The sequence below is a fragment of the Simochromis diagramma genome, unplaced genomic scaffold, assembly GCF_900408965.1.
Source record: "Simochromis diagramma unplaced genomic scaffold, fSimDia1.1 OVJJ01000545.1, whole genome shotgun sequence".
Classification (NCBI taxonomy): domain Eukaryota; kingdom Metazoa; phylum Chordata; class Actinopteri; order Cichliformes; family Cichlidae; genus Simochromis; species Simochromis diagramma.
The window spans coordinates 3,181,884-3,443,726 of record NW_024387371.1 but is presented as its reverse complement, the minus strand read 5'-3'; the positions used below and the strand labels follow the sequence as shown (position 1 = coordinate 3,443,726).

General features: G+C 39.7%; 10 protein-coding genes and 1 long non-coding RNA gene across 24 annotated transcripts; 5 read left to right on the top strand and 6 right to left on the bottom strand.

The window, feature by feature from the left end:
• Nucleotides 1-15,063: 15,063 nt before the first annotated feature.
• vgll4a (vestigial-like family member 4a) lies at nucleotides 15,064-23,720 on the bottom strand. Of its 2 annotated transcripts, none has more exons than XM_040007883.1 (6): nucleotides 23,613-23,720; nucleotides 22,962-23,081; nucleotides 21,711-21,873; nucleotides 20,712-20,937; nucleotides 17,803-17,917; nucleotides 15,064-16,882 (listed from the first exon to the last, which is right to left on the bottom strand). In XM_040007883.1, exons 2-6 carry the CDS (start codon nucleotides 23,026-23,028, stop codon nucleotides 16,692-16,694), a joined length of 762 nt encoding a protein of 253 aa, XP_039863817.1. In that variant the 5' UTR covers nucleotides 23,029-23,081; nucleotides 23,613-23,720; the 3' UTR covers nucleotides 15,064-16,691. The 2 variants fall into 2 exon arrangements, with proteins under 2 accessions (XP_039863817.1, XP_039863818.1); XM_040007884.1 differs by lacking the exon at nucleotides 23,613-23,720 and adding an exon at nucleotides 23,440-23,574.
• Nucleotides 23,721-26,480: 2,760 nt separating this feature from the next.
• On the top strand, nucleotides 26,481-39,034 carry syn2a (synapsin IIa). Its single transcript, XM_040007880.1, has 11 exons — nucleotides 26,481-27,061; nucleotides 33,046-33,103; nucleotides 33,214-33,305; nucleotides 33,633-33,789; nucleotides 33,987-34,076; nucleotides 34,212-34,274; nucleotides 34,396-34,538; nucleotides 34,628-34,702; nucleotides 35,383-35,485; nucleotides 35,638-35,784; nucleotides 35,968-39,034. Exons 1-11 carry the CDS (start codon nucleotides 26,721-26,723, stop codon nucleotides 36,100-36,102), a joined length of 1,404 nt encoding a protein of 467 aa, XP_039863814.1. The 5' UTR covers nucleotides 26,481-26,720; the 3' UTR covers nucleotides 36,103-39,034.
• A 6,070-nt stretch (nucleotides 39,035-45,104) lies between these two features.
• Nucleotides 45,105-57,755, bottom strand: raf1a (Raf-1 proto-oncogene, serine/threonine kinase a). Of its 3 annotated transcripts, XM_040007877.1 has the most exons (18): nucleotides 57,651-57,755; nucleotides 57,440-57,541; nucleotides 54,381-54,607; nucleotides 54,094-54,206; nucleotides 53,880-53,982; nucleotides 53,629-53,786; nucleotides 53,135-53,224; nucleotides 51,258-51,402; nucleotides 50,483-50,507; nucleotides 48,996-49,111; nucleotides 48,728-48,845; nucleotides 48,510-48,594; nucleotides 48,176-48,352; nucleotides 48,047-48,093; nucleotides 47,811-47,929; nucleotides 47,362-47,493; nucleotides 46,443-46,577; nucleotides 45,105-46,338 (listed from the first exon to the last, which is right to left on the bottom strand). In XM_040007877.1, the coding sequence occupies exons 3-18, from the start codon at nucleotides 54,579-54,581 to the stop codon at nucleotides 46,204-46,206; spliced, it is 1,899 nt and encodes a 632-aa protein (XP_039863811.1). In that variant the 5' UTR covers nucleotides 54,582-54,607; nucleotides 57,440-57,541; nucleotides 57,651-57,755; the 3' UTR covers nucleotides 45,105-46,203. The 3 variants fall into 3 exon arrangements, with proteins under 3 accessions (XP_039863811.1, XP_039863810.1, XP_039863813.1); XM_040007876.1 differs by lacking the exons at nucleotides 57,440-57,541; nucleotides 57,651-57,755 and adding an exon at nucleotides 56,226-56,754; XM_040007879.1 differs by lacking the exons at nucleotides 57,440-57,541; nucleotides 57,651-57,755 and adding an exon at nucleotides 56,226-56,754 and having other exon boundaries at nucleotides 53,880-53,979.
• Nucleotides 57,756-59,233: 1,478 nt separating this feature from the next.
• On the top strand, nucleotides 59,234-62,996 carry cnbpa (CCHC-type zinc finger, nucleic acid binding protein a). 2 transcript variants are annotated; one of them, XM_040007886.1, is made up of 5 exons: nucleotides 59,234-59,360; nucleotides 61,234-61,348; nucleotides 61,481-61,546; nucleotides 61,646-61,844; nucleotides 61,999-62,996. In XM_040007886.1, the coding sequence occupies exons 2-5, from the start codon at nucleotides 61,237-61,239 to the stop codon at nucleotides 62,114-62,116; spliced, it is 495 nt and encodes a 164-aa protein (XP_039863820.1). In that variant the 5' UTR covers nucleotides 59,234-59,360; nucleotides 61,234-61,236; the 3' UTR covers nucleotides 62,117-62,996. The 2 variants fall into 2 exon arrangements, with proteins under 2 accessions (XP_039863820.1, XP_039863819.1); XM_040007885.1 differs by having other exon boundaries at nucleotides 59,235-59,360; nucleotides 61,234-61,354.
• A 773-nt stretch (nucleotides 62,997-63,769) lies between these two features.
• On the top strand, nucleotides 63,770-68,603 carry LOC120719032 (haloacid dehalogenase-like hydrolase domain-containing 5). The gene is made up of 8 exons (XM_040007881.1): nucleotides 63,770-64,027; nucleotides 64,761-64,964; nucleotides 65,595-65,707; nucleotides 65,811-65,904; nucleotides 65,996-66,029; nucleotides 66,170-66,344; nucleotides 66,480-66,668; nucleotides 67,111-68,603. Exons 1-8 carry the CDS (start codon nucleotides 63,908-63,910, stop codon nucleotides 67,505-67,507), a joined length of 1,326 nt encoding a protein of 441 aa, XP_039863815.1. The 5' UTR covers nucleotides 63,770-63,907; the 3' UTR covers nucleotides 67,508-68,603.
• A 405-nt stretch (nucleotides 68,604-69,008) lies between these two features.
• Nucleotides 69,009-70,234, bottom strand: gp9 (glycoprotein IX (platelet)). Its single transcript, XM_040007882.1, has 2 exons — nucleotides 70,119-70,234; nucleotides 69,009-69,896 (listed from the first exon to the last, which is right to left on the bottom strand). The coding sequence occupies exons 1-2, from the start codon at nucleotides 70,151-70,153 to the stop codon at nucleotides 69,158-69,160; spliced, it is 774 nt and encodes a 257-aa protein (XP_039863816.1). The 5' UTR covers nucleotides 70,154-70,234; the 3' UTR covers nucleotides 69,009-69,157.
• Nucleotides 70,235-70,939: 705 nt separating this feature from the next.
• Nucleotides 70,940-167,184, bottom strand: LOC120719028 (IQ motif and SEC7 domain-containing protein 1-like). 7 transcript variants are annotated; one of them, XM_040007865.1, is made up of 16 exons: nucleotides 166,452-167,184; nucleotides 146,906-146,935; nucleotides 139,890-139,997; nucleotides 87,396-87,675; nucleotides 85,893-87,169; nucleotides 85,093-85,254; nucleotides 84,631-84,753; nucleotides 84,045-84,211; nucleotides 83,647-83,786; nucleotides 80,894-80,923; nucleotides 78,891-79,016; nucleotides 78,708-78,807; nucleotides 78,289-78,450; nucleotides 77,722-77,898; nucleotides 75,945-75,994; nucleotides 70,940-74,595 (listed from the first exon to the last, which is right to left on the bottom strand). In XM_040007865.1, the coding sequence occupies exons 1-16, from the start codon at nucleotides 166,709-166,711 to the stop codon at nucleotides 74,068-74,070; spliced, it is 3,720 nt and encodes a 1,239-aa protein (XP_039863799.1). In that variant the 5' UTR covers nucleotides 166,712-167,184; the 3' UTR covers nucleotides 70,940-74,067. The 7 variants fall into 7 exon arrangements, with proteins under 7 accessions (XP_039863799.1, XP_039863800.1, XP_039863803.1 ...); XM_040007872.1 differs by lacking the exon at nucleotides 75,945-75,994 and having other exon boundaries at nucleotides 74,462-74,595; nucleotides 166,452-167,180; XM_040007866.1 differs by lacking the exons at nucleotides 139,890-139,997; nucleotides 146,906-146,935; nucleotides 166,452-167,184 and adding an exon at nucleotides 123,987-124,697.
• A 4,622-nt stretch (nucleotides 167,185-171,806) lies between these two features.
• On the bottom strand, nucleotides 171,807-203,982 carry nup210 (nucleoporin 210). 2 transcript variants are annotated; one of them, XM_040007863.1, is made up of 40 exons: nucleotides 203,352-203,982; nucleotides 202,715-202,854; nucleotides 201,008-201,139; nucleotides 199,994-200,090; nucleotides 197,990-198,140; nucleotides 197,325-197,457; nucleotides 196,933-197,091; nucleotides 195,765-195,833; nucleotides 195,554-195,660; nucleotides 195,309-195,449; nucleotides 195,053-195,190; nucleotides 194,681-194,836; nucleotides 194,096-194,294; nucleotides 193,416-193,561; nucleotides 192,210-192,428; nucleotides 191,791-191,964; nucleotides 191,285-191,477; nucleotides 190,950-191,056; nucleotides 190,434-190,538; nucleotides 189,951-190,052; nucleotides 189,699-189,827; nucleotides 189,293-189,420; nucleotides 189,072-189,207; nucleotides 188,899-188,961; nucleotides 188,040-188,219; nucleotides 187,874-187,954; nucleotides 187,586-187,717; nucleotides 187,177-187,335; nucleotides 186,703-186,794; nucleotides 186,372-186,546; nucleotides 184,183-184,358; nucleotides 180,481-180,701; nucleotides 178,936-179,072; nucleotides 178,122-178,236; nucleotides 177,659-177,805; nucleotides 176,832-177,082; nucleotides 176,517-176,721; nucleotides 175,806-175,928; nucleotides 174,226-174,306; nucleotides 171,807-173,051 (listed from the first exon to the last, which is right to left on the bottom strand). In XM_040007863.1, the coding sequence occupies exons 1-40, from the start codon at nucleotides 203,510-203,512 to the stop codon at nucleotides 172,948-172,950; spliced, it is 5,664 nt and encodes a 1,887-aa protein (XP_039863797.1). In that variant the 5' UTR covers nucleotides 203,513-203,982; the 3' UTR covers nucleotides 171,807-172,947. The 2 variants fall into 2 exon arrangements, with proteins under 2 accessions (XP_039863797.1, XP_039863798.1); XM_040007864.1 differs by having other exon boundaries at nucleotides 175,806-175,925; nucleotides 203,352-203,981.
• A 3,927-nt stretch (nucleotides 203,983-207,909) lies between these two features.
• On the bottom strand, nucleotides 207,910-212,276 carry LOC120719037. The gene is made up of 2 exons (XR_005692616.1): nucleotides 212,116-212,276; nucleotides 207,910-208,548 (listed from the first exon to the last, which is right to left on the bottom strand). It is a non-coding gene; the product is annotated as an uncharacterized LOC120719037 (long non-coding RNA).
• LOC120719029 (fibulin-2-like) lies at nucleotides 210,827-234,625 on the top strand. 3 transcript variants are annotated; one of them, XM_040007873.1, is made up of 18 exons: nucleotides 210,829-211,025; nucleotides 213,357-214,754; nucleotides 215,022-215,111; nucleotides 219,910-220,024; nucleotides 220,395-220,524; nucleotides 223,197-223,398; nucleotides 224,637-224,855; nucleotides 225,597-225,695; nucleotides 226,174-226,275; nucleotides 227,018-227,149; nucleotides 229,282-229,419; nucleotides 230,784-230,924; nucleotides 231,091-231,219; nucleotides 231,723-231,848; nucleotides 232,225-232,341; nucleotides 232,448-232,576; nucleotides 232,917-233,040; nucleotides 233,685-234,625. In XM_040007873.1, exons 2-18 carry the CDS (start codon nucleotides 213,431-213,433, stop codon nucleotides 234,040-234,042), a joined length of 3,675 nt encoding a protein of 1,224 aa, XP_039863807.1. In that variant the 5' UTR covers nucleotides 210,829-211,025; nucleotides 213,357-213,430; the 3' UTR covers nucleotides 234,043-234,625. The 3 variants fall into 3 exon arrangements, with proteins under 3 accessions (XP_039863809.1, XP_039863807.1, XP_039863808.1); XM_040007875.1 differs by lacking the exon at nucleotides 227,018-227,149 and having other exon boundaries at nucleotides 210,827-211,025; XM_040007874.1 differs by lacking the exon at nucleotides 215,022-215,111 and having other exon boundaries at nucleotides 210,830-211,025.
• A 7,714-nt stretch (nucleotides 234,626-242,339) lies between these two features.
• Nucleotides 242,340-245,015, top strand: LOC120719267. Its single transcript, XM_040008357.1, has 6 exons — nucleotides 242,340-242,846; nucleotides 242,915-242,977; nucleotides 243,089-243,193; nucleotides 243,286-243,390; nucleotides 243,634-243,765; nucleotides 243,846-245,015. Exons 1-6 carry the CDS (start codon nucleotides 242,555-242,557, stop codon nucleotides 244,187-244,189), a joined length of 1,041 nt encoding a protein of 346 aa, XP_039864291.1. The 5' UTR covers nucleotides 242,340-242,554; the 3' UTR covers nucleotides 244,190-245,015.
• Nucleotides 245,016-261,843: the final 16,828 nt, after the last annotated feature.

Here is a 261,843-nt window from a genome sequence, read left to right as displayed (position 1 = left end):
GAGGTGCATCATCATTTTTTGGCAGAGGAGGACAGGAAGAAGAAGCTCTTTATTAGTTAGGCGCAATCTAGCAGAACACAATTAGCTTTTGGTTAGGGCAGGCAATTTCTGCAGTTTCCCCAGTGACAGATATAACTTTATAATGTTTTATTGCATTACCAATGCTTCCAGCAAAATGTTTAAAAAAAAGAAAAAAGACAAAACAATGGGATTTTTGTGTTAGGGTGGGGTTATGGCTATGGTCCAAAATCGAGACATTTTTGTTTTCCAACATAGCAGTTGAACTATTTTTTGACTTTTTTCCTCTTTTTTCCATCTTTTGCAAAGGAATCTCGGCCATATTGCCACTTCAGGTGACTTCATCATTGTGACATCTAGAAAAATGATCCCTCTGTCGAATCTATTTCACCAAAAATATATATATGATTAAAAATATGACTCAATAAGATTTTGATTAGGTCACAAATTTTCATTGTGGTGGCCACTTGTGCATAGATCTGTCTATAGAGCACTAACAGCTCATCTGTGTTCTTCCTGTTTCAGCATAACATCTATTTTAGCATTTCTTCCTCTGATGAATAAATTGGTGCTGACTCCCTAAACAGCCTCTTCTTAATTATTCTCCCTGCTAATCAGGCAATTTTCTCTTTTTGGTCTTAACAAGCAGATAAAGGAAACGCCGCCAAAGTCTAGTGAGGACGACACTGTACGACCCTCTGTGACTCCGTATTTAAAGGGGTTTTGAAGAATACTGCACACATTATTTGAAGTAGACAGCATTTAAAGACATGATAGTATTTTTTTTTTTTTTTTTTTATTTTGTCATGTGGAGCACGGTGTCTCTGTGCTGATCGGCTCCATTTTGTGGACAGATCTGAGCAAGGGGACATTGTTTGTTATTTAGCATTCCTTGGCACTCTCTGTCGTGAGCCTATTTTTAAAGTTAAAAAGTGCTTGCAGTGTGGCTGCAAGAGAGGACACTGAAGAAGAAAACTGGTGATCCATGATGCTTTTATGAAAGGATGACAGAACGCTACCGCTTATAAACTCACACAGACGGCAATGATTAATCCTCATAGCCCACTTTGAGCAAGAAAAAACAATTCTGCGTTGAAGATGAAAAGGCTGATAATTATGTTTATACTTCCTCTGTTTTTAACCCCAGTGCCAAAGGATTTTCTTAATCACAGCGCCCATATGGATTTATTCTATTGTGGGGTCACTGAACCTGCATTTTTTTTTCTGTGGATTTTGTGTGATCATTTGTGACATTTTTCCTTAGATGCATTTGGCTTGCCCCAGACTCCTGGCTGAGGTACACTCACACGAGAATTCACAGCAAATACATTAATGAATAACTAATCTTTGCAGATGCATGAATCTACATATCAATGTAATCAGAGGATGTTGTGTGCATGGCTATTTCCAGCAGAGGGGCTGAGAGGATGTCAAGCATGCAAAGCCTCTCTGCACGTATGCTAATCGGGCTCCATTTTCTCAATATGAATATGAACCTTGCTAAAATGAACTTGTTTAGCAATTTACTTTTAAGGATCCAACGTCTCATTTTGCCCATGCACGCAAGCTGCACTGCTGCTTGCATACTAAGCATGCATTTATGCACTGCACCTGGGAAAGATGGACACACTCTGAGACATCTGAAATGGTGGATTCCCAAAGATTTTGCCGTTTCATTATTTGTTCTCATGACACAGCGAATGTTTCATAGCTCAAAGCTCAGAGGCAAACAGAGCATGCAGTTTTGGTACAGATGCTCTGGAGGCTAGGTCAAAATGGTTAACCTGTCTTACATATCACTAGAGATTTTTAAGTGTCCTGTAAAATATCTGAAAGTTTGAATGAACAAATCCTATTTCTCTGGAACTCATGCCGACCCTTGAATTGCTTCTGTAGCAGCTCATAAACCTATAATATTACAATGCAAAGAAACATCTTTGCCCAACATGGTGTCTAAGGTAAATATTTATACTGGTGAATTTCTCTTCTGTATATTTGTGCAACAAAAGCCATCACCTCTGATAATAATATTAAAAAAAAGTAGTTTAAAGTGTAACCCAAACAGTGGAAAGCACTTTGACTGAAGGAAGACTTCAAAAAAGCAGCTATGATTAATATGAATCTCTATAAGTGAGAGTGAATTTAGGGACACGTTCAGCTAATCAGGAGACTATCCCCTGCTACCTTCAGTTTGCTCTAGTGCTTCTCGTCTTTTGTCACAGCTTATAACATCTCCCCAATGTGCCAGAGGCTTATGGGGGAGTCACTGTAGATTACTGCCTGGGTCAAAAACTGAATGCAAATCAGGACGAGGAATATGCAAAGTGAAACACTGAGGGAAAAAATCAGGGTGCAGAAAAATATCTACCAAACAGCAATCTTTTCTATCGTTCCCATTCTAGAAATGTGAAGTACTCTAAATTCCAAATGCGTGTGTGTGTATCTAAATATATACAGATGTATATATTTAAGTATTCTGAAAATGTTAGAAAATCTGAACGACTGTATTCTAATGTTAACTATTTTTAGAGAAGCCTAATTTTCAAAACTGAATAGTTCGTGCTAAACATTTCCCAGTTCACATGTTGCTGTGCGTGGATGTCACGCACAGTGGGTGCTGTGCACAATCTTGTGGTCTGATGTGAAGCCAGTGGGAGGAAATGCTAGTTCTCCAGTGAAGCTCCTCTAATGGCTTTCTCCTGGATTCCCTACCCAAATGGGCCTGTGATCTACCCTGGGCCTCTTTATTCTGGAGTTTTTGCTGTGGGACTTTGATAATAGCTGACAAATGAAAAACTCTTCCAGCATCAAATGGAGTTATTTGTTTTCCTGCCCTTACACAAAAATGACAAGAGAGGAAACATACCCTGTGTTCCACTGAATTTCATTACTGTGAAGCTAATCTCCAGGATCTTAACCCACACTGACTTGCAGCGCTGCACGTTCATGCATCTTTTTTTCTATCACAACTGCATTTTTTGCATAGTAATACATGGATATTATGTCTTTATTTATACAGTAATTTCTGCATAAAATAGATATGCATGTATATGCATGTGTGTGTTTCCGTCGGCATGTGTGTACGGGGTTGTTACTGTATGAGAATACGTACAAACGCTCCTGTTAAGTGTGAAGACAGGACCAGGCAGCTGCTTCAGGCACAGCTTTAGTAAAGACCTGCATTCTAAATAAGTTCTGTCAGATTACGCAGGCACACACTTTACACTTCACTCCTCAGGATGTTGGCTGAGTCTACTCAGTTTATTACAGCTGGGACCTGAAAGTAAAGTGGAAAGTAACGAGCAGGTGATTAAGGAAAGCTCATAGCATGACCTTAAGCTATTGTTATTTCACTTCAAAACAAGGTAATGGATTATATGATTTACTTTTTCTATTCTTTTAAATGTGATTTGGATATATTACAGGCAAGAATCCCAGTCGGGATGTCTATGTTTTTGGTGTGAGCAAATGAATATTAATTTGATTATTTTTGGCACATTGTTATATGCAAATGTGGCCAAGTGACCTCCACACGTGCTTTGCATGTATTATCCTTACAGTTGCATGACATTTTCACTCATGTAGTTATGCCCTTGACTGCACATTTTAACTGTGCAGAATAAGACTCAGAAATTTCAGTCGCCACACATGAATAAATACCCTCCTCGCTCAAATATGAGCCGAAAACTGCAGCGAGCACATGAGACGCGTACAGTGCTGTGCTCTCAGGAGACATTTTGAGGGCCTGTTAGGATGCTGTTTACTCTTTCTGACATACAGAAAACACACAGGCAACTTTTATAGAAGCACTGTCATATGCAAACAAGTTCATTCATTCCCTGTCTGTCTCACTCGCTTCCTTAAACAACACACACGCAAACACACATACGCACACGATGATTAAGAGTGCTGAGGGTCTTCTGGGCATGCTTGGACTTGAGGCTGGAGTGAATCACAGCTATGATGTGGTGCATGCTTTCTATTCTGATCTGTCAGAGAGGTTTGGGAACTGTGCTCACAGATGAGTGAGTCGGACCAGGCTGGGCCACAGCGGCCTGCCCAGTCTGTCGTCCTCACCTCGGGCTCCTCGGCTCTGCACACTCCCTCCCTTTAGCTAAATAATGACAGGTAAGACACCCCAAAGAGCAGACGAATGGACGTGCAGCAGAGGTGAATGAGGTCAAGAAAAAGCCAAGCACTGGAGCAAACAGGGTACATTGGTGTTACCTCACAAGACACACATCAACAGCGGAACCAACCTCTATTCAACCAAAAGAAACATGTTGACATATGGAGACAGAAAAACAAGCATAATGTTCCTTTTTACTTTTTCAGATATAGTAATGCATTTGCCTAAAGCCAATAGTTTGGGTCATAGTTTGGGTTTCTTGGATCAACATAAGTTTGGTCTTTTCCCTCAAAGTCAGTGTTGTTTATATTATATGTAGAAGATGGTAGCACTGTTGTTTATTTATTATGGTTTATCATCAGTTTTTATGGTCAAAACTACCTTTAAGCTCAACAGTGTTGAGAACAAATATTATTTCAACTGTTTTTTAGAATTAGTGCAAACCCAAAAGCTGCACAAGGTCTGTAAGTTTCTAAGATTTCTTAACTTAAAACTTAACTTCATCAAGTGTAGCATAAGTCTAGCATAAGCTAGACGTTTTTTTCCATTTGTAGATAGTATCATAGATGAATATAAGCTTCTTGAATACATTAATGCCTGAGATTTTAAGAATATTCAGCAAGAAGAAGGGAGAGTTCTGCAACAGATGGCATGGCCCCCACAGAGGCTTGATCTCAACATCATCAAAACAATACTGAGATTACAGGAAGACACAGAAACAACTGAGACAGCATAAATCCACACACACAAAAAATCAGTGCTCAGTTCTTCAACATGCTAGTTTAACTAACTAAGGAATACTGAGGATTTGTGCTGTTGTAATAGCAAAGCAGCAGAATATGCATTTGATTTATTTATTTATTTTATTACCATTAGTAGCTGAGTATAAATAAAAACTGCACCTCATTAAAAGCTTAACTTATATTGTGTCCTTTAGTGGTTCCTTGTCTAGTTTCTGATAATCAATCCAAGTGCTGGTTAGGGGGGGCGTGGATGGAGATCTCTTAACTTTCTTATTACTTATCATTGAATATGTGGACAGGACTTAATGATCTCATGCTCACATGACAGGTTAGGTGGAGAAAAATGATCACGCTGAAGAAATCCCTTACTGATGAATCACAGTCCTAGACAGGCTTATCAGTTTGTTGGTTTTTCATAACAGTGACTGTAATTGGTTACTGAATGTGTAATTTACAGAACACTTTTCTTTTGGTTGTTGTCAAAGTTGACAGTAAAGAAAAAACAAAGTAAGCAATGATTTTTTTTCAGCGGTGGTAAATCTACCTGTTTGCATCTGAGGTACATGTTTACTTGGCCCCTTACTTATGTAATAATCAGATAAAACAGTCAAAATCCTTTAGATATTTTTTAGATTACAAAATCATACGTTATCTGTCTAAATATTTGGTACAAATGGCTCGAAATTTAACCTTTGACATACATTTCAGAAACAAAAATGTAAAAATTTTACAAAACAAAATTTAAAAAAAAAATTCTATTTCGCTAGAATATTGGAGTTTTATGGAGATGGTTGTTAAGCACCATGGAAAAAAGTCATTTTTACCATAATTTTACTCCTAAAACATGCACACATATATCAAAACTTGTAGACAGCAGTAAAATGGGAGGCTTGGTGTCTGTAAGCATTTGAGTATGTAAGTATAAATGTCTGATTTAAAAAATAAAATACATATTATAACATTTCATATATTTTTACTGGTAAACAATGAAGAAGTGGAGCATGGCTTGAACTGTGTTTGTGGTTGACACAAAAGTCCAATAATAAAACACTATTTTGGTTCAGATCAGGAAGGCTGTTCCTCACTGTTGATGCCAACATGAGTATTGAAGTCTCCCAGCAAGACAATGGCTAGCTCTTGGGGAAGAAGCCTGAGCTAGTGCAAGGAAGCCACTTTCTCATCTACTTGGGAAAATCCCAACATGCAGGCAGTGAACTGGGGGGATACTAGTGTACACACCTCTGCCACCTCTCACCAAGGGCAATCTATCCAGATGATATCTCTGAACCTCGTGCACTAGCTCAGGCTTCTTCCCCAAGAGCTAATTTCAGCAGCCAGGGACTGGCCTACCAGGAAATTCACCCATGACTGCCACCTGAAAATGCTGTTCACTGGTAAAAACTTATACATGTCACCTAGTCGATTACTAAAATTAAAACAATTATTCTTTCTATTACAAGTTAACTGAATTTTTATGTTTAAACATACAAATTACATATTTTGGATAATTTCTTTTTACCTTAAAGGAGGCATATTAAACCAAAACTTGTATAGTCTTGCCATAAGCTGTTTGATATGTTAAGAAAATAAGGTATCATTGTGATATGACATCATGAACACATCACATTCACACAAAAAAACGTAAAAACAAAAAATCATGGATGAAACTGTAATCAAAGTCTCTATTTGATTAAGGCTCCACATGAGAACTTGGAACTACCAAGTAGGTCTGACAATATGAGTCAAGGCAAAGCTGGAGTAAGTTCCTGTGGTCTGTCAAACACATCCTCTGGCTGGGCTTAATGTGGCGTGTGACACGTCACACCCTATCACTCTGCCTTACAGATGACCAGCCGCTTACGTATGCCGCGTGCACCACTGGATCCCAAACCAGACACTGTCAGGTGTGATAACAGTTTGAGCGGCAAACCCACTCTGAAGCCTTGCCCTCTCCCATTCCCCCGCAATTCATTTGATGCTGCAGCTGCACAACTTATGGTCTGCTATGCACTATTGCAAGCATGTGCTTTGTCCTAAAGATGCTTTTATTCCTGGTTCACCTGCTCATTCCCCCCGGGCTGAGGGCCAGCGATAGCCCAGCCACTCTGTTCCCTTGGACCAGTGAACCACTCTCCATCACTGGGGGGTTAACAGAGATAAGGACTGCTGCTGATCCCAGCTGTCTGGAGGGGATCAAATACTTCTAAATCAGCTGACGCTCACTGTGAAGATAGACACTGAGAAAAAATGTTGTATACATGGCATGTATACCTTTATGTATCAAATGTAACTTATGTCATGGCACATATCAAGGCACACTGGCAAGTGTTTGCTCCTTTAGAGCATTTATTCTGAAAAATGAACAGCTTCAGCTCTTTTGGTGCATTATATTTTTTTACATTCACCCTTTAGTCTCAAAATAGAGGTAAATGTCCCTCCAGCACACACTCATTACTTCAATCCTCACAGTGTTGTGGACAGGCCCAGCCCCTCTGACAGCGTTTGATGCTCTCTTGCTCTTTGTCTCTCTGTGCTGCTGTTTCCTCCTCTTGATGGAGACTTTTATTTTAGCACGAATAAGAGGTGGCATGGTCTGCTCTTTTATTTGACTGTTTCGTTGCTGGATTTGTGCATACATCTAGTCAGGTATTTAGTGGAATTAAAAGAGAATTTTGCAAAATGCTGATTGGAAAGCCTCTTACAAAAAAAAAAAACGTTTTCATTATAATTGCATCAGTTTTTTTGAGGATATATGAAAAAGATGAAGCTGAGTAGCGTGAGGATATTTAAATTCATTTTATTAAAGCATACTGACTGTTACCGTCTTAATTTTTTTTTAAATTTTTTCTGACCTCCAAAAGTGAGGCTCAATTGGAGCATCGTCATGCCCTGCCGACCTAACTTTTTTCTTTTTTTTAACAGTCAACCTCAGATCATTCCCCATTTTGCTGTTTGGTTTTCAACATGAAGGGGAATGCTGAAACGGATAATGATACAATCTACTGTACAGTCTCTTGGTACTGAAGTCTGATAAAACAATGCGATGGTGGAAGAGAAGGAAAATCAGCAAGGAGCAATTTTTCTGTGCTGGATTGTTCTCTTTGATCTGGAGTGCAGTGAAAGGAGGGCATTATGTAACGTGTTCAGCACACACATGGCCCACTGTGTGACTGCCAAACACACAGGGGGGAGTGGTAGAGTTGGTGGTGGTGAGGTGCTGTGGCAAAGGGGGGCGGCAGACAGACAAGAGGAAAGAGATAGGGCCATGGAAGCCAGTAGTAGACGGCCGTGAGAAGAAAAACATTACTGCTCATATCGGTGTTGGGTCATTTTCCTTATTATGGGTGCTCAGTCGAGCAGCTGTAATGTGGGCCCTAACAAGCTGTATAATGAGAGATGAGAATGCCCCTCAGTGATGGTTCAAACATCTATCTTCTGTTCAGTGCCCAAAACCCAATGTTGCAATGCACATCCTTTCTGTCAGTCGTTAAGAGAGGAAATCTAAATAATTATATGGTGTCGTTATAACATTTAGTAAGAATGGAGTCTCAAACTAAACAGAAATATTTGCGCATCATTTGATTGTCCTAATTGGAAGCAATTTATTATTTTAAAGGAACAACAAAACAACAGAACATTCATGCTATTGTGCAGCAGATGGCCCTTTAAATCAATCATTTACAAATCAATAATATATAAAAGAGAGGAATTTAAGCCAACTAAATCAGTGGGAGATCACTGGCTGTATCGAGCACCATACGGCGATATGGCCCGCCAAAGTGTTCAGCAAAGCAGGTCAATAATGAAGCTGATTGAGTGTAGAGGGATGTAAAGGAGAAATGTATGTATAGGATCCTGCCAAATCAGTGTAGCCTGCGTGCCACACAAGGAGGCCTTATGAAGAAGGATCTGTCTTAACTGATGGATGGAGGAAGAGCGGAAAAGGCAACGAGTGATTGGTAGAGTGTGTTTGTAATGGTGTGCAGCTGAAAACTGATGTTGAGATGGCCTGACAGGGTCTGTTTCTGTTCATTGCAAGACTGTTATCTAGAGTGACCGTGTTGTCTTCCCTTCCCTCCACAAAGGTTATGCCATTGCCAGCAGTCCACATGACACAATGAATGAGGCACAATTGCCTGAGCCAGAGACGTTCATCAGGTCACTCTTAAAGCACAAAAGACCCCTGCGCGTAATTAAAACACATTCAGGAGTCCTATAGGTGTAAGCCCGCATTGGATCTCAACTTTTCCTCTTTTGTTTATGACCTATGGTGAGGCTGCGGCTGCATTTTAGAAATGACGTGCTTGGTAATCGGGTGTGTTGGGCTGTCAGCTCAGGGTGCATGATCTTGCCAGCATGACTCAAGTCTGCCCGTGAGCTGCTTCCTGTGCCTGTGCATCTACTCCAGTTGCTCGTATGATCTATTTTAGATTCTTTTGCCCAAGGATGTGTGTGCATCCTCACAGCAGAGAGCCACAGAAATAAGAAAAAGAGGAGGGGGAATAGATGATGTTCAAATAATCTACAGGCAATCATGCAAATTCCCGAGACACTGTGCACAGGGGGGTTGCTGTAGATAGGGATGCAGCCTTGGATTCTATTCAGGCACAACAAATTTGGAATTATGCAAACGAATGAATGAGATCTCTATCAGCCATTTGCGAAGGCCAGCATGTGCACAATATGTGAGCCAACATGTCTGACACTCCAAGGACCACTTTTTAAAAAATTGAGTCTATGGTGAAATCATGCATTTATTCAATTAGACCGATTATAAATCCATACTGTGTCCGGAGCCTGTTTTCATTGGTTCATTCGTTTTTAGGTAAGCAAGAGAGCACAAAACGACGAGGACAGATTTCGACATATGTTTGTCTCGACTACGTCTGAAAGCAGCAGAGTCCGTTCTGTTACAGCTGTAGCAGGAGGCAGCAAATGAGAGACCAGTCCTCCATCCCGAGCACAGATGTCATGCTCCTTGTGGCCTTCACACATTGAAGAGGCCAAGCTGAATTTGGCATGACCCTGATGTGTCATCTTGATTTAGACACTTGTTTCGTGTCGACTAACGATGCGGCCTGATATTTGCGTGCGTGCTTGTGTGCTTGTGTGAGTCGGTTTTGTGAGTATCTGCGATTGGTTTTGCGCAAGCAGGAAAATGTGGATCTCCTCCCCGTAATCCCACATGAGGAGGCTTCCTTGGAAGGCACGGTGCAGCAGCAGAAGCAGGGGCATTGTGGTTGGTGAATGGCTGGCTAATCTTGTGGAGGCAGTGGTCTGTTGGAGGGGCTTTTGAGCAGATTTGAGCCTGAGGGGTGAAAGCAACACCAAACCACAAAAAAAGGGGGGGAGGGGGAAATCAAATTTGCTATAGTAAAGTGGAGGTAAGCTAATTTACATTTTCATTCAGCCTTTGAGAATTCTATTTATAGCTCACCTTTTAAAAAAATCATTAATCCACCACAATTTCTCCAATTCAAAAATGAATGTAGAATAAAATGTCATAAAAGACCCTTGAAAGCAGAAGTCTAGGATCTGGGGCCATGTTGAGTAATCTACATACTGAGAGCAACGCATTCTGCTCCCAGCATTAAAGCAATGTATTGTTACTTATAGAACCTTTTTATGTGCAAAGTGCATTTGCATATTACCAATAGACACACTAAAAGAAATGCTGCATCCAAATCAACCTTCCCAGGATGATGACGCTCTTTGTTTGATCTTCAGCAACTGTAGAATTTGTGCGTGCTGTAGCGCAGTTTAACAACGCCATCTGCTGTTTGAAAAGAAGACATCACAAAATCCCAGATACGATTACAATTGTTTTCCATCATTATTAGTTCAAGGGATAACATTTTTTCTGGGTTGATGCTTAATTGTCCATCAGACAATCCCCACCACTGAGTCACCAGCAATAATTTCCCCTTTTTCTTGCCTTAAAAGTAACAGATTGTTCCAGCTGCAATTATCCAGCCTTTTGTTACCATGACACCAAATCAAACAAACACCATCTATGGCCAGCTGAGCGCAAAGAGGCTTCAACCACAATGTCAAGGGGAAGAAGTCAGCTGCTTGTGGAGAACAAGCCAACTTGGCCGTATAATTTATTGCATGCGCACACAGCCAGTAAGTAGAAATAGAAAGACATTAAATATACAGCTGTTGTGAGACCACTTTGTCAACAGGCTTTTTATGCTCTACTGGAAAACTAAATCTATAGAGAACATTTTAGCAACCGCAAATGGGACAGGGACCGAAGCACAAAGACAGAGAAGAAAAAGTCTCACGGTGTCAGCAAATATTCAGGTATGTAACTAAAAAGCAACATTTCTGAGTAATTCTTTAAGTTTTGTCAACTTTATTTGTAAGACACTAAACTGAGGAGGGAATATTTGCTTAGAAAAAGTATGGGTACCTCTGGGGAAAAAGTTAATGTTTCAGATATAGAAGATAATTGTGTTTTGTACTAAGGAAATTTTACCTACTCTACATTTGACATTGTGTAACTACCTGCAGCCAACTCAAAGTCTTTCTGTTCTTTATTTAAGACATTTCATACATTAGTTCTAAGATGTTTCATACCCTTGTGTGGGAACAGCATGTTTAAGTTCTATTTAAAGACTTTCAAGTCTGGGAACAGTGAGAGTCGTTTCAAAACTTCAATTTTTCACTTTCATGACTGACCTCCAAAGTTCCCCTTAACTGCCACTTCTTGCAAGCCCCAAAGTTGTTGTGTGAAGTGTCAGATTCCATCAAGCTCCAACACCGCCAAAGGTGGATAGTTTCTACTCGCACTTCTTGACCTGTCAACATCTGAGGAAATCAACTATGCTACAGTAACTATTTAAAAGTTTATTACATCTTTTTAAGTAAAATAATGCAGTAACAATTAAATAAAGGCTCGTTTTAATGTGTCTTCAATATTCAAAGCAGAGTTTGCTTTCATTCAAGCCCAGAGGTGTGCATACTATGCTGCTAATCTGCATACCCAGTGTGATCCAAGTTTTCTAAAGCTATCTTTTACAGAAAATAAAATATTTTTGCAATGTTAGTGGCTTTTCAGAAGAGTTTTCAAAAGGCAAAAATCACAGGGTTAACAAAGTAGTAACAGAAAAGCAGGTGATGAAACACCATTACACACTGCCATTCCCCAGCCCTGATTCCACTTTGTTTAAGTGGTCTCACTAATACATTGATAAACCACTTCATTTCAACCAGCAGCAGTAAGTGAACACAGAACATGAGCAATGATTCCTGATAAGATGGTTCATAATAGGCAGCTTTAATTACTGGGACCGTGTGATTGCACCATTCCAATTTCATAAATAATCTTCAGATTTGCTACGTAGCTTTTTGCATCTCCAGATAACCCTCAAATAGCTTGTATGTGAATAAGCATGCCATATACAGTGTCAACAGCTACACTTTTGTGTTAATCAGAATAATGTAAAACAATGAAACATTTTTATGTACAACAAATTCACAAAGTATTCAAACCCCCTTCATTCCTTGCACATTTATATTGCATGTTTTCAAATGGATTAAACTTGTTTCTTCTCCATCACATGACAATAATTAACCCATAATGAGAAAGTGAAGACATGTTTTAAAACTGTTTTTGCAAATTTATTCAAGTGTCTTTTAAAACACAAGCTCCCCATTTTCAAAAATATTAAAAAATTAATTCAGCACTTTGTCAAGGTGCCTTTTGCAGCAAGCACACTGTGCATGTCTCATTAGGCTCCCCCTTTATTCTTCCAGGCAGACAGCAGACTCCCAACACATCGCTGACACGTCAAGGACAGTCTGAAAAAAGGATTTACCTAAACACTGGCTCGAGAGCTACGAAGGCTGAATATTTTTGTGACAGGTGTTTTTATTTAAATAAAACTTAAACTCACTTCACATTATGAATAAAGTGTAGATTCAAATGTTACAGACTTTAGAGTGAAACAGCCTGAATACTGTGTAAATCCCCCATATACACTACTCTGAATCAAGTCAGCACTGTATGGGAAGATTGTGAGGTTTTATTTATTTCAGCTCATACAAACATCATACCCATTGTTTTCTGGCAAAAAACTATTTTAACTACAGATTTGTGTAGACAATAAACTAATCTCAAACTGTAACCATTCACTGTATTTGCCACTACTCTCTTAATTTCAGTTACAAGTGATTATAAAGGACAAAAAGACATATGCAAAGGCAGGCATTATATGTTTATTTTGAAGAAATGTAAGTAAAAAAAAACCAAAAACAAAACAAAAAGTGGTGTTTTCTTCCAGAGAAATAAGGACAAAAATGCACAACTGTTTTTTGTATTTGGATGACACCTTAAACAGTCTGAGATACAGGTAGTGTAAATACAGAAATTAAATAACAATTGACTAAAACCCCAAACATATTATTGAAAACCCTACTTGTGTCAAACAAGCAGATCCTGTGACAAACCCTAATTTCTACTATGGTACGAACAAATCCTACACAAACTAATAGTGTTACAGAAGTACTTTTGACACAAAGAAAGTCTTGGATCAAGAGGCTGTTGTGTTCCTGCACGTAATAATCATCTGACAACTGTGGGAAAATAATCAACCTGTAGAAAGTTAGAATCCATGATTACAAGATATTGAGCATCCATGCTACAGAGAAGTACACTACCGAAAGAAAAAAAAAATAATAATAAAATCAATCATTCCGCACGGCGCAATGATAGTCTTGTGAGTAAATTAAAGTATAAAGTCAGGATAGTGTATGCAATGACTTAAAAATTGCAGAATATTAATAACAAATGTATAGATTTTCACAGGCAGTTAAATGACCAAAATTAGACTTTACAATACCCCCATCTCAGTCAGTGTTGACAAATAGTTTACGCTAACAAAAGAGAATTTGACAAGAGGAAAAATTTAACTTAACCAAAACGTCACTGCATAAAAAGACAAAACTTTTCTCATTTTTTCCCCTCAATCAAAACTTTTGCAGCACACACCATGACATCACCTTGATTCAAAACAGACAAAATACGTGTAACAGTAAAAGCTAAACACAACTGAAGTGACAGCTTGGCATCAGGCAGCAGTGATGGAATGTTGATGCCTACTTATAAAAGGACACCCATATTGCATGTGCATGAAAATCTAAAGCAATGGAGAAATCCTTTGTTGTTCTTACTGTTGGGGGAAGGGGGAAAAAAAAAAAAAAAAAAAAAAAAAAAAAGCCCCCACCTGATCGAATTAGCTGATTTTTTTTATTAATGTGTTTGATGAAGCCATAAAAGTAGTTACCTTCAAAGTTTGAGCAAATTCACGGTTCAGTTCGATACTTGGTTCAATATTTTTTCGATACAAAAAAAAAAAAAAAAATGTTCATGCTTTTTTAATTTGTCATTTATTAAAATTATAAATATATATTTTAACTCAAACGTACAGTTTTTAAATTTAATGTTGCTGAAACAACAAAGGGATAAAATAATAAATTTATCTGATCGAGAAATCACTTATCTTTGGAAAAGAGACTTTATTACAGAGAAATGGCTCTTTCCAAAATAAAAGCTATACTATACACTTCTTCTGGGGTATACTCTCAGCAGCGTATTAAACATATCAGGTCCCCATAAGGAGAATCATGTGCTAATGGCTGTCTAAATGACGCGGGTAAAGTTTGTAGCATGCGTGCTTGTTGTTTTTGTCTGCTTCCACTTGTCTTTGCACTAGGATGATGTCGGAGTAAATGTGCAGTCATATTCATTTTGTTCCCACTAGTGCTGTCAGCGTTAATCTGAAATGATGTTAACGCCACAACACGGCAAATCTCCGTTAACGAGCTACCTCGGATCACCCCGTGCCTGGGGCTGGACGGTGTCAACAGTTAACGAGCAAACTGCGCTAACGCACTAGTTCCCACCCATGTAATTGAGCATTGCGTGGCACATCTGACATACTGTTTTACTTTTGTCCATGATGCGCTTACCTTCAGGGTCATACTTCACATGAAAACCAAAATAGTTCCAAAGGCCAGATCTGAATGAGAGTGGGGGAGGTTCAATTTGCCATGTTGCAAGGAGCTTAGCTTCTGTCTTGCTAGCTTGCGCTGCGCTCAGTGGATCTGCGCTCGACAGTGCAGCCTAGGCGGGGTAGTCGAACGCAGATCCACTGAGCTCTCAACACAGACAGCATCCTCAGAAGAAAAGTTGATCAAATAAATTAAAAATTTTGTATTGTTTGATACATATGCATACCGAACCGAAAGCACTGTATCGAACGGTTCAACCTTAAGTTACATTTTAAGGTGACCCAAACAATGACGACTACAAAATTAAGGGAAAAAAATATCACAGCTAGAAGATCAGCTTAGTATCAAATGTACGAAATAACCAATTACTCTAGATTTTTTTAAAGCTTGTTTCAGTTACTCTATATCACAAATTAAAAAGTGCAAAAAATTTGAATGCACCATTTAGTTTCCTGTAACTTTCTATGGCTTTATTAAGCATACTGTAGTTACTGTAGAAAAAAATAAATGTGCTTACTGTGAGGAGGTGAGGTGGGAGGCACTAATGAACTTTTCATGGAATGAACCATTTAAAAAAAATTAAAAGAAAAAAAAAGGGAACAACAACAAAAAGAAACACATTAAAGTCAAAGATCTGTTGTCACTGCATTTTGCCAAAAGTCAACATGAAACTATCAACATGTGAAGAATAAATAAAGTCACTGCTAATAAAAAGCTACAGAAAGTCAGATTTAGCTGTATTCAGTCTTGTGTAAAGCCGCAGTGTTCAGCTCCACAGAATTAACAAAACAAACAACAAAAAAAAAAAGCAATGCAGCCTATTTAACTGTATTCATACAACCTTGCCAGAGGCTGTGACTTGTAGATGGATGCTAGGATATACATCTACATATACTAATGAAAACCGGATACAAAAAAATATATTGAGTACAACTGTACCAGCAGTGAGTATTTCTAAAATGTTACAGATAAAAAATAAATTCTGAGTAAATATATAGTATAGAATAAGGATTGTAATAGAACCCAGCTATTTAAAACATGCTGTCTAGTTAGATATCTACTGTGATATTAGTTTATTAAGTAATCGCCCACAGTGAGTGTATAGACAGGAAACTATAATTATTCAACAGCGGATACGTCCAGTTCACCATCATAAAGAAGACTGATTAGGCTAGTGTCTTCACAAAGCGGGGGACCAGAGCCTTAATTGCATTATCACAATCACAAATGTATTCGTGAACACATCAGTTCCAACTGAAACAGGTAACCTGCTACCTTAAACGGTCAGAAATGTAATAGTGCAAATGAGACCTGGCTGTCCTTTTCAAGTAATATAAATTCAAAAGCAGTGTGATTTAGATGAAAATAAAGAGTAAATCCATGGCTTATATGTTGATTGGAAAGGCAGGAAACTCTTTGGCTATCAAGGCAGGTGAAAGGCAGGTAAAACAGAGCATGAACTCTGAACAACTGACCACTCTGTGAATCTCATTTTCATTTCAAAATAAAATCTGTGATTGTTTCCACAACTAACACTGTCAACCCAACTATTCAATATTAAGATTCTCTTCTATTATAAGAGAGATTTAATGATTTCAGATTACAAATCTGAGCTAACAGAAGGTTGACCCTTGAGGTCCACAAGCGAACAGCCGGTGTGAGCACCATATGTCTTACTCTGTTCTTGGTTAAGGGAAGTTGATTCTTGGCAAGAAATGAGAGCGAGCGATCTCTACTCTCATATGCACATACTTAAGTGATTATAATGTTTACTCCCCTCTGATTCACGGATCAGCGTCTGGAGTTTGATGGCCCCCACCCCTGGCCTTGATTTGGAGCCAGGCATCTCCCAGTGCCTTGGCAAAATGGTCATCCACTGAACCCGTTATGGACACTGAGTTAGACACAGACTCTGCTTCTTTGTAGTTCTCTCCAAGACTTCGACGAAAGTGCTCCTCAATCACAGGATCGCATACTAAATTGGATGGAATAACATCATGTGGAGGAAGAAGACCAAAAAGAAATTGTTATTTCCATGCATCTAAACTGAAAACTGAATAAATACCTTTTGATTTCTCAGTTCAATAAAAAAAAATAAAAAAAAAAATAAAAAAAAAAAACAGCTTTGGGGGATGCTCTCTTATCAAAGTCTAGGAAAAACACAGCTGGGTATTTTGAAAAATAGCTTTGATTGCAAATTTGATGCAAAATGCAGAACATATAATAGCTTGAGTGCATGAAAATTAGTTTTTAGATTTTTTTTTTTAACCATTTCATTTTGTTACACTATTTGGTACATTTACAATAGATCAAATACAGATTCAGATACAATTTGTTTGATTCACTACAGTTTTTCCTAGGTATGTGTCATTTTCAGAGGTTGCCTTTATGATTCAGTTAAGACTTAAACTAAATCAGAAATCTTAAAACGATCTAGTGCAATATACTGGTGTAATTCATTTTAGGATAAGCTTTTGTTGTGTGCAACCATTGCAATAAACTAGTTTGCATAACAGTGAGTCAAAAACTCAAACTACATCTGATTAGGGCTGCATGATAACTCAAGAATTTTCAAACTGGCCAATGTACAACCACATATTACTTTTATGTTTGGAAAGAGACTGAGAACACATACACAAAGGACAGAGACACCAACTTGTGGCAGCAATTGCTCTTAATTATTGACAAAGTTGGATTTTAACGTTGATAAATTGGTTAAATTAGCAAAATAAAAATATGCAACTTGGATATATTTTTGTGCAACCACCCAGCACTGTTGACTTTAAAACTCCACAGGTCTTTTAGATCTTTTTTTTTTTTGTCATACTTTAACAAATCAGTACATGGAAAGACAAATATATTAGTTTGTTAGTGCAAGTATCTTAAAAGACTTACCATTAGCCTTTCTCGGATCAGTAGGTGGGCTAGTAGTACAACCGTTCATGTGGCAGTGAGAGAGGTTGCAGTTGCGGTTGCTCGCAGGGGCACAGGTAATAACCGAGGGACGATTCTGTATAAGAAAAGGAAAAAAAAAAAAAGATTCATTACTGACCTACATTACTGGTTAAATGTTTTTTTTTTTAATCCATCTGTGATCAACCATAAAGTATTTACACAGTACTTCCAACCATCTTGCAAAGGCAGATATATACAGGGAGTGCAGAATTATTAGGCAAGTTGTATTTTTGAGGAATAATTTTATTATTGAACAACAACCATGTTCTCAATGAACCCAAAAAACTCATTAATATCAAAGCTGAATGTTTTTGGAAGTAGTTTTTAGTTTGTTTTTAGTTTTAGCTATTTTAGGGGGATATCTGTGTGTGCAGGTGACTATTACTGTGCATAATTATTAGGCAACTTAAAAAACAAATATATACCCATTTCAATTATTTATTTTTACCAGTGAAACCAATATAACATCTCCACATTCACAAATATACATTTCTGACATTCAAAAACAAAACAAAAACAAATCAGCGACCAATATAGCCACCTTTCTTTGCAAGGACACTCAAAAGCCTGCCATCCATGGATTCTGTCAGTGTTTTGATCTGTTCACCATCAACATTGCGTGCAGCAGCAACCACAGCCTCCCAGACACTGTTCAGAGAGGTGTACTGTTTTCCCTCCTTGTAAATCTCACATTTGATGATGGACCACAGGTTCTCAATGGGGTTCAGATCAGGTGAACAAGGTGGCCATGTCATTAGTTTTTCTTCTTTTATACCCTTTCTTGCCAGCCACGCTGTGGAGTACTTGGACGCGTGTGATGGAGCATTGTCCTGCATGGAAATCATGTTTTTCTTGAAGGATGCAGACTTCTTCCTGTACCACTGCTTGAAGAAGGTGTCTTCCAGAAACTGGCAGTAGGACTGGGAGTTGAGCTTGACTCCATCCTCAACCCGAAAAGGCCCCACAAGCTCATCTTTGATGATACCAGCCCAAACCAGTACTCCACCTCCACCTTGCTGGCGTCTGAGTCGGACTGGAGCTCTCTGCCCATTACCAATCCAGCCACGGGCCCATCCATCTGGCCCATCAAGACTCACTCTCATTTCATCAGTCCATAAAACCTTAGAAAAACCAGTCTTGAGATATTTCTTGGCCCAGTCTTGACGTTTCAGCTTGTGTGTCTTGTTCAGTGGTGGTCGTCTTTCAGCCTTTCTTACCTTGGCCATGTCTCTGAGTATTGCACACCTTGTGCTTTTGGGCACTCCAGTGATGTTGCAGCTCTGAAATATGGCCAAACTGGTGGCAAGTGGCATCTTGGCAGCTGCACGCTTGACTTTTCTCAGTTCATGGGCAGTTATTTTGCGCCTTGGTTTTTCCACACACTTCTTGCAACCCTGTTGACTATTTTGAATGAAACGCTTGATTGTTCGATGATCACGCTTCAGAAGCTTTGCAATTTTGAGACTGCTGCATCCCTCTGCAAGATATCTCACTATTTTTGACTTTTCTGAGCCCGTCAAGTCCTTCTTTTGACCCATTTTGTCAAAGGAAAGGACGTTGCCTAATAATTATGCACACCTGATATAGGGTGTTGATGTCATTAGACCACACCCCTTCTCATTACAGAGATGCACATCACCTAATATGCTTAATTGGTAGTAGGCTTTTGAGCCTATACAGCTTGGAGTAAGACAACATGCATGAAGAGGATGATGTGGACAAAATACTCATTTGCCTAATAATTCTGCACTCCCTGTATATATACACACAGGGGTGCACATAAGTAAGTGGTCCGCAGGTGCGCAATCGCTGTCAAAATAAAAGACGCGCACCAGATAAGAAGTTGCAACGCACGTTTGCGTACATAAGATTTTCTGGAGGAGGATAGACCTTTGTTTAGAACTCTTAAAGATGTCGAAGAAGCAAGCTCCTTTAAGCAATTACTTTGGTGTTCCTCTACCTCCAAAGAAATGTCAGAAGGAGTCCGAAAATAAGTGTGTATTCTCCAAAAAGTGGTTGCAGGCGGTGAGCTGGCTTCAAACAAATGATGAACGCACAGAAATGTGGTGCAGAATATGCTGTGAAAATCCCACTCTAGCGGACAAAAACAGTGCCTTTAATATGTACGCAAACGCGCGTTGCAACTTCTTATCTGGTGAACGTCTTTTATTTTGACAGCGAATGCGCAGCTGCGGACCACTTATGTGCACCCCAAATCTGCAAGACAACTCTAGTAACAGGACAACAGGAAACATGGCCAACACACTGTGAACACAGTCTTTATTCTGTCATCTGTGTTAATCGTGGCATTAAATCTCTGCTGGCCATCACATGTAGCAACCTTTACCTTTATACATATCTGTTATTTTGATCTCCTTACACTGACTTAAATACATAAGCCAAAATATATAAAGATATTAAAAATAAACTGATATGTTGTCTTTACAGGCAGATAAGAAACATTTTCTTTGTTCATCCTCTTAGTGAAATTCATATTTTTATTTGTTCCCACATTAGCTCGTAGTTGTGTTTTTCTTTACTGTTGACTGTAATAAACCATAGAGGTTTAAATAGGTCAGTATTTAAACAGTTTCTCAAAACTGATTTTGCCAGCCTTACAATACACCCCCCCCTCTTCACAACAGAAGCGATCATAGATAGTTGTTGTTTTGCACACAGTAAATGCATTTCAGTACATGTTTTATCCATCCACTGGTCATATCTCACTGAACAACAAGAAAGGTGAAAAAAATTAAATGTGTGCAACCTTTTTTAAAAAAAAACAACAAAAAAAAAAAAAAAAAAAAAAAAATCACAATGCTCTCTCTGTGTGCTACAAGTTGACGTACCTGCTGTCGCTCTACAGTTCCACTTATGACAGACTTCTCTGTTCCCCTGACTCCAATATCATGGCTGCTTTTGGTCAGAGGTATCGGCTGGTCTACAGCATAGCCAGCAATGGAGGCATACAGATGGTTCCCATGGAGACCATTAGAGGAGGAAATAACGTGCTCCACAGGACTGTGGCTGAGGCTCCAGTGCTCACTATGGTTGTCTCCAGCAGAGGGACGCCCCCTTGATAAAGACAGTTAAAATAAAATGTACTAGCAGCTTCGTGGACGACTTTTGTTTTAATTGTTGTGCAGAGGGGATGTTTTTTTAAGCACACACAGATGAAGTACAGGAAAGGGTTTTCATTTGTAATGTGCAGCTTTATAATTATTATTATTGTAGACTTTTCTTAAGATTATATACAGCTTCATTTTAAGATTTGTTTATATCAGTGAACTACTTTGTGTCAGGTCTTGATGCATGCTCAATCAACCAGGTAAGGAAGTATGTCCAGACCAACAGAATCAACTTTTTGGGGTTCTCTGTGTCACACTTTACCATCAAACTTTAAGAGGCTGATCATTAAAGTCATGGTCAGATTTTTTTTTTCCTTTCAGCCTGTATTCTGAATAACATCAGACTGAATGTTTTTACCCATATTGGATAAAATAAATACGTTTCACAGCCAGAACACACTGAAACACTGAGTGCTGTATTTATAAATAAATAAATATTACCATATGCTGGCTTCGAGCCTTAAATGAAACCAAACGAAAAAAGGAGATGAATACAAGGTTGTTAGGGCTTCTTAATAATTTTACATTTTTGTATGACAATCAGAAAAGTATCAGGGGGACCCTGTTTGTAATGCATGACACTTGTCACATGATGTATTACATTTACAACTCATATATTGCACTGCATACAATTTATTCAATCCAACAAATATAAAAAGCCAATACAGCAATAATTTCAAGACCCACACAAAATCATAATAATTTTTTAAAGGCACTTACAGCTGGGTGGCAAACAATCTGCTCATTTTGGTCATGTGGTCTTCATCACAGTGGAATCGGTCTTCCATTTGTTCTTCGCCATATTTTCGTTTGCTTGGGCAGTGAGGAGGAGGCCCACTTATATTGGACATAGTGGCAGAAAGGGAGGGCATCTTGGACTCATCTGTGGGAAAGAGTTCAGTAGTAGAAATAACTTAATTAAATTAATTTAGACTAAAAGGAAGTTTCCAGAATAAAATACACAATAAACACAGTAAAGTATAAGGACTCTGTGTATTCCATCAATTCATTTTAAACTGACTTTTTGAGACTGCACTGGTAGGTGATCAAGAGTTTCATAAATATACCAAGTAATACAATTTGGCCAGATTTTAATAAACCATGAGCTACAAAAAGCAAAGTAGAAACCAGTTTGACTAAGTACATCTTGCTTAATGTTAAAACAATGTAAATAACGTATAATAAAGTTGACAATATTACATAATCTGGGGCTATTGCACAAAGGAGAACACTTGATACATATAGTTATAATGGAGAAGTACTTTGGGTTTTGGTGAATTAAAAAAATAATAATATCAGATTCATTGGGGGACCGGAGATCATAAATTAAGTAAATGGCAACTAAATTATAATTTACATTTATTTTTTTGAATTCCTATTATAAAACGACTCTGACTTTGTTTCATGTATGGAGGGTGCAATTTGTTTGGGAAGTAAACTTTGATCAAGAAAGCCAATAGAGCAATACACAAGCAGTTAAAAATCACCCACTCATCTAAGCCCAAAGGAAACTGTGTGTAGAAACATGATAAAGCACATTTTTGAGCAAAATTTCCTGATTTCTTTAGATGTTTGACTAAGCAGTGGCACAAATGAGTGTTACACAACCTGAAGCTTAATCACTGCTACATCATATGAAGCAACATTGTAGTGTATGCCGTTATAGCTTGGGAATTTCTACAAATTTCAAATGAATGTTATTATTATTCAATGACAACTTGTTAAATACAGGCTATAAAAATCGTATTTTAAAGTTGCGATGTTATTAAACAAAACAGTCGTTGTTCTCCGCACCAACAAGTTGTTAAACATGTCGTCAGTCTCGACGCTAGCGTCAGGATAGTCAAAAGGGTAACGCAAATCACAACACAGGGGTATCTGGCGCTGAATTTAGGGAAACCACAACGTGTTGCGTTTTATAAATGAACTCAGGAACTATAGGACCAAAAGAAAGAAAAAAGACAAACTTACCTTCGTAGTGCAGTCTCCCAATGTTATTGTTCATCTTGTCCAGGAACTGAGAGTTTATCATGTCCATTCTAGCATTTACACGAACAGGCTACTTGCTAACATTGACGTTAGCAAGCTATCCTAAAGGAGATAGAAATGTTGTCATGTTTTTAAAAATGGAATACGTTTACACGCCAGTTAATGGTAATCCCAAAAGACATTAGTCTTTATTTTGTTCAACGACAGGCACTTCATGACACTGAAGACTACAGGCTTTAGTGCGGCTAGCTAAACACGTAGCCTACGCTGAGCCAGCTACTAGCCGTTCATCAGTGCGAGCTTTAAATTAAACTACGAAGTTATAAACGCTTATATTGAAGAGGTTGTTGTTATTAAAATACAATGTTATACATGTATTGTGACCAGCGGTCTGCTTAGTTGCTGAAGCCAAAATACAAAACAGCGAACTTTGTCTACTTTACTCACGACACAAACTTACGTTAGCCAAGTCGCTAACTTTTCAGTGCGCTAGGTCAATGATTTTCGTTTTAACTAGCAAAAACCTAAAAACTACAAGTCAGTATCTACTTGGTGCCAGGTTAGGTTCAATAGTCTATATCCAACAAACTGAATTCCAAAAAATGGGTATTCCTATTCTTCCATGATACTTACTTCTTCGACAAAAATTAGCTTTACGGCAACACCATAGTTAGCCGAGTCTGCCTACGTACTCTGCCTTCTTCACGCACTTTCACACAGCAGCAGTCCTCAGACAACAAAAGAGCTGAGCGGCCCTAGCGGAGAGATACGAGGCGAACCGGGGCTTTTTGAAGCATATTTAAAAGGTACTTTTATACGGTATGAACACTTTGATATTAACCATTAACAAATTCTCCTATCATCCTAAAAGTAACATTGTTTTTCAAGTTTATCAAGCTACGCAGCCTATGAAGATGCCCAAATGAAATGGGTTTAACGTGAAACACAATAGGCTACTTGATTTTTTTTTTTAATGACACTACTGACCATATAGATAATGTTTTTGATATGTGAAGAAAGTAAACATACAAAGAGCTGCTTTCTCTGAACTGCTGTTGATTTTACACGAATCATTATGAGGAGTTTCCTGTGATTTTCACTGCAGTGAGTTTAGTTTCCTGCAGTCTGACTGCAGCACAGCACATTGAGGACAGACTGAGGGCACAATGCCCTGCTGGAGCGTCTCATCCACAGACATCTGACTAGAATGGCTGGGTTTCAGACTTAAGCAAAGCTGAGGTTGGTTTTGTTGCTCACTACACTGATACTACCACATGGTGTCACAATAGCACACATGTTTAATAGTCATTGCAAGGTACACCATCTTTTAGCAATATTATTTTCAGATTATTCTTATTATTTATTTCAGCCAATAGATTCTCTACCGATTCTGCACACACACACACACACACACACACACTGTAGGTGCAAAATTACTAGCATATAGCAACAATCAGATTTACCAATAGCATCATTCTAGCTTTTGATTAAAACCATGGACAACAACCCCAGTCAGTGATCGAGAGAATGGTCACATTTATCTAAGCTCATGTATAAACTCATATTATCTTCCTCAACTACGCTGCCACAACCCCAAAAACAAAATTCACCCTTGTTAAAGTGACATAAAGATAACTGTAATGTCTGCCAGCATGCAACAAAACAGAGGAGCCTGTTAATCACAAATCTTTACACCATATCAACTGATAAACTGGACTAGCAACAGCTTTGACAGGGGAGAATTGGGCTCAAGTGATCTTGGTATTCCACCCCCCCACCCCATATATGCAAGATGCACAGCTACAAGTATTCATGCATAGTACATTCATAAAGAAATAGCAGCTAGTAACAGTTGTAAACATGCCAAAGCAGGATACAAACACAAGAGACATTTTCTCTCAGTACAGAAGTGGATCAATGAATTCACCACACACAAGGACAGTTGGCTGTGAGCACACAATCTCTTCAATACAGTTCCATTTGTTTAGCAGTTTTCAGTAAGGTCATGTATTAAAGCTGCACAAGTTGATAAATGACATCTTTTTAGTTGCAGAAACATGAGGGGTGCTCCCCAAAGTCTGACCTGCATAGGCCCATCTATTCAGTGTACTCCTTAGTCTTGCTAGTTACTATAGTAGCTGACTGTCAACAGGTTTACAGGCATTTTGCACAAATGACAGAGATCAGGGTCAGAAAATACTAATATCATATTTCCCAGAATTTCCCTTAATCAGTGAAACGTAAAATGAATGAATAAATAGTTGTAGACCTGAAATTCAATTCATACGGTAAATTTATATTCCACAGAATTAATTATATAAATTATTATTATTATTATTATTATTATTATTATTATTGTGTCACGTTGCCAAGCAACAGAGGAATTTTCTCCAATTTCAGATTTTTAGTATTAGAGGAAATCTTCAAATTCTGTAAAAATATTTATAAAGCATAAAACTAATTCCATGTAAAAATTTAGCAATTTGAAATGTCATAAACAACATATAAAATATACACGGTATGTGCAAGTATCTCATAATATCTCAAAAAGTATTATATTAATATTTTACCTTGTTATTAACCGTTAAAATGCAGGACTGAAGTGGGGCTGTACGATTTCTGGTTAACAAGTCATGCCATGATGAATGAAGTCATATAGTAATATTAGCCCTTCATTAGAAAATATACTCAAACTGCAATATAAAGATTCAATGTCCTGACTTGCAATTTTTTTTATGTGTGCCTATGTTTGAATTTATCTTTTTACACTTTAACAACCTTTTACCACTGCACATCACAAGTTATTGATTTATTGAATTGTTTAAAAAATCCAGTCTTTTGTTTTGTCTTATAAGTATTGATGATATAATTAATAAGTGCTTCACAGAAATTACTGTGTTTTTAGTGAACCTTGTGATAATTAGTGCTAAGAATATTGTATGCAGTGTTTTTATGCTCTCATAAGCATCAAACGTTTATATAAAATATAATGAACACAATGAATTGTGCCACCCGTAATGGAGACATGTTAGCCAACTGAGTTTGTAATATTTTTAAATTAAACAACTATTGTAGTAAATTATAATAAGGAAAATTATTACATAGAGAGAGATTCATTAAACAATTAAGACAGAGAGTTTTAGTGCATGAATTTGTTTCTCAAGGGACGGCTGATGACGCTTCTTCTCATTCACCAGTCCTAACAGCCATTTTAGATTTCATGGCTGCATTCTATAAGCAGGGAAAACAGCACCCAGACAGAGGGCAGGGTGAACCTGAGTAACAAGGGGAGTAGGAGTAAGGGGAGGGTGATGTAGTACACAGTACACCTTCTTGCACTTTCACTGGAAACCCCTCTATTTTTCATGCTCTGGTTCAAAAAAGGATGACGTCTCTAAGGCAGTAGAAAATGGGGGAGGGGTAGAAAAGGCAGGCATGCCGGGGGGAGAGAGAGGAGAGAGTGGAGGGCGATAGCAGGAAGGAGAGGCACAGCCAGAGCATCATTTGCAATGCTTGAGGAAAGCACGGGGTAAAGTGATTGGCTATGGGAGAGTGTAGCGTCACTGCCAGTGAGGGGGAGCTTCGAGGATGCTCCACTGAGCTGAGAGGGAATACATTTGTTGGGAGTTTGCACTGAGAGCTCAGCCATTATCAGCTGTACCACTGAGAACAGGGGCTTCTCGGCAGAATACTTTTCCACACCCAGTGCTTGTTGACTCTTCTTCTTGCTCCTCTGCAGCCATGAATTATTTGCGTCGGCGTCTCTCAGACAGCACGTTCATCTCCAACCTGCCCAATGGCTACATGACAGACCTTCAGAGGCCCGATCCTGCTCAGCCTCCTCCACCTGCCTCCAACACCCCTGCCAAGTCTCCGACATCTGGGCCAACACCTCCAGCCACTTCCCCTGCTCCAGAGAGGAAACCCCAGCCAGTTCAGTCGACAGGAGCGGGTTTCTTCAGTTCCATTACCAACGTTGTTAAGCAGACAGCTGCCTCTGCAGGGCTGGTGGAGCAGACCCAAGTCACGACACCTAAGAAGTTTAAAATTCTCCTGGTCATTGATGAACCACAACAGGAGTGGTAAGAGAAAATGCTGCTCTTATATCATTCGTGTTGTGTCATTCATATGCTGCTGTAGGCATTGTTTCTATGTTCCAGCCATATAGCTGTTAGGTAATGGTTAAAGAACTGCTGAAACAACATCTCTATCAAGCACCCTGCAGAGATGAATGGGGAGTGCTGCTGTGGTTTGATGTTACACCATGCCAGTGTTCAGAATAATACACTCAGGCAGCCAAAACTTAATCAAAAACAATCCACTGATTCTCAGCAGTAATGCCATTATCCCAAGATGGAGGACTTTAAATGTCCTTTGTTTGCTCTTTTTTGTAATAAATGCAAATGCTTTGTTTAATCGTTTTATTTAGTTTTGCATCTGTCTGTACAAAAATCTGATTAATTAATTAAAAATGGTGAAATACTGCACTGGAATGTGATTTTTCACCATTTTTAAAAAAAAGGAATAGTGTTCCACAGGTTGTGCAGCATTGAGAACTGCATGTTATTTCTAATACTGCAGTGCTTCCCCTCAATCAATGGGGTTTCCCCCTGCTCAGTGATGGAAGATCACATGGCATGACAAGAAATTAAACCTATGGTGCATAAGGTTCTCTTAGTTGTGAGTCCAACCTTAAAATGTATAACATAGTTATGTTTCTCAACCCTTAACCTCAGTAACCTTAAGGCATTAAGCAGTTGTACTGGCAGCCGTGTCCTAGGGGATCTTAGTCAGAGGTAGCTTAAAGCAAGCATCTTTGTCAGTCGACTGCTTGAAGGACTTAAAATGTTCTAAATGATTTATATGGAAATTACTTTGCGTGTTGTCAAACAATAGAATATATTTGATTAACTCTCTCACCACATGACAAACATTTATTTACGCTGGTGGCATGTTTTTCACTGCAGCATATCCAGTCATTTTCAGTTACCACCTAAACATAGAAAGCATAGAACTGTAACTTAACTCTTTAATGCCTTTGATGCCTTTTTAACTGTATACCACAGAGTATACAGTGGTATACAGTTAAAAAGAATGAAAAAAAATCAGCTTGCTTCACTTTTAAACATATACACATAAGATATCTTGCAGTTACATGTATTTTCAGCAATGTGAAATTTGTTTATTCACATTGCTGAAAATACATGTTTATTCATACTCATAGACTACACCTTATTCAAAGGTGTAGTCTATTATTCCCCCAAATCAGCTGGGATAGGCTTCAGCCCCCCAGTGTATCTAAAGTGGATAAGCAGTTAAGAAAATCTTTAGCTGGATGGATGAAAACACCAATAGTTGAAGGAATATAGTAATAGGTAGACAGCATGGTAAAATTTGTCAACACATCATGTCTCAGAAGGTTAATATGTTACCGTTGTTCTATATCATGTATCAACCTTAGCTAAATGCCACTGTGTGTGTGTTTATTTGTGCAGGACTGGCCATTAATGGATTAGAAACCCTGATCGTTGTTGTTATTAAGATGAGACCCTCGTCAGCAGGATGGATGCCAGCTTTTATATTCACTTGTTCTATATTTCTTATGAGAGGAAAGGAAGATCAAATATTGCTCTGCATATCTGGCACAGAAACAAGATATAGTAAATTAAACTAAAGTTTTGCCCTTCATCAAAGACCCTTCTTATAGATAATGTAGGTTGAGTCGGTTGAGCTGATAGGATGTGCCATTATTTTTACTGTCAGTATACAACAGGAGCTGATATGTAGAAACTCCTGTGTAAAAACCTTAGGTAATTATCTGCCCTGACTGTACCTATATTGCAGATAAATCCATTTTGAAGCTTGATGTGTTCATAACATGTGCAGTTTACTGTTGTTGCAATGTGCATCTAGTGCATAGCCACTTTGGACATCAGCTTTCAAAGGGCTTCCTCTTTCTTGAGCCTGCATCTATTTTTTAGGCCTGCTCAATATCACCACGAGGGAGGTATTACATGTTTGACTAGGTTTTTTTTCTTTGGGACAGGTTTTATGGGACCTTTTGCCTAGTGATTTATGGTCACTATTTCAGTATAAATCAGTTTACATAGTGTAGGCTGGGATTGCTTTGTTTTGTTTAGCCTTTGTACTCATTCTGTTAGAGCATAAAAACCCTAACCGAGAACAATTTGGTGAAAAAAGCTTCAGAATAGATGTTTTTATATTAATACATGTTTTGTTTTCCTTTGCCATGTTGGCACAGTGTAAGGTTTTGCTTTGTATTGCTTACATGCTCACTGTGTGGCAGGATGTCCAGACTTTTGTCTGCACACTGCTGCAAATGTAAGGAAGATTAATGAGAACCTGCTGGCCCAGGACACAATTGAAATCAAGAGAGGTCTCCAGGCTAATTGCATCTGTGAGAAGGCTCAACCATTAAATTCTGTTTACTTTCTAAAACATTTAATTATTTTTCACTTCTGAATGTTTCTCTAACATATCTAATTGCCTGTAACTTATATGTTTTATTATTAGATATCTCATGTCTTTTATGTACCCAGAGCTGGGCAAAGATGAAATCACAGTAAGCGTAGAATGACACGAAATCTAGAATATAGAGAAAACAGAAGACATTAGTATAGACATTCTATTCTCTTCATTATACAACAAGCTAAGCAGAATACTTACAGTGTGTCGTAAAATCTGGGTGTTTACCAGGGTCAGAGCGCAGACTGATGCTTTTTGTTATTCAGCCAGTGTTTGACTTGTTAGATGAGGCTGTCAGTCATGAAGAGTTGTTTATTTTGTTCCAGGATGGCTGTGCTATAATTTGCTTTTACAGGACAGGAGGAGCAGATGGTTCACTGTCTTACTTATCAGACTAATGGCTGAGATGCCTTGGTTCCTTGCACACACTATATAATGTAGCTCAGTTTCAGAAACAGCATTTCTTTAATTGAATTGCTCAATGTTAAAAATTACCCAAAAAATAATTAGTCTACTGTTTCATCTGATATCAGAAGAAGATGCTGTGAGCTTAATCTAGTTCAGACATTGCCAATATGTGAGAGTGAATGTTACGCAAGCAAAGTAATAAGACATTAACATTCAGCAAGGATTCTGGCTTACCAAGCCCTCAGTGACTCATCTGAAAAAATGTCTGTCATAGCAATCTTTAATTTGGCAAATGTTTTACAGCATTTAGCCAAAACCAGCATCCCCTTAAACCTTAGATGATCCTGAGGACATTGTGTGTCATTCCATTTTATATTTTTATGCTATTTTGGCTGTGCTGAATGAATATAGCTCATGTTCGACAGAGGATATTAATTTTTTTAATGTTAGAATGTTAGAATTCTTGTCTTGGTTCCTTAAATGAGCTTAAAACGGCTAAGCTATGCAAAAACGGCCGCATTTTATCCAAAGGGCAAAAAATACCCCATTGAAAACAAAATTTTTTATCCTACATGGGTAACCTTTCACAGCTTCAAAGATATCTCATAAGCAAGAATCAAAACAAAATTGGAGTTTATTTTGGTTCTTGTTCAGGTGGTTTATGCAGCTGTGCTGCAGCCATAGTTACAGGTATGAGCATTAGTGCAGGAACAGTCATTTTGGAGCTACTAAAGTGATAAGTGTGTGTCACTATTGATGTTGGATAAGGGTTTATGTGTGGTGCAATACAAATAATAATCAAACTCTCGTTGAATTAAATGAATTATTTTAGTTTTTTGTGGAGCTATGTAAACATATTGGCCTTTAAAGGGTTAAAACAAAAAGAATTATAATTAATTTTTCCTATTTATATTTCAGATTGAAGTAGTTTTAAAAGCGTTATCACTGAAAACAAAACATTAATTTCTTATTTGTTTTTAATCTCATGTTTAATTCAAGTCAAAAGAACCCCTGTTGATTCTTACAAATCAATGATCCATGTAAACATCTACTGTCATGCTTCCTCGTTTCAAACCAAGCAGGTGTGAAGCCAGCAGCCAAATCCAAAGGAAGAAATAAATATAGTTTTATATAAAAATAAAGTCATTGGTTTTTGGACGAAAGCTAAACTTGACACCAGAGAATCTGTTTGCTGCGAGCTGACAGCCACATTCTAATGCATATTAATGCAGTGCATTGAAAGATCACTTCTTTAAATGTGTGGCTTCGGTGGCCTTTTCAGTGTGCTGAGCTGAGACGTTCTTTGCACAGTGAATAACCATGAATTAATCACATAACCACACCTCTTTTATACAGTCATTCCTTATGCTAAAAAATATTATTATTATAAATATTAATTTAAAAAAAAGCTTATTTGTACAAAATAAAACTTATCGTGCATGATGTACTTGATTTCAGGGATCATGTTTTGGAAATAATATCTTTTTTGTGTAGGTTGGCAGAGAGCATTCATTGCAGTGCAAAGCAGGCTCTTCATTTTCCTAAATATTAGAGCGGTGATTCATATTTTAATGCTTGTTTTCTTCAGCAGCCAAGTAGATCCCAATGCTCTAATTACATTTTGAATGAATTATTCAGCTTTTCCTCCCTGTGTGACAGGAGGGTGATTGTGCAGTTTTTACTAAGCTAACTACCTTTAATTTAGTAAACTACCACCGTAAGGGTGTGTTTTTCCTGATGAAACTGTGTCGTACTCAGGCTCGGACATCTGATTGCTGCCTTTTATAAGTTTTATTGCACAAGCATAAACTAACACCAGTACAGTAACCGTGCCTTTACAGAAGCCAGGTAATCAACTGAAAGACACAAAATAAAACAACCATACAACATTAACAAAGCAACACTATTAATGACAGTACAGTTTAGTAATAGTCATATTTATAGCTTTAACACGTTAGTTAACACAGAAACTCACTAGCTCGGCTTCATCAGTCATAACAGCAATATCAATGAAAAGAAGATCCGGCAGGTAGGATCTATGAGCAGCCGTTAATACGTACCATCCCAGACTTACATAAATCACTCCGTCTTAAATAAATTTGTCATTTAAAGCAAATTTGAGTCTGGCTGATAATAAATCACAACAAACAAATTGGCATGTTGGTGATATGGGAAAAAAACCACACAGTGATGCAAATGAAAAGGAAGACCAAGTAGGAAGTGAAAAACATGTTTGCAAAATATACTTACATCATGCGTCATAATGTCATATTGTCTACAAATTTTCTTTGAATATAGCTATAATAATTTATGTAGCACACTTGCACTGTAGTAGCTGGTGGTTAGATTTAGTATGAACTTGAACCTGTGGAAATTCAAACCAAAATTCGAGCTTAACAATGGCAGCTTGAGGGAAGGATCTTTATTTGTGCTCTCCCTAGTATTGATTTGTCCCAGTAGTATCTGTGGCCACAGCTTATCTTGTCTGGGCCATCCCCTGTATATCAGTAAGAGACACAGAAATAATAGGCGCAAAATCGCTGTGAGGCTTTGGCAGTTTTCATCCCTGTATAGTTTTTGGTCACTGATCCACCTTAATCGTAAAACCCTGTGATAAGACTTCCTCTTCAACAGTGATCCAGGTGACGGAAAATGTGGGGTGTCACATTTATTTTTAAGAGCTGAATTACAAGCCTGAAAGGTGCAACCATTTTGGGAATCTTTGAATTCAGTGAATGTTGCCTCATTGCATCATCCGTGTTATCCCCGTAGGCACCACTGTTACTGGACGAAGCAGTCAGAAATGCTCAGTTACACCTCTGTGTAGACTGTGTAAGGCTTGGCTTTATAAATACAGTTTATTGTATTTTATTTAGTGTTGTAATGTTTTATGGATGTCCCTGCCAGATTGAGGGGGAAAGGTGTTGGAAATCTGCAGTTAGAAAACCACAAAGTGACATGTCTGGATTGTAATACTTCATGCACTTCACACATTTGCATATATTGAGCAGTGATTTCTGAGCCATATTTTGTGTTATATTTGTTGCAAAGTAAAAACTAATATGATCATTGTACTCAGAGGTGCAGTCAGTTGAATCTATTTTGGAAATCTCTGTAATCCTGTTGTTGTATTTGTGATTACATTAAAAGTTAATGCTTTCTTTTTACCCAGGGCCAAATTATTCCGCGGAAAGAAAATACTTGGGGATTATGACATCAAAGTGGAACAGGTACAATTCATCAGCCAAATTAAATCCATTGCAAGTACACTTTGAGTGCAGAGTATGCGAGTTCATAAGTTTAAATGCACTGTTCTCTTTTCTAACGATCAACTCCCTAGGCTGAATTCAACGAGATCAATGTCATAGCTCATGCAAATGGAACCTGCGATGTTAACATGCAGGTTCTGAGAAATGGTACCAAGGTTGTCAGGTAAGACACATGCAAACACACACAGAGAAGATTCAATGTAAAGTGCTGTTTATGTAGCACTTTTCTAGTTGTACTCAAAGTACTTTAGACTGCAAGTCACATCTAACCATACAGTCATGCAGCCCTTTACTTTGCACACTTCTTATCTACTTCACATCCCATAGTTCATCTTCACCAGTTAATCTAACAAAATGAGTCACTTTCGCTTTCTTTTTTTAAATCAATATATATACACTAACAGTCCCTACCTTATCTACATTGTTATCAACAGCCTGTCATTTTTATGGTGAGTTCTCGCCACATCTATGCTGTAATTCTATTTTTTAGGTCATTCAAGCCAGACTTTGTCCTCATTCGTCAACATGCCTTCAGTATGACCCAGAATGAAGATTTTCGCAACCTGATCATTGGCCTGCAGTATGGTGGTGTGCCAAGCATCAATACCCTCGAGTCCATCTACAACCTGTGTGACAAGCCGTGGGCGGTATGCAATCAGCAGTCAGGCAGTGGTTTACTTAGAACAATAGTAGCAGGCAGATGGATGAAAACACTGATCTTTTCTGAATGCCCTGGTTCTGGATTGCATTTCATATTGTTTAAAAAAATTCTGTGAAACAATTTCCAACTTTTGTATGTTTGTCGGTTATTTCTTTATGTCTGTTTATCTTTATGCATGTGCAGTTTGCCCAGCTTATCAACACCTGCAGAAAGTTAGGACCTGAGAAGTTCCCTCTGATCGAACAGACTTTTTACCCAAACTACAAGGAGATGGTGAGAACCATGTTATCTCCCCCATTTTTACTGCACAAATTGAAAATGTTTTTATTTGTTATTGACATTAAAAACTTTGTTAATGTGTGAAGGGATAACATAAGAAGTAACTCAAATTATAACTTGTTACTTTAGGTAAGCATGCCATCGTTTCCTGTTGTTGTGAAGATTGGACACGCCCACTCTGGTATTGGAAAGGTATACAGGTTGTTCCTGTTGCAATAATATGAAAGTATGCAGACTGTGGATATACTCTTCATTAAAACAACTATCTTTTTTCAATATTTTACTATTTTCTGTCTAATCATTTTGTGCACAGGTGAAGGTGGACAACCACAGTAAGTTCCAGGACATAGCTAGTGTTGTGGCTCTTACCCAGACCTACACCACCACAGAGCCTCTCATTGACTCCAAGTACGATATCAGAATCCAGAAGATTGGCACCGACTACAAAGCTTACATGTATGTAGAACACTTTTGTTGCTTGGCATTACAAATAAAACAGAAGATGGGCTGACATTGCTTTAATTTGTGCAATTTACCCATATCAGGAGAACTTCCATATCTGGTAACTGGAAGACCAACACGGGCTCAGCTATGCTTGAACAAGTGGCCATGACTGATAGGTGAGAATGCTACAGTCAGTGTTTGATGTTTATGTAAGCATTGTGGTTATAAAGGGATAGATGGTCAGCAACAATGCTCATGTAGGCTGTGGTGTTTAAATGGTATTCACTTGGTACTAAAGGCATTTAATTAAATAAATAAAGGTATGAAGAAAAGGATCTCTGAATGTACAACACATCAAACCTTGAAGCACCAGGTGTCACTCATGTCAGCTAAGAACAGGAAACTGAAGCTACACCAAAACTCCCTGATCATTGCACTGCCACCAGCCTTAATCATTAATCCAAGACAGGATGGATCCATGTTTTCATGTTGTTTCTGCCCCTGCCATCTAAGTATTAAAGCAGAAATTAAGACTCATCAGACAGGCATTATTTTTTAGTTTTGGTGTAGCTTCAGTTTCCTGTTCTTAGCTGACATGAGTGACACCTGGTGCTTCAAGGTTTGATGTGTTGTACATTCAGAGATCCTTTTCTTCCTACCTAACCAAAGAATGGTTATTGGAGTTACTGTTGGCTCTCTCAGCTCAAAACACTCTGGCAATTCTCTTCCTATATTTGGCATCAACAAAGCATTTTTGTCTAGAGTTGCTCAACTTAAATTTCAACCGGTCATCTTGGCAATGTCTGTATGCCTAAATGTATTTAGTTGGTTTCAAGTTACTTTTTTTTTTTGTTAGGTACAAGATGTGGGTTGACACCTGCTCAGAGATTTTCGGGGGTCTGGATATTTGTGCAGTTAAAGCTATCCATGGGAAAGATGGCAGAGACTACATCACTGAGGTAGGAATCTAGGACTGTCATGTTTAAAAGTCAACTTGTGCATTTGAAATATACTGTTTGACATGAATGTCACATTTTATATTAGGCCAAGCTTTTCACAAGACACTGCCCTCTGCTGTCTCTCTACTGTAACTATCTTCCACTTGTCATAGGTGGTTGGTTCTTCCATGCCGCTGGTAGGTGAACACCAGGCTGAGGATCGACAGCTCATTGCAGACATGGTGCTAGCAAAAATGAACGAGTTAGTGGAGAAAGAAGCTAATGCTCCCAAGAGACCCACCACCATACAACCATCCCAGGTACAGCAGCACACAGGCACAGCAGTTAGAAGCAGTAGCGTTGTGCTAGTTTTGTTTTTGTTTATGTTTTTGAATATTGTCAGTGGTGTGTACTGTAAGATTAAAAAAACATTTAGCTGTTATAATTTTTCACCAATTAACTGTTGAATGAGTAAATTCCTAAAAAAAAAATTCTGTTTTTAGGGGACCGGCCAGAAGGGAGAGATTACTGGTGAACCCACCAAGAACGGTGCTGGGCGCCCGCCTCAAGGTTGTCTGCAGTACATTCTTGACTGTAATGGCGTTGCAGTGGGTCCGAAACCAGTCCAGGCCAACTGAGTAATCCAGTAGAATGGGGATATCTGAGAGTCTAGATAACAGCGATGTACCTGCTGAACACATGCACAGACGTGTGTATGTGTGTGTGCGTGTGTGGATGCTCATAGCTAGAGTCAAATTTTTTGGTGGCGTGAGCTCAGTACAGATGAGTGCTGGCCTGGACTGTGTTTTAAACTCTATGCAGTGTCAAAACGTACTGTCTACTTGTTGACCTGTTGATTTAAGTGTGCTTTTATAGGACACCTGTGTTTCAGTAGCTGTGGTTTTTCTTTGGGGCTGTTGTTGATGATGTAAAAAGCAGATTGTGCCTACACTGAGTTCGGTGCTGCTCTGTGCTACTCGTTTAACCCAGCTATGGATCTTTCATTTGCCCTTCCCACCCCTTTTCTTTTTGTTTTGGTGTGTACCTTTAGATATTGTTCAAACTGTGGAAGATTGTACAGTTTGAAACTTGTGTATATCTCAATATGTAAACAGTGGGTGTGTATGGCTGTAGTAGTGATTATTTTCGTACTAATACTAATAAATAGAGTTTTTTTTTATTTGTTTTGCATGATTGATAGAAAGGCAGGTGCAAGTCAGTTATAAATGTCTGATCAAGTGGGATGTTCACGTAACATCGCTGTTACACCGCTGTATTTATCTAAGCTGTGTTCCCTGTGATTCATGCATTGTGAATGTGTCATAAGAAATGCATATTATAAGTTGTACAGGATAAAGTGTAGAGATACAGTAGAGACATACAGTATATTGCCTTTCCAAAATCTTTTTTTTCCCTCTTTTTCATTACTAGTTTCACTAGAAAAGAGATTATACAGAGTTTTAATAGATATTTAATCGATAATAGAGTTAGTCTAAGATGTATTGATGATTTTATTATGCAGAAGGTGTGCAGGTGTCTACAGACAACTTCTATATATTTTGAACCAAAGAACATATCGGTTACTTTTAATCAGTCTTTGCACTCCAGTAACCCACAACGTAAGTACCAGTGATGAGACCGTTAATTCTGCGGCTGTCACAAGGAGTGTGCAATTTAATCAGAGCAGAGCGCTCCAAGATAACAGTTATGTTTTCAAATTGCTTGTTGTAAGTCACACAGCAGTGAACTGACGCTGCATTCAAGCTGTTGTGTGGAGGCAGACATTGTTTCTGATAATAAAAAGCTGTGTAATGTATGATTTGCCCCCTCCATTCCTTACTCTCACTCTGGAGATCAGCTATCATTGGAGGTGTTGCCATGACAACAGTGCAAGTGCTCTGAGATTTAGTCTGGATTCCGGTAGTAGTACTGTGTCCCCGTTACTGCCATTCAAAGATTCCTGTGAGATGTTGGAAGTTGCAATAATTTATTTATTCATTTTGACTCTTTTAGAACAATAATGTATTTTTTTTAATCCAACCAGTCATCAAATTGATACAACAAAGCTATAGCCATCCATGCATTAAATTGTGTTTAGACAAGTGGGTTGTTGGGTTTTGGGTTTTTTTTTACACAATTGATCGTTGTCCAGTGGCTTTTGTGTGGAAGCCATTTCGTATATCCAATACAATAAATGGTGTAACAGCTAAAAAGCAACCAAATCAACTGTAAAAAATAAATCCGCACCATTTTCCAACAATTTGTTTGTTACAACAGTATAAAACATGTTCAGCAAGTTCTGTGTGCAGTCTTTTTCTAAGTTGTATAAAGTGCCATTGTAACTGTGAGCGTGTCCTTGTAAAAGCCATGCCTGCGGCTTATTGGATGTGTTGTTCTGTTTAATAGGAAGTATGCCATGACAATGATTTTCAAAGGAAGAACATGCAGAGGTACCCCATCAGTAATAGCTGCATGGTGACGCCTTGGTCGGTGATTGTGATTATTTGGTCACTGTGTTGAGGTGGAACTTGTGTCTTCAGACCTAGTGAACTGTATGCGTTAAAGACCGTGGTACTTCTGAGGCCAGTGTTGAGCTGTTCGTATCAAGATCAGAGGACAATATATTGTAGAGGGGAAAAAATCCTCTCTGGAAATTCAACCTCTGTCACTGGCAATAAAGCTTCCTTTGCAATACATGCTTGGGCTGTGTCCTCATATGTGTTACGATGATATTTTAATAATTTTATTCATTATGGCAACACTGGGTAATATGACAGACTCATCTAAATTACACAGTCTAGTGGGCAAAAGTTCAGCTGCTAAGCGCACATACTGCGATGCTTCCAATGCATGAAATTATATCTGTATTGTGAAAGAGATGGTGATAACACATCTCCTCTGCTTTGTGCCTTCATATTGTGCTGTTTGTCTTATATGTTGAGAATGTGGGATATTTTATTTGTATCAGACAAGTTAATAAATAAAACTTGTTTGGAGAACTGGCTACTCTACATATGAACACATATGAAGCTTTCATTTATCATTTTGTCTCCATAGCTGTGATACACTTTACAATCATAATTATTATTTTCACAAACACCTGCTCTAAAGCTCATCCTCAAATGTAAAGTGTTTAAAAAAACAAAAAAAAACAAAGCATAGTGGATTTTTTCAGACACTGCACCAAGAAAGTCTAAGGTAGACACTTAAGATTCAAAAACTTTAACATTTTCAGTGCACTCAAGTTCCAGGATTGAAGCCAACACTTCAGTTTCTCCATAAAAACACTTCTACCTATCTACACAGAGCTATAAAGCACCAAAACCACTAAAAAAAGAGCATGACAGTGAGGAAAAACCACAATGACCTCCAAAGATGAAATAGGAATACATAGATTCTGTCATCAATGCTCACATCAGGGCTCTGGTTTTCAGTTATTCAGAGAGCAAATATACTCTTGCATGAATTCACACACAACCACACACATGCTGATTGACTCTGCACCTAAAAGGTTATGATTTTCCTGTTTTTCAGTAAATCCCAATCTCTAAGGAGTGCCTCCGGAATGAATGAAAAAGGCTTTTTCTGCATTTTCAGTGAAGACACAGCCCATCTGCAACTAGAGGAAGTTTATTTTCTGAAAAAAAAAGAAGTAATTTTCAACCTGTATCATTCAACATGTTGCAAAATAAACAGAAAAGTGCCTGGTGTTCTGAGGCCTGCCATAACAAGATATACAAAAAACGATATAAATAAAGACTGGAAAACATGAAAATGTACATTTTCAGTTTTTGCATCATCACAAAATTGCTGAAATCTCAAAAGGTTTTTTTCCCCACAGTGAATGTATTTCAAGTGTAACTATGAGGACATTTTACTTTCGATTATCTGATTGTAAAGCTAGTGTTATATTTTACCTATATACACTAGCATCACCTGTTATCATCAATATTACAGTTATAGACCTATATGTACTTTTTGCACCTTGCATTGTTGTGTCTTCTGGTGATATAAAATGACTATTACAATAATTACAAAATACTCTGCATAGAAAGTGGTTGCAGGAGAATTTTTATTTGTAACTCTGTTCATACCTTTGAGGTGTATGTGAGAAAATTTGGACAAAAATGCATCGCTTGTATTTACAGCTCAGTTGTATTAGTATTCCACTATTTGTATCTTATTAAGCTTTCTTATGCATTAAGTAATGAGTAGTAGTAAGGACTAGATTGTATTCTCATTCTAGTCCTGTTTTCTTATTGAAAGATTGAAATAACAGAGCATCTGCTGTCTGATTGAAAAGATTAACCCTGGAGTCTTACATGTTGCAGACCATGGTTGTTAGACCATGCCTGGCTAATCACTTTTGATGTCACAAAAACACATTCGGTGTCAACCTCAGATTCAGATCAGGTGAGCAGAAAGAAAAATTCTCCAGTAGGACAACAACACTTTTTGGAATATGCATTCTATAAATTTTTTAACATTTAACTATACTTAAATAGGTTTATATCAAGTCTTCGTGAACATAATATTTCATTCTTTTCACTTAATTTGTGCTGTGGTGTGTTCATTCTCTTCCTGATATGAGTGGCTGTACAGAACAGCAGTCAGCACTAATAATTTTTTCTGCCGACAGATGATCCATGAATAATTGACATGGCTGCAGAAGCCATCCTGCATTATAATAGATGCATAGCTTTGCTATGAATTCTACTGGAGTTAGATGACTATCAAGTCTGTTGTTTACTTTAGAAGATATCAATATTCACACAGCAGATTAATTTTATCTGTTTGAACAAATATTAGCTGTCTCCCACAGATAAAATATGTTCCACGGGCAGCATTTGTGAGACTTACAGATGGTCCTTTCTCCTCACTACAAGCAGACTGACCTGGCCGGTTGAAGCTTCTGAAGAACTCAAGAGGAATGAATGTGGGTTCTTGAAGCTCCAGCTTCTGTCCAGACTCCTGCCAGCTGTCTGCCAAGCTGCTGCTCAACATGAACACTTTGTGGCCTGTAGGGGCACGCTGCACTGACCATCTGGTGAAGATCACAGTGGATCACCACTAATGAAGGAACATGTAAAAGTGACCTGTAATAAACAGCAGCATCTCTGAAAGTCATTAATTGCACCCAATTCTAACATGTTATATAGATGTTTTTTGTTTTTTTGCAAAAATGTGAATAAAGGGGATAAATTTAATTAAATCAGACCTGTCAATCAAGCTGACTGTTTTCAGATTAATTAATTAAAAACTACTAACACATTACCACCACAAATGCCGAACGTGACATCCTACTTGTGTCCTACTTAAAATTCTAAACCTAATAAAAATATATTAAATGTGTAATGAAACCAAATATATTATTAGCAAATAAAAATCTAAATTTATTCAGTTTACAATAATATAAGACCATGAAAAGTTATATTTCATCTTATGTGAAGAGCTGGATCTAGAATGCGCTTGTTTCAAACGTGACTGGTTATGTTTCTGTATATCAACTGAAGACTAAAGGAACAGAAATATTGAGCTTTATTGTTGCCATCTGCTGGTGGAGTTGAGGTACAAAAAGACTATATATAGTATCTTAGTTTGTAAGATTGCATAACCAGCCACTTGAGCTGCATAGTGTACCTTCAATTTTTCACAGAATACATTCACTGGCATCACAAGAATACAGCGATCAACTATGCAGCTAAAAAAGGAAATGAATTGCTTTCTATTTATTATTACTTATTATTTATAGAAGATAAAACCCTTGAAAGAGAAAGGCAAGTAGCTGTCTGGCAGACAACGTCAGATAAATCAAAGATTGGTACGACATGTTTTCAGGTCGTTTGTGAAACTGCATTAGTCTAATGGTGGAGAAGAATACATCTTGTTGTGCCCCACCTGTCTTTGTGGGAGGCTGTAAGGTGTAGACTGGAGTTTAAGGTTATTACAGCTTCCCCTTTTACTTAAAGCATATTTCAGATGGCAACATTTTTTATTGAACTAGATCTCCCAAAACAAAGATCAAAGAAAACAATAATTTCAGAATAATTATCAGATGGTGTAAAATTTAAAAATAAAATGTTTCATAAACAATGATATTAGTTACCATCTGACTTTTAAACATTTTTTTAAAATGTAGATACTGAACTACACAGTCTTACTTGCTTGTCACAGTTATTCCACATGTTTACCCCTCGAATAGATATACTCCCCTTTTCATATTTGTCCTTACTATTGCTTTTCTTTAAATTAATGTTTCCTAAGTTCGCATAAGTTCACATCTTATCTCCTCTACTCCACAATCTCATTAGCTAAGTTATAGCCAATAATTACCAAAAAAGAACAGGTTAACTATTAAGATCTTTAGTTTTATCTATATTATTTTTACAGTGTAATTAGGATAGTTTGCTTTTTCACAAATTATTCCCTTTCACTGGGTCACTAAATATTTATTTATTTTAATGTATTTTACTTAGTTCTACTTTTAAAAACATCCTATTATAGTGCATCGTCCTTTATACATGCACTCTCTATTCCCTTTGTGATCCATGGCTTATCCACATATGATTGATTCCTCGTGAATTTTTTTAATGGACATTTTTCATCACAAAGCATTATTAATAGGCTTTGTTTTGTTTTTTCTTACATTAGCTCTGTCTAAAGGGCAGTGATGGCTTCTGGTGTTCTGCTTTGGATGATTCAATAGGTTTCATATTCTTTCTTAAAAGGTTTTGGAAAAACATTTGTAGACCAGCTATTATGTTGCTCTCTTTATACCTACAGTGGCAGTTCATTACACTACATTACGTTACAAGTTCAAATGCTTGTATTCTAACTGTATTTTACCTCAAAGTATTTCTAGTTTCTGTCTGTTTAAACCCATATTTCCCTGTTACCAATGCTGATTGTGAAGTACAATTTCACCAACTCATGCACACAAGGCATTTTATAGAATGTATAATCTGTGGTAGATGTTTGACTTGAAACAACAAATTTAATCTCCACATTTCAACTTTTTTCTTAAAATAGGATTTTGAATTTTAGCACAAAATTCCAATTTTATTCACAAATAAACAATTTTTTTTTTCTTAATACTCTTTTGTGCACTGGCAATGAATAACATTCTTTTAAACCTTTTTAGCATGTGAGCCCTCACCAAAAAGATTATCTGGTTAATTCAGATGTCTATGAGTGAGGACATTTCTACCAAAATAAATAAATAAATAAATAAATTTAACCTAAAAAAAAAATTTGTGACCAAGAAAAAAAAGAGAAGAAGATACATTTCGGTCCTTGGACCCACATACCTAAACCGTCTAAAGTAGTAGTTTTAAAGGAAACTACTGCAGACTCATCTCACTCTGCTACATCAGAAAAATATTAATGTGTATCGTGATATCGCAATTTATATTTGTCCAGTAGGGATGTTTTGTGATAAAGTACATACCTTCTGATGACATTACATCTTCCTCTACTGACAACTATCAACACCTAGGAAAAACCAGTAGATGGTGCTATTGTAATCCAAGAAAGTAGGGCAGTTAGGATCTGTTGACTTCATTTTAACCAGCTTGTGTGGCTTGTCAGGTTGCAGAAATAGAACAGATAAACACATATAGCAGTTGTAAAAATAGATGACTAGTGGTTGACCTAAGAGTTTGCACTTGTTGTGTTGCTCTACCTTTGATCACGTCATTCTGTATTTCCCCCCTGTGCTGGGCATCATTTAAAGGAAAACAAAAGAAGAACTCTAAGAGCTTCCTTCTTGTTTCCTGCTGTCTTCAATGCAAAGGGCCACATACAAACAAAACTTTCCACATTTAGAGCATGGTCATTTTCCCCCTATATTTACTATAAATTTGCTCTTGGGACTAAACCAATTAAGTGGTCCTGCCCAGCAGGAACTGCACATTGGATGTTTACACTAAAACAAAATAACTGTCTCTCTCTTTCTACCACATGTCCCTCCCTTGCTGAATGATTGTTGTTCCACTGAGTCTGCCAGTGGCTATACAGTGCACAGTGTCATCAGCCAATGGTGGAATCCCTCGGTGGCGTGTCTGGACTGTATCCCCTGTGAGGTTGCAGCACGTTGCCACTGCTACAGCAAACATGCCACAAACTCTTACACATGTGTGGGATTTTGCTGTGCTAGTGAACAAGAACTAAGGCAATAATAATAATGTCTACATCACCTGCTTTCATTGCTGGAATTAAAAGTATTTTTAATCAATATGCAGTTTTGGTCGAGTCTTTTTTTTTTTGTAACTTTGTCTCTGTACACTCCCATAGTGAATTTTAAATCAAACTATTGGGAAGTGATTGAAGCACAGACTTTCAGCTTGAATTCAAAAGATTTAGCAAAAATCAAATTTACTGCTGAAGGATGGCTTCAATTTTTTGTACATTTCCTCCCCATCTCCCATTTTCAGAGACTTAAAAGTAACTGGACAAACTAATATAATTTCAAATATACATACAATTTTTAAAACCTTCATGAAAATTCACTCAATGAATGCCTGAAGTCTAGAACCCATAAGCATCACTCCAGCTGGTTTCTGTTGCTGCTTGTTTGTGTCTCTGCCTTTTGTTTTGTCTTCAGTAACTGAAAACCATGCTCTGGCCCCTTGAAGAACATAACATTTCTCAGGCTTGAAACACTCGAGTTGCTTTTACAGTTTGCTTTGGTCTTTATCCATTTTCAGTGCAAAGTTCCCCCCAATTAGCTTTGCATTGCAGCATTTGGCTGAATCTGAGCAGGGTGTGTAACCCTGTACACATCATCAATAAACACTGATGAACCAGTTTCATTGGCAGCCTTATATGCCCATCCTTGAAGACTGCTTCCACCATGTTTGACAGATAATGTGGTAGATATTTTTCTCGTCCACACTTCTTTTCCTAAAATTCTGGTACAAATGAATCTGGTAGTTTCATCTAGCCAAAGATTTTTTTTTCCAGAGCTGTGGAGGCTCTTAGAGGTTTTCTGGCAAAGTTTAAACTCTCTTTCCAGTTCTTCAGAGCAACTAGTTTAAACTGTTTTCAACAGTTTCTATTTACATTCATGAAGCCATCTCTTAATTGACTTTGACAATGACACATCTGCCTCAAGAGTATTTTTCACTTGGTTAGATATTGTGGTCTTTCTTTATAAAATATAAAATTCTGCAATCACTTTGTTGTCTGTGGTTTTTCAGCCTTTTTGAAGTTGCTGAACTGGCCTGTGCATTTCTTCTTGTAAAGACTGTACCAGATTCCTACAAATGTTTTGTGATTTATTTTGGTTTTTCAGTTTAATGATGGCCTCTTTCACTGGCATATTTTGTGCTCTAATGAACAGTATATAAATACAAGTTGAAATAATCTATCAGCTTAACTTGTCAAGGAATATTGAAGTAACAGGTGAAACAGTCAACTGTCCATTCACTTAAGTAGAGGATTGTATGTAAAAATGACTAATTCTTCAACAGCTAATACAAATTTCTGTATTAAAGCTGAAAGTCTATACTTCTATCACATATGAGTGATTGAAAAACCCACTGTGGAGGCAAAAAACAATTAATAAAATATGTTACGGTCCAAAATCTCACAGAACTACCTACATGTCCATATGAGTTACAAAGACGATCCATATAGTCCATTTTGGCAAAGGAATTTAACTTAATTTTTATTAAAATATCAAATAAACAACTTTCTCACCAAGTTCACAATAAAACATTTAACTGCCTGAAAGTGACATGGTAACCAAATACAAATTAGTTTCCAAAGAATTTTAAATATTTAAGACAACTGCCTAATGTCCAGCTCATCATAACCTAACAATGTAAGAAGCGATAAAGACGTGTGGGTATCGGTTTACTCAGAGGTATGACACCTTTGTGCAGACTGCTGAAACATATCCATTGCTTTTGCTTTGAAGAATGTGCATGTATCCAACATCACATATGCCAGCTGTCTGACAGACTATAATTCATCCGAAAGGACCCCAAAAAATAAAGACAATTAAAAGAAGTCAACAACACAAAAACAAAGACAAAAATCCCCCCACGTCTACTCCATTATCATTTAAGACAACGCAAAAAAAATAAAAATATAAATCAACTACTACTGTGCAACTAAATGGACTACATCCAACTGCTTTGTGATAACAGGAGGAGGTGAAGTTGTGCAGGATCTTAATCCAGGCTTCATTTCCTCTTAAGGCAGGTAAGCTTAAAAAGTCCTTTTCATCAGAGAACAGAACATTCTGGTAGGAGAACAGGCTTCACATCACAGAGCCCAAACTGAGAGAAACATCTGTCTTGAGCTTTCTTCAATGTCCATTCATGGTTGTCTTAGGTAGGTGTGCGTGCATTTATTTACAAGTTATACCAAATCCAATGCCAGCATGAAGCCCTGGCATACATTTAAAATATATATGGTGATAACCAAGACATCACCTTGACGTATCTTATGCCATCCTCTTCATGTGTACATCCAAATGCAATCCAACACTAATCAATCCCTTCCATAGTTGCAGATGCACTTCCCTCTCTCCTCTTTTTCTTACACAATTTACTGATTAGCATGTATGTATGTATGTATGTCTTGTATGACTGGATATGTGTCTGTCGAGCTACATTAGCATCTTTACGGAGAATTTGGGAATACTGAATGTTTGAGCTAATTCATATAAGTCGATGAGGCAGAGGAGGTGGGTGAGCGGAAGCCGAGGAGGAAGGGTAGTGCTGTCTGAGCCTCTAAAAAACAGGCACTCTGGTCAGAGTACAGGCATTAATATCCTCAGTGTGAGTGGCTCTGTGCAGGGACGGTTCTGAGGCACTGCGGTTTATCTTAGGGAGGGCATGCTGGAGAAGCTCAATGGAGGACAAGATCTAAATTTAAAAAAAAGAAAAAAAGAAAAAAAGATTTAAACAGGGTTAAACAAAACGCTAACAATTGAGCTTGATGATCTACAACTGCCATGAGAGTAGCTCACCTGTGGAAAGAGTGGCCTCTCATCCTTGGACTTCTTGGTGCAGTCAGCCACCAACCTTTTCATGGCTTTGGGGCAGTTCTTATAGAGCTTGCTGAGGTCTGGAGATAGATAGCCTCTTCCCACCATGAAGATAATCTAACAGGGAAGTCAGAAATAGCAGACCGAGTAGAACAGCAATCACATTTTAAAGTATTTTAGAACTGAAAATTTGATTAAAGCCAGTACATCTGTAGTGGACAACTGATCAGTGCTTGATCAGTCCATCTTGCAGATAAAGATACGGCATGAGTGCACGATGCTGCAGAGATAAAGGATGACACGTACTCTATGTGCCTGCCAGATCAGCACTGTTCAAAGTCATGCTACAGTATCAAGGAGAACAGAAAAGAATAGTGGATCATACGATTTACGGGTGCACTGTGCAAAGGTTTTAATTGAATCTGAATACAAACACAGTGAAGTAAATTCAGTAAGACGCCACATATGACCCAGGGCAGGACTCATGGTCTACGAGAGGACAAAAACACCTAAACATGCACATATGCACACCCATGCTCCCCTTTTCTCACACACATACAGGGTTGTGTTACGGGGTCTAAAATTAGGCCAGTGGCTCCATGGCGCTCGCCTCTGTTCCACAGTGGGCCTTGGGCCAGCTCCACAACCCCCTTCAGACAGTGACACAGTGTCTTTCCACCACCTTCTAGCCTAGGTTTGCAGAGAGCTACAGCTTAGACATGTGTCTGATTGCAGGCATACAGCACTGGAACCCTTAAGTTAACACTATGTCTAACAAAATCAATGTTCTAGCCAAGAGACTTTTATTTGCATGACAAAAGAGACTTAAGTTCTTTAATGTCATCAAAGATGCAGTGATATACTCTTAAACCATTAGTGTAATACATTTAAACATCTTTACCTGATCTCTATTTCCTATCTGGGAGTATGGGAGCTCTCCCGTCATGAGCTCAAAGAGAACAATTCCATAGGAATAGACATCAGACTGGAAGCTGTAAGGATTATTATCCTCCATCCGGATAACCTCAGGAGCCTGTAAACATAGAAAAAGAAACCAAGTCAGGTTTTTTAAATAGATGAATAGCTGGTTTAATGCTACTATCTAATCACAACTCATCAAGTCCCTTAACATAGCCCACTTGTTGCTACAGCGGAATTAAGTTCTTAGGGATGAACTTTCAAACTTTAACATAGTTAAAATAATCTTATTCCTCAATGACTGACAGTCCCAGCTTGTTCCAATGCTTTATATAATCTATGATAATTTTTTTAAAAAGAAGATGATAATTGCATCATTAGATGATAATTAAAAAATGTAACTTTGGATCAGCACCATATGGTGTTACTAACCATCCAAAGAATGGATCCAGAAGGCTGCTCGACCTGATGTGAGCCACTCCACCTTGCTTTCACCGTAGCAAGACCAAAGTCGCCAATTTTTACTGTTAGCCCTTCATGCAAGAAAATGTCTGCACTACAGTCAAGGAATTACACTGAGGAAAAACACATTTTGTACATCAGGTGGATACGTTTTTGTTTTTGTTTTTTTCCATTAACAGACACTGAAAAACCAATAGAAAGGATACTGTTTGACTTCATGTCTCGGTGAATGATGTTCTTTGCATGAAGATAGCTGAAAATGAAGAAAAAAATAATTATATCCCAGTTATTGTTGATTTGATTTTAAGAAAGAAGTGAGATTCTGTACAACTTACTCCATGCCCTGAGCAGTCTGCCTGGCAATATCTATGAGCTGGATCATCTTGAAATTTGTCTCCAGGACATGTATGTGCTTGTAGAGGCTGCTACCCTCACACCACTGTGTCACAATGGCCAGGTTGTCCTTAGTCATATAACCCATGAACAACAGGATGTTGACATGTCGTGTTTTCCTGTGACCAGATGCAGAAAGGAAGAGGAAATCACCATATCAAAGATCAGAAAAACATTTGAAATGTAGATGACTCAATAAGAAGTCAAAAATATAAAATATTAAAAACACCTGAAAATCTTAATGCTGGTAAGAAAAACATTTTTATCCACTCTCACCTGAGGACTGCCACTTCATTTCTGAATGCCTGGAACTGCTCTGGTGTAGGGTCTGTCACCTTTAAAATCTTTACTGCTACATCACCTACAGCAAAAATAATAATGAAATCCACAAAACTCGTATGACCAGCAATTCTGCTTATTGTTTATTTTTTCTGTCAGGAAACTCTAGGAAGTGATACACTTGATGGTGCGTAGCATCTGCAGCTCATTCCTACCATGCCATTTTCCTTTGAATACAGTTCCGAAGGAGCCGGAACCAATGCGGGAGTGCAGATAAACCTCGCTGGCCTCAATCTCCCAGTAGTAACTGGAGTCACGCTTATCCCGAGGCCTCTGAGTAAACAGGAATCAAAAAGATGCAACTGATGTCATACAAAGCAGAAATACACCTTTATCATAAGGTTTCATTCTGAAGGGGAAATCAAGAGTGCACCAAACTGTCTGATATCATTAAATATACAAGACAAAAAAAACAAAGCTTACTATTTTAATTTTGTCCTGAGTGTTGAGGGATGGGGCCCTCTCTCGCTGGGCAGGTGCAGGGGTTTTGGATTGGGATTGGGTCCAGCCTGTAGGACTCTGGTTGGGTGAACTCCCCGCTTCAGGAATACAAAGCAAAAGAGTATATAGGAATTAAGCATAGAAGACTTAGTGAATGATATGGATCCAGGTTATGTGTTATATAGGCATCTCATCAAGTTCACTCTTTTATAGGGATGGGAATCGAAAACCAGTTCTTGTTGAGAACCGGTTCCCACTGTTTCAATTAATTGGAATCGTTTGCCATTTTTGCAAACAATTCCCCTATCGATTCCAGTCGCCTCGAATGACGTCACCACGTTGCGTAGCGTCATTTACCTGGCAGGAAACACGGCACCTAAGCGGCACAAACGCTCAAAAGTTTGGTTATACTTCACGAGAACGGATGACAACAGGGCAACTTGCAATACTTGCAAAGTAGATATTTCATTAAAGGGAGGAAACACTACGAATATGCAAAAGCATTTGCTCACAAAACACGCGATAACTTTAAATGAATCTCGTGTTTTTAATTCCGCTCCGGACTCAACCCAGCAGCAGCGGCGGTAATGTTTGCACGTCCTCTCCCGTTAACATGGCAGGTAAATAATCAACTAACATTGCATATTATGTTAGCGCGATCTGCCTTATTACAAAACCTGCCATTACTGTGCGCTGCATTTAGATGACCACGATGAGAGTGACAGAGTCTGGCTGGCTCAGATGCTGGCAGTTGTCGCTGCAGTCTACCGGTAGCGTCTCCTTTCAGGCCAGGATAGACGAGTGTCACCGAGCAGTGACTAAGTTTGTGGTCAAAGCCTTGCACCCATTTGCCACAGCAGATGCCCCGATTTTCGGTAAGTGAATGTGTTTAATTGTAGGAAGGGACATTACTGGATATTCTTGTGTAATTGCTACTGAATCATTTATGTTATACTTTGTTATTGCTACAGAAGATTATTTATTTTATTAATATTTTACATTTACATTTTTTTTTCCCCTGTGGACCCGTGACACCCCATCAAAGACTGTGGATCTCTTAATATCTCACTGTTGGGTTTGTAAGGCCATGCTACTCCTAAATTTCTATCTTGTTCAAAGAGAAGATATAAAACAAAGTTCTAAGTTAATCGACCTGTGTGTTCTCCTTTTTAAAAAAATAAGAATCGATAGGAGAATCGATATAAAGAATCGAATTGTTAAACAGAATCAAAAATGGAATCGTAATTGTGAAAATCTTATCAATTCCCATCCCTACTCTTTTCATGCATGATGGTAGTTAATGCTCAGTGAGCATATCAACAAAACACTAGAGGGAGCAGGAGATCGCGAGATATTCAGTTAGTCAAAATAATTTGTGAACTTTTTGTTTTGCACAACAAAATAGGAAACTGAAGTGAGGAAGAAGACACAAAAGTACATGACATGAAGCTAATGAAATGCAGACTTACCCGAGTCATGATCACGCATTGCATCCTGAAGAGACAAAGAAAAAAAAAAAAACCACAAGCAAAGTTTTGTTAGCTTGTGCAAACACCAGGCCTTGTGCTGTGCTGTCACTCATGGTTTGACAGTACATCTAAGAGATGTGAATGCAGATAGCCTGCTTGCAAGGCATGCCATTGAGACTGCACACAGACACTCTGCTTTCTAACCTTTTCTGGACTCTCAGGTGAGGCCTCAACAAAAGACTGGGAGAAGTGCACAATACCTACTTTCCTCTTCAGCCAGAATCTATGGCACCAGGAGCTGGGGGAGGTATTCAGGCAGTCTAGCTACTCCCCAGAAGGGTACAATACAACAGGCCAGTGAAGAGACAGGAGGCAAAGGGACAGAGCAAAGGAAAGTGAGGAAAGAACAAAGACAAAATGGATTTCCAGGTTTTACCTGGACAGAAACTGGGGAAAAGATCTACAAAGCATTCAAAATGATTGAGCCGATTATGCAAGAACAGCAGCTGCAATAAAGCAGAAGCTAGAACGAACCAGAGGGAAGTCAATTGTCACAGATAATAAAATTTGTTAAAACAGGATGCTATCGGGCTGAAAAACAGACCAAGCCCTTCTGAGTGGCTTAGTTAACACTCAGGTAGATAAGTAGGAAAAAGAAAAGCAACTCAAAGATCATTGGAATGGAGGCCAAGAACACTTGCAAGCACAAGATATTTTAGGAGTGACTGCCTGAACCTACAGGAGCACCCAAGGGGCCCATTTGGTGTGTAGTTACCTCGATCACGCTGCTGTCTACAGGCAGAGTAGTGCTAACCATGTGGACATTTGGTGTAGAAGTGGAGCGCTGCCTCTGGGAGAGACCGCCACCAGTGGGTGGTGCGTAGTTGAAGGCATGAGGGGTGGAATAACGGTAGGCTGAGCTGTGAGGGAGAACAAGATTTTAAATATTAAGAATCAGGTGGTTTTAAATGTCAGTGCTTCAGATGGCACAAACCACTGACATTTAAAAGAAACACAAACTGAATTCTGTAACTTCTTTAAAATTTGGGCCAAGCTTGGGTGTGGTTATAGTTAGTCTAGAGCCTTTCTGGTTTCATTTCTGTCATTTTTCTTCCATTCCCTTTCCCAACTCACATTTTTTGCCAACAACAGATGCCCAACAAACAAAGTCATATACAATATACCATACTGTAACCAGAACAACAAAACAAAGGGAAATTAAAAAGAAAGAAAGAAAAAAAAACATTACAGGGAAGTAGTTGTTAGCCAATTGCATTGTAGCCATCTTCTCATGCCATTTTTGGCAAACTTGAAATTCAGAGGTATTTTGTCCTTGATATTTGCCAAGATCAGCGTTGGCCCAGCTGAAGAGAACAAAGCTCGCTAACATCTAAAAAACATAACTGACTTAAGATGTTCACTTACGGGCAAAACAAATCATTTGAACCCAAGTTCAAATATCCACAAATTTATGATCACAATTTTGCATGAATGAAAGCTTCCTTTTTTTAATTTATTCAAGCCTCTTGGTACACCCCACTGTTACCGAACCAGTTGTAATGTATTGTAGCTGCTGGTTAAAATTGGGACAGCAGGACCCCAGCTCAATGACGTATATAAACAGAGATCATATTATATCACACCCACAAACATGGAGAGCACTCTTTGAGCACAATCCCCTTTTTGGCAATATCCCACTATGTTTCAAAAGAGCACTGGGGAGTGCTCTACATGGAACAACTTGATACTTTGTAAGTGCTAATTTGGCAGCTCAGAGCACTTTTTAGCCATTTTAAGAGCTACTGAAACAACAGATTCTTTTCACACCGGGCTCCTTCAGCCCTTGGACTGGTTAAGCCCCCATAAAGCCAAGGACGTCATTCAAAAACAAGATTTAATGTAATTAAGATTACGGTTCTGGTAGAAATAAGAACATCACACCAACTGTGATTTTACAGTATAGCCATCCAACAGCACCACTCTCCCAAACACGCATGCATGCAATATTAACATCTTAATAATTATTGAAGTACTTTCTTTCTATATTTCTCATCTAGTTGCAAGTAGCAGCCTGCACTATTAGCTCTCCCTACAACATCAAACAATGCCTGATAGGGAAAAAAACCCCAAAACAAACGCTGGACAAAAGCAAACAAAAAAACAAAACAAAAAAAAACCCCTTCAAACAGCACATATGTATTCATGATCAGAGCCTTTACACCTTATGAACTTAAAGGCTCCCTGTGGTTTCTGCTTTCTTCTGCTAGTTCCATGAAGCTGTTTACATAATTGAAACCCCATTTTGTTTATCTCTCTCACACACACGCACGCACGCACTTTGATACAAATGCATGCTAGTGACATGATACACATGCTGCTAATAGACTGAAATTATCCAAGTGATCTGCAGGTGGTAACATGCAGGTATCAGCCAAAATCAACACAGGGTTTCGACTGCGGTTTTGTTTTTTAATGTTTCGTTCTGTCATTGTCATGTCATTGTTTTTAAGGGTGTAAAATATATTAAAACATTTCAGAGAAGCCTTTTAAAAATGAAGTTGTTTTAGGCTTTTTCAGAAAAGGGTAGATACATTAACAATTTGAGTTTTATTTGAAAATAACGCTAAGAGTGCAAATTATACCGAGACTCACCTTGGAAGCCGCGTTAAAGACTCTCTCATACGCCGGGACGAAGGCGGTGGCACAGACGGGGCATTGCACTCGCCGGGCGTTTGACACAATCTGACAGAAACAAAGTGTTACCAACAAGTTCGCGCAAACACACCAGTGTTTAATCAAGTAAAAGCTGACGGCTACACAGGACAGTGGTTGTAAGGGGAAATAGCTCATCTATTCAGTGTCATTGATAAAGATCTCGAAAAGATTACCCACAGCCTGCATGCAAAATGCAAGTAACTGAGCACAAACATGCAAAACTGTGTATATGAGCTTAGGCCTACATGTAAAAACTGTAGCATCAATAAAACCTTTTTTTGTTTATTATCCTGTCTGCATGTTATATATATATATATATATATATATATATATATATATATATATATTTCAGTTACAATTCCAAAAGCTATTACTTATGATGTAACGTACAAAAATACGGACAAGTTGTTTAAACGCTTTCATATACTTACAAGAGTTGCCTGATATTGATCCAGTCCACACACATTGTGGGCACTTTGGTGCTACAATGCTCATGGAATTTGTAGCCACATGTTTGGCAACGGAAACCATTCAGAAGGAACTTCTGGCAAATATCGCAGAACGCTAGTTTCAGATATGTTTTGCGAACCTGAAACAGACAGGGATAAATATTCATTTGTTTCTTTAACAGTGACACTCTCTTGAGAGCTGAGGATACTTTTGAGTGCTTTTGGGTACTCACAAAATTATGCGTCGTCAAGGGGACGTGATCTAAAACCTCCACCTGCAGCTCTTCCCCAATTAGTGAAGTGGAATCGGTATTCCAATCCATCCGTGATTTTCTACTGAGGGAGGGAAAAAAAAAAAAAGGGAATGAGATATCTAAAAAAGCAGCTACACTTAGCTCTGATTCTCATTACCCGTGCTTTGAAAATCGACAGCAGTCCTGAGCTCACCTCCCCTGTCCTGAATTCAGCCTGAAGACAGCGCAGCACTGAGGCTGCAGGCCCCGCACCCTCAGTGCTTTAATCAGGCAGTGGTAAAGAGTCATACCTGGTCGCACGTTTACCTGAGATGACAAAAAATACCCCCAAAAGAGAAATCAGTTATTTTTTTGTGATGTTCCATATTGCCATGAGTAGTTTTATACCAGTACAATACTTTTGAACTGTTGCTATTTGCAGTTATGATGGTGAAATTTTCTGACGCACCAGTACGTCACCGTTAATAGAAATCAACTCACCACAGTGCGTTGCTGGTTCGGGAGGTAGACACGGATAGTGCTGCTAGCCTTTGAGTCGGGCATCTTGCTGTCATCTGAGGAGCGACGCTGGCAGGGATAGCCCTGGACTATGGTCGGAGAAAGGCAGGGGCCCTCAAACGGAGAGTCCTTCATTCCAAAACCGTTGCTCAGGCTCTTCCACACTCCCTGAGGGTGCGCCATTAGTAAAGCCAAGTGCTTACAATAGTCTGAAATGTAAAAAAATAAACAAGATGAATAAATAAAAGATTAAGAAGACAGTGGAAAAGCCTGCAAATTAAAGAACATGAAAGACATCAGCTGCACCTGACCATTTATCGTTCTGACAGGACTGAGTATTAACCTGCTTGTACTGAAAATCAAACATTCAGCCATGCAGTTTAAGAAGGTTTTTTTTGTTTAGTTTTTTTTTTTTTTTTTTTTAATAGAGACAAGCACAGTTGATTTGTATGCATGCCATCTACAACTGAATGAAATGGTGACACAGAATGCAAAGGTACCACAACAAAGACATAACTGGTTAATGCAATGACAACTTTTTTGCTGCAATCACTAAATATAACCTCAAAGAGTGCAGACTTCTTAGATTATAGCAAGATTGGGCTCAATGCTGATATGAAGGGTATCTAAGCAGGATGCCTTAAAGTGTGACAGGAAACGTAAAAGGAATCTTTCGGTTAGCATCAAATTAGTGGTTATTTGAGTTACAGAAAACCACATTTTGGTTTAAATGTATCATTTAGTAGTCTTGCCATTTAGTCTTGTAAAAGAAATGTAGACTAACTATACTATATTAAAACCAACAAAATCTCTAACAGGGGTCAGTCACAGTTACTCACAGACAAGGTTCACAATTATTTCAACACAGGATGAATTGAAACAAATAAAAAAGGGTAGTTTTCATGTCAACTGGGACTCCTTACAACTCAAGGTGTATGTACCCACCACAAACAAATAGGTTACTGCCCCCCCCACTCCCCTTGTGCTGTTTTCAATATAAACTATAGCGCTTTACACAGGTCATCACATTTAGTAGGTATACCCTAATTTTCTGTAGTGTCACTTAAACAAAGCCCTGTTAGCACTGGTTAGCTGTCATAGCAGGTACACAAGTTTTTTGTTTTTTTTTCCAGAAGTACAGAAAAGCAGGAACTTGCAGAACTGTGGCTGGGCCACCTTCCCCACCATGCTGCTGGAACTGTGTCCAAAACAAGTGCTGTCACCCATCCAGGAAAGAGCCTTAAGAGAAAGCATGTTTGCCAAATCTAGAATAAGTAAGATTTTACTCCCATCAGCTTTGATCTGTTCTTCATAGCAAGTCAGTCTAAGCAACACAAGCCCACATCAGTGGTGCATCCACATAAGATCCTGTGACAAGTCTCCAAAGTCGCAAATGTAGGTGAGAGCAATCTCAGCAGGTTAGCATTATTTGTAGGTGTTAGGTTGAGGGGATCACTTTACTTTTGAGTTTTGAACTTTGTCCAAATAAATAAAAACGTGCTGCTGAAAAAGACAAGAAGGTACGGCTATAACCGAAGTGCGTGAGTGCTTTGTTCTGCTACAGCAACTATTAGAAGTTACGTGTTTTATAAGGCCTGGTTGATCCAGTTATAACTATGGAATTGCCTGAAGGCCGTCAAACGCGGACTATATCGTCAAACTTCACTGCACGGCTCCGTTCGCCCTCCATTCAATTTTCTCTTGCTCAAACGATTCATTTCTTTGGTAATGCGAGTCGTGGTGAAGCGGTTTTAACTAAAGAGTTAGCACTTCAAACATGAGTCAAAGAGTAGCAATGCTAGGGGCCAGTAGCCTGTATATGCTCACCAAGAGAAGTTAAAAAAGTTGTGCTCCGCCATAACTTCAGGAAAAAGTGGCCTCGGTGACATCATCATATTTGCAACGCATTCAAAGAAAAGAGGAATAATTCCAAGTCGGTAAAGATCCAGACACTGTATCAAATAACCCTGTATCCGGTAAATGTTGCATTAATGTAAGAGGGTAAGGTCATAGGCGGGTCTCCTTTTCGAACCACCCAAAATAAGAGAAGAAAACTTTTTTTCTTCCTCTTCTTTTTTTTTTAATCTCCAATTCGTGGTAAAAGCGAAAAAATCCGTCTGTCCGTCGGACCCTCAAAGTGACACGACGAGGGATATTCTTCAAATCCAGCGAAGCACTTTCAAATTAAAACCTCCCCCCACAAAAAGTAGGTCCGCAGTGCTTCGCTTTGCAGCTCAATGTTTACGTTGTTCGGGAGAAGAAGGTGAAGCAGTTTAAGTTGGTGTCGTGCGTCCGGCTGACGCCACTGATTGAAACAGGACCTTGCAGTCATATCAAGAGTTGCAAGCATCATTCACACTGCGCAACTATAGCACAAACTAAGCCCTCCCACTTTACTGGTATTGTGGTTTTTTGTGCTCATAAAAGAGTGAGTATGATTACATCTGAATTTACTGGGTTCGCAGTATCATTACATATAAGATACTTTGTAGCCATATTGTGCAGCTTACGCCACCCTCATACTATCGTGCTGAGAGCTCATACTTGCAAAAACATGTTTTTTCTTTTCCTCAAATGGTACTGCGCATGAAAATTTAACATGCATTGAAATTATTATTATTATTATTTTAAAGTAGTCGCAAAAGTATCTTTTGAAAAGCAAGCGAAAAGGCCCACTACCGGTTTGGTGTGAAGGAGTAATCCTCTCCAAGGGCACCATCATCTGGAGACTTTAGGGCAGTGCAATTTTGTAGACCTGGACATAATTTTATAGCCTTTTCACCTCTTAATGCTAAAATTCTTATACTTATGTGGCAAAAAGGACAATGAAGTCTTGTGGTATGCCATGCAGGCTGCAGCTATTAAAAAATGTAATCAATACAAAAAACAAATCTCACTTATAATGTGCAGCACAGAAATGCGTCATTGTTTTATTTCTATTAGATTTTTATATGCTTTTCAAACATCCCAGCTGTTTTTTTTTTTTAATCATCGAACACCGCCACTTCATCCTACCCAAAGTAATACATTATCACACTCACCATGTGTTCACCATCTCTGTTGCTTCCAGGTCTGGGTCCCCTGAGGTGTCCTAATCACAGATGGTTCATAAGGTCTTTTGAGCAAGCTGTAGTTGACACCATCTGAAAATAAAATACCACGTTCCAGTCAGTGGTTGATTAAGCATCCTCCTGTTGTTTTCATATAGCACTAGCAGATTATTTTAGTCAAACAACAAAATCAAAAACCTACCATCCATAATCCAGTTCAACAGGAAACTCTACTTTCAGTTCTCATATGTAACTTTCCAACTAGGTCTTCTTTTCTGAAAATGACAGATATTCAACCAAACAAGTAACAGAAACACCGAATACTGTTTCTGTGAAGATGAGGGCAGGGCTTTGTCATTGTGGATCATTTTAAGGTACCCCACTCCACATACAATAGGAGCACAGTTTATCAGTCAGTGAGATATATTAAAATTCTCTTAATATGTGCAGAAATATGCTTTACAGGTGGTTATATTTTGCCAGATCGCCAGTAAACATTTTGAGCTGCAAAATTAAGACTAGAAAGGAGAGAAATTGCCACCCTGAAGGAAAACAACCAAAGCCACCTTAAGACTGAAATGAATGCATTTCCCACTTATTGATTTGGCACAGCACTCAGACCAGTTAGCTGAGATGCTTGCAGCTCCCACAGATTGTCTCTCTATCAGTTATCCTGTATTCAAAATGTGATGCTCACAGTAGGAGTTTTTAAAGAGCTGGGGTTGTGCAAATGAGAAATCACCAGCTTGAAACACATACCCTTATACTCTTTATCATAATCAGTGTTACAGGTTTATTGACAATAACATTCATATCCCAGATCCTTACAAGTTTTCAGAAATACATGTTAATGTTCATTTCTTAACTTTGGGCACTCACAAACACGGCAGTTTGCCTGTAAACAGTAAATTCAGATATGCTTAATAAGAGGAAAAACATTAGTGTAATGTAACATTTTTAACATATTTATTATTCACCTGGCTATTCTCTTAATTGACCTAATAACGCAAAATAATTTCAGATAAATCCAGTGTTGCTTGATTGCTCTGTCAGAGATTATGACAACAATACTCCAGTCTTTGCCAATTTATGCCAAACACATTTAAACATTTTCAACTGACTGGATTAACAAGATAAATGTCTAAATTGCTTATTGTATTAATTTTGTAAACAAAGCTGCTTCTGAAATCTTTCTCAGCTAATTTAAGTTGTGTTAAATCAAACTGCTCAAGTCTCTATGATAGGGGCATACATGTACAGCCAACATTTTTTATTAAATATTGTGAGATCAAAGGCTGTACTTGTTATGATTTTTTACTTAGATGTGGCCTATGGGGACATGCAGACCAACCAGTTTTTAACTTGCTCAGTCCTATAGGCAAATTAACCTCAGTAAACTGAAGAAAGATGATAAATAAAAACTGTCACGTAGAAACCTTTTCAGTTTCCAGATTAAATGTGAAGAACTGTGAGTATTTTGTATGGGCAAGCCTACTGTATCCATGCTGTGACTCTCACATGTGGTTAATTTTTGAAGAACGTATTATTAATAGTTAATAAAAGCGCTGTGTTGTCCTCTTGTGTGAGGAGTGTAGTGCAGGTAAAGCGAAGACTATAACATTCTCTAGCGTTTGTTTTAATAAGATGCTTTTAAATGTTGAACATGAAGAGGGGGAAAAAATAAGGTCAGTCGATTAAGGGAAAAGGGACCGTTCTAAAGCCACGATTGGCTGATTCGCAGAGGCGGTGTCCAGAGCCTCTCATGTCTGATTGGTCGCTCGCAGAGTAGTCGACCAATGACTGTGCGAGCTTTTAATGGATACGTTGAATGACAATTCAGGAACTCCTGCTCGCACCGCATGTAGCGCAAAGAAGGAGGCGTAAACACTGACATAGCTAGGTAGCCATCAAGGTAAGCGATAAAACGACATTAAAATACTTTCATCAATTTACGTTGTATATCTTTTAACTTTGAAACGAAGGCATGTTAAGATTGATGTTAACCGTTACTTGAGCGTTTAAACGAATTTTCTTTATTTTTTTTAAATACGCACTGGTTTAGTTTAGACTCATTAACGGAGCGTCGGGATCTTGGTCAGGCCCGCTAATGCTAGCTCGTCACAACGACTTTGGTGTTTGCTCCCTGCGCGGGAAATTTTATACTTATGGTAAATTTACTCAAATGCCCGCGAAAACAATGTATTGTGAAAATGTATAGCTGTAACGGTGGGTGAGACACTTTTCTATATGGGGAAAGAGGACTGATCGTCGACTGAACCGTGCTTCTTGATCGTGGTCGTGTGGTGGTGTGCTAGCATGTGCTAGCCAGCAGCATTGGTGTCTCGCGAGTACGCAGAAAAATCAACGTGACTAGGCCCGTGTTAGCGTAGCTTCAACCTTTGGTATTTGATTTCTGTTTTGGAAGCGCAAAATATTTCTGAAACATGTAGTCAGATATGTACATTTAACAGACATACAGTTATTTTTTAAACGACTCGGGATATCGTGTTATTGTTTGTACCTCGAGTTTGCTGGTATTATTGAAGGCGTTAAATCAACAAATCAACGATGCGACATGCTGGCCTCTGAAGCTAGCTTTCTAAGTAAGCATGCTTTCGTGGTTATTTACGTAGCAGTCAGCAGTGGGTGGCATTAAATTGATTGTTTTAACGAGGATTACTTCATCACGGCTTTCTCCATCAAATCGAGGCGCTTTGGGTGTCCCCATGTGGCCCGTAGATAAACGTTATACGAAATTTTAGAAGGCGTTTAGTGACGAAAGTTGAAGTGGGACGGACACTTGGATGGACAGTAAAGCAAAAAGGAAACACGTTTCACTTTATGCAAAGTCAATAAAATCTATCTGAGTCATTTTGTGTCCCCAGGTCTTCTTTTGGGTAGGTAATACGCGAGAATTGATTACTCATTAACTCACATTCTTCCTGATTTGAATATCTTCAGCACTATCAGCAAACAGAAGTTTGACCTAGGGCAATTACAGCATGATCTCGCTGAGGAAGCCTTGTAAGTTAGCTTAGTAGTTCAGTGTAGTCTGGTGGTCAATTATGATAGACTAGAGCTTGGAAGAAGAAAAAAAACAAAAACTATTGTTTGATTTTAGATTAGACCCCACCCCGTAGTCATTATACTAGAATGACTCCTGTAGTAACTGTGTTTCAGTTGTGTGGTAAAGTTGTTTGACTCTGGCATAAGCAATTTCAAACATGAGACAATAAGAGTTAGCCTACTTTGTCCACCCTTGAAAATCATTATTATTTTTGTTATATTCATGTACTTTTTGATGTTAGGTATTTATGGCAGAATTTTTTTTGTTTAGCCTTAAATTGTTTCATCAATTAAATTGCAAGATTTTTTGATAATATAAATGTGAAATAGTGGTCTGCACATAGAGATGGACTTAGATTAATGTGCAGATTTCACATTTAAACTTCATTCTAAACTGTCATCTATAGAATGTAACACAAACTGGTATCCAAATTTAGCACCAGTAAAGGGCATTTCTTTCATCTACAATGTCCATACATGTACCTCTCAGAGGTTAGACTTAAGTTGGACTTGATGGTCACATCAAAACTGGAAGTTTGGAGAGTGCCAAAGATGATAGCCACATTCTCCAAGGGTGAAAGGGGGGGGGGGGTCTTTGTTGAAATTGACACAAAAGCTAAAGCGAACAACTGAAAAACAGCTGAAAGTCAGTGTTCATAAGGATCATTGAGTACATGAAACGATGTGTTAACTAATTTCTGTTTTGTTTTTTCTTCAAGGTAATGGAGATGAGCAGCAACAGTGAGTGCTTTGGATGTGGCCGCTCTGGACATTGGGTCAAGCACTGCCCTAATGCCAGTGGTTCGCGTGGCCGTGGCAGGGGACGAGGACGAGGCAAGGGTACTATACTATTCTTGCCACACCCAATATAAACTGGATTTAGTTATAGAAGGCATGGGTGAAAATGAAAGGAAAAGGTTGATTCTTGTAGTTTTCTGCTTTGCTTATCTATCTGTGTCATTACAGAGCTGTTCTGTTATCGGTGCGGAGACCAAGGACACATGGCCAGGGACTGTGACCAAACTGAGGATGGTGTGAATTCCAATTGTTTTTCTTCAGTTTTACTTGGTACCAATCTTTCCCAGAAATGTTTTTTTTTTTTTTTTAATCGTTTTTTTCCCCCCCGATCAGCGTGCTACAACTGCCACAGGAGTGGTCACATTTCCCGGGACTGCAAGGAGCCCAAAAAGGAGAGAGAGCAGCTCTGCTACACTTGCGGGAAAGCTGGTCACATGGCCCGTGACTGCGATCACGCCAATGAGCAGAAGTGCTACTCCTGCGGTGGGTTTGGCCACATCCAGAAGCTGTGCGATAAGGTGAAATGTTACAGGTAAATATGGTTCTGTTTGGAGAAGCAAGCCTGGTGCTACAGTTTGACCAAATTTGTATTATTTTGAAGCCCTCCAATTCTAATCTTTAGGTATACTTCTGTGTTAATTTTACAGTCTGCTTTTATCACACTCACCACATTCTTTCTTTTTCAGGTGTGGTGAGATTGGTCACGTTGCTGTACACTGCAGTAAAGCAAGCGAGACTAACTGCTACAACTGCGGAAAGGCAGGCCACCTGGCAAAAGAGTGCACCATTGAAGCCACCGCATAATCAGTGCCCTCTGTTGCCCCTCCTTTTTTCAGATTGATGGTTGGTTGTATTATTTTCTCTGAATCCTCTTCACTGGCCAAAGGTTGGCTAACAGAGGCTAGTCCCAGGCCAGTGAGCCTCTCGACATGTAATACAAAGAAAGGGGTGAAAAAAATATCTTTCTGCATTCAATACAAAAAATGTTTTAGTTTGGTAGCGGTGTTATGTATAATGCTTTGTTAAAGAACCCCCCTTTCCAAGCCACTGGTGACCAGAGATGATGAATAAACGGGACTAAACATATGGGAATCTATAGGACCTCTGAGCTTGTGGAAGTGTATCTCAGTAAAATGAGATAGAAGAAGGGAGTAAATGGAAACCAAACTTCCATGTATGGTCATTTTGGTTTGTTTTAGTGGGATATGAGTTGGCCAAGAGAGTATGACATGGAAACAGTTCATAACATGATGCATTTCAGCCCTACAGCAGCTAAGTGGGCGATAACAAACTACATGTTATATTACTAAGATATAAAAATTTTGGAGTTGTTAAAAGAAACATGCTCTTTTATAGAAATCTGTTTACAATTTAAGTAACACGGTAGTCCAAGGCAGACTTTTCCTTTTAAAATGGCTTTGGAATTTTTTTTTTTTTTTTTTTTTTACCTTGGCAAAACTTAACATCAACAGTTGTCAGAACGGCAGAATTAGGAGTTATTTGGGAATGAAAAATGTTTTCACAGAAAATCAAAAATGTTATTTTTGTACAATATCACTTAGACTACTGTATAAATACCATTTGCTTGTACTCAGTTTTTAAGTCGGAAGGAAAGTGCAACTGAAGTCCTAGAAAATAGAAATGTAATTTTAAACTATCAATAAAGCTGGAGGAGCACGGGGAGGATCTTCTTGTCTGATTTCTTTTGCAATACACGCAGCATGTTCCACAGCTCATTTTGCCACACTTTATCTTTACAGATGCTTCTGTTCTCAACTCATCTGAACATTTTGCGCAAGATGTGGGACGCTGATAACTTTTGAGCTGCTGCTTGTGTCCTAGAAGTTCACATAAAGGATTATCTGATAGATAACCTACAGATTATTGTGGGATTAAACAACATGCAAAACTGCATCTTGTATTTTGTATTAATCTAGACATTTTGTTAGTCTGCATCTGCAGTATTATATCCAGAAAATTACGTGTTTAACATGAGCAGGCATATTTATTCCACTAAGAAATGGTTAAACATTCCCTGGATGGATCGCTTTTTCCTATCAGGCTTCCTGCAGCACATTCCTGGCAATTTTTGGACTCGACGTACTCCTGCATGTGACATCAGCAACTAAACCGAGCTATTTGTGTGTTTGTCATTGTTAAATAAGATTCACCCGCATCCATTTTAAGCTCTCTGTACATATGTACATATACTTGATCCGGAATGACAAGGAGCGGTGATCAATGAGTTCTCCTATTTTGTCTTTGCTCTGCGGCCTCTGTGATCCATGCGTGTCTTGTGCGTACAAGAAATGGAAAGCTCCACCTCGGTGTCTAAAATGGCAGCGGGGGTTGCGGTGCAGATGCAGCTCCTTCCGGCAGAGATGCAGCAAAAGACCCTCCTACTCCTCATATGTCGTCATCGGGTCTCAACCAGTCAAATTATAGGCGAGAAAATATATGAGAGAAAACAAGCCCAACCAGCCAGCCAGCCAGCGCGGCCGGTGCGAGCCGGCTCACGCTTCTTAAGGGGTTTAGATTTACACATTATTGTCTATTTTGTTTTTTCTTCATTAACCCGGTGGGTAAGTAAAGGAGATGAGGGGACTCCTGCCGTTTTACCGGGGTTTGTACACCCTGAGTAACCGCCAAGCCAGTCGTAAAGCTGGGATTGTCGGTTCTCGGTGCGGGCTTTGCGGAACTCAGTCTAATAGCAAGGTACGGTTCGAGCTGTTGCTGTTGCTGTTGCTTCGGGCTCTGGCAAACAACATGTCGTTGACACTGATAACAAGGCGGCACTTTGTTTGTTGTTCTCTCGCATTGTTTTTTGTTACAATGTATCGTATCGACGTGGCGTGCGGGGTTGCTCGCAACTTTCTCAGCTGTGGATGCGCTCAGGGATGAAACAACAGAGGCGCTGACATCAGGGGCAGCAGCAGATGTAGCTCGCTGTATTTTTGCCCCCCCCCCCCCCCCTCTCCCACCATGAGAAAAACAACCACTGATACACTGTGTTCTTTCTTTGTTTTAATTAGTCCCAGCTCCAGGGGGGGGAAGAATTTTGAGGTTTGGGATACTGTAAGATTGATTGTAATATGCTAACAGGCCTGTGTACTGCTGTGTCACCATAGCAGTTCTCACTATAGATTCCTGTCTCCCATGTTGACGTCAAATAGAAACCAGTTGTTATCATTCTTACACGATGATAATGATGATTTCCTACAAAGAATTTAAGTTATGTAAAATGATAAATGATCAGTGTCATTGGAAATGTCATACTGTGCAGAGTAATAGATTATCCTTTTTAAGACCTCATTCAAACCCATTGGTTATTCAGTGAACCGTTATTCTACTTAATTTGCCTGCTATTAATCACTCATGTTGTTTCCCCGCTTAAAAAAGTTCTTATTTGTTTGGCTGATCAGTGTGTGTCTGTCCTTCCCTTCTGCAGCCACAGCCAAGGTTTGGGCTGTTGTTCGACATTGATGGCGTGCTTGTCAGAGGGAGGATGCCAATCCCTGCGGCAACAAAAGCATTTGAGAAGTTGGTCGACTCTCAGGGACAGTTTGTGGTGCCAGTCGTTTTTGTCACAAATGCAGGGAATTGCCTCAGACAAACAAAAGCGGACCAGCTCTCTCACATACTGGGAGTGCCTGTGAGTTTTAAATTCCTGTGCAAGTTTTAATGGTGTTAAGGGTGTATCCCCTGCTCTTTGGTGTGTGCATGCAGTGCATTCAAAACTTTTTCAGTTTCCCCTTATTTAAGAAATAATAATTTGCTAGGAAAATAAGAAATGGATGCATAATTTTATTGAAAGATGCACAATGTACAAACTCTGTACAAACACACATGTTTGTACAGAGTTTGTACAATTCTAACAAGCTTTAAAGTCAATATTTGCTATCGCCACCTTTGTTTGTTTTTGTTTTTTTTTCAACATAGGCTGAAGACTGAAAATTGTCCATTTGCTAACCTGTAGATATAAAACACTAGTTCATCTCTTGAGTTCGGCCCTTTTTTTAAATGCTTGAATGAATGACAACAACAATTATTATTTTGGAAATGTTCAGGTAAAAGGACTGGACTGAAAATGAGTAACAACGAAGTCAGCGTTCAAGAAAATCTGGCTCTTTGGAAGCAAAATGTAAAGAAATGGGTGGTGGCTTGAGACTTGTGCACAGTACTGAAACTGAAGTTGTTACGTTTTATCTCTGATTATTTTTGGATAATTTGGTCTCACCTGACTCCTTTGCTATTAACCTCACTACAACTGTGCTATTTTCAGATCACACAAGACCAAGTTATCATGTCCCATAGTCCCCTGAGGATGTTTAAGAAGTTCCATGACAAGTGTGTCTTGGTGTCAGGACAAGGACCTGTCCTGGAAATTGCTAAAAAGTATCCTAGAAATCTGCTTTGTTTAAATTTACAATATAATTTATATATTTACATTTAAACTTGAGTATTACTTCTTCATTTCTCCTTAACGTTCTGTCTTTAGTGTGGGCTTTAAGAATGTAATCAGTATTGATATGCTTAGAGAATCGTACCCATTGCTGGACATGGTGGATCACAACAGGAGACCAAAATTGCCGGTGAGATTTTACAATCTGGTGCACAAACATGATGTTGGAGATATGTATAATATAATGTCATAACTTTTTAATTTCCCTTCTTTAAATGTAGTCCAATCCTGTTGTCAGCCTTCCGAAAATTGAAGGTAAAAACAGTTGGCTCTTCTCAAATTAAACGTTTATCTTTCGTCATTGACATGGTACACTTACTAACATCTGCTTTGATAGTTTTGAAATTCTTGCAATTTTGATGAACGCTGTTCTAATCTTTGAATTCCACAAACAGCTGTGGTTTTGTTCGGCGAGCCGATCCGATGGGAAACCAACCTGCAGCTGATAGTTGACGTTCTGTTGACCAATGGTAACCTCGGTAGTAGTCACCAAACCCAAAACACTCCTCACCTTCACCTGCTGGCCTGCAACATGGACCTCATGTGGATGGCTGAGGCACATTCTCCTCGGTAAACGTTACAAAAATCTGTCTTTTTATATAAAATGTTTTTTAAAAAATTGTACTTAAGAAACTAAAACAGTCTTTCAAGTAATCAAATCAGTGTACTGACATATCTGTCTTTCACCGTCTCATTTTGTTCCAGGTTTGGCCATGGAACATTTCTTGTGTGCCTAGAGAACATCTACAAGAAGATAACCGGCAAAGATCTGAAGTATGAGGCTCTTATGGGAAAACCCAGTGAGCTGACTTACCATTTTGCAGAGTACCTCATCAGAAGCCAGGCCATGCAGAGGCAGTGGGAACTTCCCGTTACTTCCCTATATGCTATAGGGTGAGACACCAGCTTTTAACTCTGTTTTGCCTTTATACTTAACATAAGACCAGAACTCACTTATCATGATGTCTGATAGACAGATAGGCTATCAAAAGAAGATTTTACTGAAATGTTGCTCAATAATTTGATGAGAAAACTGTTCGCTTTTAAATGCTTACGTGTGTTAGTTTGCATGTCATTCTGTCGTGTGAAAAAAAGAAACTATTCTCGTTTATATGCTTACGTGTGTTAGTTAGCATGTCATTCTGTCGTGCTTTAATTTCGGGACTTGCATGTTTCACTTCAGCTTTTTTTTAGCTGATTGTTTGTTCTAATTCATGTGACTTGCACTCAGCACCAGGAAAAAACCACACACATTTCAACATGTACTGATATATAGGTCAACTTCATGCATGCTGCCTGGGGCACAGAGTAATACCCTTTTCTTCTGCATTTTTAGGGATAACCTCATGACTGACATCTATGGAGCCAATCTGTACAACCGCTACCTGGAGGAGAGAGTTGCGAGAAAAAACCCCAAAGCTGTTGCTAAGATGGTGTCTGCCACTGGGTCCACCACAGCGGTGCCCAGGGAGGAAGAGATTGACAGCCTGTGGGAAAGCGAGCTCGCTCTGCCCTCTGCTACTTCCTGTAAGTCTGTCCTAGTCTGTACAGGGGTGTATAACCCCAACGCAGAGGTGCCGTCTGATGCAAATCACTGCATCAAGGAGACTGTGTTCCACGGGCACCGGGACTTCATATTTGACCCTGGTCTCGTGGAGCCAGGCCATATCGTGCAGGATGTGGCAGAAGCTGTTGATCTCATCTTTGAGCAAGAAAAGTTTGTGCCTCAGTAGTATTTTGAGCCAACAGGCTTCGTGTGGTCATGGAGATCCAAGCAGGGGGAAAGGGAGGGAAAGCGAGCATTAAACTGGTAGTACCACTTCATGTTCAGACCTCTAGAAGCCTAACACTGTGGACTTTGTTTAAAAACCTGACAGGGCATTGACATAATATAGGTCATCTAAAATTTTAACAATAAAGGAGATTTCAGAGGAAAAAAAGATTAAATAACGGTTGTTTTTTCTGATAGTCATTACCTGTTTCTTTTTTTTTTCCAATAAGGAAATGTGTAAGAACTGCCTTATTTGACCTTATTAAGTATCTTTGTTAGATAAAACTACTGTTCTAGATTGTTACAAACCCTGAAGCCATCCTATATTTATTTACAAGCTAATGACAGTGTTTTTAAGAAGCATATTAACATTTAATCTTTATTCTTACGGTGACCTTTTGTTATTGCATTTTTAGCTATTTGTTTACCCATTTGTCATGGTAAATCTATGCATGAATATAAGAGTAATTCTTGTATCTTTAAAACAACTGTTTGATGTGCAATTTCTTTCCTCTAATAGCACTGTCTTTACAGTTTCAGTTTCGACAGCCTTGACCAGTTTTTGCACAGATCAGCCTTTCATCTTTGTGTTACCATATCACCCTTCCATAACATGGTTGTTATAATTTAGGTCATTCTTAGTATAACTGACAGACCACTTGTAAGACAAATTTATACGTGTATACTGTATGTAAATACTGCTCAGAAAACTAGGAGAACAGTTTTTAACTTTGCTTTTTGGTGTAATTTTGAATCTAGCACACGAGGGGGTTGATTTCGGTTTTCAATGAGTCATTTAATTTTGCTCTCAAGATGTTACGCAGTGTCTGTTAGTATATGTGTGTATGTTTCAACTTGAATATTTAAAGAGCCGATATGTGTTTTTCTAGCGTTCGCTTAATTTTTTGAGCAGACCAATAAATGTGTTAGGGTCAGAGTAAGGTTAGGGTAACTGTAATGAACAACTTTCGCACAACAAGTCAGAAAATGTTCTGGTGCATTTAAAAATGTCAAATGTTTAAAGGGTTCTCTGATTAAAAGAAAACAAAGAAACAAAATGTGTCTCCCCAAGGAATTCTTGTTTGGTGAATCATGAAAGATTTTGCCCTTGTTTTGTTGGAGAAGCTAAAAGCTGAAATGCATTGGTTTGGACTTGGACCTACATGCGGTGGTCAAAGGAGCAAAGGGTTCAAATGATTTGTAAATTGCACAACTGGGTGATAATGACTAAAGAAGCTGAAATACTGAAAGGTATAGTATATTCCACTAAAACATGACTGCAAAGAAAGTTCAGATGACTTAAAAAAAACAAAAAACAAAAAACGGACTTTTGATGCATCATCTACAAAATAACCAAAATGTTCAGAGTTTAATCCTTCAGGACTTAAAGGACAATTAAGGGTCTGTTATAGTTTAAGGTGTGAAAACATGAATAAAAGAGTGAAAAGTCAAGGACAAGACACTTACCAGCAGAGGATTTTTATTTATTAAAGGAAAAATGATTAAGGCAAGCAAGCCATTGGCTACTATTACGTGCATTTTATTTCAAAAAGCCAGGATATTTTAGGGTTCCCTTTAATCTTTAAGAGTAACTCTAGTGGACTAAGATCACTCAGGTAGCCTTTATCTTTATATTGTGCTTCTTGTGCAACGCATCCAAAACTTGTGGCAGTAACTCCATGTTGAGAAGCGGCCTTTCTAGATCCTCCGTATGACCGAGAGACTCTGAGTCGACACTGACCTCTGATAGTCCAGTGTGCAGTCTCTTCCTGTGTTTGGGCTTCAGTGAACGTAAGGAGTCGGCCTCGAATCCTGAGTGTCTCTCATCTATATCCAGAGTGAAATTGGAATTTCTGGCCAGACTCAAGCTCCACAGAAGCAGAACAATGAGGCAGCATAGCGCTACTCCTATTATGATGTTGTATATCCCATTAGTGCAGTTTGCAACAGCGCAGTGAGAAAAGTAGTCGTCACTAAGTTCGGTGATGGCTTTGTTAGACACAGAGCTTGGACTGAAGCAAACGGGCTCCTTCAAAACAATAGCCCTGTTCTTCAGCAACCAGTTCCTCAGGTAGTGAATTTGACAATCGCAGTGGAAAGGGTTCTTGGACAGGGAAACCTTGTTCAGCCCAGTATATCTGTCAAACAGGCCTGGAGACACCGAGGTGAGCCGGTTGTTCTGCAAATGGAGCTCTGTGGTGTCGGAGGGCAGATTAGGCACCTCCACGAGGTTTAAAGCGCTGCAGTTAACTACCAGTCCAGCAGGCCCGAGGGTTGAACAGTGGCAAGGCTTAATGATACTGTGTGTTACCAGGATGTGGAAGAACACGAAGCTCAAACTGAAGATCATCCTATAGGATCAGAAAAAGATTGAAGTACAATAAAACTGCTTAATGTGACAATGTCTCATGTAAAATGGTTTAGAAGATGGTATAGAGACCGAAATTTTAATGTGTATGAGTGAAATAATGTGCAAGGTGAATTCAATTGTCCATGGATAGCCTGAAGTTTTAGAAAAAAATATTAAGAAGGAATAACCTCCCATTAAATATAGATATATACAATTTACAAACCTTCCAGAGTGCCAGTCATCTTTAAATGTCATCATACTGCCACCGTCCTAGTCCAGTGCAAAACCTGAGCCCGAGAATATTTCAGAAATGCTCCCCATGTCGAGGTATCCCTGTTTTGTAACGGATGTGCTGCTAAGCTCACAATAATCACGCGCGTAATACGGCATCAGTTTGAGGATTCCACCAATGACAAACGGTTATAGCGCCTACGACATGAAGGAAATCCATCTGCTTAAAAGAGATAAGAGTTTATCTACTAAAATAGTGGCGGGGCCATCTGAAACTCTCCCACAGAGTGTTTATTACTAGCGTCCACGGCGATGCTGAGGGCACGAGGGGCATTTTGCGGCAAATTACAGCTCTGAGCATGAAAAGCTTTGTGAGGATTAGAATGCACATAAGAAATTTTTTGGAAACCTAACACTGTTTGAGCTCGAGGGCAAGGAGAAAACACTTCTTAATGGAAATGTTGAGCTACAAAGCAGAATGGACAGTGAGAGTGAGAGTGTCACATTCACAGATTTACAAAACTGGTTTAAAGCTGAAAGGTAAGTGTAGGCACAACCATTTTCACAGGCTGATCTTTGTGAGAACTGTGTATACATTTCACCCATAGGTGGTGTCATGGCACAGATTTTCAGATCTCATGTCATTTTTATTCATGTCCTCTAGTGGAAACACCGAAACACTAGTGGAAAGTGGGAGATATGAGAGGCTAATGATAAGACCCTAATGTGAAATGCCCGGCCCGAAAAAAGGGGGAAGACAGATTGATTTGTATTAACCATGGAGTCACAACAAACCACACACGTATACCATAAGTCATATATTTGTTTATTTTGCGTTCAACATTGTCACAGTTGAAGTTTTACAATAACTGGGGTCTTACTGACTCACTACTCACTGTACAAACAGAATGCACATATAAATGAGGCCATTCCTCTCTCCTCCTTTTTTTATAATGTGTCTCACGCCAGACTGAACAGCTTGCAGCAGGATGTGTGTCATCTGTCTGTGTGTACGCTGGGCTGTACGTATGAAAAGAGAGCTGGATGTAAATGGCAGGAAACTTCCTAACAGTCTGTTTTTGATTTCTACAGCAAATGTCAGTTCACCACTGCTGGAGGCAGAGACAGTCGATATGTTCATATATCACCCCTCACATCCATCCATGAGGTGATGTATATACATCCTGATCTTAACTTGAGAATAGAGTACTGATCCTATACACATTATGTACATCTCCTTTAAGCCCCAGTCTTGGTCCCTTAACAGCGTCATAAAGATAAACCCTCTAAGCCAAGCAGCTCATCTGTTTGCACATCAAAATCCCGTATTTACACGATGAAAGCCCTCAGCTAAGGAAGTGCAATGTTCTTCATGTTTATAATTTACACAATGGCTTTGTTGATGAAATGCATGCTGAGCTTTAGTAACTACCAGGCTAACATGGAACAACAAGAACACATCAACATCTGAAAACTCCAACCTAATCAAAACCAAAGGAGAAGTCAAAATTCATAGGCCAACTTTTTTTTGAATCCCCCATTAGCTCACAGTGAATAGGACACATGATGCATCAGATCCATGCAGTGCATTGCCGGGGTACTTTCTCGCAAAGAATGACTGTAGACATTTGAAGAACTACAACACACACCAAAAAAAATAAACAGATTAAACAGTTTCAAATCATCCCAAGATATCAGAGTTATAGCAAAGATATGATATCAGTGGAGCGACACATTCAGCTGATCATTAATGTCCAGTATGTGATATGTCCGTCTTAAGTCACATGAGTACAAACGTGTGAGAGTAAGCCTGACTTATGGCGATGGTTTTTCTTCGTGAATGTTAAAATACATTTACAACCTGAATATCGGGACAAACAGTTTACTGTCACTAATTTACACACTAGAATAGACTTTTATTTGTAGAACGTAGAAAGTTATTCTTTACATATACCCAGTTTGTTTCTTCAGTTTGCATTTTTGTATATTGTAACTGCATTTCCTGAAAACAATGAAAGTGTTCTTTCAAATGTGCTTATCCAGCAAAATATTTCTGTTCAGCCCAAGGAGAAGTATATTCCCTTTTATTAAAATATATACACACATTCTTCTTTCCACTGTGAACTGTGTAAGTATTATATATATATATATATATATTTATATATTTTTCCTTATTTTGAATGGAAAAAAAAAAAAAAAAGATTTTTCTTTTTTCACCTGAATCTTGTCCTGACGACAAGATAAGAGACCTCCACTTTCAGTACAAGTCTGCATTTTCTGAACATGATTGCACTTAACTTGCTATGGTAACACTGACTTGTTATACAATGTGCAGAGGATAGCCTCACATCAACAACATTACATGCAAAATTATCACTTACTTGACATTCCACTGAACTCCAAGTCTGTACCTCTAATGAGACCGTGAGGACAGCCAGACATTAATTTACTGAGAAAAGACTCTTGACAGGGGTCAAAAAACCGAAATAAATAAATAATGACGCGACACGAAAAATGCACAGATAGGAGGGACACCTTGCTTGTTCTTAATGTACAAAATCAGTACAAAGATATTGCACATATAATAGAAAAAAAGATGAAAAAATACTTCACTATGTAAGAACTGATTTTATTCACTCACCGAATCCTGGTGAATAAAAAAATATTCTAAACAAGGCAAAAAGAAGAGCTAAGAAATGTTTCTGATTTTGAGAGTCAAGGAGGCAGATGTTGCACATGTTAAAGGCAACAGACTTAACATGTCCAGCACTTTGCTTTTGTAACAGAAACAGAGCCACGTAGCATTGGAAATGCCTTTTTCGTTACGTCTTATGCAGCCACAATATTGGAAGGAAGCAGAGCTAACGAGCGACCTACTTTATCGGCTCCTAAAGTTGACAAGTGGAGACTGCTTTGAAGCTTCAGCTGTGACTGCACAGCATTTTGAGGCCCATATGCAACAGCTGCCATCCAGAGACTCTTTCTAATCCATTTGGAAAGGCAAAAATTCCAGAATAGATTAACAGCCGGACTAAATGGGAGTTCACTCCTTTCAGATCTACATCCTGTTACCATAGAGTCAGTATAATACTGATAAAGTTCATTTTTGCTGATAATAATTGCAAGTATAATCTTACAAATTACTTTACACACAATATACTGTACATGAAGTCTTGACTAAATAGATTATGCAGTAATAATTGGCACATTTATTTATGAGAGCTAGGAGACAACACATATAGCTGTCATCTACAGTAAATACAGCACTAGAACTACTATGACTGACTCAGTCAAGTTCTTCACCTGTCCTTTGATTTAATTTAGTGTGAAATGATTACATCTAGGTTTTTCACTACATATGAGCTCTACAGGAGGCAACAACAAATAGCATTCAGATGATGTTGGGATCCGCAAAACCAAAGATTTGAAAAACTGACTTCCTAAAGGCTGAGCACGACAAATGATGTCATTGCGACAGAGAAAACAGTCAGCTGAGTTTTCGTCTCAGGCCATCTTTTCCCCGTGGTTACGTGAAGGTAAGACAGGTTATTGAGGGAATGGAGTAGCAGGGAGAAGCTTGGTGAGAAAGCCTATTTTCTCCTCAGCTGTCACGGCCGGATGGTGTTTGTGGAAAACAAAGAGCATCTTCCTGTGCAGAACCCCACCCATACCCAGTACACCCAAAACCCCGATGGGACCAAAGTCCCTGATCAGGCAAGCTAGTAAAGGCCCTTAGTGGAAGATTTGAGTCCAATATCCATCCTGCATATATTTATTGGACCTGGAAGTGAAAAAAGGTGGCTGCATGTGATTGGTTTCCATCACAGCAGCAGAAACACAGTGGACAGGCCATAGAGTTATGCTGTCAGTCCCTTTGGTGTAAGCAAATGTCCCTTCTTCAATAAGTTCCCTCCTTGCTTCTCCTCTCTGAGTTAGGAGCATCACACTACGGTGCTGATGCCACTGTGTTTGGGTTTGGGTCCGCCAGGCGCCGAACCCACTTGCTGACTGTGGTGGTGAGAGTGCTGCGAGTGCGAGGTGTGGTGGGAATGCTGGCTGTAATGGCCGTGCTGCGAATGGCCGTGTTGGTGTGCGTGTGAGGAGTAGGCTGGGTGCTGGTGGTACTGCGTGTGAGGTGGGGGGTGGTAGTGGTGGTGGTGGTGGTAAGGCGGGGGATTCTGCGTGCAGTACTGGGGATGGTGGCCGTGGTGTTGGGTCTGCACTGCGTGCACCACCTGTGCCGTGTGATGGAGGTTGGTCGGGTGGGGCTTGTGCGATATGAGAGTGGGGTGACCAGGTTGGGGGAAAGGAGGGTGGCTCTGAGACGGCGGTTTCCCTCGCTTGCTGCCAAAGAGCGACCCGAGGATGGAAGTCGATGCTGAGTTAGGGATGGATGGATGGCCGCGGGGCACGCTCTCGCGAGGCGTGTTGGCTCTCCTTCGTGTGTGTGGACTGCTAATGATGGACCCCTGCAGGAGGGAAAAAAAACAAGGTAACAGCGCGTCTGTGAGACACTGCGCTACTGCAGAACACCTACACTAAATTATAGCTACAAGGCACCAGCAGGATGAATTCACAGTTTTCTTTTTTTCAGATAAACAAGTAGCAAAATGTTATAGGACATGCAAATGAGAAACCAAAAATGTTTTCATGAGAGGCAGCACCAACACTAGGAAAATTTTAGCTTGGGAAAAAGACCTCACGATGAAGGGAGCTTAAATCCAAAAAAAAGGTTTTGCTGTAAGGGAACTAACTGCCTTGACATACAGTAAATCTGCAACAAGAGAAATTAAATAAATACTGTTAGAAATATAGATCATTACATTAAGGAAGTTAAGAAAAAAAAATCTTCTTCACTGTAGTCAATGTGCCAACCCCTCTAAGAGTCACACATGCAACGTGTTATAATCAAATGAGGCATAGTTTCCACATGCAGAGGGTGGGGCAGGCAAACTCGTCATCCACACAGTAGCATTCATCTAGAAGACAGAAGGCAGGAGGAACTAGGCGCTCATGTGCAGACTTCTCAACACGCCTGGACACTTTTCCCCATGTTTTGGGTCCAACACTACTCGATATCCAGGTGTGACTCTCCTAAAAAGACTTTTCCTTTGGCACATGCTTCATCTAAGACTGGAGAAAGACCACAAGATGCCTTTGAAAGCAGAATGAAATTTACAGCGTCCAAGACTACAACTGGACACATGAACTAATGGACACATGAAATGAGTGAAATATGAATGAATGAAATCCACATCTTTCTAAGTCCATGTGAAACCCATTGCTAGACCCCTGGCTAGGAAGGCTACATTCCTCCCTGAAACTTACATCATTTAAGAGAGGTTGTGGATAAGAGAAAAACAGAAAGACCCAGACAGGGAGAGAGGCTGGAGAGGGTGTACAGTTTCCTAGTGTCTTTCAGAGCTACGACCCTGCCAAAGAGAAGAACCAAATGAAAACCGCTTGGATGTGATTGAATGAAAGACAGAGACAGGCGACAAGGGGAGGGTTCAGAGGAGGCATTAGTAGAGTCATGCTTGTTTGAAGGTAAAGTGTATATTGGTCATATAACATGACCAAATCAGGGAAATTCTCTGGCTTCCAAAAAAGGGGCAGGATCAGAGGCAGGCAACCCACGCATGCACACTAACTGAGGCAAGCAGGTTATAAGGCATCCCAGGAAGAAAAATAAATGATCCAAACAAATGGACTGAGTCTATGAAGCAAAGAAGGTGTAAGACCAAAAATAAAGTGGAGTGTTTCACAGTGCACATCATCACATAGAGAATAGCTTGGATACCAGCTTCTTCCAACTTACTTCCACATTGCTGTCTAGTGATCCTGCACTGCTGCGACGCCCACGCTTGCCTGCCCGAGACATGCAATACCAGAGATTAGAGATCGACAGCACTTCTGGATCGACTACACACGTTTAGGCCGCCCACCAGTCCCATAGGGGGCAGTGCAGTGGATTGTGACTGTGAGTAAGATCCAAATATGGGCAGGTAGGGGGAGGGCATTCAGGTCTGAGAAGGTGGTGGTTGACAGGTGGTACTGTGGTTTTCTTTATGGGGAAGGCACATCTTCACTCAGGTTCAAATTTCAGCTATTTTGTTCTTAAATCGCAATACGGAGGCTGAGTCAAGCAATACCTAAAGATGTTTGAATGTATTATCATAAATCTCAATAAATACAGACTCCATGACCATCGAGTCTTGACAGAACAAGGAAAAAAGTCCACAGTCAAGTTTTACCAAAACACAGCCGCTATTTCTAAAAACCTCAAGCAGGACTGTTGCTTCACCAGAATTTTCCCAGATTTTATTTTTTTTTATCGGTTTTTATTTTTCCTCCGTGAAATTCGACAACTTATTTTTAATGTTGTCGCAAGATGCAGATTTTCATCCAGGTCAGTGTCGGCAAGAAAGCCAGTCTCGGTGACAGTCGCAGAGGAGACATCAAAAGCAATACAGTGGTTGCTGCACATGGAATGTACAGGCATATAAAGGTCTGAGGGTGGACAGAGCACTTTTGCCATCGTTAGGCACACTCAGCCAATGATATATGACCAATAATTACACATAAACAGGAGAATACCTGATGTGTATGGGCAGAACACAGTAAATACACATGAAATGTCACATGGCAGGAAAGGAAAAAACAAAACAAAATAAAAAACACTTAACCAAAGTGACCCCACTAACATGCCACGTCCTGCACTGAAAAAACAAAGGAGACAGGAGGGCAGATGGACTTCTGCTACAGACTCCTTCACTGTCTGATCTATCATTTCCCATTCAGGTAGTGATCATAAGAACAAAGCATATCGTATTACCAACAAGTGAGGCAGACCCCCGACTGGATTTCATTTTCTTATCAAGTTAATCACCTGATAACTTCACATAGCTGTTATCTGTAATGAATGAAATGTATTCTTGCTTCAGAGACACAGCAGCTGTGTTAAACACTGATATTCATGGGTATGACGTGATTCTTAACACCAAGACAGAAACTAAGTCTTCATCTCGTTGCTGCTTAAGAATGGTGTTGTTTATAAACATACAGATGAGGAAATGAGACATGATTGCTGATTAAAACGGAACAGATTGTAAGGAATGTCTTTGGATTAAACAAATGCAAAAGTGCTAAATAACAGGAAATAAAGTGATGATGAAAACACAAATGGGGGGAAAAAAACTGCTCATAATAAATCATCCAAATGAACAGGGGTGACACCTGCCTGTCGGTTTCATCAATCAGTGAAAAGAAAAAAATCTGCATTGCTAAACCTCTTCTTAAACAGGTCCGTTTTCAGTCTTTGAGCTGTGGAAAGTTGAGGTCTCTCTAAAACAAAGTATGCTGAGTACAAAAGAGGCGCAACACTGACAGGAAACACCGTCCAGACCAAACCATCCAGTCATGGGGGAGGGGGGAGGGAGGGGGTGTTAGATTATGGATTTAAAGGGAAGAAGAAGGTATGGTGCTGTGAAACAACATTTTGCTATTTTTATCCCCTTGATATCATCATAAAGATGTGGATGACAGAAGGAGTGTACTTCTCCCAGCTAGTAAAAGCAAAGATGTTTTGGCTATACCTGCTTCAGAGAGATCTCTAAGGGAGCTGCTGAGGGCGCTCCTCTTCAGGCCCTCACCCATGGCGTAGCTATCATCCAGACTGGCCCGGTTCATGTTCCCATTGCCTGCTTCCTTCTTCAGGCCAGAGCTCTGCGACATGCTGGGCCTCACTACCCCCTTCTGCTTCTCCAGCTCAGCTGTAATATTTAAAAAAAAAAAAAAAAAAAAAAAGCCAAGGAAAGACTGAGGTAAGTGGCAGCGGTTTTACATCTCACTTTGGCCATGGAATGCATTTTTTTTCTGTTACGTATTAAGCCACCCTTTGCTGCCTGAAATTTATGAGGTGTGCAGTATTGATATGCTTAATTTTTAACATCCTGCTCTTGTATGTAAAAATGGAAACCGCTTTAATGTCCACAATAATCTGCCGCCCCTTCTGGTAACCATCCTGTGAACTTTGTAAACATTCTCTCTTGAAATCTGCTGCATTTGAGTAATGAGACCCATGCTCTGTTTCTACTTTACACAGCCTGAAGCAGACAGAGTAACGAGGGTGGGTGGGTTGGGAGGGGAAACGGTCAGCTCACACTCTATTCTGTATTTCTCCATTTCCTGGACCTCAGCAATGGACTCTCGTAGGTCATCTGTAAACTTCTTGCGGTCCTGGGGGTTGGGCGCATTAAAGTTGATAAGCACTTTGATGTCTGCACCTGGTATCGCTGATGTAAGTCTGATTCCATTTGGATAATCTGGGGCAATGGGAAACAGAGAGAGAGAAAGAGAGAGATTCATTTACAAAAGGTTCATTCATCAAAACCGAGGCGAAACCCATCGGGTGAATTCTGTCTGAAGTTTTGGAGAGTATAAACAACATCGCAGCCCATTTGGTTCGACTTCCCATTCCAGCTGCCTGTGTTAATGTGCAACGTCAAAATGTGTGATGTAAATACTGTCAGCTAGCATGCTGCACGGAATATAATAAATGGAAACTCTCAGTGCAACTTACACTGATTTTCAAACAGCATGACTTGCATCCCATATAGAGAGAAGGACTGTCTGAAGCTGTAGGTCACTGAATTCTTCTTTTTTTGGAAAATCTTGGTTACCTGAAATTATACAAAAATAACCCTGTAAGGACGGTTTGGACAGGGGAGGGGAGGCAGAAGGGAGAGGACAGGGCGATATTTACCACTAGGAGGTCGTTGAACAGGAAGATCTCTCGCTGATGCAGGCCTAGCTTCTGGAGCTTGTTTGGATCTGGCACTTCAAACAGACGGCAGTAACACACCAGTCTACGGTGCGGCAGCGATAACACCTACAAGGCAGAGGAAAACAGCACAACACTTTAGAGGTAATTATGGCCTCAGTCCATTGCGTAACAAGGAACAGAAGTTATTCTCCATCTGCAAATTTGAAAAAGGTATGGCCAAGAGATGACTAATTTATTCCTCCCTTGGGCGCTTTTCATTATGCCAACTTATGCCTCCTCACTTCCTATTTCCTCCAGTGACCTAGAAATTGTTAACCTCTGCCATTAGGGAAGATCTTCAAACTCCTAAAGCGCTCCAATTTACAAGGAGAGAGGAGGCTTCTGAAGGAGCCAAGAGCAAGGAATCACAGATGTATCCTTTCCGAAAAAACCTTTTACATTTTACAATAAAAAAGACGAACACTTATTATTGAGCAGATAATTATGCTCTTAAGTAAACATGGCACACATAAGAGATCCTTACATAAGATTTAACAGGAATATTAAATGCATATTAAATTTAAAAAACTGAGTTTTTTCGCACTGGTATGTGACTATGTTAAATCACAGTCTCTGTGACCGTGAATAGCTTATAAATATACACCCATAGACCCATAAAGCTTTAGTGTTCATCTTGAGGCAACTGTTGTGATTTAGGGGCTATACAAATAAACCTGTATTAAATTGAACTGAACTGCCTTTCATGAATAATGTGACTCTTCTTCTCCTAATATAAATTTGGCATAATGGAAATTTATGGTAGTATTCTGCAAAATATTGTGAACCAATTCTGTTTTCAAAAGTCACTGTAGAAATAAAACATTTTAGTTTGTTATAAATGTCATTATTTTGGGGGAAAAAAGGCATATGTAAAAATTGTATATCAAAGACTTTTTGTCTGTTTTGTTTTAAATGTCTTGGTATTTCTTTGTGAAGTGCTTTGTAATCTTTGTCTTAAAAGGTGATATAAATAACATTTTGCTTTACTTACCTTAATTACATGTTTAAAACATTTAGGATTAGAATTTCACATTTCTTCCTGTAAAATGATTCTTACATGAAAGCTTCTTTGGATTTTTGCACCAGTTTGACAGGTGACACAGCTGTGGAGCATGTTTTAAGCAACCATGCTCAAGTCTTCTCCAACCCTCCCCCACACATTCTTGTTGGCAGTAGCAAGGATGCAAATGAAGTCATGCTAGCATAACAAAACCACCTGGTGTTTTGGATTCTCCACCCTTTTCATGACACAGGGAAACTTGTCCGACAGTGAATGCTGCTGCTGGATTTTCTTTTTGAATTCAAAGTTTAGTGATTTATTTTCCTGTAGCAAGTCCCACAAAAATGCCAAGAAAGAGTAATGAGCCATCAATCCAACAGTCGTACAAATGCACACTGTGCAGACTGATCCAATAGGTGTTCTCTTTGAGAGTATTCAATAACTTGACAGTAACAGGTGACAGGCTACCTTCTGGGTTTTATGTTGTTGTTGTTTTAAATACCTAGGTTACTGTGCGCAATGATGAAAACTGTAAAAGAGTTCATTCAAAGTTTAGGTAGCCTTACATATATAAAAAGCCAGTATACGTGGCACTCAAATGAATGGACTACTAGTGCTAAGTCAGCTTAGCATAGCTCATTCCTTAAGGATTGATGTGACAAGCACACCGCAGTGATATACACCCTGCTGAGCACAGAATTTGTAAACGCTGCGGCTTAGCGCCACCCAAAAATTTATGCCTTTTGATTCTGCCACCAGCGTAAAACACTAACTGTCCATCTCTCACCAACCAGTGTAATGTCTCTGGGAAAAGTCGTTGCCAGTCTTGGAAAGCTGACTTAAAAAGTAACTGCATGATGCTGAGAAATCACTAAAGAGACAGAGATGCAAAGTGAAACAAAGAATAATAAATGATCATCTGATTTACAGATAATCTACTTACACATCCCAGGCCATGGTGGAGAGATCCAATCTAAAAAGAGAGGACAGAGACGATGTTAGGTGCAGTTAATATATTGAGATTATTTGCACTAATGCATCTTATAACTTAAAAAAATAATTATATATATATATATATATATATATATATATATTAGGGGTGCAACGATATTCGTATCGATATTGAACCGTTCGATACAGTGCTTTCGGTTCGGTACGCATATGTATCGAACAATACAACATTTGTAATTTATTTTATCAACTTTCCTTCCGACGATGCTGTCTGTGTTGAGCGCTCAGTGAATCTGCGTTCGACTACTCCGCCTAGGCTGCACTGTCGAGCGCAGATCCACTGAGCGCTCAACACAGACAGCATAGTCAGAAGGAAGAGCGCAGGGCAAGCTAGCAAGACACATGGACCTCCCCCACCCTCATTCAGATCTGGCGTTTGGAATTATTTTGGTTTTCATGTGACGTATGACCCTGAAGGTAAGCGAGTCATGGACTAAAGTAAAACAGTATGTTGGATGTGCCATGCAATGCTCAATTACATGGGTGGGAACTAGTGTGTTAGCGCAGTTAGCTCGTTAAGGTGTTGGCTGTCTAGCCCCATGCACGGGGCGATCGGCGGTAGCTCGTTAACGGAGATTTGCCGTGTTGTGGCGTTAAGGTCATTTCAACGAGATCAACCTGAAAGCACTAGTGGGAACACAACGAATATGACTGCACATTTACTCCGACATCATCCTAGTGCAAAGACAAAAACAACAAGCATGCTACTAACTTTAGCCGAGTCATTTAGACAGCTGTTAGCACATGATTCTCCTTATGCTGCTGAGAATATAGCCCAGAAGAAGCGGATAGTATAGCTTTTATTTTGGAAAGAGACATTTCTCTGTAATAAACTCTCTTTTCCAAAGATGAGTGATTCCTCAATCAGATACAGGGCTTGCAATATCGCTAGCCCGACGTCCTGGAGCTAGCGATTTTTTTCAGTCGGGCTACCAAAATCTATCTCTGCCCTGCCCGTCGGGCTATTGTAGGAAGGAAAAATATATGTCAATGCTTTTGCATTCTTTCAGAAATGTAGCTGGGTAATTATGTCATTGGCATCGGTGAGCCACTGTCAATATGTGACATATTGAAATCGCGTTTGAATTTGCGCTTGTTTTTTTTGCTTTCACTTTGCAATCGTGCGAACTGTGTATAGAGAGCGACAGCACTGATCTGTGAGTGATGATAATTTGTGCACCAATTCCTCTGACATCGTCTTATTAATCGTTAGCTTACTATGCAAACATGACAAGTGAAATCTCCTGCAGCAAGCTTAAACATGTGAGAGGTTGATTGCGCAGAGAATCGCTGAGCTTATGTGAGTGCATGTGTAAAAGCATTTCAGTTCTGCTGAGCCAAATAAGACAGGTCAGGGTGAAGAAGTGACAGCCAAAGAAAAGCTTACCACAAAACGGAGAAGTTATGACAAATCAGACTATAAGGCAAAAAGAAAGTGCAGCTTTATGGTTTCATGGACAAAATAATTTCTGTGGCTGCAATATGATGAGCTAAATAACCAGGGCTGCACATAAGTGGTCCGCAGGTGCGCATTCGCTGTCAAAATAAAAAACACGCACAAGGGTTAGGGTTAAATTTAAAAACTGTACTTTTGAGTTAAAATATATATTTATAATTTTAATAAATGACAAATTAAAAATGCATGAACATTTTTTTTGTATCGAAAAAATATCGAACCGTGACACCAAAGTATCGAACCGAACCGTGAATTTTGTGTATCGTTGCACCCCTAATATATATATATATATATATATATATATATATATATATATATATATATATTCCCTTCTTAAGAAGGATTTGCCCTTGTTAACAGTTTTCCCATTATAATGCCTATGAAAATGCATGCACCTTATTGGTTTGGTGCAAAAGTCGTCGATTTTTCTTTGTCTTCAGATTTGTAAGAATCAATAACGATACTGGAATGAAGACAGATCCTGTGCCAGCACTAGTGGACCTGATTATTATAGAGAGGATTTCCAGCATGGCTTTTATGTTAAACTGTTTTACTACTTGTCCTCCTTAATTATGCAGCTAAATGGTGACAAGGAATCATTTTTCAATACATTCAATTATTACTGGCAGAGCAGAACAGACTCCATTCATCTGAAAACCGACTAAAACAAAGTCATCCATGCCAGACGAGCCTCTCCCTGAGGGTAAGTTAATCACACCTTTAACCTTCACACATGGCAGAAACAGTATTGCCTGCAGAATACTGCAGAAAGGCTGTCTCCAGCTGCCTACAAGGGAATGGAGTAATGGGAGAACAAAATCTGATAATAACTTTGATCCAGTATGTATGGAAAGAGATAAACAGACTAATAACTAATCAACGGATTAAAGCAATGCAACTTATGCCAGTCAGTTAAAGAAAAATGGATTTTGCTCTGCTCAAGGATAGCAACTACTATATTGTGTTAAAATGGCAGGATGTGCCTATTTTTCATCAGACTGCAGCAGTGTGCGACATTTCACAAAGGCCTTGTGTGTGTTGAAATCACCAGTGCGTGTCTGAAGACTTTTCTACATCTTAGCGTTCCTTCTCTGAAATAAGCTACGTAGGAGAGGGTAAAGGATATGTCCTGGTCTGTGATGTCTTGCCTTGTAATAAAAATGAAAAATAAGAAATCCAACTAACAATTTTGTGACCTTGACAGAAAGATTAAAAAACACATAACTTACTGGTTTCTTTCCCACAATGAGCTTCTCAACCTTCTGCACCTGGGAGACGTGGTCTTCGTTGGTTTTGAGCTCTCGTTTACGAATCCTCTCGTATATGCCGACCAGAGTCTCCCGGGGTATGTCCTCTCCATCATCCACACCTGAAAGTCAACGTACACATACACCTGAAGGATTTGAACAACAGTAAAAGGATATTTTTTTTCTTTTTAAAAGGTCAGGATAGTGAGAGAAGATATTAATAAAGCAAAGAGGATTCAAATTGTAAGGGTTGGTCACCTACTCTGCCCCTATGTGGTGAAAGGTTTAATTTATTTTTGAAGCTGAATTTCACTTATTGCCCCGTTAAGGTCTATATATAATGCCTTCACATGTATTTCATAATAACAGTTTTCTGTTACCTCTTAAGTTCTTGATAAAGTCCTCCAGCTTCATCTTCCTCTCTGGCTTGACGTTGGGGCTGTACATGTCGGTGTTGAGGAGGATGATTGCAAAAGCTAGGATGAAGATGGTGTCAGGGTTCCTAAACTGCCGCACTACTGTTGGGTTACAGATGCAGTAGCGCTGGCTAAAAATAGAAAACGGGAGCATTAAGTAATGTTAAGGAAGAGCAAAACTCAGACTCTAAACTTGATGCAAGCGAGTCAGAGTGAGGAAATGTTTTCAACACTGCCTGAAGAAAACAGAAGTAAATCGGTTCTCTTTATGAACCAATAATTATGCAGATGACACAGCTGTGAGGAAGACCGATGATGTTTATTAAAATGCTTTCAGTATTATGAACACTAATGCTAATGTTTTACTGCACTTGACTACATGAAATACACAGGGGTCGTTAAGAATCAGCTCGGTTTAATGATCATAGTAAATAAATCCATTTTCAGTAGGAGGATTGGGTCACTAAACTTTCTCAAAAATAATAAAAAAAAAAAGTTTATATTGCAGTTTTTTTTTTTTTTTTTTACATATACGGCATAAAACCCCAACCTGAAAGCCTCAATGAGCCGCTCCACCTTCTGTGCTTCACCCTGGACGCGGATGTGGTTCTGAAATTTCCTCAGGGCTTCGTCGAGCTCCATGCCCTGGAAGTCCATTTCGTCTACCACACAGCTGGTATGTGAGGAGAGGGATGAAGAGAAAAAAGGCAAATACATCAAAACACAGACTGCCACAGTTTTTGTGCTCATCCTCATTCACTGGTAGCTCAACAGGGATGGTTTGGCCCAGATTCTATCATGGAGGATATGTCAGTGAATTCTTGTCATATTGGTGCCATAAGTCACTCTCATAGACTGTGGGATCTTCGTTGAGTAAATCCTCTGAGCAATTGCTTAACTGTTTTTATATGTTCCACACTCCTTCTTAAAAAAACAAAACTAAGTATGCTTTGGATTATGTTGCTGTCAGTAATAACAATATTTTTTTGATCATTCCTGTGGCGATACTTACTCCAAGACATCTCTGTTGAACTGCTTCTGTCGATTGCCAAGAAATTCTCCAATCATCTGCCTGCTTAGCCCCTTTCTCTGCAGCAGGAAGTGAGCCACTCCGACTGGCGTGTCAGGGATGAATCCTCTCTCAGTAAGATACTGAATGCCCTTTTCTGGCTTCCTGAAAAATTCAACATGTCCCCGGATGGTTTGTTTTTAATTCCTGGACAGATGCTGGTACATTTTTAAACTGGGAAGAAGAATATGCTGCTGCTTAATCTTGTTCTTAGAAAATCCATCTATATTACTGTTATTACCCAAAATTTTGACACAGGCCTAAAAACAAAACACACACACTTCAAACCTCTCATCTTATTGTCATGTAGTTACGTCAGATAAAATCTAAGTAATACAGATGAGTGAAAGGCTTTCATTAAGAAAGAAATATATCTCTGGAAATATTAAAGCAGTGATGGTGCAATTTAGTTTGATCAGTCTTACTAAGCAAACAATAGAACTGCTGTTTGTCAAACACAAATAGAGGTATTACAGTTTGTACTTTTCAATATGAGTTTCATCATGTTGAGTGGGTTTATTATTTTTTTCTATTCCATTTTTCTTTTAAGAATAGTTTTATTAATTCCTAATAAAATTAATTTTTTAATGATTTTTTTAACTTTAAAAAAAACAAAACAAAACTATAAAGGGATCAAAATTTATGAAGTTCAGAAGAAACATCAGTGATGGCAGCAACATGTGTTTTTAGCCTTCACTATAAACGCAGGTCAAGCATGTGCTCCAGCAGAGCAGAGTACCTACTTGTTGAAGAGATTCAGGCCGATGCGGTAGTGTCGCTTCCGGATAACATCATTGCTGAATATGGGCGAATCCCAGCTGTTGCGAGTCTCTTTGTGGTAGGTCTGCTTACTTAGGGTCTGCTCTCGCAGGCTGTCTCTTGATGAGGACTCAGAGCTGCAGTTAATGGTGTCATTTGAGTTTGATGTGCTATTGATGCTGTCATTGTCCCCATCGGAGAAATCGGACTCTGACTTGCTCTGTCTGTTAGCTGAGCCGTTGATAGCCAAGTGGCTTTCTAACTGTCTGTGGCGGTGGCGAAGAGGCGCGTCGTCGTCACGGGAGGGAGCTCGTGGTGGGGGCCCATGGGAAATGTGTTTGGGGCTTGCTTGGGACGATGTTACAATGTGGCCGTGAGGTTCATACACAGGTGGCCGTTTGACAGTGCTCCGCTCTGACCGGTCGCTGAGCTCTGCGGAGCTATCGCTAGGAGGTTCTATGGTCAACAGAGGAAGATGGTCCATTCTAAGACGCTGCTCTTGGCACTCTAGAGAAGGAGTGCTGCGGCAGCTTGTGTCTGTGTCACGACCCTCATCTTTGGGGTCAATAGGCCAGTATTCCTGGGAGGAGTTAACTGACCGCAACCGTAAGTCTGATTCTGTGCTGGAGGGCTGGTCCCCTGACCTGGACAAGGCAATAGAAGGGGACATGTCCTCCTCATCGATGAACAGAGTAACATCGCTATAAGATGCCATCGTTTCATCGCGCATCCGTCCAGCTGCCCTATGGTGGGACTTCACCTGATACTGCACATCCCCCTGTCTCTCGGAGCAGCCGATAGCCTCTGGGTCAGGACCCTCATCCCCCTGAAGGCTGCGACAGTTCAGAGCATCATCTATCGACTCAGCCAGAGACTTGACTTGTCTTGAAAAGGCGTCCTCCAGCTCTGTGATGGCATCTGTAAGGTCACCCTGCGGTGGAGGGTGTGCCATGTTGGCCTGCTGGTGAACCTCTATATCTCCGCATTCTGACTGCACCATGGACAGCGGGGTGCCGTCCTCCGTCATGGACACCTGCCTCCCCTCAAAGTATGAGCTGTGGACTTTTTCGGGGCCCTCAAATGAGAGCTGCATCCTCATGTTAGAAAGTACAATGCGTCTGGACATACGGTTCTCTGACATAGAACTCCTGAGACGTTCAAAGTTCTTGTTCATCTGATACTGGCGGAACGCCGTCTGAATGGTTCGAGCTGCATGTCGAGTTATGAATCGTCCACCATATTTGCGCTCTAGCATCTCCACCTAACAAAAACACAAGTAAATTAACTGTAAGACCCATGGGTTACTTAATTGGTTTTCTTAGCTGCACATGGTCTATAAAAGTCATCATCGTGGATGTCCTGTTAGAAGCTAACAAAGTGTTCTTTACACAGCTAGCTTTCTGACAAGAAAAGATTCAAAATATATGATTTTTTTAAAAACAGATATCATGTGACTCTTTGAATTTCTGTCAAAAACAGTCTTTTACCTGTTTATCCTGGAGGTCAGCAGAGAGCTCATAGCTCTCAGAGAGCGATCGGGACCGCTTGATGGCCTCCTCCTCAGCCTGCTTACGGAGGATGGACTGTGAGTGCTGGAGCTTGGGTCGTCGGGGCCTCTGAGGCCCAGGCTGGACCCCGTGGCTGTAAAGTGGGCTGTCAAATCGGTCGGGGCTGATGGCTGAGCCGTGGGTCACGGGACCCTGGCCATAGCTGGCTCCCCCATCCAAGGAAGGGCCACTATCACTGGGCCGTGCATCCCCTTCCACACTACAAAGACAGGAAAGAGATGGATGGATGATTAGAGACGGTAGAAGGAAAGAAAAATCTCTGAGGCAGTACTGGATTTAAATATTATCAGGTTAGTTCAATCCCAAAATGCCTTAACAAAGAGTAGCTTAAGTTAAATATCCATTATATACAATTAAGTATGGTATTAGAAATATGGTATTGCACAATAGCATGGGTGTGAATGAATATAGCCTTTTCTGGGGCATGCGATCCTGACATACTGCATAAACCACAGTTAATTAAATTCAAAGCTGTCTGATACTAATAGATTTCGCAGAAGAAATTACTAGTGTGTCATAGTTTTTGCTGTACCACATTTAGGAGACACAAAAGACACATAACCGCTCCTAAAATAAAATACATTTGCAGTAACACAGTCCTTGTGCAATTGCTTCCTTTACAAATACTGAGAAAGGAACAAAAAACAAGCGATTACTCACTCACTCTTACATTCTACCACACTAGAGGTCTGCCTCTTACGAAGAGACCGTCTATTTTCAATAAAATGCCAACTCTTCCTCCATATCTTGTCCACCATTCTTTCTGTCAAATGAAGTCCAGAGTACACAGAATCCTCCAGGAAATCCAGGTTTATGTCAGCTCAGGGGCCAATCAGTGGCCCAGGAGAATTACATCATATTCGCAGTAGCGACGACACTCTGTTCCAATTCTCGTTACAAAGTCCAGTTTGGAGAAGAGTGAGTAAATATAACTTCAGTGATCCCTCAGTCAAAAAACAGAAATGCCTTTCAGAGGTGCCGACCCGCTCTGTAACTATCATCACACCAACTAACATTTCTTCCCTTCTCCTCTGATACGATTAATGCACAGTTCACTGGCAGCCTAATGTGTTTGAACTGTGACTTGACACACCCATGCAGCGTACACATCTACTTCCTTTATTGAACTGCCTGAAATCAACATTCGGCAACAGCCTGTCAAACACAGCAAAGAGCACAAGCGAAAAAGTGGAACTGAATTTGGTTCAAGAGTTCAGATGGCAAATGTACTGTAATATAAGTGTAAACTCTTTTTGTGACTTCCGAGTAATCCCGCTCAGCACGAGGATTTTATGGTTAATGAAAGACAGCGAGGCTCAGATGTAATATCTGCCTCAGCTGAGTTTATACTTGTCATTTAGGAAATTTGAACTGGATTTACAACCCACAGCATGTCTTTTGATGTCCCTAGATTTGTGATTAACAGAGAAAGTGCAACAGAAATTGAAAATGTTTTCAAAATTGCAATAACTACACTTGCAAGGCTTAAGGCAAGTCATTATTAGTGATTAACATATGAGTCATGGATGTTTGCAAAGGCTTCAGGCAGCTTAGTTTTCAGATCAACACAAATGCTTTGGAGAACAACGCCCCCCTCCAAAAAAGCACTACTGCTTTTCAACTAAAGATTTTAGAGTGAAATATTAAAACAGATTGCACTTGGCTGCCAAACCATCATTAATAATTTTTTAGGAAAAGCACAATCCCGAAAATACTCAGCCTAATTCCACAAACTAAGATGGCATTTGGATGCAAGTGGAAAGAACACACTCATAGGACACTTTCATAACTACACCCATTCAAAAATGTCTAATCAGCCAATCATGTAGAAGCAACTTAATATGTTTAGGCATGCAGACACTGCCAAGATAACCTCTTGAATTTCAAACTAAGTATCACAATGAGGAAGATAGGAGATTTAAGTGACTTTGAACGTGGGATGCTTGTTGGTGCCAAACAGGCTGGTCTGAGTATTTCATAAAATGTTGATCTACCGGGATTTTCAACCATCTTTATGATTTACAGAGAACTGAAAAGGAAAAACTATCCAGCGAGGGTCAGACTGCTTCAAGCTGACAGGAGGGGGAAAGTAACTAAAATTTTTACTTATTACAACCAAGTTACGCAGAAGAGCATCTCTGAACAACTTACACAACAAACCTTGAAGCAGATGGGCTACAGCACCAGATGACCACACTGGTATTACTCTTGTCAGCCAACTCTCCTGTGAGGAGACTGAGGTTACAATTTGCATGACCTCACCAAAAGTAGAAAAGAGATGGGTGGAAAAATTGTGCCTGGTTTGAGGGTCATTCAGATGGTAGGGGTGTTAACACCATGAAAGCATGGATCCATTCTTTCTTGTATCAATGGTTCACACTGGTATTTCACAGGGGATATTTCTTAACTGAGCATTGTTAAATCACCACAGCTTACCAAACTAATGGGCTGATCACGCCCATCCCTTTATGACCACAGTGTACCCATCTTTGATGGCTGCTTAATGTGTCACGTCACAAAGCTCAAATCATCTCAAGCTGGTTTCTTAAACATAACAATGAGTTTACTGTACTCAAATGGCCTCCATCGTCACTAAATCTTAAACCAATAGAGCACATTTGAGATGTGGTGGAACAGGAGATCCACTTCATGGTTTTGCAGCTCACAATTCTGCAGCAACCGTGTGGTGTTAACACGTCAATAAGGACCAAAATCTCTGAGGGTGTCTCCAGCACTTCGCTGTATCTGTGGCACAAATATTTAAGGCATTTCTGAAGGCAAAAGGAGCTTCAAACAAGTATTAGCAAGATGTATCTAGTAAAATGGCCAGTAAACTTATGAGGGAGTGGAGATGAGCCATTCAAGGTCAGCCAAACCCACAGTCAGACAGTGAAACGTCAAGCTAAGTAAATGCTTACCAACTCCCCTCAGGGTAGAAAATACACATAGTGTTTTAGTATGGACCAGTGCACAGCAACAGAGCCAGACTTGCCCTTTACATAGCTGGAACAACGCTAGTACCTAGCAAAACACATTCAAGATCATACTTCATTGCATAATCACAGCTGGGATAAAAGTTCCCAACCATCTGTCAAAGCTGTCATCCCTGGAGTTAAAAATTACACCGTGTGTGCTGTCACTGTGTGCTTGCAGGTGGCAGTCATTGTTTTTTTTATTTCTTCATTTGAGATAAATGAAGAATTAACGTAATGATAACACAAGGGATTTGGACATTAGTCAGGAGGAGTGGGCATTTAACAAATGTGACATTTCTCTGACATAGACTTTGTTAGTTCATTTGGCTTCATTTTTCTTTTAATACCAAAATGATGGTTTGTAATCAAAGTCTACAAACATTTTTAGTCAAACCAGCACCAATGTCCATTTTTGGGTCGGTGGCTCAACTCATTTTAATTTTTGCGTTGCTTGCAATGACATTTTGTACACACAGTGAGTTTAATGACTTTACTGATCCTCCTAATTTTCATCTAGCACCATTATCAGGTCAACTTTGCGTGTCTTATCTGCTTCATTAGACCCCGTAGATGTTATTTAAGCTTAGCACTGTTAATGTGAAAATGTTAGAATGTTAATCTCAGTATTTACCTGCTAACAGTAACCTGACAGAGCTCTTAGGATGACTAAAGTATTGCTATCATTATGTAATGCAGTTTAAATTATTTTCTTTTGTACCAATTTCTTGGGAATAATTGCCTTTTCATTGTTTTGCTTAATTGCTTCTGTAATTATTTATGAACCAAAATAAATTTCAATTTATGCTAATAAGATGGTAAAACGAATTGAGTTTAATTGAAATCATTGAAAACACAAAATGCATGCCACCGTTAATAATTACAGCAGTGCACATCTAAAAAGAAAAATAATAATTATATTAATTTAAAAACATATTAAGGCAAAAGTTAAAACTTTAACTGTAATAATTTTCCCCGGGTGAGACCTGTGAGCCAGCTTCTTTACTACATTTTGTTAATAACTACTCTGCTTTTTACCAACCTGGCATCCAAAGAGTGTTTGAGTGAAAGCAAATGGAAGAAAGAGAGTGAAAGTACTGCTGCAAGAGAAGTCAGTGAAAACTCTACAGAGTGAGGTCAGCTGCCAGTGATGGAGGGAAAAAGCTGGGAATAAGAAGAGAGTGCATCATTTTAACATCTGCACTGATATTTTAAGCTTAAATGGCTGGTGGAAAAGGGAAAAAGAGCGGGAGAACTATTACAGAGTCAGATATTAATTATTCGGTGGATACAAGCGGCTTCAAATGACTTTGAAATGAATGTTTTATACATGTTGGCCTTTAATATGTGAGCATTGTGGAAGCCACTGTTGAGTGGTGGGGGAAGCAGTGATGTCACGCCACACCACTTCCTGATAGTGACTGTACAAGCCTTGAAATATGATCTCACAATATTAGCCCCGACTGTCCCTCCGTCTGGCTCTTTATCCACCAGGAGCCCCCCCTCCATGAGCTCTGATGTAGGCATGGATAAGCACGTCAGCACGGCTGGCAGTGATTTTCAGCCACAGGATCCAGGGATTTGGAGGGGTGGTGGGGGGGAGAATCGACAATCTCGCTTTCCTCCAAACACATCCTGAACAAACAGGCCGAGGCCCCTGCCCAGGCCTCAACCCGTACCATCAGTCGGACCTGAGGGAGAAACATTCCTCCATCCCGGAAAAGAGGAGTCACATCTACAGGAGTTCTGGGAATAGCAGAAGGCTAATGAAGTACAGGCTGGAGTTAGAAAGGAAGAGACTGCTGCAGTGTGTAACTAGCGCAACTTCCAAGCAACGTCACAGAGAAGTTTACCGAACTAAAGCATAACTCAGTTGTAAACACTAAAGCGATACACACATAGAAAAAATATTTCTACTAGCATTGCATTCAAGGCCTCACTTTTGCCATTTTTCCAACTTTAAAAACATGTAAGTAATGTAGTGAGATTTCATTGAAAGCAAGCCAGCTCATGAGGGAGTTTCTTAAAGTGTTAGCATGTGCAGAGAAAAGACTCATGTATGTTTGAAAACATTGTTGCTGGGGAACAATCTAGACATTGTTATATATTAAATTACAGTACCTGTAAAGTTACAGAGGAAGGTCAAATCTGATTTAAAAAAAAAGTTACTTTTCTTCTGTAGCTTCTTTGTAGGACCTTACCATTTATAGAAATATATTTCTGTATGTGTGTATCTGAACAGAGGCTGTGAAGTGACCCTTCTAATAAAACGAAACAGCGCTTCCATACCGCACCGCACACCCCACATGCAGTGACAGCATGCGCTCCAAGCACAACAAAAGCAGATGTTTTTCCCTCTTTTGAAAGCAACTCAGAGAGCTCATAAATACAGATGCACACACCAGATCTCACTGCACACAGATGTGATGGAATAAACTTTTCAGGTAAAAGGTCTCGCAGACCACACAGAGGCATAATGATGAAGCCCAGCATTAAAAGCTCGAATTGCCAGAAAACACTATATGTCATTTCAGTACCAATAATTGGACTAATGAATTACTTTTTTTAGCTGCTCTAAAAACACACACACACACACACACACACACACACACACACACACACACACACACACGAGCAAGTTGGGGATTTACAGTTGGACAAAGCTACGAGCTGGAACGCTGCTCTGGCCAGCAGACTGACAGTAATGCTCCTGACAGTTTGCAGCAGACAGTATATAGTCAACTGGAGTCTCATAAGCCTCGTGGCTGTCAACTACTGTAAGTTGTATCATTCAGAATGAGAGTTTTAGGATCTGACTGTCTTTATATATTTCAGACTGCGATTTGCCATCTAATGTTATCAGAACCAAGGGTATTAAATAGCTATACCCGAGAAAACAAGTACATTTTTCCTTTGTTTTGAAAACTACAACCATAGCCAATTGAGGATAATTAGCAACAGTAAAATTCCTATTAATACCGGAAAAGCAGCTTTTCATTTCTCTGCCAAGGAGAGAGCTGAGGCAGAGCCTTTTGATAACTAAGCTGAATTGGGTATTGCCTTGGTGGAGGACAATCTTCAAGTTCCTTTCTATTTGCATCAAGCTTGCTGATTACAGGTATGCAATCATTCATCAGGTGCCACTTAATGTCCACACAATAATGAAAAAAAAAAAGTATACAGTAGCAAACTGAAACATACGCCACTGCCAGTATGATGAGTAATTTGATGGTTTGTACATGCCACTGAATGACTTGTTGCTTAAGGAAATCTAAAGTCAATATTACTCTCACGCAGTAACTAACAGTCCTGGTTCTGTCTGATCATCCATCCTCCCCCCTCATGTCAAGATTCAGCAACAACAAAAACAACAACTGAGCCACTGTCATTATGTTTCAGTGATGAATCATTAAGCTGTCCTCCAGCACTACGCTCAGCACCTGCCCTTGAAGACAGAGCTATGAAAGAGCACACAGCCGTGGCCAAGTAAGTGGGAGGGCCACGACACACCACAGGAATGCCCTTCAACGGAGCGGAGGGGGAACAATCCAACTCAGATGGATTCTGTACAGTAAGACTAAACATATTATGATAGCACAGGCATACAATGACGCACAGGGAGGGCATGATCTGTTTTTAATTAGAATGGAGTCAAAGCTGGAAATGCAGACAACACTTTAAAAGTCAGTCATTTAAAGTGCAAAGCTTTACATTACTGCCCTCATTATAAGAGGATCGTGTGAAATCATAAATGGAGTCCTGGAACACGGTGAATGATTCAAACTCATAGCAGCTCTCTTCCTCTCCTGTGTTTATTAAACACAGGCTTATGAGGGTTAGCAGCCAGGTGTATCCTCATTCAATGACAACACACACACACTCACACATTAAATCAAGCACAGTGTACACTCTCCTATTACTCTTACCAGCTATTCAGCTCCAGCTCCAGCAGTGACTGGGTCTTCTCTGAATTACACTGCAAACACCACATGCTGGCCAGCACTTGTAAGAAGATGTACTCCAAACATTAGCAGATCTCCTCACCAGTCCCCAGTGCTCCCTAAAAGGCTCCTCTAAAAGACAGACACAACTCAAAACTGCCATCTGCTACAGCTTGTAGATCTCTGCCACTTACAGACGTTTTCATTTCGTTGCCTTGTGATAGCAGTTTCCTATAGATGGTAGGCGTGCATGGTCAGTACTAAGTGGCAGTCTGCAATCTTTGACAGTCAAATGGAGCCCTTTCTTTTTCTCTTTCTTCCTCTCTGTCGTCAGTGCGCGGGGCTGGTAGGAGTTTAAGGGGGGTGGAGGCTATGAGACAGGGGAGTGTGAGTTTCTGCCAGGGCCCGAGCGGTATGGAAGAGGGCGGGGTGCTGGGAAGGGGGTGTGAAAGTGTGGAGGCTTTGTAGCTGGGCAGGAAGAGAGAGAGATGGAGATGAAACACTTATCATGCAAGAAAGGGACACACATGACCAGAGAGGAGGCGACGTGGAAAAGAAAGTCATGTTTTTCAGGCACGCTATCAAAGTGTAAAGACATGAAAAGGAGAGACTGAGAGAGCGACAGCTGGGAATAAAAGATAAACCAACGCACTAAAAAAAAAAAAAAAAAAAAAAAAAAAAAAAAAAAAAAAAAGCCAGGAGGGAGGGTAAGAGAGTGGCAGCTGAGTTAAGTGCATATAGTAGAAAAATAGGAGTGAGATGGAACAGAGAGAAATGGGTAAACAAAGTATGAGGAGAAAAAAAAAAAAAAAAAAAAGAGAGTGGTTGAAGGAAACAGGGTTTGGAGTGTTTGAATGTCAGGATCTTTTGTTAGCTCTTTTTACACAAAAGGAAAAGGACTGACTTGGTAGCGACTGCAAATAAAAGAGAGCGCCTCTATTAATAGAGCCTTTCAGGGCTGAGCAGTGACTGTTAAGATGTGCACTAAGAAAAGGGCTACAGATTCGGTGTCTTTCGCTGCAGAAAATCACAACAGATAAAGATACACAGCTTCTATTGTGTATCTTTATGTCTTCAATTTTCACTCACCTTGAAACAAACACTGCTTCATGGATAGTGTTACACACTGCATGAAATTCCCCTCGTACTGCACCATCAGCGCAAACCTCACCAAGCCCCAAACACACAAACTGTGATGGTGTCTTGTCTCTGGACTTCACAGTGTTGTTGAGACAGGGCAGAGACTAATCACCCCTCTGAGAAAAGGGGGTTGGAGTAAACTGCCCCCAAGCCAAAGGTATTTTCTATCTAATGACAACAGGCACAGGAAACGGAGGAGAATGACTCCCACATGGAGCCAGTTTACAGGGACACCAATCATCCACAGAGGCGTCCACACCAGTCTGTAAAAGAGAGGGATCCTGAATTCTTCTAATTACAGACCCGAACCCCTAAAATGATCACCTTGTCCGAACTGTTTTCATCTGAGGCTTCAAATGAAAGATGCAGAATGAGAGACAAAAGCATAAGAAAGGGTTACTTAAGGAGAAAAAGCAAGTGTATCTCAACATGTGTCATGGATCACAGCAGGGGAGACTTACTTGCAACGTGTGACTCAGTCACAATGAGTATGTGCAGAAAGGCAAGCAGACAGACAGTAACCGGCCAACTGGTCTATTTCAGTTTGAGACCTTGACCCGTACTGTGGCGGCTACAGCTGCTAATGCCTTATGGAGCTGCAAGATAGTTGACTCAATTTACAGAACTCACCTATCACGCAAACACACCATAAACAAAAATGGGAACAAAAGCAATTTAAGACCTCCCTGTAATAAATCTGACATCCTCATTACTCCATTTTGTCACACTTCACCCAAGACACAAACACAGATGCAGGCATTTAGTTTGGAAATATGTGCATGATTTTAGATATTTGCCCCAGCAGATGCTTTGTTTTCTCTTCCCCACACAGTGGACCACAGGGAGCCGCTAACTAGAGTTTATTTGTTTTTGACTGCGATATGAAGTAATATTGTGGTCTCATTTTGAAGGCGAGCGCACGATGCGTATCAACCTCAAGTATATTATGACTGTTTCATCATGGGGCACAGGGGTAACGTCAGTTTAGGCATCAAGGAGGGTTATGCTGAAATGATCTAATTAGAGGTATTCCAGGTAAAACTGGGCTGTAAAAGTTTTCACAAACCTAGCTGTCCTGTGTAATGTTCCCTGTCTGCCTGCCTCCACGTCTCTCTCCTCCTCTAGTGTTACAACCCAGTCTAGTCGTCCCGTCTGGTGAAGGCCCACTCCATCTCCCGAGCCCTGGCTGCACAACGCTTTGCTCCAAAATGATGTCATTGAGAATTCCAAGCAGAGGCCCACTCTCCGCTCATAAAACTGTATTTCTCCAACTCAATACATATGGTCTCTCTGCATTTCAGCTCCTACTCTATCACTCTCCTCCAAATCCAAACCCTCCCTTCTTTTCCTTCCCTTTCTTGTCTCAGAGTAAAAAGAAAGCTAACTACAGAAAACAGGGGACCAGTCCCAACAGGCCCCAAGCGGTCAACATACCTACAGCTTTATCAAATGCTTCCCACAGATGTAGTACCTGAGTATCAGGCAAAGAAAAACACGGACTTTCCAACTGCAAAGAGAATGAAAAAAGGCAGAGCAGAAGAAAAGAAAGCAAAAGAAACGACAGGGGGGGGGAAAAGTGATAGCTTCCTGGAAACTTGGTCACAAGTTTGGCAGACGGTGCTCTGTCTACATGACATCATGCATCGTTACTCATTATCTGCTTTTGCTGGATGCTGAGCGACTGAGACCTGCGCTAAGAAACGGAAAATAAAATGAAAACTCAGCCTTCGCCTGGTCTGGAAACAATTAGAACAGGCTGATGTCATAGTTTGATACAACAGCATACTAAATGAGATGTAGTGGCCTGGGATAGTTTTGTGAACAGAGAACTTTGTATAGGGGGCAAAAAAACCCAAAAACAAAACAAAAAACACATCATTCCACTGTAAATTCTCAGGAACAAAGAATTTCTGTGCATAAGGAGGGTCTGGCAGCAGATGTTTAAATAGAGCTGAAATAGAAGTAATTAAAGGATATGCAGAATCTGTTCATCACATCCTGGCAGCAAAGCTGGAGCAGATGTGTTGCCTGTGGGATCCTATGGGAATGATCAAAGATCATCAGTGGCAAGTGATGTCTGTGAGGCTTTTCTTTTTCCCTGTTTGCATATTGTTGCAGTAATGCATCCAGATGCAAACAAAAACTGAAGGCTTTGGGAGAGATGACTTTTTAATTTACCATATCCTTTCCTCTAACTGTAAGTACATTGTGAGATTCTTTTGAACTCTTACTGAAAATTGTCTGGCGACAGGCTGACCAGTAGCAAGAGTAAACAAAATCCTGGTGAAAAAGCAGGCTTGCTTCATTATTCTTCGAAGCTTTAGTGAGACATTTTTCAAAAATATTCACTTCCTTGTTTATTTACATGAGAATATTCATACCACTTTACCTTAGATTATCATTAAGGATGGATGCAGGGAGGAACAGTTAGCTAGGAGGTCACGATGCACAGCCAATAAATGCTCCAACAGATTGCTTAGCCTTAATCCACGAACAACTGAATGAATGCACGAGTTTAAATATGTAAAAAATGAAGCAGTACAGGCAGGTAATTTTTAAAGCATGAGCCAGAAGTTTAGGATCCATTTCTGCTGCATGCAGTTTTATGCTACGCTCCTGCCTATAGCATCACATGTGGGCGAAGATGATAGTGGTTTCAAAAAAAATATTTCAACAGAGTGGCTTTTTCCAAAAATGCACTGATCTAAATTACAAATGTGCCAGCATGCTGAGAACAATTTAATGACTTTGGGCCTGCTCGTACAAGGAAAGAAGGTCTAAGGTTTACTTCTTCTTGGTTAGAGTTTTTCTTTGGTCTCTTTGTGTTTGTGTGGGTGTCCTCTGGTTTCTTCTTACATTTTAAAGACATGCAGGTCAGGTGGAGTCTCTAGCTTTGAAATATGAATGGAGGAAACTTGTGATCAGCAGTCGGGCACAGGTCACAAGACGACACTGATAACTAAAACAAATCTTTACTATATAAAACCAGCCACATGCTTTTGTACTCTTTTTTTGTGTCTGCATTAAAATAAAATCGGAAAAAAAAGAACTACACTAACACATCACTTCAAAATCATCTTGTCTGCTTGAAGATGCCCTCTCCCTCTCAGTTAAAATATAAATAGAGGTGGTGTCTTTTGTGCTGTAACCATTATTAGAAGCAGGCCCCCTTTGTCCAGTAACAATATTTCCCCTTTCAGCTCACTCCATTACCAGCTACTGTATTTCTCCAAAGCTCTTAACGTTAGCTCCACCCATCAGGGACACATACTACAGCACATTTCTCCCCTGCTAAAAATAGACCCATGTGAGGTGACACGCTCTGGTAAACACTCCGAGTGAGACAAAGCTGTGAAGAACAAGAGAAAGAATACACATCAGGAGAATGGCCAATGAATGCCCTGCTGATATCATCTCATTATCGGTTTCTTTGTAGTGCATTGATGTGCAGCGTTTTTTAGTGACACCGTGAAATCTTGAGGTCAACTGGAAAACAGAGTGGTACTCAGAGCAGCCATGACTGTAAATGTGACATAAGCCACAGCGGGTATAAATACTCATGGCGGTCGTGATGACCGCAGGAGCACAGCACTGCCACCAGAACGATAAAACAGACCCGACAGAGGCTTTGCAATGATTGGACCCAGTCCACAATGGGCTCTCAGAGTGACATCGCCACCCACTGGTTAGATATGATACTATATGTTCCCTTAAAGATGCACATTAGGTCTGGGGGCAGATATGCGGTTGATGATGTCATTCAGGACAACTGGGGTCAGACATGTTTGTCACAGCTGCATATCAGGAGGGTGGTGGGTTATTCAAAGGCACCGGGATGTAACAAACCAGCTTTTTCGGATGGGGAGGGGTTTGTGCAATAATCTATTTGAGGCAGCAGCAGACCTGTCTCAAGTCACACAGTCTGCGGTTTAAATGCATTACAGGTCAGGAAAGATGAGTTTGTGGCATGCTGCAAGACCCCACAGCGAAGATGTCTTATATATGTAACCTATATCTTATATAGACTTCTAAATATATTCAAAGCTTTTTCCCTTTCTTTGAATCACATTTTAAGAATGTATAAAGTTGTCCAGTGCAGTGTTAGCAACTTTGGCTTAACTGATTGGCTAAACGTCTTCAACAAATATCAGAAAATATTTCTAATATCGTGTCCAACCTTCCTAAAACATCCGTCTTCCTAACAGCACCATGCTGGCCAATCAGTCTTCAAACAGACTCCTGATTTATTGCCAAACACTATCAAAATCACGTCCTGGTGCTACACAGATTCCAGAAATGATTCTGTGGAGCCATCTATCAATATTATCTTAGATTGTTTTGTTTAAAGAGATATATATATATATATATATATATATATATATATATATATATATATATATATATATATATATATATATATATATATATATATATATATATATATATATATATATATATATATATATATATATATATATATATATATATATATAATATAATCCATCATTTGACATAAACCAAACGTGTTCCTAAAATAACTACTTGTGCATGCACTTTTGAGCATACATGTGTATCTCTCAGTGCAATCATTTTGGAGCCATGAGCTAAGTCACATCATTGAACTGGGTAAATTGACTTCAAGGCTTACAATGATAATAATTGCTGTTTCAATCAGATCCCATTCATTGCCGACAGCAACAGAGATCTGATTAAATAGCTGATGATCTTGAACACGTTGTGTTGCTCAATCATTCCAATCTCTCACAAGATTTCATTAGCAGTCAAGCAAGAAATGATGTTGTGGCTTAGAGGTGATTGTAGTATAATTAAGTGTCTAGTGAAGACACATGCTAATTGCATGGAAGGTTTTGAATCAGAGTCTCTTTTCAAATGTACGATTCAGCATCAATAAAGAAAAACTGTTTATTTAAAATAGTCTACATAAGTTGCTTATTTTATGCAGAAGATGATTGAGATTGAAGAGATACAGATACAGTGAGGAGATGCAGATTGAAATCTCTGCATTCCTATAAAACTCAGACTGCTTACATTCCACGAAAATTCACCTCTTCGCGCACAGCTGTCTAATAGCTTTACCAGAGCTTGCCTCACTTTGTTTTCCAACAGCCCTGAACTCCCCAGTCAAGACTCCAGTTTCTTGCCATGCTTTGCTGCCCTTCACAAAAGCAAAGCAAACTGCGCCTCCATGGCACCCGAAGCCCACAGCATAAACACTACGACTAAGCCTCGAGGTGCCCTGAGGAGCTCCTTCCCACTCTGCCATATACACTGGCACAAGCCATTGTTTGCATTGGCACATCATGTAAAGGCGGCTTCTCTCATGTCTGCTTCTTTACGCCTTTCAGATTCTGCTCCACTTGGAAGTGAAAGCGTAAAATGTATTTCATTTTAATGCCCCTCATTAGGCTGACAGGGAAGGAATCATTCAGGAAACCCAATGTTATTTCAGGAGAAAAAAGAAAACCGGAGAACTGAATACAGATGTGGGGAAATGAAGGCAGCTAAGAGTATCTACACTGTATCTAGTGTGCAAATACTGTGAATAAGCTTCAATCAAGTCATGCCACAGAGGAGCTCTTACTCGAAAGATTAATGCACTTTCAAGCTTAGCTCCATTCTAATCAACCTAACCACAGCACTGACAAGAGAAATTAAGCAAAACAATAAAAAACAAAACAAAAAAAAAAACAAAAAACCACAGATCAAACAACAAGAAATATTTGTTAATGCCCTGGGGAAAAATATCTAAATGTATTTGCTAGTACAAGTTCACTGAGTGCAAACGTCTTGCATTGATCGTTTTAGTCTCTAAGAGGCAGGAGGTTTGAGCAGTACTGAAAGGATTGCTGTATCAGGATCCCAGCTGTCAAAGGAAATCCTGACTGTTAACTTTTTCTTTTTCCCCTTTTTTCAAAAACTTTGCACATCTAAGCAGAAACACCAGATCAGCCACAGAATTAACATGAGAAAACTCAAGATTGGTTTACATGTTATGAGAGCTTTTCCCTGCCGTAATGAAAACTTAATCAGTCGTATTTAAATATTAATTAAAAGCCACAGCTGAAAGCACCTCAACAATGGGAGCAGAATTAAAAAAGAAATAATTCATGATCCCCACCTGTCCTCTTTATAGATTCGTAGAGACACACATGTCAAAGTTTTCATATCTTGACAATGAGCCTAAGGTTCAAAAGTTATAAAAGTTGAAAAATGACTAAGTGGCCATGATTCTTTTTTTCCCCCCCCCAGAGCCAGAGACAACCAGGAAGCAATCAATCACAGAACAAAAGCGCAGAGATAACGCATTCTCAATCTATGTTCCTTTTCCTCACAAACGTAAAAAGGAAGCTGAGAAAACCTTTTGTGCAGGTCACGAGAGTGCTGAGAAATGGATTCATGTTGACATATTCCACAGTGGAACAAGATATCCTGAATGTGCAAGTTCCATTCATACCACATTTCCACAAGACCCGGTGGGTGCATGTCAGCAGATCTTATGCTTCTACATATACTCCATTCAGGCAGTCTGGCTGGGACACGAGGCCCGGCTTTTACAGAGCGATAGAGATTTTTTGAGAGGAGCAGTTATGCAGCACCGTGTTTATTGTTTCATTTCTCTAAATGCCTCCTGTAACCTCCGCTTGAGATGGTGCCAAAGCATTTTACAAGAAAAGGAGGTCACACATGGGCGCAAGCTATGGATTAAATTTGCCATCTCAGTGACAAACTACCCGACACCGACAGTGGTTAATGGTGTTTGGGTTCCATTTAATTTGCACACAATCAAAGCATATTTGACAGCTATGAACTCACATTGGAAGTCAATAACAACCGGTCCTTTAGGAGTAAGATACAGAAGAGACAGCCAGCCGTGTCGTGCATGACCACAATGCTTGGAACAGACAAATTCCTGTCATTTTAAAGGAAAAGGTTTATTTTAAAACAAAATTGTAAATTTGTCTGCTACCTGTCCTTGGAGGCTGGATTTTTAGTCCATAAAGCTTTCAGTCTTATGGACTCAAAATATGTCTCTGTATGCTTCAGGGTACATCGATCTGTAACCCGTCAATTACTTATTAGAAGCCCCTGGTTGGTTTTCTGAGCCCACAGGACAAAATGCTAACGTTTAATGGAGTTGGCTCTTTTTATCAAATATGACAATAATGTCAAGACACGTCAGCTCGTCAGCATTAGAAATAAAGATACCAGATGTTTTTGTTTTGTTTTTTTTAACCTTGAGTCATTCTTTTTTCCATGATGCATGTTTCCAAGATAAACAGGTTTGGACAAGGGTGTAGAAATATAAGAAGGCAGAAAGGATGTTTCTCTATTTCAAGTTCTTTTTGGAATCCTTTTTTTCCTTGAGAACTCAAGGGTGTAACTAGAAGACTGAAGTGTCTCAACATGCTGGTTTGGTGTTCTTTTTATTGAATAAAGAACAGACTAATTCTGTCAGACAAATTTTAATCAGCTGAACTTCCTTATAGCCTCCAGGGTCAATAACAAGCAGGAGGCTGTATCAGTGGAAAGTAATTCTCACACCCACATGGATCTGTGATTGACATAAAAATCAACATGGTCCAGAGGAGAATGTTTTCTCTTTTGGTGGAGTTCATTTCCCTTTTTTTTTTAAATTTAAAAATAATAATAATAAAAAATACTGGCCTGGCAGAACTTTGGCCAATATATGGGAAAAAATGAATATTTAGGCTACAGCAAAGAGAAGCAGACAGAATTTTGCACGTGTAAAACTGACAAACTTATTTCCAGGTCTGGAGTCACGTGTCTATGTCACACTCAGGGTAATAAAACACATCATACAGAAGCTTTTATGACAAGTTAGGTCATGTTGGTGTATTAAATTTGATAATTTTCTACAATTCCAGTAACTGGAGTGACTGTTGATTCAGATTCATTTGGTAGACTTCAAGGATAAAGTGCTTTGTTGAAACTTTGAGCACAGTTTAGGTAACTACACAGAAATGCAGACACTGTGACGGCTTTCATTATACTGAAGGGAACTGTCAATGTCAGCTTTCGGTGTACTTTGTCATTCCTGCTGTTCAACAAATCCACTGTGTAAAATAAGGTCAACCCCCTCACTTAAACTTTGAGTAAACTGTTCAGCCTACTACAACAATCCTGCAGTAACAGCTGAGAGGAGCCATTCCAGAGGGAGGGACATAACATCCTCAAACCAGCCATGATAACAGGATGAGATACTTCTATAATCTGTTTACGTGTTTGGAGCAGAGCACTTACAGCTCAGTCTTAATGCTTTGAGTTCCACAGGAGGGCCACTGCGAGTGTGACGGGTCATATTGTTGTCGGCTAAACCTTTTGTTCAAGTACATAAACATCTGGCCAACATAAGGTAAATTCTTCCACATGATGTGTTTCTGCTTCATGTTAAAAAAAAAAAGAAGAAGAAATGCTTTGTTTTCATATTTTAATGGTTTCCCATGTGGACAAGAATAATGAATAGCATTTTTAGAAAAGCCAGTTCACCATTTTTTGAAATTAGCGTGCATTCGATGATGAAACACCAAGAAATTCTGTGTACTAAAAAGCCATTGAGATTCATAGCAGCTGTACCATGCCTAATTGTCCCAGAAGGGAATTTTGAATTTTATCTGCTATACAATAAGTCAGCAGCATCCTGTGAGGGGACAGAATGATAACAATACATGTGATGTGAAAGCATGTAAACACAGGGCAGGGATATAAATGGACTGAGGGAAGACAGAGGAAGGTTTGAGTTGCGTGCGATGTAGGGAAAATGCAAAGTCTGCATACACGGAGTACAGTGCAGCTCTGTTTTGTATAAGACTGAGGGAGGGACACGCAGTGTCATGGTCAGTGCATCTAATAGGTTCTAATGATGTCCTCACCAAAGCATCCATTCTGTTAAGAGGACTAACGAGAAGATGTGCGAGTGGACAAAGCGCACAGGCCCCTCGCAAACACATGGAAAAAAACAGAACGGCAGCCTATAGGTTGAAAATACATCAACAGGATGTGCCTTATGAAGGAGACAATCAGCAGGAATGTGCTGAGACTCAGCCTGGTGAGAAAAAGTCTTCACTGGTAAAAAGGTGGAAATCAGAAAGATGGCAAACAGATGGCAAATCCTTTTTTTTTTTTTTTTTTTTTTTTTTTTTTTAAATGTATCACGAATCTTAAAGAGGTTGAATATGCACTTTGTAAATAAGACACCAAGTAAGAAGAGAGTAAAGCGCATTAGAGTACTGCCAAACTACAGTGCAGCAGCTACAGCTCTATTTCATATACTCTCCATACATATAGAGCTTAAATGTCTGCATAAATGAATTATTACAGTTCAGTTTCATACAGCCCGATATTATATCTGCACATACCAGTAGCTTGTTTTAACAGAACAATCGTCCGTGATACCCCCCCCCCCAAAAAAAACCAAACAAACAAACAATTCTCACAAATAGATTTTCAATCGTTTAAATATTTTTTAAACAAATTTGTCAGTAATTCATGATTGATCGTGCATGCAAACCAGCCTGACACGCTGCTGGACAGCTGGACAATATGTAAACAGCTTGAACCTGCACTTCACATCCAGATATACCGCACTCACACGCACCTGCAGACCAGAGCCCACCTACCTCCACACATCTGTCTCCAGGCTGGTCCATACAGTATCAAACCAGAGCCAGGCTCTGATGACAAACTGCTGCTTTAGAGAAAGTTAAGGTGACCGTGGTTACTGGAAAGCTGCATGTTTTTGTTCCCAGTCTCCAGTCATACACGGGGGACTAGGAACCTCCATCTGAATGATGTACTTTCCACTAATCAGCACATTCTCCTAAACGTCAATGAATAGAGGAGGCTCTCCGCACACTGCGCACCCTCCCCCCTGCCTCAATCATCAGCTTCACTTAGCTTTGTCCCTCACAGCCTCAGTTTCTTTGAATCTCTGCCCTTCTTTCTTCCTTTAGTCAGCCCCTCTCTCTCTCTAGCATCAGCTGTCTTCTCACTCTCCCATCCAAAAATGCCTCTGCAATGGTCTGTGGTCATTTATTCAGCTGCTGGGTTGATGTCTGTAAATCAGTGGGGGCATGTGTGGAGCCTGCGTGTTACAGCTCTACAAGGTCACTGATTTTTTTTTCTCCTTTTTTCCCTTTTTGCCCTCTTCTCTTTAGGACACATGGTGTTGCCAAAGGGTAAATCTGAGCTCTCAACCAGAACACATCCTCAGACAGCCAGAGCATTTCTAGTTAGATAACAGGTCGTCTAAGAGTGCCTTCAATTCTGATGCAAAAATAAGAATTCTATTCAGATTATGTCACATGTTTCATGTGTCCTCCTTATATGGGATAAGAAACACTGTAGCATCTCACATTGAGGGATAAGGCTCCGTTTCTCCATGGTTCATGTGCTTTGGTTTCCTGCATTTTTCCATCAAAAATATAAATAAATAAATAAATAAATTATATATATGATTTCTCTTTTTTTTTTTCTTAAAGTGTGTCAATGGGGAAAAACGCAAAGGGGCCAAAAAATAAATAAATAAAAAAATGACCTCAGCTTTCTTTATTTAGAAGAAAATCAAATCAGGACAAATCAATTTCATCAACAAAAAAAAAGAGGTTATTTTTTATATTTTTAATCTTCCAGATAATATGAAACAGTTAAGTAAGCCTTGGTAGTAAAGCTCAGTATCAGCAATCTGGGAGAAAAGCCAGAGAAACAGGCTATAAGGCTACAGTAGCCGCTGTGGGACTCCAGACAAAGCAAGAGCCCCCATCTGCCTTAATTTGTCTTTTCTCCCTTCTGCGATGACTCACAGTGGAATTCAGGTCCACTCATTTATATGACTCGTAATATCTCCCATTGTTTAATTTCTTAGCTCTCTGCACTTGACTTACTCACAGCGGAAAGCCCGACTAGTATGACTCTGCGCCCATTAACAGGCAGGCAACTCTGACCGTTTCTCACTTTCTTCATAGAGAATGCAGCCAAACCCACGGACTATCCACACAGTGGGAGGGAGATTAACATAAGACCTCTATCAAGTAGTCGCAGGAGATTTTCTTAGTCCTTGAGGCTTTTCTCTGTCCTGAAGTCTTTCTACCAACAGATGGTGCTGGTGTACAGTCCACTGTACAAAGAATGATGCTGTGCTTAGGGATATATGACTGATTAAAAGCATCCCACTCATCTTTATCAAGACGGGGGAGGAAAAAAGTTGATGTAAAGTAGAACAGCAGAGGGAAGGATGCTACAAAAAGAGGAAAAAGTGTATATATAAAGAATTTAGAGCAAAGGCTACACAAACCGAGGGAGTGGAAATTACTCAGCTCCCAAGGGAGCTTATTTAAGCTGCAGGCAGACATGTACATGTCTTCATGAGGAGAAAAGTTTGATCTATTTGACATGACCGGTCCTTGTTTATTGAGAATGAATGATTTCTAGTGTGACTGTAAAACACCGACAGCTTAAAAAACAAAAATAAACTAAATTTAAAAGCAGATTGATAATGATAATGATCAAAAAAATTTTCGTAACAAGTTGCTAAGCAAATCATTGTATATATTAAATGCTTCAAACTGTCCATTTTCAGGGTTTTCCTTTTACAGAGCAATAACAGTGTTGATTATTAGAATGTGTTATGGTAGGTATTATAGATAAATGCTTCAACGTGCATCTCTTAGTTGTTTCTATGCGCTTTCATGTTGCAAAATAATTAAAACCAAAATATATATATAGTACTACTCCTACTATGATGGGCACTGAATGATACAGGTCTCTGTGGATGGTTTCTCATAGATTGAAATCAGGATTTATCACAATTACGTGCACGTGCACAGATCTCCGAGGCCAGTTGTCAAGGCAACAGCTAAGGCTGACAGGAAAAAAAAAAAAAAGCAACCAAAAAAAACCCAAAAAAAACAAAAACCCACTGTCCATACCTTTAAAAGATGCTGAAGATATGTGTATGTGTGTGTGAAATAAGAAAACAAAATAACCTCCATTTAAACAGTCCAAACCAATGAGCCCAACCAAGATAAACATTTAACTTTAATGACCGTTTACCAGTCGCAGTCCCAGCCTCCCTGACAACATGCTTATTTCACTCTCGTGCAGGGACATGTGCTAATTCGACAAATCATGCTCACACACAAGCAATAAGATTAATAAAGTATATAATCAAATATTAATTGGTGAAAACAACACATAGTATACAGAGAGCGTTATGTGGCACATCTAATTTGTATTCTTATAATATGACATTGAAAACCTTGAAGAGCTAAAAGCCCCCAAAGGAACCACTCTGTTTTATAGAGCAAATGCACTGACGTGCCATTTTAACACCCCCCCCCCCCCCCCCCCCCCTCTCTCATCCTTTGACCCTTCCCCACCTTGCTCATTTCTGGCATTAACTCTGGATAATGCAAGTCTGCTTTGTTGCTGAAAAGAGTTTGTGGATTAGCACCAATAGTCAGCCTGAGCTCAGGAGGCTCAGCTTGTTCACAGCTGAGCTTCAGCTCTCTGGACCAACGGTGATGCAGGTAAAGAACAGTGTGCACATGCCAATTCCCATTCATAGCAAAGCACCGCCAGAGCTAAGCGATGAAAATATGAAACCACAGGCACATGATCGAGCTGAGAGCGCATACCACTAATCTTCTGAGGACAGACTTGCAGGTTCGAACACCAGCTGGCGGAACCACTTACTGAATGTCAGTCCTTACTTTCTTCCCCATTTCCTGTCTCTCCCTCATCATCAGTTATCAATAAAAAAGTGGCAATATTTCAATAAAGTTATAAAAAGCATGGATGGCAGCCTGCAACAGAACGCTAAATTCTAATTACAAAATTATGATCTGCTCTTTTTCATTCTACATATGCTCTATTTTTGAAAGTGAATCAGTCGGCCCGATGCACACAAAATAAGCCTGCATGAATGCATATGTGCATGCGCAATAACACATGGCTAAAAAACAAACAAAAAAAGACCACAAAATGCAGAGTGTGTCTATAAGAGCTGCAGTGCAGCAGCATGAGCTCATCACTCTTCTCTTCCCCCTCCTCCTTCACTGCCCCCCCAAACTCACCCCTCCTCTTGCTTGCCATTACATAAGTTAATACAGCACACATGCTCATTATTCTCCAGGCAGGCGCTGTGAAGAGATGCAAAGGAATATGTCATCAAAAGTAGTACAACAGCAAAAAAAAAAAAAAAAAAAAAAAAAAAAAAAGCCACAGAAAGCGACAGCGACTGTGCTTCTCTGAGCTCTCGCTGTCCCCGACTGATCACAAAGAGCAGAGCAGAGGTAACACATATTTTGGCCCTGCTTTAATCACACACATAAAGTACAGAAAAAAAGGGAAACTGGGAGACATTCTAGAAACATCGCACTTTTTTTCCCCCAATGCATTTCTGTTTAGTGCCTTTTCCACATCAGACACCCCAGTAAACACTGAACGTGAAATGTGTCTCCAGAGGGAAGCTTTCTTAAGCATTAGAGTAAACAAACTTGCTTATTAGCATTTCAAAAGCTGCACGGCTTAACATGAGCAGTGTAGATACTGCAGCACAGGCAATGTTCCCGAATATATTCTCCCATAATGTTGCAGCCCTGCAGCAATAGAAGGTGAACAGACAGTGAGAGCCTATAGCACATATACCCATCTATTACTGTCATGATCAAACATCTACTCAGCACAGCGGGGTGACCAAACTCTTACAAATGATTATATGAATTTCAGAAATAATGAAGGGAATAAAACTTTTCACACAATATGATGTCCCTCCGGTAAAGACATGATTCTAAATTATTCAGCAATATGTGGATACTTACTCCAACTTAAGCACCGATCGGAAAAAGACACCTTTAGACATCAATACTGAAACGAAACTGAACAAAGTAATGCATCAAGGTCTTTTTATGGTCAACTATACAAAGAGAAGCAGTCGGAACCAGTTTTCTAGTAGATACAAGCATTTTGTCAAGCTTCAGGGGAAAAATAAAGTTTTTAATAGAAGAAATAAACCGGAAAAAATGTTTTACAGTCGTGTCAACTCTTCATCGCACTACTTCTTAATATTTCAGAACGTTCAAAGATGGGGCACTCAGATCAGCAAATGCCATAGATGTAAGTCATCAGGACCAATATCAACCATTATAAAAGAAATGTTACTCTCACTTTAATACACTGAACACCAAATGTGGAAGCCATTAGACTAACTGCAACTAGAGAACCTCTTATTAACAATAACAGCCTGTTCACGTCTTCGTCATTGTGACATTTTTGAACAGAATACGGCTTCTATCCTAGACACGTCTAAGCTTTTCCACCCGGGAGGGTTTTTTCTTTTTCTTTTTTCACTACCCTCACCGCAGTGGAACTGCAAGCTCGTGCTGGCAGGTTGCTGCTTTTCCATTACAACCCCCCCCCAAATAGACCCAACTTGTCTTATAGTCAGTATGCCAAAGCAGGGAACCAACAGAGAGGTCAGTGTCTGCTCTCGTTTCCCGCCTGCCAGCTAACACTAGGCTCATGTCTGAAACACCTAGTTAACCTCACGTTCCAAGTATTAAGGTCCTCTTTACCTATCACGAAGCGCTGCAGGTTAGCATCACAGTTCAGTCAGAATACACTCCGCAGAGTTTCCTTTCAGTACTCTGTCCCGTGAAAATCCACTGTGGATTGAGGAGGCATCACTGACAAGCTCCAGATCCACAGACATTAAATAAATAATGCTCCCGTCGTCACACACTTTGACATAGAAACAGCGAGATCAAATGCTCCCTGGTGTCTACAGTGTCACAGCTAAAAGAGTCATGATGTAATCAGACATGCATGCATCGCCTGAGCAAAGCAAATGGTTATCAATAACCCATTCGCGAAAGATCCACCTACCTGTGCTGTTCATTTTTTCTTGGTTATATTCATAATTTAAGGAGTAAGAACTTATTTGGGGTAGGTTCTGTCTAAAGAATTACACACATGGCCAGCTAATAAATATCTTTACAAATATGCACTGAAGTTTGTCACATTTTATAATGAATCTTTAGTGTATAAGGTTAATGTTTATTTAAATAAATGGTAAATAAATAATCACTACACGTCTTACTCCACAAGGATTCTACTGCACAGACACTGAACTACAATGCGCCAAGAATGCATGTGACCTTGAGAAACATTTCAAGCAGCCTTGAAAATAGTCTAATATGAGCGACTGCTCGTCTGTGGCACACACAGCTGTTTATGTGCAAATGAATATAATCCATGCATGATACTTGTGCAAAGAGATCCATCAAACATGACAATTTGCAGACAATAGAATTTCTGCATCAGTGTGACTTTGAAATCCAACCTCTATCATGTAGATTAGGTCACAAACAGCAAATTGTCTTTTTTTTAAAAAAATAAAAAACTCTTCTTGAGTGCTTAGCAGCACAAACAGAACCTAAGGTCGTATACTTTAGATTTAAATCTTCAGAAGTTCAAAATTAGATACATGTTTAAATATAAATTAACAACTGATATTCTTAGATCGCATTTTGTGGACAAGCGCCCACATTTTAGGTTCCAAGTTTTCAAGTTTGAACATGCTATGACTGTCATGGAGACTTGCCATTGTGAAATGGCCTGATTATTCATGCACCGTCATATATCACAGGTAGACTCGGTGACGTTAGGATCAGGGCTATGTGGGGGGTATTTCATCTGCTGCAAGCCTCCTTTTTCCTTATTCTTCACAACAGTCCTTTACGATTAGTGGTGTGTATCCGGGGCCACTGAATGAATTTGGGACTGATCAGACTTCTCCCTGATGTAAAAGATAACTAAAAATCAAAACTTCCCAAAATTCCTGTACGGATAATGACTGGAAACTTTGTTTTTCCAGTCGGTCAGGAGCATTTGAAATTCATTTTAAGAGACACAAATCAAAACTATTATAAAAAGGCCTGTTTGACTGAGGTCATATGAACACCTGAGAATACTTGCAAGCTTTATAACCAGTTTGCCAGTTGAATATTAATAAAAAGACACAATGAAAAGGTCACTTAGTATTAAAATCCAATCACTATAGACTGAATAATGTAAGGTGGAAAAGAAGATCTTTCCTGAATGTTGGTTTTTATGTTCATTCCCAAAGTGATGTGTCAGAGGACATTCTGTTGTAGTCCTATGGCAAGGCAAAGATAAGAGAAAGGACTTAAAGGAGATAGAAATAAAAGAAAGACAGATTCTTCTTAAGTCTTTATTATTAAAGGCATGTCCCTGATAAGGTAAACTGTCAAGTAAGACCTTGAAAAGTCTTGACTGCTTCCAGTCTGCTCTCTTCTGCTTTGTGATAGTACATTTCCATAGTTCTAGAAAGGAAACCACCGAGCATATAGACAGGAATGTTATTGGATTAGTCAGAAATATCTGCACAGACTGCTGTGGTCAGTCGGAAAGACAACCATCACTTTTCGGAGGCCCCTGCCATCCGCAGTGGTCAATGCCAGATGGTCTCCTACCTTATAGTTCGGCTGGATATGCAGTACTTCCACATGGCATTCCAGACGGCAGTGACATCACCAGAGGCATCAGACATGCCCGAAAAAAATGTACATGGCACCAAGAGGAAGTTTAAAAAAAAAAGTTAAAAAAAAACAAAACAAAAAAAACAACAACTACAGCAACTCCCCTTAAATGAGCCAGAAGAAGAACAGTCTGTGCTCACTCCTTCCTCAACCACAAATTACACCCCACATCCTTCACTTTCCATAGAAAACCCACAGAGAAGTTCATTCTTTCGCTGCTAAAGTTACTTTGTGTGTGCCTTTTCAAAGTTCTCCTCGTCCTAGTTTGTGTAAGGCTCAGAGTTGCTGCTCTTGCAAGCTGCCTGATGACCAAGTAAGGTAAAGGCCCAGCATGTATAGCAGAAGAAAATCATCCCTCTTTTTAACAAAAGCTCTCCACCCACAATAAACCGTGCACCAGTCCTCTCTCTCTCTCTCTCTCTCTGCCTCTCCCTCTCTCTGCAGACACCCCTCTCTGCTTTTTGTTACTTTTTCTTCAGTCCAATGTAATCTTTCACATATCTGCTGCTCCCATGATGCATGCTCCCCAGTGGTGATGGGCTGGGCCTATGCCATGTGTTTCATGGTTACTTGTTTATGTGGACATGCCTTTTAATGAGAGAGAGAGACAGAAGGAGAATGTGAGCAAGAGAAAGAGAAGTAGATGAAGAGATAGAGCACGAGAGCTTTTTGTGCCTGTCTACATGGTAATACTTCGGCAAGCATCCAACAATCACACTGCGCTCAATGGGAAGGCCACGCTGGAGGGAGGGTGAACCCCAGTTCAGCAGCTGGGAGAGGCTGTTTTGAGTTACTACACTGACATTGCTTTAACAACACAGGCTGCTACACTGAAGCCAGTGCAATGTAATGAGTTACACCCAGTGACCAGCATATTCCAGTAACTCTGTGGGATTAGACACATAATGAGTTGTTTGCAGTTTTTGGAAAGAAAAATACACACATGAGTGTCCTAAATAATTCCAAACAAACCACTGAGTCATAAAAGTAAGAACAGCTGTTGATACAAGAGTTTGCACTAAATAAAGCACTACGAAATATCGGCTAAAAAATCGATTATTATAGAATGCATAAATGATGAAGATGCACCTAAATCTGGGGGATTCCCTGAGGCCTACATTCACAGTTTCCTGCTAAATCCGCGATGCATTATTAATGAATCATGGACATACTGTGTCCTAGCCTTCAGAGTACTAATGCCAAAGAAAAACTGCGTGTTTATATACATACAGAGATTCAACAGAAGGCAGGTGCATCTGATTTTCACAGGTCCTTGATCAGCGTCATCACACTGCAGCTTGCTTCTGTTTGAGACATCAAACAGCACGATGGGATGTGCATAAAGGAAACCTCTGCAAACATACGTGGTTAGATCTCTCTGGTGTAGCAGGGGGATAATGGCGCAAAAAAAACCAAACATTGCAGTCTTTTTCTGTGCAGCTCTAAAACCTTGCACCTAAATTATATTGTTTAAAAGGGAAATAATCATTTTGGGAACTAGTGTCTGAGCCTAAAACTGCTGCTTGAAATACTTCATGACTGGACATCAAAGAAATAATAGACCACCCCTTACAGCATCTTTATCATTATGGGAAATATATCCATTTGTATTTTTCTATTCTACCTAAAGAGATAATGGTGATTTTCTATTAAAAAAAAATGGGTGTCTAAACTTTAAGGATATGTGGGATATCAGATATTACAAAACACAATTTTTTTATGATTTCAGCAGAGTGGCAGAGAGAAGAGGTGGGCATAAATTAAGATGAGTATATACCTTTAAACAGAAGTGGAAGCTTTGAAACATGAGTCTTAAAACTTGTGTGATATGTTCAATTTAACAGAAATTAAAACATGATTGTCAAGACTGAGCAACTTGCAAGCTTAGATTCACTGCTGGGATTTATGAATTTAAATGTCATCAAGGACACTTAAATCAAGTCTTAGGTGAAGTTTGGCATTTTGAGGTGAAAGACGAAAAAACAGAGCCAAATTTAATATAAGCTAAAACGCTAACCTCGTCAATCATGCATAGATTGTGCTGTAGGTGAAAGGTGAACAAGAAGAGGTCCCAGTGGGACGGAGACGAATAGATTCAGTGATAGCCGCGAGACACTGACACTGACTAAACAGACACTGACAAGACAGTTACTTAACCAAGCATTTCAATAACAGCTGTAACCTCGTTTGCTGGAAGAAATGGATAATGGTTAAACCAGCTCACTCTCCCTTGAATTATGACTTTCAACATGAGAACCACTATGTCAGCAAGCAGAGCTGAGCACTAAAGTTTTTCTATCAATCAGATGTTCTTTATGAAGTAATTCGAGGGTTGGTTTTAACAAATTGAACTGCTTGATGTTGGGACTACTTCAGCACAGGTAGCAACATCAACAAGCTGCGAGCGAGCTGTTCAAAACACGTAGCACTTTCAACTTCAAGAAATGATTAAGCCAAACGTGAGCGGCTTCAAAACATACCTTTTATAAAAGTTGTTGTGTGGGTGCAAACACAGCACATGCCAGTAATCCAGGCAAAAAGCTTTGAACTTCCACATCCTCACGTCAAACAGTCAAACGGTTGAACAGCTGTGGAATCGAACAACATTAAAAGGCACCATGGCACAAGCAGAGGAGCAACCAGTGAATCCCAGGCATGGACGATAAATCTGTTCTCCTCTGGAGCTCCAGCTTCGCCACTGCCACTGGATGGCAGCCTGAGTGGTTTTAACCCGCCCAGAACAACCACATCACTTCTGGACCTGTCTCAGTCATCGCCAAACCCAGAAAGCCAGGCCTACGAGGAACCCTCTGGGACTGATTTGGACCAAGTATTAACGCTTGGGTTCCACCTCCCAAAAATAATCTCTATATTAGCTGCTTCTGCTTCGTTTTAACTCTTATCCAGGTCAACCGTGTGTCCTCTGTGCTGGTCCCTTCACACAGTGCGTCAGCCTTGGATCCTCAGAGACATCATGCCTGTATCCAATGCTCTGCATCGCTCCAGCAGGCACAGGTAGTGGAATGTGTAGGAACGCAGATAGGAAGAGGAATTCCAAAACTCACTCATTTGTGTTTGAACAGCACATACTCAACAGGAATCCTCTTCTGTCTCCTCCCGCTGCAGGAACAAACTTTCCTATGAGGCAAGAGACCGGATCTTTTCTCTCACTGCCAACATGGATTCAGTAATGCCATCTACTGCTCCTGTTCTCCTTCTTCCAGCTAAACCCCAAACCATTGCTGTCCTCCTATCTCTGTCTCCTGCTCCTCATCCTCTCCCTCTTGCTCTCTCTGTCTCTCTCTCCCTGTTACAGCCGCTGCCATCCACACAGGACCTCCCAGAAATGTGCCGATTCTGGTTGCTGGGCAACACTACCGTACTACTGAAGCTTCAAATGGAAGCTTCACAGAGCAGCCAGTGATTGGTCGGCTTTTCAGCGAGGAGGGACTGCTGCAATGTTGTATGACCACATGAGTTTATATGCATGCTTTGTTAAAATAAATATGAGCTTCGAGGTTTCTCCGATTTTTGTCAGCATAAAGAAATATTTTTTTAGACTCTTTTTTTAGACTGTTCAAGGTCATAGAATCATCATAAAAACCATAAGTGTGCCTAGATTGCTGGAACAAATGTGAGATTATAGTCAATAAAATGATTCATACACTCCAAGTAAGATATGAATGGTGCATTGGCAGACCTATTCAGAAAGAATGTAGTAAAGGAAGAATGGATTTCAGGTGCATAAATAAGGCCGGCATATTAAACCCTCATAGATAAGTTTGTGTCTGTATTAAAACTGTGCTCATATGTGCTGCAGGTCCTTGTAGAGCTATAAGGCTTAAAACGTTGCTCTCCTTTCTGTCTAAAGGGGGTTTTGCATTTGAAGAGAAGCACAGAGCTGTTCTTTCTCTGCCTGAGATGCAGTGCCACGCTGCAGTGCCACCCAGTCCCAGCAGTCATGGGAAACGGGCGTGGAAGGGCCTCTCATCAATATTCAGCCATTGTTTATGTCCAAACACACAAACACTCAAAATGCCACATATTTACACAAACAATTAAACTCATGTATGCAATTACAGACAAACAAACACGTGGAGTAATGTTCATATTTACATATTAATATACTAATTACTATAGTTAGATCTGTTTGGGCTGAGGAGTCAATCACCACATGACTCCTTTCACACAATATGGGCTTCATGTCCGCTTTCCCAAGCCAAGATATAGAAAGACCAGAGCAGGACAAAGGCTTTAGTGGGAGCCTATGTGAACAGAAGGGAGACTGAGGAATTAATGAACCTAAGCACCATTCATCAGGCTTTTGTCACAACTTAGGCCTCCTGATTTACACACATTTCACAGAAAAATCAGCAAATCTGTGCTCTTCCTGTCAATTTACTTCAGCGAAAGCTGTAAGTGTAGAAGTGCGCTTACCCTCCTGTGTACATTACTGCACTCTGAATTTTAGTGGTTACATGTCATGTGACATTTAAAGACGATACCTAGAGATGAAGACGACAATTAAGCTGTAGGTAAAAAGCGTGTATCTGCACTTAACTTCTGTTCTTCTCACCATTTGGAAATGGTGATGGAAAGCCCTTTTAGTTGTCCCTTTCTTTTTCACACCAGTGGTTAGTGTATGTAAAAACCTCACTGCATTGTTAGCAGAACATATTACAGTCTGTCAAGGCAAAGAAGTACGACTCTTACAACAATATAGATGGCATAATAGCTTAGCGGCTCTGATTCAAGAGCACATGACAGACTATTATTTGGGTTTTTTTAGGACAAAGACTTGAGTAAGTGCGTATACAAGTGCAACAGGCTGTAATTTCCTGAGCAGATTGACGATTGTTCAAAATTGTAAGCTTAGGCACGTCCACATGTGTGGGGAGCAAAAATGTGAGAGCAGAGAACTGTTCTGTTAACTGTGGTCAAAATGGGTGCTTTTCACTGTAAAGGCTTTTACTTTAAGTTTTTACCCTGTAAAACAATGTCAAGTGCATTTTTGCGCAGGTCAGAGTCAAGAGCAGTAATCAACTGCATCGCCCCAAGTTACAAAAAAAAAAAAAAAAAAAAAGTAAGTCAAACACAGCCAAAAATTGCTGGCGATAGCTCAGGAGCTAGGGCAGGTCATATGGTAATTGGAAGGTTGGTGGTTCAATCTCTGGCTGCTCCAGTCTGCATGCCAAAGAATCCTTGGGATTCCGCTTGATGCATTTAGAGTGTGAATGTTAGACTGAAAGCACTTACATGTAGAAGAAAGTGCTTGTATGAATGCGTTTGTCAGTGGCTGAAAGAGAAACATTGTATAAAAGCACTTTCATTACTCAAGTAGAGTGGAAGAGCACCAGATGAGAACAAGTCCATACACCACGGATCACACATGTGGACCAATATGCTGAGCCATCTACAGTACAAGCTTTTCCAACTTCTCTTTCTAAGGCTACGTCCACACGTACCCGGGTAATTTTTGAAAATGCAGATTTTCTATGTGTTTGCACCTTCCGTCCACACGTAAACGGCGTTTTCGGTCACTGAAAACGGAGATTTCTAAAAACGCCTGCCAGGGTGGATATTTTCGAAAACTCCGTTTTTGCATTTACGTGTGGACGAGAAAAACGCAGCGTCAAAGGTGTGCGCCTTTTTTGACGTCACACTGTGCGCCACATTATTGTTTTGGTGAAATTAATTTCTACAATACTGTTACTGGTAATTGTACTCTCTACAGTGTTTAAATGCTTACATATACACACCGTTACTGTCCCTCCCCACATAAGAGTGTGTTTTTAGGGGATTTTTTGCTCATTCACCCAGAAGACCATTTGTGAGGTCAGATACCAATGTTGGCTGAGTGGGCTTGGCTTGCAATCTCAGTTCTGGTTTATCCTAAAGATGTTCAGTGGGGTATAGGTAAGGGGTCTGTGCAGACCAGTCAAGTTCTTGCAAATCAAACTCATTCAAACATGCCTTTATGGACTTAACGGTGTCCCATTGCACAAAGTAAAGCTGAAACAGAAAAGTGTCTTAACCGCATATAGTAACCACAAAGCTACAAACACAGAATTGTCAAAAGATTTCTTGATGAATGGAAGTATTAAGACTTCCCTTTACTGGAAGTAAGCGACACACCCCAAACCCAGAAAAACAACCCCATAGTGTTCTCCTTCCTCCACCAAACTGTACAGTTGACACAAAACAGTCAGGCAAGTAATATTCTTCTGATATTTGCCAAAACTCAGACTGACCCATCAGACTGCAAGATAGAGAAGTCTGATTCATCACTCCACAGAACACGTTTCCACTGCTCCAGAGTGCAGCGGCGGTGCATCGACTATTGAATGCTTTACGTCACAAGGCTTCAGCTGCTTGAGCTTGGACGCCTGTTACATGAAGGCCCAGGGACAATTTCTGTGGTGATGTTAATGGCAGAGGAAGCTTGGAGCTCTGCCGTTATCGAGTCAGCGGAGAGTTGGCGACCGCGCTCTGTAACTTTACATTTTTTGCAACTTCATGACCAAGTTGCTGTGGTTGCTAAAGACTTTCCACTTACAGCTGATCATGGAATATCTAAGAGGGAAGAAATTCATGAACTGACGTATTGCAATAATGGGATCCTATTACAGTACCATGGTCAAATTTAGTCAGCTCTTTAGAACGAACTTCACAAATATAAAGCCAAATTGCATGGCTAGGTGTTTGATTTTATACACCTGTGGCAATAGGGCTGAAATCACCTGAATTCAAAGATTAAATTCTGTGTGCCAACACTTTTGTCCGTATAGTGCATGTAAAATAAAATAAAAAAAATATATAAATATTCCAAATCTTTCATGACTGAAATCCTCAGAGCACTGCAGGTGGATCAATACAGCCCACACTCTCTGAGATCAAAAAGGCTATAAAATACCTGTTCAACCATCAGTCTGAATACATGCCCTCATTTGAAAGGCCTTGTGACAGGTTTTGTCTCCACTGTGCTGCTGAATTAAACTAGTGTAGTGATAAATGATGATACTGAGCACTACAGCCACAGGACCCCACTTCTCCCCCATGACTGCCACACTCAATCACTGATAAGGTTGCTTAAAGATTCCATGATGAGGGGAAAATATGGGGAAAGATGGTGGTTGCCTTTGCTAGTAGGAACCTGATAGGATGATGGCCTTTACCAAAACCATGCCAGGCCTTATAACATCAGGAAAAAGCTAGATAAGCACGCGTTATGATGACATAATTATACCCATCATTTCATTAAGTACACAGTTGATCCTGAGCTTTTGATTTATTTCTGTGTGAAGGACAGTCTGTCTGAATGAATATGTTAGAAAAGTTCACCCCCTGGTGGCAAATTTGGGTAACTTTCATATTTTAAAGGCATCGAAGCCACAAAAGCTGATGTAATCGGAGCAACGAGGAGTCCGACAAGTTTGCCGATTCACTCATGAAAACAAACAAATAAAACACCATGGAAGTTATTTCTTCCTAATTCATACCACATCACATAAGCAGGGCATCACTTAGATCTCCAGTGGCCAACTTCAATACGCTTCACAAAAGGATCCATTTTTAAATCACTACAAATGTATTTATTATAAATAGCAGCATAAAATTTAAGAGTGTGCCATGCAGCTTTTCTTCCTCATCTGTTTGGGATGCTGACGTCCTGAGCCCAGCATGTTAATTTCATTACAAGCAAAATGGAGACACAGAAGTTAAAGTGTCCAACTAGCATGACAGCTTATACTACAGGGCAGCTAATCTTACACTAAAGTTACAGCACAGTTTGCATGTGCACAAGCTCCTGTATCACACAGATTGTACAGTACAGCTGCTCAGCTGTCAGTCTGAAAGCAGCCATGCAGAGCATTAGTTGGATGGTGAAAAAAAGGACAGAAGCAGAGGCGAAAGAGGGTGGGGAAGCAAAACCTAGAAGAATGAAAGAGAAACAGAGGATGAGCCATACTGACTGTAAATTCACTCCTCCAGTTTTTGTTTTGCATTGAAGCAGGAAAATCCAGACAGTCATAAAGCAAAGCAAAGACAGAAAGAAGAAAAATAAAAACAAAGTGGGGGAAATACTTTGTGGCTTCTGGAGGAGGATCTCACAGCTTTTAGTCTCTCTCAGCCGTCCTGAAGCTGTGTTATAACCTTTGTGCTGGTAACAGAACTGCTATAGTATATGCACTTGTCCAGGATTTGTGAATGCAGGTACACTGCTTTGAAATGTTTAATATCCCTGATAGGATTAGCATGTCTTGTATGAAACAACGTAAGGCAGCATGAGCCACTTGGTAGGCACTGTGCAGAAAAGGCTTTAAGTGTGACAGTTACACCTTTTTTTCCCCCCAATTATGAACAGAAAACCATGAAAGTCTCAATCAAAATGAAAAGACAACAGTAGTCAGTGATCGCTTGGTTTGGTTGTTATTATGTAACATTGTTGCAGACAAACACATCCGCATATCCATTTTTATTTTCGCTAAAGGAACAAAATGTTCTGGAGATGCATCCTTTTCGAAAGCACCCAACTCTCCTCTGTGCTGAGGCTTCTGACGGTGCCATTGGCAAAGGCAGAGGCTTATTATGGGCTGTTTCAAACCACAAATGCATCAGCACTAGCTACTCCCCTGAGGAAACTTCAACTCACTGAGATGTGCCCCCGAGAGCCCCACAGCTCCCACTGGTGTGATCATCCTCACACATGGCTGACACAGCTCCAGCTGCAAACTCAGCCACTATCTCAGTGTCAGTCGACAGATGTCCAGCTGCTGACGTTTTAGTGTGCAAATGACAGCCTTTGAGCTGATTGAGCACAGCCAAGTTTGTGCTATTTCGGCAAAAACCAAAATGCTACTGTACTGCTGGTACATTTCTGACTGGATGTTGAAGTATACTATGCACCTGCACCTTCAAAAAAAGCATGGTATTTGTTTTCATATATTCTGTGTAGTTTTCTGCCAAAAACAATGCTGATGGGGTAAGAGGGGGAATTATAAGGTGTAAATATCCTGTCATCTGTAATAAATTAAGGACTGATGAGAACGCAATTGATCGACAAATACATTATAAGTCCTTGAGTAAATTAAGAATTGCCATGAGGGACTCTAGACACAGACAAATAAAAGAACAAAGGGCTTTCATGAAGACAGGTTTGTACATACAAAGAGCATGTGCTTTAACAAGTGACTCACTTCCTGCTTTTAAGCATTATGCCCCATCAGCTGATGCCATGTGAACTGACAGCATGCTCGTCGTGCCTTGTGCTGGCAATGCATTACATGCAGTTGTTGTCTTATGCAATAGCTCCATGCATCTCACAGTTCCTGTCTACAGCAGAGGCATATTCAGAGCAGTGCTGGCAGTTGTCTTTGAGCTTGAGCCTCTGACAGCAAAGTGTGCTGGGTCTGCAGACTGAGAGAGCACGCAAAGTGGAGGAATGTGGCGTCACTGCCTTACCCCCTTGGTGACGCATTCTCTTTTTCATCAGCATTGGCGTCACTTGATCAGGGGGCAATGCATTTAGAACATCTAGTAACAGGGATTGGCAATCCTGTTAAAAATTAATTCACTCCACAAATGCCCTCCAAGAATGCATGGCTCATCTCAACGAAAGATAAAGCCAGTTGATGCTTATTACCTGCCTTGTCCATGAAATGTTGTATATTCGGTGCACTGCAGAATATATAAGAAAGTGATTCTGAATCCCAAAAAATAATCCATGCACAAAGATCACACCTTGTGGATGCGAATGTTACGGACAATAGTGATACCAGCTCAATTGATTTTTCACGCATCTCGACTCCAACACATGCATTTTTTATGATTTAGAAAACCAAAAATAGTCTATTATTAAAAAGCAACAACTCTTTTTGTGCACACGCTAAATCAATAAGTACTGAATAATGTGGCTGCTCAGCATTTCTGGTGCAAAGTGACTACTGATTTATGTCCCTCAAAACAACTCGTGTCAGTGTGAATATGATGTAGAGTAAATGTTTTGCATAAAATACCTTCTGAAAATGCCTGAATTATTCTTCTTTAAGCTTTCCTTGCAAGAATAGTATATATACAGGAGCCAAAACCAATGCATGCTTGTTCCACTGTACTCAACTGAACTAATTACACTTTGTGTATGATGGTGTATTCAGCTCAAGACAACCTCTGCATCCCTTTAGGGCAGGAAAGTCTTTGGTGAAACCCAGGACATCATCATCCTTTTGGCATTCCACTGCTGCAGGGACAGCATCGGAATTCCAGAGTGAGGTGGGCGGCTGCCAAATACAATGAAATGACATTTACAACACAACATGCTTGTCCAACTCCAGCTCCTCATTAAAGGAGTATTGAACAGACATTGTGATCCTCAGTTTGTTTGACAGACACAAAAGTCACAAGCATTAGTGTCAGTCAGCAGTACATCTTCTCAGTCTCCAGACAACAATAACCACAATTTGCACAACACTTTCACTTTCCTGCTGTCAGCTCCTCACCCAGGTCATGTGACAGTCTTTGGTTAAAGATTTTACTTTGATTAGAGCTGAGAGGAAATGAGGATGAAAGAAATAAGCGACCATCTCTGAACACAACTGCTTAATATGCAACAACAAAAACCAGAAATGCAATTCAAAGTTAAGCATAAAATTACAAAATTGTAATTATGAAAGAAACTTTAAAATCTGAGGAGTGTCCATATTTACTAATACACAGGCTGAACAGAAACAAGGCAGAGATTAAATCTACTAAATGGCAGTGCCAGATTGCCTGTGAAAGACTCAGTGGAGACCCATGAAGGTCTCATATTCATTAAGATGACGGATACCCACGTATGGTATTAAATCCTGACATGACAGGGTAATACAGCTCACCGTTATGCATCAGTTAGTAAGTACATGTGTGAAGTTCAAGTACATGGTTACACTCAAAGGGTTGTAAGGAAATCAGAGGGTCTACAGTGATGCAGCAAAGACACGCTTTAAGAGGGAAAACAAACCTGAAGGTCCCTCTGCAGAGAAATAAGGCAGCGAAATGCTTATTCAGCTGATGTGTTTATGTGCTAGACAGCAGAAGAGCACATGTAAAAAAAAAAAAAAAAAAAAAAAAAAAAAAAAAAAAATGTGGCGCGCAACAACAACAATAATACTATTATTTAGCTTCAAAAACACATGAGAGGATTTTGTCTCTCTTTCATTACAGGAGAATTCACACATAATTTACTGAAGCAGAAATGCAAGCTTTCCACACAGACCGTAGGACTCATCGCCATCCCAAAAATAACAGCTTAGACCCAGCCGCATTTTACACACACACACACACACACACACACACACACACACACACACTGACACCCTCAAATATACAGCAGAAGCTGTGAGGAACTCATGTGCCCAGTACGAGCTGTCACAGCATCATCCAGAAATGAGTCATGTTTCCCAGCCACCAGAGGCTCTAAAACCATTATTCACATGACTCTGTTGTGCTTTCTGTTATAATGGCAGACTGAAAATACCAAACAACACATAGGTTTTATCAATTTACATGGAGACACATGGTATTAACTCATCTTGCTGAAAACTGAGAATGTCATTCAAACAAACGTATGGTCCACCTCACCGCCCCTCCCCAGGAGAGACGTTGTTTACGATGAAGGCTCAGGAAGGGAACACAAGAGGACGAAGCAAGGTCCGGATGCCATAGGTGACTCAGCATGGACACCAGAGAGGTAGACACCCTGTATTCCACCGCCACCCACTCAACTGCTGTCTCTATGAATGGGAGCTGCATCAGTGCCGCCCAGGCAGGCGAGCCCGCCTGTCTGGCTGTCCTGTCTGCATTCGCACAAAACATGTTACTCACATGTCGTAGAGCCGGTAACCCATGGCGGAGCCCGGTCTGCTTGAATGGGACCCGGGGTCTCTTGTTCTCCTGGGGTCTGTGCTGCTCACCACGGCGCGCCAAACACTTGGTTTGTCCATCCTGTATGCTGGTCAACGGGACTCGACAGTGGGACAGCGTGCGCACACGGGCTCACTCACATTCACACTCCCTCTCCCTCCCAGTCACAAACACGAGCTGCCAGAGAGCAGTGCGTGTGATGTAACAAGGAGCATCCAAGAGGCTGGCAGCTGGTGGGGGGCTAAGGGGGGTGGGGCTGATGGTGGAAGAGGAGGTGTGGGGTGGGGTCTTGTAGAGCTCTAAAGGAGATGTCTCGTGATAAGCCTCTCTTCCTCTTTTTCTTCTTCTTCTTCTTCTTCTCTGTGATTACTAATTCTTTACTGATATCAATGCCAGGGGTGACTTCCACATTTAAAGGAAAGCAAGAAGACACTACCTCCTGGAGAGCTACTGGGATTTTATTGGCTCTCATAAACAGAGAGGAGCCTCTGCGTACACCTCTCTCCACCCTCTTATCTGCTCTCAGTAGTACAGTCCTCAGCAGGGCTGTATGATTGGCTCCTTGGTCTCCATAGAAACAGGAGGATGTGTCAGAGGTAGGGCTCATTATCATGCCTTCTCTCTCTCCCCTCCCTCCCATTTTGTTTTCACTCCCTCTCTCTTTTACCATTTCTCTTCTTCTCACATACCCAACCCCTGTTCCCTCCCTCGGCATCTTTCTCTCCACTGGAATCAATGCACTTTTCTCTGTAGTGTCTTTCAAAACACACAGGGCTTTTCAGTCTAATGAGGAGTGGCGCAAGCAGGTAAAGATGCAGCATGGCTCTAGTTAATTATGCCTGCATAAAAAAATATTTTAAAAACTATGAAAGAACTAAGGAGATCAGTTCATGGATATATGGCAAATAATCATCTGAACAAAAGGTAAATAAGTTATAAATCATATTACTGCAGTTCATAACTTCGTAATTTCTGACACACCAAGTTGGGTATTAGAAACAACATGGCTTGCACAGATATTGCATCATGTGCAAGTAATTCCAAAACCAGACAGGAAGTGTGAACTAACAAGCAGAAATACAGTTATATTATGGAGAAAACTGAAGTTTTGGTTGCAAAAATGCATCAAAACAACCACAAGATGCACATTATGTACAGTGTGTCTTATTATAGCTACAGTGTACCATGCCCTTAGGAAATAGATGTTAGTGTTGTTGACTTGACACCCTCAACAGCATCCAAAGCGAGACTGTAGGCAGGGAGGATAATGTGTATGAAGAACAACTCTCATAGGGACTTTACAAGGCCACACACACACACACACACACACACACACACACACACACACACACACACACACACACACACACACACACACGAATATAGACAGAAACCCAAGGCTTGTGGTTCAAAGTCCAAGAAGAATGTGTTTCATCATCAAAGTTAACCTCACTTCAATCCAGTGTCAAATTAGTGCAACCACTATGTTTGTTAATGAGCATATGCAGTGGTTAAAGATGTACAGCACGTCCATTATCTAAATTGCAGTCACACAAGCTGTGTATGCTGTAATTATTAAGAAAAGTGCAGATTTCTCAATTTCTGGCATAATGTCTTGAATTTGTGATTTATGAGTATGTGCATGGAAATCAAGTAATGTTAATCACAGTCAGTGAACACAGTCACAGATCAGTTCATACCACTACACGGAAAACAAGACTCCCAAACAACGAATGACAAGAGTGTCAAATGTTCCTGGGTCATGGCTTGCAATGTGAGATTTAAAATTTAAGATTTAAATTTACATGTACCAAAGGAGACAAGCCTTAGTATAATGCAGGGGTGGGCAACTCCAGGCCTCGAGGGCCGGTGTCCCTGCAGGTTTTAGATGTGTCCTTGAACCAACACAGCTGATTTAAATGGCTAAATTAGCTCCTGCAGTTCTCCAGAGGCCTGGTAACGAACTAATCGTGTGATTCAGGTGTGTTGACCCAAGGTGAGATCTAAAACCTGCAGGACACCGGCCCTCAGGGCCTGGAATTGCCCACCCCTGGTATAATGGCTATACCACAGTTTTGCTGTATACATCTTGTCACTTCCCAACATTGACAGCGATGGCAACCAGTTGAGTGTATAAGTAATAAGAGCATTCATTTTAATAACCTCAGCACATGCTTCCGGTTCTCATCCAGGGCTCTGATGTTAGCATTGATATTAGTTCTACTTAACATTTTGCTAAATGTATTGAATATTGTACCATCTAACTCACACACTTAGTCATTTTTATTGTTGCACTTTTGAACACATCTGATGTTAAATTCAACATTGGATTGATTGTGTATTTGTTCTTAGATTGAGGGGATGTTGCTCATCTACCTGACAAAGACTGGCTGGAAGATTCCAGGTGCTCAACTGTTCGGTGCCTTTTTTGTTGTATTTTTAAAATGTATAACTTTATTTCCATTTCTAACTCTAAATACAGGGCTGTAATGTAAAATGTGCATTTATTAATTTTTTAACCAAACTGGCATATAAACATAGTCAGTGTAGGTGTTTGTGGGCATGGATGACAAAAAGATACTTGGTGGTTGGAGGTTGATGGGAACGATGGTAAGTTCCATTCTGTTAAACAGCAAACCAAGAGCAGAGATTTAGCAGTCAGGGCACATACAGACCGAGGAGCACAGTGGCGAGAAAGATGTTCTTTAAACCTGACAAATAACATTAAATTCATGGTTACCATATTCAGCACAAAGGAGAGGTTTTCAGGCCTTCACAACGAGACTGAATTACAAGTGCTGAGGTTGATATTTCAGTTGCAATCTTATTGTATTGCCAGGTGTACCTTTGCACACATTAAGATATGCTTCTGTGCGACCTTTATGTACGATGTTGAATTTCCAGCCGTAGACGGTACGCGGGATATTATGCAGAGGGCATGCACACAAAACCAGACACAAAGAACACCAATATAAAATACGTAAACAGACAAGATATGAACACACAGGCTTTTATACAGGTCTGACTTCTTAAAGGGGGGCGCCAGACACATTCGCTAAATGTTACGAAGGCAAGTGAAGATGGAAATAGAGATGGTCACAGGACTGTCTTAGTGGATCATAAACAGCAAAGGAAAAAAAACAAATCAAAAGGAGCTGACTGAGTGTGCCTCATGTTCTTGCATGAAAGCTGAAAATAATTTAATTGACGGAAAATTAATCAACACCGTTTATGCACAAACCTAAAAATCATTAGAGCCACATTCTTAACAGCACATATTGATTGATTTTTTTTTTAAACTGTACCGACAATTTGAAGATTACACCTCTTGTACTAATTGTGATTGACTTTTTTTCCCTCCTGTTGTTTAATAGTTCAACAGTTTAGACAAATAATCACAATCACCACTGTGTACACTTCATCACTGATAATAATCATTAAGCTTCATCTTACACTAAAAATGTCTACTGCTGTACAATACTGCCAATGTCCAAATATGAAAAAACTGTTTCTCAGCTCAACTTTAAAGTTGATGTACAAACATAACAGAGACTGACAGATAACAAGTCCTCTCCATAAAGCAAGTTGTGCTTGGTTTAATGTCTAAAAAAAATAAACTATGTATAAAACAATGCATCAACACATTTCCAGTGAAGTGCAATCTATTTTCTTCTCTTCTTCGGGTGACTAGGTGCCTCCTATTTCATCAAAACTGCACACTCAAAATGCAGTGCTACGCATGTGTCTGCACAATCTGTAAAAAGCACTGGTGGAACCGACTGTGCCAGCAGGAAGCCATATTTTGTCCTAAAATGAGCCGTCTCCTCTCATGAGATTTCAGCCCACTTCAAATCAAGACAAGCTGAGTGATGAAGAGCAAGAAGAGAGTGAAAGAGAAGACATTAAGCACAGAACTTACAGCTACAGACCACACGGTGGCAGTGCACTACATCTTCTGCAATAAGATGTGACAGGATGTGATCAATAAGCTTACTGATGCTGTCACTCATGGGGGTTTAGTGTTGCACCAGATGCTACAGTGTTGCTTAATTTGGATACATTAATCAAATGCATGTGGTTTTTAAGCAATCTCCCTTTAATAAAGAAGGCTAACAATGTATCAAAGCAAACCCATGAACAAAGATTATGTACAGTTTATGTACTTTCCAACAAAAAGGTATTATTAAACTGAAAAACATCACAAAACTTGACGCTTCAGTCATTTCAGTTTTGTTTTCAGCTTTCAGTAATAATACTTACAAAAAAAATACACCCATAGCTTTTTTGTTCCATAAAAACATTTTCCTAATCACAACAACTACAGTCTCAAAAGCTAGGAAAACTGACCACTCCCCTTTAGATGGGGACCTCTGCACAATGCTCTGGGGAAAAGAGGTGAGAGGGTTAGTTTGCCTGTGTTTTTCCATGCAACAACACAGCACATCCTCTCTGTAGTTCGCTGGCAGAGGGCACAGTGCTGTGCAAAGGCTCCTTCTGTCACTGACTTGGCCTCAAGCCTAAGAACATCAGAAGCAAAAGACAGACAAGCTTTTCATTGCAGGCCAAACAAAGAGCTGTCTCTCTGCCTCTAACTATGAAGTATAGACAAAGACATTACTTGACCCCTTGGGCCTCAGCTGAGGCTCATCACAAGTTTAGACTCCTCCATAAGCCGATGTCAGTAATACCGCTACAGCACTTGGTATATATAACTGATACAGCATGCAAAGGAAGACGTAGAGAGATCATTTATGGCACAATTACCAGTGAATTAATGTAAAAATCCTACAAATTAAACTGACATATTTAAACATCATATGCAAGGGAAACTATATTGCTATACACTTTTTTTTTTTTTTTTTTAAATACTGTTCTAGGTGCTCACTATAAATAAGCACAAATTTAACAACTTTGGGGCTGAATTTCTTTATGTTTTATAATCAAATTTTGGAGAGGTGACCAGACAAATGGACTGTCTTATGAGTTGATGCCAAAAATATAAGTCAGTTAAACATGTTTGGTTTTTTATTTATTAATGTGCAATTAAAGTTGCCAGTTCAAAAAGCATATGGCATGACCGGTCACCACCCATGAACAAACAACTGTGCCCTGCTGTTGTTCGTTCTCTCTGTGAATAGAAGTTGTAAATGAGCAAGAAGGAACCAGCGTGGCTGCGCTCTACTTTAGCCGTGTCAGAAAACAAATAATGTAATATAACCAAGCAGCTGACCACTTTCTACACCGAGTTATAGACACTAGAATGGAGGAAACCTAAGCTACCACTGCTAGCACTGATAAGATTAGCCAAATTGGAAATTAATGTGTGCATTTGCAGCATCATCAACCAACCAAAAAAAATATTTCTTTGGCCAATGTTTAACTTCCATGCATTTAATATTTGCTTAGATTTTCTGTTATTAGTTGCCAGGAACATCCTTAGTTATAAGTTTATCACACAAACGAAAGGAAAAATAAACTGTTGGACTATGTCTTTGTGTATAGACCGAACAGGTATCAGCTCGGTTAAAGTCTGTTGACTGTGACGGCCGCAGCATATGATTTACATCATGTTCATACTCAGAATGAGCATTGTCCTCCTGGAGGAGACCATGACTTTGTAATTATTAGCACTGATCCTTTTCTCTAAGGAACAAGTAGATCCAAACCACTGCAGCGAAATAGCCTCCACAGTATAATTAAAGCGTTCATCTGTGTCTTCTTTTCATTTAAAAATGTTAATATGAAAAGTAGCATAATACTATTACTTTTTTCTGTAAAGCTCACTTACTTTTGAGAATATGTACTGCATGGTTCCATGTTTGTATACAGTATACAGTACACAGTATGCAATTACTGCATTTTGTGATAAAAATCCTGTTTAATTAGAAGTTTGTCTTACTGTAAGGTCACAAATTGCGAGATCTAAATCCACTTTTCTTGCTCAAGCCTCAATTTCCACCAATTACAGCACTGCTTGACTCGCATAGTAAAAACAAGTAGGAAAGAAAACAATCCAGATACATGCAAATTTTAACTAAGGTTAAAAACAGAGCGATACAGTATTTATTATTGTCATAATTGTAATGTACAGTTTGTCATTCATCTCCTCGCTTGCAGGAAATTTCACCCCCACACAAACAGATCATTCATCCAGCAGCAGCAATACTTTAATATCTTGTTTCACATGCACAGACAAATCCCTGCTCTTGAGTGGCAGAGCTGAAAAAGCAGAAGAGAACAAATGTTTCAGTTTTATTTCCTGGATAAGCTACTCCTTGCTCCTTCACCTCATCCCTGTGAGCTCTTCCCTCAGCTCGATCCGGGCGCTGATGTGGGGCTTTGGAATTGCAAATGCCTCGTATCAAACTGAGAGATAGATCTGAAACACTCCCAGTCTCTTTTGCCTGATATTAATGTTGCACGGAACTAATGAAAGGATAAGCTCTTTGAGGCAGTCGCACAGTAGCACTAATCTCTCACTATATCTAATTTAACACGGAAAGTGGCAGTGGGTAATACAGTGAAAGAAAAGCACTGGTTGAGGAAAAAAAAGATGCTCTGACATGTTTTTTCTTCTAGCTGGAGGTGCAGTGCTTGCACACGTATCACCTAAGGGCTCAAATCATACTTGTGTCACACATGATTTTGTCTTGAAATGTAACACCTGTGCCCTGTCGCCACACATCTGGGTGACTTTTCATTACTGCTGACGGGATGCATTTATAACAGACATCGGATTTCAGTCATGCATGAAGAATTGCAAACTCCTGCCTTTCTGAAGGGGAGCACACAAATACATTTTATTCTAATTAAACCACTTTCCCGTGCATACACATGTTGTACTTTCAAAATTATTTTCTCATCTGCTGAAAACACAAAATTATTTTTATTTTTTTAAACAAGAGCAGTATGTCATATCGCAGATCACGTCATGGCAAATTATTAAACTATTATTAGGTTTTCTGGCTGATAAATGATTCAAGATTCAAGGTTTTAAGGCTACGACTGTAAGCAGAATGTGTGCTCATTTTAATAATGTCTTAATTTTTATTGCAGCGTGGTTATTATGACTGTCAAGGTAATAGTGCATCCAATGGCAGGTCTTACCCTTGGAAACAGACCAAATAGAAACTGCACAACAAACACAAAATGTTAGGCAATATCTTTTTAAAAAGCTACTATGCCAACAGATACTTAATAATGTAACATGTTTAGAACTGATTTTGTTTTGTAATCAATTTAACCCTTAAAATTCTTATGAAATGAAATACATGTCACATTTACCATTTCCATGAACCATTTCAAAATGCTCAGCATCTTCCCAAATAAAAGAAACACACTCAGTTTCCAAGGAATAGGCAGAAAATAATCAACAATGAATGAATTACTTTAAATGTTATTTCTTTCTCAAAGCTCTCAAAAATTTTCAGTCAGCTATTTTATATAATTTAACTGATTGAAAACGAGTTTAATTCTAAAACAACAACAAAAAACAAACAAACAAACAAAAAGAACTTACAAGTTTTCTGGGGTCTTTTTATACAACTTTTAGCAGTCCTGTATAGATTATTGAATTGAATTTGCTGCAATATTAAAACCACTGAAAGGTGAAATGAACAACATTTGTGACCTTTAAGATGCCGTTAGCTGTTACTTACTTACCGCCCACCTAAACACCACAGGGCACCCCCAGACGTCCTTTTCTAATTCCCCCCAGTGTCAGAGCTGTTTTAGTCACAGAGCAGTATAAGCATCTACACAGTATAAGGCAAGTTTTATTGCTGTGCGGGTGATATGTACAAATCATCTGTAATTCTTGATGGGGAACTCTACAAGAGAAGCTTTGTGTGATAATATTTAAAATAAACCTTATTTATAAGGTGTTAAGACACCTTTTTCCCCCCACACATGCTATACGCCACAAGTAAAAGACAACAGTGAGAGGGTGAGACTATAGTGCTCACCACTACTCAAAGTTTTGTTAATGTCTAATATGAGCATCCACCATTTTTAAACAGAGTTCAACCCACACGTTATGGGCAATTGTCAATAAAAAAAAGAAAAAGCAAAAGAAGAAAAAGAAAAAGAAATACAAAACAAAACAAAAACCCACAATACACACTGCCAGGCAAACTACGGCCCACAACAAAAAAAAATCCTCTCCTGCACATCCTACAGATTCTCACTAGGGTTAAGGTCCGGATCCTGTGGTTTTTGATCCACATTTGAAATCATATCTCATGTTCTCTGAACCACTCTTCTTTCACAATTTGAGCCTGATGAATCATGGGAATGTCATCTTGCAATATGCCTGTGGCATGGAAAAAGAAAACTCCACTGATGGAAAAAACCTGGTCATTCAGTATATTCAGGTAGTCAGCTGACCTAATTTTTTGGCACATAATGTTACTGAACTGAAGAAACCCCAGATCATAATAGTGGCCCCACAGGCTTTCACGGCAGGCGCTAGGTATGATGGGCGCATCACTTTGTCTGCTGCACCCATCACTCTAGAACAGGACTCATTAGACCACGTGACCTTTTTCCTCTACTCCTGAGTCCAATCTCTATGATCACTGATGAGTGGATTACTTCAGCTCTTTAGTCCCAATACCCTAAGTTCTCTTTACATTGTATGCATGGAAATATCCTCACTTTCACTAGTAAACATGGCAGTGAGTTCTACTGTGGATTTTTTGTGATTTGATTTTACCAAATATTTGAGAAAATGCCAATCATGATTATACAAGTTTTTTCCCCAACCCATTCTTTCCAGATTTGCATAATTCTTTGGACAGTTTTTAATTGAACTGAAGTGTCATTGTCTACAATCTACTTTCAGATGCTCCACATGGAGTCACCACAGTAGATAGATCTGAATGTTTGATTTGACAGATTTTCTTTTCCGTCTGTCCTCCTGGGACTAAATGTACAATCTTTCACTGTTAGGTGAATGTAACCATATATATGACAGAAAATAAGAAAAATCATAAATGCTCCCCATTATGAATGAGTTAGAGTGAAAACGTAGCCATAACATCACAACAGACAGCTTGCCAGGCTTTATAGCACAGCATCGCAATCTTTGAAAACTGTTTATGTGCGGCATGGCTGTCTGCATGCGAAAGTGACAGCACACATACGCAGATCAACCACACAGCCATATACACATGCGTGCATCTTGCCCAAAAGCATTAACTGCAAAACTGAGTCAAGTGAAAGGCACATGGCACAACAAAAAGCATCAAATTCTGCTCTGCTACTTAGAGTCAAAGCAACTTATTACGAACCAAATGGCCTGCGTTTACTTCTAAATCAAAACTGTGTGTTTCCAGCTATGCAGCTTCAGAGCGCAGCGTGGAGCCTGTAATTAACTCTTAAGAGAATGTGATGACGAAACAGAAGCTGGGAACTTCAAAGAGTTTTCTCAAGAGTTCAAACACATTAAGGTAGTGGGCCTTCTATTTCACAGGCCTATTAAATCATTGCACAGATGTAATTTCCCATCTGGTGGAATCAAACCTTTTCAATATTGACGGCAGTAAAGAAAAAGAACCAAAAAAGAAAGCATTAAATAACAGTCTGAATTTTATGGAGGGCGGAAGGCACTTTCATTGCTCTTTTTTTTTTTTTTCTTCTTCCTTTTCTTTTTAAAAACCAGCACTAACTCTTGGACACAACTGCTCATTCATTTATCCGGGACTGTTTGCAGCCACATACAATAAATGTTTACTGCATCGTTAAACTCCTTTCCAAATGACCACGGATACTGTCAAGGCCTTACAGAAGGGGAATGCTGCAATGAAATACATGCAATAACAGTCATGATGCAGGGTTCATGAACCTACATATTGTCATTTTTCTCTGTATGTGTCGCTTTGCACTATATTCACCCCTGCAGCTAGATCACAGTCTCCCGAGCTGCCTTTCTGCCTCCAGCCATCAGCAAATAAGACATTGGCTGCATCAGCAGAAGGTTAGGGTGGGGGTCTGCGATCCCAGGAAGAAAGGCCAATTTGCAGGAATCAATGAGCTCTGCAGTGAACGTAATCACAGGTCCTGTTATGAAATAGCCATTTAACTTTATAATTATAATTAAAAACATAAAACCCCGGAATTAAATATGTACTAGTGGAGATCCAAGTTTAGGTGTTTTCTAAAAGTCAAATGCCAGATAATACAAACATCAAATTCAAATAAATGGACCAGTCCAGTAACAGCAAGTTTACAACCTACTGGAGCATTAAGAGAGGGGTGTAAACACTTCAGAAAGAGTTACACTTCACCATCCCACTTTTACTTCTGCCCCTTAGCTATTAGTCAGTGGGTTGTTTTAATTGATGAGAGAAAAAGGGAGACACAGATACGCACCACAGAGTCAAAGGAGGTGAAAGATTACAGACCAGCAGATGATATTTATTTATTTCTATTTGATTGAGTGAAAGAACAAAGAGAATATCTGGAGAAAAAAAAAAGGGGGGGGGGGGGGGATTAAAAGAGAGGCGTGAAGTGAGGAAAGCGTGAGAGGGAAGAGAGGGAAAGCATCTTGGGTAGTTAAAAGCATTCATTCAGCCTTGGGCTGAGCTTGATGGGTGCAGAAGAAGTCTTAAATCTGGACGGGACTGAACTAGAAGGCAGCTGCAGGCAATGAATACATGCAGCACCCAAAATCAGTTAAAACATGCTTTCTGTTCATGTAATTTACAGATACTGAGGAAGAAAATGTGTTTTTTTTACCCCTCATTTCATGTGGTTGTCTATATTCCTATATTATAACATATAATATGCTGCTTTTGTACCATTTTCTTTCACGTTTCCGTCACATGCCTGCAGATGAATTTGGATTCTTTTCCCTCAGTAAACCGTATAGAGCAATGATCCTTTCTCACACTAAGCTGAGATCCTGCATCCCTATTGGACTGGCTGTATGCTCCAGTTTCGCTTTCTTAGTCTGACATAAACACACTTCCTGTTTTCACCTCTCCCACTCTACGCTCAACAGTCATGGGAGAGGAGTAGAAATGAAACAGCCACTAGTCTTTACAAATGAAACCAGAGCCACAGAAGAGACAGAAGTGGGAGAAATCGTTACAGAGGCGGAGATGGCAAATGATGAGACTGAAAGCTAAATATTTGGCTGTATTTTGAGTTTCAGTATATCGCTCACTAATAATAACAACAACAACAACAACAACAACTAGTTATTTAAAGCAGCGCTTAAAAATCATGTTGCGACATGCTACACAGGAGCAATACAATAAAACCAAGACTGAACAAAATAAAAACAAACTAGAGCTCCACTGATGTTTAAGACCAATGTGGACACAGATATTTGGTGATGTAAAAATCTGATATACTGGCAAATACTTTTTTCTTTCAGTGACGCAAAATAAAACAAGATTTCCCACCATTCGTTATGAACAGTTATTTATGCGTTCTTTCTTTCTTATAATACAACAACAAGTCACAGATTACTCTATTATTCTCTGCCCGATTGTTCTCGAATCAGCTGGTTGTTTTATTTGTGTGTTGTCAACGTTTTTTGTTTTTTTGGGTTTTTTTTACATTTCATTTATTGGCCATTTTAAATAAAGCCAACATCAATTCCAATAAGTTGTACTGAGTAATGTACTGAGGAAGTAGACTATTCAAAGCAAGTGAAAAACTCCAAGGGAAAGCATCGTCATAAAAATGTGTTTTAAGACTCAAAGAAAGACTGACTCGACTTAATTTCCTCTAGCAGGTCATTCCAGAGCTAGGAGCAAGCGATACACTCAGCCGGATGCTGTACAGGTAAAAGACAGGTTCTTTTTTAACCAACTTTAATGTCATTTTTTTTAATGTGTCCACACACACACACACACACACACACACACACACACACACACACACACTAAAATTACCATGGTTGCTGGGAAACTTTAACCTAATCTCTTTATAGTTTCAGTTCTTAGGTTTAGTAACACCTGTTATCAAGTGTAAGTACTTTCACTTCTTGCTTTTATATGTAGAAGTAAAAACATTTTGTAGATAACAAAACAGTATAATTTATAATTAATATGGAAGTCATCCATTTTCTTTTTGTGAATTCGATCCTTTAAAATAACTTTCTTTTTTTTTTTTTTTTTTTATGTAGTTATGTTTCCTCTTCTCTCTGTTCCACTTTGGTCTACAGACTCTGATTTGTCGCTAGCTCCTGATTTACTGCACTTTATAGCAAGTCAAGGAAGGAAAAAGAATTCTATATCTTGAGGAACATGATGTGTGCGTCCTGATAGAAGTCAGGCAATCCATCTTCTTTGTTGTGGTTCACATATGCTATTACATTGCAGGCCATCATCACACCAGTAACATTTCAGTGTTTCAGCTGGGTGATTTACGTGTGAATGCTTGGAGCTTATGCTGACACATTTTCCTGTCCAAGGTGCTAAAGACCACCACCAAGAGTAGCAAAATGTTCAGTTTTTCTTACTGGTTTTAGCGGGCAGCATCCCATCACCAAAATGCTGGTTCCTCTCGACTGGCTACCAGTACGTTTCAGATATCATTTTAAAATTGTAACTTTTATAGCAAGTTTGAGTCTGGCCCCTTAGATACACAGGAACAATGTTGACCCTGTATGAGCGAATTCAAACTCTAGATGGGGTCCTCCTGGCAGTTCCAAATATCAAGGCTTAAATCTAAAGGCGACTTTGCTTTTGCCATCAGGGACCCTCAGCTTTGGGAATACCTGCCTGAGGAGCTCACACGATGTCCTTCCAATAACTTAGAAACTCAATTAACTGATCTCAGCTCAACATATTTGTTTTTCAGTTATTAAATACAAAACTGAATGCAGAATGACGCACAAACAAGAAGCAACTGAAGGCAGCTGCAGTAAAGGCCCAGGAAAGCTGGGGGAAAACAGGATTTGATGATGTCCATGGATTCTAGATGTCAGGACTCATCTGCAGCAAAGGACTTAGATCCTTATATTCATCTTAGTATGTTTAATTACTTTTGAGGGGCTATGCATAAAAATGTTTTTAATTCCTAAAGAATTAACACAATAACTTTACTATACCCTTTGGATTAAGGCTAAAAGTCCGCACTTCATTGTACACTACCACCATAGATTTTAAAATCAAGTAGTCAAGATTGAACAACATTTGTGTCATTTTTCCAAAATGTATGGGGCAGACTGTAAGTGATATCTCTTACTGCCTGTGATTCTCTGTAGTTTCTGGATGTTTTGACAGTTTCTGACTGAGAAAAATCGACAATATTTCCATTCTGTTGTCTACATTAAAGAAAACAAATCATGCACTGACAAAACCTGCTGGGACCAGTTTTCTGTGCTCCAAACATTTGAAGGAGATTACTTTTCCACACTGGTGGTATGAAAGTGAACTTTTTCTAGGCTTATTGTTGTTGCACTGGTCTGGTCTGATCTGTACAGTCTCATAATATCACCAGATTTAGTGAAAAAAATCATAATAATCAGATGTTCATTATTGACTCAAACAGACATGTTTATGCATGAAAAAGTGTTTTTCACATCTAAGCTAATGGATTGCCTTGCTCTAATGGTGATGAAATGGTATTTGATCATGTAAATGCTTTGATGTAGAAGAGAACAGAGAAAGAACAAGTACATAGTAAATAAAGCAGAGCAAACAATTAAAGAGAAGTAAAGAAAAGTATACAGCAGAAGCAACAATTAAAGTCAGTGCCTGGAGTGTGTTTATGCTGTTGCAGTATAGCAGACACTCTACATGCTCTGAATGTAATTGGCCGCCCCCAGAGACTGCCCTAACTCTGGAGGATGAGGAGCAAGCTGAACTCTGTGAATGACACAGCTTTGACACCAAACTTGTTCCATTAATCCCTAATGAGTCTTTTAACTTAGTTTCCAAAGTCTAGAATTACTAAAACAATCTGAAATAATCTGCAGGGCACAGCACAGCAGGCCACAAATGCCATAGTAATTAATATTTCACCTTCTCCATTTTGTTAGTGCCACAAAAACATACTTCCAAAAAAAGAGTCACCCAGTCGATGAGAGCCTCAAACACCCAGCGTCCATCGAGAAGGAACGATAACCCAACATTTCTTTTCAGACACGATGTGAAAAAAAAAATTGTTTTCTAGTCACTGTGGTGTACAGTGCAACATCCTGGGTTCAAATCTGGCACAGGACCTTTGAAACACCATATGCAGCGAGTTTCCTCTCTTTCTAAAGGAAATAATACCCTCCAAAACAAGTCAAGCATGACAAAAGACAGCTGTGACCAAGGCCTTTATAACAAATGTTTGCTTACATTTTGGGCCATGCAGTGATCTGATTTGCAAACTTCCAGTCCACCCTGTCACTTACCATTTCCTGTGAGTGTGAGTGTGCAAGCGCCGGTGCAAGTGTGTAAATGAGTGTGTGTGTGTGTGTGTGTGTGTGTGTGTGTGTGTGTGTGTGTGTGTGTGTGTGTGTACACACACTATGTTTATATATCTTTGTGGGGACCAACAGCACTTATGGGGACATTTTTTGAGACTCAAAATGTGGTTTTGGTGTTAGGGTTACAACCAGGTTATGGTTAGGTTTAGGCTAAGGGTTAGGGTTAGTCATTCAGTTTTTATGGTTAGGCTTAGGTGCTTACGCTAGCCACTACACCTATGTCAATTAGATGTCCCCACAAAGATACGCAAACACGACTGTGTGTGTGTCTGTGTGTGTGTGACACAACTCTATCATGTTGACCAAACTGATCCATTTTTCTGCTTTTGCTTTTGGTAATTGTGAGCTCTCTAACTAAAAGGAAAGATCAATAATAATTAACTTGCGCACATTAATAATTACATCTGGGACACAGCATTAAAACAAGACCATTTGAAATCAATCAGCAAAGCCAAAACGATCAGGAAGGGGGCTCGTTGTCTTTTACCATCATTTAATAATTATCCCATTCTAACTGTGAGATAAGTAAACGCTGACGGACGCAAGCAGTGCTGCTGAGCTGAAGAGGAAAACATTAAACCTCAGAGCACAGCCATCATCTTGTTTGCAGTCATGATCCATTTAACCCATTAACTTTACGCCTGAAAATTACTTACTGTATAACAATCATATTGAGACAAATAGATGGAGCGTGAGTGAATGAGATATTAATCAGCAAGAAATAGCAAAGCCTCCTTTCTGCAGTGTTACAGAAGTCTAAAAACAACCCACAGATGTTACTACTCATCAGAAACCTCTGAACACTGCTCTTTAAAAATAGAGCATGTTCCCACTATGCAGTAGGATTTATTTTTGGGTTGCACGCGAGCTAAAATTGGGCTGTGGATTAGGGCACGTTGCTTTTTGATGATGAAGCATACAGCACAGGGAGGTGTCTCTTATGAAACTCTCATGCCTTTTAAAGACCACCCCCAAGTCTGTCCCATTGATGCGACTTTGTGCTCTGCTCCCTCCTCATTGTTGAGAGATTGTCAAGGTCCAAGCTCAGCACGGCTAATGGGTACGCAGCAATGAAGGGTCATATTTCGTGAAGGCTATACTTAATGATTTCCTCCTACAGTGCATTTGGTTAGAAGACTTTAATGTGCAGATCAGAAAAAAAAGGCACTGCAGCAATCAAACTGCTGTGTCATAAAAAGCTGATGAGAGCAGCTGCAAAGCCTCGAACATTAGGACGCGGCAAAGTTTGCAGCTGTCAAGCTGTCACGGCCAATACTTCCGACACAGAGAGGCTAATTAGCAGGGCGATCAATATCACCAGTGAAGAGTTTTAGACATTAACAAGAGGAAGACAAGGAAAATATTGTTTTGCTGCAGTGCTTATGAGACAAACTGAATGTGAAGTAACTGTTAAAATTAACATCTCACTGTACCCAAAGGAAGCAGACTTCCACTTGCGGCAGGGGGTGACTCTTCTGCAACCTTCAGAAGCCAACCTCCCGGGATTCTCTGTGACTTCAACTGGTAGAGATGTATGTCTCCTACAAAAGGACACACTGTGTTACAAAAAACAAACAAGAAAAAACAGAAATGTGGTACCTGCAAGGACAGATATGACAGAAACATTTTTAAAATGAAATGACGGCTGTGTGAGTCTGTTTGTGTGTGCGTGCGTGCATGTACACGCCCATGTTTAGACTCTTTGTGAGGACAGAAAATTGGCATGACACTATACTTGTGGGGACCAACGGTCACTTATGGGGACAAAATCCCCGTCCCCACGAGTTTGAAGACATTTTAGAGGCTCAAAATGTCATCTTAGTATCAGGGTTACAATTAGATTATGCTTAGGTTTAGGCATTCATTTTTGATGGTTAGGGTTAAGGTATGAAGCTAGGGAAAGCATTATGTCAATTAGATGTCCTCAATAAGATATATAAATGTTTGAACTCTTCATGTACAAGAAATACATCCAGGTATGCATAACTTCATACTCTTTTTTTTTTTTAAATTACTCCAAACCTGTTTCTCATTTGATTTTGTGAACAGTGGTGCAAAGTAAGTGCTTCACACTGATAACATAACAAAATGGTGTCTGTACTGCCAGATAATTACATTTCTCTGAAACAAATATGGGTAAAATGTCAGTAGGTAACAGTAAAATGTAATGCATGTGAAAAGTTGGGGTGAAAAAAAGACCTCAATCTGACTGCGTCAAAGAAAATAAATGCAATCCCTTAGCCTCCTAAAACAAACCTATGGTATCAATTTCAAAATAGTATGTTCTCAAGTTCTCGCATCGCATTCACAAGATTTTCAGAAAACTTGACCTCTGACCTTGAAGTCGAGATCACTGAGATCTTTAGTAAATACACCAACGGTACCAATTTGAAACTCCTATGTCGCCTCATTTTCAAGTTATCCTATTTACATAATTGGGCGTTCACATAAGTTAAGCTCCTTTGTTGAGTATATGCAACTTCACAGCTTGTGCTTTGTCTGTAAAGTTAAAATAGTTTCTTCCTCTACTACTGATTATTCAGGCATTTCTCATCTTCTTCCACAGGAGATCACTTCCACAGAGATATTTCTCTCTCATTTGTTAAGGTTTTCACTGAGCCAGCCCCCCTTTGGATTGCATGTCTACCATGGGCAAAGCACATTTCTCAAGCTGTGGGTTATAGTCAACCCACCCATCTCTGCCAGAGAATGAAGTCGTCATCGAAAACATACAGCCGCATCTTACTTCAGAAGAAAAACGCTATTATTGTTCATTGTTTAACTCAGTGTCGAGATGAAAAATCTTGCACCGAGGCCCTGAGACATAGCAGTGGCTAATTGTGTCATGGCTGCTGCCATTTGCTGCTGTTTCGGCACAATGAATTATTAATTTCAAAAATGCTAATGTCTCTGCTCTGGCTCAGTTGAGAGTTATGAACCTTGGATTAGTCTGAATTTTTCTTCCCGTCCTCCATTAGTTTTTCAGAAAGTCCCACAGAGTCAAGGCTCAGGCTTTGCTTCAGACCATAAATAAATGTCAGGTCTTTCCCATGAGAGTGACACGTCATGTGACTTTAATTTGCATCTTTGGATTCTGTCACCACACACTGCACACTCCCGTGTCTGTAGGGGATTGTTTCAGGACAATTCCTTGTTAAGATCTGAAATGCAGTTTTCTTAATCGGGAAGGACTCGTGCAAACAGCAGGCTCTGTGTCCTACCCATCAAAATTGGCAACACGAGATAGGTTTGTGTGATCCCTGAGGAGTACACCGGCCAAGGGTTCGAGACTGCACTGGAGCAGTTCTGCGACACAGGCCTGTCACGTCTCGTGCTTGTAGACAAGTATCAGTTCAGCTGCCTGACAGTGCACTGGAGGACAGCCCGGCTCTTTGTAGGATAGATTTGTGAGTGAATTAAGTACAGTTCACCCCACGCATTGTGCGGTTCTAGAGAGATGCCCTCTCTTCAGAGAGAAATCTGCAGTTCCAAGCCTATTTTAGGAAACGCCTCATGAGCAATAGAAGTTGCAAGAGTGCAGTCTCTTTGCTCCTTTTTAATGTTGTATGTTAATTCTTATAGTATATCACTGAACGTCATAAATCTTCCCACAATCCTGTTACAATAACAAATTACTCTGACTTAATGTTTGAATTAATTGGAAGGGCTTTGCCTATGGTATTATTTTGAGATGCACTCTAAAAAGGGGTTCTGACGCCCCCCAAACAACAGCCCAGCAAAGCTTTATTCTCTTCATTGTCATTCCTACAATAATGACTGAGCTGTATAATCCCCTCCTCTCTGTTTCCCCAACTCTCTGCGGAGGACTACGGGGAAATCAAAGCTGCAGCCCTCGCTAAGGCTTTCCAGAATACCTCCAGTCACCCACTATTACTGCAGCTTGCTGACAAGCTGGCCTTCGTGTGCGTGAAGCCAAACATGTTCAATACAAAAAAAACAAAAAAAACAAAAAAAAAAAGACAGAATGTGGAGTGCTCAAAAGGGCCACGGTCATGGATACAGCATATGAAACAATATGAAATTTGAACTTGCTCTTTGTTCTCAGACACTCCCAGACAACTATAACAACTGCCATCCATCACAAAACACAATCTCACCGAGCCCAAGTAAACAGGTATAAATAAGACAAGAGCATTTTCATCCTGCATTCCCATTGCAGTTGGCGTGATTAAGTGCCCGACTACTCCTCAGCTCTAGGCTTTGGCCATGTGCTCGTCGGGCTTATGAATGAGTGCTGTACAAAATGTGGAGTGGGAGAACACCTTATCATTAAACATTCACTGAAGAACAATCCAATAAAAGCAGGTCACTGAGGCTGATGAGCGCCTGCCTTCCTATCTGAGCCCGGGTGTAATCACATCTGAATGAAACCATCCATTCTGATTACACAACAGCAGACCAATTAAACACCGCCATGTTGCTACTCCTCTCTCATTAGCCATGGAGTGTGTATAAGAATAATCCCCCATCGCCGACTGGGCCAATCTCTCCCCACACGCTCACTCAAACTTCTATCAAACCAGTGCAAAGCAATCTTCCGGGAACATGGCTTATTTATTTATAGCGCCTGAGCCAAGTTCGGTGGCTTTTCCATTATTAATGATAATGAAACCTACCAAGCCATGTAACACGAAAAAATTTAAAACAACCCGACTCACTTGTGTCATGGTGTGGCATATTAACAGGGTGAGAGATGTAAGTGACTGTAAGTCTGCTGTGTGTTGTCAGCAGAGTGCTGTTTTGGCAGTTGTAGCGATTTTACAGTAAACAGCTTTAAGCTGCGATACAAAAGGAAACTCAGGGCCAAGATGAATCGAGTGAGTGACGGAGAAATTTATGGTAGCTGTCACAGCAATTTGAATCTGGCTGCTGGTTGGTTGCTAAGAATATTTGCACTGAGATAGTATATCCATATCATGGGAACAACATTAGAAGCAGTAGCATGAAAAAAGTTTTTTTATAAGACACAGAAGATGTGCATAGTGAAACTTAGTATGGAATCACAAATAGGCTTAAAAAAGATTTTATTTATACATTTTATATACAAAGATTTTATTGTTTCAAATGTAATTTAAAATTTTTATGTTTAATGTTAAAAATCATCATTTAAAATCCGTTCTGTAGATCTTATATTTAGAATTTCTCATTTTATATCTCAATTGCACCACTGCTATGAGCATCTTGATTGCCTTTACTTGAATTTGTAAATACATCTGACCTATACAGTATTTTAGATTGTGGACAGTTTGAATATATAAATTGTGAAATAAAGCATCTAACCGAGTACCTAATTTGTATTTCCAAAACTCAAAATAATTAATCAAAAGTCAAAGAGATAACGAATTACGCTCAAACCAATAAATGTTACTTTTTTTTTCTTTTTTCTTTTAAAAATACTAGCACGCTTGTTTAACCTAACACAAAAGGTGTTTTGTGCATAAATGCTAAGACAAGGTCTTGTTAGCATGTTGCTAGGTGGCTGCCAAGCTACCTGGTGGCGTCATAACACATCATGCTTAATTGAGATTTTGTGGATAGAAATTAGTTGTTATTATACTGAATTTAAAATGATACAAAACCTCATAAAAGCACCATAAGAGCATGAACAGAAAAAAATAAAATGGGCCATATTATCCCGTTGCAATGTGGTTGCTAGGCAATGCGACGATATTGTAACATAATTCCACTTTTGTTGATATAAATGAGATGATACTGCCATGAATTAAAATGATGGGATGAGTTCATGTGTGTAGGTGCATAAACGCAAAAAACTAAGTCTTATTTGGCCATTGCTAGGTGATTTCCAGGCAACCTGATGGCATCATAATATATAATTAAAGACTTAAGTTTTGTGGATATAGATTAGATGTTATTTTCCTGACATACAAATACATGTAACCACTGGTGTTACCCCTCAGCCTCGAAGTACGTGTGCCTATAGTATAAATTTGAAAATCCCAGGTGATTTTCAGAAAAGCTGACCTTTGACCTTGAGGTCAATATTCAAACAGCGAGACTCAGTTGTTTCGAACACCTCTGAAATTTTTAATAGATGCACCTATGGTGTCAATTTGAAAATCCCAGGTAACCTAATTCTCAATTTATTGTGTTCACAAGATTTTCAGAAAACTTGACCTCTGACCTTGAGCTTGAGCTTAAGGTCGAGGCCACTGAGATTAAACTCGTCTGAGATTTTTAGTAGATGCACCTATGGTATAAAATCTAAAATCGCTGTACTCAAAAACTTGAACACACCGCCTGCCTGCCCCGCAGGGTGATTATAATACCACATCAGCCTTTTATGGCTGAGGGGTAAAAATGATATGATGCTTTCATAAGGTCCTATAGAGGAAGCATACATGCTAAATAGAGGTATTTTTAGCGTACTGCTAAGTGGTTGCTAGGCAGCACGTTGACATCATACTACGTGATATAGATAAGAACCGTCAGGTGCCTAAGGTATAATTTTGTGTCACATTTGCTTGCTCAATTCCTGATCATGTGGGAGGAGTCTGCAGACATAGAAACACAGCTAAAAAGGCTTTTTGTGTTATATGATTGTGTGTATTCATTTTAAAATCAAATATAAGTTTCTTCATTTTTGTATTGGTAAATTGTTCTTTTTAGATTTAGTTACCCTCTTTAACCAATTGGACTATTTTATACATATCAACCTTCCCTAAAAGCATTTCAGCACTTTGCTCTAATTATTCATTCAATTAAATCAATGCTTGAATCTTAAACTGTTTGCTGATGGATTTATTCATAGGCTTAAAAAGTATTTTATTATTCTCTCAGCACACATACCAATCCATTTCTATAATGTAATGTAGATTTAGTCCTGCAATGTGGGGTGAGAGGTCATGAAGCTTTTCACTGATTTGTACACAGACTACCATCAATTTTATTGCTAAAAAGTGAGCAGCAGCAAGAATTCAGTCTCAAGTATTATAAGTCAGTATCAAGTTTGTGTGCAGCTTCCAGCAAAGCTGCAAGATCCAAACTGTGCTGGCAGAGATGCTTAATGCTTGAATTTCGAACCACATTTTACACATACCGTAAGCATATTAACAGTTTTGGGACGCTTAACGAACGGAAGATTCTGGGACTTGCAATTCTGGGAAGCAAGAATTGCAAGCAGAAGGCTGCTGCCATTTGAGACTTTTCCAACTACATCAAAACACCAATTTGGTGAGATGGGATTATTTGGCTCTCAAGCCTTGTCCTCCATTTCTACTGCTTTGCTTCTTTGCTTTTACAGGGCTGAGGTATATGAAAAAATCAAATTATGATAACCAAAAAATCTGTTCACATCCGTTTCAGACACAGGAAGAAGACAATAACCCTGATAATGTCCAAAGAAAGTCTTGCAGCTAAAAACTCAATTCAGATGTTTTAAGTGAAATTAATATTTGGTAATAGTAAAAAAAAAAAAAAAAAAAAAATCCAAAATAGAAAATTAAGGATAAACGCTTTGATTTATCCAAATTCATACAGAACACATAAAAGTTTCATATAACCCATTTTCTGGGATGATTTACACACCGAGTGTGAAACAAACCTCATATACACACACACGTCTCTGCTTTGCAAGCACATACTGAAGTACACATATCCTGGGACTGTACAAAGACAAAGACTGGCACACATCTTCAGGCTGTGGCCCTCTGAATTTACTTCAGATTTGTAATGGGACATTTAGAGCAGAAGAGAAGCAGCCTGGGAGTGCAGACAGCAGAGAGTATAAGGAAAGAACAGACACAGCCTGGAAAATTGGTATCAAAAACACAGGACAGGCTCTGCCACAATTTTTCAACTTTTCTAGACACTGTTAGGTTCTTGATACACCGCACTACAGAGGCAGGGGGAGAGACTGTTTGGATCCCATAGCGAGACATCCCTAAAGAGAGAAACTGCAGATAAGGAGTGTGTTTACCAGCAAGAGAAGCCCATCTACTCTCTGCATGCAAGCCATATTCCCTCAGCTTTGTTCACAGCAAATGATGGACTCACATTACAGTTTTAAATCAACCCACAACTTAACTCTGTCAGGAGAAACAAACCTATAAATCTCCAGCTATCGAAGTTCACACAGCCAGCAACTATCAATAGAAGAGTGTGACCTTGGACTGGACATAAAAATCTCATTACTTCCTCCACACTGCAATATCAAGAAACACCAATAACAGCCCTACCTCAGTTCCTCACTTACCCTGGCTAGCCTCATGATCCTTGGTTATTCATTTTCCTCACTCAAACTGAAAGACTTATGTAGGACAGTGTCTTCACCAAAGTATTTTCTGGAGCAATAAGACGATTTCCCCAAAAGGCACAAGCTTTTCTTTAAATTAGATAAGTATCAGGCAGATGCATCAACCTAAACAGATAAAAACAATAATAACAGATTTTTAAAAGCAGGTGGACATACCTGACCATTCTGGAGGCGTCACATTCAGATCTGAAAAACAAATGAGACACACGGTTTTAATGGTTTTTGTTAAACAGGTAGAAACAGGGATGCTGCAGTGCTTCAGCAGGACAGCAAAAGACAAGTGAAGTTACATAAAACGGCTCACTAACCACCAGGCTTTGATTCAGCAGCTGTATTATTGCAGTAAAGTGCAGCTATCTGACACTGACAGGTGCTACACTTTTAAACAGATCAATCTGGTCTCCTGAGAAGTGGACACAATTTATATTCTAGATACAACTTTGGTGTGACATTTACAAAATATTCCACTGAGTGTGTCAAAAATGTGTCTACTGAATCCAGTATCTTGTCCTTGAAGACAAAAAAAAAAAAAAAACCCCAAAAAACCCCAACCTTTTTATACTTTGGTGTTTTTCCTCCCTTTGGGTCCTGGTATAAAGCTGCAAAGGTATGTGCTTTCTTAATAAGGTTGGCCTTTTTTTTTTTTTCTTCCTTCCAATACACAATTTTAGGGTAGCTCATAGCAGAGCACTTAGCCCTTAGATAGGCATGAAACTTTCATGATGGCCTGTGTAATAGAATAGACGACTCGTGGACAAGAAATGTGAAACTACAACTATTCTGGTTGTAACAGCCACAGTGCTGTGCAATACACAAATAAATAATCCAATTAAATGCAGTAGTCACATGTTGATTCATTTAAGGGAATATGGATCAAAAAGGGAAAAAAGGGATGAAAAGCACACACCGTGGCTACAGTGGACACTTTCCATTGCTTGTAAGGCTCTTTATATGTTAGAACTTCTCTGTGGCTGGCTGACTGACCGAAAACAGCATAAGCAAGGGTGGCCCACATGTTAAAAAGTATGTGGTACAACCACATACTATAGTGAAAATAGTCATCTATGTCCACTGTGAGCGACCATCTTTGAACAGAGGCGGGGGTTTACGACACCAACTGCCTGCCATCTATAATCCAGTTTTGAGTTCCCTCCCCAGACGCCTTAATGCCCACTCACATCCTGGGCCATCTGACCTCAGGAAATCGCATGATAAGGTGGGGTCAGGTTTCACAATGAGCTCACCCGAAACCCTGGCTGATTGGGACCCACACCCGCTTTCACACCTTGGCTCATGTGATTAGAGGATCATCAGGGGGTCCTTTTGTCCCTCTTTGGGGGGATACTCCCACTGGGTTTAAATCTGGGACTCTCCGCCATTTGACCTTAGAACTGAAGAAGCTTCTCGGATGAGAGGTGAAACGTCTTCAAGCAACTTAAAGAAGTCCAGACGCTTTTCTTTGCAAGCTCCTTTGACTACGATGACCTGGATGACTGAGAACCTTCACAGACACTATAGTGAAAGCATAGTGGATCTCTCATGAGAGCCTTCCCATGAGCGGCTGGCCTACCAAAATCTCTACAAGAGCACATGAACGACTCATCCATGAGGCCACAATAGAACTGGAGCCCTCACTTGCCTAAGTTAAGTGTTCATGATTCAACAATAAGAAAGAGACAGGACCAGAATGACATACAGTGGGGCAAAAAAGTATTTAGTCAGCCACCAATTGTGCAAGTTCCCCCACCTAAAATGATGACAGAGGTCAGTAATTTGCACCAGAGGTACACTTCAACTGTGAGAGACAGAATGTGAAAAAAAAAAATCCATGAATTCACATGGTAGGATTTGTAAAGAATTCATTCGTAAATTAGGGTGGAAAATAAGTATTTGGTCACCTCAAACAAGGAAAATCTCTGGCTCTCACAGACCTGTAACGTCCTCTGTAAGAAGCTTTTCTGTCCCCCACTCGTTACCTGTATGAATGGCACCTGTTTGAACTCATCATCTGTATAAAAGACACCTGTCCACAGCCTCAAACAGTCAGACTCCAAACTCCGCCATGGCCAAGACCAAAGAGCTTTCGAAGGACACCAGGAAAAGTATTGTAGACCTGCACCAGACTGGGAAGAGTGAATCTACAATAGGCAAGCAGCTTGGTGTGAAAAAAATCAACTGTGGGAGCAATCATCAGAAAATGGAAGACATACAAGACCACTGATAATCTCCCTCGATCTGGGGCTCCACGCAAGATCTCATCCCGTGGGGTCAAAATGATCATGAGAACGGTGAGCAAAGATCCCAGAACCACACGGGGGGACCTGGTGAATGACCTGCAGAGAGCTGGGACCAAAGTAACAAAGGTCACCATCAGTAACACACTACAACGGCAGGGAATCAAATCCCGCAGTGCCAGACGTGTTCCGCTGCTGAAGCCAGTGCATGTCCAGGCCCGTCTGAAGTTTGCCAGAGAGCACATGGATGATACAGCAGAGGATTGGGAGAATGTCATGTGGTCAGATGAAACCAAAGTAGAACTTTTTGGTATAAACTCAACTCGTCGTGTTTGGAGGAAGAAGAATACTGAGTTGCATCCCAAGAACACCATACCTACTGTGAAGCATGGGGGTGGAAACATCATGCTATGGGGCTGTTTTTCTGCCAAGGGGACAGGACGACTGATCCGTGTTAAGGACAGAATGAATGGGGCCATGTATCGTGAGATTTTGAGCCAAAACCTCCTTCCATCAGTGAGAACTTTGAAGATGAAACGAGGCTGGGTCTTCCAACATGACAATGATCCAAAACACACCGCCCGGGCAACAAAGGAGTGGCTCCGTAAGAAGCATTTGAAGGTCCTGGAGTGGCCTAGCCAGTCTCCAGACCTCAACCCTCAACAAATCTGTGGCGGGAGTTGAAAGTCAGTGTTGCTCGGCGACAGCCCCAAAACATCACTGCTCTCGAGAAGATCTGCATGGAGGAATGGGCCAAAATACCAGCTACTGTGTGTGCAAACCTGGTAAAGACCTATAGTAAATGTTTGACCTCTGTTATTGCCAACAAAGGTTATGTTACAAAGTATTGAGTTGTATTTTTGTTATTGACCAAATACTTATTTTCCACCCTGATTTACGAATAAATTCTTTACAAATCCTACCATGTGGATTCATGGATTTTTTTTTTTCACATTCTGTCTCTCACAGTTGAAGTGTACCTCTGGTGCAAATTACTGACCTCTATCATCATTTTAAGTGGGGGAACTTGCACAATCGGTGGCTGACTAAATACTTTTTTGCCCCACTGTATCTGGCAGAAAAAAAACAAACAAACAAAAAAAAACCCCACAAAGTCTTGTCTCAGATTTGCCAAAAAAACAAAAAAAAAAAAAAAAAAAAAACCCATCTTCATGATGACTTGGAAGGTTTCATCTGATGTAAAACTAACAGCATAAAATGAACATCATACCAACAATGGAACATGGTGGTGATGGTCTCCTGGAACCATGGATTTTCCTCTCTAGCAGAAAATCTTGAAGGAGAATCTCCAACGAGCATGTCATGTCCAAAAGCTCAGGCTTACTTTTGTTATGACAATGTCCCAAACACACCAGCAAGTTCACATCTGAGTGACCATGAAGAAAAAGAAAAAAGGTTGCCAGTTGTTCCAAATGCTTGATTGCAGTTCTAGCTGCAAGCTTGGTCGGTCATACCTATGAACCTTTGACCCTGCTGTTTCATAGATTCTTTTAGAAATTGCCTTTAGTAAATAGCATTTTAAAAGCAAGTACAGTGCTATTCACACTACAGAAATAAAATGTAGTCTCTACTGTTAACCAAACCAAACAATGAGGGATTCATTTGTGAATAGACGGTATAGTTACTGGTACTGTACATACAAAGGCTCATCTTAGAAGGGTTGTGCTGTTCAGCCTTATTGTTGATGATTCTCTGCATAGTTCTTCATTGGTGATTGTTGTCCTCCTCATCATTCCAAGTCATTTTACTTGTTTGCTTGCCTGGGTGTTGGCCATGTACCATTCCTCTCATTTCAAATATCTATAGCTCACCTAAACATCTCCTTAAGACTGTCAGCAATTTTTCAGCAACGGCATCCAAAAATCTTAATTATTTCCATAAAGCACAGAAGAAACCTGATACCGTCTGCATTTTCATTAACGCAAATCCCATTTGGACTGTGGAAATAGGCTGAGGTAAGAATACAGCGGAGTCAATATAATGCAATGGTGGGATGAGATTCATTGACACACATTCTCCAGTCCAGATACAATTACTGGAGAAATTGATTGCTGTGTATACAATGCATCAGTGAAAAAAAAAATGATCAGACAAAAACCATGCTTCACAAATCTTTGACTAAATGATATTTCCATCTTTTAAACAACTTCCCACTTTCTAACCCACCATCCTCAGAGGCGGCCACAGCACACAAGAAGTGGTCAGTACCCTGGACAGCTCCTCCACCCTACAGATTGAATATGACTTCTACTACTAGTACTACTACTATTACTACTACTACTACTATTGTTACTACATTTGCAGAAATCCTGACTTGTGTGGTGAGGCATTCATTTTTATGGTCTTTCCTGCAAAACTGTCACCCTTGTACAGAAGACAAATGGACAGTCTGCTGCATCTTATACAGCTCCATGTATCATCAGTCATTTGTATTCATATGGAGCCTGACTTTCTGCCCCTGAGTCACTAACTTGTTGGCTATGGAAGGGCACTGGCAAAAAGGCTGCACATGCAAGTGCTCATACAATTCTTAATTTAATATGGGAAACTGACAAGAAGCAGCTGCTCATTTACAAATCCAGCTGTTACAGAGCAACTAAAATTAGCATTCACAGAGTCATGTTTCTGATCACTTGGTGAATTTCATGTCTAAAAATCCAGTGCGTGCATCTCTATTAATCCCTTAAGGAAATATTTCCCTCTTTAACCGATGCTCACCATCCCCAGCAGTCAGTGCTCAGTGGGTTTTAGAATTGCCTGCAACAGCTGAAAAAACACATACGAGCTGATAGAACGATTCAAAATGATCAAGTTACCTAAACAGTAAGCAGAAACTCACCATAAAGTTCTGTAACGGTTACAGTGACATGATAGAAGCACCAATTAAAGCCATTTTAAGGCTGTAAGTGACAGGTGCATCCATTTAAAGACATTCTTTTGCCTTAATTAGTCACAGCAGAGACAGGCAGAAAGAAGGTGAGAAAGAAAGCATGAAGTACACATCCTGCTGGCTAGGAATCAAACTGAGGACATGCTGCTGCTGATATTTTCAGCAATGTACAATGAACTGTAAAAACTCTAATGTCTGCTTTACTGTGATTTGCAGGACCTGCCTCTTTGACTGAGTCATTAGAACTCAATCAGGAATTGTACCAACTAGATTTGAGCCAAATTAGATTTCCGAAATGGCTACGGAAAACAGCGAGTTGAGAAAAAGCGCCTTCAGAATGTAGGGTTATATGAGAAAAGAATATTAATGGATTATTAATTCACTCAGGTTCTCAAAGCTAATTTGGGTGGTAATGGAAATAAAAATGAAATCCACTTTTTATTGCCTTATTTAAGTGGAAACTATCATCTTAATGATGACAAATACATGAATGAAAGCAAGAATCCAAGTTGAGCTGTTTTTCTTCTGCATTGCGCTGAAACACCAGGCACTTTCAGGTGCATTCCCAAAGCCTTTTAAATAATGCATGAAATGCCAAATCCCATTGGAAGTATCATTCCACAGGAAGGCCTCCTCAAGCTGTGAGGGTGGTTTCTCCAATAGCGGCCTGCAGAGAAGTGAAATCTCAAGTGGTAGAATTAAGATTTCCACCCCACAACCAGTATTACATTTACTGCCATCTCAGTGGCTTCCACTTGCCCTTTACCTCACTGCATGTGTACGGTACATATTTAAGCCCTTTTTTTTTCTCCTTTGGATCAGATACAGAGTCTGTTGCTGTGAGGACAGTCTGTTTCCTGTTGTGAGAGAGGAAATGATCAGGGAGGGCAGAGCGAGTGCAAAGAACGCTGACTCAGAGTTTATCAATCTGCGTTTCTGCAAGAGTAAGTGCAACTGGACACGGCTGCAGAAATGCATTAGTCTGCTCATTTAATCATATCTCCCTGCTTAGCATCAAATAAACTGGAACATCATCTACTGTGCAACACACAGACAAACACACCTTGCTTCCAACAAATTCCTGTTTTTACACTGTGTATGGCTTGTTGTAGGTAAAACATTTTCTTCGCTTTCAGATACGTTACCATGTATTATTAAAGCTTGGGCACATTTTCCTAAAGCTGTTTTACTTTCCTCACCTCTTTCAGGAAAGGCCTGTCCCAATGTAATTAGAAACCCATTATTTGTTTTTCACTGTAAAATATTCAGTAGGGTTAGGCCTTGAAGAAATAGCTTCTAGCACTTCATCACTTTTAATGTGGCAAAAATAAAATAAAAAAAAATAGTACTGGGCAATAAAGAAAAACATGTGCACCCATTTCCTTCCACTTATTTAGAAAATATCAGAAGCTACTGTAGTTATTATTATTTTTTTTTTTTTAAGGCATTTGATTGATGACATTGCAAATAAGACTACTGCACTGGAGACCATATTTAATACTGCATGCAAACAGTGCTGTACCACATATTTGTACTGCAATTCTCTTACTGTACTTTGTGTTCTATCGGCCTCAACATTTAAAATAAATAAATACAATCAGGACACACAGACCCATCTTCACCTCTGACCTCTTCACCTCGCACTTGCCAAGGCTAACAGCAGGAATGCCATTATGAACGTCGCAGTCCTTGACTGAACTGGATAGACCAAAGTTATTTCCAAAGTTACCTAAACAGTTAGTGGCTTTACTGAATAATATACTGTGGAATTCAGCAGCAAGCGTGGCAGTTATGAAATGCATTAAGCTTCTGCGATCAAACTCCTTCAAGCCGTGATGAAAAATAATAAATCAAATCCAGAGTTGCACTCAATTTTCAAAACTTTCTACTGAAAGCAGAACAGGCCTTCTTGCAATTTCGTGGCTCTTGCCTCCATTCAGAACAATGCCATCAAATGATCAATGACTTGAACCTGCGGTCGGCTATAACAGCTCACTCACGCTGACAGGTCCCTCAGAGGAGGAACACCAAAGCTAGACGCTCTTGTGTACCTTTTCACATTTATTGTCAATATTTTATAAGATGTTTCCTTTTCAAAGAACACTGCAGTCAAGATGCATCATTTTAATGTTTGATGTAGATTTTACACTTGCTTCTCTGGTAAGATGCTTGTTTGTGTGTCTTTATTCCTACTTCCCATTTTTTTCCCCCAGTCAAGTACATAAATTAAGGCCATTCATCAAGTCTTAGGCTCCTCAGTGCAATACACACTTCTTGTGTCCATATTACTGAGACCTAAATGATCTGTATTAATCAGCAGCTAATTAAAAGCACAAATGTGTCTTGCTAAGCAGATCTAATGAGTCCTCTCTGTAGTGGTTTGCTTCTCATGGTGCTGTCAAATTATGTATCTCTGAGGAGTTACTGGTGCATGACCCCCACAGGCTGTCAGCTCCTGCATAAAAGGAAAGTGGCAATTCTTCACAAACACACATTCGTACACACATACACACTTGTACAAGAAAACTGCACAAAGCCCCATTCTTCTTTTGCCCACTTTAATTTCTCATCATCTACACTGGAGTACCAGTCAGAGTTTTCCCATCTGTGCTTAAGACTGTTTTTTTTAGCTGCCCAAAAGGTTCAAGACACTCTTTGTAATTTTTTTTGTTTTCACAATGAGCAAAAAGATTTTCAATGGGTTCTTTCAGGTAGTTTTTCTTTTCCAAGCAGCATTACTCTTGAAATATGTGCAGCATATGGTTTGACATCACCTTGCTAATTTAAGCAGTCTTCCTTGAATGTTGGTCAAGAATCAATAAGGCCTCACAGATATGCAAGTTGTCCATTTCATGTACAATAATGTTGCTGAGTGAAACTGGTTGTACAGAAGGTGATGCACTTTCACAGACAAGTCTGTCGCCGCCATTAAAACTATGACCGCGGCGATTAGCTAGCGAACAAAAGCAATCACAAGGAAGTGGTTTGTAAACTGGTTTGGGAAATTAAAGTTTATTCCCCTAGTGGTTGTGGACATCACTGACCCGTCTGTAGACCTGTGTTAACTAAGACTTCGCAAATCATTTTCTGAGCAACTGCCATCAACCTCTAGCAACCAATTGCAACCAGCTGTGGAATATTCACTTTTACTTTATGACAGGAGGTTGCCAGATGGTCGCAGATCATTTTCTAGCCCTATGAGACCGGGGCCTTATTCCTACATAGTTACCATGATTGTCAGACAGTTAATCCCACCTGGTTAGTTGTTAAATATCTGTAAAACATCAGAAGTAGTAAATAGGAGAGCAGTTTTCTGACTCTATAAACCGGCGGTCCCCAACCCCCGGGCCACGGACCGGTACCGGTCCGTGAGTCGTTTGGTACCGGGCCGCGAGAGTTGAGGCTCGGCTGTGAAATGTATGGTTTTCAGGGTTTTTAGCGTTATTTTGTTATCGTTTTTATCGTTAACTCTGTTTTCCTGGGTCTTTTCATGTGTGTTATGAATAAATCTTTTTTTCGGTACCGGTACTGGTTTTATTTTGTTGCACTTATCCGCGACACTATAAAGGCCGGTCCGTGAAAATATTGTCGGGCATAAACCGGTCCGTGGTGCAAAAAAGGTTGGAGACCGCTGCTATAAACGCTTTCCTAATGACTTTAAGAATCGTTAGTCGTTAGCCAATGAGCATGCAGTTTTAAAAAAAAAAGACCTGCTTTTCACATTCTTTTTTTTTGGCTGCGCTGGAAATGCCACGGGACCAGTTGAGCTCTGGTCCAGAGGAGTAAGCGGACATAGTTTATGTTTCTTTGCATGGTAAAATTTTAAACTACATTATTTCTGGATGCAGCAACACATTTCCACAACAGGAAAATGTCTATGTTGAATAAAGTCATACCTAAGGGCCCAAATAGCAGGGCCATTCAATATTAGTTCTTTGTCCATTTCATCCAGAGATGTGGATTCTCTGCCTCTTTAAAGGGAATTCCCAAATTCTTTGCAATCTGACTTTAGTACTATATTGTCAAACACTTTGAACCAACAATATTTCACTTTTTCGCAGAAGACGATCCCTCAGGGAGTCTCTTTTTATAACTAATCATGTAAATACTGTAATTAAACTAACAATGTTGTCCCTGATTGCTGGCATCAGATTCAAAATAGCTCTCTATGCAATGTTCAAAATAACATAATCAGCATGTTTACCAGACATGGATTAACTGCAGTCCCAGACCAAATCTAACCAGTAAATTTAAAATAAAAAAAAAATAAAAAAAATCATCGAAGAAAAGAGTTTATGATCTACAACTAGGTATAATTCATGTCTGGGAAACTGAGCCGTAGGCTTTAAATGGTTTATAAATTAAAATTTAATTTTGTGTTTCTTTGTATATTAACAGCCTCTCAACTTTTTGGATGGTCGTGTTTCAAACATAAACACAATCAGCGAGATTACAATAGCATCTAAATAATATTAGACTTTTGTTTCCAGACATTTAAAGCTCTTGATCATGTTAAAAAGGCGCAGTGGTTTTTTCCTCCCACTTTGAATCCAAGTGGTCTTAAACACCTGACCTAACAAAGTGAGCTGGATACAGGGGGATCTCACTCTTACTCATGCTGCATTCCTGAACATATTGCTTGGATTTGGGTGAGCCCTCAGAGTCTCTTGCAAAGTCTGAGGTTATAAAGAACAAGAGAAGAAGTGCACTCCATCTACAAGCATCTGAAACGCACATACCGCAAGCCAACACCTGAGTGGAAGCAATTGAACCTGTTAAACCAGCAAGTAACCATCAGCAAACTTAAATACACAAACCAGTTAAGTACTCGCAACAGAAAATTCAGCCCAGCCAGCTGTAACAAGGCCTGTGTTGACATCTATCCATGGTGACTAAGAAGAGTGTGTGTAAGCAGTAGCTCCTCATCTGTGTTTAACTGTTGACTCAGCCTCCACCTTGTCAGCTTTTCACGCACGCGCACACACACACACACACACACACACACACACACACACACACACACACACACACACACACACACACACACACACACACACACACACACACACACACACACACCGCACTCCCACTTGGCAGAAAACTAGTGGCAGCATTTCAAACAGCTCTCCACAGGTACTATGCTACAAATTGCCTTCGATTCAGCTGCTGCATCAGCTGGTTTTGACAGCTGTGAGGCAGATAATTGGTTCAACTGTGAAGAAATAAAGAATGAACAGGCAACTATACTTTGGCCTTGTGGCCGCTACAAGTGTGCTGTTTCAGTGCTGATCACAGTTTGCAATAATAAAGAAAGCAAAAACATGAGGGAATAAACAGAGAAGAGAACATTTTATCATCCATAAATCTTCTTTAACACAAAACTGACAAAAATGAAAAAGATGAGACTCATTTAGTACATTTTGAGTAAACATAATATTGTAACTGTATAGCAAAAAGCTGTTTGTGTCTCCATGAACAGTTTTTTGTTTGCTTTTTTCTGAAAATAACCAACTATGAGAACACAGAAAAAAAATCTTGTCATTGTAATGTGCTACTTGTGAATCGTGAGCTCCGTGCTCCATTACATCATATGCAGTATGGTACTATAATACGCACAATATCTATTTGTGAGTTTCTTCCTTTGTCTGCCAAATCCTACTACAGCATCAGGGGCTGAGCAACCAAACCTGGCCAATAAGTACATCTTGGGCCCCTGAAGGTTCTCATAGGTATCAGATATTATGATGTCATCATGCAATCACACAGCAACATGTTAAAATAACCCGTTTTTAGGTTTTATGCGCCTAACACCTCATGCAAGCACACAGTTCTTTTTTTATTTCATGACAACAACATCTCATTTATTGCCACAAAACTTGAATTGCACATGATATATTATAACGTCATCACGTTGCCTAGCAACTGCCTAGCAATTGGCTAAAATAACCCATATATTTTTGCATTTCGGCACCTACAACACCATAAAAACAGCACTGTATCATTTTCATTTCATGGCCAACAGCAAGAATAGGCCAAACAATACTGTATCTGCAAAAGCTGTTCGGCGCTTTGAGAAGACAGCGTGTGTTCTTTCTTTCCTACTCAGAGCAAGGTGAGACAATTGATACACCTCACTACTCATACACTACCATCAGCAGAGAGTTAGATTAAATTATTAAAAAGACACTCCCCCCCCCCCAAAAAAAAGAGAAAAACACATGAGAAGTTACGTTTATATGACTCTAACACTTTAACCATACGAGCATGTTTACTTAAGCTTCGATGTCCATCAACACACCTTAGTCAGATCCATTGGTTTATCCCTGAAGTTCCCGATCATAAATCATTTAAGCGCAATGCAAACAAGCCACACAACTTGACTTTCAGGCATCCTTGTTTTCACTCATTTCATTCACTGAATCGACGCTCAGTCACAATCCAATCATTGTGGTTTCTGAAACGCATGTCAAATGGCGCCATACTAGCCTTATCTAGTCCACTGACATCATTACTCTCAAATCCCACAGGAATTCATATCAAGACTTTACTTGCAAGTTAAATCCAGCTGAGTTTGGTGATTTAAACATAAACGGTTTTTTGGTGAAGGCTTTACTTGTAACCCCATGAGGTAACAGTGTTCATTATGGCCATAATTATCCTATCTTATGAGACAACTAGCAAGAACAAAGGACACAAAACAACTGTAACAGTGTCATGATAGGCCTGATTGGGGGAACCAGAGGTCAGCAGTGCCTGGCTTTCTTCCAGCAAGACTGCAGTCACACTGAGGAGGGACAGTCTATTACATCTAAAGGCAGCCTGCAGATGATTTTGAGTGCAAGTTTCAAATTCTCTTTGGCCATTGCCTGAAATTTATAGGTGGGTCTGGATGCAAATCATCCCTGTGTAGACATTAATCTAGTAGGGGCATTTCATTAGAGGGGGCTTTGCTGGAGAATGGGAGCCCATGTGCTCGTAAATTTGGTTTGGCACACTGATTTTTCAGCAGATCACCGGGTAAATGAGTGGACACCACCAGCCACAAGAAGCAGCATTCTCCATTATGCTATTCTTTCCAGCCATGTGGTCCCAAAACACATGCTAAAGCCGTTACAGTGGCATGGGGTGAACTATTTATGAACCTGCCAATTTCCAGTCGACAAGCTCAACAGGGGGGCTTAGGAAGGGCAACTAAGTTGTTCTTAGGCAGCAAATTACAGCAAAGAAGCCAAGACATAACATCTGTAACCCACACAGAAAGCAATACAAAACCACAGATGACAGTGAACAACAGTACTGACCAAAATCAGCTACCTGAAAGGACATTTATCAAGTACTTGAGTATCTATTGATTCAATTGACGACACTAATTCCTATGAGTACTAACAGGCTTGGTTCCAAGCACTGGATCTGCAATATAATGAGATAAATTAAATAATAAAAAAACCAAAGCTTTAAAAATTGAAATGCAAGTTCCTTATTTAGGTATGAATCTCACGGAGCAACTCACAATAGCTTACCACAAAGATATGTAGCAGTATCACAACACAATGCACAAAACAATTTGTCTATCTAAACAGAAAAGAGAACGGAAAAAGAGAAAAAGGAAGAATTGTTCACTTATTGCTGTATTATGGTGTTTTGTGGATTATTATTATTTAATTTCAATAAATGTGTCACTTGAGTTATTTACCTCTCTCATTCATTGTTTCTTATGCTCACGTTACCGTGATTGATAAGTGCAACCAAGAGGAGTCATAAAATAGTGACTCTGGTTAGTCAAACTGTCTGGGACTCCATTTTTTACAAGATAGGAATGGTTCAGATTTTGTTGTTGAACATTTAAAGAAAAGCCAAATCTCAAATGCATTTTAAAAAGAAAATGAAATATCCAACTGCTTTAACTGTCAAACATTTGCTCCAAAGCACAGTTTACCAGCTGCTGAATATATGAAATGACAGTAAATGAATCTATAAAACATATACTGAAAATGCACTGCCTGCCTAAAAATGTTCTTCTTGTTCTCACAGCCCTACAGAAACTATGCAGTCTGTGTCTTGGCAAGTAACCAAGCCTAGCACTGCACATCATCAGCAACTCAAGAGCTTTGCTGCTCATTCACCAGCATTCAGAAGTCTCGTTCGAGCACTGGTGTTTGAAATAATTTCTTGTGTTATTGATTAATAATTGATCACTCAAGAGCACATATGCTTCTTTATGCTCTTCATTTTCAAAGACTGCCTGGAATTAAAAAATAAAAATATTCCTTAACAAAGTCTTCTCCCACAGTCGCTGAACTCAAATCTCTAACATGACTCGGAATTTTCCACTCTTGTTTCAGTGCATAATTACATCAGATTTCCAAACATAGAATAACCAAAACATCTACATTCAAATATCTCTTTAATACACTTTGGAAAACTAAAAACTAAAAGGCTGAGTGAAAAAAAAAGAAGAAGACGAGTTTCAGAAATGACATATCAGCTGTTTGTCATCTACAGTTGAACAAGTTATCACACCAGCAATCACATCAGCATCACAAATTTTGTTTACACTCGGTTGGCTATCTGGGCCTGGGACAAAGTCTGAATGCTAAATGTGGCCTGGCAGACGCATCCACCAGCTCCGAGATAAGAAATGAAAGTAATAGCAAGCAGTATTCTACCCCCAAACCCCAGAGGACCTATTCGGATCACAGTGGATCCACTCTGATTAAAACAGCAGCCTCTACTGCATCACGCATGGAAAAACATTTTTTTGCAAACACTGAAAAGGTTTCATTAAAGGTTTAATTTGTGGCTGTAATTGTTTTAATCGCTTCTGAGACTGACCTGGGACACGTGGCCGAAAACCTGCCACAGTCTCAACATAACTGCACATGTAACCACTTATCATTAATGCGTGCAGCGAAAACTTGCAACGCTGTCTTGAAATACCTGTAACTTAATTCCACTGTGAGTCCAAGGAATACAAGAAACTATAGAGGGCTGTTAAAAACAAACTCCATTAGGAAAGAAACTATATGGTCAGCATAAATACTGTTGAACTAAAGGGCTGACAAGGCAGGCAACCATAGAGCCAGAAGTAACACAATATGTATGTGACTGTTAACTCTCGCCTGAATGCCACACACAGACACTGACTGGGAATAATTCCTATTCTGTTAGTCCTTCTAAGCCACTATGTAGTCACCCAGGTGGACAAGTTTATAAAATAACAGGGTCTGTGCAAACTGGGAAGATTTTTTTTTTTTTTTATATATACCTTGGCAGTGGCTGTCCATCCTAAGAACCTGACTGACAATGTTACAAGAACCTTTTCTGTAGAGTTCACTGATAAATAGGTTGACTCTTCACCACAGGTTCCACTATCAGTTTCACATCATATTTCCTGCTCTCTCTGTGTTGTGTCCAAAAGAGGACAAAGAGAAAAAAATGTAAAAACAACACAGAGGGAAAACCCGTCTGTTTATAGCCAACCAGAGACACCAGTAGACTTTTTCCCCTTTTCTTTGACTTGTAGTCCCACAGCTGTTTTACAGTGGTTGTGTTTTTGTTTCTCTCTTCATGGCCCTCTTGAAGTGACTTACAGATGTCATCTTCAGCCAGCAGCAATTGAACCTGCCAGCATAGCTCAGCGCTTCCCATATACAGTATGAACAAACATCACAGACTCTATTCAAGATCACCATCTAACAAGAAAAAGGCATGCTGGCTGCAGCAGACAATCAGGAACTAAAAACTATATTTTGACCTGTAATGAGAGCAAAATGAAGTAACACTAAATCCGCTACATATTGGTAGGGATGGGTATCCGGTGCCATAATGGTTCTGACATAAATGGTAGTAACCAGCGCACATTTCGGTGTTTTGTGTTTTTTCCTGAGATGTCATACACTTTGGATTCTAGCCAATCATTTTACCTTTCCAAGGATAGTAGGCGGGCCCAGGTACGTACGTTCTCTTAGAGCAGAGCTACAGATTAAAAATGCCCAAGGCGAAGCGGTCAAAAGTCTGACTGTACTTCACAGCAAAAGATGCAAACTCAGCAGCCTGCAACAAGTGCTTCAAGCACATCTGTTGTGTATTTTGTTGTACAGTTATTTTATTTTCAACTTTAATTTATATATTTTATCTTATTCTTTCCCAGTTAAATTTACCCTTCATTCTAATTTGTGTTGTACAGTTATTTCATTTTTAACCTTAATTTATATTTTATTCCTTCCTAGTTAAATTTACCCTTTTTAATTTTTCATATTTATTTCCTATCTTTTCGTTTTCTTTAGGTCACGAGCAGTTGTCCAAGCATTTCACTACATATCGTACTGTGTATGACTGTGTACCTGACAAATAAAATTTGAATTTGAAATTTGAATTTGAAATATCTACTGCGGGTGTGGTAAATCTCCATTAGCGAGTTAGCGCGGATCGCCCCGTGCGTGGGGCTGGATGGTGCTTATCATTTTGCAGAAAAAAAAGAGACTGCTAAAAATAAAAACAAAAGAGGTTTTTGGACAAAGTTTGTGTTCTCCATTCTTTAAGCACCGATTCGAGCACTGTTTAAGCACCTGCACCGTATCAAAAGTACCGATTTGGCACCGGTATCGGATAAAACCTAAACGATACCCATCCCTACATATTGGTACATGTAGCAGGAAGAGTTAGAGGTAATGGCTTTAATCTCAAGAAAAGAAATGAGCAAAACAATGGCATAATGCATCACGTGACCATGCCCCCAACCCCCACCATGCTTTTTCCCCCCTCCTAATAAAAAGTTTAACACACAGCATGAGCTCAGCAGTTACTTTTCTAGTCTCACAGGAACATATATCTATATCCAACATCTTTCCACAGCATGGTGAATCACACCAGATGTAAATTGGGGAAAAGACAACATTATAAATCCCAGTCAACTAATTACATCCAGTTTTCTGAAATTTTGCGTTTAAAATATGCAATTGAGCCCTTATCTGGTTAAATATGTGTTAACTACACTTGTTTAAGAACAAATAACAACAAATCTAATATATTAAAGTCAACATTTTACACAGAGGAGATTCTGGAAATCTCTGGTTCACTCCATGAATAAAACCATTGCTAGGTTTTTACAGCGCATTAAGTCTGGAAAATTTGTTGGCTGTAAGTGTTCAGATTAATATTTTGGACTCACAGAAAATTACTATTAAATATTTTTAAGAAACTGACTTTATGCAGCTCTAATCATATAAATTCCATTCCCCAAGTACTTAAATCAACACCATTTTTCTGTGATGGAAGTTGCATGACATTTTATGCTTAAATAGGCAAATGAAGTGCCAGTTTTTCGAGTATCCATTCATTTGAATAACTGTCTAATACATAACGCCTATAGTGACATTTTCTTCCAGTTAGTCTGAAACGTACAGAGCCAAACTGTCAACATTTACCAGTGCATGACAAAAACATGTTGTTGCCTGTAATGCTTCGCAATCAATTTTAAAAAGTAAAAACAACGATGCACATGGGACTGGGTGGAGTTTTACAAAGGTAGTGATCATAATCTTAAAAAAAAGTTTATCTCTACCATTGCATTTCAGGCTTTGCCTTCCTGAGAAAGACAAAACTCATCGAAACCACTCGTTGTCTTTGTGACAAAAAAAAAAAAAAAAAAAAAAAAAGTGATCAGACAGTCATATTAAATTACTATAGAGAAATGTTTAAAAACGTTGCTTTTGGTTAAATAAAAGCAATTTTTTAAAAAAGGTATTAATTAGTGAGACTTAGATGTAGTCAGATTTTTGACATCTTCAAACAAAAACCAGGCAGACTGTTATTCTAAGTTAAAATAAGCATCTCTTGGAGTTTATATTCAGTATATAGTCATGAGTTGGTGCTCTAGTTAGTTCGTGCTTAATATTCTCCTTTATTTCCAAGAAATAAAGGAGAATATCAGAGGGTCAATCTATTCCTCAAGAGGAGACTTTTCACACAGACAACTGGCCTAGTTTTGGGAATTACTTGTTTTTCTGGTAAGGTATTCGCTTTCCTTTTTACTGTACTTTTAATGCTAGTCACTTCCTCATTACGTAACCGGAATGACAACTACCACAGTAAGAGGAAAGAGGACATGCCTGACACAGCAAAGAAAGCTTTGTCTACATTCCCAGCATAATGTAAAAAAGAAAAAAAAGGACAAAAGACTGCGTTGACATGGGGGTGGGGCGGGGGCATGCTTTGCCTCATCCGAAGGATGATTTTCAGGACAAAGAGCCAAAAGGTCTGACGTGCGTGTGTTTAAACAACATTATCATCTGCTGTTTGCAGATAATTTTGATATTCGGGCATGTGATGTTTGATTTGCACTGAAGTGTTTTAAAAGCTCATTGTGATCACAGGGGGCATCAGCATGCATGTTTCTGAGATAGGAGGCAGCTCCTCCTGAAGAAAGAAACGAGTGGACATGTTGTGTGCCTAGAATGGGGGTAATCATACAAGTCTTACAGCTGCCTTTCATCGGCCAGTATTTGTTGTGACTCAATGACAAGCGCTAGGTGGTAAAAATAGAAAAGGAAACTGCAGATACAAGTAGCAAAATGAGAGCTCTCTGCTGAGCAGCCCAGAAGGATTTTTGATGGAAAATGAGCTTCTTGGATGTGTCAAAAGATGGGAATATTAGTACAATAATTGGTGACATATACAAAAAAAAAACCCCAAAAAAACAAAACAAAACCCAACCCATTACAAATTAGATGTTAGTTTTGTATGGCTAGGATTAATGTGCTAAACTAAAAGCCATCTAAATACTTTGTGTTAACAAGCATGTCAACATCCTAATTATCTATAAACAAAGTACAGGTAAGGCTGACCGCAATCTTAATATTTTGCAGGTAAATTTTTGAAAAAGTAGATACCTTTTGGTAGATCTTTAATCAATTTAAAAAAAACAACAACAAAAAACAATATGCGTGTATACACACCATAACTGTGGCTCACCTAACCTACAGACAAGGACTGCTGTCCCTTGGCATGGGTGATACCAAAGCACCAAGTGGTATCAGCACATCTCCTAGCCTTACGAAAGCTGCTCACTCCTTATGGAGGTATGCACAGATATGGCGAAACAGGAGAACACTCCCAAAGTGGGAATTCCTCAGAGAAACAAGTTACTCAGTAGAAATATATGAGCCTATTTTTCTTGCCGACTGTTACCACTGTCCCTGACCTTGTAACACAGGGGGAAGCATGACTAGACAGTTTAATTTCCAAGCATATGCTATTTAAATCCCATCTTCTCTTTGCTAAAATGACCTTTGCAGATCTTAGAATTAGTCTTGCTTAAGGCATCTGCATTCCTTAAATTACTCACTGCACTTAAGTGGCATTTTTAATCCTGCATCCTCCATAAACCCCACTTTACATTATTAACAGCTGCCATATTTTATCAAGTTCACTGGGTTAATCAGGGGCTCCTCTGTAACCTTTGTGCCAGTCTACCACAGCTGGACTCAAATAGTGTTCAGACACTGTGACAGTACAGAATGAGATGGTGACAGGCTTTTTCCCAGCGAAATCAGCTAGAATACCCAAGTGAGATTTATAGATGGGGCTCACTAAAGGTCAGTGTTACAATGTCCCAATCTCATGAGTCTGGCTTTATCAGCTGGCAAAGACATACAGTCCATGAGTCATCAGTATTGATTTGCTGCCAGTGATCTTCATGACACTAACATGCCCCTGGAGATGAAGGTCAAGCACAATCACATGATCCTGCAGAGCGTCAAAACTGAGTTAAATGTCTGCAAGCATTTTGGAGATACAGCCAACAGGGAGTGAAATTCAACACAGAAATGGTACAGGAAGGGTAAGACAGACTGCTAATACAAATGCCCCACAACTATCCTACCTCCTCTGCTCTGCCTGGGGCTTAACCCTTTGGGTCTGTCCTAAACTATTATTGCATAACAGATTCATCCAAAGTAGCATATGTGTGATGTTTCCCAAAGACTGCAACTACTGGTTTCTCATATCAAGGATATTTGGAGGATAAGTGTTTGTCTACGCACATGAAACCCTCCTTCAAGTGATCTTTTAAATGAGTTCAAACGATATTCTGCAAGTTTAAAACTCTAATTTTTAATCCAAAAGAACCAGAAAAGGGGGTTTTCTCAAGTGCACAGAACCATGATCATGTTTGTGTACAGCATGTTATCTGCACTAGATCTGCAGACTTCTGAGTGTGTAACTGACAGTTACACACTTTTTAACGCAAAAAAAGGCGGGGGGGCTGCTGTGCAATTTTTAAGATTTATCTGCTGTTTATTTGACCAACAGATACATAACGATGATGGCTAGTATTGGCACCAACCCATCAGCAGCAGCGACGTTAATAAAAGGAGACCGTTGATTCCCAAAGTAGCAGCTCTGTGCCATGAATGTGGCTCCGCGCACTTTGGCTCTCGTTTAGCATTAATTACTTCACTCACATTTAGAACTTTTTTAAAGACTAAATGAGCAAACGCAGCTCTACGGCATTAATTTAACTTTGACAGAAACAACATAAGATGCCGTTGTGACTTACTTTTCCTGCGTGGCGTGCTCCTTTATGGCTCCCAGCGTGGAGAGGCTGTTGCTGCCCTGCAGCAGCCTGCAGGTTGCCAGGTGCCGCTGGTACTGCTCCTTCAGACAGGCGTTCTCCGAGCATAAGTCGGACACTTGCTGCTCCAGCTCCTCTATCCTCCCCCTCTGCCTCTCCAGCAACTCCTGCTGCGTCTCGATTATTTTATTAAGCTCCTTCAAATATTCCGCAGCCCTAGTAGGGTTCTCCGTTGGGCTTTCCATGTCGCCCCAACTGCCGTTTTTCTCCTGCGTTCCCTGTCGTAGCGCAGAAGCCGGGGAGATGGTCCTCTATAGTCCAGGCTGGGGTTTAGGCGCAACAATTCAGTGCGTTGCGCCTTTTACGCCTTGTCATTGTTTTTTTGTTTTTTTTTTAACAAACAAAAAAAAAAAAACGATGAGGGTGATAATAATCCGAATCAGAAATACTCCCGGATACACGCGTTTCCAAGTCCCACTGCCACGAAACTAGAAACTACTCGCATATCAAGGCTGGGAATGTCAAGCAGGCTTCAACATATCATTCACCCGCATGTGACAGACTTCACCGTGAGGATCCCGGCTGGCTCTCTAAAGTCTGCTCATTCCCCTGTTGGCAACGCGGTATGACATTTTCTATTAGGTCCCTCTCGCTCCATGCCGTTCCCGTGACTTTTCGTAAACAGACGCTTGGCTGACGGAGTGGGCGGGGTTTTCAAGTTTTATGAATCTACCGCTCGCAGGCAGCTGTAATTACTTTTGGGCTAATGCAGGGGGGTAAATGACTGTTGAGTTTGTCAGGAGCTTAATTTTTCCCACCCTTTTCCATTTCAGCGGATCTATTTCCTGCGCACGTCCTCTTCTCTTCTCCAGGCAGGCAGACAACACACGCATCGTCTGTTCTCTCCGACAAGGATTCATATTGCAAAGAGCCGCACGCATTTTGATCAATTTTTGATTAGGCAGAACTTTGTTGCGACTATGTTTTGCGCTGTAACACAGTCTGGTAGACACAGAGTGCTGCTGCGTCTTCCCTGCAGAGTTGTTTACTATGCTGTTTGTGTATTGCCATTTTCTCCAGCAGGCTATATTCCCCTCTAATGAAATGATCGCGTTAGCAGCAGCATACATTAGTTTTGAAACAGAAATGACTGATGTGTTCTGTGCATTTGGGACAGGGGGCTGTATATTAAACACGAGGTGTCCCAGAGAAGGCCAACAGCAAGAGCAAACTGCAGCACCCGACTCTGATGACAGAGGTCGATGCTTAAGTTTCACCTCATTTGTTCGTCACATCCTGCTTTTAAAGCACAGACTTTTAGATGTCTCTAAGAACTGATTCCTGTCCTATATATACTGCTCTAATGGAAGATGCTCATATTAAGCATGATCAAAGTTTCAAATAATGAGGGCAGATATCTGGAAGCTATCCCCAGGAACCAAAAGCTTGGGCTCTAGCCTACCTCGGAGTGTTTTTTTTCCTACTGTTGGCTCCTTGTGGTGTTAATAAGTGTGGATATTGTTAATATGGTATCTCAGGACTCAGAAGAAAGTTGGGTTAAGGCACGAGGAAAGGGTAGATCAACTTGATGCACACAGATAATAAACTGATGCCCTGCAAGAAGATGAATAAAAATGACTTTCAACTGCAAATCAACAGTATGCAAAGCTACTGTAGAAGAGTCCAAGAATAAAATGGGAGTTGGAATTGAGCACAATGGGTACTCTGCAGGATGTGGTTTTACAAACACGTGTGTAGGAACTGAGAGGAAGATGGCAGTTTGCTCTTGTAACCATTCCCCCATTGCTGGATTTTTTTTTTAAGAGAAAAAGAATCAAAGCAACATGCACACTCACACTTTAGTTGTCAAAAACTCTGCTGCTCCAACTCTCTCATAACTCCCTTCTCTCATTTTCTTTTGATCAATTTTTCAAAGCTCCAGTTGAGATGCTGCATTCGTGGATACAGTTACAGTGCAAATGGAGAGTGCTTCATCCAAGAAACTGAGGGCTTTACCTTTATGCTGCACCACCTGACGGCTGCACTTGGATCATCTGAGATAACTTGTTTTAATGTGGAGACAGAGCATCAGCAAATTCATTCAAACCGGGAGCAGTGGGAAGCAGTTTAAGGACATGCAGTACAGATGGAGTACATTAGGTTTTTCCCTGTGGCTTCCTTGTCCACATGGCAGGAGGCCAAGGAGAGCAGCACAAGCCTTGAAATGCCACCCAGAAGGATATACCGTATACAGCTATTAACAGCTGAATGTCGCAGGCTAATGTCACATGTCAGCGCTGCGCAATGCCTTGCTTTATTTCTTACTTCTGAAGCATTTCTCTGTGATGGCACATAATGCCTTCAGGTAAAAATGTATCTCACCAAAACTGCCATTTTACTATCCATTTACAGGTCCCCTCAAGCCAGTGTCTTTTAGACAAATTAAATTGCCTTTTAGCAAGTCACTGAAGCCCATCCAGCAATGATGAAGCTGCTCTTCTAGTGACCCTGTGTTTTAAAGGCAGAAAGTGGGGATAAAAAGAATCCCACAAAAATCCCAAATATAAAAATTTGATTCCTTTAAACTTTGTCCACAATTACACTATCAAACCACACAGCTCAATTAGGCATACCTTCAACTCCAAGTTAAGTGTACTGGAACTCCTGTTTTGTGGATAAGCAAATGCCAGCAACCACATAGTATTAACCACTTCAAAATGCACTGTCTGTCAGTATTATGCTCTTGGGCTGGCTCCTTTCTTCCTCTGGCTGACCAGTCATACGGCGTTGCCAATGTGGGTGGCAGCCAGTGAGATTTATTTTCTGAAATCGCTCATACAGTATATTTGCCCCTAAACAAACCCAACCCGAAGCCTCTAGGTTCAGCCCTACAAAACATTTACCAGCTGCGATGAAAGAAAGACCCCAATAATCTCACCAGCAGAGTGGAAAACATTTCCTTTTTCCCTCCAAGAGAATACAAAATAGTCTCTACTGAGCCGACAACCACCTCATATGGATGTGCATTTGTGTGATGGATCTGAAATGGCACACGAGAGGAAGCGTAGTAGGTGTTAGAGCGATTTACTCGCTGATCTCATATTGCACGAAATATATAATTAAAATCATAAATGCATGAACCAAATGGGGAGTTTTCTGAATGGTGCTTCTGCAATAGTTCAAAACAGTAATAATACAGAGCGAGTTGATTAGCCTGAGTAATTTTATATGAATCCCGAAAATTGAACTTCAGCACTTCTCTCGTCATACTGCCGCAGTGTTGCTTAGGAAATGCATCGGCAATGTATTTACATCCATTATACAGATATGCAAAAAAACCAAAAAAGACTATTAACTACCGATACTGTCATGAGGTCAATCAGCCTCTGACGTCCCTTTAAAAAGAGATCTTCACACACAGTCCTGAAAACCATGTGGGAGCTGCCTTATCATTCTTGTCAGGTCTCATTCAGTACCACATCATTGATCCTCTCCACCTCCAGCACAGTGACACATCTGGAACAGTGGCGGTTTTGCTTCACCCGAGACACAACAGCCTGATAGGCAGTTTTTCCACAACCTGTGTCCCTTAATGGAGAAAATAAATTGAGTGTCATTTATCCATGGAAGACTGCCTTAATAAGCCATAAATATACTGTACAGCCACATGCAACTACCTGTTGATGGGAGTAATTTAAGAGACGTTCACTGCCGCTTTTGAATCTCAATGAATTTTAACTGAAGCAGACAGCAAAATAACAACTGCTACCAGCGCCTCCTGAAAGCAGTTATTGAAGTGGCAAGGCAGTCAAAGGTTGGTGGGTTTGCTTACACAACACAACACACCGGTTAAATGTTTCCTTTTTCTAAGGCAGCCAACATCTTAAGCATACCCACGAGCCCCCGTTGTGGCCACAGCAGCTGGTGTTCCTGAGCTTTCTCATAAACAGCTCTCAGGCACGAGTTGAGGCTTTGTCTGTCTAACACCCCCTTTGAGAAATAAGGAGCGTGTGGGAAATAATGCAAAGACTATAGCTGGAGCTGAATAAGTCCCACTCAGGATTCTTCTTCTTGTGCAGTAGTTTACATTGGTGAGGGTTTATGTCTCACAATATGGTTTCCACTGAGCCCTGGGACTAGCCTAACAACAACACTGGAGCTGAAATGATTTAATTAACAGAGCATCAGAAAAATAATATTTTCTTCTTCTTTCTGTTGCTTCCTTTAGGGGTCACCACAGAAGATCATCTGCTTCCATCTCACCCTATCCCTAGCATCCTCCTCTGTCTCTCCATCCCTTTTGCATGTCATCCTTCATCCCCCTGTCCAATAATCCACAATGTCAGAAATGTGCCTTCAGTTCTTAAATGTAAGAATTGTGTGCCTTTCCTTATTATACATCATCATGATTTTACCTTTTTTTTTTTTTATTTACAAGGCATTTACTTACACAAGGCATTTAATCAAAACTGCTGTCAGGCTCGTTAGCTGCAGTCCTAAATAAGATGAAGTCGTAAATTACTAAAAAGTGCACATGTCGACAAAGTGAAAACCCCTAAGAGCTACTTTTTGGATTGTAGTGTACGTGTGCCACGACTGATGTTCTGCTGCTTTACAAACTATCCTGTGGTGCACGGTCTGCTCTGCTCACCTATTTGGGTTTGCATTTGCTGACATGCAGGCGGCTGCTGAGGGCATACAAATAAGCCAGGTGACCGAGTCCCACCACGGCAGCCCAGAGCAGTGTTACAGACAGATGGGAGATATTTGATCAGTGGCCACAGACCTTTACATGTCCGGAGGGAGCCCAGCAGAAAGACGCCCCACCTCACCCCCCGTCTGTTTGTGTGAAATAAGGCGAATGCGTGTATAGAGCGTGCTGGCCTTTGGATACGTGGGAAGTCAACCGTTGCTAATGCAAAAATCGTCCTCCTTTCTTTCCTTCTACCGCTATTGATGTTTTGCAAAACTAAGCGTGTTCAAGTAGTTTACAATTCACTGAGAAGTTAAAAATATGCAACTTCAACAACACTGAAAAGGATAAGAACGTCATGTCATCAAAAAGCAACAAAGAGGAAAACAAAATGTATTAATGAGCACATTAATGAAACGCCGATGCAGAAATCCACAGCGAGTTGCAAAATTGCCAAATGTGAGTGACAGAATCGATGTTTCTAGTTTTCTGCATTTTGAATTATTCAAAGAAGACAATGCTTTCTGTAAGTCTTTTCATCTGCCACAATTATACTAAACTGACAGCATGTGGAAAGAAGAGAAATTCACAAAAGGTTTTTGATGAATAATTCTGACAACAGTGAACAGAAAAAGTAAAAACTTTAATCAGCAAAGAGGAGAGTATATTCACACAAATTCATAACTGCATCATGTGCTAAATGCAGGTCAGATGTGACAGTAAGGCATGGATCTGGAAAACAAACAAACAAACCCAGAGTGGCTAGCATAAATACAATTCCTGGTCGTTAATTTTTTTTTTTTTTTTCTTCACATACAAAAATATGGCATTTAAAACAAAAATCACACATCAAATGTTCAAGCAATTCAACAATGCTACAGTAATCTTGTTCAGGATAAATGGGCTGTAGGAATAAACAGAAGCATTACATTTTCAGAAATGAGACCTGGTCACATTTGAGTGCTTTTTGCAATCAAGCAACACTGGGATAAAAACTAAATGACAGTTCACATTTCGTTGCCGTTTCACATTAATGAATCAGACAGAAGCTGGATGCATTGTGGCTCGAAAATCAGTAATATTGAAAAATGGGAAAAATCAAACTCCCCGCAAAATGCCCTAAAACAGAAGTAGTCCAACCTTTTCACGGTCAGTAATATGCACATTTAAAGGGTTCATTATCTTTGTGGATGGATTCAGTGGACGGCACTTTTCCTCAAAATGTATACACTACAACATTACAGAGAACAACATCTGCTCGTAAAAAATAAATATTTTCAAACTAACTGTTGATTTCTGTCTTATAAGAGAATGTGGTTTATCCTGAGTTACCGCATTTTACACTTCAAATTTAGTAGCCAAGCAAACAAAAAGAAAAAGAATTATGAGCATAAACTAAAAGTTTTTAAGTGCGCTCCTCACTGGGTGTCAGTCAATGAAGTGGTTTTGTATAAAAAGCTATTTTCATGGCAAACCACAAAAATACATACAGGATATGTAGAATTGTGCACACACATATAATTTATATTTACTTCCACACACATAAGCAAACACACAAGAAAACTGGAAAACAGCCCTATAATAATCTTGCATCGCCTTTTAACTGATCTTCCACGGTAGAAATTGTTTCATTTATGCATCTGTACCAACATTTCAAAACAAAGATACTGAGATTTTGCTGTCACCTCCCCACAGCATTCATCCTGAGGGACAGAGGCACATTCTCTACACTTTAATGGCCTGGGGTGTTTTCATTTTAAGGAGGAGAGACTAAGCAGCCCGGCTTCATCAGGACTTGTAGTCTGGGGAATAGAGCCGGTACCTGGGGCTGCTGTTCAGGCTGGTCCCGGGTAACGTGCGGTTGAAAGAATTTGATAATGGTGAGTCTAAACCTGAAGAGAGAAATGTTAAATAAAGAGTGTAAACAAGGCATCAAGAGCCAAATGGCACAACCACTCTGTGTGACACAAACCACAAGTGGAAGAAGTCTGTTAGAAGTTATTAGTAAATAAAAGCAATCTAGAAAACACTACATAGTTTAAATGTCATTTAACCAGCATAATTTGACACGCTAACACATACATCTTATATCAACACTCCAGCTTCCTTCAAGACAAATGAGTCTGTAGAATGATAAATCATTTATGCTTTAGGTTCACATCCAAATGATCTTTATAACATGTTGAGGTGACATCAGTACAACCAGGCTAAGGGGGAGGGAAATACTAACAGCTGATCATGTCCAACTGAAAAGTAATCAATTACTCAACTGGTTAAAAAGCTTTGACTCAAGTTGGAACATATTGTGCACCTCTGGAAGAGTTACACTGTAAAATCACTTTAGCTGTTGTTAATCTAACATGTTTAGTTGTCTTATACTAACAAATTTCCAGGGAAAACACTACCTAGGCTACTTTTATGCTTATATTTCACTTATTCTGAGTTACTACTATTGCACTATAGCACTGCTGCTGCCAATGGCACCTCATTTCAATAATTTCACAGTACAAATTAAGACGCATCTCATCAGTGACAGCAGTTCATTGGAAAATTATTTTTTCCTCATATATTGTTAGAAATACCATCATTGCCAATTTTAAATGGACCTCCGGTGTCCATGTTTAGAAAAGCTGATGGATGAGTGAGTGAGTGAGTGAGTGAGTGAGTGAGTGAGTGAGTGAGAGAGAGAGAGAGAGAGAGAGAGAGAGAGAGAGAGTGAGTGAGTGAGTGAGTGAGTGAGAGAGAGAGAGAGAGCGCATCAAATTCTGTGTCAAGCTATCACCCAGAGCCCAAACAATAGTCCACACTTTTTTTTTTGGTTCTTTAAACATTCACAGGGGTCATTTGTCCTCCAGACTAAGATGCCAACTTCAGATAATGTGGGGAGCTGTGTAAAGCTGCATAAGGGGGCTACTTTGAAGGGGACAGTAGCCAAATTAAAATCCGATATCTTTCTGCTTTTTAGGCACAGTCAGCTTTTTGATCAAGCTGTATATTCTCATGAATGTATGTTCTCATCTATTTACAAATCGCTGTTTGGGTAAAGTCACAGTGACATTGCCCTACCTGAGACTGGTGACGACGGTGTCCTCTGGATGAAAGCAGGATTATAAGTTCGTTCCCTTGGCGTGAACACCGAGTGGAGGACTGCCCGGGGGGGATACATTTAAAAACATGAGTGTTTGTTGACCTTGCTATATAAAAACTCTTAGCCACAAAACATAGTATTACAACTTTAGGTGCTTTAAATTACGACCACCACTGATAACTGACTGTCAAGTTAAAGAAGTACTTCACTTTGAAAGAACTTGTACCACTGCAATACACTGATGCATCAGCTTGTGTTTGAAGGATTTAAAATTTTAAAATACAAAACATGTTAATAGCTTTAATGGATGTTCCAGTAACAGTGGAAAAACCTTGCTTGTACACAGTCTGGATAATGAGTACTGTAACTTTCCTTCAGGCTCTGTGCTTTTAGCATAATTAATTTTGACAAAGAAGTACCGCATTAAAAAGATGCAAAGTCTCAACTTTAATTTTGTTTAAGACGTCAGTATTGAAAGGGTTTCATGTGAGATGCACCCCTCAGGGCACAAACAGTTATTCAAAAGTATTTGGACATTTTCCTAGTTAATGTTCTTTGGGCTGTGGTTCTGTCTCATTCACAGAAGACTCACTTGTGGCTCGAAGTTGATTGATATTTGAGAATTGATGTGACTTCCACAGGAAGGACAAATAATTTTAGAGACTGGACTACACCTACGTAATCATGACCCGTTTCCCTGTCAGTGGTCATAGTACAACTTCATGATCATACCCTCAAACTGATGGCGAGCTTCACAAATAGAAAAGCATAGTTGGTAAAATGATCCTGCATCAAAATGATAGACTGTAGTGTAGAAGAAAAGGGGAAAAGAAAAAAAAGGGGGATAAACTCAAAGCATGACACCTCATCTGTCAGAGAAGGTGGTGCATCCGTTATGGTTGCCTTATTGATTTCAAGGCTGACAGAGGCAACAGGACTGTAGAGGTGCACAGGAGCATTCTGTGTGCAGTGATTGAGTCAAATCAAAACTAATTGGTTGCTTCGGCTGTACTTTTGGGATCGCTGAATGACGAAACGTCCTAAGAGCTTTCTAGGCTGAGCACTTGGAATAGCTTTGATTCATCAGTAAATATTAAAACATTCCAATGTGCCTCAACCTAAATGAAGAGCTGACTCCAAGCAGGGTTACCCCCATAACAAGCTGGAGCTGAGGGTGGATCAGCCGAGGAGTGCAAAAGATTTTCCACAAAATACTCAATGACATTTTAATTGGCACTCGTACCTGTGATGTCTTTTACATGGGTTACACTTCAAACAGCAATTTTTAAACCTACTAAAATGCATATTTTGTAGTATTTTTGTGCATGAGAATGTGCACAGAAATCGATGCCCACACCCCAAAAAAGTAACTGTCCTAATACTTATGGTTTGGTCTGTGAACAGCTGTCGAAAAGTACGATTTTGGTACACTCCAGGTACACAAAAATATTACTTTGATGACAGAAAACAAACTAGAGTGCAGTTCTTTAAAATGTGATCTAACAGGTCCTCCAATTATCTAAGACTTAGTAATTCCAACAAGAATAAGGCAACCCACCGATTATGATGATAGCTGTACCAGCCAGCAGAGCGAACAGGGTGCAGAACATCATCTGGTAGGAGTTTATGAAGCTGTGGAAGGAGTGGCCCCCCTCCATATAACCAACTGGAGAAGCAGCTGCTGAGAGAGAGAGAGAGGCGTTTGAGATAACAAGCCCATTTGAAATGCTGAAATCACACAACACACTCAACATATTAGCTACGGCAGAAAGGATAATGATGTTGTTACAACACTGGTGATGTCTGATACCTGAATGGAAAGATGGTTACTAAAAATATGCCATGTCAGTGTCCTCATTTCCCACAGATGGCAGGGCTGGTTACATGGCTGGCATTGATTACTCAGCAGTAACCCATTTAAACAGCTAATTACCTCAATACAGAAGGTTTTTTTACATTATGGCCACATTTCTATTTTCTGTTCAATTGAAGGGTAAAAAAAAAAAAAACAACAACAAACTGTTAAGCACTGTACGCTGAGATGTGCATTTTTTGTCATTGAACAAAATGATGATATGTATTGAAAATATAAGATTAAACAATGTGAATCATTTACGATGAACTATGAGTAGCTTCACATTTATAATAATACATTGTGAAACAACCCAGCTACATTTCCTGCAACATTACACATAAAATACACTTAAAGTAAAACGACAAGTTTGGCTTTAGGTTCTGTGGATTCTCATTTGCACTGTTAATATCTGACCTTGAATTGCAGCATTGGGATCAGCTACGTGAATCAAAGTGACTGGGATGACGAGATTCTGGTCGGAGGAAGTGCTGCTTATAGAAATGGAAGCAGAAACTGCTAAATGGGGGTCCACAGCACTGACGGTGTACTTTGAGAAACTGGGGAAGCCATGGTGTACCTCCTTCTCTTGGACAACAATGTTGGGAGAAGTAGACGCCACCTAAAGATACCACAAAGTGATGCATGCTTCTAAACATCATATCTTAATTTCACTAAAACACGGAGAATTAAATTAGAATAGCATTATTTCGCTTTAAAAACATATTGTACCTCCACATTGGACAGGGCTGCAGTAGGGCCATAGACTGTGAGTTCAGCTGATGGGTGTAAGTTTGAGAGCAGCAGCTCAGTCTGGTCTGAGTACAGGCCTGGCTCAATTGGCAGTCTGGCACTGACTTGTACCCCAGAGAAAGTACTGCCCTCCAGGCCTGCCTTCACCAGCAGGTTGGTCATGGATACGCTGAGCACGCGGGTCTGCTGGTCAGTGATGGGCTGCAAGGTCATGGAGCATGTGTAGAAGCCTGAGGCATTGGACACAAGTAAAGGTGATGGTTAGAGATAAATTACTAATGTGTACATTTGGTACAAGACCTGATCATGAATACCACCATGCATGTGAGCCCTGATATAACTTTGGTTACAAAAAAGATGCCAGGCACATACAAGAAATATGTATTTTTCCCCTTTAACCTCTGAATATCTGAGAAAGTATCACTTCACAATCACATAATTCTATTAGAAACCCTTTAAAATTCAGCTGAATGGTTACAACCTCATGAACACACTGTGGATCCCACTGTACATAAGCCAGCAACTAGGGAGAAATCCCAAAATCCCAAACACAATTAGATCAGTGATTTCAGGCAACAGGGCGTCTGCTCGGTTCAATACATCACCCGGACAACTTTTATAGCCCCTGCTAAATTCGTTGTATGGGCAATGCAGGTATTGATTATGCCCTTGTAAAGAGTACTTTCCTACCCCCTTTGCACACTATACACACATAAAAAAAAAAAAAATAATAATAACCTATGTAGTGGGGAGGGAGGTTATGTTTTAAAAGTATCTTTTAATTTAAGGGGGGGGACCTCTCTTACCAATGCTGGGGTCAAAGGTGACGTGCGTTTTAAAGACGTCATTAGCAGAGAAGTCGACAATGTCGCTGGTAAAGCTGAGATGGCAGTTTACAGATGTTCCTGGCTGCAGCTGTGAAATAGCTTCAATCTGGTTAGAGGAACAGGTTCCTGTAGTGTAGGGCACATTAGAACAAGAAATTCTGTTATTAAAAAAAATAAAAATAAGACTTCATGAATTTATATAAGGGGGGAAAAACAATCCAAAAACAACAATAACAGAAAGTTTTGATATTTAGGATGTCTGCTAAAATGGTTTCTCATATAGAGATGATTTACACAGCTTCCATATCTGCACTATAACGTGATTATTGGGTGAAAGAGCTAGCCTGGCTGTGTGAAAGTAATGAATTCCTATAACATTTCTTCTAAAACACACAAATAAACATTTAAACAAAAACAAAAAAACTAAATATGAGTTCAATACCAATGAGGTTGGTTCCTCTGTCTTTGGTTGTCAGGAGAACCTTTGTCTCCTTGCCATTCCTGACTGGTGTAGCCTGTGCCATAGCTGCTGTCCGTGTAGGAGTTTCCACTACTACCTACAGAGGCATAGAGAAAGACACAACAGCTAAAGGAAAATCCAAGGAAGATATAAGTGTGTACATGGAATAATCACACTGAAATTTGCATTCACTAGTAACCGTTTACATCAATCAAATCAAACCATCGGGGAAGCAAACTAATTAAAACACAGCTGAGTGCTGAATATAACATTCCACCCACTTGTTTCAAAGACTTTCTCACACTGATAAAAAAAAACAAAACAAAACATCTTAATTCAGTTCCTTTTAAAATAATGTGAGCTCTTTTCTGTTTAAGATAGATAGCCAACATAAAAACATTTTAACTGCTCTAAAAGCAAATATTTATTAAAAATTGTGGTCACATTCAGGGGGAAGGAGCATGATTTAAAGAACAGCAACATCCAGAGAGCCAATTAATACTTTCCACGCACCGTGTACAAGAATCCTAACAACAGCATTTCATGCGCACACATTATGCATAAATTAAGTGTTGTGGAAGTGATGATGGATATGCAATCCACTTGTTTTTAATTTTTGTTATGATACATGTCTAGAGGATTCCTGCAATATTCTGCACTAGTAGAGGAACAAATGTATAAAGAGCAGAGAAAGATCAAAATGGTACTGCATGCATAATTAGAATTCTGTTTATTAGTGCACATTCATTAAAGCCATGGCTAAACCACATATCAAGCTGCACTATCAGTAACATACCTCTCTGTATGTTTTCAAAATACCAGGTATCTCATAGTACACAGTAGCTGTCCCAGAGTCTCTAGCTACACCGGCTCCAGTTTTAGGGTCCACCTGAAGAACACCATCTGCAGTGGAGCTCCAAGTGCCATGAGCACCTACAGAGAAGGCAAAGATAATATTGTGCTTTTAAAATATGTACAGTACACTTAAATTCACGTAAATTGGTACTCCTTTAGTTATTTTTGTGACATAAAAAGTAGGGCTGGGTATCGTCACCGATTTCTAGAATCGATTCGATTCTGATTCACAAGGTCCCGAATCGATTCGATCCACGATTCCATTAAATTTGAATATGGGAAATTTTGACAGTCAGAAATATTATAATTCAGATCAGTAAATTGACATATTTTTGTATCTATAAAAAAGGAAGCTGACACACGCAAGATTTTATCAAAGGTGTGAGCATCACAGCAGATGCCTTCGTGTCAAAGTAGCTGAGGATAAAACACAGAAAAACATGAAGGTTTTCCTGGCCTGGGATTTTATAAAAATACTCTGCAGTACATCAAAAACGAAAGAAAACCATTAATGAACATATGAACGTTACCTCTGACGTTACAGCGGTTTTATTAGAGACACGGCTGAGCGTTTTGCATTTTGCATAATTTTAAAAAGTTTAAATTTGTTCAGTATTGAACGGCAGAAATTAGGTTTTCTTTTCAGAAGTATGTAAACGAAAAAAAAACAGCGGCCGACAGCGCTGTAAACAACGGTAGACTTGTGCGTAACAAGCAAGCGAATAATGAAGAAAACAGTACAGAGAGAAAGAGAGAGAGAGAGCTGTGCATGAAGTGTGATTTTATCGTGGTGAAAGCAAAACAGTAAAAGTCAGAGGGAATTCATGACAATGTTCATGTGAAGCGTAGTTTGGATCTTCTTTTGCTGCTGGTTCAGTCAGTTTTATTTTTATTGTTTGGAGAGAGATAAAACTAACAGCTTTAGAATCGGCGCAAAAAGGGCGTAAACACAAAGCGCGGATCCGCAGACACATCAGAGTCAGCGAGCTGTCGGCTTTCAGCCCCGACCGTGTCCGTGCCGTCGGGTGAGAAAGTCACATCTCACTGATTCTGATCCGCGGGTCCGCGCTGTGTGTTTAAGTCTTTGTGCAGAATCCGTGTTCCTGCTCGCATTTACTGTCTTAGCTGTTTGGTGGTTGTTGAAATTTTGTGAGATTTCACCTGAGATTCTGTCATTTCGGGCAAAATAAATTTATATTAAAAAATCGATTCAGGATTTTAATGAATCGATTTCACGTTATCCAAGCCAGAATCGATTTTAATCGATAAATCGATTATAAAAACCCACCCCTAATAAAAAGTACTTTGTTCTTATGGAAAGTCAATGAAAAGCAATCAGAAAACATAAGAAATACTTATCTAGACTGTAAACTTGTGCCAAATTTAACAGACATTTTATTAACTTTCACAATGTTTTGTTGTGCTTTTTATTATTTTTTTAATTTTATGACAGCATTTGTGACATTTTAACATGTAAATCTCTTACCACTGGGATTAGTTAACTGGATGTGGAAGCAGACCACATCTCCCACCGTCAGTTTTTTGGCATCATCCATATGAATAGCATGTCCCACTGGAATTGGAACATAGTCTGCCACACCCATGTTTTCGCTGTCCCAAACTGCAAGGAGTGTGAGTCCTACATTAACTGTTCTCACTGTGAGGGTGTGATTACCAGGCCCAACCCCAACCTGCACAAGGTCATCTCTAAAGAAAAGAACATAGGAACAGATTTAATTATGATTATCATTTGTACACGTTTCTGTGAAAGTCCTAATTTTTCAGGGTGTTTCAAATCAAGCGAGTTAGAAAAAAGGTTGGCCAAAACAGCTCCAGCCTTAGACATCAGTAAAAGAAGCTCTTAGGGGAATTTTATCACAGGCCAACAATCAAAAATGTGATACTTTCCCACTAAAATCATCTGTCAGCACCTGGAGAAAACCATAATAGAATCAATTTATTGTATTGCCAGGCGAGGGAGTCCCTCATTGGAAAAAGTGCAACACTGCTCTGTTCAACACACACATTTACCTCGCTCAGTCAGGTGGAAACAACTCGTTCTGAAACTGGGGTTAAAGGAATACCTCTCTAAATTAATCAAATTACTCCTCATACAGGCTATCACTAGATGATGTTGTGACCTCAACTGCTCTGGTTGGATTGTACAGAAAATGAATGTACAACAGTATGAGTCAAGAGGAGTAGTGGAGTAGTATCGTGCATCTCAGCAGTGGTGAAGAATAAAACAAAAATAATGTTAGTATTAAAGATATACGCCAATGAGCCAAACATTATGACCAACATTGGCTAATAAGCTGTTGTTCCTTCACCTGCAGTCAAAGTAACTCTATGCTGCTGAGGTGTGGACTCTAAGTGATCTTTAAAAGTGCCCTTTCACAATAAGACCATAGTTTTCCAAGTTGTGAGCGGACCACATCTCCAGCACACTGTTCATGGTTTGTCCAATCTTAGACCAGCAGACAGTGCTGACCCAGAGCACTATGCAAGTCTTGCCTCAAATCACCTGAGTGGCCAATATTTTTTGTCACACAGATGAGTCATGTGTGGAATGAAAGACAAAAAACTCCAGGTCAAATATTATATCTTATTATAATACACAAATTCTCTGTTCATGTGTTTGCCTCTTTTTCAATTCCTACTACACAATCAGGAGTTGTATAATATATTTTTTTTTAATTTCATCACAACAACATCTCATTTCCACAAAACTTCAGTTTATGCATGATATGTGACGCCATCAGGTTGCCTGGCAACCATTTAGCAACGAGCTACAATGACCTCTTTTTCTTCCTTTATGCGCCTACAAAACCTTATGAAAGCATCCTGTTGTTTTCACAGCAGTAACATCTCATTTATATACACAAAAGCTGAATTATATAGGATATATTAAACCATCATGTTCCTACCACCTAGCAACGGGATGCAATGGCCCATTTATTGCATTTATGCACCTACAACACCTTATAAAAGCATCACATTTTCATTTCATGGTCGACAGCATGAAAAGGCCAAATGATACCATATGTACTAGTAAATACATAGACATAAATTATACTATATATTAGGGGTGCAACGATATTCGTATCGATATTGAACCGTTCGATACAGTGCTTTCGGTTCGGTATGCATATGTATCGAACAATACAAAATTTGTAATTTATTTTATCAACTTTCCTTCTGACGATGCTGTCTGTGTTGAGCGCTCAGTGAATCTGCGTTCGACTACTCCGCCTAGGCTCGACAGTGCAGCCTAGGCGGAGTAGTCGAACACAGATTCACTGAGCGCTCAACACAGACAGCATCGTCAGAAGGAAGAGCGCAGGGCAAGCTAGCGAGACAGAAGTTAAGCTCACCTTTTAACATGGACCTCCCCCACTCTCATTCAGATCTGGCGTTTGGAATTATTTTGGTTTTCATGTGACGTATGACCCTGAAGGTAAGCGAGTCATGGACTAAAGTAAAACAGTATGTTGGATGTGCCACGCAATGCTCAATTACATGGGTGGGAACTAGTGTGTTAGCGCAGTTAGCTCGTTAACGTGTTGGCCGTCTAGCCCCATGCACAGGGCGATCGGCGGTAGCTCGTTAACGGAGATTTGCCGTGTTGTGGCGTTAAGGTCATTTCAACGAGATTAACCTGAAAGCACTAGTGGGAACACAACGAATATAACTGCACATTTACGCCGACATCATCCTAGTGCAAAGACAAAAACAACAAGCATGCTACTAACTTTAGCCGAGTCATTTAGACAGCTGTTAGCACATGATTCTCCTTATATGTTTAATATGCTGCTGAGAATATAGCCCAGAAGAAGCGGATAGTATAGCTTTTATTTTGGAAAGAGACATTTCTCTGTAATAAACTCTCTTTTCCAAAGATGAGTGATTCCTCAATCAGATACAGGGCTCGCAATATCGCTAGCCCGACGTCCCGGGGCTAGCGATTTTTCCAGTCGGACTACCAAAATCTATCTCTGCCCTGCCCGTCGGGCTATTGTAGGAAAAATATATGTCAATGCTTTTGCATTCTTTCAGAAATGTAGCTGGGTAATTATGTCATTGGCATCGGTGAGCCACTGTCAATATGTGACATATTGAAATCGCGTTTGAATTTGCGCTTGTTTTTTTGCTTTCACTTTGCAATCGTGCGAACTGTGTATAGAGAGCGACAGCACTGATCTGTGAGTGATGATAATTTGTGCACCAATTCCTCTGACATCGTCTTATTAATCGTTAGCTTACTATGCAAACATGACAAGTGAAATCTCCCGCAGCAAGCTTAAACATGTGAGAGGTTGATCGCGCAGAGAATCGCTGAGCTTATGTGAGTGTGTGTGTAAAAGCAGCACGATATATATTTTAGTTCTGCTGAGCCAAATAAGACAGGTCAGGGTGAAGAAGTGACAGCCAAAGAAAAGCTTACCACAAAATGGAGAAGTTATGACAAATCAGACTATAAGGCAAAAAGAAAGTGCAGCTTTATGGTTTCATGGACAAAAGAATTTCTGTGGCTGCAATATGATGAGCTAAATAACCAGGGCTGCACATAAGTGGTCCGCAGGTGCGCATTCGCTGTCAAAATAAAAAACACGCACAAGGGTTAGGGTTAAATTTAAAAACTGTACTTTTGAGTTAAAATATATATTTATAATTTTAATAAATGACAAATTAAAAAGGCATGAACATTTTTTTTGTATCGAAAAAATATCGAACCGTGACACCAAAGTATCGAACCGAACCGAACCGTGAATTTTGTGTATCGTTGCACCCCTACTATATATATATATAAAAATATATATAAAGACACTTAAGAATCTAAATAGAGAACACTGATGGATAACATGCTACCTGAAATACATTTGATAATGGCTAGGAAGCCTGTGGGTTGACATGACTTGGTTTGCTGTATTTGAAATAATTGTAGACATTAGCTCATGTGAGGCTGGGCGAAGATGCACAAAATGAGTACTCAAAGTGAGGCCTTGCTTTTTTCCCCTCTATAAATAGGGCCCAGAACAGAAGGATAATACCTTTTCAAGCTTGGGATATTACACTTACAGAAAAATAAATCTTCCTCTTTTTCTTTGTCATGCTTCAATCTGAGAATCATGCAGCCTGAAGCTTAATGAGAATTGCTAATGAACCTATAGGTTGCTTAGTCTCTCACCTGTTTGTGGTAAATGTAAGGTGGGAGTTGGAGCTGTGTAGTGCTTCTCCAGTGCTGGCATGAAAGTGGACAGTAAAGGTGAGTACAGTTCCCAGGGGGAAAGCCTTCAGGTTCTCTTTGGTGTTTGTGTGGAGCACCGGACTGGTACTGAAGCGCAAATAGGACACAGGCACCACCTGAAGAATAACATTAGTGTCGCAATCAGTAACTGCAGCAAGATGTCAGCTGTCACTTCAAAGGCCTGTGCTGTTGCTAATAGTTACAGAGTGGCTATAACGATTCCAGTACGGGCCAATTCTCAGTGGGCAGAGAAGAAAAAAGAGAAAGGCTCAGTCCGACATACGACAGGCAGTTACTACTGATAATATATTTTTAGAAAGATTCAATAAAGAAAACTGGCAATATTAACCCTCTCCTGTATTCTTACTGGGTTCTAATGAAAACAAAAAGCTAGGATTTTAAATAAGAAAAATAAAAGGCGAAAAGAAAGTTGTCTTTTTGTTTTTTGTTTTTTTAAATACAAGCCATACCACACAAAAATACCAGATTAAAAAAAAATGTCTATCACTCCTAGTGCTATGCATTTTTGTCACTTATGTTTTAAATTTTATTATTACACAAACATAACAAAAGTAAACACAATATTCAGTTTTTAAATGATGATTTCTCTGATTAAGAGAGAAAGGTTATCCAAACCTACCGCATCCTGTGTGAAACAGTAATTGCCCCTCTTGTTAAATCATAAATTAAGTGTGATTAACCAGATTTTTTGGAAAGCTTCAGTTTCATCAAACACACTCAGGCCTGATTACTGACAGAACAAGAGATTGAATCAAGAGATCACTTAAATAGAACCTGTCTGATAAAGTGAAGCAGGTTAAAAGACCTCAAAAAGCAACACATCGTGCGACGACCTAACAAAACACCTGAGAATTAAAAGTCACTGTCATCTCTGTCTGGAAAGTGTTACAAAGCCATAGAAATGGCTTTGGGACTCCAGTAAAACACAGTGAGAGTCATTACACACAAATGGAGAAAACTTTGAACAGCGATGAAGCTTCCCAGGTGTGGCCGAGCAACCAAAATTACTCCAAGAGTGCAGGAACGACTCATCCAGGAGGTCATAAAACACGCCAGAACAGTATTAAAGAACTGCAGGCTTCACATGTCTCATTTAAGGTTCATGAGTTCATGATATAACAAGAAGAAAGAGACTGGGCTACAATGGCATCCATGGAAGAGTTCAATGAGAAAACCACTGCTGACCAAAGAACATGAAGGTTCGCCTTACATTTACCAAAAAACATCTTGATGATCCCCAAGACTTTTGGGAGAATATTCTGTGGACTGATGACTAAACTTTTTGGAAAGTCTGCGTCCCATTACATCTGGCGTAAAAGTAACAGCGTTTTAGAAAAGGAATATCATACAAACAGTAAAATATGGTAGTGGTACTGTGACGGTCTGGGGGTTTAGTGCTGCTTCACGCCCTGCAAGACTTGCTGTGGTAAATGGAACCATGAATTCTGCTGTCTACCAAAACATCCTGAAGGATAATGTCCAACCATGTGTCAGTGACGTCAAGCTGAAGGGCTCTTGGGTTCTGAATCACTTAAGAAAAACAAAATGAAGACTTTGGAGTGGCCTAGTCAAAGTTTTGACCGGAATCTGATTGAGATGCTGTAGCATTACCTTAAAAGGGCAGTTCATGTACGAAAACCCACCAATGCAGCTGAATTACAGCAATTCTGCCAAAATCCCATCCTGTGCTGCTTATCCTTTTCAGGGTGTGGTGGGGCTGGAGCCTATCCCAGCTGTCTTGGGGCGAGATTTGCCAGATATTGCAAATGCTTGATTGCAGTTGTTGCTGGCCTGATCAGTTATTAAGTTTAGGGGCAATCACTTTCACACTGGGCCATATAGGTATGGAATTTGTTTTTTACCCTTACAAATAACACTGTCATTTAGAAACTATGTTTACTTGTGTTATGTTTGAGCCAAAAGCATTACATCTTTATATTGTTGTGCTTTTTAAGATGCTTAATTTGTTTAATCAAGGTTTCAGCAGTCAGACCGCACACAGTTTTTGGCAGGAGGTCAGAAGATGTGTTTTATAGTCGATATCCACATGATATCATGTTTAAACCATGAATCTCAAACAATTTTCACATTGTAGCTCTTAAACTGACCTTCACAGCAAGGATGAGAGTTTGATTGACACCAAAGGTCTCTTGTGAGGTAACCAGCAGAGAAGAGATGCCAGTGAGAGAGCCAGAGAAGAGGAAGCCCTTATCGTCTACTTGAGCAATAACAACCTGGTCGGGACCATCTAACATTCGATAGGCGAGAGCACCCAAACCATCCCTATTGGACAAGAAAAAACAAAATCACATCATTCATTCAAACAGTATACATATTGTTATTACATGCTATAAAATACTGAAGAGCTGTTTTTCACGTGTATATGGAACAGAAAAAAAAAAAAAAAAACACCCCACTGTGCAGGTGATTCCTACTCACCTGTTAGTCTGGAGTTTCAGAGCCGAGTTCGGAGCCATCAGTAACTCCCCAGCCTCTACTTTGGGATTAAGCATGTGCAGCTTGTCATAGACCTTGATCAAAGCAAAATGTTGAAACTCCAATTATGCGAGAGCCTTAATCATTCTTTGATGTTTCTGCACTAGTGACATGTCATAGTTTAATACAATTTGAAGTTGGATGCACTGCGCTCCCAATAATCTGCAGTGTTATCACTTCAAAGTTAACAGCTTCAGATTTTTATTAAAACTCAGCAATTTCAATGCTCTGCTGCCTTAAATGCCAGCTTTCCCCATTATGGAGAAGCAGCAGGGGACACAGTCAAGATATGCAAAGCACTCCATAAAAGGGGTATTTATAAAATATCTGAATAGGATGTATTTATGGTACTTTGTGTTTCCCTTCCCATTGTTTACAGATGTCTATAAAAAGTGAGCTATAGCCATGGTGCTGTACCTGAATCTGGATCTCGTCACTGAGCTCCTGCAGGTTGTTCACAAGCTGCTGAGCAGTGTGGTCAGAAACTCTGAGTACCACCTTCAGCCCTGTCCGCCCTCTCGTTCTTCCAGTCACCCTCATGCCAAAGTTGTGCTCTGACTGAAGCTCCACATTAGCCTAGATAAGACAAGGACCATTATGAGCATGGCAAAAATAGAAGCAGCAAATCAAATAAAAAGGCAACAGCGATGAGGAAGCAGGGGAAAAGCAGAGACAAAGCAGACGCTAGTTTTAAAAACCATAGTGAAATGGATGGACACCAGGTCTGAAGTAAATCTAATAAAAAGGATCAATGGGAAATGAGAGACAAAAATAGAAGCTGCTTATGATATCAAATACAAGAATGAAAATCCTCAATGCTGGGTACCTCAATGTGTCTTGGCTGGACATCCAGGATGTCTCTCTTAGTAGTGGACCAGTGGAAGGTAAAACCAGGTAGCACACTGCCAAATGAGAAGGGTGTTTGACTGTTGGTCAAACCCATCACATATACAGGCATCTAGAAAAGGAAAGAAGATTTAGAAATACAAAAAAATAAAATTGCGCTGTTCAGTTATTGGTTTCAATTTTGAGTCTAAAATTGCTATTTGGACTCTAAACCGCAAAGAATCGATTTTGAGTCCGTTGTACTGATTCAAGTATAAAACGTTCACACCTGTGCTCCCGTCTCCATTCTTGTAATAGGTGCTCTGATTCGAATGGCAGTCAAAACCACAACTTCGACTTCTACTTGATCCTGAGGAAACAAAATAGTTTCGTCTGTCTTATGTGCAAAACCCACCCAAGCATTACACTTTTAAATACCACAGATATACATTTACCTGTGACACAACAACTAGCTTCCCGGTTTCTGCGTCAACAGCTTGGACCAGTCCAGTAACAGAAACATTTCCAACAGCAATACCTCTGACATGCCCCATGGGATTAACAGAAGCTACTTCCTCATTAGAAATGGAGAACAGGATATTGGACTGAGGCTGAGGACCACCTTCAGATGTGATCTGTAAACAAGCAGGATTGAAAAAAGAAGGAGTAATTTAAATTTAAAGAGTAATCTTGACTAATTGCTCCACAGTGTAGTGGTTTACACATTTCCCAACAAGCAAAAAACCTGGTCCTGGGAAGAAACACAAAAAACATGGAGGTACCCATTGTGAATCAGGGAATAGCTAAAAGTTGATTTTTTCTAGGGCTCTTAACTAAACTGAATTAACTCATGTGTGCTGCCAGTGCAGCGTAGACCTATTGTGCTCATATCCAAGTCTATTTTTTATTTCTTCTTACTAATCTACTGAAGACGATCGGCTTGATTCATGGTTTGAAATAATCCTAATTTTGATACACTGGGACTTTGTGTAACCCCCACAGCCCATCCACATGAAAAAAGTCATTGTAGTTCTGTTCCCTCTTCTTTCAACCCAACTTTCTTCTGACTGGTTGTCCTGTCTACTGCATGGGGGGGGTACAGTAACAGTCAAAGCTATGTGCCACAGATGAGCACATCAGGGATACCTGCTCTCACTGACAGAGTTTTTTTTCCTTTTCCTTTCATTCTCTCTCAACTGAGTGTTTGGCTCAGTTATTGCACACACAGTTGACCACCATCTTCTACTGTAACAGTACACATTAAATATTTTCTAATTAGAGTGTGAAATGAAGCAAATGACGTATTAGACGTACCTGCATCATTGCTCCAACTAACAGGGTCATCTTCCTTGGGATTAGCTTGAAAGGTGGAAACACCTACAATAAGAAGAAGAAAAAAAAAAAAAGGTTTGTTTTCCCCCCTGTATAAAATGTGCCGCTAATAGAAGACCCAAAATAGACTACAAAAAAACTCCACAAAATTATACCTCTATTTGCTGGGGCGCTGAAGCAATTTTTCTCCCATTTTTATCCACAACAACAGCTGATACAGTGGTCTGACCGATGGCAACACCTTTCACCAAAAAAACAGCAGTATCGCTTTCTGTGGACTCCACTAATGGTCTGCAGAGGAGACATTCAGAAACAAAAAAATAAAGCCTTAGATGCCCTTTCACTCTAAAGGTAAAACACATTTTCTACTACTTACTTCAGAGAGACTATTGCAGAAGCTGCCTTGAGTTTAAGATTCATGAATTGGAAATAGCTGGCAGGGAATGGCTTCCTATTATCATCCAAGACTCTGACATAAGCTCTCACAGATTTGCCAATCTCCACCTGTAAGAGATGAAAAGCATCCATTAGCAGCAAAATAATTCTGGTTCACAGGAAGGGTAAATCTAATGATGAGTGTTAAAGACAAGCTGACTTTCAGTGGAATTTGAAAGGGAAGTGCTCAAAGACAATAACCATATTTAGTGCTTATAAGTCACTGAAGCATTGCAGGGATGTGTGATACTGAGAGATTTTTATAGTCTTTTATAGTTTTTTAGTTTTTTTAGTTTTTATAGTTTTTTAGACCCCTCCAGGATGAAGGGCTGAGGCAGGACACTGACCTTGTCAACCACTCTTACATAAACCTCCAGGATGTCAGAAACATGTACAGTTGCTTTGGCGGGTGCTGGAAAAGCCAGGCAAAGGTCATGAACCATCACCTTAACCATGCCTGGAAGGATGGGAGAGACCTGGGCAAACAGCAAATGAAACAATTACATTTCAATACACTTTTTTGAAATTCTACATTTCGTAACGTGTGCAGTCCACTATATATATTCCCTCAAAGACACAGTTAAGATGTTCCTTCTTACCTGAGCGGTGCCCTGAGCCTCCTGGAATACCACATTCACCATCCCTTTAATGCTGGTATTGACAAAGAAGTGCCCTGAACCCTCTCGCAGAGCCAGATTCACCTACAAAACAAAACTGGAGTGAGCAGTCTGCAGTGAAAATTAATCACAAAAATGATTCAGAAGACCATCTGTGTTCAGAGTTGTTTTTCTGACAGGCAACTGGCCTTTCATGTTACATAAAAGGGGACAGATAACCACCTCTTTAAAATCCTCTAACACAGGTCACCAACAGTTATTTAACCCCCTACACCTACTTAACCCTGCTCCCATGTCACACATGATTAAGAGGGGAATGCTTACTGAGTAAACGGGGCAAAGGGTACACATTACTACTACGTGTGGTGATAAGCACCATCTGAATAATTCATGTCCAGACTTAGGGGGGTAAAAAGTAAATGTACTGATGTGTCTGCCCACTGGAACAGTAATCCCATAACTTACTCGCACATCCGGGTGGTTGTATATGGTCACTGTGTCAGGAGAAATCTTCACATCTTCAACCAGCAGAAGCTCCAGTGTGGCTGAGACAGGAGTCATGGGGTCGTACTTAGGAGGACAGAGGCAGAAGAAGAGGAAGACAAGTTCAAATATGATGACTGAGGCTATTAAATGTATGATGTAAATATACAACAACAAAATTAAAGCTTTCCACACATTCATTATATGCAAAAATAGATTTTTCCTCTCCTGTACAGAAACTGAGTTACAGATGTATTTAACAGGACAACATGGCTGTTTAAACCAAAACAACTCAGCTGATGAAGTCCTGATGACTAGAAAAGCGTTTACAAAACAAAACGTAAACTCGCTGAGATGAATCTCTTTTGCAAAAGAGACCTTATTACAAAAACAATCCATATATCTTGAATAATACTTTAGTTAACCACTTCTACTTTTTAAGAGGAAGCGAGAAGCTGTTTTGCATGACTTGCTAGCGGAGCAACTATTTTGACTTACTGGACTGGGGACTTTGGCTGCAGCCAGGTGTGAAACCTGGTAACCGAGAGCTGTTGCTGTGATGGCAGCAATGCCCGTTTGCTGGTGGACAAGAACTTCCTGCCGTCCTATCACAGATCATAAAAAGAAGTAAAAAGTAAATACATGAAATCAATGCATTTTTCATTTTGTAACTTATGAATAATATCGTAGATAAAAACAAAAACAATCTATTCCTGGAGATACTTAAACTGATAACTGACCATTCCATTCAAATGCCCTGAGATTAAAATTTTCTCCTGTTTTTCTTTCATAAATTTAAAGTTCAAATGATATAAAATGATATGATCTTTTACCGTGAAGTTTCATCTGTTTGTTGCCCTCCCTGAGCAACTGAAGCTTCATTGGCATAGTAGGTTCAATACTGGCCAGCGATACCTTTGTGGATTCCCACAGCATGCTCAGAGAGCTAAAGTTGTCAAACTTCCTCCCTTGATGATCAAAAGCAGCCAAATCCAAAACAGGGTTGCGGTAATTTGAAACAGGCACCTAGAAGATCATTGTTTATATGATGAATGTGCTTTTCAAACAGTTTAATTCCATTACACAAAAACAAAACACCAAGATCTTGGACTTCTTTTTGTTAACAAATATAATTAGCTATTTTCCAGTGCCCCTTCATACAGATCAAATTTCAGAAGATCATATTAAAAGAAATAAATAAATCATAAACTTGACATTTCTTCAGCTGGTGTTGAAAATCAATGGATAAATAATTAAATGAAAGAAGTAGCAGTATAAAAATCAATCTACACATCTAAACACAGCAAAGGAGTCTATTAAACAGTGACCACATGCATACCACTTGTTTATTCTGCTGCAGCAGCGGACAGGTCAGGTCTAGCTGTGGGCTCGTATACACGGGCACCAGAGTAAGGCGGGATGGAGGAGCACAAACGAACTTGACGACTGCTGGCTCTACAGCGGGATAAGGATTGGTCACACTGGCTTTGTTCCCCACCATCACCTCCAGAACCTGGAAATAACATTTAAATTCAGTTGAAAGATAAACAGCTGTACTTTTACAATGGTTGTAAAAAAATCAAAGTAATTTATTAAGGACACCCTTGAGTTATGCTAATCGCAATGGCAATAAAACGAATAAGATTTATGATTTTAGCTATGACTTCAAACCACGATATTCATTTTAGAAACACACAATATTTTAGTTAGCGTTGGGAATGGTAAATACAAGATATACAATTACACTTAAGGTCCTACCTGCTCTCCCAGGGCTCTGCAGGTTGCCCTGACCAAACGCTGATTATAGTTGTGAGACAAGGGACTAATCAGGGTAAGACTCAGGCTGGCCTCATCTTCAGCACTCAAGTTGCAGAAAAACTTTGAGGGCTCTAAGACCCAAGGCCGTGGCCCACCCTCAAACAGCATGTCTTTTGATGATCCCAGTGTCACCACAGCAACAGATACAGGGTCAATCGCCTGCCAGAATAACATTCAACTGTTAAGAAGAACTTGGCTATGGAAATGTTAATACAAGGTATTACACAGCAGAGAAATAAAACTGGGTCAAACTTTAGCTGCTAGGGCAAAACAAGCGAAGAAACTCCACAAACATGTCTGCAGTAATTTGAAAAACACAAATCAGTGCCATGTGAGGCATTAAACAACGCCGTATGCTACTGACAACTCGATTGTAATGTGCACAAAAAACGACAGCTACTGTATCTGTTGTTCACAAAAATGACTAAATATTTTAGCAGAGAAGATGTGACATGTCAAACTGTTGCAATAGTTGTCAGTTTTATTCCTTTGTCTTACAGTGCTTGTGTATTTAAAACGATAACAACAACAACAAAAAACAAACAAACAAAAAAACCACAAACACCTGTGTCCCCTGTGTATAACACAATACTAAAATTCCCAAAGAAAACCAATGAGAAGTAAAATATAATACTCGCCAATCGTTGCATTTCTGTAGGGTTAGTCTGCATTCACTAATCTGCATGAATGTGCTTCAGTGAATCTGTTTTCTTATAAGATCCATGCTTATTGGCAGTTTACTGCAATTTTCTTTTCTTCTTTCACCTCAAAGTCCAGCTTAATATATTATTTATTTATTTACTACAAGGTACTTAGCAACTGAAATAGCAGCTCAGCCACACTTTATGTATGGTATCATTTATTAAAGGAAGATGGGTGTGTCTTTGTTTGCTTGCACAACCCAAAATGCCACAAACAGAATCCAATTCAGTAGAAAACACTGAGATATATAAGTATTTGTGTATTTCAGTGTATCTCAGACATACACGCACTCACACAAAAAAAGAACATAACTAAAAATGTCCCAAAAATGAAATCAGTAATTGGACATGAATCCTGGAAGCCTTAAGAAAAAGATATTATGTACAAATGCCTCATCCATCGTGATGAGCCAAGTCCTGAAAAGGACAAGACCTTTAGACTCACTCTGAGAGGAAGATAGGCAGCAATGGTGATCTTGGCACTGAGATGAACATTGCCGTGAGTGTAGCTGACACTAAGCACGGTATACCCAGGAGCCAAAGCTTTGGCTCTCACTCCACTGCAGTGGTCCTGGCCTGCAGCTAGCCTCCCTGTGAATCAGGAAAAATGGGGTTGGAGAAAGTCATAGTACATGATAATCTGATATGACAATGTATTAAAAATAAAATAAGTCACACTCTACAAGGTTTAATTATACATTCGTTTAATTGTAAGTAAAACAATTCCATAACGGAAAACTAAAGATTTTTGGAAAGATGTAGAATATAATAAATACTGTGATGAAATCTAAAATGTTTTCTTCTCATTCTAGTGTTTGTTTCTACTTGAAATCAACAATGGGTGCCACCAGTAGACCCACCAGTAGTCCACCCCCCCCAAAAAAAGCAGGCAATGTGGGGCCCACATTGGATTGACACTAAACATAATAATCAATCCCTCACTCGGCAGAATGAGCCTCATTTGTTTGGTAGCCATTACCAATTGTCTATCTAAAAAGGACAGTGAAATAAAACCACACTATGCATTACCATTAAACCAGCTCATACTGCTTACATTTTTGCATCTTCTTTTTTTAAATTTACTGCATCTTCACAGTCCAGTCGAGGCAGACTAACAGGACTCACCGTCTAGTATTTCAAAGATGCCATAGTTCTCCTGTTCAACCACCAGGTCGAAATGGGAACAGTCACTTAACATGACCCGCTCTTTTTCCCCCTCTTCAAGCAGACCAAAAATCCTGAGAGGCAGATCCAGTATGAGGCCCAACCTGGCTTCTACTGGGCAAGGAGCAAAGTCCATTGCTACAGGCTCAACAACATACACCTGGAAGAAAGCATGATCCAAAACACGGTGAAGAGTGTTTCTGAAAAGTGATTAATGTACTTTTGCCCTTAACCTCCTAAGACCCAAACTCTTTCATGGCATGCATTTTTATTTTCTCTTTGCTATTTGGGCTGATTGGGACCTGATGAATGTAAGAACAAAGAATTTTCTTTTTACCTGATATACACTTACAAGGACAATACATTGCCACTGTTCTATCAAATTTAAAACGAAAGTCCATTTAGTATTGTGCTCTAGACAACCCAAAATGTGATGTCCACATATGTGGACGCCAGGTCCTATGAGGTTAAAGTTGGAAGAATCAATGACATCTCATACAATGAGATATAAATATCTCATTTAAAATCGGTGTTGTGTTTACTTACCTTCATTTGGCCAAAGTGTAGTGGGTTACGTAGATCATGAGCATAAATTACACTGACGCCTATGTCACTAACTGTGGTCATCACCCCTTTCACAGTCACTGTGGCAACAGCTGCATTTGAGGAAGTCCAGCTGAAATTTCCACTACCTCCTGTTGCCTGAAAAGCACCAAAGAACAGGTGTCTTTTTTTTTTTTTTTAAATAAAAATGACATCAAATTTTTGGATCTGACAGTTAGACTTGGTGGTAACAAAGCTTGATCTATGGTGTTTCACAGAATATGAAGGAATGCAAATGCTAAAGCAATTTATACAGGATGTTAAGTTTAAATTGCCTGCCCCATAACAGAAGTCACTTAAATGAGGAATGATTACCTTTATTGTGTACTGATAAGCTCCAACTTTGGGCTGCCATGGAAATGTGAGAATACTGGGACTAAGAACTATGGGGTTATAGATTTCCACATCCTGTTCATTGTGGACTGGGTTGGCGAGAGGATGGACATTTCCACTCTGAAAGAGAACAGATAGCACAGGAAATGATCGAGCCCTCTCGACTGAAGCGGAAGAACGTGTCAGTAGGTTGTAGCAATAATAATAAATCCAGGGTCAAAGCTGCATCTAAACTTACTTTATCCACAACAGCTTTTAAGGTTGCATCAATAAGCGTCAGGCCTTCCTTGAGTGCTCTGACATGGTGATATGATCCATTCAAAGAAGAGTCCAGGATTTCAAAATACTCCGAAGGGAAAGTAGTGTCAATACGGACATTCTGCAAAATAAAAAAAATAAACCACACACAGATTTATAAAATACTGCCTATATATTGATTTTTATCTGCAACTGCACTGCAAATGATTTAATGGAAGCACTTACATCAGATAGGTAAATTTTGCTGCTAGATTTGTCAAATACTTCAATGTGGATATCATACACTCTTCCAGTTTCAAGAATCCAACTATCTCCTGGGTGAATTTTAAAACCTAAACAAATTGCAGACAAAATATTGGTCAACTTAATCTAAAACACACACAACTTTTTTTTTTTTTTTTTTAATTAGACTTTCAGTGAAGAAAAAGAAACAGACCTAAATAGCCTGGTTCAACAACATATAGGGTGCTATTGGGTAGGCGAGACACTCCTTGCATCCGAAGGCCTGAGAAGATACTGTTAAGGAAAATTTAAATGATAGACTCCTCTTAATAAAGAAGAAAAAAAAAACAAAAAAAAAACTGAATCATTTCAGTTAATTGACAAATAACAGAATACACATGTTGTAGTAAACATTAGATTAAACAGTACTATGCAAACGTCTTGAGGTACCACTCAGTTCTTTATATTATGCTTCAAAAGAGTCAGACTTTCTTGTAACTGTTTTTCAAGTGATCTTGAGCAATAGTTCTCCAGGCTTCCTGAAGATCTTTTCTTTGGAAATTTTTGTGAAGTCCCTTAACATCAATTCAAGAATAAAAAAAGGAACCCAACTCAATGGATGAAGCAATGTTGTGTCTACACAGACAGTTTAGCAAAGAAACCAATTTTATAATACATCTGTGTGCACTTTGCTACCAATTTGATGGCATTTGTTCAGTTTAATATATGAAAAATTCCAAAAACAACACATACTCCAAAATCCACTGTAACAGGTGTGGTGCCTACATTTCAGCCAGTGAACACAGAAAAGTGCCATCAGATTTTGATCCACCATCTGGAAAGTGTGCGATAGGCAGTGGCTTTATTTTTCAACTTGACAATGATCACAAACACACTGCCAATGCAGTAAAAGCATACTGAAACAGAAATAGCACACAATGGAACACTATTAGTCATGGATTGGCCTCCTCAGAACTTAGACTTCAACATTATTGAAGCAGAGTGGGATCATCTTTATAGAATACAAAAGAAAAGTAATCCAACATTCAAAGAAGAGCTTTGGATGTCCTTCAAGAAGCCTAGAGAACTATTATTGATTTAACTACTTAAATTACAAGAACACTTGCCAAAGAGATTCAGGCTGGGTTGAAGAATAGAGTTGATCATACTAAATATTGATCTTCAAGCTCACTAGAATTATACCAACTTTATTTTTGTTTTATATACTGCATTTCCATTTATGTTTGTACATGTTTAATCATTCCGTTCATAATCGATTTTCCTAGTAAAATATCAACAAATGAAAGGTGCTCAAGACTTTTGCACAGCACTAGACCAGAACAGTAACTGCTCAATAGAGGTGCAATAGGTCAGAAGGATACTCTTATGATCCAGCACCACATTGATGTGTCCCAGCTGAACTGCTGTAACAGTGGAGGTTCTTGGATCCAGGCTGGCCACAGCAACATCTGGGTTTCCATTAGTACCAACAACACTGTTCTGAAGGTGCAGCTCATACTGATCACAAGGCATAGAGAGCTCTAGACAAACAAAGAGAAATTAGCTGAAAGGTTGGCATTTATGTACCATGCAGAGCTGCTCCTCTCATCTGTGACATCAATGACTCGACTACATTTTCACTTCATATATTAGCAACAGTCATGCAAACTCATGTAGTACTACTGAATGTCTTTGCATACAGCTTCAGGAAATGTACATCAAGTTAAGTAAACATTGAATGAAGAACTTCACTCCTCATTAAACAGAGTCAGACCTGTTATCGTTCCCTGTCTTATCTTCAAGACTCTGTATCTGATCGAAGTTCCGGCCAGCAAGTAGATATCGTGTGCGGGGCTCAGCAGGATGTTCTCTAAGATCAGCAGCCTTACCTCTGCAGCACCCACATCCTGTGGCATGGATACCATGGTTACACAACACAACACAGCTTCCCGCCTTTTCAAACCAGATCAAACGGACTGCAGTTTTATAAATGCTGATATGAATTCAAACTACAAGTGCCCAACAGCCATTTTCGCAGATTTTCTATACTACCAAAAATAACTTTCCTTTGTTACATATGGACTTAATTGGACATTTATTCAGAATACAAGTGCATCGGATGAAAACAAAATGCCATCTTAACAAAAAAACCAACCAAAATTTTGACAAGACAGAAACACAATTTAACTGTCACAGCAGCCTTGACATCCTAAAGTACTGCTGCTATGTAATATTTTGCTATTTTTAGATGTCTTCGTCTCCAAACTAAGTTATTACTCAAAATGGGCCAAATTTTACCAGAACTCTGACTTCTTTTTACCATCCAATAATAAATACATAAATAAATAAAAAAACAATATCATTATAACAATAAAAGGTAAATATTTCAACTCTCTACTGGTGACAACAGCAAATAAAATGTCCTTTGCACCATCTTACCTTATAAAGAGGTTCTTGTATTTTTGCCTTCAACTTTGCATGTCCCGTTTTCAGGCCTGATACTAAAATAATATCACCCTGTTTCCCAACACGTTCCATTTCAGATATGTATCCAGGAGGGGTGTATGTGGACTCTGAGAATTTAAGTACCCTTGAACACAGAAAAAAAATCAGAAATACATTACTCAAGTCAGTGTAGTTACATTTTTGGCGCAGCGCAGAATGGACCACCAACACCAAATCAAGAGATTAATACCATAAGAAGTGTTTAATCTTTACTATCAAACAACTATTAAACAGCAGAACATACGTACTTCTTCAATACCCCTCTATCCATAGCTGCTATAGTTTACATATGAGGCTACACCGTAAGCTGCGATCCTTCTGTATTATATTTAACCTCGAGATAAATGGGTTTTTACTAGAGATGGCACGATACCACTTTTTTATGTCCGATACCGATACCGATATCATAAATTTGGATATCTGCCGATACCGATATGAATCCGATATAGTGTTTTTTAATCAACAAAACTGTTTTTTAAATATCTTGCTGCATTTTGTATAAGTTCATACTCAAGTTTAAAACAACAACTACACTAAAGCTATTCTGTTATACCTGTATGCAAAAAAAAATATTTCATAGTTCAGCAATACTGATCAATCTAATAAACTTAAACCTGCACCATCCTCCCTATTCTGGTATTTTAAAGAGTACTTAGCATAAATATTAAGCAACCTAACTAATAGGGTTCCAACTCCCAGCAACAACAAAAATAAATAAATAAAAAATAGGGAACCACCCCTCACGCTCCACCTCATGATGCTTAATCGACGTAATCAACCTTAATTTGATGCAGTGTGAAAAAAAAATGCACAGAAATCAATTATTTTTCAAGAAATATTAAATAGATTCAACATCTTTCTTCAACAAAATTGCAGACTGCACAGATGGTACCTTCCCAAAGGAAAAAGTACTATAGCTCACTAGGGTATATATATTAGACTTAATAGTTACTATATACAGTAATTGACTTCTATTCATTTTACATCAAATTAAAACTTTGGGTGTCAGATAATTATTTATTAAAAGCTAGACATTTTAAATGAGAATAAGAAAGAAAAGTATGTCTTTGTGCCCCCTTTTCCCTGTTAATGCCCTATCGGCCCCCCTGGCTAAACTTTGCTAGATCCACCCCTGCACAGTTACCAGCCGTCAGCTACGTAGAAAAAGATCCTCAAGTAGAAAGTAATATTAAATAAATTCTAACAACAGCTGATCAAGCTTAAACGTGCTGCTGTTGTTCAGCCACTGGTTTCCTCTTTCTGGTGCAAAGTGGGCCAAAAGCAAACTAGAGACACGGACTCGCGACAGAAAAGCCGATCAGCTGATCGTTAAGCAGTTTCATGATTGAAGTAGCAGCAGGAGAGGCAGTCGCTCCATATATCGTTTGTTAAGCTTAACGCAGGAATGCTTTACAAACATTCAGAGATGGACTTACACACTTGCTTTACTTCTCTCGGGATAACTTTGTCGGAGATGAAATGCCGGGTTGCTAGCGAAGCTCCACATGCTATCCAGACCACCACAGGTCCCGCATGCCACAGCCGCTCTATCACGTGATGCATACTGCTCCGACGTGCTAACGTTCTGAGGTGAGTTACGGCGTGTTGCAAGTTTTGTGAGGTGCTTTCGTGATATTTAATGGATCGGATTAAATTTTTTATTTTTCTCCGATATCCGATCCAGTAATTTAGGTCAGTATCGGACCGATACCGATACGTAATATCGGATCGGTCCATCTCTAGTTTTTACGGGACGAAAAAATATAAAATTAAAATACCGCACAGGGAAATCCAACAGGATTGTTCAATAAGCTGTTTATGATTACACTAGCAGTCAGTTTGCTAGATAACATTTTTTTTATTTTTAGTTTACCATCAGAGTTTAAATAAATCATGTAGTTCAAGACAGCCTTAAAGTAATAACACACGCAAACCTACCGTAATGAATTGTAAGAGTCAGAGAATCCATTCACATCTACATCTTTCACTAAGGTCCAGTCAAACACTAGACCTGCAAGGGTGCTGAAGGTGTTTCCTGAAATAAAGCAAAATATTTATTTAAGTCACCAAATAAAACATGGCTGTGTGAGACTTTGTGAGAATTATCTGCAATGAAATTCCAACTTGTGGTTTAAGGCCAAAGTCATTAGTGGCTGTATCTAATTTTTTTCCTTCTTCTTTTAGCTGTTGCCTTTAGGGGTTGCCACAGTTGATCATCTGCCTACATCTCACCCTGTCCCTGGCACCCTCTCCTTTGACACCAACCCTCTGCATTTCCTCCTCCTCTGCATCCATGAATCTTCTTTGTGGTCCATGTCTTTTCCTTTTGCCTGGCATCGCCATGTATAACATCCTTTTTTCAATATATCCTCTATCTATTTAAATAAAACTTAAAACTGATCCTTCCCTTGAACACGGTCCAAGCCGTCTTAGCCTTAGCCTCGCTATCATTGTCTCCAAACTACTACTAATCAATTGTCTGTCTTTAATAAGCAGGTGAAATAGGTGAAAGAAAACCAAAAATGAACTTCATTACAAGATGCATACAGACCCTTTAGATTCCTTAGATGGTGTATACTTCAAAAATAAATAAATGTAAAAAACAAAAACAAAAATTGCATAACACCCATAACACCAGACCCTCGAGCCACCATCAGAAAGAATCAGGCTGTAGCTACAGCTCATTAAACTAAGTGTGCCAGGCCTAAATGGAACCAGTCGAACAGAACAAAAAGCCACCTCACAGCAGCAGCCTGAGGGGGAAAGAAAACACTACCTTGAGCCAGCTCACTCATTACTCTGAACACTCAGAGCACAACATAAACACTGTGGACTCCTTACAGCTTAAGAACTGAGTGATAATACAATATGAGGAACTATTTACCTTACCAATAACACCAATAGGCTAAAATTAGAATAGCACTCTCCAATAAGAAGCCATTTTAATGTCACCTTCAGAGTCCAGTGCATGAATCCTGAGTGCCAGTGGTGAATCCTCAAGATGTAGCTCTCTGGTGGTGGACACTATCTGGATTTCACTGATGATGTCGACAATAGCATCGCAACGCAGCACCTGTCCTGTAACTGCAAACAGAAGGCAAGACTATTAAGTACGTAGGGACGTTTTCTCCAAATTGAATCAAATGCATTTCAAGATTTGATTTGACATGCAAAGCCTGAAATCTACTTCCTCACTAAAACATTTTATCACGACTGTATGGAAATGAGAGTGGAGAGCAGCGGCTCTAAAGCTTCCTTTATTCCTTGTAGTATGCAGAGTTATCAGTCAAGTCAAATGTTGTGGCTTTTTTGGTTAGTGGGCATGAAAGAGTGAGCGAAAAGGCTATATTAAATTAGGCTTTTGGAAACCTAAAACTGCTCAGTTATTGTGAAAAAATAGATTTATTTATTTTGTTTGAAACATTTCAGATGTATGTGGCAGGGTAACCATGTCACAGCAATGACACAGGGTCTCAGGCAACAGATGACAGCTTATTTCACAACTGCAAAGAAGGAAGGATGGAGAAAATGTGTTGTGCAACAATGATTTGTATGAAGCTAACCATTAGATATTATTTGGATAGATTATAAAGTAATGATCTAACCCTAAAGAGACAATAAGAGATCCAGGGGGGGCATTGATAAGAATGAAGTTGTAAAAATTAAACCGCAAAAATGTGCGGTTGTAAGCCCATAAAAAGTGAGATAAAGAACCCTCTGTCAATACAAAAAAACCTAGACAACATGCCACCACATTGTAAATATCAAGAATTTCTAGGCCGTTTGAGTTCTGTTATCTAATTTGAATTAAACTACGGGGAACTGTGAAGCCCATTTTTAAACATGGGGAAACACAACTTTGCAGTCATTACTCAGTCCTATTATTCTGACATAGCTGATTTCCCCAATCTAGTGCTCAGTTTGAAGTTCAAACAGAGCATCAGAATGAGGAATAAAGGTGATTTAAGTGACTTTGAATGTGGCATGGTTGTTTTTGCCAGATGGACTTGTCTGAGTATTTCTGAAACTGCTGATCTACCAGGTTTTTTCAGAGAAATTCACAGTGGTGTCTGCAGAGTGCACAAATACTTCTTTGCAGACAGGCTTAGAAAGGAGATGTGTCTGCTTGGATCAGGAATAGAGTAAGAGAATCAGACGAACGTCTTCATCATACTGCAAATTAAAAACAGAGCCGCTGAGGTTAATTACGTTCCCATTTCTCTCACTTAGTTCTCCATTTTCCAAAACAGTCTTTTGAGACACATGCTTGTTCTTGCACTGGTCTAATAAAGTGACTACATACACCTCAGACTTCTGGTGTTTTCAAAAATATTTAAATATTACAAGCAAAATTGCAGCCATTGCACCTGTCATGACTATATCTCTTAAGTGTTGTACTTCATTTCCACCTTAAGCTGTCATTTCTACTTTATAGCATCTTTTTTAAGCTGGATTGCACAGTGTAATTATACAGAATGCATTTTTTTCCCCTGATGGAAGCTGCATGATCATGAACATTTCTCTACATTTTTATGCAACAGTGTGGAGCGTTATTAAACCATAACACAATACATTCTTTAATCTGACGGCCTGGTTGACAATCTGACTATCTGCATCAATTTCCAATGGCAGTTGATTTAAGGCTACTGCTGTTCTTACCAACATCTTCAGCTAGGATAATACTGGTCAGTCTGGACGGCTGTGTTGAAAGAGCCTGGAGAACAGCTTTCCGGGAGCAACCCCTGATGTGGTCCTCATCCACAGCCTGGATGCTTGCGACCTCTGGTCTGGTGGAGGACCTGAAGAACAAGGACAGCGATAAGTCGTATACACTCCCTGGTTATTTTATAACGTACGGTTGTTATAAAATTCTGCTTTGCTCTACTGTAAATTATACTTTTACAAAGCTTTAACATTTTATTTATTTTTTTTGTTCATGTACTTGGGTAATATATCAGAAACAATTGCAATTGCAATGTAGCTTAGTAAACCACCAGGACCACCGACTATGAACTCCTTAGTCAACAACACTGTCACCTTCTGACATCAAGAGAAACTAAGATTATATATAGCAGTTAACTTATATTAGCTTTAATTTGGATTAAAAGATTAACTCAAAAACTAACAAATGACACTGGAAAGCCATGTTAAACCTAAAAAGCTTAGCCTCTTTGTGGTCCTCATTATGGCCTCAACTGTACACACAGTGCATACAGTAGAGATTGCCATGTGGCCTCATATGCACCACACACCTCGACACCCCCTTCGGCTATGCGTTTCCAGTTTTTCTACTCACCATCTGTAGCAGCCTTCAGTTGTTTCCAGTGTGAAGTTAATTCTTGTACTTCTGGCAAGCGGAAGCAACACTTTGGGAATATTGAGCTTGGAGGAACACTTAACCTGATAAACGGTTAATAATAATAGCAACACCAACAGTAATAATGTCAGCGCTTTCATTTCCGATTCACAAGTGATTTACCAACGGTCGAATGAATGAACGCTAAGTTTCCGTCCTAGCTAAACTTCCTCCGTCTCATTAAGTTAGCTATTTCCGCAGTAGTTTTGGACTTATGGCTCTGAGACAGGCGGTTAGGTGAGCTAGCATTGCCAACACTGAAGCTATTTCTCAATCAAACACACGCTGCCTTCCTCACAGTTTCAGTTCGTATCAGTTGTTAACGGAGAGCTGCCGCATGACGATAAGAACTACTAAGTCCTCCTCGGTGCTCTATTCGACTCCTCAGCCTTGTTTATATTCCAAGGTTCTTCGAGACACAAAGCAACTATTTATATGAAATTTACTCTTTCACAGTCAGCAGACGATAGCTTAAAATACGCATGTTTCGTACAATACCCGCCATTAGCAATAATTGGACTTCCAGTGAGCATGCCGGGAGTGAGGAAACGTCATAACAAAGGAGGGAGGGGGAGAGTGGGTGAATTCGTTCTTAAAGGTATACTGTCAATTCAATATAATTCAAATGACAAGTTTAATATACTAGGATATATTGGGGACAGCTGTTCATCTACACGTTGATGCAAATATCTAATCAGCCAATCACATGGCAGCAGGTCGGTGAAGTTACACAACCTGATGAAGCATCAGGACAGGGAAGAAACGTTGTTTATGTGACTTTGAAAGTGGTTGTTGGTGCCAGATGGACTGGTCTAAGTATTTTCCCTCACAACCAATGTCTGAGGTTTACACAGAATAGTCAAAAAATATATATATAGAAAATATCTGGGGAGCATCAATGGCCAGACTGCTTCAAGCTGATAAGACGGCAACAGTAACTCAAATAATCACTTGGTTTGCAGAAGAACATCTCATTATATATTTACCTAACAAGTGAAAACTCCTGAGAGGAGATCCTGAAGGGGTTGGGGAAGGAGGAGAAAGGCATCCAGCATAAAAATCTGCCAAATCAAACATGGAGAGCTACTAACTGTGGTGACCCCTTGTAATTAAGGCAGCAGCCAAAAGTAGCTTTATGCATAGGGACATCTCATCCTTAAAGCAGGTGAGCTACAACAAAAGCCATACTGGTTCCATTCCTGTCAGCTATGATCAGAAAACCTGATGCTACAATTTGCACAGACTCACCAAAGCTGAACAACAGAGATTGTCTGGATGCTATGGTCAGCATTTGGCATATACAGCATAAAAGCATGGATTCATCCTGCTGTATATCAGCCAGAGTTATTTGTAATCTCTGGCTCTCTTCCACAGTTTGATTTTGACCCATCTCTCTGCCATTGCACCCAACTTGGTTATAGCAGATGACTGCCCCTCCCTGAGCCCTATTTTTTCTGAGGTTTCTTCCTGTTAAAAGGGAATTTTTCCTTCCCACTGTCGCCAAGTGCTTGCTGAAAGGGGTCCGTCGCGCTGTATAAATAAAATGTAATTGAAATTAATATCAGGGATTCAGGATGGTGGTGGTGTAATGGTGTGAGAAATATTTTCTTGGCACACTTTTGGCCCCTTAGCAGAATATATAAAATGCCTTGACATGACTTTTGTTGATATATATATATATAATTTTTTTTTTCTTCTGAAAATTGAGGAAAAAATGAATCTTCCCATTGAACGTTTTTTGTTATTTCCTTCCTCTTTGGAGTTAAAAGAGGACAGGAGATATCAATGGAAATCCCAGGATGTCGTCTATTTAGTAAATCAGGACTTATAAGTCAAATGATATAGACCACAAACAAATCTCCATTACAGAACTGAACAGAATAGAACTAAACCTGAACTGAAATCATTTCAAGTAAATTCAGCTGAGCATAGTTTGAGCAACACCATAGAGTGCTGTTGTTGACAATACCTATCCCTTTATAACCACAGTATACCTTATATCTTATGATGACTGATTCCAGGACAACAGTGCACAATATCACAAGAGATCAGAAAGATCAAATCTTGAACATAATAGTTTCTTGAGCATAGCAGTAACTTAACTGCACTCAAAGGCCCTTCCCAGTCATTAACTAAAGCAAATAAACAGGAAATAACTTTAGTTTTAGTCTTTCTAAATTTCGCTAAATTTAGCAATACACCAAGCAAAAGGAGACAGTGATGCATAATCTTCAATGAGACTGGGATTGTCTATAGCTTATGTAGCCGTGTACCTCAAAACTACTAAAAATACTCTATTCATTTTGGGCATGTTATCTGAGAGCAGGAACTCCGAAAAACCCTTGGAGTTTAAGAGGACTGTAATTGAAATGAACTGTTAATTTTTGTTAATTTTTGTAACTTCTAGTTATTCAAATAACTATAAGTTACAAAAATAAATACACCAACCCAACTGTGATCCTGAAAAACATCCATCCAGCTGATAAATCAATAGATGGTTGGATTTCAGCTCTGTCAAAACATCTGACTGACTATAAATTGATTGCATATTGCATATGATTTAGAGGCTAGCTGCCATAAGTAACTGTTGTAAAGAAAATTTGTACTTTATGACAGGTTTTTAAACCCATAGTCTATGATTCACACATCATGGCAGAAATCATTCACATCTGCTTATTACATTTATTTTATTGATGTATTTAAAGAAAATCTACCAATATTTGCTTGTTTGGGCCTCGAGTATTAATCATGAACTTGCAATGCTCAACTTTTTACCCCTAGGTGTCACTGACAGCTACCTGTTTGTCATCAGGCATAGATAACAGTAACATAAAAAGTTCATTTTAAATTCCCTTGAAAGACTGCAGCATTTATCAAATGAACAATGATTTGAAGCCATATGAATAAAAATGAGCTGAATGGTGATATGTTTGAAAGATTAATGCATGAAAAAATCAAGGGCAATGCTCTAAAAATCTCAAATCTTATTTCCCCTTGTGTGTGAGATCATTTCTGGCATTAAAAATTGGTCCTGAGATAAAACATAAATTGTTAACAGACTGTTAATTATACACTGCGGATTCAACTGGCAGCAGCATTATTTCTGATCCGTCCTCCCGTCTCCTTTGAAGTTAATACAGCAATGCTCCTCCTGAATTGTTCATCTTCTAGACACATAGACACGATTTGATTAGCAGATGCACTGTGGTTTTGATATGTTTTACATAATGCTGCTTTGTGCCAAAGGTGACATATTGTTTTCGTCAGACAGCATTAACAAAAAAAAGGTCCATCACTGTCTGGCGCTGTGTTACAGCAGATTTTAATATCACCAATGAAGTTGCATTCAAAATATATGATAGATGCAGCGTACGTTCACTCTATACAAGGAGCGTGAACTAAAGTGATGGCTGTTTCAACTCGTTTTGACTTTTTCAAGCTGTTTTGGGGTTGAAATAAAGTCACACATCTTTCTTTAGTGCAGTAATACCAGTTGAGAATGAAACCCGAGAAGAAAATAAAGCTTTCATTTACTTTGACAAGGCTGCACTGTGAAAGCTCCAGTACCACATTTAGTTTCATCTTTGTACCCTGTCCATGGGCAGCTCACATATAATTGATGTTAGGAGTGAATGATGTAATGTCTGTGAACATGGAAAACAATACCTGAATGTCACGCTCTGTGAGTGCAAGAGGAGGCTCAAGACTACAAAACACAAAGCGGAGGACTGAGCTCATTCCAAGGCAAATGTGTTTGTACTCAATCTGAGTTGTTTCTTGGTAATAGATAGATTTTTATGTGATTTCTTCTCAAATAAATTCTCAAATAGATCGGAATATTTATGCAGAAGATTTAACTAATCATTATTTTTTAAGGGTTACCATTTCACTTTCCAATGTGTTGTAATGGGAAACCACTTAAAAATTAGGTAATGGTCATTCAAAGCTTTTCACCTACACTGTGAGTCCAAAATTATGTTGCAGCACTCATACGTTGTGCATTAAACATCTTCCTGCATCACAAATGCCTGCAGAACTTGGCAATCTTATGTATTGTCTCCTCATCTGGTATGCATCAGCAGTCACATCCTTCCTGGTTTTAAATCAGGAACCTTTCTTGGCCACCATGCTTGGCTTGGTCTAAACAAGTGGGTGCAGAAGGCCATAGCGATTACTTAAGCTCTTACTTATTGGCAATCTTCTCAAATGGTGGTTCTCCTTTCACCAGAAATGTAATAGGCTTTGGAGGGGTCACTTCTTCAAATAGCTTTGGAAGCACAAACCTTAAAGGTCCCCTAGGTGTGAGGCGCAGTAAAAGCTGCTGTAGGTAGGCATAATAAAAGGTGTTACTATCCGGTGAAATAAGCCTTTGCCTCGGGGAACTTTCTTGGGTGTTCCAAGAAATGTAAAAAGGGACAGGGAGATGGGAGTGGTACAAATGATTACCATGGTACAACTCTGTGATAAGAGTATAGATGTCCACAGGGTTTGTTTTTTGGGGGTTTTTTTTACTCTGTGCAACGCTACATTAGGTGATGTTTTTATGAATTATAACAGAAGAAAAAATCTTTAAATATCGACATTTCCCTTGAGAAGTAAAACACCTATAACTTACAGATTAACATGGTCTACATAAAGTAAAACAGGCAGAACAGGGAGGGCTAAAGAGCTGTGCTGCAAGTATTAAATCCACTTATACAATCTACAGCATGCTTTAAATTCCCTTGCCATTTCCTTAGCATGGCCAGCAGTCTGAGCTCAGTGGGCTTGGGTTTGCAGCTCTGCACATTAATGATCGTGGGCATTGTAATTTTGCAGAAGTGATTCTATTTAAGTGACATTTAATATTTAATGACCCACTACAGACTGTTAGATATTTAATTAACAAACCAAGTAGAATCCAACATTTTGCTGTAGTTTAACTAAAGCCAGTTGTGCTATGGGGCTGCACCCTCTATCAGCAGACATGGCTCTTTACAGCAGCCTGGAAAGTCTTTAGCAGACACATGTGGGGAGCTACTTTCACCGCATTATACTTGGGTCCTAATTTCCAATGGTGTAGCCCCCTGCAGAGCTTTAGTGCCCCGTCGTTGCTGGTTACTTTAAAGACTTCCTCTCTTCACTTTATCCAGTGGACCTGCAGCAGAGCAATGACAAGAAACATATTGGAATGCACAAGAGGGACATTTTCATTAAGAGGTTTTAGAACATTTACAGTTCATTAGCCAGATGTTAGGGTTTGTTTCTGGTGACCGGTATTGTTAGAAGATTTATCTGGAATATTCTGTTTGCATGTACTTATTGATAGGATTCGGGCTGACGAACTGTATTGCTCAGTGTTTTAATCACATTATGTGTTACGATGATTATAGTGACATTTTGTTTAATTACTATTAAAATATATGCAATCCATCAGCTGACACCATTTCATATTGCTTGTTACTTAGCAAGGGTCACAACAAATACTATCCAACACTCCTATTTAAACAAAAGCAGAAGACAATGTATCATCAAATGGAAAGATAACATTAACTCCAACTGCATTAATGCGTAGCACTGTCACCATCAAATGAACTGAGGATAGAAAGACGTCACTGCTCTCGATAAAAAAATAAATAAACACTTTGTATGAAACTTTAATTCAATATTTCTTGCATAATAAAGCAAAATTGTCCATTTGGTAGGATAATACAAAGCAGAGGTGCAGTTATTGGGCTTGGGCAATTATCAGTGGCCATAAGTCACCATTCAAACATGCATGAATAAGAAATTACAACAGTGTGGGGTGCAATTAGCTCTCCTAAATCAGTGCGTGTCAGATGACATTATCTCACCGGCTGAGAGCTATTACTGCACTGAGAGTTTCAAGACCCAGAAGAGTCAGTGGGGTCAACTACTGTGGGGGAAAAGATCGTTTGGTCCCTGCTTGTAACATGAAAACATCTCTGTGGAGTCTAAGATCCTCCAATGTTCTGAAATCTGCAAAGCCTGAGGCATTTAGGATTTCATTTCTGTTAAAACATTGTTAATTACTGGCCTCATTTTAATTGTATAGTATGTTGAATCTGGTACAATGTGTTGGTTTTAGTACAATTTAGAACTGAAACCAGCATATGTGGTTGTTGAAATTGTTGTGGTAATTACCAAAAGTGTAAGTAAAGTGCATTTTAACATGCATATTACTGCAGGTGCAAACAGGAAATCTGTTTTATATCAGCTTTGTCATTTGTCTGTGGAAGAAAGGCTCCTGCAAAACGTTAATACTTTTGATGGAAATTTTACTTGCCTGCCACTCAGTCTAAAGGTCAGGAGCTGATGGCCATTGTGTAGCTATGTTTTAACAGCTACACAATGGCAACGCATAGCAGGGCAATGCTCTGCAAAGTCGTGACAACAGTCTCTCTGCAGAATAGCTCCCCAACCACTTAGCTCATTTGTTCTGATTTTTAATTATCTTATGTGTGGGTCAGTTCAAGGATGAACTTGAGTCCAGTGGACGTCATACATGTTTCTCCTGCTGGGGTATAACACAAGTTGCCTACCAGGCATTCTGGATGAGATCATATCACTGACCCATGAAAAAAAATTGTAGCTGACTCATGCACTAATCTAAGTTGTGCAACCACGTTTAAATGGGCTGTCAAGGACTTGGATGCGCTGTTTCCTTGGATTCTGTGATCCATGCACTGTAAAGAAGTCACAAAGACGTAAAGCAGAGTAGTTATTCTGAACTGTGTACTAGATGAGACATAAAGATTTCATTTGAGCAGGACATACATATAAGAACCTGGGAGGTCACACAAGAGTGTGACTTGTGCAAATGTGCCTGCATTTGATTATAATAAGCAGAGAATACTAATAATAGGGCAACTGCCTCATCCATGTCATTGATTAGTCAAGGGAGGGCCCTGAAACAAAGTGGCCACTTGCCCATCCGCTTGGCTGATCGGTCTATTCACCAAACCAGGCAGCTTTTGTTTGTTTTTATTCCTAAAGTGACTCTGTGATTCCTTAAGTTTAAACTGGAAAAAACAACAACAGCGAAAACGTAGAAAAGATAGAATTCACAGAGGAGTCCTTTTTTATCCCGTCTGAAAAATTTAAGCTGTAATACACTTACAGCTTTCTCTAAAACCCCATTGAAAAAGATCACAGACAACATGTGATGTCTATAATGCTGGTATGAGCTTTAGTAAACGTGTTAATCTGGCTGCTAAGGTACAGGATTTCAAGGTGAATTGTGCAATACGTACAAAACAAAGAACAAACGTGATGTTTAAATCTTCCTTATATTCATATAAGACCACATCATACTGTTTTTTCATTGTCGTCATTGGATTGCATTTCCAAACAGACTTACACAACCTCAACTTCCTTAATTTTTTTCCTCGCAAAGCACATTTTAGTGTTGTCATTTCTTGTACTTTGGCTGAATCATTATGCTCAAAAGGAAGCTGAAAAAGCTGGGAAAAGGTGGAAATAATTCTATAGCAGTCTGTCCCGCCCTTCCCCAAAAAAGAGAGCGGAGGCGCTCCCATCCAAAGAGTGAGCCCGAACTTTACGCACAACTGTTGCTCAGAAGCACACCAGCGCTGCAAGATCCTGGAACGCGAGGTAAGCACTTTTAGAAATAAAACTGAAAAAGTACTTGCAAACATGAGCTTCTTTTGATTTTCACTTAGATCTCATGAAACATCACGTGAGCATATGAACAGACGCTTAAATTAAACTGTGTATTGCACAGTCTAATTACAGCTAATATTAGTTTGAGTGTTTTGGACTGCCGTTTCTTGTTCAGACCGGATAATTTGATGAATGAATTAAAGCATCGGTTATGTAATTTTTATGTGCGGCTCTGTGACTGAGACGTTAAGTCAAGGCACCTCAAAGGCGGGGTGTTGCTCATCACAAATGATTGTAAATGATTTGGAAGTTTGTGCTTTGCTTTAATAGGTGTGACACTCTGTTTTATCAACCATCAAGGAAACGTTTAAATTATGACAAGTCAGCGCGTTTGCTCCTGCGCAGAGGGCAAAAAGCGGTTTTTACAAGTTTTTGCGTGCACGCGCGCGTGTCTCGGTGGGCACAAGGGTAAAGGTCAACTTTTGGCTACTGCGTTGGCAAAACACACAGATTGAAATACTTTGCAGGACATTTTCTGAGCCGAACCGAACCTGAGCCGAACACACCGGCCCACAGACTATTTTTCAACATTATGATTTCCTTATCAGTGGTCCTTTCCATGTTTAACTTACCATTTCACTTACTATGGGTTTTATAGACAAACAGGCAGAAGCTTTAGTGCTTTTAGGGCTGAGTTCAACACTGCTAAAGCACCACAACAGAGTGCTGGTTAGAGGCTGTAAGATCTGGTAAAATGATTTTGCAGCAGGAGCACAAAGACATCATTGATTCTTTAAATGGAGCTGCAAAGCACTTTGTTGTTCTGCCTGTGCCTGAATTATGAAAAGAAGACATGGCAACAGATGTCACATTATTGACCTGGAGTCCATTGTGATTACATCTAGACTTCATTTTATTACCTTGGCGTAGATGCATTTCATATTTTTTGAATAGTTACTCAACGTTACATGAAAACAAACTTACAACAAGATTTCAAAGCCATATGTTTAGATAGCATCGAACCCAAGTCAGGTGTTTATCCTTAAGAAAAAGTCATCTTTGAGCATACACTCTTACTTACCCTCTACAGCAGCTCTTCACTGGGTGGGGATCTGCTCCACAATGTTGCTGGTGCAAACGTGATAAATGGCCTGCATTTGTATAGCGCTTTTCTAGTCCCAAAGGACCCCAAAGCGCTTCACACTACATTCAGTCATTCACCCATTGGCAATGGCAAGCTACATTGTAGCCACAGCTGCCCTGGGGCGCACTGACAGAGGCGAGGCTGCCGGACACTGCCGCCACCAGGCCCTCTGACTACCACCAGTAGGCAAACATGGGGTTAGTATCTTGCCCAAGGGTTTTTGGCATGCAGCCCAGAGGCAGCCTGGGATTGAACCACCGACCTTCTGATTAGTGGCTGACCTGCTCTGCCACCTGAGCTACAGCCAGAATAAGCTTCAGGAAGAACTCTGTTTAAGTTAGAAACATTTCAGCAGGAAATAGCTTAAGACAAGTTTGTCATGCAGAACAGTTTTGGGCTATTCTCTAATTTTAAAATCATACTGTTTAGTAGGAAATGTCACATAAGTGTTTTGGCACTAGAGCAAGCAGAGAGGAAAAACAGGAAAAGTAAAATAGAAACCACCTGGTTTTCAGTATGCTCTCTGATCTGAAGTCACATCACTTTTCTCACAGGATCAGGCTTGACACACTCTGACTGCATCTTGCCACTCTGTCTCTGCACTGTATTGTATACAAAGAAAAGACTCCAGATCTTTAATGAAAAACATTTATAGCTCCTGTATAATTCTTTGTATAGATCAACGTGTCTGATGTACTTAAAATATTAATTCAGTTTAGGCAGCAGCAAGAGCACAGTTTGCTGAAAACAATTATTATGGAAAGATATCAGCAAGTGACTCGGTCAACATATCCACCATAATCTAGGGATGCAGACAGGATTTTTAAGAATATACTACATGCATTCAGACACTCAGATGACAGATTTTTGAATACTGAACTATTGTATTGTATGAAGGGTGTTTTTGTTATTGAACAACATTTTTTTTTTCAAGCACTGAGAAATGTAGCTGGCATATTATTGTTTATATTTCCCTCAACATCACCGTTTGCCAAATTTCCATGTGCAATCAAAATATAAACCACAGCTTTCACCCTCCCTGGTGCCAAAACATTAAGCATGGAAAATATGTACATCTGGCATGTTGTCAAATGAAAACAGACAGGTCATTAAATGAAAAATATGCTTCTGATAATAGCTGTGAAATTTATATCAATAATCACTGTTTACTTTTACAGGCTAAAGAATGCAAACATCCTTGTCATTTGGAGGCTTATTTTGAAGAAGTGAATACAAAAAAAAAAAATCGAAAATGAACATGCAAAGAGCAACATTGTTTCTATGTTCGATGATTTTGTACGTGGACGTCTGTCTAAGCCAGAGAGACTGCACAGGCGTGGACTGTCCTGTTCTCCAGAACTGCATCGAAAATGTTTTAGAAAAAGGCGCTTGCTGTCCTAAATGTATACAAAACGGCTGCACCTGTGAGGGCTACCAGTACTATGACTGTGTGAAAGCAGGCTTCAGGGATGGGAAAGTCCCAGAGGGGAAATCTTACTTTGTGGATTTCGGAAGTACCGAGTGCTCCTGTCCTCAGGGAGGAGGGAAGATAAGCTGTCATTTCATTCCATGCCCTGAAATTTCCCCCAACTGCATTGACATTTTACAACCTGCAGATGGATGTCTGCAGTGTGGTCGTATTGGCTGTGCCCATGGCAACAAGAAGTATAAAGCGGGGCACTCCTTTCAGATAGATCATTGCCAAGTTTGCCACTGTCCAGATGAAGGTGGAAGGTTAATGTGCTCACCCATCCCTGGCTGTGACCGCCGCAGTGTTAATAAGCCCATGTCGGTAACAACTACAGAGAACAACAATCCTTTGAGAGACTTTCGAGGCAATCGCAACAGCCAACAAATGAGTCTTGCAGAACCATTTTCCAAGCTGGTGAGGGAAAACACTCTACCGCTGTACAAGCAGGACCCACCCAGTTTTGGCACAGAGGATTATGACTATACTCTGGCAGAGCCAACATCTTCCACTATCCAAAATCTGGCCCAACCACTGGAATCTACTACATTACCACCAGCTTACCCAGAGTCAAGCTCCACTAGCCTCAGCTCTCATGATGAAAGGAGACACAGGCTACAAGAAGAAAGCCCAAACACACAAAGGAGCACAGAGGATGAGGTTACTCATAATATGGATCCAACTACCACAGGAGGTGAAAACAAAACATCATCACCAAAGGCAACTACTGCCACACAGATAGTGACCACCGGGCACCACAGGCCACAACAGGAAACTGGAGAAAGACCCATGAAACATGGCAGTCACAGAAACAGAGCAGGACAGGATACTCTAAGAGACACAGCACGCACTGCGCGTACCAACAGCCGGCCCTTTGGCCACAACAGACAAAGTCATGGCGACCGTTCTGTCTCCAACAAAGGACATGAAAAGGCAGTGGAGCACAGGCAGCTGATTGGTAAAGAGGAACGACAGTTATACCCTACAGTTCAATTCAGTCCCACTAGAAGAGCTCCAGTCAGGATGAGAGAGGAAGGCGAGGAGCATCAAAGACAACCTCAAACACTCAGCAGCTATCAGACTCGAGATGCTGAGGCCTACACAGAAAGTAAGTTAACATATAACGCAAAGTTTTAAGTAATCCTAACATTTGATAAATCAAAGCATCCCTACTTGTGTGAATTTTCATTGAAGGTATTGAATTTAAAACAAATCTGAAACATGAAATGTTTTTGATGCATTCAAGGCCTGCTTCAAAATAAATCACACCGTGATGATGTACTGATGCACTCTTTCAAAGGAAATCTCCATTTCCTTCTCTCACATCCTCTCTCTTTTCAGGAGGAATTTATAATCACTCTATTTTATCTGGCAGGGATCCAGGAAAAACAATTGTTCGTGGAAAGACTGTTCCCCCAAGATATCATTTATCTACCTTACTCAGAAGGGAAAATTACTATATCTAGTATGTATTCATTTTCATACATTCACATTAAGAAAATGCTATTTTTATTTCTCTAGAGGTTTCTAAACAGCAACAAAGAGTAAGCCAGGCACTGCTTTAAACAAAAAATGATTACATCATAATGCTTCGAATAAGTCTGTGTCTCATATTTTCCCTGCTTTGCTCCAGTGAGACCACACCGCTTGCTTAAATCCTTCATGTGTTTATTAGCATATTCTCTAACAGATCAGTTCCCCTTCGGTGCATATACTGCTGGTCAGAGTACTGGATAGAAAGCAGACGATGAAGTCTGTCTAAGGCAAGTTACACAGCACTAGGAATATGTGAAGTTAGTTTACATATATGCAATAAATCAAAAAAATAATTACAATTTAATAATCCAAATTTATATTGCTTCGAGTTTAGTGAAGAATTTAATTTCAGGAAAACCTACTTTTTACACGCTTTATGGCTTTAAGGCACTGGTGCACAGCAAAATCTCCAGTGTTAAATTAACACTGGAGAGTGTCTATATGGGTCCACACCTCTGAGTGTTAAATACAACACTGCTGAGTGTTAAATTAACACTTTTGACAGTGTTATATGTTTAAAAGTAACCTAGTCAGTTTTGAAGATTAACAATGGCTAACACTGAGCAGTGCTGATTTTCTAACACTGGAATATTTCTAACATTTTGAGTTATTTTCCAGTGTTAGAAAATCAGCAGTGAGAGTTCACTGTACTGGACTAAAGGAAGACGTCCAGTTTGGTGACACTTCAAGCACAAGCAGGAAAAATCCCAGCTGATAAGAGTCCTGACTAATGCCTTTTTATCAGTGCAATTATCTGAAGATGCCAAAGTTATTTAGACAGCAAAAGAGAAAACATAAATAACAAGAACACGGACATTTTTCACAAAACATAAATGAGTTGCCTTTGCTGCGGCCCAAGACAAATGTGTTTGTGCTTTTCTTCAGTCAATAACTCCTGCTCATTTGCCTTTTTTCCTTCCCAGACAGATCCAGAATGTGCTCAGAAGGAGGGTGGAATTGTTTAGACTGTTTAAATGCGGGGCTAACCTGGTTTAGGATTTCTTGGGGGTTGTACCTGTGTGCAGCATAATACCCATCTGATGAATGAGCCTACTGTTATGGCTTGATTGCCAGGCGCTGCTGCTTCTCCCTCATGAGTCCATGTGATTACCCATCTCTCACGAGGATGCTGGTTTCCCAGTAATCACTCCATCTGAAGCGCACCTCTGCGCAAATTTACTCTCACTAACTTTCGTTCCTGCTGTACCGGGAACTGTGGATAAGGCACAAGAGTAAAGGACGAAGAAATATAAGAGGTGAAGTGAAATAACGTGGAGTAGTGCTTGTTTTTACCAACAAAAGTGTCACAACATCTTGCATGTGGGCATGGGGAAGGGAAATGTATAATCTTCCTTAGGATAAAAGGCGGGCGAAATCCAGAATTGGCTACGTGAGAGTTCATTCCAACTTCTGTAAAGATCAGTTTGAAGAAGATAATTAATCTAAGTATCTTTCAGTTCATTTAATTTTGGCTTGTCTCCCATACGCATCATCCGCTTACTAAAAAACCGCCTGAGCCTCATGTCACCCATGATTATAAATATATTTAAAAAAAATTCCAGATGCTGGAAACCACTCATAAAACTCACCCACAGCATAAGTAAAGGGAGATTGGTGATAAATTGTAGAAAAATAACAGGTTTGTGTCTTGCACCCATTTGCAGTTCTGTCATAAACATATACGCATATGAACAAATACATGTAATCCAAGAAGTAATTGACTATTTTACCTCCAGTCCATACATTCTTTTACACAAAATATTTCATTTATACTTTAATGCAGAAACAGAATTACTTCTAATGGGACTTTTAAAAATTGAAAAGCACAAATTAGGTATGAATTATTCCCTGCTGTTATTTCTATGTGTCAGGTCCAAAGATTTCCTCAGGCAAAACATGGCTAAATTTCCTGCGTTATGGCTTGTGAACATAACTTGGAATCCATAAGGCTCCATGAGGGAGGGGAAAGTAGGTTCAAATTACAAGACGGTGGAAAATAATTTGATAGAGGTGTGCTGAGGAATGTACACTGATGCAGATGTTGTTTATAACTCAAAATACACAAAAATGTGTGGGCTGTGATGATCGGTGTTAACACTGGGAAACATTAGGAAGCTATAATTCAAAGTAATTCAATGCAGCAAATAGTGGCAACCCTGGAAAGTGTGTATTAATGTTTCACTCAGATTATTTTACCACAAGGAGGTGTAATTGGATTGGGGTTTACTGTGCAAAACTATCAAACAATGTGACAACCCTTCAGGGCTTCCATGACTACAAGTCTGTGAGCCAATAATCCCACGATTATTGGCTCAAAGTCTCGGGGGAAATTAAGGCCAAAGTTGCAAATAATTGAAACCTGAAATGTCTGTTTTGGAAATGAAATCATAGCATGCGAGTCATCCCTGTTATGTCACGGCCAGCTGTTCTTGGATAGCGACTGTGTGTTTCAAAAGACACGATATCTCTGCAAGTACTCGTGTAGAAGTGGGGAAGAACATTGTGTCACCTCCTCGGGTGCTTAACCCCAACCTACGCACACACACACACATCTCCTCATGCTTTTAAGCTTTCAGCCTAAATCATCTGGCATGTTCAGCCTCATGAGTTTGCATGTCGGCGACCTTTGGCATGCGCTGTTTTTCCTCAGTGCTGGTCCTGATCTCTTCAGCCCACCTGTCCAAGTGCACAAAAGAAGAGACACGCGAGCCTTGATTAGTGGCAGCGCACTGCTTTATGACACCTCCAGACATGTTGAGAGTTGCCCATTTTGGTTGTTATTGTAGCTTCATATTTTCAGAGGGTGTGATGTCACCAGTTCTGGATTTAGACAAAAGTGAAGCATCTGGTGTTAATGTTACTTTAATGGACAGATTTAATGACAAGCCTGGAACAGAGAGATGACGCTAAGCCACCTTTCAAGTGCATCTTGAATCGCTGTCGTGGAAGCACAATAATTAGCTTAGTTAATTATTGCACAGCTGAATGGAAAATGTTTCTACACAGGCTTAATTATAAGGACTGTCAGAGAGAAAGGAAGAGACTTGGTTTGACTAGATACATGTTTGGCTGATATAGTTTATCATTGTTTTTGCCCCCAGTAGCTATTTTCATGAAACATAATCTCCTACAGACGCAAAATCCTTTTGAAACATGATGATGAGTTGTATGTATACATCCCGCATTTTGATTTGACATGTGGAATTTATGCTCGTTTGTTACAAGTGGAGGGATTCCACTTGGAGAAAATGAATAGGAGGCATAAGGAGAAGGTGAATAATTACGTTCCCTGTCGTTCTCTGTCTTTTAATATACTTCCAGAAAGGTTCAAAAGGACTTGTTTACCTGCACGGCATACATACAGATACTGTAGTTGTGTATCAAAGAGGCATCGTGCCTTTCAAGATTTAGATTTCCTCATTTTTAAACCCTTAAATTATGCAGACTGCAGCATTCACTCACTCCGCTATGAGTAATTGCTTGGGCCTTATTACACAGGTAGGTCAGAGAGAAATAGTTCAATGAAAATAAGTGAACATGGAAGTTAAAAAGCTAAAGTGGCTTCAGGCATGCTTGATTTCTCTTCAGAGCATCATCTCTTTAGAAAAGACTTTTGCTTGGTCTTTCCTCTCTATGATCCCTGCCCTTACTTATGGCTGATTTTCCAAACGACCATGCTGCAAGAGACCAATTAGAGCTCTCTGAGAGGGTTTTTTTAAAAAAAATCTTTAAAAATAAAATAAATCGTTTTTACCATGCTCTAGTATCCTCTGCTTTGTTTCAGACTTAACTGAATTGTCTCCAAAACACAGAATGGATTACTATTTAATCTCGCACAGAAGATGAAGGCTAACTTTCATCACCACTGATGTAATGTTAACACAAGTTGCTTTGACTTAAATATATCGTCAAGTATTGAATAGAGTGGGTAGCAGCATTTTTTTTGTCTCAATTTGAACGTAAATTGGATAAGAACATGTTATTTGCAAAATTAGGGTTAATTGGATGAGTAAAAAAGGAAAACATAGCCATTGCTAGGTGTAAATTTTATGATATTTATAATCTTGCAAGGTGTGACAGGCTGAGAAGACATAAATGCAAAGAGGTTTGTCTTGTACAGTAGTGCAGGGGCCACAAATCAGCACAGGAATGCGCTTCCCTGTTATTCAGGAAACACATATAAGCTCTTTTTTTCCTCTGTAAACCGAATCATGTGTTTTTGCTCTGTCTGCTCTCAGCTTAAAATGAAGTGCTAATATGTTATCCCTTTATTCTGATCCAGCAGTCATCAACCTGGATTTTACAAAAAAAAAGAACAGTTTTACTCTGAAGCTAATTTTATAGAGTCTGGGGTTTCCTACTTTTTGTTGCCATTTAAAGTGAGAGCAGAGTCAAGGAGTCTGAAAAGAAAAGAAATTTACACACACACACACACACACACACACACACACACACACACACACACACACACACACACTGTAATTGCTATTCTCAGCGTGCAGTCACCGAATCCAGCAAACTCTGTCCCGCAGGAGATGAGATTTGATTGTATTTCAGATATCAATAACCACATTTTTACAGCATCTCGCTGACGGGATTCTTAGATAAAAATGATGTACAATTAGAATCCAGCGATATGCATGATGTCAACATTATTTTATGTGGCTTGAAACCCTGGCACACTGAGCAGGATAAATCTGGATCTTGGTGTTTGTGTTTTATTACAGTGTCTGCCAAGGAGCAGCTGAAAACCTGCTGTGAGACAGGGGCGAAATGGGCTTCGGCTAATGGTCAATGTAACAACATGGAACCACCCGCAAAAGATATCCACTCGATGTGCTTGTAAGGGCATTATTACGTAACACCGATCTACTTCACTGAACATATCAGAAGAATATATTTCTCACCTCATTAAAGGCCACAAAAGACATAATGACAAAGTAATTTTCACATTTCGTTACAACGAGGTGTTTTCTTGCATGATTAATCACATTTTAGCTCACTTTTCTTTGGTGTTGCTGAATGATTCTCAGAGCTAAATATTAAGATTTTCATTTCAGTTCCTCCCTCTAATAGAATTCACAGAAACCTGGAAACACAGTCCTGTCAGCTCTGTGGTAACACTCTCTGGAAGAATTGTTGCCGCTGGAAGGCCACAGTTGCAGTCCAGACATTTCTGCAGTCATTTCTCATGTGTGCTTTTCTCTGTCAGGACTGCCCAACAACAGTGCTGCCTCGGTTCCCTGAGAGAAAGTCGGTGCTTGGCTGGAGTGAATGCAGCCAGAGCAGGAAATATGTGCAGAGAAGATGCCAGCAATAAATGTGGGATTGATTATTACAAGGCAAGTATATGTGACCAGGTAACCTGGCAAACACAGTTCAGCACAGCATTTGCCAGTATTTTATTTTATTGTAGATGTCCTCTGAGATTTACTGGTGTTGTGCCAAATCCTTTTTATTTAATGATCCTATTTAATCTAGACACTAATTTAGGGCCTGATACAACCCCAGATTCCCACAGTCTTGCAAACTTTATTATCTTCACAGCAGCCCTAGGCTATTGGACATGTCAGATTTTGATTCTATGAAACTGTGTGAACATGGCGTCATAATTAAAGATGTCAAAAAAGCAGCAGGGCAGGAGAGACATTGAGGCAATCAGTGAGGTCCATTCGCGATGACTGCGTAACCATTATATGTCCAGATGCCCATTTGCTACCTGACCTGTTGAAGGAAATCAGCCCATCTGTTCAGAGGCACATGAGCAGCGTGAGGCCATTACTGGCACTGTACAGGTGTTAAATATTGGCTTTCACCACCTTTTTGAGGAACCCCTGTAGTTTTAGTAATATTATTCCATCTACAAGCATGCTACATCACAGCAATCATTACTTCAGTTTTATGTTTCCCCATACTCCCGGGCACTTGCAGCAGTAATCTTGCTGAGAGCTAGAGGGAAAACGAGTAAGAGCCCACACACAAGGGGAGAGCTGCCCCAAATTCAGACTTGTAACTACTAAAGATCAATCCAACAAGATGAAAAGCTTGTGGCTCTGTGAATTTCTTGCACAGCAGTACTCTTGGCTAAATGCTAACAGGAGTCTGTTAATATGCTTACAATAATAAAAGTCTTCAAAGAATTTAGAAATGAGTATTTAACACAAATACATCTGAGGCTAAGGGAATCTAATTCATTTTCACGGTGTGAGAAAACTATCTGACTTGATGATGGCACAAGAGGAAAGGTTAAGGGATATTTATCTGGAGGGGAACATAAATCTGTGTATGAAATTTTAGGATTAGCATTAATTTTGGGACCAGTTCTCTGAAACTAGCCCATAAATAGCAACAGTAGCAACAGAGGAATAGTCAGGAACATTCAGGTGACTGCCAACATTACAAGTATACACTCACTACTCACATCCTGCCAGTAACAGGTCAGACCCCCTTTTTGCTGTCAAAACCACCCTAATCCTTTGTGGCATAAATTGAAGAACTTGCTGAAGATATTTAGTCTATGTTGTCATGGCAGGATCACACAGTCGCTTCAGATTTGTCCACTGCACATCTATGATGCCAATCTGCTGCTCCATCACATCCTTAAGGTGCTTTATTGGATTGAGATGTGATCGCTATGGAAACCAATTTGATTGTAGTGAGCTCATTGTCATGTTCAAGAAAGCAGTTTGAGATGACTTGAGCTTTCTGACATGGTGTGTTACTCTGCTGGATGCAGACGTTAGAAGATGAGTAGACAGTCATCTGCAACATTACTCTGGTACACGGTGGTGTTTAAACTATGTTCAGATGGTGTGAAGTGTGAAAACATTGCCCACACCATTACACCACCCCTGGCGTGAACTGTTGATGCAAGGCAGGATGGATCCATCATTTCGTGATTTTTACACAAAATTCTGACACAACATCTGAATAACGCAGGAGAAACTGTGACTCATCAGGCTGGGCAATATTTTTCCAATCTTCTATTGTCCATTGAGTCCGTGTGAACTGTAGGCTCAGTTTCCTGTTCTAAGCTGACAGGAGTAACACCCAGTGTGATTTTAATTTTGCTGTATGTTCAGAGATGTTCTTCTGCAATACTTGGTTGTAACAAGTGGTTGAGTTACTATTCCCTTCCTACACCTTGAAGCAGGCTGCTCTCATCTGACCTCTGGCATCAGCAATGCATTTTTTGTTCAGATAACTGCTGCTCACTGGATATTTTCTCTTTTTCAGACCAGTTTCTGTAAACCCTAGAAATAGTTGTGTGGGAAATTCCCAGCAGATCAGCAGTTTCTGAAATAATCGGACCAGCCTGTCAGTGCTAATACCACATCCAAAATCACTTAAATCACCTTCTACATCATTCTGGTGCTCAGTTTGAACTTCATCTCCACTTGCTGTTATGTGATTGGCTAATTATATGTTTGTGTTAATGAGCAGTTGAACAAATTAACCTAAAGAAATGGCCAATGAGTGTCTTTATCCTCTGGAAACCATTAATCAGGTCTCTGCAAAACAAATCCACAAAGTACAGCACAAATCTCGATATATTTTACTATAATTTAGTGCTACTGGCACTATGAAGAGTCAAGGGAAAATATGTAAGATTAATTATATAGGCAGCAAGCATGCCCACCAAGTTTCTGGAAATGAGTCCCATTTCAAACATTTGACTAAAAAAACAATTTGCAGAGCTACTAGAGGAGATGTCAGGGTCTCATTAAAAGCACAAAACATTATCCTCAGGGACCATACTCTGTAAAAAAAAAAAAAAAATTAGATTAATAAAAAAATGTAATTTCCCTGTTTGGCAATGCAGCTGACCTACCAGTTGAAATATTAAAACTGCCATCATTAGACCCACATTGCCGGGAGAACAAATCATGAATATGGGATGGACCACAGTATGTTTTGTTTTTCACAAAGTGGGTTTTAGACTCGTTTCCATGCTACTTTCAAAACTTACATAAACCCCAACTTCACATTCAAAGGCTGTTTGTGTGAATTGCAGGAGTGCTGCACTTGCTGCTCCCTTGGGCTGCAGTTTCGCAGTGAGGGGCATCGCTGCGAAGCCCACCACTACCTGGATTTTCACTGCAGACACATCTTTCTAACCTGCTGCGAGGGGGAGGAGGGGAGGACTGTGAATCAAGATGGCCGGCACACTATCAGAGAAAGGCCTCCTTTGAACTTTACTCCACCACCAAAAAAAGGTATTCTGAACAAATATTGACATGCATGAATTCACATTGTGAAAGGCATGCTGCAGGTTGAAAGCAGGAGTATTAATGGGAATCCGGCAGTGCCTGGCACCAGTTTTAAAAACAAACCAGGTCATTTTATTTTATCAATCTTTTTTATCAACATGGTATTTCTTCAATATTGAGAAAGAAACCGGCTGAAAGAAACATATAATAACCAAATGTAATATAATTATAAGAGATTTAGTGTGTACCTGCTTGCACTGTATTCATTTCTATTCTAGTAAAACACTGTTATTGGAAGTTACCATACACTGATTTTCTTTGGCTGCTATAGGTTGACAGACATTCAGTCCATTGCATGGCTAAATCTTCAGCATAATTAGAAATACAGCACGTGTTTTGGTGGATTTTATTTATCTTGCACTGGATTGATTTTCATAATAGCCCACCGATGAACTTGTTTGGGATGCGAACTGTGTCATATGTGACTGTTGGTCATGGTCCTGGGTCGTTGACCCAGCGTTTTGTGTTTCATTTTGGATTCATCTTGTGTTTTGTGTTAATTCTTATTTTGTATTAGTGCTTTGGGTTTGGTTCTTGTGTTTAGCGCTTTAGTGTTCTCCCTCCTGTGCTCTGTTCGTGTCCCTGAGTTTGTCTTTGTGAATTTCCTGTTTTACTTTGAAGGTCTGTGTCTGTTATCACTGTGTCAGCTTGTGTCTTCCTGTCGTCTTGTGAATTAGGATCAGCTGTGCTCCCCTCCTGTGTGCCATTACCTGATTGCCTTGTGTGTGTGTATATATAGTGGGTGTCAGTCTGCGATCCTTGTCGGTTTGTCTGTGTTGTGCTGTGTTAGTCAGCGTTTTGCCTCCCCTCTCTGCCCTGCGTTCTTCGTGTCATCTCTGTGTATCTCCCGCTGACCTTATGTTTTCAGGTTTGTTTATTAGTTTTTCCCAGTTTAGGTTTATGTTCTGTTCTGCCCTCACCTTAGTTATTGTTCACTGTAAATAAAACTCACTCGCACCTCCGCCGCTGTCTGCTACTTGCATCCTCATTCACTCCACCACACGACAGCTGCCCCAGCTGTCACACTGTTGTCCTGTGCAGTCAGCCCTGCAAAAATAAACTAACAAAATAAATCCCCCTTACTACTATGTTCCATGTAAATATTGCAGGTAATTAACAGGTTTTGTCCTTGATGATATGCCATGACTTGTGAGAGTAACAGCTGTTCTCTCCTTGTGCTGTAGTATCGGACAGCCCGTATCGTAGAGAGGCCTTCTCCATTGGTCAAGACCAGAATGGGGAGAATGCGGTGGAGAGTCCTGTTGAGGTGGAGGATATGGATGAGTGTCTCATATATGAGGGCAACATCTGCCACCACATCTGTGTTAACACAATAGGCTCCTTCCGGTGTGAGTGTAACCCCGGGTATGTGTTGCAAGAGGACGCCTTCTCTTGCGTGCAAGGTAAGTAAAGATCACCAATCTTTTTCTGTCACACTAAATACCACAAGACCTTTCTAGCGATAGCAACACATGGGGAAAAAGCTCTCTCTGCCATTTGTTTTTTTTAAAGCAATGATTTACAGTCTGCATGCATCCCAGAGAGAGCCCATTTATCTACACATTCACTGTGTATTATTTTCCTGGCCTGTGGAGTTCCTTCCTGTCTGCAAGGCCTGATAGTGCCTAATAATAATTATTCTATTCATACAACATCCCTTTCCTGACTGACAGCAATGGCCAATTAGTCACATCCCTGCTGTCGTCAAATGGGATTTAGCGAAAGTTTTTCCACGCTGTTTGAAATGTTTATTTTTTTTCAAGACAAAAGTGAAGATCTGCTCAGATTCACAGTTCAGGACTATTTTTAGATAAGACTGTGCAACGTACCGGCCTTTAATCAACACTGGCTTTTACCAACAGAAGCCTGTCTCAACAGGATACTAATGCTAGAGCTCTCAGCAAATTACAGTGAGCAATGGGCCTCACTGATAAAACCAAATGTTTGTCTGCAGGCAGTGTTTTTTCCTGTCTCACCTATATTACTATTACAACTTTCATCCGTAGCCACTAGCCTCATATCATCCTAAAACGCAGGTATTGCACAACATCTAAGTCTCGAAGACCTTTGTAGATGGAAAGGTGGAATTTGTGATTACAGAGTAATTCCTCGCTTTTGTCTTGACATTACTCATGTTTGTGCAGAGGCGGTGGATGAGGAGAACAGACTGCAGGAGGTTGACAGAGCAGCAGTGGAACCCACCTCTCCACTTCCGTCGTCAGTCCTACTCGACCCCTGTGAAGGTTAGAAATGCAGTGCTTGATAAATGGAGAGAGAGAGCTGCAGATCTGGCGGCTCATAGTGAGCACGCTCATTCATCTGGAGACCGGAACATCCACCTTAATGCCGCTGAATATAACTCTCCCTTTCCATCACATGTGATTGTGCTGCAAATGTCAAACACAAGTGGCATTTTGGTGTTAGTAATTAATTCTTCATACCATAATGAGTGCCATGTCACATTTTGTTGCTCTTGTTTGGTTTCCATGACACCAGGGTGGAGGTCCACCACACTGTGAGCCAATAGTATGAAATTGAATATGACCAGGTCAGCAATCAACCTGGAAACCTGGAAGAAAATAAGCAAACGGCATTACAGTAAACAGAGTGTTTTTTTCCCCCCTCCAACACAAGCGCTCCTCTGTTTCTGCTGAAGTAGTGCTGTGTGTAATGATAATGCAGTGCATTTCATTTGACCTGACTACACGGCATTATTTTCAGGAAACAACATCTGTGAGCAACAGTGCACTCCAGTGGGCGGACAGCCCCGATGCTCCTGCTCGCCAGGATTCTCTTTGAGAGCTGACGGACGCTCGTGTGAAGGTAAGGAAGTAAAATGTTGAAATAATGCAGAAAACCTTTGAAGAAGTGAAAGCGGCTTGCATTTGCAGCACTCATTTAAGTCTTCTTCTTGAGCTCGCAGACATTTGGTTCCATTTGAGAAGTTTCTTGGCAAGACTGTCTGCCACTGTTTTGTCTCTTCCGCTCATCAGCACCTCTAGATTTGCAGAGGAGATACAGCCCTTAATCCCTTTCACTTTTAGCCACCAACTGGAAAAGAAAAAGAAAACATAAGTGGAGAAGTTTTGATTTTCCAAAGGGATTATCCCAACTATCCATGCATTATCACAATATAGCTTAGCAGCTGCATACCATACCTCTTATTTACATTCAGAATGGACTTTTTATCCTTTTTATCCTTAGTCTGAACAGCTACTGCGCTATGTGTGTAAGCTCTTTCCCTGGGGATCTATCTTTAAGCTATAACCATTGGTCTGTTCTCTACTTGGCAGCAGCAAACTGTGACAGCAGCTCACTGTGGCAACAAATTTCTCATTGTGTGGATTTTATACCCAGTGGTCTTACTCCTGATCTTTCTCTTGGAGGAGGGTCTGACCTGTCTCTTTAGTCTGCGTCAAACTGCTGATTGTCAGATACCAGACAAAGACATTTTTTTTCTCCCCACATCTTGTCTGGTTTCTCTAAATCTGTGCATCTTCTCATTGTTTATTCTCTTTCTTCACACTCTCACATTTGTCCTGATTCTTTTCTTTTCAAAATCCAGACACAAATGAGTGTTTGTCTCCACATGCCTGCCAGCTGAATGAGCACTGCATGAATACTGCAGGGAGTTATGTCTGTCAGAGACTGATCACCTGTCCGCCTGGATACCAGATCAACAATGACATTTGTGAAGGTACACTACACCTTATCAGTATTAACCAGCATCAATGTATTTACTTACATCCACAGTGAATATATTGTAAATGGCAGCAAGGGAGTATGTGAACTACTGTGTTATTACAATGTAATGAAACTGCACTGTTCCAGCACAATCACCTTTATAAGCCTTATGAGTATTCGCCCTTCACCTTAAAATCACCCTGTAATTATGACATTTTAAGCACACAGTAAGCTTGAATAACAAAAAAACCCCAAAACAACAAAACATGAAGAATCTACCTTTTTCTATAGTATTTCTTGCTGCTAACTGTATGAAGAGCTTCCAGGCTCAAGGGTGGGTGGTGCCCAACTTTGGTATGAAATAGTAAACCTCCCTATGCGTCTCATTATTTCCATGCACCATAAATTGGGCCTGTGCAGTGGTCTCCTTCATAAAGCACCAGCAGTGTTCAGGAAGAAGGGCCTCTAAGATCAGTATTAGTAGTATTTGAAACTGCGGATGGATTTTGAGCAAGGACAGTCAGCTAATCCGTATTCCTTGTGAATGTAAAGGATCTTCAGTCGGGCAAAACGAGCATTTAAGAAGAAAGTAAGCCTCCAAACAGATCATTGGCTCTGAAGTAACAACATTATCCAAAGCGGGTTGGGAGCAATCAGACCAGCAAAATTAATTATAGTCTGTCAAAAGCACACAGACCTTTGCTTTCTTTTAATTTGTCACACAATGTGCCAAGAATGTGGCTGTTTCACCCTAGGTAAGATAATGCAAAAACGTCTTTGTGCCGTGCTACTTATTCCAACTTAATGTCTTACCACGATGCTATAATGAAACACTCATTTAGCCTCCTCACACAAATGAAGCACATTCAGCCTTCAATACGAAACAAATGCTTTCTTCCCTCATCTGGGAAGTGAATGACTCAGTTAAGACCAGAAAATTAATTGTGCAATCTTGCATTAGTGCTCGCTGTCTTGCCGTTGATTTTGAAAATCTTGTCTCATGATGAGCAAATAAAGACTTTTCCCATTATCAAATACAAAGCACTCGATTGCGCATTTGTAGCTGCAAACAGAGACAGCTAGCAGCAAATGTAGCATGATTTTCTGTAGTGAAAATTATTTTAATATTAGGAGATTAAAAACATATGTAGCCCACAGCTAACCCAGGGTTCCACTGCAAAAATTACATTTCTTGTTTTCAGTACCCAGAGCAGGATGGGGAGAATAAAACTAGAAAACATTAACAAGAATTTGTCAAAATAACTTTTTTAAAATGTGACCTCTGAACATGGCTGCATTACCTAACTCTACAGTATTTAGTAGTATTGTATTTAATTTTTAAAAAAAAGTGAAACACGGAGAAAACTGACTGGTTAAATCGTCTCTCGCAGCAGCATGCGGAGTCTTTGACCTTTCAAGGTTCCTTGATCCCTCTGACTTCACTGGGAGGGGAAATCACTACCACACACACATTTATCCTGCTTCCTGCTTTTTTCTCTGTCTTTCTGTTGGTGTCAGGCTCACTCAGCTTCTTGCTGAGTCTGCCAGGTTTGTGTCAGGAGCGAGATGCTCAATCACTATCTGCTGTTTAGAGACCTACCCTGTGTCTGCAGGGCTGCCAGAACTAGTTTAGGCCTCTGTACAGCATTTGCAGTGGTGAAATACTGCACACCTACTTGAAAACACAAGACTACTGTGAACGTTTTCATGCACAGACATACACAAACACTAAATACTTTTTATATTTTGAGAGTATGATTTCCCTCCAGCTTTGCTTCACACCGTGGCAGCAGATGTGAAAAGCTGATTTTCAGCAGGTAAATCTTTGAGTAGACAGGTGTTGTGGGACTCTCGGGGAATATACCGCGGCGTTCACTCATGCAATGCACAGGAGACTTGTGTTGGTTTGACTAGATGTGCTAATCAGGTTAATATACCTGAAAGGTCTTTTGTCCATGACAGCTTTTTAGTATACATATGATTTCTAAGTTGTAATTACTTCTTTTAGCCTTGACTTAGAGTGCTTTATGATGAATGAACAGCAGCAAAAGTCAAACACTCAATCTGCTGTTTAACCAGAGTGCCATCCAGTGGTAAAATGTGCTATTACATCTTCTCTCCATTAAACCCTCTCTTCTCCCACAGACATCAATGAGTGTGCGCAGAGAACCCATAACTGTGGAGATGGCTTTGAGTGTGTGAATACAGAGGGCTCTTTCAGATGCAACCCCAAAACTCGATGTCCTGTGGGCTTTAGCCACAACATGCAGGGCAGGTGTGTAGGTAAGAGAAACCAATAAATGTCCTTGCTAGACCTGCAGCGCTTTGTTCACTGTGTTTTCTCGGTTACAGGTGTAATAGAAAATTTTTTATTTATTACAAAAAGTGAGCAAAAGATATAATTTCATACAACATTCCTACATGTACAGAGACACATATCATCAGTTTCACCTTTTTCTCTTATGTTTTGTCCAACTCCAAAATGATCAATATTGCTGCAGATTTTAATCACATATTTGTCTTTGGATATGTTTTTATTTTGCTTTATTTTTTCCATTTGTTTCAAAACAAGATCCTCTGCCTCAGACTAATTATAAAGACCTTTTCCCTCAATATTCTGCTTATATATATATATATATATATATATATATATATATATTTTTTTTTTTTTTTGATTGAGTTCTACTACTAATAAGATGAATAAACATATGAACAAAATAAAACTAAATGAACAAAACTTGGGTTAAAATCGGGGAGTTGCTCAAACAGAAGATGGTCCAAAAATTCAGAAAGACAAATCCAAATACTGACAACAAGGATGCAAGGAAACTAAATCCAAAACACAGGAACATGGGGTAAAGACCAGCCAGGGAATGCTGGCAACACAGACTGACAAAAGATAATCAGAAGACGTGAGCCATAAATATGTAGAGAACTTAAATGGGTAAAACTAAACAAAGGATGCAAAGGAAAAAGAGACACACAGAGAGAAGTCATTAAAATTGGCAAACCATAACAATTTTTTCATCGTTTGTTTTTTCTTTTTTTTCCTTTTAAAGAGATTTCTTATCTTGTTTCCAAACAAATGAGTGAATCCGGGCAGATGCACCAACAGAAATTCCCCCACAGGTGAATCATAGTGCGGGAAGATGCACGGTTGTTTGTCATGCAGGTGAATCAGCAGGTCTGCAGTGACAGAGGGGTTAAATGCCACACAGACATGAGATCAGAGAAGTTGCTGTTAGGGGCTGCAAAGGGTGGATAAAAGCCAATCCTATGTCCTCCTCCAGTACAAACTGATGCTGTGGAATTAGCCCCCAGGGGCAGGAACTGAGGCATGTCGAGGCAGAAGACGCCGCTATAAAAGGAGCGTGAAAGAAATGCTCTGAGAAATGAGAAAATGGAGAAAATTTCTGACACACACACACACACACGCACACACATACACACACACAAAACAACAACAAAGTTATCCAGAGGAATGCAACTGTGTGATGTGTGGTTGCTTTGATATCACAGCTGTACAGTGTGGCTAAAAAGCTGCACTCTGGTCTCAGGACCCTTGTCTTTGTGCCTTTGGGGCTTTCCTCTTCTCCTGCCCTTCTTAAAACGTATCTTTCTCCCCCCTGTGGTGTCCTCAATGCCAGACGTTGACGAGTGTGGTGCTTTGACCCAGCCGTGCAGTCCAGGATTTAACTGCATCAACACAATGGGATCCTACATTTGCAACAGAAAGATAACATGTAGCCGTGGCTATCATGCTAGTCCTGATGGGTCCAGATGTGTTGGTAAGATTCGTATTGAAACGCATCGTAAACAAACAACCCTACATGTGCAGACTTAAGGTCAAAATCAACATGTCTTGTATGCGTGTCTTGTTTAAACAAATGCTATTCATGAATATAATTTCTGCCTTTTTTCCTTTTTTTTGTTTATAAATGATGCCTTTTTTAGATGTGGATGAATGTCAGAGCAACGTACATCGATGTGGAGAAGGCCAGCTGTGCCACAATTTACCTGGCTCGTATCGTTGTGAATGCCGAACAGGCTATCAGTATGATTCATTCAGAAGGATGTGTGTAGGTATGAAGGACATTACATATGTAATCTGAAGAAAAAGTTCCTGTTTTTCCTTGCGCCACTGTACAGCAATCCCTCTGGTTTGGCTGCCTCTTCTTCTCCCCCTATTTATTATTCTGTTGTGGGAGAGCTGCTGCTGTTTCCCAGCCTCTGCTGTTGGCCTCTGCAGTAGCCGCTGAGCTACCCATCACGTCTCCTGCAGCAGAGGACTTTGTCCCACCCCGGCTGATGCTGCCACTGCTCCCTCTGTTCGGGACTCACTGTATTGTGACTCTCATAATAATGGACTCTGCTCGTGTGTTTAGACTATCAGCAGACAGATGGTCCCCTCACATCGCACTCTCGTTAACATGCACGCAAGCACGCACAGGCACGTACGCATTTGTGCAGGACAACAAAACTGCACATGCCTGGTTGCGTGCACGCACTTGCACACATGGATGCAAACTCACAAACACAAAGTGCACTCACCTAAGTATGATGATGATGCTGCCTCTTTCTTTCAGATATAAACGAGTGTTGGAGCTACCGAGGCCGTCTGTGTGCCCAGACCTGTGAGAACACCCCAGGCTCCTATGAGTGCTCTTGTACCTCTGGTTTCCGCTTATCTGGTGATGGCAAGAACTGTGAAGGTGTGTATGTGTTAATGTCTGCCTGTACGGGTGTGTTTGCATCAGTCTGTGCATGCTGACACATGTCACTGTAGATTTTTGTGCATTTGTGCATAAAAATATGTGTTCTTGTGTATTTATTGAGACACCATGCTTGTATGCATTGATAGACAGGCTGTAAGGCTGAGCTGATGTGAAAGCTGGGCACAGCACAACATGTGCTGGTTAGCTGCATTAGTGTATTGTACTGTGTATCATGCCATGCCTTCAAGCTGGAACCATTAAAACCATAATTGGCTTCATAACAACATCTTGTTTATATGTTAGGATAAAAACATTGAAACTGCTTTGATCAAGTCAGTTGTGACAGTAATGAGCTCTAACCTCTAATCTCCAGATGTGAATGAGTGTCTGGCCAACCTATGCAGTCAGGAGTGTGCCAACATCTATGGTTCCTACCAGTGCTACTGCAGACAAGGCTACTACCTTAAGGAGGATGGCCACACCTGTGAAGGTGCAGTATGCTCTATTACACATTGCAAGCACCGTGTTTATACAAAACGTTTGTTTAGACAAGTTTATATATCAATTTGACATGATTTATTCTCCTTGTCATGCAGACATTGATGAATGCTCCCAAAGCATTGGCCATCTGTGCACCTATAAGTGTGTGAATATTCCAGGCAGTTACAAGTGTGCTTGTCCTGACTATGGGTATACCATGTCTCCAAATGGACGATCTTGCAGAGGTGAATAGCTCTCCACAACATGCATGCGCTCACTGTACTGCAGCCGCCTCAGAGCAAGTGTGCCCCATCGAGCTTCGCCCTGAAACTGACTTTAAAAATGGCTCAGCACCCACTTACATAGCATACACTAATGGTTCTGCTCAGATAAATATAATTGTTGGTTGGTGCAGTAATTACACAGCCTGTAAAACTTTATTGGCCTAAAAATCTTGTCAAACTAATTCGATTTTTTGCTTGAATAGTCTTTTTTCCCCACAAGGACATTTTTTCCCCTCCATTACCCTGTGACTAACCAAGTCGGTGACTAAACCAGCTCTTGTGCATAAACTGTCTGTTTTAGATATCGATGAGTGTGCCACAGGGGCCAATAACTGCTCCTTAGCTGAGACCTGCTACAACATTCAAGGAGGGTACCGCTGCCTTTCTTTTAGCTGTTCGGCAAACTACCGAAAAGTGTCTGACACGTAAGTCAAAACATGCCTTAAAGAATTCTATTCATTTGGTCTTTGTAAAAATTTACAGTGTCTATGGCTTTTTTGGGTGGGCCGGGTGGGAGGGGAGGTCATAGGCAGTTGCATAATTTTAGGAAGGATCACTTCAACTGTTGAAAAATCAGCTCAGCACAAATAACCCCTCTCAGTCAGAAGGTCATCATTATAATTTTCAATTTTTTCTGTTCAGTTTTTTCTACTCTAGGCTGTGTATGATGTCACTTGGATGGCATATCCCTACTTTGATCAGTTCAGGCGCACAGGTCTGGTTGTGAGCGTTTGAAGCCCAGCCTGTCTTTTGTTTAAACCTTCTGTGTGTGAAGGATAACCAATTAGAAGAATTATACCTTAAACACAGGGTGTCCTGTAAGTCAAAATGACTTGTTTGAATGAACAAATGCACAACACAAAGTACAGAATAAATATAGAATAATTTTGAAATGTAGTTTTTTTGTTTTTTTTTTACCTGTCACAAATTCAGATATGGAGCTACATTGCCAAAGCAGAGCCAGTGTGCATTTAAAACAATGTGTCTTAAAGTCATTTTGAATGTCTTGCTATTGGAAGGTGATAAAGCTGCTGTATAAAAAAAGTTTTCCTTTCTTTCTCCCTCATAGGCGCTGTGAGCGAATCAGCTGTCCTAACTACCTGGAGTGTCAAAACTCTCCTCTAAGAATCACCTACTACTACCTCAGCTTCCAATCCAACATCATCATCCCTGCTCAGATCTTCCGCATCGGACCCTCTCCCGTCTATTCCGGAGACAACATCATTGTCAGTATCACAAGCGGAAATGAGGAAAACTACTTCAGCACAAGGAAGCTGAATGCCTACACGGGTGCCGTGTTCTTAAACCGCCAAGTTCAGGGTCCCAGGGATTTCCTAATCAACGTAGAGATGAAGCTATGGAGACAAGGGACATTTACCACCTTCCATGCAAGGATATACGTCTTCATCACAGGCAACTTACTTTAACAGCTGGAATTGTGCTGTGGCCAATATGGACCTTTAAGCAATTCCTTAGGACTCATCTTTAGCGCTGTTTAACAATACCACTGTCACTAATGTCCAGCAGAAGTTATTATTAAAGCATGGCTATAGAAATTATGGAAAGAAGCTTTCTACTTTGTGCCACTTAAAAATTACATCTTTTCAAAAAATATTCAAAGTCTTAGTCAGAAACAACACATTTGGGGATATGAAATATTTAAATACCACAAAAATGACGCTTTCTGCAAAATCATAGACAATGACCAAGCTTCTGCCACTTTTTATATATCCACTTTCGGCTGATATCATTGCGTTTAATGGCAATTTGTAGGTTTATAGCATTGATAAAAATGATTTGTGAACAGTTGTCCCATTTCTTTTACTGTGTACTGCTGCTTTTGTTCTGTCTTTGATGCATATGCAGAATATATTTAATCCTACATTGTATGTTACATTGTTATATCTCTGTACCTCTCAGACATATTATGGATGGATGTATCATATTTTTTATGCTAAACCCATAAACAACAAAGTATTTTAGTAAAATATTTAAAAACCACTTGCATGGTTTGGTGAGTACTGGTCTATTTGTATTTGCAAAGGTGAGTGGTGTTTGCATTTTTAACTGAGACAGAAAAAGTCTTGTTATTTTGTACACAGCAATTCCAGTAACATTAAATAAAATTGATAATTTTCACATAAAAACTATTTTTATCAATTCAAAAAGTAGATGCTCATTTGTCTAATTCACTGAGATGCTTTTTAAAATAATTTCTTTTCACCTGTCAAACTACTGTTATTATGCATCCAATAATATCTAGCACATTGTATATTATAAACATTATTCCCCAGCTAACCTTTTAAAATATACACTGCCTGACACAGAAAATACCAATACCTGCTTTCATATTCGTCTAAATAGTTGCGAGAACTTAGGATAAGCATCCATCATTACACACAGGTTGATCAACATACAGGTTTATGGCTCATAAATGTAATCGGCATGTAGTGTTTAATAAAAAACGTAGTCTTTTCATTTTAACATGTGAAGTCTTGCAGACTCTGCACATTACACCCGCTGCAGTTTATAAAATAGAAAGTGTTACACTCCCACCTACAGGATGAAACAAATGCTACATTCTCTAATGTTGGCTCTAAAGCAACAGTTGCACAACAAGTTCTAAAGAAAAACTGAAGGTCATTAATTGTGAATACATTTTAATCACTTTTAGTATATTAAAAAAAAAACCCTCCTCTTCCCCCCAAGCTACAATCTGTCACTGCTCAGAGTTCAGTGAACCTCCTGGACCTGCTGTAATCGTCGGAAAGGGCGTGTGTTTCTCACTGACAGCTGTATTAATGCATGCTGCGCATCCAAACAGAGCCCCTCGCCAGATTACTGTTCTCCCACATGAGTTATACTGTCAAAGGTCATTACAACAGAAAAGTAATTTATGTAATTCTTGCTCTAATTTTAGTCCACTTACTTGGCAAAAATTATTATATCTGGCTAGTTTGAAAAACATAAAGGAAACATTCAATCCAGCATTCATAATCTTCAAGTTCTGGGCCATCCTCTAGACATAACTCATAATAATAGCTATGTGTGTATGACTGACTCAAGCTTTTAAACACACCCATTGACTGAGATGCCACTCTTGGTATGTGCAGTAGCCTACATAACAAGGCCTGGAGCACTGATTGATGTCTCTTTCCCCTAATTAGCTTTATCTGCTGTTCAAGATTAGGTGGTGCTGGGTTTCAGGGACAGTGAATCACGCATCCCAGACAGGGGAAGATATACACATCTATTATGGGTTTAGTGATACTGACAGGAAGTTGTGAAATATTCTAGACAAAGCAAGATGGACTGTAAGAGAGTTATGGGAATGGGCAGTTCTGGAAGTGACCAATATAGCGGTGAAAGTCACTCTAATAGAGACACATGTAGGCTCAGTGATCCCAGATGTGCTTTGTAACATATCTGCCAAATATCCACTTCGAAAAAGGAAGGTAAAGGATATACATTATATGTATATATAAATATATATTTAATATTTCTTTATTTTAAGAATATTTTTTAACATGCATCAAATGTCTTTCATCATGGGAAAAAGAAAGTGTTCAGTCCCTTTACACCTTTACTGATACCATTAGGATTTAAAGGATAAGTAGCAGTCAGGTGCTAATGAAATGCACTTAAATTATTAATCATCAACAAGTGTGAGCACCTCTACAAAAGCAGAAGTTTTGGCAGTTTGCTGGTCTGGAGCAATCAAATCAAATATCCTAGGAAAGCCTCCCTAAAGCCAGATCTTGCAAAGCTCAGACACAAGTTAGGTTTGCTAAGGTGCATCAGAAGAAACCAGAAAACTGGAACAATGTCCTTTGGACAGATGACACCAAAGTGGTGACATTTGATCATAATGTACAGCACCATATTTGGTGAAAAACAAACAATGCATGTCAGCATAACACCTCAAACCAACTGTAAAGCATGGTGGTGGAGGGGTTAAGATTTGGGAATATGCTCCAGCTATAGGACCTGGCCACCTTGTGGTTAATGAGTCAACCATGAATTCTTCTCCATACCAAATCATATGTGAGGTCATCTGTCAGACTGCTACAGACAGGACAATGATCTCAGGCACAGCAGCAAATCTACGTCAAAAATGGATGAAAAAGAAAATAATCGAGGCGCTAGCTGCAAATGCCCAGTCAAAATCCAGACCTCAGCCTGAATGAAATCATGTCACAGGACCTTAAGAGAGCTGTGCAAACATGAATGTCTGCAAACCTGAATGAAATTAAGCAACGCTGTAAAGACGAGTGGACCAAAATTCCTCCACAATGACGTGTGAGATAGACTGATAGTCATTAATGAAGCTGGTGAATCATACAGTGTACTTTTCACAGGACTGTGTAGAGTGCTGTATTTTTTTTTTAAATCTTTTTCACATGACTGCACATATCTTCATAATACTGTGTTGAAAAGATTATCAATAATATTGTGTAGATTAGGAAACTGAATGGGCAGTGCTTTTCCCTTAGGCTGTACTAAATCATAACAAACCACTGAGCAGTTATGTCAATGTACACTAATCAGCCTCAGCATTAAAACAGCAGACAGGTGAAGTGAATAATATTAATCATTTTGTTACCACTTTTCTAAATATATATATAAAACCTATATAACCTAACCTAACCCTAGATAGATAGATAGATAGATAGATAGATAGATAGATAGATAGATAGATAGATAGATAGATAGATAGATAGATAGATAGATAGATGAAAATGAGGTCAAGAATTGAAACAATGAATCCGAGTATGTTCTACAATCCACAAGAGCTAAATAATTGGCTCCCACCTCAAAGAGGCTTCATGTTTATGCCTCAACAGATTGGTGCTGTTTTGGAGCCACACAAATTTAGGAAAGTGGCTTTATTGTTATGGCTGATCGGTGTAGCATCAAATCAATACTTGGTTAACTTATATTGGTTCTTTGATGATGTTTTCACTTGATTTTATATTTGTTTTTGTCTTTATCTTTTGGACTGTTTTACTGTTTTACAGACTTTCTATTGATAAAAGTATGATTTCTATGGAGATTTGCACATCATACTCCAACAATCAATAAATATAACAGTGAGTTGACCCAAAGTGGGTCAGTTTTGAACATTTGTTTTTGAGTACCTGTTTTAATGGCACAGGTGCGTGAGGTTTGCTTGCCAACAGTGAAGTACACCATCTGGCTCTCTGTCAAGGGACCTTTGTACCATGTTATTTTTTTCTTTCTCCCAGCTTCGTCCCCGACATCTACTTTAATAATCATAAAACATAATCTGTTTTATTTCTGCGCTCCAATAATACAAACCTGTAATGATTTCAGTGCAGAAATTTGCTCCAGAATCCATTTAATGAGTGAAAAGAGAAAAGGTTTAACAAACAGATGAAGGTACCAGGATGGACAGCTGCATAAAAGATTCAATAAAAAAGTTCAAACAAAAACAAATTAAGAATATTTTTCAGTTTTGCAAACAAAATTACATCTTCGGTTCAATTAAAAGGGCAGCAGAAATCACCAACATCTAAAAACTCAGAAAATACAACCTAAATTATCTGCTTGGCTAGATGCTGTGTGAGTGAGTGAACAGATGAGATGATATCTTCCTTTCTAAAGTGCTGCTGTGCTGGATTGTACTGAACATATTTTATGTACCAGTTTGACTGCTGTGTATCTGCAGAGGATAAATAATAGTTGAAAAGATCGCTATTACACTGGTGATAATGGTGACGATGATGATGTTGCACAGATTCTAAATGCTCTTTCACAGGGGAAAACCGTTTTGACTGTACATTATGTGTCTGGGCGGAGGTCACAGCAAGGAGGGGTGAAGATGGAGCATGATGAGGGTGGAGGGAAGGGGGGTGGTGTTACAGACACGTTTGTCTTTGATAGCTCAGGTGGTCATCACCCGAGGGGGAAAAAGAGCATTAATGGGCATTCTCGGCAGCAGACAAGCACAGGCTAGTGCTCCCTCTTCGCCGGCTGCCGTAAACAGGGGGAAGTATGCATCATTAGATTAAGCTGAGGCTAAGTACCTGCAGTCAAGTCCACTTCTTACAGTAGCAGGGTGCACAGACACATCCTCTCTGCTTGGCTTGGACAGAAGAGGGACTAGAGGGATTGGTCAGCTTACTAAGTGATTACCTGTAACACTGAAAGATGTATGATTATAGGTTGCATGATTTGTCAGCATCTCTATTACAGCAATTATGCAGGGTATCATAACTAACCATTTACAGAAAATCTGGATCATATTAAGAGACAAAAGAATAATCTTTTAAAGGATTTGACCTGTGGGTGAATGCATTGACACAGGCTGAGCATAGCAGGATTATCTGGTTAAACTTAAAAGTCAGAAAAAAAATAATAGTAGAAAACTTCAGAGCAAGAGATTATGCTTGTTTTTTGTTAAAGGAAAACATATTTTAAAAAAAAAAACACACACACACAAGAGAAGAGTTGGGAAATCTTGAAGAAGAGACAGAGGAAGAGGAATTTGCCTGAGAGGAAAATGAAGGAAGGTATGCAAGGGTGTCTGTCACTTTGAGGCGCCTGATAGTTCAACCAAGCTGTCATCTATCACACTTAGATATTTCACTATCTATTTTTCATTTATGGGAATAGAATTAATCACAATGCATGCCCTGAAAAGTCTAACAGAGCTTTGTCTCCAGACTCTGAGCAAACCAGAAGGAAGAGACCTGGATATGAGATTGGGCCTGAAGGGCAGATACAGAAGAAAGGAAGAGTCATTGCTGCAGGAACAGCCTGACCTCAGAGGGTGGAAAGATTTACTAGAGTCTAAATCACAGGTCAGTACCTTGGCAACAGTCTCTGGGAGAGCAACCAATGGGATAGAAGTCACAAGTGATGCGCTGCCTTGTTAACTGCCATTCTGACAGACTGTAATGCCAGATATCTTTGGCATGTGGGACTTCTGACACTACAAACCATGTTTTTCTCTTTATGAGTGTCTTGTATTGACTCACTGAAGTAAGATTACACTGGTAGAAAATTTTCATTAAAGGTTTATTTTATCCAAATTCCTTGCAAATATTTGTTATTATCGTCTGTAACCCTCATGCAGGTTTGGTCAACTTACTTTTTATATTGTTTTCAAAAATTTATTTGTCCACCTCGATAAAATGATAGTGTGGCAGGGTGTAGTCTGCAGAATAGGTGGTGCAGTGAGTTTGGAGAGGAGTGCCAGGGAGGCTAGGCTGGGAACAATATAACAATCAAACCTTCCCACATTTGATTGTAAGACGCTGGGACCCAAGGGAGAGCGGAGCTGGAGACAAAGCAGCTGAAAAGCTGGGGAAGCACCTAAGCGAAAAACACTTTTGCCGTAAATAAGCGAACACTTACCTGCAACACTGTCTGTGTGCGTGTCTGTACCACAAACAGTTATCACTGAATGTGATGTGGCATGCATATTTGGTACATTACTATCACCTTTTTATTTCAAACTGGTCTTGTGTGTGTGAGTGATTTGTGTGTGTGTGATTTCCAACTTTAATAATTTTCCACATTATAGCTAACTTAAATTATTTAGCTTCTATACTTTTAAGACTTTGTAAAAATGTAATAACAGAACTATATGCTTACCAGTCACACTGCAGAAACTCAGTGCATTTAGGTATGTAAATGGACTGAGTCTAGGCTTTACAAAAAATGGTCTGAAAAAGAGACCAAAATCTGCCATAAACAACATGAAAGCATGGAACCATCCTGCATTGTGTCAATGAATCAGACTGGTGCTGCTGGTGATGTAATAGTTTAGGGGAAATTGTCTTGGCCCACTTTGGGCCCCTTATTCTCATTATGGAAACATGACCAAAATCTCCCAGGAATGTTTTTTTAGGCCATTCTGGACGTAAAAGTGGATCCAACCTGACACTGCTAAGGTGTACCTAATAGAGTGTCCAGTGGGTGCTGTTTAGCAGATGTTAATATGGTTAACACGCTAAACTTTGATGATTATCTTTGAATTGTCCTTTGTAACATGCTAACATTTTTTTTAGCTTTTAGCTCATATCACTGCAGTCCCACAGAGCCGTTAGCATTAGCATGGCTGTAGGCTGTGAACCAACCAGCTGTGTATTTACAGATATGGGGCAAAAGATAAGATATGTTGTGTAGGCTGGTTTACTACAGTGCAGTTAAAAAATATATATTTTTTAACAAAATGAAGAAAGAAAAACTGTATAGTTTGTTTATTATTTAAACATTTGTTAAAGTGTTACAAGGTTTCACAAAACAGTGGCATTTTACAGTCATATACAATTAATTGGCAATAAGATGATACTGATCAGTAACAAGTAAACAACTGTATATCAGTCGATAATCTGTAATTAAAATAATTTGCAACTAATTCACACACACCTAGAGTTGTGATAAGAAAGGGTCTCCCAAATTTAAGTGGTTAAATTTCACAATATTGAGCAAATGAACTTGCAAGATGCAACAGGTACTGCTGCTTTCATGACTGTCTGCATACCAGTGTGACCACAGTCTAACTATTACTGTCTTTATCTCTGCCCCCTGCGGCACACAGGTAGAAAACTCTATGTTCTCTTTCCAAAAAAAGGCCCTCTTCTTTAAAACTTCTGTGGGATATGCACATTTGTTTGTGTTTACCCCTACAGCAAAGATTTTTTCATGACAGGTCTTTGATTTTTACAGAGAAAAGCAGATAGAAAAATTGTATGAACAGTAAAAAGCGAAACTATCCGGTATTTTTTGCTGTACTAAGGACAACATTATTACTCATCTGTGTTTTCTTTCCCACCATCTGAGTGTTTTCTTAGAAAGATTGATGACTGCGTGTTTATCTGGTGTGAATACAGTTGTACGTGGCAGTGAGGAGTTCTGACTGACAGCTGCTCAATATTCTTATTCATAAACACAAGCAGCAATCAGCATAAATCATGTCATTCACACCACTTTATTCGCTTCAAGAAATATTTTTTTAACGACAGATTGATTTGTTGTTATTTCTCTCTAATTGTCTAACTTGTCACTGATGCACACGCTTATGACTCACAAGCAACACGCCCACATAATGGTCCTGTTTCAGTGGGAAATTTCCCTAGCTCGTCACAATAACTTGCGGGTAGTCAAAAGACCTGTGTGGACGCCCGTTTGCGCTAAAGGACTTGAGGATAATTCCAGATCCCTTCTGGGAAACAACGACACCTGTCAGAGAAAAAGAGCCTCTGGAAATGATCACCGTGTTTACATCAAGCGGTGTTATTGACAGAATTGAGTTAGATGTACTCCGTTCTCTTGCACAGACTGGACACTGATATCAGTGTTTGCCACTGAAAGTAGGTCATGGATAATGGTGAACTACATGTATACATTATTACATGTACATTACATGGTTTTTTTTCTTGAAAAATTTTGTATTTAATCTCAAATAAGTTTGATAACCTTTGATTCATCTGTCCAGAGCATAGTATTCCTTTGTAATTTATTTAATTCATTTGTGACAGCACTCTGACACCAACAGTTGCTCGAGGATTTCTAGAAAATTTCTGAGGCTATCAGCATCAGAATCATCTTTATTTGGCCAAGCTTGTGAAACAAGGAATTTAACTCTGACTCTGTGCAACATTTGAGTTTTTTGAAATCTAAGTATTTATATAGTTTTTTTTTTAATAGTAAAAATAATTTTAAGTCATTTACAGAGCTGGGCATACCTATTAGCAAACTTCTATCTATTCAAAGCTCTCCATTGCACCATCCACTCAGTGATATGTGTTTAAAAGTCTGAGTCACACACCTGTCTATCCCATACCTGCCACACTACAGTAGCTGTGATCTTTCTCACACATTTGGCAAATCTCCATCCACCTGACACATTTGGCCTTGAAATCACCCATAAATGACCCAGGCACACACAGCAAACAGGGCATTTCGTGAATGAAGATGAGGACTTTCATGCCTTCATTTATGGTTCTCCTGCTTTGCCATCTTTGCAGGGCCCAAATAAACAGCAGTAACAATGATTCTTCTGATGAGACAGATTTGGCTGGCACACAGAGGCCCAGCATTGAGGGAAGTGAAGACAATCAGGTGCTTCAGACTGACATCTGGGTTGAGCTGTTGGCTCTGAGAGACTTGGTGGTGGAGCAAAGTGTAGAGCTTAGATACTTGAAAGACAGAGTGACAGTTCTGGATAGCCTGGTGGAGGCCTTACAGAAAGAAAATACAGGTACAGTGATGAGGGAATCACTTCATTAAAAATAGATGCAACTAAGCTTACATGCACTTTTGTTATAGTCATGGAGGCCAGGATGACTGCAGCTGAGATCCTGGTTGAAGAACTGCAGATAAAGAATGATGGTAACTAAATGCACCCGGCCCTAAATATTGTATTGTTGTGTTCATTATTACTTACTCGTAAACTGTTACAACTTGCTTCAACTTCCCCTATCGTGTTTTCTATCATGCTAGCACAAGCTAGAGAGCTTGCAATAGCTCGGCAGGATCTCGGCGCTATCCAGGAAACACTGACAGTCTGTGAACTTCACGTGGAGGAGGTGGAGAAACAGCAGGAAGGTAAAGGGTCAGGGTTTTTGGTGTTTATTCTCTGACTTGTAAACCTTCACAATATACTTCCATTTCATTTATCTCCCTTTTCATCATGTTAGCTCAAGCTAGAGAGCTTGCAGCAGCTCACCTGGAGCTCCGTGCTATCAGGCAGACGCTGACAGTCAGTGAACTTCGTGTGGAAATGCTGGAGAAACAGCGGGAAGGTAAAGCTTCGGTTTGGGATGTATGGAATGATTTGACTGATTGGTTATTCATGTGTGTCTTGTGATTTCACGGGGAAATACCACAGCGCAAGAGCTTCAAAATATTAACAGAGATAAATACTTTTCTGTTTTCCTGATAAGTGTACAAGAAGTAGATGAATAATTAGTGGATGATCATTAATGATTCTGAGTTTACTTTATTTATTTATTTATTTATTTACTTATTTTGTTTTCTTGCCACAGTAGTGAAGGTGGCTTTTTCTGCCTCCCTCCTGGAATCTGGTGAAGGTAACATTGAATATGGCTTTGAATTTGCAACACTCATCTTCAGAAATGTCTTTACCAACACTGGAAACCACTACAACCCAAACACAGGCAGATTAGGCTTCTATTTAATTCTTGGTTTCATTCATTTCACCACAATTAGTTGTGACTTTTTTCTCTCTCTTTTTTAGGTTATTTCACTGCACCAGTAAGAGGAGTCTACTACTTTAGATTTACTGGTCATATAGCGGACTATGAGACAAATATGAGGATGAGACTTGTCAAAAATTCTGATGCCATGGTTTTCATTGGGGACCGTCAAACCACAACCACCGATCCTGAGGACAATGCATCCAATGGTGTGGTGTTGCAGTTAGAAGTGGGAGATGTTGTTTCAGTACAACTGTCTGGTAGTGTTTGGGATGACCAGTACCACAGAACAACTTTTAGTGGCTTTCTGCTCTTTCCTTTCCAACATACGAGTTGGACACAAGGCAAAGGTAACATCAAATTCACAAAGGATTTTGTTTCTTAATTTCTCTGCACTGGGTAGGTTTATGGAAACAAACTCATAAACATAAAAGCATGTGTAATTCTGGAGCATTCAATTAATAAATTAAAATTCTCCTACACAAACTTAGTCTTAACTTTAATCTTTGACAAGACTGACAGCCATACAGTAGTTGATATGTCACAAATTTATAGCCCCAAACTACATATTTTAAATTATAGGTTCAAGGCAGACACATCTAATTTGAAGCACTGTTAAATGACTTTATGGAAAATGTTATTCTGAAAAAACTAAAGTAATGGTGAGTTTAGATTAATTTACTGACTCACTCAACTCATTCTAAGCCTCTCACACTCTAATCCATAAAGAGAAAATACAACACTGTTTTCAGTGCAACTAACCACAACCCCATTCGCCAAATAATTAAGAAGTTGTATAAACTATAAACAAAACATAAGCTTCACAGATGACTTGATTATTTAGAGAAGAACTTGCATATTTCAACAAGACAGTGCTAAACTGCATCTATTACAACAGCATGGCTTTGTAGTAGAGTCTGGGCGCTGAACTGTCCTGCCCGTAGTCCAGACTTTTCACCAGTTCAAAGCATTTGGCACATCATGAAACAAAAATATGACAAAGAAGACCCCAGACTCAGTTTCCAGATGTGTACAATCAGTTAAAAGAAGAGAGGATGCTGCACTTTTGTTGGACTAACATGGGCCCATCCCAACTTTTCTGAGCTGTGTTGCTGCTATCAAATTCAAAATTGCCTTACTTTTTCCCAAAAGGGTACATTTACTCATTTGAAAAATGTTATACTTCTTCTATGTTTCTATTATGTATAAAATATGAGCAAATCATCGCATTCTGTATTTATTTACACTTTACACAGTGTTCTAACGTTTTTGGAATTTGAGTCGTGGATGTGTGGATGGTTGTTATTGCAAAGTAGCCATACTGTACATTACTAGTGAGACTGGGGTCAGGTTTTCAAACAAAACCTCCTAACAGGGCCCCAGTTTGGAAAAGGTGAACACATTACGTTATGAAAAAAAGGGGGGCAAAAAACTAAAGAAATTCCTCAGATAAAAGTGGAAGAAAATGACATCTTATGAATGTGATCATTGTTTCCTTTCCTTTGGTGTTTCACATCATAAAGCTCCAGGAATGCAGCTGCATCAGCGTTTGAGCTTTGACTAAATCCATTCAGACTCTTTGTTGTGCAGTCATTCAGATCACACAGGCATACACAGACACACACACACACATTACACAACACCACACCTTAGTTATCAGTCATCTAGCATGGGTCCGATAACCATGATCAACACACAACACAGAGGCAGGCAAGCTACATCTCCTTTCACTGCCAGTGTCTGTGATGAACTCTTTCTCTCTCTTTCTTTCGCTGCCCTCTACTTTCCCTGTTTATTTCCCACAATCCACAGAGAACGCTATCAGTCGCAGCTGATCTACAAGCTATCAGATGCCCTCACAGTACAATTTCACACCCTTGCTGGAAGATATGGAGACATTGTCCAATATCGTTACGCATCTACCGCTGTGAAATTTGTAGTTGGTAGGTAGTTAACATTTCTTCAGCCTCGTGAAAGGAAGGTGGACGTCACTATCAAAAAAGGGGTGCTCAAAGGAATAATTCAGCGGTGTTTATGGAAAGAGCCCGGAGTGTATTGGAGACGTGGTGTCTCCTTTGAATTTGATGAGGAGTTTAGATCAGACCTGAAGCTATGGTATGGCTAAGGAGCGCTGTTAGTCTGATCAAACAGCTGCCAATATGAAAAGGACTACCGTATCCTCTCGGCACCTGGGGCTGTGTGAAATGAATGCAGCTTCTATGGTTTCCTCTCTCACAGGCACCTCTTGGGTTGGAAACATTTTTTCATAATTGCATTTAATTCTATGTTAGGTGTCCCCACAGTGCCACTATTAAGGTTGAGGCTAAGCTGGAGAAGCTTTTCACCCTTTGTCATCAAGGCTTCGGCTCGTTTAGAGGTAGTATCATTGATCCGACTTTAAGAACACAAGAAAACACACAGCACATTAAGGTGTATCCCTGTTATTGTCGATATTTGAAATATGCCCATAAAGACAGCATTTTAATTGATTATGTGTGCAATATTGTGAAATCCCTCTGTTTTGGGATAATTTAGCCAGCTGATGAATCAGCACCTAACGAGAGAGGGAATTTCCCATTTGAAAACCTTAGTTTCATTAGTCTTTCATTTATTTTTTTTTCTTTGTCCTGGAGCTTAAGGTGTGAAAGCTCATTAAAGCTGTGACAGTGCACGTCTTCTCTGTCTCGTGAACGGCTTTTGCAAGCTGATTTTTTGAAGTGTGAATGTTTTAGTTAGAGCTGAGTGCACCAGAAAAGGCTGCTTAAAGTGTCTCCAATATCATTTGTTTGGCATCTTCTTGGTCAATGAAAAAAAATCAATCAGAGCAGGAAGACATGTTTGAAAACCTTGTGAATGTTCTTTAGACACACTCATGCCTCCACTTGCTTGCATGTGTGCATGTGCACCCATACACAAACACACAACAGAAACGGCACGATTTCTTTTGACATTTAAATTAAAGAGGAGGTTCATTATAGCCTGATAAGAGTCAGCTATAGATCTTCATCAATGCAAACTAACTATAAGGTAATTTATGACATAAATATGATAGCAATTGCTAAGCAAAATCGAAATCATTGTAACAATATGTTCTACATTTTTACATATGTGGAAAGAGTACTTGTAACACATTTAACTCGGTATACCCTTTTCTTGTCACATTTCATGCATAGCTAAAATAGAAATTAAATTTTAAGATAGATCTTGGACAGTGTGCCGTAACAGCTGAACAGATAAAGGAACCCCCATTAGTCTTCCTTCTGCACTCCAAAAAACATGTTTGGTGCAGGATGAGCCCCAAGGCGTGTGAGTGTAAATGTGCATTCCTTTCTGCCTGATTTAAAAGAGAAGTCTCCTCTTTTTTATGCACTTTAGTTGATCAGAGATGAGCAAGAGGCATTCCTTAATCATCACTATAACTATAAAAAAGGTAGACATCATGTGACTACTCTGGAAATTTCTATAGCTTCCAAGAAAGTTTCTATTGAGCAGTAATAAGAGTACTAGGAGATTGAAAGTGACAGCTGGTTTCATAGATCGCAGAGAGGGAAAAGCTGATTTCCGTTTGCATCAAATGCGTCTATTTGCATGACACGTTTGCATATAACAGCACAATGTGCTGTAATACAAAGGATCCTGGCACCGAATGTACATATTTCAAGCTCTGTGATCCGAACGTTCTGGTGCAGGCAAGTTGCAAGCAACAAAAAACACAAAGGAACGACACACACAAGCAGAGACTCATGTAGAAACGCAGGTATGCACACAGAGGGCAGCTCTGAGCCAACAATTCACTGGAAATGAAGCCCTCCACTGTAGCCAGAGTCTATAGATGCATATCTACTCAGAGTCAAACAGCTGATTGTACTCAGACTCAAATGGACATGTTATTGGGTTGTGCAAATGCACACTCTTTTATTAAAAACATACTCATGTTAAATTATTTGGCATGATTAAGTTGCATTATTGAATTTTATAATGAGTAGGTGCACTGCATTAAAGGTTGTTGACAAAGCTCAGTATTAGTGCTGGTCAGAGAGGCTGCAAAGTACTTGGCAATCACTTCACATCTTCAAGTGATGAAATGTACTGGAGTGTTTGTCCAGTTGCATTGGGTAACAGTAGATACTAGAATAAGATAGCCGGTACTATCACGTTTCAGATGTGCAGTTATGGACCTTCAGTTTTGATCAAACCAGGGTCACCTTAGGAAGAACAATGACTGCAGCAGAAGCAGCAGCAGTTTAGACCTGGAGAAGCTGACTTACTGTTTAGGACCCCCTGCAGGATACCAGAGTAACTGCCTCTGCAGGTTATAAGGTTACATCTAGAATTTCTCTCTTTTTATGTAGCTGATATATGTGCATTAGATGAGATTAGAGAAAATGATATTAGAAGAAACAAATGGTCTGGGACATGCTGCAACTTTCTGCATCACTTGTAGATTTTAGTGTTTTCTATTCATAGATAAAACACAGTAATTTGTAAGTTTTTTTTTCTTGTAAACAAGTTGTTTACACTTGTTTAGAAGGGTGTAGGCGAGGGGTGGACAAAGATAATGTCTGGTCAGCCCCTCCGGCCAACCTACACAGCCAGTGGTTAATTAGGAGGCTACTCACTAAACTAAAATTACATTATGTAAATACTACAGGACTTTTTTGGGAACCCTTTTTTCATTGCAGTTGTACTTCTGTAGTGGTTAACATATTCACTTGACAAGGGAAAGGTTGCTGGTTTGATTCCAAATGGAAACAAATCTCCTTCAGGGTTGTGTCAGGATGGGTGTCCAGTATCTGCGACTTTAAAGGTCCTGAGTTTGACTCCACCATCTGTCTGGGGCCTTTTTTGTGTGGAGTTTCCGTGTCATCCCCCTGTTTGCATGGGTTCTCTGCAGCTACCATGCAGTTAGTGGGGCTAGGTTAATTGGTGATTCAAAACTGCCCATAGGTGTGAATATGAGAGCATATGGTTGTCTGTCTCTCTGTGTGAGCCCTCCATCAGGCTGGCAACCTGTCCAGGGTGTACCCCGCTGTGGCATGGTAGCTGGGATAGGATCCAGCCACGACCCTGATGAGGATAAGCGGAAGAGAATGAATGCATGGATGGATCGATAGATGGAGCAACCACCTTATATCAATATAAATATAAATATATCAATGTAGATATAGAAATAGAAAAAAGACAAACCATTCAAGATTATTTAAATGAGTTGGTGGTTGCATAAAACAAATTAATTATATGTGCAACTTCCGCATGGAAGCCAAGCCTGCATAACCAAATAGTAAGAATCAGTGACTTAAAAACTTTAACTGTTTTGGTTACAGAAATTTGCCACATAGGAAAAAAAGTATACTGAAGGTCATTACTTACATTGGGCTGGCCTATGTCACTAATAGCGGCAACACAGTGTAAGTAATGATTCAAACTTGACTTCAGCTATAAAACTTACGGTTGCAGTGGTTCCACCACTGCTATTATGACTGATGGAATAATGACCAAATAGCTCCCTCTGTACAGAATTAGTCGTTGGCTCAGTACGCGTAAAAGGTTTTCTGAGCCCGTGACTGAGTTTTACCTCATTTCCGTGAGATGTTTTGCATCTGAAAAGAAAAAAAAAAAGAGCAAAGGAAAAAGACTGATGACGCCGTCTTATTTACTTTGGCTAGGTGCTTATCTACCTTCATGAGATTTGTTTGTTGAAATGCACAGATCTGGGTGGCCCCAAAAGGTTCCAGAGAATCCAAATTTAAATGTGCAACTGTGACTATCTGCTGCCTGTCAGTTGTAGTGAAGCTTTGCAGTTTCAAGACCAGAAAATATTTTGTTTAGGAATTTATGATACTGTAATCCTCTCTTTTCATTTCATTCATGATGGGAAAAAGATTATTCCACCCCAAACAAATATATCACTCCTGACACAGGAAGTTCTGTTTTTCCTGAATGACATAATGTATCTCTATCATCACTGAAAGCTGACGGTTGAGCTGTGTGCCCACCTGATATAATATAAAAATGTAAATGATCCTTATGTTCCCTTTTCTGCTTTTTTCTGCAAACATTTAGCTACAAGTTCTTTTGCCTCTTTTGCAAAGCAAGTTATTCAGCCACTTTCAAGCTTCCTCTTTCCACGAGTATTTTTACCTGCAGGGCTATGTTTTCTGTGTTTTTGTTCTCATCTGCCTCATTGACTCTAATATGGGCTTCCTGAATGGGTTATCTTCAGACTTGTTCCCACAAGAGCTGATGACTCAAAATGAACTGAAAAATGCATGATGAGAATTCAAATCTTTTTGGTTTGAAGGAACTGGATTTGGTGCATTTTACACTAAAGTCATATTAAAAATGTCCAAGTCAGCAAATGAAGTTAACATGGAATACGCATGTGTAAGCCAAGGCAACTGTGTTTCTTTCTTCTCTACTTCTGTGCACATTTGAAGCCTAGAGCTCCTGAGGCAAGTGTCCACAGCCAGTCTACTCCCAGTTGTGTTCTTTCCCCACCCAACATGTTTCTGAAAGTAATTGAATTAATATGCAAATTACACAGACTTCAAAGCAGAAATGGCAACATCAGCACGTCAGTGACATGAAGGCAACACTTTCAATGTTTCCAAAATTTAAAAAATGGATTCTGCTTTAGGGGTAATGCTGGTTTCTTAATCATCCTACCGCTTCTGTGCTGACTCACATATTTTGATCAACTACAGGACTGATTGCCGGGAAATCCAAACAATAGCTGGTCACGAGAGAATGAGTACTAATGAGTTTGCTGACACCCTATTTTCTCTCTTGAAAACAATTAGTTTGTGAATCTGTCAAGAACTTTAATTAATACCTATCAAATAAAATTAAAGATGTTGGTTAAAATTTGCACTGCTGAATGCTGCAGATACTAAATAATATATCCTTTTAAGTCCATATGGGAGTCAGTTGTTTTTACAGTTGGATTCACCTTAAAAAGGTAATTATTTTAAGACAACCACCATGCACTGAATTCATTTAAACTATATCTAATGAATATTAATAAACCTTTGTTTATCCAAATAAAATTCTGACATAATTTCCACTAAATTCTGATTTTACTGCTGGAGGGAGGATTGCATACTTCTTAAAAAGTCTGTGTTAGGATGTTGTTAAGGTGGTGATAGACTAAATCAAATGTCTTTTTGGCTTAAAAAAAAGACCAATTACAGTTCCTATTCTTGCTCTTTTCTTACTTTTGCTTTCACCTCCTGGTTAAGTTTGGGCACTAAAAACTACGGGAATAGATTTAGACTGTGGTGGGGGTACGAATGTCCCTTTACATTCAAAAGAGGAAATGTTGAAAGTGACAGTCAAGTGTCACTAATGCCATACCCTTGTGTATATATGAGCCAGACTGAGCCCATCGGGTGAAGTAAAACAGATTGTCAATAAAAAACAAATATTCTCTTCCTATGCAAAGCCCAGGTAAATGAGGAAGGCTGCATCAGAAATGGCATCTGAGGAAAAACCATCATTAAATTAAACATGGAGATCATAAAGAGAGATATTTGTGTACTTGATCTGTCAGGGATTGGGTGGAAACTGTGCTGCTGTTGGCTGAAGACAAAGTTAGGAGTGTAGAGGTGAATTTAATAACTCTAAATGTAAGTAGTATGATTTGTAAAGGGAAAAGCTTGGCTGATTTGATAAGTGCAGAGAAAGGATGTTGAAGATAAAGCTGCCAGGCTCAAGGAAAAGAAAAAGACCTCTGACAAGGTTCATTAATGTAGTGAAGGAAGATGTGCAGAAGAGTGATGTGACAGGATCATTTTCATAAGAGTGGATGAAAATGATCCACTGTGGTGACCCCTAAAGTGGGGAGCCAAAAGAAGAAGAAGATCCTAATGAGTACTTTTAGGTCGTGACAAAAATCGAGGTAACTGACAAATTTTTTTGTCAGTTACCTCCCTTCATTAGTTCTTTTCTTTGCTCTGAGAACTGTGAACAAGTGACAGAATTTCACCCAAACCCTTACCCAGCTTTGGACAAGCAGAAGCTAAATAATGGATTAGCACTTGTGAAGATTGATTCAGAAACAACAGTATCTAAGAATTAAAGACAATATATCACATTGCATTATATAATTGTCTCTCTATAGATATTGTTTAATTGTCTATTTGATCATCTCAACATTATAAAAGAAAGCAAAATTAAGCCAAAAAAAATGGAGACCAGCATGTAATGCAACAATATTCTGATGTACGGGCCTCACAGGTGGGGTTAGTTTTACAGATGGTTCACTAAAACCCAGTTTGCACTGGTGCAATAAGTTGCTAAATCAGGCCCTGGGAGTCTGACATTAGAATTTAGCTCAAAGCAATGCTGCGCCTACTAGCTGCAGAGTCCCAGGGCTGCTAGCGCACCTCAGCAGATTCTCTGGAATAACTGTCATGTTCTTGAATGCCTGCACTAATTACCCCACATTTATCTATTTGTGGTCAAAATCACTGGAGGCGTGGCTTCAAACCTGACATCTCCTCAGCTGGTGCAAGTCATTCATCTCAAACTGCTTGGCTCTCATAGCCAACCAACTATGGAATGCATACTGTCCTAAGTGGATTTGAGCAAGGATAATAAATTTTCTTTTGGTGAGCAATAGGAGAGTTGTATAATGATGAAAAGTTGAGGCTTGCCTTGGAAGAAACAATGTCACCCAAGTAATGAGCTGGCTTCAAGTGTTTGTTATTTCAAAAGGCATTTTTCCTCTTCAAGGTGCAATCGTCATACAGTTGTGGACTCTGCTGTGGCATGTTGCAGTGAAAAGAAAATGTGAAGAGGGATTTGTTTTTAGCATTCCCTAAAATAATGTCAGTCAATGAAGACAACCAGGAGCCAAAAATAGTATAACTGCATCTGATGCCATTAAAGATTGATTGCAAATTAGAAAAATATCACCTTACCTGGTTTAAACTGATGGTTCCCGGTTATTGTGGATCCACGATCATGAATAAGAATACATTTAGCACGGCAATGCAAAACAGCACTGCGCTTTGGAAAAACCGTAGGACTTTTCATTTTGACTCTGCAAAGACATCAAAGCAGTATAATTTGTTGTAATGCTCTTTTAAAACTCTTAATCTGTTTGACGCTCTTGCCTGCACTGTTTATTCATGTCCTTAATCTACATTAGGATTAAATTTGATGCATCAAGATGTTCCAGCACACAAGAACAGGCAGGAATCGGTTAACGTGAGGTGCCGTTTTGACTTGCACATCAAACACAGGTATGTAAAAAAAAAAAAAAAAAAAGCAAAGGAAAGAAAAGCCTTTCTGTATAACGCTGCTGTTTTTGTGAGTGAGACACAGCTGAACAGTGATAAATATACAAAAGCGTTTATCACGTCTTAATTAGAACCTGTGAGTATAAGTAGCTGCCAAATCCTAGTGTGCCGGTCTTCCCATAAAACTCAACACATGTCGACATACCTAAGCCACCGAGGCTATTTAAAGCACATTGCTGTATAGTTCACTGTGGCCACTTGATTAGTTGATTATAGCGCAAGACACACGTCATATGTGTTTGTATAATCTGACAAGTGTAAAACAACACTAGTTCTTCTTACCATTAGACAGTCTGTTTACCTAAGACTGAAAGTTATCAGGTGGTGGTGTTGACTGGGTATTTTCTTCTCCTACCAGTAGTAGGAATCAGGAGTTTGATGTTTAATCGCTGTGTTCCTGGGTGTTAATGTAGGAGGATTGACCTTACATCACGGCAGCCCATTTAGTGGTGTTCTCCTACACATGAAACACGGTTTCCATGTGCAAATACAGTTACGCAGGTTGGCACAGAACTCTGACAGAATGTGCTCATCTTTTTTTTTCTTTTTTTTTTGTTGAATGCATAAATTCAGGAAGCCCAAACATTGGCCGACAGCGCTCGCTAACCAGGACTACTCTCAGAAAACACGTGTCAAATGTAAATATGTGCACTCAGTCAATGCCACTCATCCATGATGGGATGATAGTGCTGTCAGTGTGGCCCTCTTAAATGGAATTACTGTCATAGTTGGCAGGATGACTCTCATCAGGTGATAAAAGAGGTGTTGATACAGAAGCATCTGGCAGGCTTCAGAGCTCCAGACAGTTTCTACTCTCACCCAAATCTATCAAACCGCAGACAACATCTGCTCGGGCTGAAGATTAGCCTAGTTAGCAGATATTGTGAGTTTCAAAGCTTGTTTCTTGTGCAGAGCAAAAATATTGATTCTGTTGATACAACTTAGATTAATCATAAACTCACCCAGGATGGGGGGGTTTACACTCAACTAAGCCATCTTCAGCTCCTCCTCCGCAGGGTTTTTCCTGCATTTGTTACCCAAGGCTTGTTTTGGAAATGTTTTGATTGATCACCAGGATTTAGGCAGGAATCTCACACAATTTAACACAAATCGCTGTAGTCTTGGAGAATAAACCGGGGATGCTCGATGCCAGTGGCGTTTGGAGTTCTACACAGTCTTAAACAGACTGTAACAGTGTCACTGCTCCATGGTGATGACAGATGTGGTAATGTAGATTTGATTGATGTTGATTTACAAAGTTTATTGTCTGTCGTGTATTTTATATCAAAGAAATGCTGGCAGACACGTTTAAATCTAGGTCAGGTTAAAGCCTCATGAGACCTGTACAGTGCTTTAGACTTCTTTTTCAGATTCATTTAACTGGAAGGACTTTGATTGAAAGGACTGTGGAGCTGATGTTAAAGAGACAGAAATCAGGGGGAGTGATGTGCAGGAAACACGTGTGCTGAGAGTGTGCTGAAACCCAGGCGTCTGCAGTAGGTCATATGCTCAACCCAGTGAGCTATACTGGCATCCATGCTGACGATTTTGGTTCACATACAGACCGACCGCACGAGACTCCATCCATAGATCACCACGGGTCACTGAGGGGTTGGATGAGTAGAGAACACCTACAGGAGATGATGATGATGATGGTGCTCTGTAACACCAAATCAAAACATATCAAAACATCAAATAAGGAAGTGTGCTGTGGAAGAATCGAACATGGCGGAGCAGGACAGCACTGAGATACTTTATGTTCTGTTTTCTTTTCATTTGCCACCTGCCTCTATATACTCGTACTAACCGTCAGTGCTTCTTCTGTACGTCAGCGTTTCTCCAGCGTTTCTCCAGCGTTTCACACACACACACACACACACACACACACACACACACACACACACACACACACACACACACACACACACACACACACACACACAAAAGCACGCAAAGACACCTCTTCTGTCTCTCAAATGTGGCCAAAACCCCTGAGGGACCAAAGCCATTTTTCATCTAATTACAGAAAACCTGCATGACTGGCTTTGAGGCAGCTTGTGAAAAGAGGGACGTAGTCTTTTCTTACACTGCACATACATCTAACCTGCAATCTTTAGCAAAGGTTTATTTCACTTTCAGTCACCGGTTCATGTTTGTTGCCACTTCTTTTGGTGGTTGAAATACGTTGACCTCAAATATCACTCACCTTCCCAAACGCTTCTCCTGTATAGAGCCTTAAAGCTAAACAGTTGATCCAGGAATTACCTAATAATCCAGCAAGCAGTTTAACCTAAGCACTTTGTTTTCTATATCTAAAACACCTTGTCTAGTCCCCATCTAAATCCTGCACGTCTTTCAGACTTACTGTTCATGCATGAGTTCACAATAGTGGTATTTTTCCATCATTGAAGCACACAAATATATCATCCTATGACCCAAGAGTGACAACTACAGTCTGCTTCAGAGGGGGACAGTACTAGAAAGGAATTTCCCCCCGGGACAGATCAGAACAGACTCGGTGAACTGACGCTGTCTTTGCGGGTGTGCAGCAAGTCTGCAGCAGCACTGGAAGAGGCAGCTCTGAGGTAATGTTTGTCTGCCTCTCTTGAAGATAAACCTGTCATTTGTGCACTGACAAACCTGACACATCCTTATCTTTTGCTTTTTATTTCTTCTTGGGAAAATGGAACCTAACTTGATGAGATTAGGTTGGTTTCATCTACTGGGTCAAAGAACATGTCCTGACCGTGGAGCTGATAAAAAACATCTCCTCTTACTTAAATAATGGTAATTTAATAACTTAAATAGACAAAAAATGTGCTTTTATTACATACATTACAACTTAGAACATCTTGTTCAGATATATGATATGAGACATATTATCCTCTAACGTTAAGACTATCAAAATAGCTTCTGCAATTTTTATGTATAAATCCATCAAGAGTTGCTCTTCTCTGCCTTACGTGTAGCTGTTTTAGCTTGTTTGTTCCCCCGGGTTGTCTGTACATTGCCTTTAATAGTTTTTATGCTTCGCAGCACAACTGAGAAACATTTTATTTGCTGTTCGGACCTGTCTGGACCTCACTGTCCCAATGGCTGATCATAAATTTACAACTAGCAGCATTCAGCTATACTGCTGCAGCACAGTGGGTTGACATCATATTATCCTATGTAGCCCATGCCACCAGTGAGGACTCTATTGCAGATGCCACTGAGCAACAGGTGAAGTACACACTAGACAGGTTGCCAGCCAATCACTGGGCCAACACAGAAACACAGACAAACACAACTCTCACATTAATTAAGCATCTAACCAACATGCAGGCTGGAGCAGGCACGGAGGGAATATACAAATTCCACACAGAAAGATCCTGGCCAACCAGCAGGTCTGAACTCAGAACCACTGCATTACAGTGATATCCTTTCATAATCACTTTAATGTTATCAGTGGGACAGTTTTGCTGTGGTTAGCAGCACTGGTCCTGGGTTTAAGGTCCTAGGCCTTTTCTCTCTGGAGTTTGCATGTTCTCTTTTTAGGCCTGCACGTGTTCTCTCACAGTCCAAAGACATGCTTTTTAATGGTGATTGCTGAACTGGTGAATAGTTGTCTGTCCTTAATTGTGATCCTGCAGTAGACTGGCGATCTATGCAGGTTGTACCTGATTTCTTTGCTCTATGACATCCCTGTGAATCTCTTTTTCAGATCATTGTTTTAGTTTTACAAAATAGAACCTTAAGGTTTTGTGTCGTACTGCGTAGAATAGCTTTATATCACTAAATTAGACTGTTGAAGCAAAATGAATAAATAAAAAATAAATAAATGTCTAGTGACTATTACATTTAAATTCATCAGCTTACTGCTCCAATAAGGTCCATAATATGGGAGGGGCGTTGAAGCAGCTGCTAGTTAGTTTGTCATCTAAAAAAGTGGTGTTGTCAGTGTTTACTGCTTGTTTTTGCTGCCCCCAAGTGCCTAATAAAATCTGTTATTGTGGTCCATTTTGGCATTTAGCCATTACTTCATGGCAGTTTTAACTCTTCAGTTTAAAAAGCAAGAAATTTTAAATAATAATAATAAGATACAAATATTATAAATAAAGTAATTTTGACCCTGTATAATAGGTTAAGTTTTTGTGTTGTTGTTGTACATGTAAACATCATATGACACCAATTAACATTTTTTCTGTTGACTCTCATCTTGAATTTTCAAAATGATCAAAGAAAACTTGTGCACTTTTCTTTTTCAGCACCTCCTAAGATCAGCCAGCATTTCACATCATTTTTAAATAACATTTTTCCAAATGCATCCTGATTCTCAGAGTCTGCTCTGGATCTGGAGAGAAAACATCATCTCAAGCACCATGAAGGACTACTTCCACCGCTTTGTTCAGACGTCTCACTTTGTCACCAGACACCTAGCCTTTTGAAAAGCAGTGATTTATGATGGAACTGATCGCTGCGGCATCTGTGCCAGCTGACAATGCTTTTGTTCCCTCTTCAGGAGTCACAAGTGACATCAGATCATAGTCCAGATCCTGCTTTTATTCTTCCCCTTGTGGCAACTGTAGGAGATAAAAAAAAAGGAGGAGACTCTACACAGAGCAGTTCTATCTCTGCATGTCCTACTAATATCAATGTCAGTGCATGACAAGGTCGTTTGTTTGCCTGCAAAAGAGCAAAAAGTCTAAAGACTTCCTGCCAAGAACCCTTCAGGGTGTCATTGTCTAGCACAGTATCATGACTCACTGTCCATCAGGCTTTCATTCAGGATTTAACTAGGCCAGGAGGAGACACTCGCTAATGAATGAAGCATCCAAGAAATGCCATTTGTACTGCTTGACCTCAGTACTGCAACAACAACAAGACCTAATATAACATTACAATAACCATAAATCAATGCACTGCAGGTATAAAGCCTCTTTAAAGTCATTAAAGGAGGGTGAAAGTGAGATTCGCTCCCCTTCGTTGCTCTCTTTATCCCCTGTCCCTTTTGTTCTATTCTTTATCTCATTACCATCACTGAAGCTGACCTCGGAGCATCCATCCCTGCCCTGCAGACAAACCTCTAACCCTGTGCTGAACTGTAGGATCATCCACCACTGTCACTGAGAAACCTCCACAACTCTGGGGTCATTTGGTTCACATTACCCCCGTTTTTCAATGAAAATTTTGGATTTGGACTGTAATCATGAATGTCCCGGCATTGTAATGGAAAATGTGATGAATGAACAAACTGACCTGAGATACCACCTGTCAGACATCAGGCCTTTACCTTGTTTACAGCCAACACTGGCTATTATTTACAGGGAGCCACACAGACATAAAACTCTCATACAAGTGGTTATTACAGTTCATGGCACTGTGTGCACAGTTAACCACATGCTATGGCCAGCTAGGGTCCCGTAGACACAGAGGTGGGACTCGAAAGGTTGGAGCAATGTTGAAAAATACCTTTCAAAGACTTCTCTGGAGCATGCATGTCAATCCAGCGGCGGGTAATGAAATAAAGATAACATGATTGAAAGGGTCTGTGGCACTGACTTCAAAACACTTTTGTCACCAGCATTGAGGGATACATATCAAAAGAAGTACTTTCAGGTATCTCTTTACCTCTTTTGGGTTGAAGGTGAGGGAGTTTCCATTTCTTGGCAAAGCATGAGTGGAGAGAGGGAGAAGATTAATGATATAATAGCTCTGACCACACGGTTTAGTTATTTAAACTGGCAGCATCAGCTCAAATTGTTTCATGGCTTTCTGCAATGATACATTTAGGAGCGTGTCTGGACAGGTTGCAATATGCTAGAGGAGAGAATTCATTGCAACTCTCTCTGAACTCAGCCAAGAGAGAGGAGCTTGGAAGCTATGACACCATTGCTAAAGTACACGCAGGATGTTTACGTCCCAGCAGCTTGTTTGCACACCTTTCTTTTCTTGTGACAGAAATTTTGAATTGAAATGTCAGGATCTAATTAAATGATTGCCTCGCTCCGTTACAAATTGATTTAAAAGGCGAGGCGAGCACTTTTAAGGAAAAATGTTTCCTCAGATGTGACTACAGGTGAGCTGCACTGTGAAACCAAGAAGAGAGAATTCAGTCAAAGTGAGGAGATAGCGTCTTCTCTTTGGAAGGGCAAAGAAAGGCTGTCAGGTGCTACCAGACCGGCTGACTGTCATGACGCTGGATGATGATCCGTGATATTTCCTAAGCGTCTCTGAGTCTTACGGGGTTGTAGTGAGTTTGGTGTTTTTGTTCAAAACAACCCAGGTCAGGATGCTTGAGACGTGGGAGGATTACTGTAAGCTCAGCTCAGGTGATGTCTTCTGTTGGGGGGGGCAGGCATGAGGGTCCTCTATAGCCCTGTTCCAAACCACTCCAAAACCAGGGGAAAAGTATCATATGGGGTTCTCAGATCATTTGGAGACACACCATTACACACCTTCAAAGACAGCTTTTGACATACTCCCTCAAAATTCTTATTACCCCGTGTCTCAGATGCACTTCTGTTCCATGATTAAATATTTCAAAAGCTTTGAAGGGCAGGTTAAGCGGGCTGGTATGTTCATTCATATCATTGTAAATGGGTGTCTCAAAATCCCCCAGGAGAGCTTAACCAGCCTGTATTCTTACCTTAATGCCACCAACAATACCCTGAAGCTATTTGAACACTGTGTTTACTTGTACAATCAGATAGACTATGGGAAGTCAGATAGACCCTGCGAGGGCCAGGATCTCTCTTGTGGGGAGTGGATTGTCGGCTATCTCGAGCTTCCATCTCAGAGTCTCAAACAGAGTTAAGAGAGTGCACGAGTGAGCTCGGCAACCATACAGTATCTCTGGAATCACATAAAGACAACCTTGTGCTCTGCAATTTAGTGTGCAGCGCTCAGGTGCTTGTGCATGTCTCAACCAGAGGAAAAACAAAAGTATGACTGACATAATCATGTGTCAGAAGATTTATGGTCAGAGAGAGCAGAGGGGAGAGAAAAACTGGGAAGCGCATTTTCTTTCCCCACCTCCTCCACCTTCAAATTATTGTCTTTAGTGCCGTCCACTTGTTTGAGTGAAATGTTGGAAACTGTTGAAACAGAATTGACTCTCTGAGCCGCGAGTTAATGAAAGCCTTGATTGAACCGCTCTTTATCTGTGAAATTGAATAATTTCCTTATTCATTGGTGGTATATTTTCACTAGTCATGCATCTTCTTTGTTTAGTGTGTAACCTGCTACAGACACGAAGACATACAGACAATCTAATCACTTTGTAAGCTGTGGGTTTGGGTTCATTATGCGAATTGGAGCAAAATCCTCAATTCAAGCGCCAGTTTCAACACATTTCTGCATCATCAAACAGATTTAAATTTTAGCCATAAATCTGATCACTGCTGTAGTCAAGCTTGATCTAATGATAAAACACAGAGCAGGATGGGTCTTGCTTAGATATATTTTAAAGGCTCGTTGCTGGCTTTGACGCTAATTGCTGGCTGGAGCTCAGTGCCGTGCTGCCCTGATCTATCGGGTCATGGGAGCAGATAGGGAAGGTGTGGCAGACCGCCAGCAATAACAAAGGGAGTGAGCCAGACTACTAACCATAAATCTGCAGCTACCACCAATTTCCAGCTCCCGCAGGTGATGGGTGAGCGTGTGTGTTTGTGTGTCTATGTGTGCGTGTTTATAAACAAAACTCCAAAGGGTAACACTACCCCACTTCAGAGCAACATGGATATTACACCTCTGAATATCTTGGCATGGGCCCGGTCCTGTTTATGGAGAAACACGGCTAAGAGTATAATTAGCAATTCAGTGATCCTGCAGGGTGTCTGACTTATCAAAGAAGGTGGTATTTTGTTCTTGTGACTCAACGAGTCTGAAGTGACTGTGGCCTCTGTGTGGTGGGGTTTTGCACCTGACTGGAAAACACTGCAGGTGGATTACCTGGAACAGTAGCTAAACTACACTGTTTGTTTTTAAAAAGGCGTGTTTTGATGTAAATAATAGCATCAAAGGCTTCACGGTGTAAATCTTCAAAATCCGCATTAGCAGAACCAAAGGGCACCTTGTAACTTTAGAGCGCCACATTCAAAGTATCCACACAAAGCTGGGATTTTTGCCCCTGTCATTCATGTTCGATCGCTTCAAGTGAAAGTAAATGGGGGACGCGTATAAAAAGGTCTCGGAGACGCAACTGTTTTGTTCCTGAGATAGTGGGATGTGCGTCTTGCACACAAAACCCCTAGTTTAGTTTTAACCAGAGCCATCTGAGCAGCTGCCTTTTCTTATGCGTGAGTCTTTTGTATCAATATTATGAAAGCTGAAAGCCTTTGTCAGACAGAGACAAGCCCCTGTTATTATCCCTTCACGCCCTTTTCCCTTTATTCTAGGTAGATTATCACTGGCAATGACACATGATATGGCTAATCTACTGTAAATTAAACCTGAATTCTCATGTGTCTCCGTTTTTTTTTTTTTTCACAAAGGAGGTAGGGGAAAGAAAAAAAAGGTTTTTTCACAGAGAACATGCCCATTTGGACAGTCTCTAATTTACAGCACCGCTGAAAATTTTGTCAGTCAGTCCTTGGAGGGTACTGGGAGCAGGTTTTCCATCAACACCTTCGGGGCCACCTCCTCACTCCACTTCCAGGCCAATGAGAGTGGAATCTGGAACGACTGTGGGCTTTTGCATCGTTAACATTTCCCTGACACGCTGGCCGGCCTCTCTTGGAGACTACCCTGCATTTTC

Bases quoted from the DNA above. Each gene is read 5' to 3' on its own strand.
- syn2a (XM_040007880.1), top strand. From the start codon at position 26,721: ATGAATTATTTGCGTCGGCGTCTCTCAGACAGCACGTTCATCTCCAAC. The intron at 27,062-33,045 runs GTAAGAGAAAAT...CTTTTTACCCAG, and splicing joins GATGAACCACAACAGGAGTG to GGCCAAATTATTCCGCGGAA. The intron at 33,306-33,632 runs GTAAGACACATG...TCTATTTTTTAG, and splicing joins AATGGTACCAAGGTTGTCAG to GTCATTCAAGCCAGACTTTG.
- cnbpa (XM_040007885.1), top strand. From the start codon at position 61,237: ATGGAGATGAGCAGCAACAGTGAGTGCTTTGGATGTGGCCGCTCTGGA. The intron at 61,547-61,645 runs GTGTGAATTCCA...CCCCCCGATCAG, and splicing joins CTGTGACCAAACTGAGGATG to CGTGCTACAACTGCCACAGG. The intron at 61,845-61,998 runs GTAAATATGGTT...TTTCTTTTTCAG, and splicing joins GATAAGGTGAAATGTTACAG to GTGTGGTGAGATTGGTCACG.
- LOC120719029 (XM_040007873.1), top strand. From the start codon at position 213,431: ATGAACATGCAAAGAGCAACATTGTTTCTATGTTCGATGATTTTGTAC. The intron at 223,399-224,636 runs GTATTCTGAACA...CTTGTGCTGTAG, and splicing joins TACTCCACCACCAAAAAAAG to TATCGGACAGCCCGTATCGT. The intron at 226,276-227,017 runs GTAAGGAAGTAA...TTCAAAATCCAG, and splicing joins TGACGGACGCTCGTGTGAAG to ACACAAATGAGTGTTTGTCT.
- LOC120719267 (XM_040008357.1), top strand. From the start codon at position 242,555: ATGAAGATGAGGACTTTCATGCCTTCATTTATGGTTCTCCTGCTTTGC. The intron at 242,847-242,914 runs GTACAGTGATGA...CTTTTGTTATAG, and splicing joins CTTACAGAAAGAAAATACAG to TCATGGAGGCCAGGATGACT. The intron at 243,766-243,845 runs GCAGATTAGGCT...TCTCTTTTTTAG, and splicing joins CCACTACAACCCAAACACAG to GTTATTTCACTGCACCAGTA.
- nup210 (XM_040007863.1), bottom strand. From the start codon at position 203,512: ATGAAAGCGCTGACATTATTACTGTTGGTGTTGCTATTATTATTAACC. The intron at 189,421-189,698 runs GTCAGTGTCCTG...CATCTCTTACAG, and splicing joins ATGTAAGAGTGGTTGACAAG to GTGGAGATTGGCAAATCTGT. The intron at 179,073-180,480 runs GTAAGAGATTTA...CCTTCTCTGTAG, and splicing joins CCAGTTAACTAATCCCAGTG to GTGCTCATGGCACTTGGAGC.
- LOC120719028 (XM_040007865.1), bottom strand. From the start codon at position 166,711: ATGGAAAGCCCAACGGAGAACCCTACTAGGGCTGCGGAATATTTGAAG. The intron at 84,754-85,092 runs GTAAGTATCGCC...CTCACATACCAG, and splicing joins TTCAACAGAGATGTCTTGGA to CTGTGTGGTAGACGAAATGG. The intron at 80,924-83,646 runs GTAAGTTATGTG...CTCTCTTTTTAG, and splicing joins TCATTGTGGGAAAGAAACCA to ATTGGATCTCTCCACCATGG.
- LOC120719032 (XM_040007881.1), top strand. From the start codon at position 63,908: ATGAGGGGACTCCTGCCGTTTTACCGGGGTTTGTACACCCTGAGTAAC. The intron at 65,708-65,810 runs GTATCCTAGAAA...TTCTGTCTTTAG, and splicing joins GTCCTGGAAATTGCTAAAAA to TGTGGGCTTTAAGAATGTAA. The intron at 66,345-66,479 runs GTAAACGTTACA...ATTTTGTTCCAG, and splicing joins GCTGAGGCACATTCTCCTCG to GTTTGGCCATGGAACATTTC.
- gp9 (XM_040007882.1), bottom strand. From the start codon at position 70,153: ATGATGACATTTAAAGATGACTGGCACTCTGGAAG. The intron at 69,897-70,118 runs GTTTGTAAATTG...CTGATCCTATAG, and splicing joins GATGACTGGCACTCTGGAAG to GATGATCTTCAGTTTGAGCT.
- raf1a (XM_040007877.1), bottom strand. From the start codon at position 54,581: ATGGCGCACCCTCAGGGAGTGTGGAAGAGCCTGAGCAACGGTTTTGGA. The intron at 54,207-54,380 runs GTGAGTTGATTT...TTGTCATCTCAG, and splicing joins CGAACCAGCAACGCACTGTG to GTAAACGTGCGACCAGGTAT. The intron at 48,353-48,509 runs GTGAGAGTGGAT...ATCTGGTCACAG, and splicing joins AATGAAGTGGCAGTCCTCAG to GAAAACACGACATGTCAACA.
- vgll4a (XM_040007883.1), bottom strand. From the start codon at position 23,028: ATGGACATGATAAACTCTCAGTTCCTGGACAAGATGAACAATAACATT. The intron at 21,874-22,961 runs GTAAGTTTGTCT...TCTTTCCCACAG, and splicing joins TGGGAGACTGCACTACGAAG to ATGAGTCCAAGATGCCCTCC. The intron at 17,918-20,711 runs GTACGTCAACTT...TTTCTTATACAG, and splicing joins GAACTGTAGAGCGACAGCAG to AATCGTCCCTCGGTTATTAC.